At 38.4% G+C, this 263,531-nt stretch overlaps 61 protein-coding genes and 1 long non-coding RNA gene across 104 annotated transcripts; 39 read left to right on the top strand and 23 right to left on the bottom strand.

Moving 5' to 3' along the window:
- Positions 1-28,253: 28,253 nt before the first annotated feature.
- LOC110183357 (mitochondrial basic amino acids transporter) lies at positions 28,254-30,880 on the top strand. 2 transcript variants are annotated; one of them, XM_020951618.2, is made up of 5 exons: positions 28,254-28,401; positions 28,567-28,660; positions 29,579-29,663; positions 29,726-30,187; positions 30,249-30,880. In XM_020951618.2, exons 2-5 carry the CDS (start codon positions 28,619-28,621, stop codon positions 30,854-30,856), a joined length of 1,197 nt encoding a protein of 398 aa, XP_020807277.2. In that variant the 5' UTR covers positions 28,254-28,401; positions 28,567-28,618; the 3' UTR covers positions 30,857-30,880. The 2 variants fall into 2 exon arrangements, with proteins under 2 accessions (XP_020807277.2, XP_086686950.1); XM_086830824.1 differs by lacking the exons at positions 28,254-28,401; positions 28,567-28,660 and adding an exon at positions 29,340-29,514.
- Positions 30,881-31,103: 223 nt separating this feature from the next.
- Positions 31,104-34,075, bottom strand: RnrL (Ribonucleoside diphosphate reductase large subunit). Its single transcript, XM_020951617.2, has 4 exons — positions 33,862-34,075; positions 33,719-33,807; positions 33,365-33,542; positions 31,104-33,309 (listed from the first exon to the last, which is right to left on the bottom strand). Exons 1-4 carry the CDS (start codon positions 33,911-33,913, stop codon positions 31,187-31,189), a joined length of 2,442 nt encoding a protein of 813 aa, XP_020807276.2. The 5' UTR covers positions 33,914-34,075; the 3' UTR covers positions 31,104-31,186.
- Positions 34,076-34,158: 83 nt separating this feature from the next.
- Schip1 (Schwannomin interacting protein 1) lies at positions 34,159-39,248 on the bottom strand. 5 transcript variants are annotated; one of them, XM_086830822.1, is made up of 9 exons: positions 39,134-39,235; positions 37,169-37,310; positions 36,078-36,681; positions 35,561-36,017; positions 35,412-35,500; positions 35,273-35,345; positions 34,892-35,220; positions 34,509-34,777; positions 34,159-34,451 (listed from the first exon to the last, which is right to left on the bottom strand). In XM_086830822.1, exons 3-9 carry the CDS (start codon positions 36,666-36,668, stop codon positions 34,391-34,393), a joined length of 1,869 nt encoding a protein of 622 aa, XP_086686948.1. In that variant the 5' UTR covers positions 36,669-36,681; positions 37,169-37,310; positions 39,134-39,235; the 3' UTR covers positions 34,159-34,390. The 5 variants fall into 5 exon arrangements, with proteins under 5 accessions (XP_086686948.1, XP_020807210.2, XP_020807212.2 ...); XM_020951551.2 differs by lacking the exon at positions 37,169-37,310 and having other exon boundaries at positions 39,134-39,248; XM_020951553.2 differs by lacking the exon at positions 37,169-37,310 and having other exon boundaries at positions 39,083-39,236.
- Cox10 (Cytochrome c oxidase assembly factor 10) lies at positions 37,095-39,137 on the top strand. The gene is made up of 4 exons (XM_020951556.2): positions 37,095-37,643; positions 37,712-37,946; positions 38,002-38,688; positions 38,748-39,137. Exons 1-4 carry the CDS (start codon positions 37,572-37,574, stop codon positions 38,981-38,983), a joined length of 1,230 nt encoding a protein of 409 aa, XP_020807215.2. The 5' UTR covers positions 37,095-37,571; the 3' UTR covers positions 38,984-39,137.
- A 422-nt stretch (positions 39,249-39,670) lies between the features above and the next one.
- GATAd (GATA zinc finger-domain containing protein GATAd) lies at positions 39,671-45,296 on the top strand. The gene is made up of 8 exons (XM_020951549.2): positions 39,671-40,608; positions 41,850-41,993; positions 42,106-43,042; positions 43,124-43,257; positions 43,322-43,474; positions 43,551-43,779; positions 44,092-44,186; positions 44,257-45,296. The coding sequence occupies exons 1-8, from the start codon at positions 39,844-39,846 to the stop codon at positions 44,425-44,427; spliced, it is 2,628 nt and encodes an 875-aa protein (XP_020807208.1). The 5' UTR covers positions 39,671-39,843; the 3' UTR covers positions 44,428-45,296.
- A 130-nt stretch (positions 45,297-45,426) lies between these two features.
- On the top strand, positions 45,427-47,422 carry SamDC (S-adenosylmethionine decarboxylase). The gene is made up of 7 exons (XM_020951588.2): positions 45,427-45,778; positions 46,093-46,179; positions 46,244-46,412; positions 46,473-46,751; positions 46,816-46,908; positions 46,966-47,121; positions 47,183-47,422. The coding sequence occupies exons 1-7, from the start codon at positions 45,675-45,677 to the stop codon at positions 47,336-47,338; spliced, it is 1,044 nt and encodes a 347-aa protein (XP_020807247.1). The 5' UTR covers positions 45,427-45,674; the 3' UTR covers positions 47,339-47,422.
- A 260-nt stretch (positions 47,423-47,682) lies between these two features.
- On the top strand, positions 47,683-48,719 carry LOC110183369 (myotrophin). The gene is made up of 4 exons (XM_020951631.2): positions 47,683-47,901; positions 47,965-48,075; positions 48,328-48,411; positions 48,474-48,719. The coding sequence occupies exons 1-4, from the start codon at positions 47,818-47,820 to the stop codon at positions 48,558-48,560; spliced, it is 366 nt and encodes a 121-aa protein (XP_020807290.1). The 5' UTR covers positions 47,683-47,817; the 3' UTR covers positions 48,561-48,719.
- Positions 48,720-48,903: 184 nt separating this feature from the next.
- Positions 48,904-50,452, top strand: Sps2 (Selenophosphate synthetase 2). Its single transcript, XM_020951605.2, has 4 exons — positions 48,904-49,154; positions 49,223-49,601; positions 49,656-49,849; positions 49,913-50,452. Exons 1-4 carry the CDS (start codon positions 48,998-49,000, stop codon positions 50,296-50,298), a joined length of 1,116 nt encoding a protein of 371 aa, XP_020807264.2. The 5' UTR covers positions 48,904-48,997; the 3' UTR covers positions 50,299-50,452.
- Positions 50,453-50,758: 306 nt separating this feature from the next.
- Positions 50,759-54,237, top strand: Frmd5 (FERM domain containing). Its single transcript, XM_020951642.2, has 8 exons — positions 50,759-51,333; positions 52,001-52,105; positions 52,170-52,212; positions 52,273-52,446; positions 52,562-52,941; positions 53,004-53,092; positions 53,157-53,374; positions 53,437-54,237. The coding sequence occupies exons 1-8, from the start codon at positions 51,244-51,246 to the stop codon at positions 54,075-54,077; spliced, it is 1,740 nt and encodes a 579-aa protein (XP_020807301.2). The 5' UTR covers positions 50,759-51,243; the 3' UTR covers positions 54,078-54,237.
- Positions 54,238-54,486: 249 nt separating this feature from the next.
- Positions 54,487-62,548, bottom strand: LOC110183382 (uncharacterized). The gene is made up of 5 exons (XM_020951647.2): positions 61,999-62,548; positions 60,643-60,962; positions 59,947-60,004; positions 54,921-55,228; positions 54,487-54,859 (listed from the first exon to the last, which is right to left on the bottom strand). Exons 1-5 carry the CDS (start codon positions 62,417-62,419, stop codon positions 54,680-54,682), a joined length of 1,287 nt encoding a protein of 428 aa, XP_020807306.2. The 5' UTR covers positions 62,420-62,548; the 3' UTR covers positions 54,487-54,679.
- An 823-nt stretch (positions 62,549-63,371) lies between these two features.
- On the bottom strand, positions 63,372-65,217 carry CtsL4 (Cathepsin L4). The gene is made up of 5 exons (XM_020951630.2): positions 65,060-65,217; positions 64,851-65,003; positions 64,404-64,790; positions 64,027-64,187; positions 63,372-63,964 (listed from the first exon to the last, which is right to left on the bottom strand). The coding sequence occupies exons 1-5, from the start codon at positions 65,204-65,206 to the stop codon at positions 63,769-63,771; spliced, it is 1,044 nt and encodes a 347-aa protein (XP_020807289.2). The 5' UTR covers positions 65,207-65,217; the 3' UTR covers positions 63,372-63,768.
- Positions 65,218-66,355: 1,138 nt separating this feature from the next.
- Positions 66,356-68,008, top strand: ClpP (Caseinolytic protease proteolytic subunit). Its single transcript, XM_020951509.2, has 3 exons — positions 66,356-66,534; positions 66,586-67,014; positions 67,073-68,008. Exons 1-3 carry the CDS (start codon positions 66,493-66,495, stop codon positions 67,358-67,360), a joined length of 759 nt encoding a protein of 252 aa, XP_020807168.1. The 5' UTR covers positions 66,356-66,492; the 3' UTR covers positions 67,361-68,008.
- On the bottom strand, positions 67,674-75,009 carry Cand1 (Cullin-associated and neddylation-dissociated 1). 2 transcript variants are annotated; one of them, XM_020951508.2, is made up of 9 exons: positions 74,784-75,009; positions 71,994-72,311; positions 71,527-71,910; positions 71,169-71,458; positions 70,951-71,113; positions 69,534-70,892; positions 68,218-69,472; positions 68,014-68,160; positions 67,674-67,941 (listed from the first exon to the last, which is right to left on the bottom strand). In XM_020951508.2, exons 2-9 carry the CDS (start codon positions 72,036-72,038, stop codon positions 67,811-67,813), a joined length of 3,774 nt encoding a protein of 1,257 aa, XP_020807167.2. In that variant the 5' UTR covers positions 72,039-72,311; positions 74,784-75,009; the 3' UTR covers positions 67,674-67,810. The 2 variants fall into 2 exon arrangements, with proteins under 2 accessions (XP_020807167.2, XP_086686946.1); XM_086830820.1 differs by lacking the exon at positions 74,784-75,009 and adding an exon at positions 72,370-72,415.
- pim (pimples) lies at positions 72,215-73,454 on the top strand. The gene is made up of 3 exons (XM_020951510.2): positions 72,215-72,624; positions 72,688-73,017; positions 73,075-73,454. The coding sequence occupies exons 1-3, from the start codon at positions 72,585-72,587 to the stop codon at positions 73,308-73,310; spliced, it is 606 nt and encodes a 201-aa protein (XP_020807169.2). The 5' UTR covers positions 72,215-72,584; the 3' UTR covers positions 73,311-73,454.
- Positions 75,010-76,427: 1,418 nt separating the features above from the next.
- Positions 76,428-78,440, top strand: lft (Limb expression 1 family member lowfat). Of its 5 annotated transcripts, none has more exons than XM_020951612.2 (5): positions 76,428-76,600; positions 77,091-77,228; positions 77,299-77,462; positions 77,531-77,724; positions 77,785-78,440. In XM_020951612.2, the coding sequence occupies exons 2-5, from the start codon at positions 77,156-77,158 to the stop codon at positions 78,161-78,163; spliced, it is 810 nt and encodes a 269-aa protein (XP_020807271.1). In that variant the 5' UTR covers positions 76,428-76,600; positions 77,091-77,155; the 3' UTR covers positions 78,164-78,440. The 5 variants fall into 5 exon arrangements, with proteins under 5 accessions (XP_020807271.1, XP_020807273.1, XP_086686945.1 ...); XM_020951614.2 differs by having other exon boundaries at positions 76,442-76,551; XM_086830819.1 differs by having other exon boundaries at positions 76,471-76,648.
- Positions 78,441-78,962: 522 nt separating this feature from the next.
- Positions 78,963-80,257, top strand: LOC110183351 (uncharacterized). The gene has a single exon (XM_020951606.2). It carries the CDS (start codon positions 79,222-79,224, stop codon positions 80,056-80,058), a length of 837 nt encoding a protein of 278 aa, XP_020807265.1. The 5' UTR covers positions 78,963-79,221; the 3' UTR covers positions 80,059-80,257.
- Positions 80,258-80,529: 272 nt separating this feature from the next.
- Positions 80,530-86,775, bottom strand: rho-5 (rhomboid-5). Its single transcript, XM_020951548.2, has 7 exons — positions 86,390-86,775; positions 82,693-85,698; positions 82,287-82,628; positions 81,962-82,216; positions 81,420-81,677; positions 81,072-81,356; positions 80,530-81,000 (listed from the first exon to the last, which is right to left on the bottom strand). The coding sequence occupies exons 2-7, from the start codon at positions 85,669-85,671 to the stop codon at positions 80,695-80,697; spliced, it is 4,425 nt and encodes a 1,474-aa protein (XP_020807207.2). The 5' UTR covers positions 85,672-85,698; positions 86,390-86,775; the 3' UTR covers positions 80,530-80,694.
- A 1,681-nt stretch (positions 86,776-88,456) lies between these two features.
- On the bottom strand, positions 88,457-90,036 carry LOC110183332 (dolichyl-diphosphooligosaccharide--protein glycosyltransferase subunit 1). The gene is made up of 2 exons (XM_020951579.2): positions 89,452-90,036; positions 88,457-89,389 (listed from the first exon to the last, which is right to left on the bottom strand). Exons 1-2 carry the CDS (start codon positions 89,996-89,998, stop codon positions 88,599-88,601), a joined length of 1,338 nt encoding a protein of 445 aa, XP_020807238.2. The 5' UTR covers positions 89,999-90,036; the 3' UTR covers positions 88,457-88,598.
- A 515-nt stretch (positions 90,037-90,551) lies between these two features.
- dpr19 (defective proboscis extension response 19) lies at positions 90,552-94,352 on the top strand. 3 transcript variants are annotated; one of them, XM_086830818.1, is made up of 8 exons: positions 90,651-90,800; positions 91,014-91,138; positions 91,537-91,659; positions 92,085-92,230; positions 92,420-92,630; positions 92,701-92,812; positions 92,910-93,304; positions 93,361-94,352. In XM_086830818.1, the coding sequence occupies exons 3-8, from the start codon at positions 91,593-91,595 to the stop codon at positions 93,618-93,620; spliced, it is 1,191 nt and encodes a 396-aa protein (XP_086686944.1). In that variant the 5' UTR covers positions 90,651-90,800; positions 91,014-91,138; positions 91,537-91,592; the 3' UTR covers positions 93,621-94,352. The 3 variants fall into 3 exon arrangements, with proteins under 3 accessions (XP_020807253.1, XP_020807251.1, XP_086686944.1); XM_020951594.2 differs by lacking the exon at positions 91,014-91,138 and having other exon boundaries at positions 90,552-90,800; XM_020951592.2 differs by having other exon boundaries at positions 90,650-91,138; positions 91,527-91,659.
- Positions 94,353-94,395: 43 nt separating this feature from the next.
- Positions 94,396-95,976, top strand: gny (ALG6 alpha-1,3-glucosyltransferase garnysstan). 2 transcript variants are annotated; one of them, XR_015271210.1, is made up of 4 exons: positions 94,396-95,214; positions 95,294-95,495; positions 95,626-95,708; positions 95,765-95,781. XR_015271210.1 is itself a non-coding variant. In XM_020951585.2 (4 exons), exons 1-4 carry the CDS (start codon positions 94,556-94,558, stop codon positions 95,830-95,832), a joined length of 1,008 nt encoding a protein of 335 aa, XP_020807244.2. In that variant the 5' UTR covers positions 94,396-94,555; the 3' UTR covers positions 95,833-95,976. The 2 variants fall into 2 exon arrangements, 1 of the variants encoding a protein (XP_020807244.2); XM_020951585.2 differs by having other exon boundaries at positions 95,294-95,491; positions 95,765-95,976.
- Positions 95,977-96,601: 625 nt separating this feature from the next.
- On the top strand, positions 96,602-98,832 carry LOC110183333 (lumican). The gene is made up of 6 exons (XM_020951581.2): positions 96,602-96,796; positions 97,136-97,675; positions 97,733-97,920; positions 97,983-98,077; positions 98,168-98,280; positions 98,337-98,832. Exons 1-6 carry the CDS (start codon positions 96,692-96,694, stop codon positions 98,763-98,765), a joined length of 1,470 nt encoding a protein of 489 aa, XP_020807240.2. The 5' UTR covers positions 96,602-96,691; the 3' UTR covers positions 98,766-98,832.
- Positions 98,833-98,893: 61 nt separating this feature from the next.
- Positions 98,894-100,394, bottom strand: Cdk1 (Cyclin-dependent kinase 1). Its single transcript, XM_020951584.2, has 3 exons — positions 100,136-100,394; positions 99,308-99,811; positions 98,894-99,249 (listed from the first exon to the last, which is right to left on the bottom strand). The coding sequence occupies exons 1-3, from the start codon at positions 100,282-100,284 to the stop codon at positions 99,009-99,011; spliced, it is 894 nt and encodes a 297-aa protein (XP_020807243.1). The 5' UTR covers positions 100,285-100,394; the 3' UTR covers positions 98,894-99,008.
- A 401-nt stretch (positions 100,395-100,795) lies between these two features.
- Positions 100,796-101,690, top strand: mRpS7 (mitochondrial ribosomal protein S7). The gene is made up of 2 exons (XM_020951620.2): positions 100,796-100,958; positions 101,022-101,690. Exons 1-2 carry the CDS (start codon positions 100,915-100,917, stop codon positions 101,635-101,637), a joined length of 660 nt encoding a protein of 219 aa, XP_020807279.1. The 5' UTR covers positions 100,796-100,914; the 3' UTR covers positions 101,638-101,690.
- A 943-nt stretch (positions 101,691-102,633) lies between these two features.
- Positions 102,634-107,604, top strand: da (transcription factor daughterless). Of its 2 annotated transcripts, XM_086830816.1 has the most exons (3): positions 102,634-102,988; positions 103,064-103,136; positions 104,236-107,604. In XM_086830816.1, the coding sequence occupies exon 3, from the start codon at positions 104,249-104,251 to the stop codon at positions 106,421-106,423; it is 2,175 nt and encodes a 724-aa protein (XP_086686942.1). In that variant the 5' UTR covers positions 102,634-102,988; positions 103,064-103,136; positions 104,236-104,248; the 3' UTR covers positions 106,424-107,604. The 2 variants fall into 2 exon arrangements, with proteins under 2 accessions (XP_086686942.1, XP_020807155.1); XM_020951496.2 differs by having other exon boundaries at positions 102,666-103,136.
- Positions 107,605-107,940: 336 nt separating this feature from the next.
- Positions 107,941-110,287, bottom strand: Mdh1 (malate dehydrogenase 1). Of its 3 annotated transcripts, none has more exons than XM_020951500.2 (2): positions 110,129-110,287; positions 107,941-109,042 (listed from the first exon to the last, which is right to left on the bottom strand). In XM_020951500.2, the coding sequence occupies exons 1-2, from the start codon at positions 110,129-110,131 to the stop codon at positions 108,032-108,034; spliced, it is 1,014 nt and encodes a 337-aa protein (XP_020807159.1). In that variant the 5' UTR covers positions 110,132-110,287; the 3' UTR covers positions 107,941-108,031. The 3 variants fall into 3 exon arrangements, with proteins under 3 accessions (XP_020807159.1, XP_020807158.1, XP_020807156.1); XM_020951499.2 differs by having other exon boundaries at positions 109,997-110,202; XM_020951497.2 differs by having other exon boundaries at positions 109,105-110,168.
- Positions 110,288-110,944: 657 nt separating this feature from the next.
- On the top strand, positions 110,945-117,440 carry Cnot4 (CCR4-NOT transcription complex subunit 4). 9 transcript variants are annotated; one of them, XM_086830803.1, is made up of 17 exons: positions 110,945-111,227; positions 112,175-112,356; positions 112,423-112,536; positions 112,604-112,753; positions 112,818-112,913; positions 113,423-113,641; positions 113,708-113,828; positions 113,882-114,853; positions 114,912-115,046; positions 115,156-115,191; positions 115,305-115,511; positions 115,582-115,872; positions 115,934-115,995; positions 116,067-116,133; positions 116,196-116,615; positions 116,679-116,837; positions 116,907-117,440. In XM_086830803.1, exons 2-17 carry the CDS (start codon positions 112,252-112,254, stop codon positions 117,068-117,070), a joined length of 3,318 nt encoding a protein of 1,105 aa, XP_086686929.1. In that variant the 5' UTR covers positions 110,945-111,227; positions 112,175-112,251; the 3' UTR covers positions 117,071-117,440. The 9 variants fall into 9 exon arrangements, with proteins under 9 accessions (XP_086686929.1, XP_020807161.2, XP_086686930.1 ...); XM_020951502.2 differs by having other exon boundaries at positions 110,954-111,227; positions 112,818-112,904; positions 116,679-116,834; XM_086830804.1 differs by having other exon boundaries at positions 110,954-111,227; positions 112,818-112,904.
- LOC110183275 (U6 snRNA-associated Sm-like protein LSm4) lies at positions 117,092-118,245 on the bottom strand. The gene is made up of 4 exons (XM_020951507.2): positions 118,151-118,245; positions 118,053-118,094; positions 117,894-117,992; positions 117,092-117,839 (listed from the first exon to the last, which is right to left on the bottom strand). Exons 1-4 carry the CDS (start codon positions 118,151-118,153, stop codon positions 117,498-117,500), a joined length of 486 nt encoding a protein of 161 aa, XP_020807166.1. The 5' UTR covers positions 118,154-118,245; the 3' UTR covers positions 117,092-117,497.
- A 22-nt stretch (positions 118,246-118,267) lies between these two features.
- LSm-4 (COMM domain containing 5 Like Sm protein 4) lies at positions 118,268-119,266 on the bottom strand. The gene is made up of 3 exons (XM_020951639.2): positions 118,876-119,266; positions 118,615-118,758; positions 118,268-118,560 (listed from the first exon to the last, which is right to left on the bottom strand). Exons 1-3 carry the CDS (start codon positions 119,181-119,183, stop codon positions 118,395-118,397), a joined length of 618 nt encoding a protein of 205 aa, XP_020807298.1. The 5' UTR covers positions 119,184-119,266; the 3' UTR covers positions 118,268-118,394.
- A 360-nt stretch (positions 119,267-119,626) lies between these two features.
- Ir31a (Ionotropic receptor 31a) lies at positions 119,627-121,868 on the top strand. Its single transcript, XM_086830811.1, has 5 exons — positions 119,627-120,218; positions 120,279-121,082; positions 121,144-121,430; positions 121,480-121,619; positions 121,679-121,868. The coding sequence occupies exons 1-5, from the start codon at positions 119,760-119,762 to the stop codon at positions 121,750-121,752; spliced, it is 1,764 nt and encodes a 587-aa protein (XP_086686937.1). The 5' UTR covers positions 119,627-119,759; the 3' UTR covers positions 121,753-121,868.
- A 105-nt stretch (positions 121,869-121,973) lies between these two features.
- Ip259 (NSA2 ribosome biogenesis factor-like IP259) lies at positions 121,974-123,240 on the top strand. 2 transcript variants are annotated; one of them, XM_020951624.2, is made up of 2 exons: positions 121,974-122,002; positions 122,360-123,240. In XM_020951624.2, the coding sequence occupies exon 2, from the start codon at positions 122,389-122,391 to the stop codon at positions 123,166-123,168; it is 780 nt and encodes a 259-aa protein (XP_020807283.1). In that variant the 5' UTR covers positions 121,974-122,002; positions 122,360-122,388; the 3' UTR covers positions 123,169-123,240. The 2 variants fall into 2 exon arrangements, with proteins under 2 accessions (XP_020807283.1, XP_086686938.1); XM_086830812.1 differs by having other exon boundaries at positions 121,974-122,239.
- Positions 121,974-124,063, top strand: RpS27A (ribosomal protein S27A). Of its 3 annotated transcripts, none has more exons than XM_020951625.2 (3): positions 121,974-122,002; positions 123,349-123,690; positions 123,852-124,063. In XM_020951625.2, exons 2-3 carry the CDS (start codon positions 123,370-123,372, stop codon positions 123,999-124,001), a joined length of 471 nt encoding a protein of 156 aa, XP_020807284.1. In that variant the 5' UTR covers positions 121,974-122,002; positions 123,349-123,369; the 3' UTR covers positions 124,002-124,063. The 3 variants fall into 3 exon arrangements, with proteins under 3 accessions (XP_020807284.1, XP_086686940.1, XP_086686941.1); XM_086830814.1 differs by having other exon boundaries at positions 122,360-123,690; XM_086830815.1 differs by having other exon boundaries at positions 121,974-122,239; positions 122,360-123,690.
- Positions 124,064-125,205: 1,142 nt separating this feature from the next.
- LOC110183299 (prolyl endopeptidase) lies at positions 125,206-128,236 on the bottom strand. The gene is made up of 9 exons (XM_020951537.2): positions 127,998-128,236; positions 127,292-127,917; positions 127,097-127,239; positions 126,880-127,039; positions 126,705-126,824; positions 126,558-126,638; positions 126,104-126,495; positions 125,773-126,045; positions 125,206-125,719 (listed from the first exon to the last, which is right to left on the bottom strand). Exons 1-9 carry the CDS (start codon positions 128,095-128,097, stop codon positions 125,320-125,322), a joined length of 2,295 nt encoding a protein of 764 aa, XP_020807196.2. The 5' UTR covers positions 128,098-128,236; the 3' UTR covers positions 125,206-125,319.
- A 293-nt stretch (positions 128,237-128,529) lies between these two features.
- Positions 128,530-133,316, top strand: Klp31E (kinesin-like protein 31E). Its single transcript, XM_020951516.2, has 12 exons — positions 128,530-128,688; positions 129,186-129,250; positions 129,317-129,455; positions 129,519-129,952; positions 130,011-130,584; positions 130,641-130,968; positions 131,052-131,183; positions 131,244-131,435; positions 131,497-131,699; positions 131,768-132,741; positions 132,814-132,895; positions 132,961-133,316. Exons 2-12 carry the CDS (start codon positions 129,195-129,197, stop codon positions 132,979-132,981), a joined length of 3,135 nt encoding a protein of 1,044 aa, XP_020807175.2. The 5' UTR covers positions 128,530-128,688; positions 129,186-129,194; the 3' UTR covers positions 132,982-133,316.
- Positions 133,317-133,504: 188 nt separating this feature from the next.
- Positions 133,505-135,164, top strand: RfC3 (replication factor C subunit RfC3). Its single transcript, XM_020951622.2, has 6 exons — positions 133,505-133,652; positions 133,712-133,776; positions 133,839-134,289; positions 134,346-134,560; positions 134,619-134,696; positions 134,761-135,164. Exons 1-6 carry the CDS (start codon positions 133,615-133,617, stop codon positions 134,910-134,912), a joined length of 999 nt encoding a protein of 332 aa, XP_020807281.1. The 5' UTR covers positions 133,505-133,614; the 3' UTR covers positions 134,913-135,164.
- Positions 135,165-135,360: 196 nt separating this feature from the next.
- Positions 135,361-137,276, top strand: Wdfy2 (WD repeat and FYVE domain containing 2). Its single transcript, XM_020951557.2, has 5 exons — positions 135,361-135,759; positions 135,837-136,184; positions 136,255-136,367; positions 136,432-136,558; positions 136,622-137,276. Exons 1-5 carry the CDS (start codon positions 135,599-135,601, stop codon positions 137,097-137,099), a joined length of 1,227 nt encoding a protein of 408 aa, XP_020807216.1. The 5' UTR covers positions 135,361-135,598; the 3' UTR covers positions 137,100-137,276.
- SmB (small ribonucleoprotein particle protein SmB) lies at positions 137,277-138,252 on the bottom strand. The gene is made up of 2 exons (XM_020951558.2): positions 138,052-138,252; positions 137,277-137,912 (listed from the first exon to the last, which is right to left on the bottom strand). Exons 1-2 carry the CDS (start codon positions 138,052-138,054, stop codon positions 137,316-137,318), a joined length of 600 nt encoding a protein of 199 aa, XP_020807217.1. The 5' UTR covers positions 138,055-138,252; the 3' UTR covers positions 137,277-137,315.
- Positions 138,253-139,226: 974 nt separating this feature from the next.
- KdelR (ER lumen protein-retaining receptor) lies at positions 139,227-140,602 on the top strand. 2 transcript variants are annotated; one of them, XM_020951572.2, is made up of 2 exons: positions 139,227-139,592; positions 139,683-140,602. In XM_020951572.2, exon 2 carries the CDS (start codon positions 139,761-139,763, stop codon positions 140,397-140,399), a length of 639 nt encoding a protein of 212 aa, XP_020807231.1. In that variant the 5' UTR covers positions 139,227-139,592; positions 139,683-139,760; the 3' UTR covers positions 140,400-140,602. The 2 variants fall into 2 exon arrangements, with proteins under 2 accessions (XP_020807231.1, XP_020807232.1); XM_020951573.2 differs by having other exon boundaries at positions 139,667-140,602.
- Positions 140,603-141,343: 741 nt separating this feature from the next.
- Positions 141,344-142,672, top strand: LOC110183316 (methionine aminopeptidase 1D, mitochondrial). The gene is made up of 4 exons (XM_020951561.2): positions 141,344-141,377; positions 141,435-141,566; positions 141,624-142,297; positions 142,355-142,672. Exons 2-4 carry the CDS (start codon positions 141,484-141,486, stop codon positions 142,546-142,548), a joined length of 951 nt encoding a protein of 316 aa, XP_020807220.2. The 5' UTR covers positions 141,344-141,377; positions 141,435-141,483; the 3' UTR covers positions 142,549-142,672.
- Bug22 (cilia- and flagella-associated protein 20) lies at positions 142,572-143,836 on the bottom strand. Its single transcript, XM_020951564.2, has 2 exons — positions 143,137-143,836; positions 142,572-143,069 (listed from the first exon to the last, which is right to left on the bottom strand). The coding sequence occupies exons 1-2, from the start codon at positions 143,410-143,412 to the stop codon at positions 142,746-142,748; spliced, it is 600 nt and encodes a 199-aa protein (XP_020807223.1). The 5' UTR covers positions 143,413-143,836; the 3' UTR covers positions 142,572-142,745.
- Positions 143,183-145,532, top strand: TfIIB (transcription factor IIB). Of its 2 annotated transcripts, XM_086830801.1 has the most exons (5): positions 143,183-143,714; positions 143,780-143,970; positions 144,030-144,441; positions 144,497-144,731; positions 144,796-145,532. In XM_086830801.1, exons 2-5 carry the CDS (start codon positions 143,954-143,956, stop codon positions 145,077-145,079), a joined length of 948 nt encoding a protein of 315 aa, XP_086686927.1. In that variant the 5' UTR covers positions 143,183-143,714; positions 143,780-143,953; the 3' UTR covers positions 145,080-145,532. The 2 variants fall into 2 exon arrangements, with proteins under 2 accessions (XP_086686927.1, XP_020807222.2); XM_020951563.2 differs by lacking the exons at positions 143,183-143,714; positions 143,780-143,970 and having other exon boundaries at positions 144,013-144,441.
- TBC1D16 (TBC1 domain family member 16) lies at positions 145,151-148,263 on the bottom strand. Its single transcript, XM_020951559.2, has 2 exons — positions 146,411-148,263; positions 145,151-146,334 (listed from the first exon to the last, which is right to left on the bottom strand). Exons 1-2 carry the CDS (start codon positions 147,899-147,901, stop codon positions 145,711-145,713), a joined length of 2,115 nt encoding a protein of 704 aa, XP_020807218.2. The 5' UTR covers positions 147,902-148,263; the 3' UTR covers positions 145,151-145,710.
- Positions 148,264-148,570: 307 nt separating this feature from the next.
- On the top strand, positions 148,571-149,797 carry holn1 (CD2 antigen cytoplasmic tail-binding protein 2 homolog holn1). The gene is made up of 3 exons (XM_020951621.2): positions 148,571-148,755; positions 148,817-149,009; positions 149,068-149,797. The coding sequence occupies exons 1-3, from the start codon at positions 148,658-148,660 to the stop codon at positions 149,728-149,730; spliced, it is 954 nt and encodes a 317-aa protein (XP_020807280.2). The 5' UTR covers positions 148,571-148,657; the 3' UTR covers positions 149,731-149,797.
- A 411-nt stretch (positions 149,798-150,208) lies between these two features.
- On the top strand, positions 150,209-151,969 carry STUB1 (STIP1 homology and U-box containing protein 1). Its single transcript, XM_020951598.2, has 6 exons — positions 150,209-150,646; positions 150,735-150,933; positions 150,992-151,133; positions 151,251-151,356; positions 151,423-151,479; positions 151,594-151,969. The coding sequence occupies exons 1-6, from the start codon at positions 150,524-150,526 to the stop codon at positions 151,834-151,836; spliced, it is 870 nt and encodes a 289-aa protein (XP_020807257.1). The 5' UTR covers positions 150,209-150,523; the 3' UTR covers positions 151,837-151,969.
- Positions 151,970-152,146: 177 nt separating this feature from the next.
- On the top strand, positions 152,147-153,497 carry Nse4 (SMC5-SMC6 complex kleisin component Non-SMC element 1). Its single transcript, XM_020951628.2, has 5 exons — positions 152,147-152,374; positions 152,452-152,669; positions 152,736-152,903; positions 152,957-153,289; positions 153,355-153,497. The coding sequence occupies exons 1-5, from the start codon at positions 152,272-152,274 to the stop codon at positions 153,412-153,414; spliced, it is 882 nt and encodes a 293-aa protein (XP_020807287.1). The 5' UTR covers positions 152,147-152,271; the 3' UTR covers positions 153,415-153,497.
- A 3,254-nt stretch (positions 153,498-156,751) lies between these two features.
- loh (thrombospondin type 1 domain containing lonely heart) lies at positions 156,752-164,775 on the top strand. The gene is made up of 11 exons (XM_086830800.1): positions 156,752-157,079; positions 158,905-158,938; positions 159,368-159,443; positions 160,178-160,686; positions 160,929-161,110; positions 161,223-161,380; positions 162,756-162,957; positions 163,037-163,218; positions 163,279-164,301; positions 164,358-164,511; positions 164,562-164,775. Exons 2-11 carry the CDS (start codon positions 158,913-158,915, stop codon positions 164,687-164,689), a joined length of 2,640 nt encoding a protein of 879 aa, XP_086686926.1. The 5' UTR covers positions 156,752-157,079; positions 158,905-158,912; the 3' UTR covers positions 164,690-164,775.
- Positions 164,619-167,282, bottom strand: ppk10 (pickpocket 10). The gene is made up of 10 exons (XM_020951515.2): positions 167,089-167,282; positions 166,928-167,033; positions 166,782-166,873; positions 166,270-166,723; positions 166,054-166,172; positions 165,849-166,003; positions 165,723-165,785; positions 165,555-165,661; positions 165,379-165,493; positions 164,619-165,261 (listed from the first exon to the last, which is right to left on the bottom strand). The coding sequence occupies exons 1-10, from the start codon at positions 167,217-167,219 to the stop codon at positions 165,146-165,148; spliced, it is 1,458 nt and encodes a 485-aa protein (XP_020807174.2). The 5' UTR covers positions 167,220-167,282; the 3' UTR covers positions 164,619-165,145.
- Positions 167,283-168,036: 754 nt separating this feature from the next.
- Positions 168,037-172,839, bottom strand: LManI (Lysosomal alpha-mannosidase I). Of its 3 annotated transcripts, none has more exons than XM_020951645.2 (8): positions 172,503-172,839; positions 172,339-172,438; positions 171,338-171,660; positions 170,857-171,227; positions 170,323-170,793; positions 169,657-170,267; positions 169,344-169,585; positions 168,037-169,284 (listed from the first exon to the last, which is right to left on the bottom strand). In XM_020951645.2, exons 3-8 carry the CDS (start codon positions 171,428-171,430, stop codon positions 168,082-168,084), a joined length of 2,991 nt encoding a protein of 996 aa, XP_020807304.2. In that variant the 5' UTR covers positions 171,431-171,660; positions 172,339-172,438; positions 172,503-172,839; the 3' UTR covers positions 168,037-168,081. The 3 variants fall into 3 exon arrangements, with proteins under 3 accessions (XP_020807304.2, XP_020807303.2, XP_020807305.2); XM_020951644.2 differs by having other exon boundaries at positions 172,647-172,835; XM_020951646.2 differs by lacking the exons at positions 172,339-172,438; positions 172,503-172,839 and adding an exon at positions 171,742-171,977.
- A 52-nt stretch (positions 172,840-172,891) lies between these two features.
- Positions 172,892-177,549, top strand: LManII (Lysosomal alpha-mannosidase II). 3 transcript variants are annotated; one of them, XM_020951626.2, is made up of 9 exons: positions 172,892-173,300; positions 173,610-174,186; positions 174,245-174,381; positions 174,489-174,622; positions 174,993-175,627; positions 175,682-175,902; positions 175,965-176,376; positions 176,436-176,878; positions 176,944-177,549. In XM_020951626.2, exons 1-9 carry the CDS (start codon positions 173,193-173,195, stop codon positions 177,499-177,501), a joined length of 3,225 nt encoding a protein of 1,074 aa, XP_020807285.2. In that variant the 5' UTR covers positions 172,892-173,192; the 3' UTR covers positions 177,502-177,549. The 3 variants fall into 3 exon arrangements, with proteins under 3 accessions (XP_020807285.2, XP_020807286.2, XP_086686921.1); XM_020951627.2 differs by lacking the exon at positions 174,489-174,622 and adding an exon at positions 174,773-174,906 and having other exon boundaries at positions 172,893-173,300; XM_086830795.1 differs by having other exon boundaries at positions 173,050-173,300; positions 174,489-174,906.
- A 688-nt stretch (positions 177,550-178,237) lies between these two features.
- Positions 178,238-191,446, bottom strand: RluA-1 (RluA pseudouridine synthase 1). 7 transcript variants are annotated; one of them, XM_086830798.1, is made up of 11 exons: positions 191,231-191,446; positions 187,044-187,955; positions 181,302-181,394; positions 181,076-181,163; positions 180,780-181,002; positions 180,250-180,337; positions 179,855-180,075; positions 179,606-179,796; positions 179,314-179,541; positions 178,878-179,221; positions 178,238-178,821 (listed from the first exon to the last, which is right to left on the bottom strand). In XM_086830798.1, the coding sequence occupies exons 2-11, from the start codon at positions 187,890-187,892 to the stop codon at positions 178,747-178,749; spliced, it is 2,400 nt and encodes a 799-aa protein (XP_086686924.1). In that variant the 5' UTR covers positions 187,893-187,955; positions 191,231-191,446; the 3' UTR covers positions 178,238-178,746. The 7 variants fall into 7 exon arrangements, 6 of the variants coding, with proteins under 6 accessions (XP_086686924.1, XP_020807297.2, XP_086686922.1 ...); XM_020951638.2 differs by lacking the exon at positions 191,231-191,446 and adding an exon at positions 189,850-189,925; XM_086830796.1 differs by lacking the exon at positions 191,231-191,446 and adding an exon at positions 189,614-189,904 and having other exon boundaries at positions 187,044-188,229.
- A 1,212-nt stretch (positions 191,447-192,658) lies between these two features.
- On the top strand, positions 192,659-198,244 carry RluA-2 (RluA pseudouridine synthase 2). 3 transcript variants are annotated; one of them, XM_020951576.2, is made up of 10 exons: positions 192,659-192,764; positions 192,939-193,208; positions 195,924-196,104; positions 196,165-196,387; positions 196,449-196,536; positions 197,080-197,300; positions 197,366-197,556; positions 197,615-197,868; positions 197,926-198,075; positions 198,143-198,244. In XM_020951576.2, the coding sequence occupies exons 1-10, from the start codon at positions 192,726-192,728 to the stop codon at positions 198,215-198,217; spliced, it is 1,692 nt and encodes a 563-aa protein (XP_020807235.2). In that variant the 5' UTR covers positions 192,659-192,725; the 3' UTR covers positions 198,218-198,244. The 3 variants fall into 3 exon arrangements, with proteins under 3 accessions (XP_020807235.2, XP_086686919.1, XP_086686920.1); XM_086830793.1 differs by having other exon boundaries at positions 192,666-192,784; XM_086830794.1 differs by lacking the exons at positions 192,659-192,764; positions 192,939-193,208; positions 195,924-196,104 and having other exon boundaries at positions 196,259-196,387; positions 196,474-196,536.
- A 281-nt stretch (positions 198,245-198,525) lies between these two features.
- On the top strand, positions 198,526-198,943 carry LOC147644003 (uncharacterized). Its single transcript, XR_015271208.1, has 2 exons — positions 198,526-198,666; positions 198,735-198,943. It is a non-coding gene; the product is annotated as an uncharacterized LOC147644003 (long non-coding RNA).
- Positions 198,944-198,986: 43 nt separating this feature from the next.
- On the top strand, positions 198,987-201,614 carry Grip75 (gamma-tubulin complex component 4). The gene is made up of 8 exons (XM_020951656.2): positions 198,987-199,151; positions 199,210-199,372; positions 199,431-199,716; positions 199,777-199,936; positions 199,987-200,493; positions 200,553-200,922; positions 200,971-201,250; positions 201,337-201,614. The coding sequence occupies exons 1-8, from the start codon at positions 199,083-199,085 to the stop codon at positions 201,479-201,481; spliced, it is 1,980 nt and encodes a 659-aa protein (XP_020807315.2). The 5' UTR covers positions 198,987-199,082; the 3' UTR covers positions 201,482-201,614.
- Cog4 (conserved oligomeric Golgi complex subunit 4) lies at positions 201,262-204,384 on the bottom strand. Its single transcript, XM_020951655.2, has 8 exons — positions 204,151-204,384; positions 203,354-204,090; positions 202,979-203,297; positions 202,792-202,922; positions 202,125-202,728; positions 201,885-202,070; positions 201,601-201,827; positions 201,262-201,536 (listed from the first exon to the last, which is right to left on the bottom strand). Exons 1-8 carry the CDS (start codon positions 204,235-204,237, stop codon positions 201,494-201,496), a joined length of 2,334 nt encoding a protein of 777 aa, XP_020807314.2. The 5' UTR covers positions 204,238-204,384; the 3' UTR covers positions 201,262-201,493.
- An 11-nt stretch (positions 204,385-204,395) lies between these two features.
- LOC110183391 (putative RNA/DNA demethylase ALKBH6) lies at positions 204,396-206,006 on the top strand. The gene is made up of 2 exons (XM_020951658.2): positions 204,396-204,719; positions 204,778-206,006. Exons 1-2 carry the CDS (start codon positions 204,690-204,692, stop codon positions 205,423-205,425), a joined length of 678 nt encoding a protein of 225 aa, XP_020807317.2. The 5' UTR covers positions 204,396-204,689; the 3' UTR covers positions 205,426-206,006.
- On the bottom strand, positions 205,612-207,342 carry LOC110183390 (uncharacterized). The gene has a single exon (XM_020951657.2). The coding sequence runs from the start codon at positions 206,928-206,930 to the stop codon at positions 206,031-206,033; it is 900 nt and encodes a 299-aa protein (XP_020807316.2). The 5' UTR covers positions 206,931-207,342; the 3' UTR covers positions 205,612-206,030.
- A 473-nt stretch (positions 207,343-207,815) lies between these two features.
- Positions 207,816-224,405, bottom strand: Myo31DF (Unconventional myosin ID). The gene is made up of 8 exons (XM_020951654.2): positions 223,623-224,405; positions 214,320-214,622; positions 213,149-213,368; positions 210,817-211,042; positions 210,371-210,754; positions 208,807-210,308; positions 208,563-208,720; positions 207,816-208,503 (listed from the first exon to the last, which is right to left on the bottom strand). Exons 1-8 carry the CDS (start codon positions 223,709-223,711, stop codon positions 208,335-208,337), a joined length of 3,051 nt encoding a protein of 1,016 aa, XP_020807313.2. The 5' UTR covers positions 223,712-224,405; the 3' UTR covers positions 207,816-208,334.
- Positions 224,406-224,831: 426 nt separating this feature from the next.
- LOC110183306 (large ribosomal subunit protein mL62) lies at positions 224,832-225,724 on the top strand. The gene is made up of 2 exons (XM_020951545.2): positions 224,832-225,158; positions 225,213-225,724. Exons 1-2 carry the CDS (start codon positions 224,997-224,999, stop codon positions 225,663-225,665), a joined length of 615 nt encoding a protein of 204 aa, XP_020807204.1. The 5' UTR covers positions 224,832-224,996; the 3' UTR covers positions 225,666-225,724.
- Positions 225,655-228,662, bottom strand: LOC110183304 (uncharacterized). The gene is made up of 4 exons (XM_020951543.2): positions 227,274-228,662; positions 227,073-227,216; positions 225,934-226,951; positions 225,655-225,881 (listed from the first exon to the last, which is right to left on the bottom strand). Exons 1-4 carry the CDS (start codon positions 227,807-227,809, stop codon positions 225,753-225,755), a joined length of 1,827 nt encoding a protein of 608 aa, XP_020807202.2. The 5' UTR covers positions 227,810-228,662; the 3' UTR covers positions 225,655-225,752.
- A 142-nt stretch (positions 228,663-228,804) lies between these two features.
- Fatp1 (Fatty acid transport protein 1) lies at positions 228,805-234,401 on the bottom strand. The gene is made up of 6 exons (XM_020951544.2): positions 234,120-234,401; positions 233,962-234,039; positions 233,626-233,870; positions 230,464-231,096; positions 230,206-230,407; positions 228,805-230,142 (listed from the first exon to the last, which is right to left on the bottom strand). The coding sequence occupies exons 3-6, from the start codon at positions 233,730-233,732 to the stop codon at positions 229,201-229,203; spliced, it is 1,884 nt and encodes a 627-aa protein (XP_020807203.2). The 5' UTR covers positions 233,733-233,870; positions 233,962-234,039; positions 234,120-234,401; the 3' UTR covers positions 228,805-229,200.
- Positions 234,402-234,416: 15 nt separating this feature from the next.
- On the top strand, positions 234,417-236,752 carry Lrr47 (Leucine-rich repeat 47). The gene is made up of 2 exons (XM_020951601.2): positions 234,417-235,097; positions 235,156-236,752. The coding sequence occupies exons 1-2, from the start codon at positions 234,525-234,527 to the stop codon at positions 235,867-235,869; spliced, it is 1,287 nt and encodes a 428-aa protein (XP_020807260.2). The 5' UTR covers positions 234,417-234,524; the 3' UTR covers positions 235,870-236,752.
- Positions 236,753-248,347: 11,595 nt separating this feature from the next.
- Lip4 (Lipase 4) lies at positions 248,348-251,084 on the top strand. 2 transcript variants are annotated; one of them, XM_020951566.2, is made up of 4 exons: positions 248,348-249,209; positions 249,557-249,734; positions 249,804-250,159; positions 250,391-251,084. In XM_020951566.2, the coding sequence occupies exons 1-4, from the start codon at positions 249,012-249,014 to the stop codon at positions 250,940-250,942; spliced, it is 1,284 nt and encodes a 427-aa protein (XP_020807225.2). In that variant the 5' UTR covers positions 248,348-249,011; the 3' UTR covers positions 250,943-251,084. The 2 variants fall into 2 exon arrangements, with proteins under 2 accessions (XP_020807225.2, XP_020807224.2); XM_020951565.2 differs by having other exon boundaries at positions 248,361-249,209; positions 249,804-250,165.
- Positions 251,085-252,117: 1,033 nt separating this feature from the next.
- Positions 252,118-254,297, top strand: LOC110183374 (lipase 1). The gene is made up of 3 exons (XM_020951636.2): positions 252,118-252,890; positions 252,949-253,491; positions 253,551-254,297. Exons 1-3 carry the CDS (start codon positions 252,753-252,755, stop codon positions 254,094-254,096), a joined length of 1,227 nt encoding a protein of 408 aa, XP_020807295.2. The 5' UTR covers positions 252,118-252,752; the 3' UTR covers positions 254,097-254,297.
- The last annotated feature ends 9,234 nt before the right edge of the window (positions 254,298-263,531 follow it).

Here is a 263,531-nt window from a genome sequence, read left to right as displayed (position 1 = left end):
GAGTATGCAGTTTTATTAACCTGCTAAAAATTAACATACGAACGCTTTCCGAATTGAAATTAATGCATTTTTGGCTTAGTTATGAGATTTTTAGGTTTTGATTTATCGTAAAATTTGCATATAAAAATATAGTTATTTCCGAATAAAAAATGGTATTGCACTTTCAGTCAGAAGCTTAAAAGAACGTGAAGGAGTCATTTCCGACCCTATAAATCATATATATTCTTGATCAGCATCAACAGACGAATCTTTCTAGCTTTATCCCGGCGAAAAAATTTTTTTTCAGAAATTTCCCATTTTCTGAAAAAAAGGAAAGGGGTTACATCATGAAAATTTGCAAAAATCGGCCAAAAATTAACATTTTAAATGGAGTATGCAGTTTTATTAACCTGCTAAAAATTAACATACGAACGCTTTCCGAATTGAAATTAATGCATTTTTGGCTTAGTTATGAGAATTTTAGGTTTTGATTTATCGTAAAATTTGCATATAAAAATATAGTTATTTCCGAATAAAAAATGGTATTGCACTTTCAGTCAGAAGCTTAAAAGAACGTGAAGGAGTCATTTCCGACCCTATAAATCATATATATTCTTGATCAGCATCAACAGACGAATCTTTCTAGCTATATCCCGACGAAGAAATTTTTTTTCAGAAATTTCCCATTTTCTGAAAAAAAGGAAAGGGGTTACATCATGAAAATTTGCAAAAATCGGCCAAAAATTAACATTTTAAATGGAGTATGCAGTTCTATTAACCTGCTAAAAATTAACATACGAACGCTTTCCGAATTGAAATTAATGCATTTTTGGCTTAGTTATGAGATTTTTAGGTTTTGATTTATCGTCAAATTTGCATATAAAAATTTAGTTATTTCCGAATAAAAAATGGTATTGCACTTTCAGTCAGAAGCTTAAAAGAACGTGAAGGAGTCATTTCCGAACCTATAAATCATATATATTCTTGATCAGCATCAACAGACGAATCTTTCTAGCTGTATCCCGGCGAAAAAATTTTTTTTCAGAAATTTCCCATTTTCTGAAAAAAATGAAAGGGGTTACATCATGAAAATTTGCAAAAATCGGCCAAAAATTAACATTTTAAATGGAGTATGCAGTTTTATTAACCTGCTAAAAATTAACATACGAACGCTTTCCGAATTGAAATTAATGCATTTTTGGCTTAGTTATGAGATTTTTAGGTTTTGATTTATCGTAAAATTTGCATATAAAAATTTAGTTATTTCCGAATAAAAAATGGTATTGCACTTTCAGTCAGAAGCTTAAAAGAACGTGAAGGAGTCATTTCCGACCCTATAAATGATATATATTCTTGATCAGCATCAACAGACGAATCTTTCTAGCTATATCCCGGCGAAGAAATTTTTTTTCAGAAATTTCCCATTTTCTGAAAAAAAGGAAAGGGGTTACATCATGAAAATTTGCAAAAATCGGCCAAAAATTAACATTTTAAATGGAGTATGCAGTTTTATTAACCTGCTAAAAATTAACATACGAACGCTTTCCGAATTGAAATTAATGCATTTTTGGCTTAGTTATGAGATTTTTAGGTTTTGATTTATCGTAAAATTTGCATATAAAAATTTAGTTATTTCCGAATAAAAAATGGTATTGCACTTTCAGTCAGAAGCTTAAAAGAACGTGAAGGAGTCATTTCCGACCCTATAAATCATATATATTCTTGATCAGCATCAACAGACGAATCTTTCTAGCTATATCCCGGCGAAAATTTTTTTTTCAGAAATTTCCCATTTTCTGAAAAAAAGGAAAGGGGTTACATCATGAAAATTTGCAAAAATCGGCCAAAAATTAACATTTTAAATGGAGTATGCAGTTCTATTAACCTGCTAAAAATTAACATACGAACGCTTTCCGAATTGAAATTAATGCATTTTTGGCTTAGTTATGAGATTTTTAGGTTTTGATTTATCGTCAAATTTGCATATAAAAATTTAGTTATTTCCGAATAAAAAATGGTATTGCACTTTCAGTCAGAAGCTTAAAAGAACGTGAAGGAGTCATTTCCGAACCTATAAATCATATATATTCTTGATCAGCATCAACAGACGAATCTTTCTAGCTGTATCCCGGCGAAAAAATTTTTTTTCAGAAATTTCCCATTTTCTGAAAAAAATGAAAGGGGTTACATCATGAAAATTTGCAAAAATCGGCCAAAAATTAACATTTTAAATGGAGTATGCAGTTTTATTAACCTGCTAAAAATTAACATACGAACGCTTTCCGAATTGAAATTAATGCATTTTTGGCTTAGTTATGAGATTTTTAGGTTTTGATTTATCGTAAAATTTGCATATAAAAATTTAGTTATTTCCGAATAAAAAATGGTATTGCACTTTCAGTCAGAAGCTTAAAAGAACGTGAAGGAGTCATTTCCGACCCTATAAATGATATATATTCTTGATCAGCATCAACAGACGAATCTTTCTAGCTGTATCCCGGCGAAAAAATTTTTTTTCAGAAATTTCCCATTTTCTGAAAAAAAGGAAATGGGTTACATCATGAAAATTTGCAAAAATCGTCCAAAAATTAACATTTTAAATGGAGTATGCAGTTTTATTAACCTGCTAAAAATTAACATACGAACGCTTTCCGAATTGAAATTAATGCATTTTTGGCTTAGTTATGAGATTTTTAGGTTTTGATTTATCGTAAAATTTGCATATAAAAATATAGTTATTTCCGAATAAAAAATGGTATTGCACTTTCAGTCAGAAGCTTAAAAGAACGTGAAGGAGTCATTTCCGACCCTATAAATCATATATATTCTTGATCAGCATCAACAGACGAATCTTTCTAGCTTTATCCCGGCGAAAAAATTTTTTTTCAGAAATTTCCCATTTTCTGAAAAAAAGGAAAGGGGTTACATCATGAAAATTTGCAAAAATCGGCCAAAAATTAACATTTTAAATGGAGTATGCAGTTTTATTAACCTGCTAAAAATTAACATACGAACGCTTTCCGAATTGAAATTAATGCATTTTTGGCTTAGTTATGAGAATTTTAGGTTTTGATTTATCGTAAAATTTGCATATAAAAATATAGTTATTTCCGAATAAAAAATGGTATTGCACTTTCAGTCAGAAGCTTAAAAGAACGTGAAGGAGTCATTTCCGACCCTATAAATCATATATATTCTTGATCAGCATCAACAGACGAATCTTTCTAGCTATATCCCGACGAAGAAATTTTTTTTCAGAAATTTCCCATTTTCTGAAAAAAAGGAAAGGGGTTACATCATGAAAATTTGCAAAAATCGGCCAAAAATTAACATTTTAAATGGAGTATGCAGTTCTATTAACCTGCTAAAAATTAACATACGAACGCTTTCCGAATTGAAATTAATGCATTTTTGGCTTAGTTATGAGATTTTTAGGTTTTGATTTATCGTCAAATTTGCATATAAAAATTTAGTTATTTCCGAATAAAAAATGGTATTGCACTTTCAGTCAGAAGCTTAAAAGAACGTGAAGGAGTCATTTCCGAACCTATAAATCATATATATTCTTGATCAGCATCAACAGACGAATCTTTCTAGCTGTATCCCGGCGAAAAAATTTTTTTTCAGAAATTTCCCATTTTCTGAAAAAAATGAAAGGGGTTACATCATGAAAATTTGCAAAAATCGGCCAAAAATTAACATTTTAAATGGAGTATGCAGTTTTATTAACCTGCTAAAAATTAACATACGAACGCTTTCCGAATTGAAATTAATGCATTTTTGGCTTAGTTATGAGATTTTTAGGTTTTGATTTATCGTAAAATTTGCATATAAAAATTTAGTTATTTCCGAATAAAAAATGGTATTGCACTTTCAGTCAGAAGCTTAAAAGAACGTGAAGGAGTCATTTCCGACCCTATAAATGATATATATTCTTGATCAGCATCAACAGACGAATCTTTCTAGCTATATCCCGGCGAAGAAATTTTTTTTCAGAAATTTCCCATTTTCTGAAAAAAAGGAAAGGGGTTACATCATGAAAATTTGCAAAAATCGGCCAAAAATTAACATTTTAAATGGAGTATGCAGTTTTATTAACCTGCTAAAAATTAACATACGAACGCTTTCCGAATTGAAATTAATGCATTTTTGGCTTAGTTATGAGATTTTTAGGTTTTGATTTATCGTAAAATTTGCATATAAAAATTTAGTTATTTCCGAATAAAAAATGGTATTGCACTTTCAGTCAGAAGCTTAAAAGAACGTGAAGGAGTCATTTCCGACCCTATAAATCATATATATTCTTGATCAGCATCAACAGACGAATCTTTCTAGCTATATCCCGGCGAAAATTTTTTTTTCAGAAATTTCCCATTTTCTGAAAAAAAGGAAAGGGGTTACATCATGAAAATTTGCAAAAATCGGCCAAAAATTAACATTTTAAATGGAGTATGCAGTTTTATTAACCTGCTAAAAATTAACATTCGAACGCTTTCCGAATTGAAATTAATGCATTTTTGGCTTAGTTATGAGATTTTTAGGTTTTGATTTATCGTAAAATTTGCATATAAAAATATAGTTATTTCCGAATAAAAAATGGTATTGCACTTTCAGTCAGAAGCTTAAAAGAACGTGAAGGAGTCATTTCCGACCCTATAAATCATATATATTCTTGATCAGCATCAACAGACGAATCTTTCTAGCTTTATCCCGGCGAAAAAATTTTTTTTCAGAAATTTCCCATTTTCTGAAAAAAAGGAAAGGGGTTACATCATGAAAATTTGCAAAAATCGGCCAAAAATTAACATTTTAAATGGAGTATGCAGTTTTATTAGCCTGCTAAAAATTAACATACGAACGCTTTCCGAATTGAAATTAATGCATTTTTGGCTTAGTTATGAGATTTTTAGGTTTTGATTTATCGTAAAATTTGCATATAAAAATTTAGTTATTTCCGAATAAAAAATGGTATTGCACTTTCAGTCAGAAGCTTAAAAGAACGTGAAGGAGTCATTTCCGACCCTATAAATCATATATATTCTTGATCAGCATCAACAGACGAATCTTTCTAGCTGTATCCCGGCGAAAAAATTTTTTTTCAGAAATTTCCCATTTTCTGAAAAAAAGGAAAGGGGTTAAATCATGAAAATTTGCAAAAATCGGCCAAAAATTAACATTTTAAATGGAGTATGCAGTTTTATTAACCTGCTAAAAATTAACATACGAACGCTTTCCGAATTGAAATTAATGCATTTTTGGCTTAGTTATGAGATTTTTAGGTTTTGATTTATCGTAAAATTTGCATATAAAAATTTAGTTATTTCCGAATAAAAAATGGTATTGCACTTTCAGTCAGAAGCTTAAAAGAACGTGAAGGAGTCATTTCCGACCCTATAAATCATATATATTCTTGATCAGCATCAACAGACGAATCTTTCTAGCTATATCCCGGCGAAAATTTTTTTTTCAGAAATTTCCCATTTTCTGAAAAAAAGGAAAGGGGTTACATCATGAAAATTTGCAAAAATCGGCCAAAAATTAACATTTTAAATGGAGTATGCAGTTTTATTAACCTGCTAAAAATTAACATACGAACGCTTTCCGAATTGAAATTAATGCATTTTTGGCTTAGTTATGAGATTTTTAGGTTTTGATTTATCGTAAAATTTGCATATAAAAATATAGTTATTTCCGAATAAAAAATGGTATTGCACTTTCAGTCAGAAGCTTAAAAGAACGTGAAGGAGTCATTTCCGACCCTATAAATCATATATATTCTTGATCAGCATCAACAGACGAATCTTTCTAGCTTTATCCCGGCGAAAAAATTTTTTTTCAGAAATTTCCCATTTTCTGAAAAAAAGGAAAGGGGTTACATCATGAAAATTTGCAAAAATCGGCCAAAAATTAACATTTTAAATGGAGTATGCAGTTTTATTAACCTGCTAAAAATTAACATACGAACGCTTTCCGAATTGAAATTAATGCATTTTTGGCTTAGTTATGAGATTTTTAGGTTTTGATTTATCGTAAAATTTGCATATAAAAATTTAGTTATTTCCGAATAAAAAATGGTATTGCACTTTCAGTCAGAAGCTTAAAAGAACGTGAAGGAGTCATTTCCGACCCTATAAATGATATATATTCTTGATCAGCATCAACAAACGAATCTTTCTAGCTATATCCCGGCGAAAACATTTTTTTTCAGAAATTTCCCATTTTCTGAAAAAAAGGAAAGGGGTTACATCATGAAAATTTGCAAAAATCGGCCAAAAATTAACATTTTAAATGGAGTATGCAGTTTTATTAACCTGCTAAAAATTAACATACGAACGCTTTCCGAACTGAAATTAATGCATTTTTGGCTTAGTTATGAGATTTTTAGGTTTTGATTTATCGTAAAATTTGCATATAAAAATATAGTTATTTCCGAATAAAAAATGGTATTGCACTTTCAGTCAGAAGCTTAAAAGAACGTGAAGGAGTCATTTCCGACCCTATAAATCATATATATTCTTGATCAGCATCAACAGACGAATCTTTCTAGCTATATCCCGGCGAAGAAATTTTTTTTTCAGAAATTTCCCATTTTCTGAAAAAAAGGAAAGGGGTTACATCATGAAAATTTGCAAAAATCGGCCAAAAATTAACATATTAAATGGAGTATGCAGTTTTATTAACCTGCTAAAAATTAACATTCGAACGCTTTCCGAATTGAAATTAATGCATTTTTGGCTTAGTTATGAGATTTTTAGGTTTTGATTTATCGTAAAATTTGCATATAAAAATTTAGTTATTTCCGAATAAAAATTGGTATTGCACTTTCAGTCAGAAGCTTAAAAGAACGTGAAGGAGTCATTTCCGACCCTATAAATGATATATATTCTTGATCAGCATCAACAGACGAATCTTTCTAGCTTTATCCCGGCGAAGAAATTTTTTTTTCAGAAATTTCCCATTTTCTGAAAAAAAGGAAAGGGGTTACATCATGAAAATTTGCAAAAATCGGCCAAAAATTAACATTTTAAATGGAGTATGCAGTTTTATTAACCTGCTAAAAATTAACATACGAACGCTTTCCGAATTGAAATTAATGCATTTTTGGCTTAGTTATAAGATTTTTAGGTTTTGATTTATCGTAAAATTTGCATATAAAAATTTAGTTATTTCCGAATAAAAAATGGTATTGCACTTTCAGTCAGAAGCTTAAAAGAACGTGAAGGAGTCATTTCCGACCCTATAAATCATATATATTCTTGATCAGCATCAACAGACGAATCTTTCTAGCTATATCCCGGCGAAGAAATTTTTTTTCAGAAATTTCCCATTTTCTGAAAAAAAGGAAAGGGGTTACATCATGAAAATTTGCAAAAATCGGCCAAAAATTAACATATTAAATGGAGTATGCAGTTTTATTAACCTGCTAAAAATTAACATACGAACGCTTTCCGAATTGAAATTAATGCATTTTTGGCTTAGTTATGAGATTTTTAGGTTTTGATTTATCGTAAAATTTGCATATAAAAATTTAGTTATTTCCGAATAAAAAATGGTATTGCACTTTCAGTCAGAAGCTTAAAAGAACGTGAAGGAGTCATTTCCGACCCTATAAATGATATATATTCTTGATCAGCATCAACAGACGAATCTTTCTAGCTATATCCCGGCGAAGAAATTTTTTTCAGAAATTTCCCATTTTCTGAAAAAAAGGAAAGGGGTTACATCATGAAAATTTGCAAAAATCGGCCAAAAATTAACATATTAAATGGAGTATGCAGTTTTATTAACCTGCTAAAAATTAACATACGAACGCTTTCCGAATTGAAATTAATGCATTTTTGGCTTAGTTATGAGATTTTTAGGTTTTGATTTATCGTAAAATTTGCATATAAAAATTTAGTTATTTCCGAATAAAAAATGGTATTGCACTTTCAGTCAGAAGCTTAAAAGAACGTGAAGGAGTCATTTCCGACCCTATAAATGATATATATTCTTGATCAGCATCAACAGACGAATCTTTCTAGCTGTATCCCGGCGAAAAAAATTTTTTTCAGAAATTTCCCATTTTCTGAAAAAAAGGAAAGGGGTTACATCATGAAAATTTGCAAAAATCGGCCAAAAATTAACATTTTAAATGGAGTATGCAGTTTTATTAACCTGCTAAAAATTAACATACGAACGCTTTCCGAATTGAAATTAATGCATTTTTGGCTTAGTTATGAGATTTTTAGGTTTTGATTTATCGTAAAATTTGCATATAAAAATATAGTTATTTCCGAATAAAAAATGGTATTGCACTTTCAGTCAGAAGCTTAAAAGAACGTGAAGGAGTCATTTCCGACCCTATAAATGATATATATTCTTGATCAGCATCAACAGACGAATCTTTCTAGCTGTATCCCGGCGAAGAAATTTTTTTCAGAAATTTCCCATTTTCTGAAAAAAAGGAAAGGGGTTACATCATGAAAATTTGCAAAAATCGGCCAAAAATTAACATATTAAATGGAGTATGCAGTTTTATTAACCTGCTAAAAATTAACATACGAACGCTTTCCGAATTGAAATTAATGCATTTTTGGCTTAGTTATGAGATTTTTAGGTTTTGATTTATCGTAAAATTTGCATATAAAAATTTAGTTATTTCCGAATAAAAAATGGTATTGCACTTTCAGTCAGAAGCTTAAAAGAACGTGAAGGAGTCATTTCCGACCCTATAAATGATATATATTCTTGATCAGCATCAACAGACGAATCTTTCTAGCTGTATCCCGGCGAAAAAAATTTTTTTCAGAAATTTCCCATTTTCTGAAAAAAAGGAAAGGGGTTACATCATGAAAATTTGCAAAAATCGGCCAAAAATTAACATTTTAAATGGAGTATGCAGTTTTATTAACCTGCTAAAAATTAACATACGAACGCTTTCCGAATTGAAATTAATGCATTTTTGGCTTAGTTATGAGATTTTTAGGTTTTGATTTATCGTAAAATTTGCATATAAAAATATAGTTATTTCCGAATAAAAAATGGTATTGCACTTTCAGTCAGAAGCTTAAAAGAACGTGAAGGAGTCATTTCCGACCCTATAAATCATATATATTCTTGATCAGCATCAACAGACGAATCTTACTAGCTATATCCCGGCGAAAACATTTTTTTTCAGAAATTTCCCATTTTCTGAAAAAAAGGAAAGGGGTTACATCATGAAAATTTGCAAAAATCGGCCAAAAATTAACATTTTAAATGGAGTATGCAGTTCTATTAACCTGCTAAAAATTAACATACGAACGCTTTCCGAATTGAAATTAATGCATTTTTGGCTTAGTTATGAGATTTTTAGGTTTTGATTTATCGTAAAATTTGCATATAAAAATATAGTTATTTCCGAATAAAAAATGGTATTGCACTTTCAGTCAGAAGCTTAAAAGAACGTGAAGGAGTCATTTCCGACCCTATAAATCATATATATTCTTGATCAGCATCAACAGACGAATCTTTCTAGCTTTATCCCGGCGAAAAAATTTTTTTTCAGAAATTTCCCATTTTCTGAAAAAAAGGAAAGGGGTTACATCATGAAAATTTGCAAAAATCGGCCAAAAATTAACATTTTAAATGGAGTATGCAGTTTTATTAACCTGCTAAAAATTAACATACGAACGCTTTCCGAATTGAAATTAATGCATTTTTGGCTTAGTTATGAGATTTTTAGGTTTTGATTTATCGTAAAATTTGCATATAAAAATATAGTTATTTCCGAATAAAAAATGGTATTGCACTTTCAGTCAGAAGCTTAAAAGAACGTGAAGGAGTCATTTCCGAACCTATAAATCATATATATTCTTGATCAGCATCAACAGACGAATCTTACTAGCTATATCCCGGCGAAAACATTTTTTTTCAGAAATTTCCCATTTTCTGAAAAAAAGGAAAGGGGTTACATCATGAAAATTTGCAAAAATCGGCCAAAAATTAACATTTTAAATGGAGTATGCAGTTCTATTAACCTGCTAAAAATTAACATACGAACGCTTTCCGAATTGAAATTAATGCATTTTTGGCTTAGTTATGAGATTTTTAGGTTTTGATTTATCGTAAAATTTGCATATAAAATATAGTTATTTCCGAATAAAAAATGGTATTGCACTTTCAGTCAGAAGCTTAAAAGAACGTGAAGGAGTCATTTCCGACCCTATAAATCATATATATTCTTGATCAGCATCAACAGACGAATCTTTCTAGCTATATCCCGGCGAAATTTTTTTTTTCAGAAATTTCCCATTTTCTGAAAAAAAGGAAAGGGGTTACATCATGAAAATTTGCAAAAATCGGCCAAAAATTAACATATTAAATGGAGTATGCAGTTTTATTAACCTGCTAAAAATTAACATACGAACGCTTTCCGAATTGAAATTAATGCATTTTTGGCTTAGTTATGAGATTTTTAGGTTTTGATTTATCGTAAAATTTGCATATAAAAATTTAGTTATTTCCGAATAAAAATTGGTATTGCACTTTCAGTCAGAAGCTTAAAAGAACGTGAAGGAGTCATTTCCGACCCTATAAATGATATATATTCTTGATCAGCATCAACAGACGAATCTTTCTAGCTTTATCCCGGCGAAGAAATTTTTTTTTCAGAAATTTCCCATTTTCTGAAAAAAAGGAAAGGGGTTACATCATGAAAATTTGCAAAAATCGGCCAAAAATTAACATTTTAAATGGAGTATGCAGTTTTATTAACCTGCTAAAAATTAACATACGAACGCTTTCCGAATTGAAATTAATGCATTTTTGGCTTAGTTATGAGATTTTTAGGTTTTGATTTATCGTAAAATTTGCATATAAAAATATAGTTATTTCCGAATAAAAAATGGTATTGCACTTTCAGTCAGAAGCTTAAAAGAACGTGAAGGAGTCATTTCCAACCCTATAAATCATATATATTCTTGATCAGCATCAACAGACGAATCTTTTTAGCTATATCCCGGCGAAGAAATTTTTTTTCAGAAATTTCCCATTTTCTGAAAAAAAGGAAAGGGGTTACATCATGAAAATTAGCAAAAATCGGCCAAAAATTAACATTTTAAATGGAGTATGCAGTTTTATTAACCTGCTAAAAATTAACATACGAACGCTTTCCGAATTGAAATTAATGCATTTTTGGCTTAGTTATGAGATTTTTAGGTTTTGATTTATCGTAAAATTTGCATATAAAAATTTAGTTATTTCCGAATAAAAAATGGTATTGCACTTTCAGTCAGAAGCTTAAAAGAACGTGAAGGAGTCATTTCCGACCCTATAAATCATATATATTCTTGATCAGCATCAACAGACGAATCTTTCTAGCTATATCCCGGCGAAGAAATTTTTTTTCAGAAATTTCCCATTTTCTGAAAAAAAGGAAAGGGGTTACATCATGAAAATTTGTTGTTTATTAACCTGCTAAAAATTAACATACGAACGCTTTCCGAATTGAAATTAATGCATTTTTGGCTTAGTTATGAGATTTTTAGGTTTTGATTTATCGTAAAATTTGCATATAAAAATATAGTTATTTCCGAATAAAAAATGGTATTGCACTTTCAGTCAGAAGCTTAAAAGAACGTGAAGGAGTCATTTCCGACCCTATAAATCATATATATTCTTGATCAGCATCAACAGACGAATCTTTCTAGCTATATCCCGGCGAAGAAATTTTTTTTCAGAAATTTCCCATTTTCTGAAAAAAAGGAAAGGGGTTACATCATGAAAATTTGCAAAAATCGGCCAAAACTTAACATATTAAATGGAGTATGCAGTTCTATTAACCTGCTAAAAATTAACATACGAACGCTTTCCGAATTGAAATTAATGCATTTTTGGCTTAGTTATGAGATTTTTAGGTTTTGATTTATCGTAAAATTTGCATATAAAAATTTAGTTATTTCCGAATAAAAAATGGTATTGTACTTTCAGTCAGAAGCTTAAAAGAACGTGAAGGAGTCATTTCCGACCCTATAAATGATATATATTCTTGATCAGCATCAACCGACGAATCTTTCTAGCTGTATCCCGGCGAAAAAATTTTTTTTCAGAAATTTCCCATTTTCTGAAAAAAAGGAAAGGGGTTACATCATGAAAATTTGCAAAAATCGGCCAAAAATTAACATTTTAAATGGAGTATGCAGTTTTATTAACCTGCTAAAAATTAACATACGAACGCTTTCCGAATTGAAATTAATGCATTTTTGGCTTAGTTATGAGATTTTTAGGTTTTGATTTATCGTAAAATTTGCATATAAAAATATAGTTATTTCCGAATAAAAAATGGTATTGCACTTTCATTCAGAAGCTTAAAAGAACGTGAAGGAGTCATTTCCGACCCTATAAATCATATATATTCTTGATCAGCATCAACAGAAGAATCTTACTAGCTATATCCCGGCGAAAACATTTTTTTTCAGAAATTTCCCATTTTCTGAAAAAAAGGAAAGGGGTTACATCATGAAAATTTGCAAAAATCGGCCAAAAATTAACATTTTAAATGAAGTATGCAGTTCTATTAACCTGCTAAAAATTAACATACGAACGCTTTCCGAATTGAAATTAATGCATTTTTGGCTTAGTTATGAGATTTTTAGGTTTTGATTTATCGTAAAATTTGCATATAAAAATATAGTTATTTCCGAATAAAAAATGGTATTGCACTTTCAGTCAGAAGCTTAAAAGAACGTGAAGGAGTCATTTCCGACCCTATAAATCATATATATTCTTGATCAGCATCAACAGACGAATCTTTCTAGCTTTATCCCGGCGAAATTTTTTTTTTCAGAAATTTCCCATTTTCTGAAAAAAAGGAAAGGGGTTACATCATGAAAATTTGCAAAAATCGGCCAAAAATTAACATATTAAATGGAGTATGCAGTTTTATTAACCTGCTAAAAATTAACATACGAACGCTTTCCGAATTGAAATTAATGCATTTTTGGCTTAGTTATGAGATTTTTAGGTTTTGATTTATCGTAAAATTTGCATATAAAAATTTAGTTATTTCCGAATAAAAATTGGTATTGCACTTTCAGTCAGAAGCTTAAAAGAACGTGAAGGAGTCATTTCCGACCCTATAAATGATATATATTCTTGATCAGCATCAACAGACGAATCTTTCTAGCTTTATCCCGGCGAAGAAATTTTTTTTTCAGAAATTTCCCATTTTCTGAAAAAAAGGAAAGGGGTTACATCATGAAAATTTGCAAAAATCGGCCAAAAATTAACATTTTAAATGGAGTATGCAGTTTTATTAACCTGCTAAAAATTAACATACGAACGCTTTCCGAATTGAAATTAATGCATTTTTGGCTTAGTTATGAGATTTTTAGGTTTTGATTTATCGTAAAATTTGCATATAAAAATATAGTTATTTCCGAATAAAAAATGGTATTGCACTTTCAGTCAGAAGCTTAAAAGAACGTGAAGGAGTCATTTCCAACCCTATAAATCATATATATTCTTGATCAGCATCAACAGACGAATCTTTTTAGCTATATCCCGGCGAAGAAATTTTTTTTCAGAAATTTCCCATTTTCTGAAAAAAAGGAAAGGGGTTACATCATGAAAATTAGCAAAAATCGGCCAAAAATTAACATTTTAAATGGAGTATGCAGTTTTATTAACCTGCTAAAAATTAACATACGAACGCTTTCCGAATTGAAATTAATGCATTTTTGGCTTAGTTATGAGATTTTTAGGTTTTGATTTATCGTAAAATTTGCATATAAAAATTTAGTTATTTCCGAATAAAAAATGGTATTGCACTTTCAGTCAGAAGCTTAAAAGAACGTGAAGGAGTCATTTCCGACCCTATAAATGATATATATTCTTGATCAGCATCAACAGACGAATCTTTCTAGCTATATCCCGGCGAAGAAATTTTTTTTCAGAAATTTCCCATTTTCTGAAAAAAAGGAAAGGGGTTACATCATGAAAATTTGCAAAAATCGGCCAAAAATTAACATATTAAATGGAGTATGCAGTTTTATTAACCTGCTAAAAATTAACATACGAACGCTTTCCGAATTGAAATTAATGCATTTTTGGCTTAGTTATGAGATTTTTAGGTTTTGATTTATCGTAAAATTTGCATATAAAAATTTAGTTATTTCCGAATAAAAAATGGTATTGCACTTTCAGTCAGAAGCTTAAAAGAACGTGAAGGAGTCATTTCCGACCCTATAAATCATATATATTCTTGATCAGCATCAACAGACGAATCTTTCTAGCTATATCCCGGCGAAGAAATTTTTTTTCAGAAATTTCCCATTTTCTGAAAAAAAGGAAAGGGGTTACATCATGAAAATTTGCAAAAATCGGCCAAAACTTAACATATTAAATGGAGTATGCAGTTCTATTAACCTGCTAAAAATTAACATACGAACGCTTTCCGAATTGAAATTAATGCATTTTTGGCTTAGTTATGAGATTTTTAGGTTTTGATTTATCGTAAAATTTGCATATAAAAATTTAGTTATTTCCGAATAAAAAATGGTATTGCACTTTCAGTCAGAAGCTTAAAAGAACGTGAAGGAGTCATTTCCGACCCTATAAATGATATATATTCTTGATCAGCATCAACCGACGAATCTTTCTAGCTGTATCCCGGCGAAAAAATTTTTTTTCAGAAATTTCCCATTTTCTGAAAAAAAGGAAAGGGGTTACATCATGAAAATTTGCAAAAATCGGCCAAAAATTAACATTTTAAATGGAGTATGCAGTTTTATTAACCTGCTAAAAATTAACATACGAACGCTTTCCGAATTGAAATTAATGCATTTTTGGCTTAGTTATGAGATTTTTAGGTTTTGATTTATCGTAAAATTTGCTTATAAAAATATAGTTATTTCCGAATAAAAAATGGTATTGCACTTTCATTCAGAAGCTTAAAAGAACGTGAAGGAGTCATTTCCGACCCTATAAATCATATATATTCTTGATCAGCATCAACAGAAGAATCTTACTAGCTATATCCCGGCGAAAACATTTTTTTTCAGAAATTTCCCATTTTCTGAAAAAAAGGAAAGGGGTTACATCATGAAAATTTGCAAAAATCGGCCAAAAATTAACATTTTAAATGGAGTATGCAGTTCTATTAACCTGCTAAAAATTAACATACGAACGCTTTCCGAATTGAAATTAATGCATTTTTGGCTTAGTTATGAGATTTTTAGGTTTTGATTTATCGTAAAATTTGCATATAAAAATATAGTTATTTCCGAATAAAAAATGGTATTGCACTTTCAGTCAGAAGCTTAAAAGAACGTGAAGGAGTCATTTCCGACCCTATAAATCATATATATTCTTGATCAGCATCAACAGACGAATCTTTCTAGCTTTATCCCGGCGAAAAAATTTTTTTTCAGAAATTTCCCATTTTCTGAAAAAAAGGAAAGGGGTTACATCATGAAAATTTGCAAAAATCGGCCAAAAATTAACATTTTAAATGGAGTATGCAGTTTTATTAACCTGCTAAAAATTAACATACGAACGCTTTCCGAATTGAAATTAATGCATTTTTGGCTTAGTTATGAGATTTTTAGGTTTTGATTTATCGTAAAATTTGCATATAAAAATATAGTTATTTCCGAATAAAAAATGGTATTGCACTTTCAGTCAGAAGCTTAAAAGAACGTGAAGGAGTCATTTCCGAACCTATAAATCATATATATTCTTGATCAGCATCAACAGACGAATCTTACTAGCTATATCCCGGCGAAAACATTTTTTTTCAGAAATTTCCCATTTTCTGAAAAAAAGGAAAGGGGTTACATCATGAAAATTTGCAAAAATCGGCCAAAAATTAACATTTTAAATGGAGTATGCAGTTCTATTAACCTGCTAAAAATTAACATACGAACGCTTTCCGAATTGAAATTAATGCATTTTTGGCTTAGTTATGAGATTTTTAGGTTTTGATTTATCGTAAAATTTGCATATAAAATATAGTTATTTCCGAATAAAAAATGGTATTGCACTTTCAGTCAGAAGCTTAAAAGAACGTGAAGGAGTCATTTCCGACCCTATAAATCATATATATTCTTGATCAGCATCAACAGACGAATCTTTCTAGCTATATCCCGGCGAAGAAATTTTTTTTCAGAAATTTCCCATTTTCTGAAAAAAAGGAAAGGGGTTACATCATGAAAATTTGCAAAAATCGGCCAAAAATTAACATATTAAATGGAGTATGCAGTTTTATTAACCTGCTAAAAATTAACATACGAACGCTTTCCGAATTGAAATTAATGCATTTTTGGCTTAGTTATGAGATTTTTAGGTTTTGATTTATCGTAAAATTTGCATATAAAAATTTAGTTATTTCCGAATAAAAAATGGTATTGCACTTTCAGTCAGAAGCTTAAAAGAACGTGAAGGAGTCATTTCCGACCCTATAAATGATATATATTCTTGATCAGCATCAACAGACGAATCTTTCTAGCTGTATCCCGGCGAAAAAAATTTTTTTCAGAAATTTCCCATTTTCTGAAAAAAAGGAAAGGGGTTACATCATGAAAATTTGCAAAAATCGGCCAAAAATTAACATTTTAAATGGAGTATGCAGTTTTATTAACCTGCTAAAAATTAACATACGAACGCTTTCCGAATTGAAATTAATGCATTTTTGGCTTAGTTATGAGATTTTTAGGTTTTGATTTATCGTAAAATTTGCATATAAAAATATAGTTATTTCCGAATAAAAAATGGTATTGCACTTTCAGTCAGAAGCTTAAAAGAACGTGAAGGAGTCATTTCCGACCCTATAAATCATATATATTCTTGATCAGCATCAACAGACGAATCTTACTAGCTATATCCCGGCGAAAACATTTTTTTTCAGAAATTTCCCATTTTCTGAAAAAAAGGAAAGGGGTTACATCATGAAAATTTGCAAAAATCGGCCAAAAATTAACATTTTAAATGGAGTATGCAGTTCTATTAACCTGCTAAAAATTAACATACGAACGCTTTCCGAATTGAAATTAATGCATTTTTGGCTTAGTTATGAGATTTTTAGGTTTTGATTTATCGTAAAATTTGCATATAAAAATATAGTTATTTCCGAATAAAAAATGGTATTGCACTTTCAGTCAGAAGCTTAAAAGAACGTGAAGGAGTCATTTCCGACCCTATAAATCATATATATTCTTGATCAGCATCAACAGACGAATCTTTCTAGCTTTATCCCGGCGAAAAAATTTTTTTTCAGAAATTTCCCATTTTCTGAAAAAAAGGAAAGGGGTTACATCATGAAAATTTGCAAAAATCGGCCAAAAATTAACATTTTAAATGGAGTATGCAGTTTTATTAACCTGCTAAAAATTAACATACGAACGCTTTCCGAATTGAAATTAATGCATTTTTGGCTTAGTTATGAGATTTTTAGGTTTTGATTTATCGTAAAATTTGCATATAAAAATTTAGTTATTTCCGAATAAAAAATGGTATTGCACTTTCAGTCAGAAGCTTAAAAGAACGTGAAGGAGTCATTTCCGACCCTATAAATGATATATATTCTTGATCAGCATCAACAGACGAATCTTTCTAGCTGTATCCCGGCGAAAAAAATTTTTTTCAGAAATTTCCCATTTTCTGAAAAAAAGGAAAGGGGTTACATCATGAAAATTTGCAAAAATCGGCCAAAAATTAACATTTTAAATGGAGTATGCAGTTTTATTAACCTGCTAAAAATTAACATACGAACGCTTTCCGAATTGAAATTAATGCATTTTTGGCTTAGTTATGAGATTTTTAGGTTTTGATTTATCGTAAAATTTGCATATAAAAATATAGTTATTTCCGAATAAAAAATGGTATTGCACTTTCAGTCAGAAGCTTAAAAGAACGTGAAGGAGTCATTTCCGACCCTATAAATCATATATATTCTTGATCAGCATCAACAGACGAATCTTACTAGCTATATCCCGGCGAAAACATTTTTTTTCAGAAATTTCCCATTTTCTGAAAAAAAGGAAAGGGGTTACATCATGAAAATTTGCAAAAATCGGCCAAAAATTAACATTTTAAATGGAGTATGCAGTTCTATTAACCTGCTAAAAATTAACATACGAACGCTTTCCGAATTGAAATTAATGCATTTTTGGCTTAGTTATGAGATTTTTAGGTTTTGATTTATCGTAAAATTTGCATATAAAAATATAGTTATTTCCGAATAAAAAATGGTATTGCACTTTCAGTCAGAAGCTTAAAAGAACGTGAAGGAGTCATTTCCGACCCTATAAATCATATATATTCTTGATCAGCATCAACAGACGAATCTTTCTAGCTTTATCCCGGCGAAAAAATTTTTTTTCAGAAATTTCCCATTTTCTGAAAAAAAGGAAAGGGGTTACATCATGAAAATTTGCAAAAATCGGCCAAAAATTAACATTTTAAATGGAGTATGCAGTTTTATTAACCTGCTAAAAATTAACATACGAACGCTTTCCGAATTGAAATTAATGCATTTTTGGCTTAGTTATGAGATTTTTAGGTTTTGATTTATCGTAAAATTTGCATATAAAAATATAGTTATTTCCGAATAAAAAATGGTATTGCACTTTCAGTCAGAAGCTTAAAAGAACGTGAAGGAGTCATTTCCGAACCTATAAATCATATATATTCTTGATCAGCATCAACAGACGAATCTTACTAGCTATATCCCGGCGAAAACATTTTTTTTCAGAAATTTCCCATTTTCTGAAAAAAAGGAAAGGGGTTACATCATGAAAATTTGCAAAAATCGGCCAAAAATTAACATTTTAAATGGAGTATGCAGTTCTATTAACCTGCTAAAAATTAACATACGAACGCTTTCCGAATTGAAATTAATGCATTTTTGGCTTAGTTATGAGATTTTTAGGTTTTGATTTATCGTAAAATTTGCATATAAAATATAGTTATTTCCGAATAAAAAATGGTATTGCACTTTCAGTCAGAAGCTTAAAAGAACGTGAAGGAGTCATTTCCGACCCTATAAATCATATATATTCTTGATCAGCATCAACAGACGAATCTTTCTAGCTATATCCCGGCGAAGAAATTTTTTTTCAGAAATTTCCCATTTTCTGAAAAAAAGGAAAGGGGTTACATCATGAAAATTTGCAAAAATCGGCCAAAAATTAACATTTTAAATGAAGTATGCAGTTCTATTAACCTGCTAAAAATTAACATACGAACGCTTTCCGAATTGAAATTAATGCATTTTTGGCTTAGTTATGAGATTTTTAGGTTTTGATTTATCGTAAAATTTGCATATAAAAATATAGTTATTTCCGAATAAAAAATGGTATTGCACTTTCAGTCAGAAGCTTAAAAGAACGTGAAGGAGTCATTTCCGACCCTATAAATCATATATATTCTTGATCAGCATCAACAGACGAATCTTTCTAGCTTTATCCCGGCGAAAAAATTTTTTTTCAGAAATTTCCCATTTTCTGAAAAAAAGGAAAGGGGTTACATCATGAAAATTTGCAAAAATCGGCCAAAAATTAACATATTAAATGGAGTATGCAGTTTTATTAACCTGCTAAAAATTAACATACGAACGCTTTCCGAATTGAAATTAATGCATTTTTGGCTTAGTTATGAGATTTTTAGGTTTTGATTTATCGTAAAATTTGCATATAAAAATATAGTTATTTCCGAATAAAAAATGGTATTGCACTTTCAGTCAGAAGCTTAAAAGAACGTGAAGGAGTCATTTCCAACCCTATAAATCATATATATTCTTGATCAGCATCAACAGACGAATCTTTTTAGCTATATCCCGGCGAAGAAATTTTTTTTCAGAAATTTCCCATTTTCTGAAAAAAAGGAAAGGGGTTACATCATGAAAATTTGCAAAAATCGGCCAAAAATTAACATTTTAAATGGAGTATGCAGTTTTATTAACCTGCTAAAAATTAACATACGAACGCTTTCCGAATTGAAATTAATGCATTTTTGGCTTAGTTATGAGATTTTTAGGTTTTGATTTATCGTAAAATTTGCATATAAAAATTTAGTTATTTCCGAATAAAAAATGGTATTGCACTTTCAGTCAGAAGCTTAAAAGAACGTGAAGGAGTCATTTCCGACCCTATAAATGATATATATTCTTGATCAGCATCAACAGACGAATCTTTCTAGCTATATCCCGGCGAAGAAATTTTTTTTCAGAAATTTCCCATTTTCTGAAAAAAAGGAAAGGGGTTACATCATGAAAATTTGCAAAAATCGGCCAAAAATTAACATATTAAATGGAGTATGCAGTTTTATTAACCTGCTAAAAATTAACATACGAACGCTTTCCGAATTGAAATTAATGCATTTTTGGCTTAGTTATGAGATTTTTAGGTTTTGATTTATCGTAAAATTTGCATATAAAAATTTAGTTATTTCCGAATAAAAAATGGTATTGCACTTTCAGTCAGAAGCTTAAAAGAACGTGAAGGAGTCATTTCCGACCCTATAAATGATATATATTCTTGATCAGCATCAACAGACGAATCTTTCTAGCTATATCCCGGCGAAGAAATTTTTTTTCAGAAATTTCCCATTTTCTGAAAAAAAGGAAAGGGGTTACATCATGAAAATTTGCAAAAATCGGCCAAAAATTAACATATTAAATGGAGTATGCAGTTTTATTAACCTGCTAAAAATTAACATACGAACGCTTTCCGAATTGAAATTAATGCATTTTTGGCTTAGTTATGAGATTTTTAGGTTTTGATTTATCGTAAAATTTGCATATAAAAATTTAGTTATTTCCGAATAAAAAATGGTATTGCACTTTCAGTCAGAAGCTTAAAAGAACGTGAAGGAGTCATTTCCGACCCTATAAATCATATATATTCTTGATCAGCATCAACAGACGAATCTTTCTAGCTATATCCCGGCGAAGAAATTTTTTTTCAGAAATTTCCCATTTTCTGAAAAAAAGGAAAGGGGTTACATCATGAAAATTTGTTGTTTATTAACCTGCTAAAAATTAACATACGAACGCTTTCCGAACTGAAATTAATGCATTTTTGGCTTAGTTATGAGATTTTTAGGTTTTGATTTATCGTAAAATTTGCATATAAAAATATAGTTATTTCCGAATAAAAAATGGTATTGCACTTTCAGTCAGAAGCTTAAAAGAACGTGAAGGAGTCATTTCCGACCCTATAAATCATATATATTCTTGATCAGCATCAACAGACGAATCTTTCTAGCTATATCCCGGCGAAGAAATTTTTTTTTCAGAAATTTCCCATTTTCTGAAAAAAAGGAAAGGGGTTACATCATGAAAATTTGCAAAAATCGGCCAAAAATTAACATATTAAATGGAGTATGCAGTTTTATTAACCTGCTAAAAATTAACATACGAACGCTTTCCGAATTGAAATTAATGCATTTTTGGCTTAGTTATGAGATTTTTAGGTTTTGATTTATCGTAAAATTTGCATATAAAAATTTAGTTATTTCCGAATAAAAAATGGTATTGCACTTTCAGTCAGAAGCTTAAAAGAACGTGAAGGAGTCATTTCCGACCCTATAAATGATATATATTCTTGATCAGCATCAACAGACGAATCTTTCTAGCTATATCCCGGCGAAGAAATTTTTTTTCAGAAATTTCCCATTTTCTGAAAAAAGGGAAAGGGGTTACATCATGAAAATTTGCAAAAATCGGCCAAAAATTAACATATTAAATGGAGTATGCAGTTTTATTAACCTGCTAAAAATTAACATACGAACGCTTTCCGAATTGAAATTAATGCATTTTTGGCTTAGTTATGAGATTTTTAGGTTTTGATTTATCGTAAAATTTGCATATAAAAATTTAGTTATTTCCGAATAAAAAATGGTATTGCACTTTCAGTCAGAAGCTTAAAAGAACGTGAAGGAGTCATTTCCGACCCTATAAATCATATATATTCTTGATCAGCATCAACAGACGAATCTTTCTAGCTATATCCCGGCGAAAATTTTTTTTTCAGAAATTTCCCATTTTCTGAAAAAAAGGAAAGGGGTTACATCATGAAAATTTGCAAAAATCGGCCAAAAATTAACATATTAAATGGAGTATGCAGTTTTATTAACCTGCTAAAAATTAACATACGAACGCTTTCCGAATTGAAATTAATGCATTTTTGGCTTAGTTATGAGATTTTTAGGTTTTGATTTATCGTAAAATTTGCATATAAAAATTTAGTTATTTCCGAATAAAAAATGGTATTGCACTTTCAGTCAGAAGCTTAAAAGAACGTGAAGGAGTCATTTCCGACCCTATAAATCATATATATTCTTGATCAGCATCAACAGACGAATCTTTCTAGCTATATCCCGGCGAAAATTTTTTTTTCAGAAATTTCCCATTTTCTGAAAAAAAGGAAAGGGGTTACATCATGAAAATTTGCAAAAATCGGCCAAAAATTAACATATTAAATGGAGTATGCAGTTTTATTAACCTGCTAAAAATTAACATACGAACGCTTTCCGAATTGAAATTAATGCATTTTTGGCTTAGTTATGAGATTTTTAGGTTTTGATTTATCGTAAAATTTGCATATAAAAATTTAGTTATTTCCGAATAAAAAATGGTATTGCACTTTCAGTCAGAAGCTTAAAAGAACGTGAAGGAGTCATTTCCGACCCTATAAATGATATATATTCTTGATCAGCATCAACAGACGAATCTTTCTAGCTATATCCCGGCGAAGAAATTTTTTTTCAGAAATTTCCCATTTTCTGAAAAAAAGGAAAGGGGTTACATCATGAAAATTTGCAAAAATCGGCCAAAAATTGACATATTAAATGGAGTATGCAGTTTTATTAACCTGCTAAAAATTAACATACGAACGCTTTCCGAATTGAAATTAATGCATTTTTGGCTTAGTTATGAGATTTTTAGGTTTTGATTTATCGTAAAATTTGCATATAAAAATTTAGTTATTTCCGAATAAAAAATGGTATTGCACTTTCACTCAGAAGCTTAAAAGAACGTGAAGGAGTCATTTCCGACCCTATAAATGATATATATTCTTGATCAGCATCAACAGACGAATCTTTCTAGCTATATCCCGGCGAAGAAATTTTTTTTTCAGAAATTTCCCATTTTCTGAAAAAAAGGAAAGGGGTTACATCATGAAAATTTGCAAAAATCGGCCAAAAATTAACATATTAAATGGAGTATGCAGTTTTATTAACCTGCTAAAAATTAACATACGAACGCTTTCCGAATTGAAATTAATGCATTTTTGGCTTAGTTATGAGATTTTTAGGTTTTGATTTATCGTAAAATTTGCATATAAAAATTTAGTTATTTCCGAATAAGAAATGGTATTGCACTTTCAGTCAGAAGCTTAAAAGAACGTGAAGGAGTCATTTCCGACCCTATAAATCATATATATTCTTGATCAGCATCAACAGACGAATCTTTCTAGCTATATCCCGGCGAAAATTTTTTTTTCAGAAATTTCCCATTTTCTGAAAAAAAGGAAAGGGGTTACATCATGAAAATTTGCAAAAATCGGCCAAAAATTAACATATTAAATGGAGTATGCAGTTTTATTAACCTGCTAAAAATTAACATACGAACGCTTTCCGAATTGAAATTAATGCATTTTTGGCTTAGTTATGAGATTTTTAGGTTTTGATTTATCGTAAAATTTGCATATAAAAATTTAGTTATTTCCGAATAAAAAATGGTATTGCACTTTCAGTCAGAAGCTTAAAAGAACGTGAAGGAGTCATTTCCGACCCTATAAATGATATATATTCTTGATCAGCATCAACAGACGAATCTTTCTAGCTGTATCCCGGCGAAAAAATTTTTTTTCAGAAATTTCCCATTTTCTGAAAAAAAGGAAATGGGTTACATCATGAAAATTTGCAAAAATCGTCCAAAAATTAACATTTTAAATGGAGTATGCAGTTTTATTAACCTGCTAAAAATTAACATACGAACGCTTTCCGAATTGAAATTAATGCATTTTTGGCTTAGTTATGAGATTTTTAGGTTTTGATTTATCGTAAAATTTGCATATAAAAATATAGTTATTTCCGAATAAAAAATGGTATTGCACTTTCAGTCAGAAGCTTAAAAGAACGTGAAGGAGTCATTTCCGACCCTATAAATCATATATATTCTTGATCAGCATCAACAAACAAATCTTTCTATCTATATCCCGGCGAAAACATTTTTTTTCAGAAATTTCCCATTTTCTGAAAAAAAGGAAAGGGGTTACATCATGAAAATTTGCAAAAATCGGCCAAAAATTAACATTTTAAATGGAGTATGCAGTTTTATTAACCTGCTAAAAATTAACATACGAACGCTTTCCGAATTGAAATTAATGCATTTTTGGCTTAGTTATGAGATTTTTAGGTTTTGATTTATCGTAAAATTTGCATATAAAAATATAGTTATTTCCGAATAAAAAATGGTATTGCACTTTCAGTCAGAAGCTTAAAAGAACGTGAAGGAGTCATTTCCGACCCTATAAATGATATATATTCTTGATCAGCATCAACAGACGAATCTTACTAGCTATATCCCGGCGAAAACATTTTTTTTCAGAAATTTCCCATTTTCTGAAAAAAAGGAAATGGGTTACATCATGAAAATTTGCAAAAATCGGCCAAAAATTAACATTTTAAATGGAGTATGCAGTTCTATTAACCTGCTAAAAATTAACATACGAACGCTTTCCGAATTGAAATTAATGCATTTTTGGCTTAGTTATGAGATTTTTAGGTTTTGATTTATCGTAAAATTTGCATATAAAAATATAGTTATTTCCGAATAAAAAATGGTATTGCACTTTCAGTCAGAAGCTTAAAAGAACGTGAAGGAGTCATTTCCGACCCTATAAATCATGTATATTCTTGATCAGCATCAACAGACGAATCTTTCTAGCTTTATCCCGGCGAAAAAATTTTTTTTCAGAAATTTCCCATTTTCTGAAAAAAAGGAAAGGGGTTACATCATGAAAATTTGCAAAAATCGGCCAAAAATTAACATTTTAAATGGAGTATGCAGTTTTATTAACCTGCTAAAAATTAACATACGAACGCTTTCCGAATTGAAATTAATGCATTTTTGGCTTTGTTATGAGAATTTTAGGTTTTGATTTATCGTAAAATTTGCATATAAAAATATAGTTATTTCCGAATAAAAAATGGTATTGCACTTTCAGTCAGAAGCTTAAAAGAACGTGAAGGAGTCATTTCCGACCCTATAAATCATATATATTCTTGATCAGTATCAACAGACGAATCTTTCTAGCTTTATCCCGGCGAAAAAATTTTTTTTCAGAAATTTCCCATTTTCTGAAAAAAAGGAAAGGGGTTACATCATGAAAATTTGCAAAAATCGGCCAAAAATTAACATTTTAAATGGAGTATGCAGTTTTATTAACCTGCTAAAAATTAACATACGAACGCTTTCCGAATTGAAATTAATGCATTTTTGGCTTAGTTATGAGAATTTTAGGTTTTGATTTATCGTAAAATTTGCATATAAAAATATAGTTATTTCCGAATAAAAAATGGTATTGCACTTTCAGTCAGAAGCTTAAAAGAACGTGAAGGAGTCATTTCCGACCCTATAAATCATATATATTCTTGATCAGTATCAACAGACGAATCTTTCTAGCTATATCCCGGCGAAGAAATTTTTTTTCAGAAATTTCCCATTTTCTGAAAAAAAGGAAAGGGCTTACATCATGAAAATTTGCAAAAATCGGCCAAAAATTAACATTTTAAATGGAGTATGCAGTTCTATTAACCTGCTAAAAATTAACATACGAACGCTTTCCGAATTGAAATTAATGAATTTTTGGCTTAGTTATGAGATTTTTAGGTTTTGATTTATCGTAAAATTTGCATATAAAAATTTAGTTATTTCCGAATAAAAAATGGTATTGCACTTTCAGTCAGAAGCTTAAAAGAACGTGAAGGAGTCATTTCCGACCCTATAAATGATATATATTCTTGATCAGCATCAACAGACGAATCTTTCTAGCTATATCCCGGCGAAGAAATTTTTTTTCAGAAATTTCCCATTTTCTGAAAAAAAGGAAAGGGGTTACATCATGAAAATTTGCAAAAATCGGCCAAAAATTAACATTTTAAATGGAGTATGCAGTTCTATTAACCTGCTAAAAATTAACATACGAACGCTTTCCGAATTGAAATTAATGCATTTTTGGCTTAGTTATGAGAATTTTAGGTTTTGATTTATCGTAAAATTTGCATATAAAAATATAGTTATTTCCGAATAAAAAATGGTATTGCACTTTCAGTCAGAAGCTTAAACGAAAGTGAAGGAGTCATTTCCGACCCTATAAATCATATATATTCTTGATCAGCATCAACAGACGAATCTTACTAGCTATATCCCGGCGAAAAAATTTTTTTTCAGAAATTTCCCATTTTCTGAAAAAAAGGAAAGGGGTTACATCATGAAAATTTGCAAAAATCGGAGAAACATTCACATTTTAAATGGAGTATGCAGTTTTATTAACCTTCTAAAAATTAACATATGAACGCTTTCCGAATTGAAATTAATGCATTTTTGGCTTAGTTATGAGATTTTTAGGTTTTGATTTGTCCTAAAATTTGCATATAAAAATATAGTTAATTCCGAATAAAAAATGGTATTGCACTTTCAGTCAGAAGCTTAAAAGAACGTGAAGGAGTCATTTCCGACCCTATAAATCATATATATTCTTGATCAGCATCAACAAACAAATCTTTCTATCTATATCCCGGCGAAAACATTTTTTTTCAGAAATTTCCCATTTTCTGAAAAAAAGGAAAGGGGTTACATCATGAAAATTTGCAAAAATCGGAGAAACATTCACATTTTAAATGGAGTATGCAGTTTTGCTAACCTGCTAAAAATTAACATACGAACGCTTTCCAAATTGAAATTAATGCATTTTTGGCTTAGTTATGAGATTTTTAGGTTTTGATTTGTCGTAAAATTTTCATATTAAAATATAGTTAATTCCGATAAAAAAATGGTATTGCACTTTCAGTCAGAAGCTTAAACGAAAGTGAAGGAGTCATTTCCGACCCTATAAATCATATATATTCTTGATCAGCATCAACAGACGAATCTTTCTAGCTATATCCCGGCGAAAAAAATTTTTTTCAGAAATTTCCCATTTTCTGAAAAAAATGAAAGGGGTTACATCATGAAATTTCCCATTTTCTGAAAAAAAGGAAAGGGGTTACATCATGAAAATTTGCAAAAATCGGCCAAAAATTAACATTTTAAATGGAGTATGCAGTTTTATTAACCTGCTAAAAATTAACATACGAACGCTTTCCGAATTGAAATTAATGCATTTTGGCTTAGTTATGAGATTTTTAAGTTTTGGTTTGTCGTAAAATTTGCATATAAAAATATAGTTAATTCCGATTAAAAAATGGTATTGCACTTTCAGTCAGAAGCTTAAAAGAAAGTGAAGGGGTCATTTCCGACCCTATAAATCATATATATTCTTGATCAGCATCAACAGACGAATCTTTCTAGCTATATCCCGGTGAAAAAATTTTTTTTCAGAAATTTCCCATTTTCTGAAAAAAAGGAAAGGGGTTACATCATGAAAATGTTCAAAAATTGGCCAAAAATTAACATTTTAAATGGAGTATGCAGTTTTATTAACCTGCTAAAAATTAACATACGAACGCTTTCCGAATTGAAATTAATGCATTTTGGCTTAGTTATGAGATTTTTAAGTTTTGGTTTGTCGTAAAATTTGCATATAAAAATATAGTTAATTCCGATTAAAAATGGTATTTCACTCTCAGTTAGAAGCTTAAAAGAAAGTGAAGGAGTCATTACCGACCCTATAATTCATATATATTCTTTATCAGCATCAAATCCGCGAATCTTTCTAGCTATATTCGGGCGAAAAATGGTTTTTTCTGAAATTTCCCATTTTCTACAAAAAAAAGAAAAGGGGTTACATCATGAACATTTTTCTTTCGACAAAAATGTTCACGGTTTTACATTCGGAAAGGTGTCCGAATTGAAATTAATGAATTTTTGGCTTAGTTTTGAAGTTTTTAAAATTTTATTTATAGAATCTTGTTAAATTTTGAAGATCTCATTTCCGACTATATTGAGTATGTAGTTTTGTTGCCATTATAAAAACTAGCATAAAAAAGATTTCAGAATTGAAATTAATACATTTTTGGCTTAGTTATAGCATTTACTGAAATATAAAGATTTCGTTTATTATAAAATATACTTTCGATGTTTTAATTTGTAGGTCTTTCGAAGTAAACAAAGCTGGCATGTCTAACATAATAACCTAAAACTCTAAAATTCACATATATCAACAATTATGTTTCTATTTTCAAAATAATATGGAAAATATGTAATTGACCGCAGACATAGGGTATTCCTACACGGTAAGTAACAGTGTTTTTCAAAACATTTCAGTGCCGCAATAGGATTGGCTATAATATATTGATTTGAAGAGAAATTGCAAAATATTTCCATTAATTTAAAACAAAGTTCAAACACCTTTGTATTCTTCTTGGCTTATTAGTTGGATTAAATTGTATTCTTTTCAGCATAATTTCCAAAGGCCGTGAGACTTACAACTTCATACCTAACAACTTTAAGATGAATCCCGTAATGATAATATTCCGAGATGGCAATAGAAAGGTAAAATTAAACTAGTTACTGTATGTTCTTTTAAAAACAGCGGTCTTAAACTTACTGACAAATTGTGCAAATTGTATTGGCGAAACAAAATTGGTCTTGTGAGAAAAAAGTTCAGATTAAAAACAAATGTATTTCAAGATCAATAATTTTTTTTTAATTTAAATTTTATTTTTAGCTATTTTTCTAAAAGAATATAAAAACATGTTATTTGTACTCTACCTAGTCTTTGATGCCCAACTCCGATTAGATTTCTGAAAAAGGTCAGTCAAATGACACTTTAAAATTCTTAATCTCTCACACAAAGAACGAGTAGCGACAAAATGTGAAAATGTCCCAAGCTGGGCTTTAATTACATAATATAGAATCAAATTGATTACATATAATTATTTTTGAGTATGGGCCATCGAATACCCTATATAAAATGTGATTTCAAAAAGATTAAATTGAAGTGTTAAAATTCTTAAGTCCATAAAATAATTTCTATTTTAGGTAGAACCCAATTTAAATGTAAGGTTCTTCCTAAAAATCCTAAATTTAATGAAGAAACTGTGTATTAGGTATAATTAAGACAAAATGTATAAAGAAATCTTTAGTTTTTAATTGTCTGTGTTTGTATTAAAACATTATAAGCCTCTTATCAGTTATTCTAACCTCCGGCAATGAAAAAACTCAACGCGACAACTGAAAAATTTGTTTGAGACGCGCACGCGACAATGTGTTTCTAGTGAAATATTCATATATTTTGATTATTTTAAAGAGTTTATAAAAAATTAAATAATAAAATAAATTCGACAATCAATGAACCAAGTGTAAAGTTTAGTTGTAATTAAAATTCAAGTTTCCAAAGACTCAAGGTGTATTTGCGCATCGTTCTCAGCGTGTTTTCTACTTTATATAATATTTTATATTTTCAATCAGGATCCATATACAGAATTTCAACTGGTACCTACATCCGTTTTATCGGTGAAAATGCTTGTGGATTTTGGGGCTGGACTTTTAGGCGGTAATAGTGCCTCTCTTCTACCGGAAGACATCCGTAATATTTCGATTCTTCTTCGTATTTAGGAGCTGCCGGTGTCCTTGTCGGCCACCCCTTCGACACTGTGAAGGTTCACATGCAAATGGATGATCCTCATAACCCCAAATATAAAGGAACCTTTCACTGCCTGAAAACTATAATTCAAAAGGACGGTGTCAGGGGATTGTACCGCGGCATTACCAGTCCCATTGGTGGCATCGGATTCGTGAATGCCATCGTCTTCGGGGTCTATGGAAATGTGCAACGTTTATCCCCCGATCCCGATTCACTGATGTCCCACTTCTATGCCGGCTCCGTCGCCGGTGTGGCTCAGAGTTTCGTCTGCGCGCCGATGGAACTGGCCAAGACGAGGCTTCAGTTGGCAACGCAAATCGATACTGGCATCAAGTTCAGAGGACCCATTCACTGCCTCACGCATATTTTAAGAACGGAGGGCATAAGGGCCACCTACAAGGGATTACTAGCTACCATTCTAAGAGATATTCCAGGTGAGTTCATTAGTGTTCTCAAAACTAAAATGACTTATTAGAACATCCTTGATTTTTTCAGGATTCGCCAGCTACTTCGTATCTTACGAGTTCCTCATGCGTCAGGTGGAGACGCCAAGCATAGCGTATACCCTGACAGCGGGAGGAAGTGCCGGATGTGCGTCCTGGCTATTCTGCTATCCCATCGATGTGGTAAAAACGCACATGCAGGCTGATGCCTTGGGCAAGGAAGCCAAGTACAATGGATTCATAGACTGTGCAATAAAAGGCTTTAGAAGTGACGGGCTGCAATATTTCTTTCGAGGACTGAACTCGACGCTAATTAGATCATTTCCCATGAACGCTGCCTGCTTTTTAGTGGTATCTTTGGTGCTGAATTTTTTCAACGCCAAGGATGGCATGGATTCCATAGATCACATCGCCGAGCAGCCATTAAACGTCGTAACCTTGGAAAATACAAAGCAAACGGACTTCGATACCACCGCCCCGTCGACTGTTGAGGAAGTTGTGCGAAAAATAATCACGGAAAACGCGATATCACCTCATCATCACCAGTATGTGTCCACTCCCAAGGATGCCGCTCACAGTCAGTTTACAAGCAACAGCAACACGATTAACATTTCCAAAGAATCAAAAAAAAGTTTGGCCTCCGATTGTAATTTAAAATAAAATTTCAGTTTTTATACCCGGTAACCATAGAATACAAGGTATTATACCTAGCATAGTGCCAACCGAGAATGTATATAACAGGCAGAAGCAAACATCACTGAACCCTTAAATTATATTTGGCAATTATTATAAACATCAAATTTCTCCTACTTCTGCACTACACAGTATCTCTATATATTGATTCCATCCATAGTAACAATTAAATCACTTAAGCGTAGACACAAACAAAAAGAAAGAAACTAAATCATACCGATCCATAATTTATATTTATTTCAATGTTTTTAATACGATGAATACACTTAAATAGGCTTACGATTAAGGGTAGGCTTCCTAAGAGCCGCAAGACATGCAAGCATCCTTGTTTTCGAGCGAACAAACCATATCCGCCAATTTCCGTTCTCTATCCAACTCGTACTCTTGGGAATTCTCCTCCTCTGCGGTGCCATTCTGGCCATTGACTTTAAGCGCACCCTGCTTCTTGTTGACGGTGAACTGTATGGCGTTCGCAGCCGGCTTCGTGCGGAGATAGTACATTCCGGTTTTAAGGCCAGCCTTCCACGAGTAAAAATGTATGGACGTCAGCTTGCCATAGTTGGGCTCGGCAACATGAATGTTGAACGATTGACTCTGATCGATGAATGCACCACGATCCGCAGCCATTTTAATGGTGGACTTGACGGAGATCTCCCACACCGTCTTGTACAGATCGCGCACATGCTGGGGGATGGCCTCGATATTCTGAATTGAGCCACGGCTGGAAATTATCTGGTTCTTCATATCATCATCCCACAAGTCAAGCTCCGTCAGATCCCTCAACAGGTGGTGGTTAACCACCTGGAATTCGCCGGAGAGAACGCGTCGTGTATAGATATTTGTGGTGTACGGCTCGAAGGATTCGTTATTGCCCATTATCTGGGCAGTGGATGCCGTTGGCATGGGGGCGACCAGCAGAGAGTTCCTGACACCATGTTTCTTGATCGACTCCTTCAGCTTGGCCCAGTCCCAGAGGTTCGTTGGGACCTTGTCCCACATATCGTACTGAAGAATTCCCTTGCTTACGGGACTGCCCTCGTATGTTTCATACGGACCTTCGGCCTGGGCCAGTTCACAACTTGCTTCCAGTGCGCCATAATATATAGTTTCAAAGATCTGCTGGTTTAGGAGACCTGCCTCCTCGCTTTCGTAGGGGAATCTCATCAGAATCAAGGCATCAGCAAAACCCTGAATGCCAATGCCAATGGGGCGATGCCTCAAATTTGATTTCCGGGCCTCTGGCAGGGGATAATAATTGATGTCAATAATCTTATTCAGATTCTTAGCCACTGTCTTAGTGACCTCCTTCAGTTTCTTAAAGTCGTACGTCTTCTCAGGGGTCACGAACATGTTGAGAGCGATCGATGCCAGGTTGCAAACGGCGATTTCGTCGGGCGACGAATACTCAACGATTTCTGTGCAAAGATTACTGCACTTGATGGTGCCAACATTCTGCTGATTGCTCTTCCTGTTGCATGCATCCTTGAAAAGCATGTACGGATTGCCAGTCTCCACCTGCGCCTCGATGATGGCGAACCACAGGGACTGAGCCTTAACCGTCCGATTGGCTTTTCCTTCGGCCTCGTATTTGAGGTACAATTTGTCAAATTCGTCGCCCCAAACATCTTGCAGGCCGGGACACTTATGCGGGCACATCAGCGACCAGTTCTCATTTGCCTCAACGCGCTTCATAAAGAGATCAGGTATCCAGAGGGCATAAAATAAATCGCGAGCACGATTCTCCTCCTTACCGGTGTTCTTCTTCAGTTCCAAGAATTCAAAAACATCGGAATGCCAGGGCTCCAAGTAGATGGCAAAGGCACCAGGGCGCTTGCCGCCACCCTGATCCACGTAACGCGCTACATTGTTGAAGACTCGCAGCATGGGAACGAGGCCATTGGAGGTCCCATTCGTGCCACATATCGAGGTGCCCTTGGCACGGATGCAATGGACATTCAGGCCAATGCCGCCCGCCGACTTGGAAATCATGGCACAGTGTTCCACCGACTTGAAAATACCTTCGATCGAATCGGATGTCATAGTCAGAAGGAAGCAGGACGAGAGTTGCGGTCGGTTAGTGGCAGCGGCGAACAGAGTGGGTGAGGCGTGTGTGAAGAAGCGCTCAGACAGCAAATTGTAGGTCTCAACAGCGGCATCGATATCTTCACCATGGATTCCAATCGCCACGCGCATTAGCATATGTTGCGGCCGCTCGACAATCTTGCCATTACTCTTAAGCAAATACGAACGTTCGAGGGTCTTAAAGCCAAAATAATTGTACCCAAAGTCACGATCGTAAATTATGGACGAGTTCAAGCGCGTGGCATGCTTCTTAACGATGTTGTAGTGATATTCCGATACCAGCGGTGCACTTAGACCTGTTTCCTTATTAATGTTCTTGAAGAGATCCTCAAAGACATCTGAAAAATTGATTTAATAGAGCGAATCCTTTGCAGAGAGTAGTAGGAGACATACCAGAAAACACCTTTCTTGTTTCTTTATGCAAATTGGAGACGGCAATGCGAGCTGCTAGAATAGCATAGTCCGCGTGATTGCATGTCAATCCCGCCGAGATCTCGGCAGCCAGGTTGTCCAGCTCTTGTGTGGTTACGCCGCAATATAAACCATTAATGACTTGGAGAGTAATGGAAACCTAAAGTGAAAGAACAATCAATGTAAAAAGAGAATATTATCTCACATGCGGGGGAGGGCAGCCATTGTTTTTTATTTAATTGCTCCGCAGCCTTCGCCCTATTTTACTTGAACAAATAAATGCTCCCTAATGATACGGAACCGATCTGCGTAATATAAATAGCTAGATTAACTTACCGGATCAACAAAATCCATATTTAAGTTGTAGCAAAGCTTTTGGATTCTTGAGGTTATTTTATCAAAGTGTACCTCCTCCTGTCTGCCATCTGTAAGACAATTTTTTGGTAAAATCTAACTCAGTCATGTAGTCGAAAACTTACCTCGCTTAATAACATATAGCTTGGAAGTCTTTAAAGTTTTATTCTTCAACATTTTGGATTAATTGAATTTCACAAGAATGCACAGACACAAAATGCTTGTTGCCAATAAAAAAAGGCGCCAAGAAAAGTCAATATTAGAGATACCGTTTTGCAAGATCTCTTACAACGCGTTATCAGTAGCATTTTTTTCTAATTTGAAACGATCGAGAAACACTAGATACAACGAGATTGAACACATTATGTAGAAAAAAAGTTTATAAAAAATGTAAAATGGAGTAAAAAACACTTTCGCAGCAGTTTGTTTTCAAAATAAATATTTAAACGATTTTAATTGTGGTATTTAATATACAATAATATATATAGTTTTATTTATATTGCATCAAATTAGTAAGTAATTATAACAGTATTTAAAGAACATTACTTTTGAATATGTGTTTTAGAAACGGTCTTGATAGTTTGTATTAATCATAAAAGTGAATTTATATTTGCAAACAAATTTGTCATGTAACATGCAATTTATAGAAAGCTCTTATTTCAGAGACAAGTGCCTAACTTTGTTAATATTCTGGCCAGTTTGCTGTTGAAAAACACTGCAAACAAAAAAATATTTATATATGATTATAATGCTTTTAAGATTTTATACTTACAAAAAATTATTGATCTTCTCAAGATCATGCAATATGTCATCTTGGTCCGAATTTAGATCGTCGCGTTCTTTAAGGCTCTCGAGCAGATCAACATTCAATCTCTCAATATACTTCTGTAGGTTATTGACCAATAACTGTAGAGTCGGAACTTGAATTCCAGTGAGTAACTGCCTTGATATCCAACGATGATGTTTATTCATAATAATACCAACATCACTGAGCATTGAGCGAATTATATCCACGATTGGCGTTTCGCCATTTTTCTTTGCCTATAACCATAAGAAAGCCATAAAAATATATTAAGGATCAAGGAATTCATATGTAAATATGAATATCAATAGATATTAATTGCCACCTGTAGCACAAGGCCAAAGAACACTTACCTTGACTTTCATTTGCGCAATTTCCTTCGATTGAGCTAGGGCTATTCTAACCTCTATTTGTAGCTTTGATTGGTTTGCAAAGAAATAGTTGTTTTCATTTGTATGAAATTCTGGTTCTTGAATCGCGTTGCCGTTTATCGCATATTGATTGATATTTTCTTCTTGGTTCTTTTCAAAGATTTGATCGTTATCAAATTCTTTATTTCGTTTGGGTTCAGAGCATTCGGATTGCTTGCGAAGTGCTTTACTTGATAGCTTCGGACATGTTTCAGAGTCAGAACTATAGCTTTCGTTGTCAGAACCGGTCAGAAACTCTTCCTTTTTAATGTCTGAAAATAGATTATATTGAAAAGCCTGAATTGGATAAATTTCGTTCCTTACCATTTTGATTATTTGATGGATCTTTATCCCCGATTGCCAATCTTTTGCGAATTTCATCCCGGTTAAAGCGACGCTGAAACGATTAAGCCAAGTAATTTAGTTTCTTCAGTAATCCGCTATTCGTAAGTTTCTTATTTACCTTCTTTTCGATTTGTTTGACCTTCTGAAAATGATTTTCCAATGTTTCCACATCCATATCTTTCGCCACTTTGTATGCATCAAATTGTTCTAAAAAACGACATCAGTATTACTAAACCGTGAATATTCTGAAAGAGAAGTATGCATTACCCAACACCATAGTCGATGAAGAGACCTTGGAATATTTTTTAGAATCCTCCAAGTACTGAGACCAGCACGATTGGTTTAAGTACCGCCGGTTAGTTACATTTGTAACTTCTTCATCTTTGAAAGCTGGCTGACATTTTCCTATTTCCAAATTGCTTAAATTGGGAATATCAGCCTGGTTGATGTTCTGCTTATTATTTTTGTTCTTTTCTGAAACTGATTGATAGTGTTCGGCCGCATCACATAGTAGATATTTTCGCTGACTGTAAGTTTTATAATCAAATGTGTCCGGTGGTAGCTGTCGCTCATCATGTGATTGCTTCTGATGCTTCATTTTTAAAGGCTCGTGTCCATATGGTTTATTTTTCTTTTTATTTTTGCGCATATTATGTCCAGCAAATCGTGTTGAATGCGCACAATTTAAAGCTTCCGTTCCATTCGATAGCTCTGCATCGTTTATCTGGAAAGAAGCGTTTGGAATTTACACCATTATTTGAATATTAGAATTTAAAAAATTTACCTTTGATAAGTTTGATTCTTGCAACGCTTCCAGGGATTTTTTGTTTTTATATCCATTGATAAGAAGTTCAAACTCGCGCTCCACTTCTTCGCCAAAATCCCCAACAATATCAATTGGACTTTGTCCTTGCAGTTGGCCCTCGTATTTTGTATTAATTGTACAAGACCACGGAGAATATTCGGAATTGGTCATATAATTTTTGCTCAGATTATAAATTAAATCTGGCTTCACTGAGTTTTTCTGCGTCGAGTCGAAATTTTTATTTACAAGATCAGGTATATTTGTAGAAGACGGAGTGTGTGCCATATTCCCCGATGAGTATGTATTTCCATTGTCATTCGCATCCAATGCCCTATTCCTTAACAGCAATTCCTGGGTGTTTTCCAAGTCGATATTGCACTTTACATTTTCATTTTTAAACGATATTTGGTCATCCTCTCTGTCACTATCCGTTAAATCACTTTCATTGCATTCCATGTCCGAGTACTCGATATAGTAGTCCGACAGTGTATGTGCAAATTTTTGAAATCCCGGATAGTTTGGGTTAGTAATACCTTTGGTAATATAGATATCCATTCTTGAACTGGGCATTTGACAAAGTTATCTAGAATAGAAAGGAGAATAAGTTTTAAATTGTTATATTTGTGCCCGTGAAAATTAGAATTTCAATGTCATCACTATGCTTTGACAATGATTTTGCCAACACCAGCCCATACCACATTTCGGTCTTCTTTTCCTTTTCATTCATATTTCCAATGGGAATCCCCCCTGAATCTGAACTCCATGTTCATCTATCGAGTTATTCGTTCCGTCGATGACGTCGTACGTCAAAGGATTTTTACATAATAATAACATATTTTTTAAACGATTTCGCTTATATATATATATATATAAATATATGTATATATGTCCATTTAAGCTAAACCAAAAAATGTTGTCATAGGTAATTGATTTTATTTTTACAGAAGCCACACAGAACCTTTACGTTTCTGTTTTCTCTGGTTTACTTATTCACAGTATCTATTATTTTAATAAAAGACTTACTCTTTTGATAAAATGTAAAAGATTTAATTTTGAACCAATGAACTTACAAGGACTATGGCCTTTCTTCCTTCCATTCAGATATAAAAAATACTCCCACAAATACACTGCGTTTTGGCGCATGCGTGGGTTTGTGGACCACCATTCATAGTTCTGATAATAACACTATTAACAGCATTAGCTATAAAGAGACTAAGCGAACTATAATAATAAGTAACCACAAAAGTTTAGATTACAAATTACAACCAATATAACAACAATTAACCGAATCAAAATTGAAAAAGAATACCCATATTATGTTGCCTTATTAAACATTTTCCTAAAATCAATATACGGTAACACTAAGCACAATGTGATTTTAAAAAAATATATAATATTGCTATAAATATATTAGAAACCAAACACATAACTAAAAATGGAATAAGCTTGGACTGTAAATGTTTTTGAATAATAATGTTATTATTCAAGGGTATGCGACGGGTGAAGACCCAGCTGAAAACTCCTGTTGACTTGGTGCTCATCCGGGTGAGGTTCTTAGGCCAGTTACGCAACTGTTAACAAACTAACTTTACAAACTTTTAAAAACATTTTAGTACTCGACGGCTGCCACAAATTCATCTCACGATGGGAATGGAAGACCTACCACCACCCAGGTGCTGCAATTGCCATTGGTATCCCCACCGGCAGCTGATTCCTCCTCGGCTTCGTTGGCAAAGCTAAAAAGCCAGCATTTACCCGAAAACCACACTTCCTGGATGCCCAGTCCATACACCGCACCCGGGAAAACACTCAGTCAATATAAGAAGCTATCAAAATTTCGCCTAACATGTAAGTAATGTTGCCTATTTGGTATTCCGTTACAATAAGCCGGTTGATCTTTCAGCTCTGGTGGTCATAACGACAGCTGGAGGCTATGCGATGGCCCCGGCTGCTTTCGATCCCGCCTCGTTTGTTATGTGCACGCTAGGCACCGGGCTGGTTTCGGCGGCGGCCAACGCCATTAATCAGTATCACGAGGTTCCCTTTGATTCGCAAATGTCGAGGACCAAGAATCGGGTACTCGTCACGGGACAAATGACGCCGTTGCATGCAGTCACCTTTGCCGTTGTGTCTGCTACCGCTGGCCTGAGTATGCTGTATTTTGGTACAAATGGATTGACGGCAGCTCTGGGAGCGGGAAATCTGTTCCTTTACACCACGATATATACGCCGCTAAAGAGGATTAGCATTGTGAACACGTGGATTGGCTCAGTGGTGGGTGCCATACCGCCGCTAATGGGCTGGGCTGGATGTGCCGGCACCTTAGATGCCGGAGCAATGATACTGGCGGGAATACTGTACGCGTGGCAGTTTCCTCACTTCAATGCTCTGTCGTGGAACCTTAGGCCGGATTACTCGCGTGCCGGCTATCGAATGATGGCCGTTACCAATCCGGGCTTATGTCGGCGGACAGCCCTGCGGTATTCGGTAGCTATTGCTGGACTTTCGGTCATGGCACCGGTCCTTGACGTCACGAACTATTGGTTTGCTTTGGAAACGCTACCTTTGAACGCTTACTTCGCATATCTCGGTAAGTATAGTCTTTATATGAACATATCTATATCTATATTAATTGATTGTGTATTGCAGCGTATAAATTTCATGAAAAGTCAGACAGCGGGACCTCGCGAAAGCTATTCAGATTTTCTTTAATCCACCTGCCAGCTTTGATGCTACTGTTCTTAGCTAACAAAAAAGAGTGGTTCTTCGGCAAGTCGGCGAGCGAAGAGAAGAAAAAGGAGTCAAGCTATCTGGCTCTAAAGCAGTCGGCGAGTAGTCTGGGCAATGTACTGCCTGTCGCTGTGGCTGAAGAAGGACCCAGATAGTCTAGCACCCCAATTTATACGCGATGTTAAGCTACGAAATATACTTAACATGTTTTGCAACTTGTATAAAATAGTCATAAAATATAAAATAAAGCGTACCTTTGTGTTGCAAAGCTTTTTTGATTTTAAGAATAAATTGTGACAACTTACTTAAGCGAAGAGTTTAATTTGTTATTTAATAATTTGCGATTAAATTTAATTAAATTTTTAAAATAAATTGTCTGCAGGCCTTCTTTGACAAAATGTAAACAAATGCAAGAGTGACCATGCTATTGGTCAGCCAGACCAATGCAGATATGAAAGCAGTCCGTTCCATTCGTTTCAGAAAATACAATAATATAATATAATCTTTGGATTGATTATTTACTTGAATTATTTAATAAATCTATTTAATTTCAAGACGTAGAATATCTCACACAGTTTCTACATATCACTGACCATTTTTTATTTGCACAAAACCCCAATGCAGAACCTTCCAGAATCATTTTGAAAAATATTAATTGCAATAAATATATTATTTAAAAACGAATCAGTAATCAATTTTTCAATTAAGCAAAGATTAATCCACAAAATTTCTAAATATTTATATTTTGCACTTGGTTTGGTTATCGATAACAAGAAAATTAAATTGTTTGGTATATCTGCTGCTACTGCGTGCATAGCCGCATCCCTGGTTTCGTATTTTGGACGGAAAACTAGCTCAAATGAACGTAAAATGCAAATTGAACCACTGGAGTGAATTATTTTTAGTGAGCTGAACGTGGATTGTGACAATGAAAAATTGAGGAATAGTGTTTACATTCATTTTATAATTTATTTTAAAGTTATCTTTTTTATCTCGATAAAGGAGAGAGTGGCGTATGCAAGTTTCTTTACACAGTGCAAACACATATAAATTTTTAATTATGTATAATGTACCACATAAGTTTCGTCAAGTTTGTCGATTGTGCCTCACATTGGTTAACGAGTGCGATGTTCCAGAACTACAAATTTATAATGTTTCGACGTCGCATAATAGTGCGCCGCAAGACAGAGTTGAGCAGCAGAAAAAGGCGGCCGAAAAGCGTGCCGCTGGCTGCTTCTGCAGGGCTCGGGCTCTGAGCCCCAATCTGTGCAGCTGCCTCGGTGATAACTCGCTATCAGTACCAGAAACGGGTCCAAGCCAATCCCAATCCCTTCACCAAACACATTACAACACACCAAGTGTGCCTTCTGCTGCGGGAACAATATCGAGTGGCAGTGAACAACAAGCGTACGCTAAGCCTTTTGCCAGCAAGAGCCAATTGGAGTTGTCGGACATCGCCGAAAGATCAGTATTCAAAAGTCAGTCATCGCCGTCGTCGACGGCGACGTCGTCATCATCGACGCAGGTAGCGCAACAACAACAGCAGCAGCAGCATGAAAATATTGCATGCAGAGAAGGAGAAGGAAAATCATTCAAGACGGAACAAATCCCGAGGGAGGAACGTTCACTACATAATCAACTCGATTTCGCTGCCGAAAACACAAATGTGAAAACCAAAATAAGCAGCAGAACAGATAACTACGGCCAAGAGCGCAGCGGAGGTGATGATGATTCATCACCACATCTTACATTTCAGATATTCAACTGTCTCTCTATTAAGGTAAGCAGATTTCCATCCAACACATTTGCACAGAAACGAATTTACATTAATTACGCACACACACAAGCGTGATATATCGTGTGTGTTTGTGGATATACCGCGGTATATCTTAATACATACATACTCACCGTTGAGAGCGCTTGATTGTGTGTGTTATCTATGTGATTACGACACCACACGTCAAAATAATAGGAAATGATTGGGGCCGCTTTTATCCAATGGCCTATTAACAATCGGTATCAATTGTTTAGTATTTTTTTTCGATTAACTGTTTTGGAGCCATTCACCCACCCACACACGTACACACACACACACATACAAAAAGAGCACATATTTACACAGACAAGTGCACACTGCTATCGTACATCAATGTCCAGCATAAAAATGTAAATATTGATATGTACACATGTACGTATAAAAACGGCTAAAATGTGAGCGGCAGAGACCTACAAACGAACACATGTACAATAATCCATTCCGTACAGATAACATATTTATATCTCTCGCAAGTTTGATTGATTAAGAGCGCTTTCTCAGTGTCAGTGTGTAGGCGTTCATGGGGCTAGTGAATTGGAGGGGTAGGTCACTTATATACTCAACGAGTTTATTTTTTAGAAAATTAGAAATTTGAAACTCCTTACTTCTTGTGATAACAGTTAAGTATTTGTATAGCCTTTAAAGGTATTATAAATTCAGTCAGAAGCATATAATTCTGTGAAGTAGTCATTTCCGACCCCATAAATCATATATATTATTGATCAGCATAAAAAGCCGAGTCGATCTAGCTATGTCTGGTCAAAATCTATTTTTTTCAAAATTTTGAAAATTTGACAAAAAATTATATTTTCTATATTTTAAAACGTAGTATGCAGATTTATTGCCCGTTCGAAAACTAACACAGAAAAGCTTTCCGAATGGAAATTAATGCATTTTAAGCTTAGTTAAAAGTTTTTTAAACTTTAATTTTTCCAACAAATTGTCATTTAAAAATTAGTGGTAATAGATTTCCTATTCGATCCGATAATTCAAGTTAAAACTCCAATGGTATAAACACTTGGGTTTTCCGAAGTTAGTTTCCATCCATATTATCTTATTTGAATTCTAAATAACGTAATATGCCTGCCGACTCCATCGATATCGATTGTATTTTACTTTTCTCTGTGATTTCTTATTTTCGTTACATGTTACATCACATTTACAAATACCATGTTAACTTGATGGGTTCTCTTTTACTTTTCCAGGCAATGCCGCACGATGGATTACCTAACTTGATCTGCACTGATTGCAGGGCAAAATTGGATTCCTTTGAGAAGTTTAGAATTATGGCGAATAATTCAAATAATGCTTTGAAAGAATTTTTAAATATATCAAAATCTCTGTTACTAGTAAGTAAAAAATAACATGTCCTTTATATTAAACATATTTTTGGGGAGGACAAAATGAATTCATTATTTTGCATTTTTAAAACATCAACTAATATGTTGTGATTTTTTTCAGGATCCAAACGAGTTGGATGATAAGCTTGATGAAATTTTAAAGGCTTCATCGGAGGCTATAGCTGCCAAGGCTCTCACCGAGCTGAGCACATTTTCTAAGGTTAAGTACGAAAGTAAGGTAGATTCATCCAGCGTCCATCAGCAGCAGCCGTTGGATCGGAAGATTGAGATTAACAATCAAGAGAGCGCAGCGCAGCAGCAGCAGCATAGCTTATATCCAGGTTTATTCAAATCAATAACTATGAAAGGCGATCAGTTTATTGCACATAATAAGAAGATAATGCCCGGATCATCCTCCTCGCACAGCAACAGCAGCCAGTCTGCTGATATGGAAAAGTATGAGAACTTACAGCAACAGCTCGAGACAGCCGCCGTTCTCATGGATATAAGCAAAAAGATTGTTATTTCACCTCCATGCTCGAATCCGCAATCTCCGTGCTTCTCTGCCGCAGCTACAGTAGATACAAGTATTAAAAGTTCTGTGATAAAATCAAAACGTCCATTGAAACAAAATGAAATCGAGGACGGAGTTGAGATTGACCTATCCGTCAAAAAACAAAAGAACGATTACTCTTCTAATCAACGGAATGCATCAACAGCGGTGGTCCCGCCACAGTTACACAATTTTTGCCAAACTCCAATTCTTGATATTCAGTCGCACTTAAGAAATGAAGAGGATTTTCATCAAAACTACAGTATTACCATTAATCAAGTTGGTGGTGGTGGTGGATCCTCCGCCGCCGCCGATTACAAGCTTAAGGCCCCGAAGGCGAGTACCAACTCCCTGCAGGATTCTGGCGACAGCTCCGACTCTCACAAACTGGAGATGGACATTACGTCCTCGATTAATGACCGAAAGACCCCGGATAGCCTAAGCTCGGATCATGCAACAGATGCGGCAACCACTCAACTTTGGCAGGCACTGGCCCGATCAGCTGGTAAGTGAAATATCAAGTACAACTATTAAAATAAATGAATAAAATTATACATATATATTTATGTTTATTTATCTCTTATAGCTAAAAGCAAAGAGGAAAATCAAAATCAGGCTACTGAAATAATCCGTAACATGATGAGCCACTCTTTCGTGTTTCCGGTTCCGTCAACAGTATCATTTACAAAAGTACCTGAAGAACCCATAGCACTATTAAAGGTAAGATGCTACTTATCTTTTAAAAATGGAAAGTAAAGTTTCTAAACTATATTACATCTTACAGGATCTATCAGAGGCTCAATCCAGCAAATCAAAACCATGTAGAAGAAAACAAAGTTTTCCTACCAAAACCGATTGCATCGATGTAGTTAATGAGAATGTGACTGATACTTACGCCCCTTCAGAAGCAACTCCAGAGGAAAAGAAAGATAAAAGGGTATGTTATAGTGCACATTTTTGTTCTGTTCATTAATGTAATATTTTCTCTTTAATTCTTGTTTGATATTCAAAAGAACATAAACCTTTTTAATGCCATACCTGGTGCTCAAAAAGATATGTCATGTTCCAATTGTGGCACACTCACCACAACAATTTGGCGGCGAAGTGTTCGAGGCGAAATGGTATGCAATGCCTGCGGATTATACTTCAAGCTGCATGGTGTCAACAGGCCGCATTCGATGAGACGCGATACCATACACACCAGACGCAGGCGTCCTAAAGAATTGGAGCGATCAAAAAAGAGTAAGATTAAAACAGTATTATTTACCATACATTAGAGCAAACTGAGGTAAACAAATAAGACATTTGTCAATAGAAACCAATGAATGAATAGATCCAATGAATACATAGAATAGAGAAAAGGAGACTTTATTTTGTGATCCACTAATTAATATATAGTTTATGTAGCTTGAAGATTTTGGGACTAAAATATACCGATACCGAGACAGCACAGCTAATGGAAAGAAAGCTCAATCTCAGTCGATTTTTTCAAGAAGTTTTATAATAAACACAAATTCTTGTCTAAACATTAAAGAAATATTATTTTAATCACAGAACACAAGCAAATGTCATGTTCTACAATGGAACCAACAAAACCAGATTTCTTGACGTCTAGGGAAGCCCTTGATATTTCTGATCTAGTTTTGAACGTGAGTACCCGTACCCAGAAAATTCTCTTTGAATTGAATGATCTAATAGTAAAATATTTTGATAATATAGAAATACAAAAAGGAAATGGATGAGTCGGAGGCCGCAGCAGCACTTAAAGATATTCTAGCGAGGCGAAAGAAGTCGAGTTCTTTGTCGGCGTTTAATGATACCTGTGAAAGTACGGATCTATCCGCACCGCTTAACCTTGTTTCCAGTGAAAATAATGCAAAGTTAACATAAAACGCCAAATATATATTCCCCTCTTCACTCACTTTTTCGAAAAACAAAACAACAAAAGAAGCAAAAATACCCTAACACACACACATTTTGTTTATTTATGAGAGGTCGCGTCTAAGAGAGAAAAACAAAAACGGTATAGGATTACAGAAATATAATATAGATTATTAATAAAATTTTGCATTCTTTAAACTCTAAATTTTATTCATTTGTATCTTTAATGAAAAAAAAACTAATACCAAAATACTTATTAGTGTTAAAGAGAGGTATACAAATTAAACCAGTATGTCAAACCTTTTTAAATAATATCACACTAAATATAGACCTTAAGCAAGAAGGACATCAATACTTAATGCAATTAAATTAAAATAAACTTATTATATATATATTTATATTTATTAAAACCATTTTACAGTATTTTTAATTTTTTAATAACACAAATTGCTTCTATTGAAATTAAAAACGTTCAGTTTAAACAATGATTTTTCAGCTTTCAACGCAATTGAACAAATTCTAAAGCTAAAAATAATAAGTAAAAAGAAGATAAATAATGTTTTAAATCTCTTGCCTATACGAAAATCATGTGATAATATAATAATCTCCACAAAACATTTTAATAGTAAAACTATGCAAAAAGCAATAATCACGCAATGCAAACTTTTCAAGGAAATATTTAAATTATATACAATTATAAGAAACTAAAAACTTAATGCTGTTTTTCGAATCTACATAAATCGTCTAAAATAATTTAAGACCCTTCATATTTAGGCTAAGATACAAAAATATTACTCATTTATTTTTTCAAATAAAAATACTCTATACAATTTTTAACAATCACAATAAACAATAAACTGGTTAATGTAAAATGTAAATCAACTGTGGTCAATGTGGTTTTTATGTTTATTTATAATTTTTTTTCAGAGTATTAAGCGGAATAATTTAAGGGCAATGGTTCCTTACCAAGTAGGGCTTTTGTCACAGTGCAATTACGATTTTCCCTTCAATTTGTCATCGATAGGCGGCTACTCCATCGATAGTGCCATCGTTGGTTTTACATCACCAAACACATCTGCGTTATCAGCTCAGCTACATCTGTTATTTATTTCACAGCAGCTTATTGGAATCGTTTAAAACAGCGTGACAACGAACAATTGCTGGTTTACCTTTGAACCTGAGGCGACGTCGGGGAGTAATTTTATCTCTACATAAAGCTACTTTTGTCCATCTGTTATTTTGACGAAAACGCAGGAATGCTGGAAAACGGAGAACATTTCTTCGAAGGGGTTGAAAAACTTCTTGAAATTTGGTTTGAGGAGAGCCCCAACAACGACAATGACCTGCGGAACATAAGCAGGTGAGTTTGTGAAATGCGGCACTTTGTAATAATTGTGCATTTGTGGCCTCAAACAGAGAGGGTGCACTGACAGCCCTGAACAAAAGTTCTTTCACACAACAAAAAAAACTTTGGAAGTAGGCAAAAAAAAAAATATTTCTGTGCGCTTATCTCTCGCCAGACACGTGTTACTACCAAATAATGTCAACTAAGTTGATCTTTGAATCAAACTGATTATTTGGGCATGACCTTCCCTATTGGTTCAGCCAAGAATCTCTAACTAGTAGAAGGTTGCTAGTCACATTTCGAACGTACCTAAATTTTACTCCTTTCAGATCTGATTGGGAAAAAGTGCTTGGCAATGTCAACTGTGAAATAATAAGCACTTCCAAGAACGATACCATAGATGCCTTTGTTTTAAGGTAATATATTGGATATTTACTTTAATCTTGTAACTAAACTTGTAACTAAAAACATTTAAAACAGTGAGAGCAGCATGTTTGTTTCGAAGCGAAGGTGGATTTTAAAAACATGTGGCACCACAACTCCCCTGAAATGCCTGAGCCTGTTACTCCAACTAGCTAGTGAAAATGGTTTCGATGTGGTTGCTGACTTATTCTACTCTCGGAAGAATTTTACTAGGCCTGAAGTACAGGTAAAGTCGATGTACAAGATGATAACACTATTTTGTAATACAACTTGGTTAACTTTTTAGATAACTCCGCATCAGGGCTTTACAGAGGAAGTCACTTATCTGGATTCAATTTTTCCGAACGGAAGATCATATTGTTTGGGCTCTATGAACTTGGAATGTTGGTACCTCTATACTTTTAGTCGCTCGGATGTTAAGTCCTCTTCCAAGCAAATTGTTGACGAAAAAGATGTGGACTCTGAGCCCGATCAGACAATTGAGATACTTATGCAGGATTTAGATCCGGAGACTATGTCCATCTTTTACAAGAATAAATTTGCGAGTGCCAAAGAAGCTACTAAGGTATACACTTTCAGGTATTGTCTAAATATAAATTCACTTATTTAAGCTTTCGTTTTTCTTGTAGGAATCTGGTATAGATACAATCTTGCCGAGCATGCATATAGACGATTTTCTATTTGATCCTTGCGGATATTCTATGAATGGAATAAATGATAAGGTATTATTTTACATATTCCAATAGATAATTTAATCTAATTTAATATCCTTTCGACAGGGAGAATACATGACGATCCACATTACTCCCGAGAATCAGTTCTCTTACGTGAGCTTTGAAACGAATGTTGCTTTGAGTAATTACAGGAAACTAATTAATCAAGTGATAAACACGTTCAAGCCCGGTAAATTTATAGTGACTATTTTTGCAAATAAGGTAGGTTTCTCAATTATTCTTTGTCTTTATTTGTTTTAACACTTTTTTGTTACTTAAATAGTGCTCTCTGGCGTACGAAACAATGAAAGAGTTGGAAGTGGAATATTCAAAGGGATCCCATTGGAAGAGAACCGATATGCAATGCTGCAATTTTCCATCTTACAACTTACTTTTTGCACAATATTCGCATAATGAAAAAGTTTGTGATAATTTATGAAATTCCAATTTTAAATGATTGTTTAATGTATGTGTAATAGTTCATTTGTTATTAGTTAACGAATACAAGTCGAATACAAGAAAAGCAAATCTTTTATACTATCACATATTGCAATAATTTCCAGTAATACGAACGAAATTCAAGCCTAAAACTGCTAGTTCGGTATTTTAATTTCCTATTTTTATTATTATTTTTAACTATGATTGCATAACCTTTGACTACGGTAAGCCGAAGTTATAGAAACTAGCTGTTTGAAATTTGATTAGGAAGCCGCAATTTAAATCGTTCATAACTAACCCAAAAATGCATTAATTTTAATTCATCTAATTTTTAAAAATCCCAAGCGTTTGAGGAAAGTACTAAAAAATACCGGTTAACTGGTTTTTTTGAACACTACAAATCCGGGTAGAATTAATCGCACACCAAAAGGTCCATCACTAGCTGTATTTGACAAATCAAGCCATAAAGAAAAGGAAAAAATGAGTGCGACAACGAATGAAAACATCATTTGGACCATAAAAAACGGAGAAATTGACGCTGTACAAGCTGCCTTCCAAAACAATGTGTGTGTTTTTTATTGCAACAAATTATTTGATATAATTTCATAAATATACACCTGTATGTAGGCACAAAATGTAAATGAGGAAATTAAGGGACGGTACCCAGTCCACTATGCAGCGGATTTTGGACAACTTAATGTGCTTGAATTTCTAATTAATATAGGAGCTGAAGTTGATGTAAGTAATTTAATGTAAGCGAAGAATTAAACACAGAACAATTTACCATTCGCTGTTTACATATTTGCGTTCGTACGTAGGCACATACAAAGCTTTCGCATATATACAAAGATACATCCATATGTACATCTGTTTAGTCATACCCAAAAGCAGTTGTCAGTGCAACAACAATTGCCGGCTTTCTCATTTATAAGATAAGGAATGTACGGCAATTAAATATATTCTTTTTGTTCTGGAATATTTTCAATGCAGAGAAAAGACAAGCATGGTATTACACCAATTCTGGCTGCCATTTGGGAAGGACATACGAGCTGTGTGGAATTTCTTCTGAAAAAGGTTTGAAAAATCACTTTACAATAAAATTATATGTTACAAATCAATTGACTTGTGTGTTGCAGGGAGCAAGCAAGAGCGGCTCTACTCCAGATGGCCAAAGCTACCTCGAGGCGGCGGAAAAGGACGAAATTAAGAAACTACTTGCATAAATTGTAGAATTGTAATTAAGATACAAACCATTAGTTTCAGTATCAAATTCATTTTTAAAACAGTCATGTATAGCTTTTAAAATTGATCGCAATATTTATTTCAATGCTTATGACATATTAATTTTTTCATAGAAATATATAAAAGTATATAAAAACAAATGTACCATCTGTTATACTTTACCACCACTAGGTTTGATCGATAGGAACGAGATATCGATAAAATTTTTGAAATCACGTAAAACTATTTTATTATTGAATAATAAAGTAGTTATGCTATCATAATTAACGTTTTCTTAATTTTCAAAGAATTGGTAAAACTCTGGTCTCTTGTATTACAAAATTTGATCGTTGAATTTATCGATAAGCTTATTATAACTATTCTACCATCCCTAGTTCAGACCACGAGCAGACCGTACAAAAATAATAAAATATAAAATATGTTTCGACCTGAGGAGCATGGGCTAGAGCCCGATTTTCAATTAACTAAATTCACAACGCACACCGGATGAAGTTGTAAAATCCCCCAAAAAGAACTGGAAAAGTATCTTAGGGGAACGGAAATAGCGAATAAAAACAACGATGGATACCATATCGGTGAGAAATGATAATAAATATTAATAGTTATCATTGTTAGTTAAACTATGTAATATATCCTCTTGTAGGCTCTGGAATGGACTGTGCAGTTATACCACTAAATCAGCATAAAGAATTACTACTTGTTCAAACCGTGGATTTCTTTTATCCCATGGTAAACGACCCGGAAATTTTGGGTCGCATTGCTCTAGCCAATGTTTTGAGCGATGTGTTTGCCGTTGGTGTGACGGACTTTGACTCAGTGGAAATGATCCTTAGCACATCGACAAGCTTTACGGACACTGAACGAGACGTAGTCATTTCACTAATCATGAAGGGTTTCCAGGACTCCTTGAAAAGCAATGGCTATAGAAACACTCCATTGATTATCAGACAACTGAAGATCAACCCCTGGTGTATTGTGGGTGGCATTGCGACGTCTGTCTGCAAAAATAGGGAAATAATTTTGTAAGTATAACTAAGCAAATCCTTTATAAAGCAATAATTTTATTCCCCCTCAAGACCCTCCAATGCTCAACCTGGCGATGTTTTGGTACTTACAAAGCCCCTAGGCGGTCAGATGGCAATGGATGCTCATCTCTGGCAATTAAATAAAACGGAGAAATACAAAACCCTCATGTCCGAGTTCAATGACGACGATATCAAGGAAACGTTTGAAATAGCAGTTAAATCAATGACATATTTAAACAAAAATGGTGATTAAGTTTATAACTATAATATGTCAATTGTAATATTAATTATTATATTTCTTTGTTCAGCCGCCCTGCTGATGCACAAATATCAGGCTCATTGTGCCACCGATGTCACTGGTTTCGGTTTATTGGGTCACGCCAAAAATCTAGCAGAATATCAAAAGGAAAAGGTTTTGTTCAAAGTTGAGAAGTTGCCGATTATCAAAAATGTCTTGAAATTCAGTTCCTTGATTGGCCAAAGTACAAAGTTTCGTTCTGGGCGATCAGTTGAAACGTCTGGCGGCCTATTGATGTGCCTTTCTCCCGATTCTGCCGACCAATTTTGCCAGGAGTTTGATCAAGTCACCAAAGGAGCTCAAAAGTGCTTTAAAATTGGTTACGTAGTGCAAGCTGAAAATGAGTCCGATGCTGTTTTATGTGATAATGTCGATTATATTGAAGTCACCCTTTAGTCGAATGGAAAAAAAATGAAATGGAAATGAAAATGGAATAATTGATTATTCAGCTTATGATGAATATTTCATAAAGGTTTTTAAGCTTGGAAATATTCTGATCTTTATTGTACATACAAGTGTGTAATAAATATGATGATTAATTAATCCAAAACCTTGTTTTTACCTGAGAATCGGTTTTTTTATCTGGAGTTTAAATTGACTAATCAATTTAATAACAAACAAATTTAAAATGACATTTTGTAATAGGTAAGTAATCAATTTTCAAAGTTTGTTGACGATTTTAACAAGAAGTGAAGCTAACCTGAAGAAGACCTTACAAAATTTTTCAAGTTCATTTCCTTCTCTGCTTTGTAAGCATCTGACTAAAATTATAATAACCTGCATGGGTATAATTATAGAAATTGTATAAAAAGCCTAGACAGGAAAAGTTAACTGATTATTTAAAAGTTCATCGCAGAAGATTTATCGATAAACTATAGAAACATGAAATTCATTATACTGTGATTGCTCAATAGCACTGTAAACAGCAATTTATATTATTAATTCATATAAAAACATAGTAGATTAAATGCACCTCTCCTGGTCATGTTCCAGTACATTGTCCCCTTGATAATACCAATAGGCACATCTGTATAAACACATGTTTACAGCTCCGATGAATGTTGCATTTGTCCTTTTTTGGTACATTATATTGTTGGTCCTCGTCGCCTTTTCATGAAAAAAACACCCCTAACGGGAACAAGCCAAAGGACGGCAAAGGACACACTGGCGTTGCCGAACTATTTATGAATACAAAAAGTAAAACTAATAAAATGTTAAGCAGCCAGCGATTGCTTTAGCAACGAACAATCAAAATCCGCCCACTTCTGTGTCTTTTGTGCCAAAGTGAAACAAGAACGATTTTTTAAAGTGCAAAAAGTTCATTCTATTCCAATCAACAAAATGTTCAGGAGCAAAAATGAAGGCAATATTGTGTACAAATGCACAGTGCGTCTGTTGGATGATTCCGATGTCCTAGAATGTGAATTTCAGGTTTGTTATTCCCATAAACTTGAATTTTTTACAAAACATCGAATTCATTTGGATAAATTATATACATACATATATGCATCTTGAGGACTACTCATCCCTTTCGCCCCTGTAATCGGCAATCTGGTTTTACTATTCGTTAATTTATACTTTTAAATAAATACATATAAGCAGGATCAAAGAAAACACTGAAAAGTTGAATAATAATTGCAGAAGTTCTTCTTCTCAATTTTCAATAATGTTTCGTCCTGAATAAATCTATAAAAACCAGTTGGCTTGGCTAGTGTTTTATGTTTTATTTATTTTTACTTCTTAGAATCTGACCATCTGCAGGAAGGACCTTAGGTGGGGTGGTTAACGCCCTTTCCGCAAACCGGCAAAAGTGTGTGACACTCATCTGTTATTATTATGTTTCACGTTTTATAAGTTTAAATATATTTTAAGTAACAGTTTATAATTTATGTATTTTATAAATATGAGTTCAAGTGTTCTTGAGTTACTTTATTTAAATAAAATGTTAAGGATATTATTACTACAAACCATGTTTTTGTTTTTATTTAAAAAACTAACAACACGGAAGATTTCTGTGGATTTTGAGGTTTTGTTTCCAAAAATATAGATCGATAGATAAATAAATTTTTATCCAGATATTTTAACAATGTTTTCACAGCCGTTCCATAAAGGCATTTACCTCTTAGAGTATTTGTGTGGTGAATTGGAAATAAAAGAAAAGGATTACTTTGGCTTGCGATATGTGGATGCCTCAAAGCAGAGAGTAAGTTAAGTATTTATATAATATATATTTAATTAATAACATAAAATTTGTTATTTTTCAAAAGCATTGGCTGGACTTGTCCAAATCCATAATAAAGCAATGTAAGGGTAAGTATCATATAGGCCACCTTTATCCCGATTTATTTCTATAATGATTTACTTTCACAGAAATGGATCCCTTGCTTTTTTCACTAAGAGTAAAGTTCTATCCCGCGGATCCATTTCGGTTGACTGGAAATGCAAGGATTATGTTGTACCAGCAATTGAAGAGGGATCTCCGTCATGGTCGCTTGTATTGCTCTTTGGGCGAGGCGGCTGCCTTGGGGGCCTTGATAGTCCAAGGTAAAGTATATGTAGATCCTTGTCCAGGACTCTGAAAACAGAAAATATACATAAACATTACTATAGTCGTTAATATTGCTTAAAATCCTTCTAATATGTACAATTTTAATTGCAGAAGAGCTTGGAGATTACAATGAAGATGTTCATATAGGAGCTTATGTATCTTCCATAGAATTAGCCCTACGTCAGACCGAGTATCTGGAGAAAAAGATAATCGAGCTGCATAAAAAGCGCGAGCCTGGCCAGGATCTATCTCTAGCTATGGACGAGTTCTTGGGCATAGCTCGCGGTCTGGAGACCTACGGCATTGACCCCCATCCGGTGAAGGATCACCGGGGATCACAGCAATATATCGGCATAAATAACTCGGGTATTAGCACGTTCGTAACCGGCAAGCGATCTCAACATTTTCGGTGGAATGAAATACATAAAATCAACTTTGAAGGCAAAATGTTTATAGCCCATCTTAGTTATACAGATGCCAGTCGAGAGCCTGTAAGTTCTTTTTTACAGTATTTAATTAAAAATGTACTCAATTTAAATGCAAAATTCTTTAGAAAAAGCACACTGTGGGTTTTAAGTGCCCGACCGGAGCTGCGTGCCGCTATTTGTGGAGATGTGCCATCGAACAAATGCTGTTCTTCACGTAAGATAACAATAAAATAATTGATTAATTATTTTTAAAAATATTTATATGGGAATGTATTTAGGTTACCCAATAGCCAAAGTGCGGCTGTCATTTCTGGAGGCGGCTTCTTCTCCTGGGGCACAAAATTCCGATACACTGGAAGAACTGAGCGTGAAATTCTGACTGAAAACATTAATGCACTGCGAGAACAAAAGATCAACAACTCGAATTCAAGCAAGCGAAAGGCGAGCAGTGTGCCAGCCACGCCCTCCAGTCCACAAGGCGATTTAGCCCAGATCCGTAGGTTTCTCACCGATAACTTAACACTTTTTTGTATAACTAAAAGATTTCTTCTCTCATAGGGTATAGCAGCTTACCGAGATCCACGATGTCGGAGCCTCTGGGCTATGGCATGCCCAATGGTGCCCATTGCTATGGCCAGGATCACGGGATGGGCGAGATAAATGGTGGCATTCAGATATCCAGCCTGGAGCCGGTCTGCGAGGAGGCTCGGCTGCGATCGTCGAACCTCGATGGGATCAACCTTTTGGCCACTCAAATCGGCGGGTATACGTATCGCGACTCCGTTGAGCACTCGTCTACGGAGAGCGGACTGACCGTGAATGGTGGATACGATCATCCGCGGAAGCATAACGACGCTAAGCAGCAGCATCATGGCAGCTACTCCTCGAATCTGTATTATGGACAGTCCGCCGGTGCTGCCGGGTTGAACTCGAGTGCGCCGGGTGATAATTTTTTGCATGCGGATCAATCGCTGCGAAAGATAAAAAAGTTCCGCAAATTCCATCTGCTGGCCGCCTTCGTCCCGTCCGTCATCTTTGTGGCCTTCGCAATGGCCGGAACGGCTGTGTTCATCATGGAGTCCGAGTCGGAGGCCTTCGAGCAGCTGCGCAACTCCCCGGAGATGCTCTGCCTGCGCTACCAATACTATCAGCCTTTAAAGGACTTTGTTCTGGACAAGTTGGGCGGTCGGAGAAAGTGAGAGAGAAGGGATTAAAGGATGCTTTTTTTAATGGATACGTAGCATCACTAGCAACTGTACCGGCGGCGGGTGTTTTAATATATATATGTACTTAAGTAAATCCTTTATTATAATGCTAAAATGATTCCATATATTAAAAAAGAAAAGCCTGAAATTTAAATTTTTACACACATCATTAATTCGTTCTGATTGGGTAATGGAGAAAGTAGCAAAATTGCAGGATTATAACGAAACTCACAAACTTGCTGACGAGCTAAGCTATGATATAAGTGCGGACCAAGATGTATTATCTAGGAGTAACGGAGTGAGGCTCCAGGACATATGAATAGTATTCTTTAATATAAAAATAATCCTTGTAAGCAATAATAATTCATATAAGTAATTTACTTTCCCGCCAAAACCAAAGGGCCTTCAAAAAACAGTTCTTTTATTTGTCGATATTGTTGTTTTCTTTTTAAATCAATCTTATTTGTAGCTTTAATTAAGTAAAGTGTTTTATTAAATAAATAAATGTGACTATTCTTTTTATAGTGACGATGCATTATCATCAAATGAATGTACATAAATCTCTATATATCTCTAAACGAAGCTGTGTGAGCTTACTAAAGAACCATGTCGGCCTGCAGTCCCAAGGATTCCGAGTGCTTTTTGGCCTTCATCCTGAGGTCTGCTATGCTCGAGCTCTTGCTGTGAGCAGCGGCAAAGGCGGCCAGATTTATAGAGTATTGTGGCACAGAAAAGAGCCCGGCTGGCACCGTTCCATTGGTTATCGCCGCCGCATACTGCAACATTTTTAAGGAACATAGATTTACTTTCTATTTATTTATTTTTACTGCGATTTACCTGATGAGCTGCCACGGATATAATCGCTGGATCGAAAGCTGAAAAGGCGGCCGCTGCTGCCACTGTGCTGGAAAACTGCTTTACAGCTGAACGCGATATCGCTGGAGTGCTGTGCGACGATGCATCCACGTTAGAGGCCTTTCCGGTTGTCGCACTACCAGATCCTTGCGAGCTTGCATTCGTGGCAATTGTGGGATGCTGTGACGGAACTGATGAGCTACGGAGTGCGGCCAGGCTGACGTAAGGCGCAACGCGACAGGGCTCCAAGGGAGTTGCAATGGGAGGACTACGGCTGCCCACCAAAAAGCCTTAAAAATATAGTAATTTACACTTGTGAATACATAGATGGCAACTATACATTCTTAACGTAATGTTTAATGCTTTAATGCCGTAAGCACACAAAAAAATTCATTCGCGTAAATTTAACAACCGACTTAACGAAAACAGTATTTATTCTTTTTTTTTGGCTTTTATTATACTCTTTCAAGGTATTAGAAAACAAGTTTTAGAAAATAATTATAACTTTTACAGTATTTAACACAATTATATCTAGTTTGATTCTAAGCTATCTTTTATTATTATAGAATTCCTATTTTAGTTTTATCGGAAAACTATAAAATATAACTGCCAGAGAAACTGTTGTTAAATGTAGAGGATCAATAAATATCTTTAACAGTAAGTTATTAGAAGAGTAAGAAACTATGATCAGTAAGTATCTATGAGCAGTAAGTAACTCTGAACAGTAAGTATGTATGATCAGTTACTAACTTTGAACACTAATAAACAATGACTTGCAACTTTTGTAACACAACACATTTCTGAGACGTGGTCAGCAGCAGTCACTTCGTTCCGGGGATGTCTGAACCAGTTGGGAATCATATGATATGATGATTAACTATAAACAGTAAGTATCTCTGATCAGTAAGTAGCTCTAAACACTAAGTATCTATGACCTGTAAGTACCTTTGGTCAATGAGTAACTATGAGCAGTTATTCAGTATGATCAGCCTTAAACTATGACCAGTAAGTAACTATGAGCTGTTATTAACTATGATCGGTGAGTATCTATGAGCAGCAAGTAACTCTGAACAGTAAGTATGTATGATCAGTTACTAACTTTGAACACTAATAAACAATGACTTGCAACTTTTGTAACACAACACATTTCTGAGACGTGGTCAGCAGCAGTCACTTCGTTCCGGGGATGTCTGAACCAGTTGGGAATCATATGATATGATGATTAACTATAAACAGTAAGTATCTCTGATCAGTAAGTAGCTCTAAACACTAAGTATCTATGACCTGTAAGTACCTTTGGTCAATGAGTAACTATGAGCAGTTATTCAGTATGATCAGCCTTAAACTATGACCAGTAAGTAACTATGAGCTGTTATTAACTATGATCGGTGAGTATCTATGAGCAGCAAGTAACTCTGAACAGTAAGTATGTATGATCAGTTACTAACTTTGAACACTAATAAACAATGACTTGCAACTTTTGTAACACAACACATTTCTGAGACGTGGTCAGCAGCAGTCACTTCGTTCCGGGGATGTCTGAACCAGTTGGGAATCATATGATATGATGATTAACTATAAACAGTAAGTATCTCTGATCAGTAAGTAGCTCTAAACACTAAGTATCTATGACCTGTAAGTACCTTTGGTCAATGAGTAACTATGAGCAGTTATTCAGTATGATCAGCCTTAAACTATGACCAGTAAGTAACTATGAGCTGTTATTAACTATGATCGGTGAGTATCTATGAGCAGCAAGTAACTCTGAACAGTAAGTATGTATGATCAGTTACTAACTTTGAACACTAATAAACAATGACTTGCAACTTTTGTAACACAACACATTTCTGAGACGTGGTCAGCAGCAGTCACTTCGTTCCGGGGATGTCTGAACCAGTTGGGAATCATATGATATGATGATTAACTATAAACAGTAAGTATCTCTGATCAGTAAGTAGCTCTAAACACTAAGTATCTATGACCTGTAAGTACCTTTGGTCAATGAGTAACTATGAGCAGTTATTCAGTATGATCAGCCTTAAACTATGACCAGTAAGTAACTATGAGCTGTTATTAATTATGATCGGTGAGTATCTATGAGCAGCAAGTAACTCTGAACAGTAAGTATGTATGATCAGTTACTAACTTTGAACACTAATAAACAATGACTTGCAACTTTTGTAACACAACACATATCTGAGACGTGGCCGGCAGCAGTCACTTCGTTCCGGGGATGTCTGAACCAGTTGGGAATCATATGATATGATGATTAACTATGAACAGTAAGTATCTCTGATCAGTAAGTGGCTCTAAACACTAAGTATCTATGACCTGTAAGTAATTTTGGTCAGTGAGTAACTATGAGCAGTTATTTAGTATGATCAGCATTTAACTATGACCAGTAAGTAACTATGAGCTGTTATTAACTATGATCGGTGAGTATCAATGAGCAGGAAGTAACTCTGAACAGTAAGTATGTATAATCATTTACTAGCTTTAAACACAAATAAACAATGACTTGCAACTTTTGTAACAACACATTTCTGAGACTTGGGCAGCAGCAGTCACTTCGTTCCGGGGATGTTAAAACCAGTTGGGAATCATATGCACACATGTGAGAGACTTGTTTTGGAACAAATTTAAGAGCAAGCTAATTGAAAGAAACTATGGAATTATTCTTCTATATCATTTTACTAGTATATAAGTCGGAGCATGGCAAATCGGTGGACTATTTATATACATATATGTATATAGCTGCCATAGGAACGATCGGAAAATTTTAAGAAAAAAATCCATAACTTATCCAGTTTTTAACAGATTTTCATCAAATTTGATATATAGATATTAAATATTAATTTAAAATAATGTGTAAAATTTTATGAAAATCAGACTACTATATTATATAGCTGCCATACAAACGATCGTTAAAAATAAAGGAAAATGTAAAAGTGAAACTGTAAATATAAAATTTTTAAGTGAATGAAATGAAAGCCGACATTACTTTATTGTTTTTTAACATAAATATATATATAATTTATATTGTATTAATTCCTAGTGATCGAATTTCCGTCTGCAAGGGTATACAAACTTCGGCGTATCAAAGTTTTCTTCCTATTTTCTATTTTTTTTTTTTAATTTAAAAAATTTTACATCGTTAAAATTGTGAAAATGTAACAAAAAATTGAATTTTCTAAATTTTAAAACGTTGAATGCAGAATGTATAAACATTCTAAAAACTAGCACAGAAAATTTTTCCAAATTAAAATTAATGCTTTTTTGGCATAGTTGTGAGATTTTTTAACTTTGATTTGTCGACGAAATTGTCATATAAAAATATTGATTAAAAAATACGAATATTTTAAGCTTAGTTTTGAGCGATTCTCGATTTGACTCTATAATTCAATTGCAAGTGCAAGGGCATTTTTTAACCGACGCCATAAGTCGAGATTTGGAAACTGGCCAAACTCAAACAAATGTGTTAAAATTTGTTTAGGAAAGCAATTTAAAAAATCGTTTGATTGAATTAAAAATCTTAAGTTCACTTTTAAATTTAAGAAATAATAGGAATATTCTTTACCATAAAGTACGAATTACAAAATAAACATTATTTATTTAATTTAAAGATCAATTAATGCAGCAGTATGCCCCATGAATCCGTAAAATTACCCTGGTGCAAACAAATATGTATTATGCATGTACTTAAACTCCGCATACTTTCTAGATTGGCAAATCGTTTTAAGATTCATTCAGTGACAAGTAATTGAATTTATTTTGTAATTTATTGCTCAAAATACGCCCCGGACACGGAGGCTGCGTCATTCAACCACAGGGACGTGTTACTCCTGGAAGGAAGCTCACATACAAATGGGTCTCCTGGGACCGGGGGCCAGGTTAACGTCTTGTTTATGGGTGGTTCACCGGCGAAAAAAGAGCCTGAGAATTGATATGAACCCATAAAACGCTGCCCATTCGTAGTCCGCTGTCTGTTGTGCTTTTTTATGCCAAATTTCAATTTGATTACATTTCACGAAACTTTTTTTTATGCCTGTTATGTCCGGTCCCCGGTATTGAAATATGGCACCATTAGGCTGGGAAATTTGATAAATGTGATTAAATCTTTTAATCCAATTACGTAACGCCTCCAAAGGTCCTTAAGCTGAAGTTGTTTTCGACTGTTTAGTAACTAAACAGTACATTAAGCGGAAGCTTTTATCAATTTATTGAAACAATTAACTGGGCTTGAAATGTACTTTACAATATAAAAAATAATAATAAAGGCTACAAATTCAAACTAAAAATTTCATTCAATCAAAGTAAGGACTTAAAGTCCTCAGCGTTACATTTTAAATAAACATAAATAGAATTTAAAAATATTTGTCGTGCATTAGCTCATCCGTAAAACCTTGCAATTTATTCAGTTTTGTTTGCTTTCCGAATTATAATCAATTCTCACAATCACATCTGCTCAGATTCAAATCCCTTTGGCAATATACATAATAAAAATGTTCTTTTTTTAGCGCCAGCGCAACAGAAACACAAATCATTGCTAACTTCATCAAATTAAATATTCGAGCAATAAAATGGAGAATACAAAATGCTATTGAGTGAGCTTGGGAGTTGATGAATGGGATAAAGTCCTTGGAAACGAGGGTTGAAAGGCCGAGAGCCGGTTGAATTAATGAAGAGACATTTAAATGACTTTGAAACCCGTAACATATTGGCGCTCGTCGTCGAGTTGATAAGCCAGAAAGTGAACAGAATTCCGGAATGTAAATGGTCTTGGCTGATTTTTGTGTACTTAACTAATTGCAATTTACACTTTAATTAAGCTTAATTGGCGCCAAAACTTGGCTAGCTTGGGTGGGCGCTGGGTTGGTGATGATGATGAGGACAGCTTAATAAAGCTTAGAGCTTAGTATCAATTTTTTTTATATTTTGGTTACCTTATCCATAGGGTTTTAATTTGCTATTGTAAAATATTGTATAAATATTGTATTGTATTGCTCACCTTTGTGCATTTGGTTTTCATGCTTTCTACACTTGGCTCTTCTATTTTGAAACCAAACCTGAAAGAATATTGGTAAAGGATTATTTGATTTATCTTTAAAGTCCTTTTTAACATGAAATTCCAAATTACTCTGTTACATTTTGTTTTATATTCATAAAGTGACATTCTGTGACACTTCTGTACATGTTAAGGAATAATCCATAAACTTTAAGATTCGTATTTCACATTAATTACACTTGGGATGCATTTGGAAGTAGAGAAGGCTCGCTCCACGCTCCACGCTCCACAACAGGCTAAGCAATTTATTACAGGCCATAAAAACAGTGACACTGGTGCTGTAAGTACATATTTCATGACCACATAGTGTCTATTGCTGGCACCCTGATTGAGCATTTAATCTTTAACCGGCGTACCCCCTGATGCTTAAACAATTTTCTACTTGTTTCCTAGACTATCGGGGGTGGGGCGTAAACCACTTAACACCCCATATATTTTTCACAGCGACGGTGGTTGAAAAATCAAAGCCATGCTTTCAGAAAACTTGGAACCCGGAAGAATCTTTTGGGGAGACAATGTCCTGTTGTCATTAGTACAAGTGTAATGAATATCAATTGAAAATCAATTTGTGCCCGCTCGCCCTCATTGTCATGTCGGAATGTTCGAGTAGATTTATGACCGGTCCACTCAAATAATTACCTGCACTCTGGCCTCGCTGAGGCCCAATCTCTGACTCAGTTCCTCGCGCATGAAGGCATCGGGGTAGTGCGTCTCCTCGAACAGCCGCTCCAGTTCGTTGAGCTGGTCCAGCGTGAAGTTGGTCCGGGATCGCCTCTGCTTGGGGTTCACCACCGAGGATGAGTCCAAGTGCTCGCAGTGCTCTCGGAGTCTTGTCGCGAGCTCCGGGGAGCAGCTCCTCTTTTCTGACAACTCTGGTTTATCGGGTGCCAACTTTGGCGTGTTGCTGTCATCCGTGGACTCTATTACATTCGTCGCTATTATCGCTGAAATTTTTGATTCTGAAATATCGGAGACTAGATTGAAATTAGCTTAAAATAATAATATCGCACAGACGGACCTAATTAGATCGATTCGAGCTTGACCAGTAATAACTCCTATATATTTATGGGCAAATCTCAGTTAAAAACCAGAAAGAAACGTAACTTCGGGATGCCGAAGGTTATAAACCCGTGCAGTTCGAAATTGAATTATGAGTTCAAATCGGAAATCGGCCAAAACTTAGCTTAAAATATTAGAATACTTTGAATCGATATTTGTCGATATTTTAAAATGACAATTTTTGTAGTCAGCCAAAAAAGCCTTAATTTTCATTCGATAAGCTTTTCTGTGCTAGTTTTTAGGTTATTAAATCTGCATACTCAGTTTAAAACCAAAAAAAAAGTCAACATTTTTGACAATTTTGACGCTGTAAACCCTTTTCTTTTTTTGAAAACATTTAATATTTTTGAAAAAAATATTTTTCTGTCCGAGATAGCATGAAAAATTAGGCTGTTGATGCTGATTAAGAATATATATATTTTGTCTGAAATGACTCCTTCACTGCTTTGAAAGCTTCTGACTAAAATTATAATAGATATAAGTATTAATTTATGCACTTATTTTTATATGAAAATCGAAGTTTAAAAATCTCATAACTCATAATTCGGAAAGCTTTCCTATGTTAGTTTTTATGAGGCTAACAAATCTGCATACTTAGAGTTAAACCTAAAAACCTAGCAAATGTTTTATATTTTTCACGGTTTCTGGTATCCATTGATTTATATTGATTTTGCTGTCCGCAACTGGTAATATAATAAAATCTATAATAATTTGAATTTAAAATTTGGCGTAGAAACATAACATAATAAAACATAAACATAATGGAAATAGTATTAAACAAGAAAAAGAGAGTTTCTATCTTTCCTTTTTATTCCAACTATAGAGTATAGACATTCGAAAACTTCGATTCTATTAGAAAAAACTTTGAAGCTTAATTTATATTTTATTTTCGACAGGTCTGGCTAAGTATACAAAACCTTAATTCTCTTAAGTTACCTTCCGGCGGCGATTCCACTTCCAAATCATCTGATATTAGCCAGTTTTTGGGCTTTGGCTCTGTCACTGTCACCGCCACTGTCTTGCGAATTTTGGGACTTGGGCTATATGTTTCCACACTTTCTACCTCTGGGAGGGACTCCTCCGTCGGCGGCTCCGGAATAGATGCGGCGGCGATAATGGTATTGCTCTCGGAGACGGATAAATCTGTGATGTCTATATCCACGGACTCGTCACCACTGGCACAAGTATCGGCATAACTGCCGCCGGAAGTTGAAATGGAATTTATGAATATGGCGTTTTTCACTTCCGTGTGCTTTTTAATTCGCGCGCCCGTCATCGAGTTGAACAAGGCGTGAACACTGTTGTTAGTTAAGTTAAACTCAAAGGATTTTGTTACAAACTGTGCCAACTGCTCCATGCTCTTTTGGTAAATAAATGAATCCCACCGACGTTCTTTATTAATTTATTTTATTATTCTTATTATTATACTATTATTTTTAGAGCGCGTTCGAGCATAAGTTGCTGTAACGAAACTAAGTTGCCGACTATTTTATAGTCAACACCAATGGCATTCGGCGTGCCTAATCACTTCACTTTGGCTCTTTATTGCTGCGCATGTCATTCAAGGCTTATCCAAATCCTTCGATATTCCTTTGATTACTTTCGGTAAGAGAGAGCCCCCAGAAGGGAAAGTCCTTTTTTTCGACAGAGAAATTAAGTGCGAAACCTTCGACGATGGGACCATAAACAAATTTAAATAGTTCAACATATTGACTTTCCTCAATTAAGATTTTTTATAATTCGAGCTTTGCATACTCCTTATACGGATGGCGCACTCTCTCGCTGCGCCGCTGCTACCTTCACAAAATCAACCCCCAAAAGCAGCAGCAGTTGTAAAGTTGAAGTGAAGTCCTGCCTACGGCGGTCCTTTAAATTGCTCTCATTGGTCTACAGTGGCGACGGGAACCCGTAATTCCAAAGTGGTTGCACCGCTGAGAGCGATTCCACCTTACTTTCCTATTATTGGTTATATGGCCATTATAGAATACAATGTATCCATTAGGCGGGCGACGAAACGCATTATAATTTGCCATAAATGATTCAGTTTGTGGGAGGAGTTAGCGTTCTGTGACCAGAGTTACCGATCAAGGGATTTTGGCTTTTATCACTTCATAAATACTTTTAAATTCGTTCGTGTGCCTTATTTTGTATTTACCTCTCCAAAAAAGGAGGAAGTCCTCTTTTTATTGATTTTGGGGGCGGGCGCAGTGCTGCGTAATAAAAGGGTTTAACTTGGCTTATTGCCACGCCTTTAAAATTCATTACATCAGCTCTTTTAATGACACTGTGCAACACAAAAACAAATATAATATTGTAAAACGTATTTTTTATATTTATCTTCAAGGAAACACACATGTTACTTTTCTTAATTTTACTAATCAAATTAAAAAATTTAAATCAAAACCACAAGTTCTGTGGCACAGTGTAGTATACTGGCATTAATTCCCTCTCCATTTTTTCAGCAGTAATCTCAGCCTTAACCGAGAGATTACAAATTGAGGACAGTATATACATACATATAAATAAAGTTTCAAGTTCGGATTAAAATCATCTTCATACTATGTGAAAATTAAGAAATGATAAAACTAAATTTATTGAGCATTCTCTAATTGAAATTTATATCAGTATATATAAGTGTTACTGTGTGTTTAAAAAGAAAACAGTCGGCATTTATTTGTTCCATTTCGTTAATATAACATTAAGGTACTAAACTATTGCATATGCAGCATAGTTAGCAACTCCGCACATATTAACACCTTTGCGAATCCGCATAAAACCCGATTCACCCCAAAGTTCGCCCCACCAATTCTTTAAAATCCAATAATCCTTACCAAAACCTATAACCAGCATGGCATGATTTACAGATGATGATGAGCACGCTGCATCGTCGTATATGCCGTCGCTGAAAATAAAAAGGAAAATATATAATGTAATATATATTTTATTTTTACAAGTACTGATTACCTGTAAAGTTGAAATGTCTTGGGGGTGGCATTGATTGATATGGCCACCGGGCCGATGTGAGTAACTGCGGCTTGAATTGCTTGCTCATCTCGCGTAGGTAAAATGGCCCAAGAAGTTACATTGACGACCGATAAGTCATGAACAAACTGACATTTTCCTTTCTAAAATATTTTAAAATTACAATTATTAATTTTGTAAATTTGTACCGCCAAAATGAATTCTGTTCTTTTAAATTTATTCGCCTTATTGTAAACCCCAAAAAATATGACGAACCTATAACAGAACCAAACGTAATGGAAAAATATTAAAGAATTTTTCCTAACTTCCATTTCGGTAAAGCTTTTTCTTCGAGTGTCAAAAAAGATTCCCAAAATTACCTTTGAAACGTATTTATAATCTTCGGCCCTCATTATGCCACCAGTGCTCTGCAAATAATTTAAAGTGTTTCGCAGAGATCCTCCGACACATCCTTGATTTCCATGTGACACACTGCAGTCCACAATTTGTTGCTGACTTAGGCTCAGGATTTTTCCGGTGCGCTTGAAAACTTGTCCCTCGATGCTCTCGGCAATGCTGAAAGCGTAGCATGAACCGCAAGTCTGCTGATTGTGCGGTGGGGTCCGAAATCCTTTTTGCCGCCAATCCAAACTTTCTGGCAGGTTGGCCATCAGAGGCGATCCAACTATTTCAGCGACGTTATCTGAGCTGTCTTCCGTGTGACTCTTTAAAAGCCGCAAATATCCTTTTAGATACCCGTCCGTGCTCTACATACAATAAAAATATATAGTAAAATTTGTAAATCTTTTTTTTTAAACATCACATACCATATCAGCAAATATGTTCGGTTTCAGCCTAAAGCTTGTTTGGCCATCCTGATATTGTTGATTGTGCTCCTCAATAACTTTGTAATTCTCTTCAAAGGCCTTAAAGCTTCTCACTTCATCATAGTTCCGAAGATACTTTCTATTGTTGTTATTCTAGAATACAGATCTTCATAGTTTTTCTCCTTATACATTATTGATTTGTCTCTCACTTTAAATATTTCAAACTCGCCTTTGTAGTCAAAGACAGACGAATTTCCGTTTTTTATTTCGGAAGTCACAATATAATATTTTAAGCCACATAAACAGCCAAGAGCTATAAGCTTCCACATAGCTACCGCCGTTTCCGTAATGACCATAAAGAGTAGATATCATAATAAGTTAATGGCAAACTAAGCAAAATTTTTAACAATGCAATATAATCAAAAATAAATATATAAGTATACATTTTGTGCGAGATCGGCACTGCCAAATACTCTATTTGGTGAATCTTAAAAATATTATATATAATATATGGGCAATTCTCCAGAAATTATTGTATATTATAAAATCATTTATTTTGAAGACTAAACTTTCCGTTTAACTTCAATTTGTTCGTTTGTTAAAGGTTTAGTATACTCGATTTCATATATGTACATAAAAATAATGCACATACCATTATAATTATATATTATAATTTTATTCAAAAGCTTGTGAGGCTGTGAAGGAGTCAATCCGACCCTATAAATCATATATATTCTTGAACAGCATGAACAGCTGAATCGATCTACATATGTATGTCCGGTTAAAATATAATTTGTGAAATTTTTTTTAGATTTTTGCAAAAAAAAAAAGGTGTTACATCGTTAAAATTATCAACAATTTACAAAAATTTTATTAATCGTAATTAATCTAATAAAAATATACATATTGAATTTACAAATTTACGAATTGAAATTAATGCTTTTTTAGAATAGTTATGATTTGTCAAATAAATGTTCATTAAAAATATCTATAAAAATCAATTCAATGAATCTTGTAAACTTAGTAAGATCGTTCATCAGTTTTGGAAACCTCAATGTTTTCTAAAATAATAACAATGTAGGAGAAAATATTTTTTTAATTATATAAACTTTCAAAGACAAATTAACGAAAACTTTAACAGTTGAAAGTACCAGCATAGTGAAATATTGGAATCGAAAATAACATCACAATGGAAAATTAAATTATTAATAATTATAATTTTAATTTTAATAATTTTTCTTATTATATTCATACCCAAATTATAAATGCATTGATAGGATGGGAGAAATATACTGAATGATAGTGCAAAGCTTGGTTGTTAGCCTTATATAAATGAACTAAATCCTATTTTATTCCCGTTTTTTCAATTGATATAATTGTTATGGTTAATAGTTACATAAATATATTAAAGAACTAAAAACAAATGCTCCTAAAAACTTATCCAAGGCATTTCTAAATTGTACATAAAAAAATACAGCCCCAACAACCTTCATAAAAATCCCAACCACAATACAACAGTGTTTCATTTCCATTTGTGTCAGAAATGAATATAAGTGTGTTGTACTCTTAGCCTTAAAAATCAGCTGTTTTGCATAACATACCGAATCCGGTTGATTTGCGGACAAAACAAGAGCCAAGGATCATGCTAAAAACTGCTGTTAGCCGGTTATTGCAAAATAATTTAGTGAGTTCGAACCTTGTTAATATATTTCAGGTAATAACGCTCCAATTGCAGGCATCATGTACGGGCCGAACAAACTTGGTTCGCCGCAACATCAATCTGATTCCCATGGTGGTGGAGCAAACTGGGCGAGGTGAAAGGGCGTACGATATATTCTCACGTCTGCTTAAGGAGCGAATTATTTGCCTGATGGGCAACATTACCGATGATATCAGCTCCACCGTTGTAGCCCAGTTACTGTTTCTGCAATCGGAAAACGTCAACAAGCCAATACATTTGTACATCAATTCCCCGGGTGGCGTTGTGACGGCTGGCCTGGCCATCTACGATACGATGCAGTACGTCAAGCCACCAATTGCAACGTGGTGCGTCGGCCAGGCCTGCTCAATGGGCTCACTATTGCTGGCGGCAGGTGCACCGGGTATGCGTTACTCGCTGCCAAATGCCCGGATTATGATACATCAGCCCTCGGGCGGCGCTCAAGTAAGTTTGCTTCGCTGTTAATTAATTTGGAAAACTAATACTTTTATCTTTCTCGAAGGGTCAAGCCACAGACATTTTAATACATGCCGAGGAAATTATCAAAATTAAGCGCCAGCTAACCAAAATCTATGTAAAGCATGCGAACAACTCGTACGATGAGATGTCTACACGAATGGAGCGGGACCACTTTATGACCCCAGAAGAGGCCAAGACCCTAGGCATAATCGATCACGTCCTCGAACATCCTCCAGAGACTGTTTCAGAAACTGGACCAACGTCGGATGATGGCATAGGTAAAGCCCTATCAGACGATTCGGAAAAAAAGAAAGCCAAGCAGGCAGCGTAAAATTTCTTTGAGATGTAAAATCCAAAATCTATCCTTACAATTTGAATCAGTTTGAATAAGTTTCGATTTTCAACTTGAAATGTCGATAGCTTTCAATAACAAGAGCCTACAAAAATAGATTTACAAATGTCAATAGAGCAAGCACTACATTTTTTTAAAAAGTATATAATTGTTGACCGATTTTCCAGGAAACAAAAACACGTTGAATGATTAGCTTAAAGATAAAGCGAATGGTTATTTTCAGAGTATACTCAATGAATTACTTGAATCAAATACATAATTTACTTGCTCTGCTTCACAATTAACCTTGCTCTTCAAGTCGATCTGCATTTATTTCTTATTTAGAAAATCTAAAAGCTATATCAGAAAAGAGATACTTGTGTGTGTGCGTCCAACACGCATCATATTCTTAATTAAGTAAAGGAATTTCGAGAGCCCAAGGTTTCAGTTTTAGCTCTGATCCATTACAATAATATCTGCTGTACCGGTGATGGAATCCTTCTGAATATAATCATAGATCTTGCTCAACTCTGGGGTCTCTTTGATCGACTTAAGGAAATCCATTAGTTGCTGATTTTTGTCTGTAAAATGAATTGTGTAGTTTAGTTTTAAAGATTTTTATTTTGAATATATTACTTTTTCCATTCACTTACTTGCTTTGGGTATTTGCGAAAGGGCTGACACAGCTCGGAGGGCTGAACGCTTTAGTTCGTCCTGCTTTTCGTATTCCTGTTTCACAGAGTTTGCCTTCACCTTGTGGGTGCACGTATCACGTAGTTGCTGTATAAATTGATCGAGTCCTGAAGGGGAGAATCACATTAGTTAGATTCCAAAGTAAAGCGCAGTTCGTTACTCACTTAGAAGAACCTTATCGGGGCACAGAATGGCCAGACGTGCCGTCATCAGGTAAGTGAGCATCTTGATGTCGTAGTGGTCGCAGAGGCCAGCCTGCACGTGATCCAAGAACTGCATGACATCCACACGGTCCAAGCCCTGCTCGAGCAGTGTGTACATGCACTCAAATGCCGCTTTGCGTATGTCGAGGCCATCGTCCACAGTGTGCTTGAATGGTCCCATCTCCACCTCCCTGATCAGTTCGCTCTTTACCTTCGTCTCGGAGTAAAGCCATGGCAATAGAGTTGGCAGCAAGTCGCGCACCAGGCTCGGCTTGTTGTGCACTGCCGAATTGAAGGCCACGAGCGCGACGCGTCGCACCTGTGGCTCCGGATCGCGCAGGGCGAACAGGAACTCGCCAATATTTTGCTTGAGCAGCACATCTATCGGTTGCGGCTGATCCGAGATGGTGAACTTCACCGAGGAGACGACGACGGTACGCATGGTAGCGCTCTCCGAACGCAACGCTTGCTGTAGCTGCGGCAGCAACTCATCGGGATTGACCAGCACAAGTTTGCCCAGACACTCGGCCACCACGTTGCGTGATCCCTCTTCCGAGCACTCGCAATGCTTAAAAAGCTGTGTCCAAATCGATGGCACTGATGGTAACAACTGTGCCAGTCCGCTGGGGGATACCGAAAGTGAGGAAATCACCTCCTTCAGTGAGTGCAACAGCAAGTATTGACGCTTCGGCTGGACTTCAATCTCGTTGAGAATCAGCGGCAGGTATGTCTGCAGGCTACCCACTGAGACAGCCCCCAGGGCATGCGAGGCGGCCGCCTTAACATCCTCCGAGGTGGCCCCAAAGCACTCAATAATCGTCTGCGGCAGCACCTGTATGCTGCTCAGATCAAAGTGCCTGCCAATCTCACCGATTGTCAGCAAACAAAATATAATCTCAGTGTCATTGCGCTTCTGCAGATCCGTTATCAACTTGGTGGCCAATGGGGTCGCCACCTGGGGACACTGCTGTGTGAGGGCGGCAATGCACTTGGCCGAAGAATGATATGCCTGTTTGTGCAGCTGCTGCACCGCCTCACCACTGCCGGGTGCACCTGAGGCAGCTCCAACAGCTGTGCCCCTGAATAAGGCGCCGTCCGTTCCGCCAGCTAGAACGGGTGCCATTAGCTTCGATACCAAGGAATGGTAATCCAATCCGGACAACTGTGTCTGCACCAGCGCTTGGAACAGCTCCAGAGTGCAGTTCAAAGCCGTTCCCTATGAGAAAAAGGTTATATTTACATCTATATCTACTATAGTACGAGTATAGGTGACCCACCTGAAGCAACGGCGATCGAACCAATATAAGCACCGATCGCAAAAACTGCTCGTGTATGCCCACCAGCGCCTGCGGCTGGCGGCGGGCCACAGTGCTTAATAGCGTCAGAGAATACTGGGCTACGTGCAAATCCGAATCTGATATTAGTGGCGGAATCTCCACGATGGCCGTCTGCAGCAAATTCGGCTCGAAATTACTCGAATAATTTATAACAATCTTGTTGATGAGATCGAGCGAGTGCAGCTTCAGGGCACGATGATTCTTTCGTAGAAATGTCCCAAGGGCGGGCAGTACATCATTGAGGATCGGCGTTAGATCGATGCGCAGAGAAGAGGCAGCGATGAGGGTTAAGGCTTTAACACTGCTCAGCCTGGTCACCTCGTTCTTCAGGCGCTCCATAAAGATGGGCAGGCATACGGCAAGCTCTGTCTTCAGCATATCGCCCATGTTAGCAATGATCTGACCCATGCAGGCAATGGCACGCTCTTTAACCTCTTGATCGACGTCCGTCACCTTAAGTTTTTGCAGGGTGCACGAGTAAACCGGACCCACAAACGAGGGTGCATCGAAATCCGACTTCCCAGCACTCGTTTCCAGCGGTCGAATTACCTTCACCAGCTGCTGCAGCACAAGGAGGGCCTCTGTAGCAATTTTATAGAAGGGATCAAACACCGAGGTCACAACGAGCGGCACCAGAGACGGTATGTGTGGATGAAAGACGTGCGGCGGGTGACCCTGCAGCAGGGAGTATAGGAATCCCAGCGATTCGATCTTCATGTTGCTTGTGGAGCTTTTGTCATTCAGCGAATAGCTTATTCCGGGCACTATGCTCTCCAAGTAGGGACCCAGGGCGCCGGGCAGCGAATTCAAGAGCTCTCGGAGCAGGAGGAAGCAATCCTGGCGCGTCTTCATTGACTTCTCGCGCATCAGCGGCTGTATGGCCTTTACAATCAGCGGCAGCTGCTCAATTAAGAGCGAAGTCGGCCCCGACACTTGATCCATCGAGTCCGGGTCGTTGGCTACATCGTCGCTCAGTCGCGTGTTCTTCAGCAGAGCGACATAGGCATGGAAGATGTCAGATTTCACATTCTCCTCGCGCTCCTTAAAGCGAGCAATCAACGCAGGACTCAGGCTGCGGTAAAAGTCCTCGATGAGTTCCTGGCGCGTGGAGATTAAAACCTCTAAGCACTTGGCAGCAGCGCGACGCACCTTCCAGCTCATATCGTCGTCGTCACTATACTCTTCGCTGTCCACATACTCATCATCCTCGGTGTCCATTGCATTGCCAGCATCGCCATCATCTGTTTCGTAGTTGTAGTTGGGATCATAAGTGATGTACTTCAGGCACAGCTCAAGGATCTAGAAGATACCCAATGCGAAATAAGGCTTTGCTTTGCTTTGCTTCGGAAGAACTTACCATGGGAATATGAGGATGTATGGCATCGGGGCAGCGCATAACGAACGCCTCGCAGGCCTGCAGGCAAAACTCGCGCAGCTCGTCGTCATCTCGCTGGCTGTACTGACTCAGCAGCAGCATTGAGCGATCGATGTGATTGCACAACCGATGGCCAGCCTGTCGGCTGAAAGGAAAGAGATGTAAGCCGTTGCGAGACTAGCGTATTCCTGCCTGCTTACCATATAGACGCCAGGCACTGGATGTATGTGCGAATGGCACCCGGGTTTGGTGGATTCTCTAGGCCATCCAGCAAGTGATCGATTACTCCGTTGTAGGCATTGCTATTGGCTTGGATAAGCAGAAACGACAAAGCTACGATCGTTCGCTTACGTACAGCCTGTCGTGAGGAGGCCAATTGGGGCATCAATGCCTTCAGAATGGTGCTGTGGAAGGGCACAAGAAACTCTCCAAAACGGGAGAGCAAGTCAGCCAGTATGTCCAGGGACTCCAACTTGACGGATACGTCTTCCTACAAAGCGGAAAAACTTACAAAGTAAAACCAAATCCAGGCGGGGCTTCTTAACCGGTGAAACGTACCTTCTCAATAGCTGTGCTCAGCTTCCCGGTGATCCTCTGGCAGACATTGGGGGCCAGTGAATTGGAGGATTGCGGCAGTTCCGCAATCACTGTCTTCAAGCCGATACTCGATATGTCGCGCAGCTGTTCTGTGTTTGACATCATGTTGGCACAGAGCGAATCAACAATGGTCTCCACCTGAATCTCCTTCACCTTGTTGACCAACGGACCGAGGCACTTCACGGCCAGATTCTGCACCTCGCCGTTCTTGTCCTCCAGCAGCTTCAGTACCATTCTCACCACCTTTTTTTCGGACTCATCGTCCAGTATAATGCTGTCTTTTTGCAGTTCAGTCATTAAATCATTGGTCGCCATGAATCGAAAGTCCTTGTCCGTCGACGTCATCTGGAGCAGCCAAGGAGGCAGCAATAGCCATTGGCTCCATTACATTTCATAATATTCACGAAAGATAAAAATTTTATACATACTTTTTCCAGCAAATTTGCAATTTGATGGTACTGATGGGACGCCATGGCCACGTCTTTGTATCGTTTATTCAGTTAAAGTTGAGTGACTAGCAAAGTGTGGTTTTTGTATTTGATAGTTTCACTATTTTATATCCTTTGGAAAACCTGAATGCCCACTGAAATTTTTCCGGCAGAAAATCTCCAAGCTTAATATTCACTCAACAAATTTTTTTGTAAAATAGAGATGGAACCAAAGCGATTATCGCTGACACGATAACTGGTTGCGAACTCCGCTAACTTGCCCATTCAGACACATGTGTATATTGTAGCCAAGAACACCTTAAAGAAAGAGGAATTACTTCATAATAAAAAATATTGGTATTACAAGACAATATACATATATAATATGTACAATCGAGACTATTACACCATATGACGAAAAATGAGTAGTGTTTCATATTCCGTCGTTTCTAACTTCAGACAAATTAACAATACAACGAGTTGACATTAGCGCTTCTCACATCTCTAACATTGTGCCGCTCGTTTTCATTCTAAAATTTTGTAGGCATTTTAAATTAATATTACTACCATTATTTAGCATCATACAAAAATATGGATCAAATCATAAACAAGGAGAACACCGGCGTTTATTGTAAGTTATAGTAGCATTGCTCTTTCAAACATAAAAAACAAATAATTGTATTAAACGTTTCAGTGCCTTCTCATCCTATGAAAAATAGCAATGCAGCCTTAAAACTAACTGTTAAAAAGAATGTGCTGGGAAAACTTGACAATGTTATACACCAAACGCCTGGAATTACTCCATTTAAAAGCAGCAGTTCTGTAAAACTTGAGGGAAGTAATGCCAAGCTATCGATTCGGAATGCTGCCAAACAAAATGTAAGGGATCGAGAGGAAGTTACTGCGAAGTCGACCAGCTGTTTTTTGGGTGCCTACATGGTAAGACGCGTCGAGATCCAGCCCATAAATTTGTTCAACTACACGGATTTCCCCACCGAGCGCTGTGTAAAAAAATGCACCAAACGTAAGCAGAGCTAAGGGGGTGATTCCAAAAATGAAGAATAACAATTCTCAATTCCAGCAATCACCGAAACCTGGCTGGAAAATGAGTCTGAATATGATGACTTGTGCGAACGAATCCTACATGACATCCACACCCTGGAGGAAGATTGGGATAAAAGAGAGATACCACAGTTATGCACCGATTTCGATCACAATCCACCTATAAATGACTTAGATATTATTGAAAGTGATGAATGTGGATCATTTTTTGACCTCCCTCTGCCGAGTTTCATTAATGTTGACATTCTATTTTAGTTAATCATTTTAAATTTGTATGTTTATCTTTAGATTAAGGATACTATTTGTGGCTAGTGTCTAGTAACGTGTGAAAACTTCAGTAAAAACTTATATGTCATATTTGTTTTAAGTTTTATCCATTAATAAAAAATATGCATTATATCTGCTTGTGCTGTTTAAACATACGGAGAGGTTACGACATTAATATAGACATATGTATATAACATTTTTATGAAAATGATACCTGATCTCAAGACTTTTACTAAGTTTTGAGCACAAACATTAGAATTTTGCGATTTCCTACTGAAATAAATAATAAACAAGAAAGGAAGCGCAAAAATTTGATAAGCCGAAGATTGTATAATCTTGCTGTTGTTCTTGTATGATAAGCCGAAGATTGTATACTCTTGCTGTTGTTCTTGTTCAAATGCTGCAAGCTTCTGACTGAAATTATAATCCCCTGTAAGGGTATAATTAATCATACAAAATTATTAAAATACCCCAAAAGATTCGCTGCATTCCTAAATATTACCTATCTTTATAAAATCCTGAAGGTTTTGAGAAAGGTTTACATTATTTATTTAAACAGTTCTAGGGGAAGACGAAGGATAACATTAAAGAAATCATAAACAGAAAAGAAAGCTAAATTCAAAAAGTCGAAATGTGTATACCCTTGCAGGTAGCCATATCATAATGGGTTCGAATGTGCATTCGATCATAACTAAAGCAAAAATGCATTAATTGCAATTCAGAAAGCTTTCCTATGTTAGGTTTTAAGAGGTTAACAAATCTGCGTACTCAGTTTAAAACCTAAACAAATTAACATTTTTGACAATTATAACGTTTTTTTTTCTTTTTAAAAAAAAGTGAACATTTTTGAAAAAAAAAAAAAAATTTCTTGCCGGAGATAGCTTGAAAGATTCGACTCTTCATGCTGATCAAGAATATATATGATTTGTAGGGTCGGAAATGACTCCTTCATTGTTTTGCAAGCTTCTGACTAAAATTATAATACTGGAAGGGTTTAAAAATAAGTATTAATTTATGCAATTACTTTTATATGACAATCAAAGTTTAAAAATCTCATAACTCAGCCAAAAAGGCATTAATATCAATTAGGAAAGCTTTCCTGTTAGTTTTTACGAGGTCAACAAATCTTTATGCTGATCAAGAATACATATGATACGTAGGGTCGAAAATGACTCCACACACTTCGTAATTAAGTTAGGTTCTTACCTTTAGTATGAGTTTGTAGATATTTTTAATGATAATTTCTGTATCACTTTAAATTAAAATTAGCTTATAGTTTCCATGACAAAACAAGTAAATTAAAGGAAAATTAAACGCAAAGCCACCACTGCTGATTTCTGACTGATCACCCATATAGCATCTTAATATATATATAATATATATATATATATATATATATATAATAATAATATATAATAATTTATATAATATAATAATATAATTGTCAATGTTAAGACTTACCAGAGTAGAGGACACACTTTTATCTCTTTTCATCATTACGTTATTCCTTCCAGTGTGATGTGTGTGTGATTGATGACTTCAATTAGGTTTCGATTGGTAGCATCAATGTAAGCTTTTTCCTTGTTATCCACATGTGTTGCATTGGCCACGTCATATTTAGAGTCAAACCACTATCACTGCCAATATCACTTTCGATGTCAACACTGGAGACCGCACGGACTAACTGAGGCCAGCTCGGCGAGGTGTGCCTGTATTTATAGTACCCGAGAAAAGAGAATAGAGAATGTGAGAGCGAGAGAGCAAGAGAGCTAGAGCTAGCGCTAGAGCTAGAGCTGCAGCTAGAGCTAGAGCTACAAAGTGTGAGAGTGTGAGAGCAAGAGAGCTAGAGCTAGCGCTAGAGCTAGGTAAAGAGTGATAAAGAGAAAGAGGGATCTGTAGAGCTTGACAGAGTGATGGACATACATTTAATGATCGTTTCGATGGCAGCTATATGATATGGTCGTTAGATTTCAATAAAATTAAAACCGAAATTATAAAATAATACAAAATGGACTTTATCTAAAATATGTAAATATGTTGAAAACTATAAATGTTATAATTTGTTTTCTGAACATTTACTGATCGTTCCTACTGCAGCTATATAGTCCTTCGATCCAAAATGCTCTTCTCTTGAAAAGGTAAGACGGAGGGACAGTCGGAAATTTCAAGTTAGTGAAGATCAAGTATCATGTACTTTATATGACCGGAAATGACTCCTCCATTGCTTTGCAAACTTCTGACTTAAATTATAATACTGCAAGGGCTTAAAAATAATAATAACATTATATTATTTGTATTATTTGTATTATTTATATCAAAATCGAAGATTAAAATTCTTATAACTCAGCCAAAAAGGCATTAATTTCAACTCGGAAAGCTTTCCTATGTTAGCTTTTATAAGGTTAACAAATCTGCATACCCAGATTAAAACCTAAAAGAATCAAAATTTTTCTTTCATTTTTGGAAAAAATTTAACATTTTTGAAAAAAAAAAATTGTTCTGCCGGAGGTAGCTTAAAAGATTTGTCCTTCATGCTGAGCAATTAAGTATATGATTTGTAGGGACGGAAATGACTCCTGCACTGTTTTGCAAGCTTATGATTAAAATTATAATACTGCAAGAATTTAAAATTAAGTATTATTTTATGCAATTATTTTTATATGAAAATCTAAGTTTAAAAATCTCATAACTTAGCCAAAAAGGCATTAATGTCTATTCGGAAAGCTTTTTTATGAGGTTAACAAATCTGCAACCCATTTTAAGATTTAAAAAATTCAATTTTGGCAAAAATTTACAATTTTAACAATGAAACTCCTTTTAAAATTTTTAAAATTTGGAAATTTTTGAAAAAAAGTACATTTTAGCCAGACATAGCTAGATCGATTCAGATTTTAATACTAATCAATAATATATATGGTTTATAGGGTCAGAAATGACTCCTTTCCTGCGGTCTAAGCCTCTAACTGAAATTGCATTATCCCACACGGGTATAATAAAAGTAATGACTTATAGTTTTATATTTACAATAATGTATCAAATCAATTATTTACAAAGAACGAATTTAGCCTTTTTCAAGCCATAAACGATTCGTGTCTATATGTTTTTTTGCGGTAGCCAACAAATTGGCAGCACTGGAACACAGTAATGTATCTAGTTTTTTTTACATTTCTGCCAGAAAGGTTTTTCGTCTCGTCTCGTATGTGACCTTACCTTCGCTGGTGTCCAAAAAGTATAACATAAAAGTGAAAATTTTCCCCGTTTAAATGTACAAGCCAAATGTAAATGCAAGTTTACGAATACAAATCAATAAACTAATAAAAAAAAATGTAATTGTTAAAACCCCTAGTTGATTGCATCAAAATTAAGTATTTTTACCTGTTGCTTTGTTTAAATGGTGCAGTATAATAAAAAAGAGTGCAACACTGGGGTATTGAACACAATTGCAAGCTGAAATCAAAAGACTTAGGCAACAAACTCTCCATTGGTAGACATATTTAGAGGATGTTGCGATCTACATATGTTTAAAGACGTGGCAGTGTCACCAGTGCAACAATACAAATCTTGCATATGTATGTATGCACGTACATACATATGTAAACATATGCTATGTAATACGTTGGCTCTTAACAGAAAATTCACCGTGCAGCAAAGTACATACATAGAATGTACACTGTACTATGTATATATGGATATTTTAAAAGTCTTGACTGCAAAATACATACATATGTATGTATCTGCTATTGCCATTAAATTACTCGTTTTTTGCAGAATCTTTATTGACATGTCGTATTAGTACTGCTATAGCTTACATCGCTAATTTCAATAAGAAGACAATGGTTTATCCCGAAGAACCATTTTGGGTTCTACCAACGGTCACTGGATTTTACGAGGACAGAGATTATAGAGGTAACACTTATATAAATGTAAAACTATAAGCCCACCTATGTTCACATATGTATGTATGTATGTATTTCAGTGAATGTGGTAGAAGCCCTACAAGAGTTTTGGCAAATGAAGCAATCTCGTGGAGCTGAACTAAAAAACGGAGCTCTTGTTATTTACGAATCGATTCCAGCAAATAGCCAGCCATACATTTGTTTCGTAACGCTGCCAGGAGGCAGTTGTTTCGGAAGCTTTCAAGTATATATCGGCACTTAAAAGTAATGAAAGGAGAAATAGATTTCTAGCAGTGTTTTCTTGTGTTCCAGAATTGTCCAACAAAAGCGGAAGCCAGACGCAGTTCGGCCAAGATTGCTCTGATGAACTCGGTATTCAATGAACACCCATCGCGTCGAATTAGTGACGAATTTATACAGAAAGCAGTACAGGATGCTCGGACTTCCTTTAAAGGAACAACATCCCAAGTCAACGAGGGCACAGAGTCGGGAATCGGCGCATTCAGGTGAGTTTTAATCTGCGGTAATAACTTATTAAACAAACTATGTTCTATTGTTTGGTGTAGATTCATGCTGGAAGCAAATAAGGGTAGAACTATGCTTGAGTTCCAAGAACTTATGACTGTTTTTCAACTGCTCCACTGGAATGGTTCCCTCAAGGCAATGCGCGAACGTCATTGCTCCAGGCAGGAAGTCGTGGCTCACTATTCCAACCGCAGTCTGGATGATGAGATGCGCTCACAAATGGCGTTGGACTGGATTGCCAGGGAACACGACAGCCCCGGCGTTATTCGTCGCGAATTGGTGCTGGCCGAGAGAGAGCTGGAAACCTTTCGCATGGCTGGACGAGAACTGCGTTTTCCGAAGGAGAAGAAGGACATACTTATGATAGCTCATAACCAATTGGGCGGTAGTACCCTCAGTTCGGCTTCCATTGATGATTGATCGACCAGAAAATATTTCAAATATGCGTTTACAAACTTTTTAGATAAATCATATAATTTCACTTTGAGTAATGATCAATATTTAATTAATTGGCATACCATATGATCTCCATGATGAAAAACAAGCGGAATTTTTATTTGAAAAAATATTACTCTTCCCACACAAAACACTTCCAAATTATAACAAATTAATATTTAAAATCGTTAAAAATGTGATTTATAAATCATCTGCTACAAAAATAAGACTAAACCCAATAAAAATAATTATTTTATTTTAACTAGACTTGAGTTTATTAAATATAACTTTTATTTTTAGAAGCTATAGAAACTTTATAAACAAAATAGGGGGGCAGTAAATCTTTTTCAAGTCAATCTGTTATTCCTATTCAACTGGGTTTAACATATTAATCTAAGAGGTTTTAAAATATTAATCTTATCGCTCCATGTCAGCAAAGAGCAGCCATACATAGGCCCAACACGCACAAATCATTTTTATTTTGCACTAAAGCTGAAATAAATAAAAAATCGATTTATATTTATCATAATGAGCAATAATATCATAATTGTTAAAATTTTTTTTTTTAATTTTAAAAGGCAATCATTGAATAAAATACACACATTATGTGTTACTTTAAAGTTAAAGCACGTCAATAAAAATTTCTTTAGAACGTGTCCCTTTTATACAATTATTTTCTATGTTTTCTTGTAAGGCTATTCATTTATCTATTATGTTGCATAACTTATTTATTTTAAGAAATAAAACTATTATCCCAGCATTCAACTACAACTGTTTCACAGTTTTCTCGTCGTTCCAAATGAATTAATTTGATAGGCTTACGCCATCCCTAGAAATTTGAGTTGTTGTGACGCTACCTTTACTATTTGTCAGCCCTATATATAATAAACACATACATACAATAAAAAAATAAGAAAAAACGAAGAAAAATAGTGTTTTGAGGCAGTTCTTCTTCCCAAAACAACAAATATCATAGAGAAAACAAATCAGTTGAGATAGCACTGTCATTAATAAGCTCGAAATTTACGGATATTGTGCATAAAATGGCCTCAGAAGAGCTGCCAGCTGATCTAGACAAGTTGAAAATAACACAAACTCATCCTCTCTCTAAAACTGCTGTGGAGAGGAACCCATTTTACGATGCAGAGAATGGGTTTGATCCATCGGATAACCCTGAGCCCACACTAAGCGCCAAGCATCGAACGACGCATCGTTGGAGATGCAGGCCCAGGCGTCGATCCGAAAGCTGTCTGCAAGATTGCAAGCAGGACGAGTCCTTTGTTCCAGCCGATTCCTTTGATATAAGCTCACATGGTGTGCAGAAGCATTCGCAGAAACGAAAGAACATTTTTCGACAGCCGATCCTGAGGTCCTTGTACGGCTGCGAGCACGGCAAGTGCGTAGTTCGCAGCGGCAGGATGTTCGTCCCCAGGCCCAGAGAGGACACCAGTGATGTTGTTGGCCAACAATCGCAGGCGAGTGATGATTTAAGCTTGCTAAACACTAGTGGCACTGGGACCTTCCGTGATTGTGTTATTGGAGAATGCAATGCCATGCTCGACGAATCGAAGAGGAGCCCCTTGGCCAACAGCTGGCACTTGTCAAAGAACTGCAGCTCGTCGAAAGCCAGTCCAGAGGCTGGAGCAGGAGGATCCCTTCAGAGCCATAAGAGTGACGCTGCCTTTACCGTCTCCGCTGCCGCAAGATCTTTGTCCGCTGTCTCGCTAATGGGAGCGACATGCTCGCAACAGGCCAGCTACAATTCCACGAATCCAGGCAGCTGCGATGATGTTACCATTGGAGAGTTGGCCAGCTATTTCGACACCATCGTGCATATTCCAAAAAAGATGTCCACAATGGCCGAGATGATGTACATATAAAACTATATCTCGAATACCGTAGCAAGTTTTCATCACTATTCTCTGATTCTAAATTTAAGTTCTATGTTATATGTGAATCTAATTACACAGTTTTTTGGCTCTCTGTAACCTCAGTTGAGTAAACTAAATATATTTATACTGTATAATATGTACATAGTCATTGGTATATTCTGCGAATTACAGCATTTCAAAACCCACATTTAAACAGGCTTTTTATTTAAAAAGGTATTGGAATAATCTTTCAGATATGAAATAACGCAAGAAGTAAGTATCTCGTAAATTGAGAATCGAGAGTAAAAACGTTAGAAAATAGGTTAAGCAACTTGATTAAGTAAAAAACTACTTAACCCATTCAACCTTCTGTTAACCAATATATTCCTCCACAATTTAACTAAGTCACGAAATAAAATCATCAAAAAAAAAGAAGTCCCAGTCCATTTTTTAACATAAAGTAAAAAAAGCTAGTGCCACTTTAAGGCTAATTATTCTTTATTCATTTGAAGTTCCGGATTATACATACATAAATAGACATTTAATGCATCATTATTCATATAATTGTTATCTATTTTGTGCACTCAAACTTGTCAAATTTTTGTTGTCATGAGAATGGTTTCGATTCGATTAATATGTAAAATATTAAAGGACATTGAATTCAGTATTATTATTATCATTATTGGTATAACCTAAGTATTTTTGGTTATTATTTTCGGAGTGCACCGATGTTAATTCAGTCATAAGATTAGAGTTGTTGTTGTTGTTTTTGTTGGAGAATCGAATGGGTGAAGTGAACACTTGCTTAAGCTTTGATATATTTCCAATACTTTTCTTAATTCGATCACTATAGTTTGAAAGGTGATTAAACGAACGACTAAACTCTACTTCCTGCCATTGTTCTTGAGAGGCGCTTTGTTTTCGCGATGGCGCAGCGGGATACAAAATGTGCTGCAAGGAACGTAAAAAGATTACATTAACTATAGAGCTTTAGCATTGCATTTTCTTCAGGATATACCCACCGAAACGAGAGCCTTTTCGGTGAATGTTACGCTCTTCCTAATAATGTCATCGGAATGATGATGATAATAGTACTGGGAGTTCTGGGTCTGGGAGTATCGAGTATTACTGCTTACAATATCAACGCCATGGTGTTCACCGTTGGTGAAATTCTCGTATCCGTTGTTATTACTAAACATATCTACAAAACTAATTGAATGAAATTCACTTGGGTGAATATAAAATGTCACGATCATTGCGGTGTAAACGATGACATGAAACAAAACGCAAGTCCAAATTAGATTTATCTGTAAATAAAAACATATTATTTTATGAATGCCTCTAACTCGATGTGTTTTTCAAGGTCTTACCTTTTTCTTGCGCCCATATTTCGAGAATGTGGTAAATGGCACTAGGGACACGGTCAAAAGGCAGCCACAAATCACGCCAGCCAGCAATCCCAGGAAGTTCAGCTGATAAGGCAGGGTTCCGATCCCAACTAGCACGCTGCACAGGAGCAGCAGCTTGAACAGGGCGATGTGGGGCTTGTGCAGATACTTCCAGTGCATCCATATCAGCAAAGCGATCAGTGAGGCCACCACTCCGCTGAGAGAGGCCGAGGGTCCAACCTGATTAAAATTCAAAAAAATTATTGAATAATTAATGTCCTTGAAAAGTTAGAAATCATAAAGGTATCTTAATTTCAGAATTCTTCCTTTTTCCTATCATTTCGCATCTAATAACCAAAATAGCTAAGAACTGACATAGCTCTTGACATGTTTTTTAATTTAAACCAAAATCAAATAAGGCTTAGCTTTGCTTGTTTTATAATGTTTGTTTATGTTTTCATTGTTGGTCTACTTCCTTTCAGTTCGGTGCCTAACCATAATCTATTATTATATAGGTTTAGTACCTCGGGGCGATGTGGCACAAGAATGGCGCTTGTTAGATTTCCGGCAAAGCCCGACATTATATAGACAATGGCAGTACGGACTGTTCCAATCAACCGCTCCAAGTCCGCCAGGAACAGGTGCTGGAAGATTAGAGTTATGGCCAGATGAAGAATGCCGGCGTGCATGCATAGCGATGTGAGCAGTCTGTAGAGCTGATCCGGCGTCTCAACGGATATGAATGGGAACATGCCACACACATTATTCAGACACGATATCTTCAAGAAATATAAAGAAAATCGTATTAAGACAAAGTGATATTCCACTACCTATTAATGTCACAGGTACCTGTGAGCACAGCGATGCTTCCTCATGGAAATACCCCTTTATAAAGTCACAGTACTCGCGGGTCGTTATCCGGCACTCTCCATAGAGGCCCGTGCAACATGGATGTCCAATGACCTCGCAAACCATGTGTTCCGAGGTGTGATCCTTGTACCGATATCGTTGGGTAAACGAATTGGTTTTCCGGCATATGGGCCACTTGGTAATATCGTCGGGCCATTCATAGGGCGCAATCGATGCTGGAGCATCACAGAATTTGGGGTCCAATCCGCAGACAGACCCGGATATTCGACCTCCCGGTCCCGACTCGCTCGGAGACCATTTCTTCCAGGTCGATATCGATTTCTTAAAATAAAAAAAAATTAAATTAACAATATATTAAAGATCTAATTTGGTAGTGTCCACTTACCGTTGGAAAGAGACCCCTTATGGAGCACTCCGCCTGAGAGCTCTGCACGCATCCCGAATCATCGTTGCGAATGCAACAGGCCGTCTCCCTTTCGTGGCGCCTCGTTTTTGTGACCACCTCTGTAATCTTGACATCCCGTCGCATGCAGGCGGCAAACTTGGCCCCCATGTGCACCAGATCGATATTCCTGGGACCAATCCACAGGTTGCGCTGCTCTACATGCTGCACCGTCTGCAGACTGAGACTGGTCACCAGCACCTGGCCCGTCTTCTGCTCCGATCCGATGCCAATAGGCGCGACTCCGTAGCAAATTATAGATAATATGAGCACCACGACCTGCACCGTATTGATCCAGTAGGTGAAAAAGGGCCGATGGTCGGTGCGGTCGTCCAGATCATTGACCGAGAAATACTTGATGCAACGTAGTGGAGGGCGTCGCGAGTTCTCCAGAACGCCGTCGAGCAGCTGGGCTGTTATCCGGTTGCCCCGATTGCATGTCGAGGTGGTGGAGTGCGAGGTGCGCATTGCCGGCTGCATTTGGCTGGAAACGGAGCTGCAAAGCGGTATGTGGCCGCCACCCGGCGGATGGGAGGCTTGGTCGCCGCCGTTGCCGCCGGTTAGGTTGATATCACTGCTGGCATTTCCGCCGTTGTTCAACGCAGAGGTTCTCCAGCCATTCTGCTGACGTTCCGCCATGTAGACACTGACCCCCACTCCCATATTGCCGCCCCCTGCGGATGGATCACCTGTGCAAGGTCGTGACTTGACAGCAGACGACGCCTGTCTGCCGCCGCCCCCGATCTCGGAACCCTCTTCGTTCAGCCCGTTGGCCGTTATCTCGCAGGGACTATCAAAGAAAACCTCGTCCTCGATGATAGCCTCCAAACCATCCGTCAAGCAGTCGGCGTCCGCCTGCTGGGTGGTGACGTGGAGCGGGGCAAAGCTGCGCGACCATTGCCAAGGACAGCGCACTCGATGCATCTGGATGGGCCGTCGTTTGTTGAACATGTGCACCAAGTAGCTGACCATAGCCACGAACATGTAGCCCACCGATGCCTTACGCTCCACGAACTCGCCGGCAAGAAAATCACGATTGGTGTAGCACTTCTGCCGCCGGTTATCACCGCCCAGCGTCATGTCCATGCCAAGGGCATCTTGGACGGGCAGGATGTCTGGGCGATCGGGGGCATAGCCATTCCCATTGCCATTGCCATTTCCGCCGCTGCCATTTCCATTTCCCTGCATGTCCTCGCCGCCGGCCTGCTGCATGTGGTACTCCAATTCGGTGTCGAACATCCCGAAGCAGCGGATTGCAAGCCGGCGGTGACGTCCCTGCCAGAGGGCACAGTCGGCCGCCTCTGTGCTCGGCTCCACGCCAAAGAACTGTGAGGTGGTGCGCCGCAGGTAGATACCGAGTCGCTTCTTGCAGGACAAATGATGCAGCTGCGGCTGTGGGAGTACCTGCAGCGACTGGTGCTGCTGCGTCTGGTGGTGGATGTGCTGCAGACGCGGATTGCTCACCATCTGGCTGCGGTACATCTGCTGGTGTTGGTTGGACCCGGATCCGGAACCGGGCGCCTGAAGCTGCACTGCATCGTGCCGCTTCGCCTGCACGGGCACGGACACCATGCTGCTGTTGCTGGACTGATCCATGCCGGCATTCTGCTGCATCTGCTCATTGAGGCTCGAAATCACCGGAATGGGCATGGGCACGGGCAGGGATATGGGCACCGGACTAATGGGTCCCGTCGTCTGAGTGGTCTGATGCACGCCTGTGGTTCGACGCACCGTGTTGCAGTGCAGGCACGTCCCCGACGGGTTGTCCTCGATCTGGGCCCCAGAGGCAGCTCCTCCGGGTGCCACAACTACCATGGAGTCGCTGCCATCCTCGACACCGCCCCGGTGTCGAGACATCAGCGCTTGGTCGCCGCGCTGGACTAAATTATTGGCAGTGGTTATCGGCGAACAAGAGCTGGCCGCCGACAAGACCATCGACATGGTCGAGGAGGGTGCCGGCGATGGCGAGGTGCAGGCTGCGGCCGGAGAGCAGCTCACATTGCCGATGTACGTCTGCGAGGTCCGACTAAGGCTGCCGTGCGAGGTCTCACTGTGACAGCACTTGGTGCGATAGCTGTACGGCATATTGGCGTACTGTGATTGCGCCGTGGATCCGGACCCGGATGCGGATGCTGCGGGAGTGGGGAGATTGCCCGCTGGCGAAGACGACGACATGGTAAGATCGGCATATAAATCGCCGGCTGGCGGCGGTGTGGGCACGTATCGCTTAACCGGCGTGTGTACCGTGGATCCCAGATAGGCATTGTAGTTATCGCACTGGGCCAGCGGCAAGGGTACATTGGAAGGCAGTAGGAGGCGCGTGGAGGAGACCGAGGGCAGTGGCACAGCCGAGGGCATACCGCCCAGATTCTCCATCATCTTCGCCTGCGGCGTTTGCTGCTGCGACTCCCGATAGCGCTCCAACCTGTATCTAGAGTTTGGCGAGACACCTCGCTGATGGTGGTAGTTCACGTTGCTCGCTCCGGCCATTCCATGTTTCTGGCTCACCACCGGAGGTTGCTCCACCTTTGAGCCCACGTTGCACGACTGCGACGGCACCTGACTGGCCACACAGCTGGTGGCAAAGCAGTCGCTGTTGGGGGCCGGAGATGGCGGCGGTACGCCCCTATTCACATCATCGTACTTTTCCAGCGGCGAGAGCTTCAGCTTGCCTGCATGTGGCGGGAAGCCCTCATTGCCCGCCGGAGGCGCTCGGAAGCGACCCGACGACAGGCTGCAGTACATCACATCGCACTCGTTGGACTCCAACGCCAGCTGCAGTTGATTCTGGAAGTTGATGGACTTCCGGCGGGTAGAGCTAGCGTTGCTGCTGCCCCGCAACGAGGAGGGATGGACGCCGTCGGGATTGACCTTGTCATTCCGCCTATTGTTGTGACCCAGGTCAGCTCCATTTGGATTCATAGTCGGAGAATAGTTATATTTTCCGATCTGGAATAAGTTATTAATAAGTTATCTTATTTATTCGGGACAATTAAAGGATAGCAAATTCTCTAAACTAGAGAACTAAACTGCGGGAAAAATGTAAAACTGAATTTATCTCGCGTTTTACTGGTATTTATTATTTTAGAAACTATTCTCGAATTTCAAACAAGGTTTTTTTAAAAAAAATTAGCGCCTAAACTATTACCTAATTTTGAGCATTTTTCATTATAATTAAATAAAAAGAAGACTGAATTTAACTCTAAATACGGAACTTGGAAGTGTTTCTCATCCTCTGTTAGAATTTAATCGTTAATTTATTTCAACAAGTAAAATTATTAAATTACATATGTGTATTCATACATTTATTTACATTAAATTATTTGGAAACTATTTTTAATTGCTTATTTTTTGTTACACATTTCTTTTTCAGATACAAACAATGGAAAAAGGGCCAAGGGCGCATATGAGTAATTCGGAATACTGCTGCAATTAAACCATGTCACCATTTTAAACATTTTGAGATTAAACTAGACCAAGTCTTAATATTTTGTTAAGCTTTTTCTCTAACTTTATTTACCCTACTGAAAACTAATGTCCCGTTTAACATAAATGTATACCTAAAGATTGAAAAAAAATATATCTTTAAGACATAATAAAAACTTTTAAAGCACGATTTTGAGGCCGCACATAAACTTACTTAGAATATTTATTGGTACATTTAACGATTTCTTCAATTCATTCTTATTTTGTTTAACTCTGTTGACAGGCCGAAAATTATTTTAATCGATTTTCCGCCTGCATGTACACACAACTCCATGGCGAGAAAACCCCTTAATCTCAGCGTATTTGATTCACGTTAACTTTCGTTATTTTCCATTGTTATATTTTGTGTATTGTTTTAAGTAAAAAATTGAAAACGCCATTGAATAATCCATATTTTTCCAACAATTTAATACAAAAAAAACACCAATGCATATGTACACAGCGCACACACTCGTCGAAAAAGTGCAAACCACTTGGATAAATTTTTCCCTAGATGTGCTGCGCATGTGCCGGATTTCACAGACTTGAGATGACGAAAAATGTCCCAGAGAGGTGATTCGTAAAGGCCATACATTTCTTAGGCAGAAATGTAATCTTTTTATTGAATAGGTACATTTTTAGAATATATGATAATATTAATTCGGGAAGTCGAAGTTAGCCATACGATCATGGGTTCGAATGTGCAATTGATCATAACTAAGCCGAAAATGCCTTAATTTCAATTCGGAAGGCTTTTCTGTGCTAGCTTTTTTAAGGTTAATAAATCTGCATACTTAATTTAAAATTAAAAAAAGAATAAAAAAAATTTATAAATTTTTTTGACAATTTTAACGATGTTAACTTATAAAATTAAACAAAAAAATTTACAAAAATCTTTTTTCTTTCCTTCATGCCTAGAAAGATTTGCTTGTTGATGTTGATCAAGAATATATATGATTTATAGGGTCATAAATTACTCCTTCACTTTCTTTTAAGCTTCTGACTGAAAGTGCAAAACCATTTTTTAATCGGAATTAACTATATTTTAATATGAAAATTTTACGACAAATCAAAACCTAAAAATCTCATAACTAAGCCAAAAATGCATTAATTTCAATTCGGAAAGCGTTCGTATGTTAATTTTTAGCAGGTTAATAGAACTGCATACTCCATTTAAAATGTTAATTTTTGGCCGATTTTTGCAAATTTTCATGATGTAACCCCTTTCCTTTTTTTCAGAAAATGCGAAATTTCTGAAAAAAAATGTTTTTCGCCGGGATATAGCTAGAAAGATTCGTCTGTTGATGCTGATCAAGAACATATATGATTTATAGGGTCGGAAATGACTCCTTCACGTTCTTTTAAGCTTCTGACTGAAAGTGCAAAACCATTTTTTAATCGGAATTAACTATATTTTAATATGAAAATTTTACGACAAATCAAAACCTAAAAATCTCATAACTAAGCCAAAAATGCATTAATTTCAATTCGGAAAGCGTTCGTATGTTAATTTTTAGCAGGTTAATAGAACTGCATACTCCATTTAAAATGTTAATTTTTGGCCGATTTTTGCAAATTTTCATGATGTAACCCCTTTCCTTTTTTTCAGAAAATGCGAAATTTCTGAAAAAAAAATGTTTTTCGCCGGGATATAGCTAGAAAGATTCGTCTGTTGATGCTGATCAAGAATATATATGATTTATGGGGTCGGAAACGACTCCTTCAAAGCGTTACAAGCCTCTGACTAAAGCTAAAATACCATTTTTTAGTCGATATTATTTATATTTTTATATGACAATTTGTTCAACAAATCAAAGTTAAAAAAAAACTCATAGCTAAGCCAAAAAAGCATTTATTTTAATTCGGAAAGAAGCTCTATGTTACTTTTTATTTGGGTAATAAATGTCCATACTTAAGTCAAAATGTAAATAAATCAACATTTTTGACAATTTTAACGATGTAACCCCTTATAAAATTTTGAAAAAAATTGGCAAAAATGTATTTTCTTTCCTTCATGACTAGAAAGATTCGCCTGTTGATGCTGATCACTGAATTGTGATCTTTGAGAGCCTTTTTAACATAAGTATTAATAAATAATCTTCCGGTAGTATTTGACACAACCTTTTCATTTTAAAGGATGAGAAAAGTAAAATGTTTAAAAAATATGTATACCAAAAATATGTACATACATATGTATATATTGTCTTTATCACTTTTGTATATCTTAAAAAAAAACTTTGAATTTTTGGTTATCTTTTCCTGCGATTGCAAGTGTTTTTATTTGTTCTGTTTTTTCTGCAAAATATGTTTGTGTTTCCAATTTATATTTCTTTTGAAGAGAACATCTATTTTATATCAAATGCAAAAATTAATGCTGCTTTAACTTAATCTTTATGCGAGTGTGAGGTGATGGAAAAGTCCAGACGCAAAAAGACAATGGTGATTACAAAGATAATATAAATAAAGCCGCTAACCAGCAGGGGTTCTTGCAGCAGGGAAATCTTCGAGAAGCTATAGTAGAGCGTAAAGTCGGAAATGTGACTCTCGACCAGATTGGACTTGGTGAACGAGATCACAGGACGTCCAGTGGTGTCCAGATAGGTGTGCACCAGTTCGTTAGGAAGCCTGCTGATAGAGTACGGCGGCGACAACTTGATGTCACTGCATCCCTCAGGCAGAATGATCTTGACGGTAGCCTCATCAATGGCCATGTTGTCATAGATGTGGTCGATAAGGTGCATCTTAAGCTGGTACTTGTTGCCGTCGCTGAACATGTACTCGTAGCTGGGAACGTTGTAGCCCAGGGTGTACTGCGTCTTCCAACCGCCGAAAAGGGGAAAGCGCGGACGGAGCTCTAGTTCGATAAAGTCCCGTCCCGGATTCATGTTTGAGGTGGAAATATTGCCATTGGTGTCGCGGTAATACACACCAGATGCCGATGCCGGCAAATAGGTTTTATACGACTTAAGAGCGGACTGTCCCGAGCGGCCTTCCTTTTGGAAATCGTAACGCGAGAACGATCCCTTGAGCTTGGCGCCGGTGTGCGTCATCTGAATGGCCTCCTGGACGGCAATGTTGCCCCAATGTGATATTTCCAGAGTGCGTTCCAAGGTGTTGACGGTGACGAACGGTGAGGAGTTCTCGTAATGGATAACGAGCGGTTCCTGGCTGAGGGCTACAAAGAAAGTAAATACTTAAATCCTTTTTCGGAAAATTAATGCGTTTCTCTTGAGTCACCTTCCACGTTCTCATAGCTGCCCAGTGTGATTTTGTTGGCAGACACCGAGTAGGGTTTAACCTGCGTGTGCGACAAAATGTTCGACGAGCTGAGCTTGACATTGGTCTTTTGGGCGTTAGTCTTGTACTTGGAATACAGATGCAAGTTGCCGACATATCGCACAAACTGCTTGTCATTTTGCCGGATTTCCTCGGGATGCGGCAGAATGCCCTTGGAGGAAACGGTCTCCACCACGAATGTCTGCTTTGCGGAGGCCTTCGGGAAGGTGAGCGTAAAGCTTTGTTCGTCGTTTTTCCGCACCTGCACGTTCTTGTCGGCATTATCTTTCACGGCAATGTACGCTAGGCTTGGCTCCGCCACGAAAAACACGTACTCGGCGATGGCTTTGCCGGTTGCATCTTCGGCCGATATTTTTGTCGTCGTCTTCACCAGCTGCGAAGTCAAATCCAGTGTTCTTTCCACATTGGTGTTTACGATCTCGGCATTAGCGTTGAACAAGCCAAGCAATGCGCTTAGAGCCAGAAAAATAGCAATATTTTTACTCATACTCGGACCCGAATTTTGGACACGTACATTAAAAAAATTCGAATGCGCTATGGGATGTTTTAGGACTTTTGACAACCGGCACGGCAAGGCAGTGTGCCCAAAGGCCATTCTGGATAATAACCATTACTATGCGAGTCGTAGTAGGTATTTTCTTCTCCCCATGTGGCACTTTTTGATTTTAAAAATATCGTAAAGCTTTCAAATGTATTACAAAGTTTATTGTTTAGCACACATTATTATGTTTTTATTACAAAAATAAATCGAAATAAAATATGTTAGATACACAAACATAAACATACATATGTAACAGCGGTAAAATAGAAATAAAAACAGCGGGCTTTTCTACTTCTAATTAGAGGTATCAAAGTTGGACTTAAAAAACAGTTTGAGAATTCATGTTTATTTATAGCTATTGGACATAAACATGAACTAAGGCATAAACTGAGGATGTTTCCTACTGTCGTGTCCCCCCTGTTTTGTTATTGGAATCCCATCCGTTCAATGGTTGTAACCGTTACTCCTTGGTTCGCTTTTTATGTAATTCATTCCATTCGTTATTCATTGAGCTTCCGTGCTGTAAATATGAATAAAATTAAATAATTCCTGGCTATCATCCCTCCACCGACGCCATGCGATGAGCGCAGTTCCGTTCAGTTCTCCTAAGCACGCATGAGAGACACTAATGCGATTGCGTGAGTTACCGACAATATTTTTTCAATTTTCCAGTCTACGATTGGCACTTCGAAAAAGAAGTTGTACTCGCCGGGCGCTGTTCTGTCTGCGCATTCTCGAGACACACCAAGTAAAATTCGAATTTCAGAATTGTGCCATTTTCTCTAAGCACACACTCGCACACTCGCAAACACATACACCCATATGTGCAAATTTAATAAAAGTGATGCAGTGAGAAAGCTGTAGAAGGGAATTGAACTGCACTTTTGATAGTCAATACATACGATTTTTCGTATATGTAAATCAATCTTTACCTGTTTTCCGTATTGTCGAAAATATGTAGCTGTGAAAATATTTATCTGTATACTTTATGATTGCATAAACAAAAACAATTAAGACGGAAATGTGTATATACGCGTAAGGACTTGCCGAACTGCCGTTGCAAAGGAAAATAGGATAATAAAACTAGTGAGTTTTCTTCCGTTTTCTGTGTATGCATTTCCTTAAGAAACACATTTTAACACATGCATATATACATTTTATGTATATATGTATATGTTTGTATCCGTGTCGTGTGTATTTTTAGTCAATCCGTTAGCATAAAATTTTGGTGCATGTGGCTGTTATGTACGTATGTATGTACGAAACAGAAAAACACACAGGATTTCCAAACACGAAATGCAATTAATCAGTGATAACTTATTTTTAGTGACCATTACATATAATTTTTATGTATCTAAAATACACAAGCACATACCGTGACGAAAATACATACATATGTACATTTGTAGATGCAATCCATTGGCATTTCTACAATTTGTATATCTGAGTGCGTACAAATACATATAATTTAAAGTTTATTTCAGAAAAAATGTGTTAAATTGGAAAAGTATACGATCCGGGTGTCTCGAATTTGGAAATAATGGAACCGAAAAGATGGCACTTGCATTTATCATGTTTTTTGCTACTCCTTAGTTCAACATTTTCAGGTAAGTAAAAGCGGAACATAATGATATTTTTATATATAGCATAAATAAAATCTTTCATTGATGTTTTCAATTGGTTAATAAGCTTACGCGCAATGTTGTATGCTATTAAAAATGAAGAAATGTTTTCAGTTGCCAAGTTTTCTTAGCGTTTTTATCAGAAATACTGCAGTGCTTCTTCTGCTTCTGAAGCAAACGAACCAAATTAATTTTTTGCATGAATGCATGTTTTATTGGGTAATACATATGTAATCAGCTTAACCATTAGATTTAATTGATACAAATAACATAATCACAATTACAGTCCAGTTATTATTTGTACTAACAACAATCCTACTTATTTAGTTCTGTGTGGCATGCAAAAATGCAATAATTGCACTACTTTTAATAAATAAATTTCTTTCTATTTTTTTTTTACCCCAAATCAGATGTAGGCAAAATCACGTCGTCTCAAAATCACTTTGGAAATACTATACAAAGTCAATTTAACACCAAAAACAACACTCGTGTTATTGCACAGAAGGGAGGTCTTGCCATTTTGCCCTGTGTGGTCAAAGTTAATTCTCCAGCAACGGTAAGTGAATATTCTTATAAATGTTAAACGATTAAGCTATAGGTGTAAGCTGAGGACGGGCAGAAAACTTGGCTGACTCATGAGTCAACTCTGGGGATAGCAGACACTGTATTTTATTATCAACTCGCTTAATTACCTCAATAAAATCATGAATTATTGTGTTCAATCGATTTTTATGCTAAATTTCAGGTTTCTTGGATACGTAGAAAAGACTTTCAGCTTTTAACAGTGGGACTATCCACGCACAGTAGCGACAAACGATTTTTAGTCGAGCACACCCGTCACATGGGCCATTGGTCACTTAGAATTAAAGCTGTTCGAGAAGAAGATCGAGGATTTTACGAATGTCAATTATCTATTTATCCGACTCAGTCAATTGTTATAGAATTAAAGATAGTCGGTAAGTAAAGAACAACATAAATTTTCAACGAAAACAGACTGCTAAACACAAAACTTTTTAAACTTAATAGAAGCGGTAGCGGAAATTTCAAGCGCACCCGAGCTTCATATTGATGAGACTTCAACGTTGCGGCTTGAATGCAAATTGAAACGAGCGACTGAAAATCCTGCATTTGTATTTTGGTAAGAACCTTTTTGATAGCACTTTTATAATTTTATTACAGTGCGTTAAAAGTTTAGAAAACTTGTTTTTTTTTATCGATTTTCACATTTTTTACAGGTATCATGACAGTAAAATGATTAATTATGATTCACAAGGAGGATTTGTTGTGACATCTATAGGACAAAGTAGCCTGCAGAATTCACAGATCTTTAGAAGCACTCCGGGAAACAAGTCGCGCGTGGTTTCGCCTCCCAACACCTCCAATGCCATGGAATCTAGCAGTGGAGGAGGGGGAGTCCTCAACAACTTGCTTGGCAGCTTGGATAGCTTCAAGGGGGCCAACAATCCGCCATCATCAACGCCGTACGTGCAGCAACATCAGTCTGCATATCTCCTCAATCCCTCAGTGAGTGTTCTCACTGTGAAGCAAGTCAATTTTCGTCATGCCGGCAACTATACATGTGCTCCATCAAATGCCCGTCCTGCCAGCATCACAGTGCATGTTTTAAGAGGTAAGACTCAGATAAATATACAACACTCTACACTTTTAACGGTTTATTTTTAAAAGGAGAAAAGACGGCAGCCATGCAACACGCCAATCGGAGTATCCTAGATACTGAGAATAACGGGAACGGAACGTTTGGATTAATCAGTTTGGGCGGGCTCAATGGAAGCACAAGAGCAGCAGCATCTCCGACCGAAAGTCTTTTGTATTTCTCTGGCATGTTCCTGCTAATAGCCGCGATAGTATTGGATCGATTCCCGTTAGCAGTCACAGTTACTCACAAGGTATTCGTAGTATCCATTATAGTTCTTATGCATAGCTGAAACTAATAAGTCACGATATTCCGAAGAATGGAGCAACTTCAATCATTCGAAAGTAAAAAGAATTGAATATTTGTTTTAAAATAGAAGAGATGTGTAAATAGATCATTAACATACCATGTATTGAGAATGCGAAAGCATTGTAAGACATTTACGTACTCTAAGATTATACTGTATATAGACTTCCATTACATGCAATGTATTGAATTGAGAAATAAGATAATTCATCAACTTGTTACCACAACCAAACTTATAAAATGCGGCAGATTTTGAACGATTAAACGGGGTGGTACGTACGATAAAATGTATGCTTAGATGTTCATATTTATTGACTGGTACTGACATTTTAATGTTACAAAACAATGGAATTAGCATAAAATTAACGATAAAAACTGAAAACCATACAGATTTGTTACCTAATAACTCAAAAATTTGATCGTCACCTTTAACTGTTATTCTGCTCAGTGTTCGATATTTAGTATATAGATTGATTTATGTAAGCACCTTTAGAAGTATGTATGCTAATTCATATATATTGTATGTACAACTGTAAATAAATATTACTTTCGTGAGCGTTTTACAGAGCGCTTTAAAGTCTTACATTTAACAATAACGGGCAGAAGTGATGTGCCAGTTTCGTTTTCGTTTAACCTTAAAAGATACGGAATACAGTTTTAAAAATTTTGTTGCAGAAATAAAAAAGTTTTAAATAAACAGATCAATTTTAAGAAAGTATATATTTATCCAGTATTGTTAATAATGTTTGGATATATTTTTGAGTGGAAATATTTTTATTTAAAATAACTGTCAGTTCTTTCCGTTTCTTTTCCGTCGTTTAAACCTTGACTCTAAGAATTGCTTATCGATAACACAAGTCATCGATCATTTCAGCGAACTGAAAAGTGCCATCTTTAGAAAATGTTGACAAAACAAAAAACATGAAGTCCGAGATATTAGCAGCCGCCTTTGTGGGTCTGGCGGTTAGGTCAATAATATCTCTATATTCGTACTCGGGCTTTAACACTCCGCCCATGCATGGCGACTACGAGGCACAACGCCACTGGCAGGAGGTTACGGTGAATCTGGATGTCGGCGAATGGTACACAAATAGCTCCAACAATGACTTGATGTACTGGGGCCTGGACTATCCTCCGCTGACCGCTTACCACAGCTATATAGTGGGACGAATAGCCAAAGCCGTCGATCCACGCTTCGTTGAGCTGCACAAAAGCAGAGGCTTCCAGTCCCTGGAGCATAAGCGCTTCATGCGATCAACAGTTGTCGCTGCCGACGTCCTCTGTTATTTGCCGGCTCTGTTGACAGTGTGCCTCTGCCTAGATAAATCCTTAAATGACAAGCTATTCCTGTTTATTCTCATGGTGGCATATCCGGGTCAAATCCTAATAGACAATGGGCACTTTCAGTACAATAACATATCGCTTGGATTGGCGGCTGCAGCAGTTGCTGCAATCCTGCGTGGGAGACTTTACATTGCTTCATTTTTCTTCACATTGGCATTGAACTATAAGCAGATGGAGTTGTACCACAGCCTGCCGTTTTTCGTCTTTCTTTTGGGTGAATGTGTGAACCAAAAAAGGTTAGAACCCAATGGCCACTCAACAATTTATCTTTGTTTTCCCAAGGTAATTGTTAATTATTTATTTCTGTCATTATAGCTTTGGAGCCTTTGTTACACGTCTGTCACGAATTGGAGCCATAGTGCTTGCAACATTCGCTATTTTATGGTCTCCCTGGCTGGGATCGCAGCCAACGGCGCTTGGAGTCTTGCAACGCCTGTTTCCTGTGGCACGAGGTGTTTTCGAAGACAAGGTGGCCAATGTCTGGTGTGCCATAAACGTGGTTTGGAAACTTAAGTAGGTATACAAAAAATTAAACTGGGCATTTCATCTTTAATGCAATAACATTTACAGGAAACATTTGCTTAACGATCAGATGGCCCTTATTTGTATTGGATGTACTCTAATCGCAGCCTTGCCCACAAATATAGCTCTTTTCCGAACACGTACCAAGCTTGGGTTTTTACTGGCTCTCTTCAACACGTCGCTGGCCTTCTTTTTATTCTCATTTCAAGTAAGAGTGTTTTCTTTGATTAATTACAAAATTGTTTTAAAAATTAAATGTTTTAGGTCCACGAAAAGACGATACTTCTTGCGGCCTTACCTTCTTTATTTCTTCTAAAGTGGTGGCCCATTGAAGTGCTCCTATTCCTTGAAGTCTCTGTGTTCAGCATGTTGCCCCTATTGGCCAGAGATAAATTGTTACTGCCAGCATTGGTATCAACGGTGACATTTCATTTGATTTTCAAATGTATTAGACCTGAACGCAGCAATGTGTCAAGTATGTCAAACATCGTTATGATAATCATTGTGACTGCTTTTTTGCTGATCCCAGCTCCAGTGCGGTTTCCCGACCTTTGGCCCTTAATTATATCTGTTATTAGTTGTGGGCATTTCTTTTTATTTTTTGTTTGGGGAAACTGCCAACATATTATGTTTAAAGGAAAGTAACGAGCTTAGCTACCAAAGATATAAATATGTTAATAAAATATATAACATTTTTAAGCATTCCACTTAAGAGACCTTCACTTAGTCACAACGCTGCATATTTACAAATATAAGGCTTATTCGCTTTATCTTATCAATGAATTTAATCGATAAAGGAGTAACACTATGCTAAATGAAGAATGACTACAATTCTCGTTTTGTTAATTATTAATTATTTTGACAAAGAAAGCCTCCTAGATTCACTGGCGTTATAAAATAGTGTCGTTTCATTAGTGAATAAAGGTAACACAGGTGTTCCTTATAGTGTAGTACCCATTTCCGACCTTAGTTATGCTTAACTTTTTTGGAAACAAACGGAAGAACCTACTTTTTTGTTATCTAGTGTTATCAATGCTTTGCCGCAGATAAGATAATAACTGGAAAAGATTAGGATTTTAATATGGTAGAAGTATGTGCACTTGTTGTTTAGTCATTTACAATAATTTGGTCGGTGAACAAGCTTAAAAAATTGTGTTATTTGTTTGAGAAGTTTCGTTAAAATAATACATTATGAATTTGGTAAATTCAACCATATTGGTTGTTACGATTTTCTGTATCTTTATAACTAAGGTTGCTGGTGAATCGGAAACAACTGCGGCGCCAGCAGTAACTAAGGTATTAAAAACAGTTCGCTTTCTAGTTTTAAAAGTTTAAAATGATTTTTTATTCAATGTGTGTTATTTCAAAATAAATAGAAGGCGCCCTTTAAAAATGTTAATGTTATAAAGCTAACCAAGTAAAATCGAACCGATAAGATACTCGTAGAAGTAAAAAATGAGTCAAAGATAAAAGCCTTTATCACCCGATAACAGAAAAAGTATTGCAAATGGTGGGAAATATAAATCACAAAAACCAAAAATACGAAAGAATTGAAGTTGAGTCAAAGCTCACCCGGTGAATCACAGAAATATATAGAGACATATTCTTCGATTTAAAATGTAATATTACTTTCAGGAAAAAACAAAGGTGAAGGAGAGCGTGCTTTGTAAGAAATGCATCTGCAATTTTGACACCAGTTTACTGGATTGCAGCGAGAAGCTGGGGCAATGGCTCTCGGCCGAGGAGTGGGAGATCTTAATCAACGGCGACCTTACGTTTAAAACCATCAAGTTGGAGCACAATAACTTGACCAGCATTTCGATTCTGCCGAAATACAGCGTAGAGAATTTGTATTTGGCGTACAACCAAATCACTGACATTGCCGATGGAGCCTTTCAGAATCTAACCGAGATGACCACCCTCGATTTGTCGCACAACAAGCTTACAGCCAAGGCTCTGAGGCCGGATGTTTTCAAAGGACCGTACACGGTCCACAATTTCAAAGCTTTGGAGAAAATGAAAGCCCTTAATTTGGGTAACAATGAAATCCATTCCCTAGATGCTGACCTCTTTGAGCACATTCCAAACCTGGAGGAGCTGATTCTGTGCTCAAATACCTTTCAAGTAATAGACAAACTGACAGAAACGGCCATTTCTGGATTGAATTCATTGAAGGTGCGTAATACATATACATTATGTGCTTCCGACGGTTTAAAATAAATACCATTTCAGACTCTGGATATTTCATATTTGGAAATAGAAGACCTGCCGGAAACAGTTCTCCATGGACCTAGAGATCTTGACGATTTGATAGCGTCGGGCAATCTGTTTCGTCAACTACCAAAGGCTCTAAAGTATGCCAAAAACCTAGAGCGCCTTGTTTTAGATGAAAATCCAATTGAAAGTTTGGAGGGCAATAAGTAAGATATGGAATTTGTTTAAGGTTTATAAACCTAAAATCTTATTTTTACTTAATCTTAAGTGTATTTCCACCGATGGCTAACTTGAGGTATTTGCGGATGTCCTATATGCCGAATTTGTTTAAAATTGGAAATGGAGCACTTAGTGAATTGCAAAGTAAGTTCCAACTGTCACTGTGCAAGAGAGTGAATAAATGATAACACATGAGAAACTTTAAAGATCTTAAATATATAATATAAATTTCAGACCTCACCGAATTGGTTCTGTCCGACAACAAAGTGCTTAACGAAATCGATGAGCGTGCCCTATCTAAAAACGTAACTGGAGGAAGATACTTGGACTATCCGCCATTGGAACACGTAATTAAAAGACCCATAGTATACAAGATATGATTTAAAAAGGAATATTTACGCAGGTTTATCTGAATAATTGCAACCTGACGACACTGCCCACAGCTCTAATCGTTAGATGGGATAAACTGACCCTTGACCTTCGATTTAATCCTTGGAGCTGTGATAGCAGCAACGATTACTTGATCAACGTCCTGATACAGCAGATTAACAAAACAAATCCTTTGCTAGCCAAAGATGTTCAGTGCGCCACACCAATTGAGCTAAAGGACGTCACTGTCCTGAGGGTTTCCAATGAGCACCTTGCGGCAGGCTCGAGCGGTAGTCTTATCTGGGTGGGACTCCTCGTGGTCCTGCTCATTGCTATTCCAACCATCCTAGGCGCCTATGTGATGAAACGACGCGGCTGCTTTGGACTGTTTAATCGCAACGAGAACAGTGCTAGCCGTGCTCTCTACAATAGAACCAGTATCAATGAAGATTTCCATATTTAAGTCTCAGCTGACATTGTAACTTTAAAATAAATCCAAGATGTATATACCTTTTTACCGCCTAAGCAAACATTAAGGTTGAGTTTTCCATTAGAGATTTTAAATCTTCCCAGAAAATAGCTGAAAACAAACAGTGTTTACACATTTAATTCTATGGTTTAGTTTTCGGAAAATGTAAAGATTACTTTCGTTTCTGCTTAACTTATATAGATTTCAAACACAGAAGACAACACATACACACACACATTATTTCTTTACAAAACCTGTCTGGAACCCATCAAAGTAGGGATGCTGCAGTACATCATTGGCGGAAATGCGGTGAACAGGATCGTAGATTAGCATTTTCTGGATGAGATTAATACCGTTGGCATCGAGATTCTTCAGCTGGTTGGTTAATTGATTGTTCGACCAGCAGGGAAATGTATTCTTATAGTCGGGAAGTGAGGTTACGCCTGGCCAAATGTCTTCAGTTGGAGTTTTGAGAATTCTACAAGACCAAACAACGTTATACTAATGCTGAGTACACAAAATAGTTGTTAACAAACCTAAACATTCGGAATAGTTGATCGATTTCCGAGTCGCCCTGAAACAGCGGTTTCCTCGTTGCCATCTCAGCGAATATGCAACCAATGGACCATATGTCCACCGGACAGGAGTATCGAGGAGAGCCTAACAAGACCTCCGGTGCCCGGTACCACAGTGTAACGATCTCGTGCGTGTAGATCCGTACAGGAATGCCAAAGGATCGTCCCAGCCCAAAGTCAGCGACCTTTATCAGGCCGTTCTTGTCAATCAACAAATTCTGTGGCTTCAGATCACGATGTAGCACCCGGCGACGGTGGCAATAGAGAATAGCACTCGTTATCTGGTACAAGTAACTCCTGACCAAATCAGTCTCCATATACTTGTCCGCCGGGAGCGAGTCCATGTACTTTTTAAGGTCCATCGAGAGGAATTCAAAGATTAGATATATGCGGTTCTCCTCCATCAGAACGTCCTCCAAGCAGACAATGTTTTCATGTTTTAACTCTCTTAGCAATGAAATTTCCCTGCATTAAGAAACAAGTTTGTTATATTTGTTAATATTGGCCATAGGATTAATGCTTAAGGTTTTGCAGAGGATGTTCATTAATCATTGGTAACGAAAACTAGTAGAAAGTTATGTACATAAGTACATATGACTGTACATATGTATATTTGTTCTTTTAGCCTTTGGTGGTATTTCCATCTAAAGGACACAAAAATACCTTGCCAAACACATATTTAATTAGGAATATGTTTAGGTATCAAAACATCAACGCCTAACATACATTAAACATACAAATTATGCTAAAGGCTTGGATGCTATAGTTCATGACGCCAAGACAGGTTACCTGATTGCTGTCGAAGGGACGCCTTCCTCATCCGATTCCAGACGAATTTTCTTCATAGCGACTATTTGCCCCGTTACCCGGTTTCGTCCTTTATACACCACACCATATGTGCCCTCTCCGATCTTCTCAATTTTCTCGAAATCTTCCATGATCGGCGTAGAATTTTTCAAACAACAGACTTAAATTAGCGCGTTTTTAATGTTAGACACCCAATGTTGCCGGACTGTCAAAAGCCCAAAAACAAGAAAAAAGTAGTCTACTCAATTTATGTGTAATTCGGAATATGGACAGTGGAACAGAACGCTATTGTCTTACACCGTCTTCCCACACAGTTCGTCTGTGTAAAACAGCCACCCGAAAACAGCTGATCGAAAGGCATTGGTTTTTTAAAAACAGAAATAAAGATGGTTGTAATATCTGGGACCAAAAATTAATAAGTACCAAACATTTTTATTTAACAAAGAGCAATTGCTACAGCTACAATAAAATGGTGGAGTTCTAGTCAAAATATTAATTATTTGTTTATTATTATACATTTACATTATACAATTTAATAAAAGGCATAAAAGAAAATGTATATTTCTCAAGGCATAATATATAGAGTATAAACAATCTTTATTCAAAATGTTGACTTTTCTAAATATTTTCTGTTTCCTTTTTAATCGTTCCAAATATATTGACAAATATATGTTGTTATATTGACGTTGTTACATGCTTGCTTCAAGACATACATGTTTGATTTAACTAAATAGTATTTGTTTCCGTAAAAGAATGTCAATATGTCATTTCTAAGTAGACTTGCTGTTAAATCATCAGGCTTCAGGTAAGTTAAACTCAGTTATTAATGCAACTATGTAGAATAAACCTTACAATTGTATAATTTTAGCGGTATTCGGTGGATGTCGGTTTATCCTCAACATTACGTTGAACCGGTTGTACAAAAAAATAAACAGAACGAGCAAAAAAATGAGTTGGCCAAGCTCCATCATGTGCCAATCAAGGCGGCCGTCAACAAGGCTTCGGATACAGTCTTCCATGACGATACGAAGGAAAAGATGGTGAATTATATAACAAAAAAGGGAAATAGTGCTTTGGCTAGATCGCTTCTGTCAAAGACGTTGGAACTTATCAAACGCACCCAAACGGAGCACATGAATCTGGCTAAGGGCGACGACAAGGATAAGATCAACACCAATGCGGAAACGCTGCTGAAGCAAGCAGTTGAGAATTGCCGACCGTTGCTCCAAGTAACTGCCATTAAACGAGGTGGAGTCAACTACCAAGTGCCTGTGCCCATAACGACAAAACGGTCGTACTTTCTGGCAATGAAATGGCTCTTGGAAGCAGCCCGTGAGAAGGAGCGCAAAGTGTCCCTTCCGGAGAAGCTCGCCTGGGAGATACTGGACGCTGCCCATGGACAGGGAAGGGTAGTAAAACGAAAAGATGATTTGCACAGACAATGTGAAAGCAACCGCGCATACGCACACTACCGATGGAGCTAAATTTAGCTTATAACGTTCCCGTTTACAATAAAGTTTAATTTTTTGATCATTTATTTATTCTCAATATTCACCGAGATGAAATTTGTAGCGATCTATGTTGATATTCAGTAGAATCAGTAGAATCTGAGGAATTGATTTAGCCATATTTGTCGGTTAATCTATTTGTTTGAAACTGAAGGGTTCTACAGATTTTACATTAAAAATAAATAGATTTAAACTATTAAAAGATAGCTTTATGGTTTTTTAGCTCCGAGAAACGACAATTTTAAATAATTTCTCATTTTTGGAAATTTTAAATACATACATAAATAGGCAATAATTTCAATATAATTGGATTTGATAAAAATGGTAAAACAAAAATCGTAAAAACAAGAAAATCTATTGAAGTCCATACGTCGTCGTTATATGATCCGAGTTAACAGGCAAGTATTATGTCCTTGTATTTTAATTTAGAATCTGTTTTTAACTTTCACTTAATTCCATAATATAAGACGAAACGGTTGGAATTGGGCCAGCTTATTTTTTAAATAAAAACTTATTCTGAATATTATGTCTTCTTAACATACCAGTAAAAATATGCGGTCCTATTAAAGAAATTGAATTTAATTAAGGTCGTATTTTAAATAAATTATCTGTAAAGCGGACAAAATAGTTTTGCCATTTAGGTATCGATAAAACTCAACATTTTAGCAACAGGTTTGGTTGAGTTTGTTTTTAAAAATAGATATATATTTTTTAACATTCGAAAAAGGATTTAGTTATTAATTAAGAGATTATCCCACTAATAGTTTAATTTATGTGTATTCAAAATTTATTAAACGTTTTTGTTTTCAGATTGAAAAATACCAAATATAAGAAATACTAAAACTTTCGAAATTTACAAAATTTTAGATTTAAAATATTTAAATTTTTAATTTAATCGACTTAATTAAATAACGTTTGAAACTCGTTTACTCCTAAATATTTATTTGTACTTTATAAATATTCGCAAGCAAGTGGGGAGGTGGTGGACACTAATTTATCGAAATACCTATCAAGTGCTATCGAAACGCAACGCTACAGATGACGCACGAAGAGAACAAAGATGGCGATCCCGAGCACACGAAAATTAAAACGAGCTGAAATTTGATAAATAAAGAATTTTTGTACTTATAGTTTAATTTCGCAAAAACGCAGCGGAGTAAATCAATTAACTAAAGTGTCGCGCGTACTTACAATGTGTAAACGAAAAATTTATCGCAAAACAGTTCGTTTTTAGCTGTGCATTTCAATATAATCCCACAACACACATAATCTTACTAGTTGAAGTTTACTGGACATTATACAAAAAAGAGAAAAGACAAGAAATTGGGTAAATTTACCAATCGCAATCAAGTATAAGGATTCTTGGTATTAATACAACAAAAAATGTATATGTAATACATAGGCTGTGGCTCGACGTCAACACTCTCGCTGCAACAAAAGGAATTGCATACATAGAATTTACAGTGGATATTAGGGTGAGTACTTTTCACAAAAATTTTAAAGTGAACTACAGGTCCCAGGGTATGTTTTATGTTTTTTGTTTTTATTTTAATTGTTTGTTGCTGCAGTTGGCTATGCATTTGCGTATGTGTGTATGCATATACCAATGTGTATACAAAGTTATGCACGAATTTATTTCACTCTTTATTGTATGTGGATACCATTTTCATGATTCTGCATACATACACATGTATGTATGTATGCATGTACGAATGCTCGTAAACAAAGTAACTGCTTATGTATAATGCATAGGTGTAACATCACATGAATTAAGTTACTTTCGTCAGGTGTGCCTGTGTGTGTTTGCTTTATTTATATTTAATATAAATTTAATAATTATTTTTAAGTCTTTTGCATTGGATTCACAAGTTGTATCCGATGTATGTACATACATACGTGTAAACCTCATGTACATGTATGTATCGTGTACATATACGCCTTTTATGAGGGAAAAATATTAAAAATATCAGGTGTAGGAATATAAATATAAACATATCTTATGTTATTATTTTTTTTATTTCGCGGCGGAATATTTTTTTATGCTTAAAAATATTTTATATAATTATAACGTGCAATCATGAAAGTATGTACTTATTATGGTGTCAAAATAGTACATCTATTTCATCTGTTAAAATATACATGCAATTTATAAACTATCTTTTTATTTAAATAATTATAAAACAGTACTTGGTGTAGTGTAAATTTGAATAATACATTTTTCTAGCTAGTTTTTCTGTTAAAAATCAACGAATTTTTGTATTATTTACATACATACATTAAAACATAGTTTTTTTTATACTTTGAATGGAATACCGAACATTCTTTTAATTTAATACATAAAAGCCAAGGAAAGCTTAAAAACCGCATCTTTGAGCAACATTTTTTTTTTTTTAATAGTGTACACTGAAGAAGTAATTTTTAGAATCTTAAAAATTAAGCAGATAAATTTCTAAAATTCGAAAATACGTATTTCGCAGAGCTGAAATAAATACTTAATGTTTAATAGTTTATTAAATATTGTATAACTAAAAATATTACTTACATTTTACTTACATCGATTCCTATTAATTTCAGATCTATTGCTGAAATGGCGACCAGTGACGACGAGCCGATGCACTTGTATGAGGTGTTCCAGAACTGCTTCAACAAGATAGCCAACAAGCAACCTACGGGAACAGTTGGAGCGGATCGCAGCGGCGGCGGGGGATACCATTCGCCTTATGGCGGCCTCGGCGTAGAGAATGGGATGTACCCCAGTGACTTCAGCTCAATGCACGATGCAGGAAACGGGGGAAACAACAATCGCTTCGCCAATGCCTCGACCGTCGATCAGTATTTTGATTCGGCCGCCGCGGTGGCCGCTGGCAGCGGAGGAGGTGGAGGACCATGGTGTCAGTCAGGTCAAATGGTGGGCAGCGGCAACAATAGCTATATGGGCCAGGCAGCTGCTTACCAGAACAGCGGTCCGCTATCGTCGCACGCCCTAGACCAGCAACAGCAGCAGCAGCAAGTGCACCAGGCGGAAGGACTTGGAATGGGTGCCGACGGCATGCTTTGTCCAGTGTCCACAGCATTGCCGCCGATGAGCTCCTTCCGCGCCAGCTCTGCCGGAGGGCAGCAGCAGCAGCAGCAGGCTCCAGTTAACGTGAATTCCCCAGCCGTGTTCAACTCGCCGCAAGCCCACAATCACAACCACAACCACACAGTACAAGCACAGCACAGTGCACTGTCCACGGCTGGACCGCTTGGCCATCACTCGCTCAACCACACCACGCCGCATCCACATTCCTCCCTAACACATCCGCATCCGCACGCCCTGCCCCACGCTCACGCCCACGTCCTGCCCCACGCCCATGGCCATCACAGTCAGCAGAACAGTCCTGCGGTGCAGAGTTCGGATGCGTTCAGTGGTGGTGGCGGCGCCGGGGCCAGCGTGAAGGTGGCCGGAGCTGGTAACTCTTCGGCAGCGGCCTTGAGACAACAGCAGATGTACATGCCGGCGGATCAAAGTATTAGTAGTTTCGGCTCAAACCCCTCCACGCCTGTTAACTCGCCGCCACCCTTGACTCAATCGGTGGTCGTCGGAGAGCCGTCCGTTTCTGGAACTGCTGGCTGGGGTCATTCGGTGCTAAATGGCAGTGGCGGTGGCGGCGCCAGCTCGAGCTATGCCAACGATATGGTTCCTGTCTCCAGTCTACACACAATGGCCTCAGTGTTCCAGGGAGTGCGTATGGAGGAGCGTCTGGATGATGCTCTAAATGTGCTGCGGAATCACTGCGAACCGGAGATGCTGGCCGGCGTCAATCAGTCGTTGGCCTCAATCGACAACATGGATGCGGCGTTGGCTTCCTTTGTGCCGAACTCGCCGCCATCGTCGCATTTGGGCAGCGGCAGCGGAAATGCCGGTTCTAATGCGGCCTTAGTGCACGAGGTGCTGGCCTTGGGCGCAGCTGCTGCGGGTCAAGCCGGAGGCAGTCTGGCCAGTCTGAAGCTAGATCGCAGCGGAGCTGCGTCCACGTCGTCGAAACAAGCGAAAAAGCGGAAGGAGCACACGGCCATTAGTAATGCGACGGCGGCAGTGGTCCCAGCGGGCGTCTCCACCACCACCTCAAGTCTGACCAGTTTGGACATCTCTTCGGACACGAAGCCCACTAGCTCCATTGAGTCCTCAAATTCGGGACAAATGGGGCAGCATTCGGGATCGAAAGGATCAAAAAGACCGCGCCGCTACTGCTCGTCGGCGGAGGATGACGACGACGCCGAGCCGGCGGTGAAGGCGATTCGGGAGAAGGAGCGACGGCAGGCGAATAATGCACGTGAGAGAATTCGGATTCGGGATATCAATGAAGCGCTGAAGGAGCTGGGACGGATGTGTATGACGCACCTGAAGTCGGACAAGCCGCAGACGAAGCTGGGTATTTTAAATATGGCCGTTGAAGTGATTATGACGCTGGAACAGCAGGTACGCGAGCGTAATCTGAATCCGAAGGCGGCATGCTTGAAGCGACGCGAGGAAGAGAAGGCCGAGGATGGGCCGAAGCTAAGTGCACAGCAGCATCACATGATACCGCAACCGCAGCCGGGAGGAGGAGGAGGCGGCGGCCCTGGGAGCAGTTATCACAGCCAGCCTGCGCAGACCATCAGTAGCATGACCATATCCCTACCCGTCAACCAGGCCGCCAGCGGTGTCCTGCCACCACACTTACAGCAACAGCAGCAGCAGCAGCAATCGCAGCTCGGGCACGTCCAGCTTCCGCAATAGCATGCACCATGCAGGAGCCATCCATCGTCGTCGTCGTCCCTCTCTTCCATAAAAACCGAATGTATTGAGGCCAAGTACTCGGCAGCAAGCTTGGAACTGGTGGAGAATCAGGTTTTAAGCAATATGTTCTGGCGTTGTCGTCGTCCTCCCAAATTGCAGCCACAACAAAAATCCCATGTACAACACTTTTAAATACACCCACACAACAAAAATATAAAAACTAAAAAATTAAAAAACAACTATAAAAAAAAAGAAGAAAAGCGCCCAAATGATTGCCAATCCACAACACATACACACACACACTCTCTATTGCTCTTTTTAACAAAAAAAAAAAAAAAACGATTGTATATAGCTGTTCCATTATGTTTAATAACCTTGGGAAGATCATTTTCGTTTTTTTAGAATGTTTTTCGATTTTAATATTAATTATTTGTTTATTTTGTGCGATATATATCACCGTAGCCATATTTTTTTATATATACATACAAAATACAATGCATACAACATAACGACATAATTAAGTGAAAACAAAAAATAGTTTTATAATAAAAGAAATGAAAAAAAAAAGAAAAACACAACACACAACACATAGACTTACTTCTATATATTCCCGAGAGAGCTAAGGAATAAATATGTCCATATTAATATATATATTTTATATTGTGTTACAAATGTTCTTCTTGTGTGTGATTACAGAGCGACATTTTGCACATAACGACGGTGAACAGCCACGGAAAATTAATCGTTATCTAAGATCCTTAGCTGATAATTGTTGTAGTTAAAACTTAAGGCTTCAAAGAGACACGCCTTCGTGTGTGTGTGGCATATACTTTAATTAATTATATATACACATATATTTTTCGCTAGAGTTAGGGCAGCCGGAATTAAGAAAAACGAAGCCATCATTATAATATATAAATATTAACTGAGATGAAGAGTGAAGTGAATGCATAGTTAATGTTGTTATTTCCCCGAGAATGCGTGATATGGAAGGCAATGAGTTCTATATCATTCATTCCCACATTTGCCCCGATCTTTTCTTAGCTTTTGGTACATTTTACACCGCTTATAACAACATAACAACTTCATGAAACTAACTTGTACAATTCTTAGACTTCGTGACTTCAATATAATTTCGTTATGAATAAATGGTATAATATCACGTTTATACCTTAATAATATTTGTCTAAAGCTGTCGATTTTATTTGTTTCTTAAATGCAATATGTGTCTCTTGGCTAAAGCGAATAAACCCCTGCCCTGTATTGGGAGTGTCGAGAGGAAAAGTCCGCTATATCTCGAAAAATATATCCCCCTTGAAAATATCGATAATTTTCTCAAAAAAAATTAACTTAACACAAGAAAGGAAGCTGACTTGTATAAAAGTTCTATCAAACTGCTAAGGAAATATTATTTCTGAGGGCTATATTTCATATCAATTGATGCCTAAGATAATGCTTATTTAATTGGAACTTATAAGGATTAATTCCCATGAGCTTAAAGCAGCATAGACTCTTGATTTATTTACAAATTGATTTTATTGCCTTGAACTTTGTTCCTAAATGCACAACTATGAAATTATTAATTCGGGCTTAATGTCAACTACTCCTCTACAAGTTGGACACATTCGAATCCAAGACAGACAGCGCTTCGTCCTTCTCCTCCTGCAGCTCCTTGCCAGTTACGCTCAACTTGGTCTTAGCAAAGTCGCTGAGAGTGAGGCCCTCGACGATCTTCCACTGCTTGTTCTTGATCTCCACGGGGAAGGAGAAGATCACATCCTTGGGCGAGCCATAGCTGCCGTCGGAGAAGACGCCCATTGAGGCGAACTTGCCGGGAGCAGTTCCGTTCCACCAGTCGTGCATGTGATCGCAAGCGGCCTTGGCCGCCGACATGGCCGATGACATCTTGCGGGCGGCGATCACCGCAGCTCCTCGCTTCTGCACCGTCTCGACGAAGGCTCCCTGTAGATAGGCCGAATCGCTTACAGCCTCAACCACAGACTTCGTGGCACCGTTAACAGTGACCTTGCCCTGGCCAGCATCGGGATACTGGGTCGAGGAGTGGTTGCCCCAGATGATAATGTTGTTAACAGCGGAAATTGGTACGCCTAACTTGGCGGCGATCTGGGAGGTGGCACGGTTCTGGTCCAACCGGGTCATTGCAGAGAAGTTCTCCCGTGGAATGGATGGGGCATACGAAGAGCACACCAAAGCATTGGTATTAGCCGGATTGCCGACGACCAGCACTTTCACATCCTTTTTGGCAAACTTATCCAGTGCCTGGCCTTGCGTCCTAAAGATCTTCACATTCGCAGATAGCAAATCCTTGCGTTCCATTCCCTCCTTGCGGGGCATGGCGCCCACTAAGAAAGCGGCAGACACATCCTTAAAGCCAACAGCCGGGTCGGTGGTTGGCACAACCTCCACAAGCAGCGGCAAAGCACAGTCGGCCAGCTCCATGACCACACCCTCTAGCACACCGACCATGGGTGGAATATCCAGCAGGTGAAGAATGATGGGCTGCTCCTTGCCAAAGACCTCGCCGCGAGCGACCATGTACAGGAGGGAGTAGGCAATCTGGCCAGCAGCTCCAGTCACAACAACGCGAATTGGTTCAGCCTGGAAAGTGGATTAAAAGGATTCGTTAAAAGTCTATTGAAGTCTATTTTTTACATATGTACAAATAATCCCTGCATACTAATTGCGGCTAAGTATAGACTGCAGCTGGGCTAATTATACATTTTCCATCCAGCCTTTGCCTTCGACTTTACTAGAGTATTTATTTTTAGACAATTGGCACACATTACATTATTTAAATAAAAAGATTTCGCAGTTCAATCAGCACTTTTAGTGCAAATATGATAACTATAACAAACAAATATATACATAGCTATTTGTTTGTTTATTATTAGTTTAGACTAGCTGATACTCTATTATAACTTGAGCATTACATTTTATATTATACTTGACCTACAAAGAAAGGGCTTACTTTGTAAACTTGTTAATATAAAATTCTATTCAGGCATATCACCCCATCCTTGTTATGCAATCTTGCTTAATCCTTTGCTAAGAAAGCAACTAAATATAGGGCAGAGTTTGCTGGCAACTAACCATTGTCCATGTTTTTCCAATTTACACACACAAACGCAACTTTGGATATCAAATAGCGAAAGAGGCACAATAGCGAAAGAGGCATGGGCGGTGGGGGGAAAAAACAATGCAATTTGCGGATGGATTAAACCGGAACTTCTGGTCTGTTTACCAATTATGATAAGATATGACATTTGTCGTTTGGACTTCGTACACACATATGTACATATGTATGTATGTATATATTGCAAGTCGTTTATATAAGAGTTATCTGAGCTGGAACAAATTATGACAAGGAGCAACAAATTGTTTTATCTTAGTCAATTGCCAATTAGCCTGCATTCAAAATCATTTGATGCTCTTAAAGCACAAATGTACATGTATGTATGAATGTATGAATTTGCGTCAGATTGGCGTTTACAGATTAGCAGGCAGAGAGGTCGAATGAATGTTAAATTTCCAGAAAAAATTTTGCACACATACTTCCATAGCTGCACAATATTATTCAACAAAGTTGTGCGAGTGTACACAGCCTTATGAGTTCAAATGCAAATTTTTAAATTATTAATAATAATTTTATACTATGTATCATCGAATATTAAACCGGTAACGTACCATTTTAAGAATTTCACAGGTGCGGCGGACAAACTTTAAGTGGAAAGTAGAGGTGAAAAAACGTCGATGAAAACATCGATGCACCGATGTTTTTTGAATTTTTACGTTATCGATGTTTTTATCATCGATGTTTCTGTGCCGTCACTATCAAAAGAAAAAGAACCGTTTTTTTATTTTGGAATTATATTATATATTATTATTTACAATAAAAAAATTGGGCCCGAATTTTGCGTAATTTCTGCTTAATTTAATAAGCAATATTAATAATTTATACTTTTTTGGTTATAGCTTGTTATTCACCATTTATTTTTTTATTTAGGTTTTTTACCTACATTTTGCTCAGAATCTAGCTAATACGTGTGGTAATAACCTGGCAGCACTGGTGACCTGTTACTTGTCCGAATTAATTTCAAGTCACTACCAGTGACACTTAAACATTGTGAAACAATAATATTTAATCATAAATTGTACTTTTATGCTGTGTTATGTTATAAGTAAAAGGAACATTAAAAATCCTGGACAGCAGTTTCTTCAGCGTTTAATTTTCAATAAAAACAATTATTATTATTTAAAGAAAAACATTGGAACTAACCGAAGATATATTCATTATTTTGACACTTTCAAAATGGGGGAAAAAATACATAAATGATTTTGAGCTGGGACATTTTTGGCAATATATAAATGATTTATTGACAGACTTTTATTGACTGGAAACAAATAAGTAGTTTTTTGATTTATAAAATCAAAGAGAAAATGAATTCCATAGTGAGTCTTAAGTCCTATTTACAATAATCTGATTAAATACCAACCTTATTTTTGCTCGTAACTATCGATAGATCGAGTTATGAATGAATATGTATCGAATGTTTCGTGTGAAAAAAGAAGTCTTTAATTTGGCGAATCCATTCGTTTACTTTGCGTTTATTTTTAGCCTTAGTACTTTCGTTTGATACGTTTGCTACCAATAATATTAAAAACGTTCAGAAGTAACAAACTGCAAGTTCAATTCCAAATTGAATATCCATCAAGTATTCAGAGTGAATAAAGAAAACCCTACATCACACCTACAATCATACGTGTTACGTGTACATACATATGTGTATGTATATACTCTCGCTTATGTACATTTATCGTTTTTATTTCCTATTTGCTTATTGTTATTCCCGTATAAATCGATTTCCTATGCATTTTGTTATGCGTTTCGGAAGTTTTTGCCCAAATTTGTTCACGTAAAGCAGTGAATGTTTCTATATAGTGGTAGTGGCAAAAAAAAATTGTACGTGCTACGTATGTGCATGTACATAGTGCTTATGTGCGCATTTATAGTAGGTTAACATATTACTGATGTACATCTGAGATATGTATTTTTTGTTGTTTAACTGATCACACATATTGAAGCGTATCTATATGCCACCGGTTATTAAACTCTAAATAATACTTTCTTTCCTACAAAGAAGAAAGCTGTAATTTGTGCCTGTGAATACATACATACATACAAATTTAAGTACATACGTTAAAATCTTTCTTGATCTCTGTTATGAAAAGGTATCCATATTTAAAAATACACTTGTTTGTATGCGTGCAGACGGCCGTGCATACATACGTGTGCATGTACATATTTGAATATATACAACCAACTGAAACCGTAAACATGAAAGTGGATGTAATCAACATTGGTCCAATCGATGTATCAACCAAGAACAGTTATGAAAATGATTCATTACTCGATCACTCGATCCATGCATTATATTTGCTTCTAATTTTTTTTCGTTGGAAAATATTGTTATTACTTGGATGAAACACAAGACGCAAGGTTTATCCACAGGTGCCGAGTCTCGTAGACTTGTTTTCATAGGGGTGCCAGGTTCCGTAAACTGGATTTCTTAGTGTGAAAAATATAAATTTCAATGTTTTGGTGAATCATGCTTTGATTTTCCTATAAATTAAGGAGAATATCTTTGCGAGCAGAGGCTTTAGTTTATGTATTATCCACCTTGACGTAGTTGTCACAACTTTAATTCTTTATCTGTATTACATATGTTACAGCTTGGTTCCCATTCTTATCAACCATAAATTAAAATTTAGCACTGGGAATTCGTAAACTACCGTTAAACAACTGAAAAATGAACGGCCTGAACAGCAATGATGACGCCGTCGAGTGTCCCTTGTGCATGGAGCCTCTGGAGGTGGACGATCTGACATTTTTCCCCTGCACCTGTGGCTACCAGGTGGGCATGACACATCCACACAATCACCTTTTACTCGGAATTAACTTTCTTTGATTTTTGGTACAGATTTGCCGATTTTGTTGGCATAGGATCCGCACGGATGAGAACAAGCTGTGTCCGGCGTGCCGGAAGGAATATCCTGAGAACCCGGCGGACTTTAAGCCGCTAACGCAGGAAGAAGTGAGTTAATGATCTCTTTCATATTTTGCCTGCTTACTAATGCCAAATTCTTCCCCAATGTATTCAGATGATTGCCTTCAAGTCTCAAAAACGCCAAAGGGATCAACAGCGAAAGCAGAAGATTACGGAGAACCGTAAGCACCTGGCAAATGTGCGTGTGGTTCAAAAGAACTTGGTTTTCGTTGTCGGCCTGCCACCGCGACTTGCTGACGCAGACGTAGGTTCAGCTAGTCCCAGAGCTTGGGTTGAATACGTGCTAACATTGTACTTGTGTCTTGCAGATATTAAAAAAACATGAGTATTTTGGTAAATATGGGAAAATTCATAAAGTCGTTATAAATCCAAGTACCACGTATGCCGGGGTCCAGGTAAGAGTTGTAAGATTCAATTATTTATTTACCTGTCTCTATATATTTATAAACACTTACGGTGGTCGATCCACTAATACCCGAGTTGATGAGCCATTTGTTTTTAGGTTGGTTTCCCTGAGAACTTGTCCAGATTGAGATGTTCTCATTGAAACCGAGAAATAATTTATCAAAATTTCTTTTCAATTCCAAATTTGGTTAATTACCTCTGATCGGGTAAGCGAAAATTACTCTTAATATATCTGTATATATGTTGAATTATTTTGTATATTTTATTCAAGGCGAAATTTGGTGAAAAAATCTACAACTTTTTATTTTTTAGGGACCAGAACAGGTGGGCTACAACAAAAAAAAAAAATAAAAGAACACAAGTATTGTATGCGTAATTCTTAATTTTAAAGGGTAATTTATGAGTTACCTCCGAATATGAAATCTGCAAGGGTATCTACAGTTTCGGCCGAGCCGAATCCAACTGCTTCTACCTTGTTTACTTATTTTCGTTTACTTTCGACTTAAAGGGTCCATCTGCCTCGGCCTACGTTACATACGTTCACAACTCGGACGCCTTGCGGGCCATACAGAGCGTCAACAATATTATGATCGACGGGCGACTAATAAAGACTAGCTTGGGAACGACGAAATACTGCAGCCACTTTATGAAGAACCAGCAGTGTCCTAAGGGCGACTGTATGTACTTACACGAGCTGGGTGATCCCGAGGCCAGCTTTACAAAAGAGGTAGCTACTGCCACAGAAATATATTTATGTCAATATATATGCCAAATTTTGCCATGCTTCCTGTAGGAAATGCATCAGGGAAAGCACCAGGAGTATGAGAAGCGACTACATGATACTCTTATTGCCTCATCTGGACCGAATACAGCAGGTATTATAAATGGTAACGGCGCTGCTTCTAAAGCAAATGGTAATTTTATCGCAAACTGGCAACTAAATGAACTGATAATAAACCCAAACTAGGCGCAATTCCATCGTCGTCGTCGGCCTCATCCTCGTCATCGTCGTCGGCATCCGGATCGGGCGGGGGATCCGCAGGTGCGAATAATACTAACGGAGGAGGAGCAAATAATGTTCAGCAAAAGGAGGCATGGCCCAGCTTATCGGTGTCGCCCATCAATGGAAGAGAGGCGGCAGTTACGAATTCAAATTCCAGTAGCAAAAGTAAAAGAGAGAAGCTGCGAAACGAGAAGCGACACGAAAAAAATAAATCGAAGAATAAAAATAGTGGTAATGGTAATTCCAATGCCTCTAATAAGGAGAACAATGTTCCCGAAACGAGAGGCAGCACTAGTACCGAGACATTCGCTGAGGCAGCAACCGCGGAAGCACCGCCGCCTGCTACAAAGGCGGAGACAACGCACAGCTCTAGCAATAATCGATCGCGGAAGGATCGGGCTAAGGAGCAGAAGAAGAGCAAGGATACTGGACCAGCGCCCAAGCAGACTGAGCGAGTAGAGCCCAGAGTAGAGAGTGTAGCAACACAAAAGAAGCAACCAGAAGCAACTGATGATAGCTGTGAAGATAGTTTACCACAGAAGAGATTACCAGCGCTAGCGGCATCACCAGCAGCAGCGAACGTTGAAAGATCTCTCAGCTCGTGTAGCGAAAATAGTGAGGGTCACGTCTCCACAGAGAGTAGTGTAAGTGAAAAGAGTGATTTCCCGGAGGAGAAGTGCAATAGTGTGAATTCGGAGAGCCAGCCAGAAAGTGTACTAATCCCGGAGGAGGAGGAGGCCGATAATAGCAAAGAGGCTAGCATCGAGTCAGAGCCGAATGTGTCGTCTGGTTCGACACCAGTGGCTAGCGAGACTATCAGCAGCAGCAGTCCTACTGTTGCACCAAATAGTAGTAGTCAGGAAACAGGCGGCTCATTGGCCGAAGAGCCAGCAGAAGAATCCCTAGACCTGGACGAGAACGGTAGCCGTGTGACTGGTAAGTGTCCAAGATTCACTCGTAACTATCAATTCACTAACCATGCTTTCAATTACAGATGCTCTGTCTAAGCTCAATATATTCGATGATGCGCCCAGCTTTTTCTCATCGTCATCATTCCAGCAAGCGCCCTTAATCAAGAATAAGCTAGATTTGGAGATGAGACAGTCTCATTTGCCGGACTTGGTCAATGGTAAGAGCGGGAATAACTGAATTCCCAGTATTTATGTATATGTTTTATACATACGTTTGTATTTTGTTCAGTAACATATTGTTATATTTTCTTTTCAAAACCTACATAGATATTGATGGAATCCAAAAGGCATTAAATGCTAATGGTAATTATTTCTCTTTACTCTATAACCTATTCGTAAAGTAGGAATCCACACAGCAAGAACTTATTTTATAGACTTTGGTATTTGACTATAATTATGTATTTAAATATTTACAGAATGGGAAGAAGCCTTCAAAAATGTGATGTTACGCAACACGAGGCATGTAGAGGAGCAACTTCTGCAGCAGCAGCATCTGCAACAGCAGCAGCAGCACCACCATCAGCAAGTATTGCATCAACAGGAAGAGTTCCTTCGCATGCACGAGCTACAAAAGCGCAACAACTTTGCGAATAATTTATCGCAGATTAATGGTCCTGCAAATGGTGAGTTTTACTTCTTATTCTCCTCTTTACAGGTATAAAACTTATTCTATGAACAAATATTTGTTTTCAGATTTCCTTAGCCACTTTCAGGGCAACTCTCTTGATTTAAATCGAGCTCAGGCCCATGCTCTCCTACAGCAACAATTGCTACAACAGCAGCAGCATCAGCAGGCAGGCGATAATCTGTTTGGCGGCAATATGTCCAAGTTCTTTGATTTCCATAAAACACAACAGCAATCGTCGGCGCACCATCCGTATCTTAATGGACACAACACGCCGCAAATGAATGGCAATGAACCACAGCGAGTGGCTGCATTCATGGAGAACAATCGACTGAATTCTTCGCCTTTTGTGGAAAATGGTTTGAAGACTGTTTGTTTCTTAACTTCTTAAGATGTTCTAAAGATCTGTCATATTTTCAGGACTCATTAACTCACAACAGCAACCTCAGAAACAGAGGCTGATGGGAATGTTTGAAAATCTGGTGAGTTTCCTTAAACATATTTGCTATGATATATTTGATAATATTAAACTTACATTAATTTTAATTTCAAGCCCCCAAATTCGCAATCTCAACAAAATCGTTTTACTCAGCCAAACTCCATAGTCGACGATGACTTAGGTAAGCAGGGTTTTATAACTATCAATTGTACAGACTTTGCTTAACTTTATCCCTCCCAACAGGTTTCGATCCCTTCATTGAGACACAAAAGGGACTCGCTGAGCTAATGGAGAATGAGGTTGTTCAACAACAGAGTATTAACACGGAGAATGCCGCCGGCCCAAAGTTGCCACTACAACAGCCCCAAGTGGCCCCGCCACTCCATCAGCATCAGCATCATCAGATGGTGGACAATATGCAGCGAGCACGCATGCCGCCGCCGGGTTTCAATCATGTGAATACCTTAGGTTTGGCCGGAGGGCCATCTAGGCTGCAGCAGCACACGAGTAAAATGATGCCCTTCATGAATATGGCGCAGCAAGGGCAGCATCAAATGCCGATGGCTGCCAATTGGAATCACCTAGCGGCCATGCACCAAAATCCGGGACAGAGTGTGGGCGGTGGAGATTCACAATTACCACATCCAATGGCACACAATAAGGGTGAGTTATAAACTATATTACAGTATATTACTTTTAATTAATATGATACGTTCCACCACACAGTTTACAACAACAGTGATTGGACAACAATGGATCCGGCAATACTTTCGTTTCGACAGTTTTCATCATTTCCCCAAAACCAGATTCCACCACATCCTCAACAGCAGCAGGACATGTTTTTGCAGCATTTGGCTCAACAGCAGCAACAAAATTCCCAAAGTGGTACGTTAACCCCTCAAAAATGAATTTGCCAGCTACAATTTAAAATGAATCCTTTGTTCTTTGTCCTAGGTTTCAACAATCAACCACAGCAGCAGCAATTGGCAATGCCCAACAACATGGCGGCGATGGCCAATACCTTGCTGAACGGACAGTCGCAACAGCCGCCACAACAACAGGTCAATGCCAATGTACAGGGCATGCTTGAGTTCTTAAAAAGCCGTCAATTCGTTTAGCTACAATATACAATTATTACATTTGTTTACCTGTACTCTTTATTAAATATTTCTTAAAAAGTAAATATAGGCAAAATAAAATTCGAATATAATGAAATTACATACATGATACAAAAAAAGCAACACACACTCTTTGGATAGTCAGTGCCTATTTTTTCGCAATGTGTCCTTACTTCTGGATCCTAGAAAGAGGCACACACATAATAGCCACAGTGCAGAGGATTCTGCTTAGAAATATACAAAACAGTTCATTCCAATTGCTTGAGCAAAGAGAACTTTGTGTGAATGAAATAATCGAGACTGGGCATCATTTTGTAAAAGTTTCATGTATAAAAATGTCAACCTTTTAATAATAAATAATTGACTTTAATTGGTTGAGGGGAATTTATTACTACTACCACGACGGTTGTCGTCGTCTGTACAAAAACTATTTCCTATTGTTTTTAGCAGCATGTGGGAGGCGATTCCCTTGTTGCCCCCCAGCCCCTCCCAGGCGCATTGCATTATTACCAGCACCTCCTCCGTAGCCTTGGCCACTTCGATTGCCGGCATTGTTCCGGTTGCCACCGCCTGGTCGACCTCCGCCGCCACCGCCACGTTGATTTTGCGATGAGTTGCCGCCGCGGTTCTTATTCATCTCCGTTCGGTTCCTCGACTTTGCTTGCGCGTCCTCTTTTACCATGTCGATGACTTCGTCGGGAATACGCAAATACTTGATGGTACTGCCACGGATATAGCACTCCGGCATGCGCCAAAAACGATCGCCATCCTGGATTAAGATATTTTGTTAATCACATCGACATTCATGATTATGACCCTTTACCTTCGAGGTGCAAATTACGTCGCGCAGATTGATGTTCATCCAGGAGTCGCAACTGACCAAGTGACCATTGTAAGTTTCACCATTTTTCAGCTCCACTAACTAGAAACCAAAATGTAAATTTATGAGTGTAAATTAAGGTTTTACCTCGCTTCATTTTACCATAGGATGGCTCTGCGCCGTTTTCAACAGTGAAAGTGGTAACTAGAATAAATTTTATTTAATAACATATTTTATTTACCGCAAAAATAATGTCTTACCATTTTGTTAACCTAATCGATTAATAAAGCGATAAAAAGCTAGAAATGGGAGGGGAAAGACTTCTCGATTGAAACGACGGAAAGGGAACACGAAATATAAATATAGAAACCTACAACTTTAAAAAGTTAGGATATTTTATTTTAATGAATACCAAAACATCACAAACAGATGAATTAGAATTTCTTATAACTAGACATTTTATCAATAAGAAAACAACTTAAAAATTACAGTCTATGTATGGATTTATTTTAAAACAGATCGTGTTTGCAATGCCTGCAATTCATTTAAGAGCAAAGCGATGTTGTAGCGTACTTGTTGAAACATTGATAACGGTAATTCCAGAGTTCTAAATTCTTTGTTTTGAAGTTTAAAGTGAAGAACTATAGTTGGCTCATCCATGTGAACAGTGCTAAAAAGTATAAATTTGTTGTACAAAAAATTAGATAAAAAGAGTTTTATTTACTTTAGAGATAAAGATATGTTAATTCTCCACTGCATCTTTGAAATCTTGGGACGGTCCATTTTCGTTTCGGAAAAGTTTTTACACAGAATTTCACGATGGTTAAGGAGAACTTTGCATATATCATCAACGTATTCTTCTGTAAAGCTAATATATAAGGAAATAGTAAGGGTTTGTTTTTGTTTAGAATAAATTGTGCAACAATTTTAGATCATAGTTATATGTTATGTACTTAAATATATGTAAATAAAAAGAATTACGTACTTCAAATCATCCATTAAACACTTTCGCAGCTCATGATGTTTGACTACGCCTTTTGGATATCTCAAAAATATTTGCATCATTAGGAAAACCATTGTAAAGAGTTCACAAAAGTTCGGGGGAATTTTATGACCTGCATTTGATACTTTGTTTATTGCAAGTGAAAGCACCTCGGAAGACGACTTTTTTGTCTCAATGAAGTGCACAGAAACTTGAATAAGGACACGTAGCATAGATTTGGAGAGTTGCGGTACGAAGGGAATGTACGGTTTAACACTCCTCAAAAGATTATATCTGAACATTGACGACATTTTATGAATTCATTATTTTCGTTTCATTGGTTATCAACATAAACAAACTAGTGATGACCCAATTCCGATACATACAAAATCGATGTTCTCGAATGGAACGATAGTTCATCATTTCAATTTCTATTCCATTTCGCATAACAATCATCCTTTTTGGAACAAACTTAAAAAGTAGTTATAAATAATCATAACCACCCATAAAAGGCCAATTTAATCTATAATGGAGCCAATTACCAGTGCAATAAGTAATTACCACCTGCAATTCACGCTGTCAATCAAAAGAAATCACTTGCCATATAAAAAGATAAAATGCTTGACGAAAATTACCATTGAATATGAGGTTCGCACTCGGTTTGTTTATTCTCTTTTTCGCTATAAGTAAAGTAAGCCTTAATATGGAAATATCAGTCTTAACCAATTTTATTGTAAATTTGGTAAATACCAAGCATATAATTTTGTTTTCATGCTCAGTTAAGGGTAAGAATTTAGATATATATTTTCATTAAATAAATACCACCTAATTAGGATTTAATATTTAAATAAAACCAATTAGATTTCCAAGAAGCGCCTGCCGCCTTAATGGCTCTAAATCAATTAGTGAGCGTCGTTCATATTAACCAATATTATTTTTTACCTTCAATACTGACAAGAGAAAGTTACGCGCGCACTGCTGTTGTGGTAAACGGTAGATGTAACGGAACATCTGAGCTCCTTTCTGAAGCCTCAGAAAATAGATGCTTTAATAAAACCTATCAATGGTTTCTCTGGGGCGTAGACCTTGAAGTTCATTCGTTGTTTCCATTACAACTGAACTATGTTGGGCCAAACGCTCAAATAACATATGTTAATAAAACAGATGATGGATATGCATATTGGGATATCCACTCAAAAGGACGACATTTACGATCCGCATTAGAAGTTAATTTGATAGGAACTTTAAAAAATGGTAAAATGAACATGGTTCGTGATATTTTTTATTTACAAAGCATAGATTTTCGTGGTCAATTTAACGGAATAACACTACGAGGAGCTAGCGTTGTAAGTATTTTATTACAGCCGATTCGAATAATAAAAAATAAATATTATTTCGTATCGTAGATCGACAAAGATGATATTATTTCAAATGAACAAATTGAATCAATTCTCTCACGACCTACCAAAGATTCCGGAGTGGCGGCATTTATAAAATACCACTATGAGCTTTTGACTCTTTTGCGAGAACGTTTTAATTTCACCGTTAATTTTCGAAATTCTAGAGGTTGGGCGGGACGTTTGGGAAATACAACTTTCCGGCTTGGTCTGTTGGGAATCGTAATGCGCAATGAGGCTGATATTGCAGCATCTGGAGCCTTCAATCGGATTAATCGGTTTGCCGAGTTTGATATAATACATCAAAGTTGGAAATTTGAGACGGCGTTTCTGTACCGTTATACCCCAGACCTAGATACACATGGGTCAAGCGGAAACTTCTTATCCCCATTCAGTGATAGAGTTTGGGTTTTCTCCTTGTTAACTGTTTCAGCTTTTAACATAATATGGATAATATTTGAGATAGTTGATAAAAAGTTTCAACAAAGGAGAGCGGTTTTAAAACTTGAACCTCTACTTAATGCGGATAAAGATAAATTTGACATTAAAACTACTTGCGTAGAAAGGATTCTCCAGACATTTGGTGCTATGTGTCAACAGGGTTTGGACCCAACTCCTAGAGACCGTTCCGTGCGATTCCTCGTAATTACATTATTTCTGTTTTCCCTGGTAATGTACAATTATTACACATCTTCTGTGGTGGGAGGATTGCTGAGCTCTTCAGATCAAGGACCTGCAACAGTGGATGAAATAACCTCTAGTCCATTAAAAATTTCGTTTGAAGATATCGGATACTACAAAGTTTTATTTAGAGTGAGTACTTTTTAGTTTCTTATTTTTTTTTATTATGAATTAATATTATACAAATTCAAAGGAAAGTAAAAATGCTTCTATAACGAGATTAATAGAAAAGAAACTTTCATCATCAAGATCTCCTAATGAATTGGGGATATTTTCTCATATTGAAGAAGCTATACCATATCTCAAGGCCGGCGGTTTCGCTTTTCATTGTGAAGTAGTGGACGCATATCCAGTTATTGCAGAGTTTTTTGATGCTAAGGAGATTTGCGATTTGCGTGATGTTTCTGGACTAATGGAAGTTGAAATTTTAAATTGGATTTTCCCCAAAAACAGCCAGTATGCAGAAATTTTTCGAACAGCGTAAGTTAAATACAACAAATAGAAATTAAATTAAATAATAATATTTTAGTATGTGCAATGCGCAGGAGAAGGGTTTTGTGGAACGAATCCTTCGACGGCGACAAACCAAAAAACCCGCTTGTCAGTCATTGTATACTGTGTATCCAGTAAGTCTAGCTGGTGTCTTCCCTGCTTTCATTATTTTGATTTGTAAGAATTCTGAAAATCTATCTTAATTTAAAAGTTGACCATATATATTTATTATACAGGTGGATGGGCGGCTTCTCTCCTATTATTGAGTCTAGAAGTGTTATATAACTTTATAATCACAAAGAAACTATAAAAATATTTTTAAAATGATTACTTATACAAAAAAAAAATTTATATATAACAAATATTTAATAAATATATTAGGCGGTGCACAAAATTCAGATTGAATTCAATCTGAATTTTGTTTCATTCCACGCGTTTCTATATAGGCACTAATTCACCAACACTCAACTCCAAATGCAACCCTGCCGACGAATTTTTCAACTTCCTGTCACGCTATATGTCGGGTTCTTTCTTTCCTTTGATTCTGTTGCCGAAGTAAGGTAAGTTTTTGGGGTTGCTTAATTTTAAGTGTTGTTTAAGTGAAATAAAATACGCGAATACAAGTTTAAAGCAGTCTTTACACTTGTAAATCGTAACGAGTGCTGTATATGGCTCATTTTTAATGCAGTACGAACAAAATATCAGTGCACATGTAACATTGGCAAGCGACTCATTGCTTAAATATTCGTGTTGAAGAAAAAAGAAAAATAGTGTGAAATTTAAATTTATCCATTAAGGTAAGTGAAGTGCCGCGTAAATTGTTCTCTGTGGCTAGCTTATAAGGCTTGGTTAATCCACAGGGAACATATTTCGCCATCTGCAACTGCATATGAAATTAATGTGTTCATGTATTTCAGAACTGGCCTGCAGAACTAAATAACCAATCATGCCGCAGAATGAGTATATGGAGCGCCATCGCAAGCTGTATGGCCGGCGATTGGATTATGAAGAGCGCAAACGCAAGAAGGAAGCGCGTCTTCCCAAGGACAGAGCACGCAAGGCTCGCAAGTTGCGCGGCATCAAAGCCAAGCTCTTCAACAAGGAGCGGCGCAACGAAAAGATTCAGATCAAGAAGAAGATCCAAGCGCACGAGGAGAAGAAGGTGAAGAAGCAGGAGGAGAAGGTGGAAGATGGAGCTCTGCCGCATTACCTGCTCGACCGTGGCATCCAGTCCAGTGCCAAGGTCCTCTCGAACATGATCAAGCAGAAGAGAAAGGAGAAGGCCGGAAAATGGGACGTTCCCATCCCCAAAGTTCGCGCCCAATCGGATGCTGAAGTCTTCAAGGTGTTGAAGACCGGCAAGACGAAGCGAAAGGCATGGAAGCGCATGGTCACCAAAGTCACCTTCGTGGGGGAGAACTTCACCCGCAAGCCGCCCAAGTTTGAGCGCTTCATCCGACCCATGGGTCTGCGCATGAAAAAGGCCCATGTGACGCATCCGGAACTGAAGGCCACCTTCAATCTGCCCATCATCGGAGTGAAGAAGAACCCCAGCTCCCCCATGTTTACGTCGCTGGGAGTAATCACTAAGGGTACGGTTATCGAGGTCAACATCTCTGAGCTTGGATTGGTGACGCAAACTGGAAAAGTGGTCTGGGGCAAATATGCTCAGGTCACGAATAATCCGGAAAATGATGGAGTTATCAATGCAGTGTTGCTTGTATAAACCGAAAACATCAATATTCCTGCTGCCTACTTTAAGATGCTTGATTTAATAAAACAAACAAAATACAAAATATTTACTATAACGATTGTATTGCTGAATTGTTTATACTGGGCCTGACTATTGAAAATGCTTCTATACTCTAAATATCTATAACTATGTTTTGATTGTCTTTTCTTGCAGTTTTGGTGACTGGAACACAAGATGCAGATCTTCGTGAAGACCCTCACGGGCAAGACCATCACTCTTGAGGTCGAACCGTCGGACACTATCGAAAATGTCAAAGCCAAGATTCAGGACAAAGAAGGAATTCCTCCAGATCAGCAGCGTCTGATCTTTGCTGGCAAGCAGCTGGAAGATGGCCGCACCCTCTCTGACTATAACATTCAGAAGGAGTCCACCTTGCATTTGGTGCTCCGCCTTCGTGGTGGCGCCAAGAAGCGCAAGAAGAAGAACTACTCCACCCCCAAGAAGATCAAGCACAAGAGGAAGAAGGTCAAGCTAGCTGTCCTGAAATACTACAAGGTACACACCATGAATCGTCTTCTGATCTGTTCTTGGAATTCTTGAGTCTTGGTCTTGCGCTCTTTGACTTGAGATTTGGATATTTCAGAGTGACTTAACCAGAGCCCAATAATTTGCTTTTTTGTGCGAATAATTAACGATCTTATTCTTTGTATCTATAGGTTGACGAGAACGGCAAGATCCACCGTCTGCGTCGCGAGTGCCCCGGTGAGAACTGCGGCGCTGGCGTCTTCATGGCTGCCCACGAAGATCGTCATTACTGCGGCAAGTGCAACTTGACCTTTGTGTTCAGCAAGCCAGAGGAAAAGTAAATTTGTACGTTTCCAGTAAAACCAATAAAGCTGGTGATTGAATAATTAATTCAATAACAGAATTTCATTGTTTTTTATAATTTCAAAAAAAAAAAAAAAAAAAAAAACTTAAACGGGGGTCATAGTGGTAAAAATAAATAAAATCAAAAGATTTTGCTCTTCTCCAACAAACTGCGAACATGCTACTAAAATTTAGTTTAAGCATAGCTTAAAACGTATCGTTTAAGAGAAGGGGAACTTGAGGCTAATTTACGCTAATCTGCAGTATTTAGTTTTCGGGAAATTAAAAATACACTTGCAGGGTATTATAATTCTAGGCAAAAGGTTGAAACTCAATGAAGGAGTCATTTTCGACCATATAAATCATATATATTCTTGATCAGCACCAAAAGCTGAATCGATCTAGCTAGTACGGCTAAAAATTATTTTTTTTTTCAAATTTTTTAAGGGGTACAAAATTGTGAAAAAATTTACACAAATTAAATTTTAAATTGAATATGTAGATTTTTAACAGTAAGTATTTATGACCAGTAAGTAACTTAGATTAGTAAATAACTATAATCAGTAATTATCAATGAACATTAAGTAACTATGAACAGTAGGTAAGTATGATCAGTAAATAACTATGATCAGCAATTAACTATGAGCAGTGAGTATGTGAGTATGCAGTAACTATGTTCAGTAAGTATCTATGACTAGTATGTATGTATGTATGATCATTTACTAACTTTGAACACTAATAAACAATGACTTGCAACTTTTGTAACACAACACATTTCTGAGATGTGGCCAGCAGCAGTCACTTCGTTCCGGGGATGTTTGAACCAGTTGGGAATCATATGTATGAACACATGCGCGAGATTTGCTTTGGAACAAATTTAAGAGCAATGAATGAAACTATGAAGTTATTCTTTTATATAATTTTACTAGTATATAATTCGGAGCATGGCGAAGCGGTGGACTATACATATACATATATATAGATGACATAGGAACGATCAGAAAATTGTAAGAAAAAAATGATAACTTTTCCAGTTTTATAAAATAATGCGAATATTTTAGGCTTATATATGATCGATTTCAGATTTGATCCTATGATTCAATTTTAAATCGCAAGGGTAGTTAGAAAGTTTAATCTGCGTTTTCTTCGTTATTTATTGAGAACTTCGGTAAAAATAAATTGATCGATTATTAGCAAAAAGTCTTGAAATCATGAATAATTTTATTGTGAAAATATAATTTTTAAATACATTACGTAAAACCAAATGCGTTACTTGACCTTCGGGAAATGCATTTATTTGTTTGATTGAATAACGATTCAAACGTTGACCGCATCAACGTTCAGACTCTTCGACAAGAATGTCAAAATGTCGGTGGCTTCCTCAATTCTCTTGGACGTGGGCTTGCCGGCGCCATGGCCCGCCTTCTGATAAACCCGAAGGAGTACCGGATTCTTTTGGAACTCAGAGTCACGAACAGCATCCTGGAGAGCAGCAATAAACTTGAGAGAGTGCAACGGACTGACGCGATCGTCGTGGTCGGCCGTGAGAATCAGAGTAGATGGATATTCCTTATCAGAACTTCTTGGCGTATGCACATTATGCAGCGGCGAGAACTTGTACAGATTCTCGAAATGCTCCTTCTCGGTCGGGTTGCCATAGTCCGAGCACCACGCATGTCCGATGGTGAACTTGTGGAATCGTAACATATCCATTACTCTATAATAAATAATAATTTTATATACATATTTGGGGTTTACAGATTAACATACCCGACTTGGGCCACAGCTGCTCCGAACAAATCCGGCCGCTGATTGATGCAGGAGCCCACAAGTAGTCCTCCATTGGAGCCACCTTGAATGGCTAGACGATCCTTGGTCGTGTACTTATTTGCAATCAAATACTCGGCAGCCGTTTGAAAGTCATCGAAGACGTTTTGCTTATTGAGAAGCCGACCGCCATTGTGCCACTTCTCGCCATATTCGCCGCCGCCGCGCAGATTAGGATAGGCAAGGACACCATCAAAAGTGTCTATAAACATTAGGCTGCAAATAATTAATGGGTTATAAATTAATTAACGACAACATTTAAGCGCAACTCAACCCCGAGAGTCCAAATGATGGCAGCATGCTGATGTTAAAGCCTCCGTAGCCATAAAGCAGACATGGTCGCGGCTCAATTGTATCGCGTTTTTTGCGAATAATAAACATGGGCACCTTGGTGCCGTCCTTGCTGCTGTAAAAGATCTGTTCCACAGTATAGTCTTCCCGCCGGAAACCCTCCAGATTGAGTTTAATTTCGCGAAACAGAGTGGGCGCCTGGTCAGGCGTCTTGAAGTCATAACGATAAATGGAGCCGGGGTTCAAAAACGATGAAAAGTTGTAGAATATCTCAGAGTATCGCTTCTCCCCGGATGTTCCGACAATAGTGCCAATATCCAAATCAAAAACTCGCACGAGACTGCCGTCAGTTAGGGAATTAACTTGCAAAACGCTCTGAAAACGGGAAAAAAACGAGTGACGGTATATCAAAAAAACGGTTATGCTTAACTAATTACCTTGACATCCCTTATGTAGCAAACGAGCAACTTGTCGCCGTCCACGCACTTCACCCAGTCTAAAACATCCGATTTATGCTCCTGTTCGAAATATAAAAAGGTTAATACTATACAAAATAATAGGTGTTATTTGTTGAAGAAACTCACAGCTATTAGCGTTTCCCACTTGTCTTCTTGGTGATTCTCAAAATCTATAACAATAACTCGATAATTTGGTGCATTTTTATTGGTACGGAAGTAGACCTTGGAGCCTTCGTTGGTGATATACTGAAAATCAAGCGTTAGAATATGGTTAAATACACGCAATAAATTATAAACTTACATCATAGTCCGCCTCGAATTTTTCAACAACTTTTGTAACACTCAGTTTGGAGTTGATTTCCTCACCCGGCTTAAGGTTAGCATAAAAAACAATGTTGTCTCTGCAATCTTTGACAATGGCCAAAATCAAATACTTTCCACAATCAGACACAGTGGATTGTCTGCAATAACAAATTTGTTTAATAGATGTTAGGAAAATGTCCTAGTATAAGTCTTACATGCGCCATGAGGGCTCTTCGGGGAACTCCACCACAAGTGTATCCTTGTCTTGACTCTCGCCAACGCGATGATAGTACAACTTTTGATTTTCGTTTTGTTTAGTCTCGGATCCATCAGTTTTACCATCTTGATCAGGATATCTCTACAAAAGGGAACAATTTAATTTAATTCTTACAGAGTTGGGGTTTCCTTACGCCATAGAAAAATCCCTTATTGTCTTTGGTCCACGATATCTCGGAGAACTTAACCTTCTCCAGGACCTCGCCCAAGTCTTTGCCCGTCTCCGCATCTCGGATAAAAATCTTTATCCAATCAGAGCCACTCTCACTGAGTCCATAGGCCATGTATTTGCCGTCGTCGGAGAACTCCTTTTGGCTCAAGGCCACGGTACCATCATCGGACAGGGTATTCGGATCGAGAAACACTTGGCTCTCGCCGTCCAGCGTTTTTTGCTGATATAAGACACTCTGATTTTGGAGGCCGGTGTTTTTGTAATAATAATAAAATTCGCCATATCGCATCGGCGAGCCATATTTCGGATAGTTCCACAGCTTGGTGAGTTTTGCGTTAATTTTCTTCCACTGTTCACCATTTTCCAGGAACGGCTGGCTTATGTTGTTCTGGGCGTTGACAAATGCCTCCGTTTCCGCCGAGTCAGGATCCTCGAGCCAGCGATAGACGTCTTTGATTTCGGTCCCGTGGAAGTCCTCCGACACAGTCTCATCCTTTCGCGCAACTGGATAATACGCAATCAGGTTCTTTGGCAAAGCCGAAAGTGGATGGTCATCGGCGGTGCTTGACATGGCTCTAATACGGGTGCCTTGCATATATATGTATAAATATCTCTTTTGTAATAGAGCACATTTAACCGGCCGGCATAAATAATTGTTGAATACTTACAGTTTAAAGGCAAACTTCGATGAAGATGATTTCGAGGCAGTGCTTTTGGTAAAATTATTTGGCAAAATCGGCGAACCAGAGGGCCTTGAAAAATATGCATTTGCAAAATTATCGACTTCGCCTATCTCGATAAACAGAAGGGGTATTCTTCTACTGAGCACTTCTATCTGAAAATCATTTTATCGCACTGAGTCACATTAAATATGCTCGGCACTACTATTTATATTTTTTTGAAAGAATTTTTAAAAAGCAGATGGAATAAACATTTGACTCTATGGCTGAGTGACACTTTGAGTTGGATAAGTTAGGCGCTTTAAAAATGACAATAAAAGTTTAATTTTCTTACATGGCGATTTGAAAATATATTTTTCTATCTTTAAAAAAAAATGTAAAATTAAAATAATTATTTTTACAAGTATATTATTTATGAAATGATACTAATTAATTGATATTTTTTTTACTTTTTTAATTAGGAGCCAGCAAGAATGCCCCTAACATGTAACACTGAAGGTGACAACTGTTGATCAAAGTTATCGAAATGTAAATGCTATGTTAGACCATATGTTTGAGTGACGGATTATAAACACAACTAAAACTAAATTATTGGTCAACCAATGATTTAAATTGGCAAAAACCACTGTTTTTATTTGTTTTTACTTTTTGAGAAGCGAGGAGACACTTTATTTGTTTGGTATGTAGCATAATTACCATTTTTCTTTCATAATTTTCAGAGCGAAATAGGTAATTTTCAGCATTTCATTTTCATATGTATTTTTTTTTCTCTAGCTCATTAAGGTGCGTATGTATGTTTGCATACATAAACAAACATTGTGTAGAAAATGTATGTACACATATATGTACAATAAGTATATGTCACTAAATTGGCATTTTCAGCTAATTGCATTGATTTGTAATATAATTAAATGAAACACCTGCTTATGTCATATGTAAGTACATATCTGTGGGTGTATCCTATGTGTATGTACACATGATCGTGAGCTGTTTCGCTGTGATGCTTTAAAAACTAGTTTGTCTTTCCCCAAAGAAGCTTATCTCATTTTTATTTAAAATATGTTCATAACATTGAATAATTTAAGACTTTTATAGGAAGCGTATTTATCTGTATTTATCTTCCTTAATACATTTTATGTTCTACAAGTTTCCGTTTATTTACGTATTTATTTATAGATAAGCACCATGAATTCGGAAGAGGATCGTGTAAATGCGGACAGCGCAGTACGAGTTGCTGTAAGGTGAGCGAGAGTAATGTGAATTTATAAGAAACGGATTCCGCTAATCAATTTAATTGAATATTTCAGAATCCGACCTCAAATTCCAAGGGAGGTAATCGATATGTGCCGGATTTGTACGACAGTAACGATTGGGGAGCCCCAGATCTTCCTGGGATCAGACAAAGCCTTTACCTTTGACTATGTGTTTGATAGCAACTCCAATCAGGTTGGAATAATTTTTTTTTCTATCTTTTGATTTATATACAATAATATTTATCTCCAAAAACAGTGTGATATATATGCGGAATGTGTGGAGCGATTAGTGGAGAGCACACTACATGGCTATAATGCGACAGTGCTGGCCTACGGGCAAACGGGATCGGGAAAGACCTATACCATGGGCACAGGCTTTGACCTTGAGTCCGAATCGCCCGAAACGTCCGTTTCACTTGGCATTATTCCACGCGCTGTTCGCCACATCTTCAGTGGCATCGAGCGACTAGAATCCTCGGACAGTTCAGAACTAACAGGAGAAGCTGGTAGCAGTCCGCCACACTTCAGTTTGGCCGTTCAATATATCGAGCTGTATAATGAGGATGTATTCGATCTACTGGATCCATTTAATAAGAATTCTAACTTTAAGATACATGAAGATGCCACCGGACAGATAACCATATCGGGAGCGTCTATCAAGCCCATTTCACAGCCACAGGATGCCTTAAAGTATGCTTGTTAAAATAATATGCATAATGATTATTAATATTATTTGAAACGATTGCAGATACCTTCAGCAAGGAGCTTTGGCTCGCACCACGGCCTCAACAAAGATGAACGATCAGTCATCGCGATCCCATGCGCTGTTCACGATCTTTGTGCGTAGGCAGCGTGTACTTTCCTCCGTCGTAAATCCGGCGGAGGATAACGATCTGGAAACTCTCACTTCAAAGTTCCATTTCGTTGATCTTGCGGGCTCAGAGCGACTCAAGAGGACACAGGCCACGGGTGATAGGGCACGTGAGGGCATATCCATCAACTGTGGGCTGCTGGCCCTAGGTAATTGTATTTCCGCTCTAGGGGACAAGTCCAAGCGAGCCTTGCATGTTCCATATCGAGACTCTAAGCTGACACGCCTGCTACAAGACTCTTTGGGTGGAAATAGTAAGACTCTAATGATAGCTTGTGTTTCTCCAAGCGATCGCGACTTTATGGAAACATTAAACACCTTAAAGTATGCAAACCGAGCGCGAAATATTAAGAACAAGGTTAAAATCAATCAGGATCAAAGTTCTCGAACTATATCCCAGCTGCGCAGAGAAATCGCCACCTTACAGATGGAGTTATTGGAATATAAGCAGGTAAATTTTCTCTTTATACTATTATTGCTCCAATTATACGAGTCTGACTATTGCAGGGAAAGCTTGTATTGGATTGCGAGGGAAACACAACTATATCGGATACATTCAATGAGAATACCATGCTTCTGTCGGATAATAAGCGGCTGCAGCAGCGGTTGAAGGCAATGCAGGAAACCATTAATCGCTTGACGGAACGCAATGCCCGATTGCAGCTTGAAATGGATTCCAGAAAGTGGTCAAGTGATGATAATTCAGATGTAGAAACAACAGAACTGATGGGCAAATACTTATTGGAAATTGAGCAACTTCAGGCTAAACTAATGGAGTCTGAGGAAATTCAACGCCAAATGGTGCCCCGAACCGTTAAGCCGCCTGTTTTTGATGGTTTGTATAAACTAAAATATCGATATTATAAAGTCAAAAACAAACATCTGTCTTATTTTGTTTGCACACACCAAAATCCACAGGAGACATCATTAGCAAAGCCAAACGAGGCTTGGAAAGGGAAAGAGAGCTATTAATGTCGCGTTCATTGCCTGGAAATCAACAGCAAAACATCAGCTTGGACGATGCAGAAGTTTGTAGTAGCGATTCGGAAGGTAAAAATATCGAAATACTGGCTTAATTACCTAATACTAATATATTTTATGTATTCAAAGATGAGCGGACAGCCAGAGACATGAGAGAGATTGATTATGATATTGAGACAAAATCGAAATTGATCGAACAGTTGGAGCTGAGCGAGGAGAGAATGAAGTGTATGCAATTGCAATACGAAGAACAATTGACGATTCTGAAATATAAAATATCGAATACGGAAAAAGAACGCGACGAAATGTTAACAAATATGAGTACGTATTTCCCATTTAATGATTTTTTCAAAAACATAAAGTCGTTTTCTTTTTGGTGTAGGTGCCTCTGTTTCAGTTCCATCAAAGGACAGTTTAAAAAGAGTAAAGTTGGATTATGAAGGCAGAATTTCTCAAATGCAGCACGAATTAAAAAGGTTACAGAAAACGCAGCGGGAACACCAACAGCAACAGAGACAGCTTAAGTCCAACGTAGTGCGGATGAACACGTTACGCAGCGAGGTGGCTGAACTCAAGTTTGCGAAAGTAAGTAAAATCGAAGGAAACGCAAAAACTCAACATAACTTACTTATTTTAAACATTTATAATTTTAGGTAAAATTAATGAAAAAAATATCAGCACAAACAAGTCGTCATAAAGAGGAGGACAACCGAAAAACAAAAGAAATCGCTCAATTATTGAAAGAACAGCGTCGTCAGCAAAACGCCTTTACATCTTTGGAAGCCAAGGTGAATGCCAAGGACCAAATCCTGAAGCGAAAAACTGAAGAGGTTATTGCTCTGCGCAAAAGTCAACGTGGAAAGCCAGGACAAAGAGCGCTTAAAGTATTTTCCAAAACTGCCGCCCTTGACGGATTAACGTCTCGTACCGCTCGCCATCATTGGGAGAATCTGTATCGCGCAATATCCCATGAAGCCCGAAACAGGCAGATGGTCATGCAGTGGGAAAGGGAGCTAAATCGTTTAGTCACTGAGCGAGACAATTTTTGTCACGAGCTCAGAATATTAGAGCTTAACAAGGGAGGAGCCGATGATGATCTCAACGAAAGGGAGAATTTGAAAATCAACATTTCCTACCTTGAACAGAATATTGAGCATGTGCAGAAAGCAATAATGGAAGTGGAAGACACAAAGGACACTGGACCTAGTGAGGCGAATAGGATTCAGAGTCTTTTGGATTCGATAACGACTGTCCCCGAGGCTGTGTACATTCTGGAGAAGCTGGCCGACAATTCCATCGTAATGACGTGCAACTTGGCAATTGCTCAATCTCATTTACAAGAGCACCAATCGCTCCTAAATGAAGCCCAACAGGAGAGTAGCATACAACAGCAAATAATACAACATTTTCTAGCCCAGAACAGCAATGTGCATATATCTGAGATATTTGATTCGTTAAGTCTCAAAAGCAGTAACCTTTTACAAACTGCGAATCCGAGTTCTCAAAAGTCATTAGTTAGTAATGCAACCTACGACATACCGCAAGACGACAAGCTATCAGACTCTTCAAATGTGGAAATGCGCAGGACGTCGAGTAGAAGCCCTTCACCATTTGGAAACACAGACGCGTAAGGCAAAACATTAGTTTTAGATATCAAGTATTCTTTTTACTGCATTTTTAATATTTTTAATCATTACAGGTCCGATAAAAGCCCCAAAGTTCGTAGACGTACAGCGAAACGGCAAGATCTTTTATTTGGCGACACTGAGTTTCCAAATCTGGTAAAATTATAAATTATTATTATAGTTATCACTTCTATTTAAAGAACACAATGATAACTCAACAGGCTAATAATAAAATGACGTGATCGTGGATGCGAAGATGATGTCATGGACGAGAACTTCGCGTGAAATTTAAGTAAAACATCAATCGAACAAATATTTTTTAAGCCGGGCTGCTATTAAAAAACGTTAGAAGACTTGATAAACGGAACTCTATATGTGTATAGAGTCTGACTTGATTTAATCAAGTTTAATGGAAAAATTCCTCAGGCACATATAACGACAATTAAGCTTCTGTCTTCAGAAGTTAATTTGTACATTTATATGATCCTTCCCAGCCATTTATAAAAATAGACAATAAAATAATATATTAATAAATTATTATAATGTGCAAGTTTGTAAATAAACAGAACAATAAAAATAAGGTGTTTTAAATAATAAATCTTAATCAACGACTAACTCGAAATGGTTTTTTTAACCCCGTTTTTGGGATCCTAGTTTTGAATTAAGCGGGTAAGTCCGCCAAAAATGACGAACGTAATGGGAATGTGGTATATTAAAAATGCATTTTTTTGTGTTCCTATATATTTCGTGATTGTACCGCTCTCTTGACTTTAATCGATTTATCGTTTTTGACCGGCATTTCTGGACCACTTGGCTTGCTTTTTGCGAATACTTTGTAAAATCTCAAATAACTTTGTTTTCTTAAACTGTAAGCAATGAGCGAAACAAATGGATCCGCTGTGCGCATGCCTTGGTAAATCTACAAACTGATGGTTTAAATAGGGTCAAACATAAATGTTTTCCTTTCCCAAGGGTGGAGAAATATCGTCCCAGTGGCTTAGACGACTTAATATCGCACGAGGAGATCATATCAACAAGTAAGTACACCTAACAAATTAGAACACATTAATGAAAATACTATTTATCTATGTGATTGCAGTTACTCGTTTTATTAGCCGCAAGCAACTGCCGCACTTGCTTTTCTATGGACCTCCTGGCACGGGCAAGACGAGCACCATATTGGCGTGCGCTCGTCAACTCTACACACCGCAGCAGTTCAAATCGATGGTCCTGGAGCTCAATGCCTCGGATGACAGAGGAATTGGTATAGTTCGCGGTCAAATCCTTAACTTTGCCTCCACTCGTACCATTTTCTGTGACACCTATAAGCTAATCATATTGGACGAGGCGGATGCCATGACCAACGATGCTCAGAATGCCTTGCGTCGCATCATCGAGAAGTATACGGAGAACGTGCGCTTTTGTGTTATATGCAATTATTTGAGCAAAATTATACCGGCGCTGCAGTCGCGTTGCACGCGCTTTCGCTTCGCCCCGCTATCTCCGGAGCAGATGATGCCGCGCCTTGAAAAGATCATTGAGGCAGAAGCGTAAGTTTTATCCAATGCATCATATTTATCCGTATACTTTACTGAATTATTTGTAGTGTTGAAGTAACTGAGGATGGCAAGCGGGCCTTGCTAACTCTAGCTAAGGGCGACATGCGAAAAGTTCTGAATGTTTTACAGAGCACCACGATGGCATTTGACAAGGTCACCGAAGATAATGTATACATGTGTGTGGGCTATCCATCTAAGCAGGATGTTGAACGGATTTTAAAGGCCTTGCTCGCTGGTGCTAGCCTAGAGCAATCTTATCAAGGTACAAGAAAAGTTTAGTTTTCAATGAATTATGTTTTTAATATTTTATTTCTATGCAGCGATCGAAGATGCCAAGCACAGTAGAGGCCTTGCTTTGGAAGACGTTATCACAGAGCTGCATCTTATTGTTATGAGGCGTAAGTAATGCCGACAAACGGGAAAACACCTTAATGTCTAGTGCTAACCTATTACACTTCATAGTTGAGCTGCCAATGTCAACAATGAACACTCTTATTATAAAGCTAGCCCAAATCGAGGAACGCCTGGCCAAAGGATGTACAGAATCGGTCCAGACAGCAGCATTATTGGCCGCTTTTACCATTTGTCGGGATATGGTGGCCATGGAGAAGTAAGGGTTACATTCCTAATTTTATACAATAGCTTATGCTATCCTCATCGTTAATGTTAACAATTCTAAGAAAATCCTGTAGATTTGGATGTGCGAGAAGAATAACTAATATAATTTTATTCTAATTTATACAAACATTATAATCGCACAAGTTCACTTTCTGCACAGGAAGTCTAGTAGCTTTATCTTTAAACGTAGGTTAACTATTAGTTTTAACTATAAATCAGTTTCATTAAAATAAACTAATTAAATCTCATTTTCTTCTGGTTAGTTAACTTAACTCTTTAGGTGCTTTTAAGCATCTCCTAGAAAAAAATAATTTTTCAAACATTAAATCGATATATTATTTTTTTAATATAAATAAATAAATATATTATTTAATTAAAGATTTATATTTTGACATGTCAAAATAGTTTAAATAAACTACCGTTGCGTGATCCGATTCCATTGTTCCGTAACAAACGGGACCCTCGCGGCGCCGCTACCTTAACGAGCTTTAGAAATAACAGCGAATATGTATATGTGTTAAACAAAATATCGCAGTATCGTTAATTAAATGTGAATCACTGATACTGTTTCAAAACGGCCCAGGAATTAAACAATTGTTTTTTTTATTGTTACTTCGAAACACTTTGAGTACATTTCGTTGGGCGTAGCAGGCTATAGGTCCCACCCAAAAAAGAAAAAACAATGGCTGCCGAAATAAAACCAGCTCAGCGGACCAACAATGATCGCTTCAACACATCCAAAAAGCCGGAATTGCTGAGTAAGCTGGAGGGCAGTAGCGACGATGTGAACGCCGCTATCCTAATACCCGGCGAAAACGGCGTAATTAGTGTTTCCGATGACAAGTGCGTATTATCTACCTGCTCTGTTCCTTTGCACATCAGAATATAAATAATTATATGTATTTATTTTTACGGTCAAGAACTGTGCGCGTTTGGCTGAAACGCGACTCAGGCCAGTACTGGCCGAGCATTTGCCAGTATATGCCTTCGGGGTGCACTGCCATCGAGTACGTCCCGGAGTCGCGTCACCTGTATATTGGCCAGGAGAACGGCACAGTGACCCAGTATACGCTCTCTGAAGACTGCAATCGACTGTCGTTTTTACGGGATTACTTGTCCCATCAGGCCCGAGTCGTGGCCGTGGTCTTCTCCAGAACCCACAAGTGGATATTATCAGCGGGCAAAGATAAGCAGTTTGCCTACCATTGTACTGAAACCGGAAAACGGGTGGGCGGATACAACTTTGAGACAGCATGCACATCGCTCCAGTAAGTGTGATAAAGCGTGTTGATTTTATAGTGCGTCCCCTAATAACTTTAATCCCCATTCCCATTTTAGGTTTGATGCACTAGCTAAATATGCCTTTATTGGCGATCATGCGGGTCAAATAACTATGCTGCGTTGCGAGGTCCAAGGAGTGCAACTGATTACCACTTTTAAGGGACACACAGGTACACTCAGAACCATTAATTATTAGATCATGCAATTGATTTAACACTGTTGCGAACATTTCAGCGGAAATCCGATGCTTGAGATGGGTTGAAGGCCCTCAGTTGCTGTTTAGTGGTGCTTGCGATCAGTCTGTCATAGTTTGGGATGTGGGCGGCAAGCGTGGCACCATTTACGAGCTGCAGGGACATAGGTAGATGCCTAAGACGGTGTTATTTGCAATTTATAATGATTTTTTGTGTCTCTACTTACTCAGCAACAAGGTTTCTGCTCTGGCGTACGCCAACCAAACCCAACAGCTGATAAGCTGCGGCGAGGATTCGGTCGTCGTTTTTTGGGAAATGAATGCCATGCGAAAAGAAGTTCCTGAGTGGGTGGAGTCCAACAACTGTCAGCTTTGCTCTAGGCCCTTCTTCTGGAACTTCCGCTCCATGATGGACCAGAAGCAGCTAGGAATACGCCAACATCATTGTCGTCATTGCGGCAAAGCCGTCTGTGACAACTGCTCGACCAATCGTATTAACATACCCATCATGGGCTTTGAGTTTGACGTCCGTTGCTGTGATCCGTGCTACAAACAACTGCAGACCGTCGAGCGTCCCTCGCTAGCGTCGTTTAACGATGCCAAGCACTCCATTGTATACATGGATCTTGACGAGGACCGCAAGCGACTGCTGACGGTGGGCCAGGATAGGCTCATCAAGATCTGGGATCTTTCCAACATTTGGGCATAATACACGCATTAAATCCAAGTCGACGTACCAAAGGTATAATCATCCAAGATGCGGAGCAGAGGGTGTGGAATAGCCCCAGGACAGGTTCTCACGAATACATATATTTAATGTAAAGCAATATTCATTGTATGTACGTAAATGCTTGCATTAAACACTGAAATACAGAAATCCATCGAATGTGTATTGTTTTTTTTTATTAACCAAATGTGAATTTATTTAATATCCACCCCTTCCCGGTGGCGGTGCGCCTCGGATCATGCTCGGCGGAGGACCACGCATGGGTGGAGGAGCGCCGCGTCCCATGCTTCCCGGCATCGAGGGCATACCGCCAGGAATCATGCCTGGCGGTGGAGCACCCATCATAGGGGCACGAGGCACTCCTCGGCCCATTGGCGCCATGTGCTGCTGGGCAGGTCCGCCCACACCTCTAACTGGTCCCTGCAGGCCCGCGGGCACAGCGGACATATTAATCGGCACACCACGACCGGCCACACGACCCAATCCCGGTCCTGGAGCGGCTCCGGGGATGGGAACACGGGGCAGGCCCTCCTCTGGCGGCGGCGGTCCCTCGACGGTGAGGGAGACAATGTTTTCGCCACGCAGCAGTACAAAGCCCAGCACTCGCTTCTCCTCCCGCTCGGGTACCTTCGAGTTCTTGGAGCGAATCTTGCGGAACTCTTCGCAGTCACCCAAAATCAGATTCATGTGTTTGTCGAAGGCCTTGAAGGTGCCGATAAAGGTGCGCGAGTCCTGGAGCACGATTCGCACCCGGTAATTCAGGTGCTGAATCATTTTATTATTCTTGCCGATAGTCTGAAATAAGGAAGCGCTAGCTTAGTTTGCGAAATATACACAATTTGCCGGGGTGCCTTAAAACGCACATTTTCAAAAGGCCGGCATTTATTTCATTTTCAAGCCATGCACGTATGTATGTCACAGCGATTTTGCTCACCATTTTGTACGAGTTCTGTAATAATCCAGCAAAAATAAATAAAATTACAGAAAATACACGGCGTTTTCAGAATGGCGGTGTTAGAGGTGCGAAAACATCGATGAGAACATCGATGCATCGAATTTTTTAAGCCATCGATGTTTTTTTTACAATCGATGTTGCCGTCACTATCAAAAAAAGAAGAGCAAACATCGATGTTTCATCGTTTTGCGAATGCGTATGGCTTAAAACATCGATAGATGATAATATCGATAGTGGAAAACATCGATTTGTTGCCAGCTCTACGGCGTGTAAACTAAGTTCGATAGTTTTAATCGATATACCGTACAGTCTGGCAGGGCTGTGTCGAGAGTCTGGCAGCGCTGGTGACAGATAATAGTGATAGCACCGATACTCACGAACCGGCACTTGTCGTGCTCACGTTGTAGCATGCCAAATTGTTGTTAAATTTGTGTTTTAAGTTGAAGAAAATTAAGTTAAAGTATACAAAATCGTAAAGTAATAAAAACCCAAAGATCTTGAATATTGGTAAACAACATATATTAACTGAGAGGCGGTTTTTCATTTTGTGCTCGATAGTCTGAAATAAGATGGGCTGGCAGCTAAAGGAGTCGAGCTTATTATTTTAGAAATATCGCATCGATGATTTTTTTTTTACATAAAAAGAAATTATTATATAAAGTATCACTTTAAAATGTCGATATATTGATATATTTATTTATTTAATTGCTGTGTCAATACTAGGATACTTATTACTGACCGTTTCACTGCTTTATCAAATTGGGTACTATGTTACCGATGGTCTAGATGATGTTTTTATTGCTTAAATATTGAAATATTAAATATTAAATATTTTCCACTATATTGTTGATTCCAATTTAATTAAAAAACAATAGATTATTTAATAAAAAAAAAAAAACAATTAGGGGAACAAAGACCTTACAATGCGAGTATATCTCTCAATTCTTTTCATTTTGAAATAGAGATTTACGTGTGAAATCCACGATTACATAAAATTAAATGTTTTATTAGATATTTAATTCTTTACAATTTAAGATTTTCCTTCAACTTCCTATAATATTTTTATTATAGTTTCATAGACGTGTAAAATGTCAAGTATCGGCTCGGAATTCAAAGCGACCAGGTACAAAATGTCAAAGAATACTAAAATTATGTTTTTTATATTTTGGTATTTTGAAATATACTTTCGACACAGCCAACATCGACCCAACCGCACCCGACAGAGTTATGTTAATTTACATCCACCCGACAGCCAATTTTACATTTTACATGAGAATTCGACCCCAAAAGTGAAATTCGACCCTAAGTACATATCTGTAAGCGCGTAAAACGGTCCTACATACGTATAAAACGTAAATGTTAGACAGAATTCAGAGTGACCAACAGGAAATATCAAGAAATATCAAAAAAAAAGAATCGACAACACTGACGGCCACGTCGGGCCCATTTTTCCTCCCAGAATTCTTTTTGAAAAAGCAAAGCCAAAGTTTTACGTTGGCAAAATCGGCGATAGCAAATTGGTAACGTATACAGCTAACGAGCCGCGAGTTGCGGTAGTGTCGCCTAAGGGCCCTTGTTGCTAGCGTCGCCTTAGACACGTCTTTTTGCAGGGTTCTAAGTCGTCGAGAGGTGCAGCGGTTGCAGCAGGAAAACACTAAACGGAGACAGCCAGATCGACGACGTGCAGAATGAACATCTTTCGGTTCGCTGGGGACTTGTCCCACGTCTTCGCCATAATTATATTGCTCCTGAAGATATGGAAGACGCGTTCGTGCGCCGGCATATCCGGCAAGTCGCAGATTCTGTTCGCGGTGGTGTACTTGACCCGCTACCTCGATCTGTTCACCACGTACGTGAGCCTGTACAACTCGGTGATGAAGGTGCTGTTTCTGGCCACGTCCGGTGCCACGGTCTACCTGATGTACGTCAAGTTTAAGGCGACCTACGATCACAACCACGACTCGTTCCGCATCGAGTTCCTCCTGGTGCCGTGCGCTCTCCTCTCGCTGGTGATCAATCACGAGTTTACGGTCATGGAGGTGCTGTGGACCTTCTCCATCTATCTGGAATCGGTGGCCATTCTGCCGCAGCTGTTTTTGGTGAGCAAAACCGGAGAGGCCGAATCCATCACCAGTCACTACCTCTTCGCCCTCGGATCCTACCGCGCGCTCTACTTGCTCAACTGGGTGTACCGGTACATGGTTGAGTCCCACTACGACCTCATCGCGATCTTTGCCGGCATCGTCCAGACCATTCTTTACTGCGATTTCTTCTACTTGTACATTACCAAAGTTCTTAAGGGCAAGAAGCTGCAGTTGCCGGCATAAGTGCATTATCCATAATCCACATCATCAGTCCGAGGCATTAACAAGCAAGTGAATATACAGATGGAACGGGGCGAGAGCAGTAGCCAGGCGGTTGACAAAGCGTATTTAGTTCATATATTACAGATGATAAATCGAGCTCGATAAGAGCTCTCCTTAAGTTGTAATTATTTTATGAGAAATAAACCGAAACTCGGAAGTCAAAACTGTCTTGCAATACACCAACATACATTGAAAATGTTAAATTCTCCGTTTTCCGGCGCAATCCCGAACTTAGCATCCCAGAAAAAACATTTCCGGACGCAATAACATTAAATATTTGTAGAGTCGACGGGAACTTTATCCAAAAAACAATATACACACAAGAGGTCATAGATATTCTTGAATAATTTAGACTTTAAATAATATCTATTAAATAGCTTCTAAGCTGACTGTATCCTAATAAAAATCCGAGTAAGCTAAGTCGATGATAACACACATTCTAGACCAGTATCAACCAGCAAAAACTAAAACTAACTTCAGTTGTCACAAATTTTAACGAATTTTAAAACAATGTATTACATTCTTCGCCACACCCTTTTCCTATATAAACAGAATAAAGAATAAATTTAATTGATAGATGATCACTTACCATAACGAATAAAAGCAAAACCTTATGTGGCATAAACAATACTTTTAAAACCTTGAAACTATTACAAGATAATCGTAGTGAAGTACATAAAAATGTTTTCTTTTATTTATTATAGCTGACAAGATACTACCAGAAGCGATTTTTTGAATCGTTCTTTGGTTTCTCTAGCACTAAATAAAGCATTTTGAGAAAACTTAATTTATAATTTGTGGTTTATTATAGGGTTATTATTAGTCATTCAAAATGTGGGTTACAATTTGTTGGATGTTTTTACAACAAAAAACAGGGGTTAATTTAATTTCATTTGCTTTTGTAGAACGCTCAGGAATCTTTTGACTTTTGTTTTAATGGTATTAACATTGTTATTTTTTAAATAATAGTAAAGTATTGGTATCGATATCTCATAGAACACTCTGGTCACTCTTTTATGGAAATCCTGCACAAAATCAAAACAAAATGGGAAAAGGCGGAATTTTAAATTTGTTAATGCTCCAAAGACAAGCTGCAAGGACATTTTTTCAGTTTGGCAAAGCCAAGGGGTATGACGTATATTCAAGTCCGACTGAAAAATTTTACTAATACTATTATACTTTCAGAGATACGGGCAAATATGTACCAATTGTTGTGCCCGGCAAGGTTTCTCCAGAGCGTAGCGTGCCCGAGGACATCAACAAGCCGCCGTACTATTTCAAGGACATGCCGCCGGGTAATACGCTTGGGAAACCGGAAATAAAGAATGCGGATCAGATCGAAGCCATGCGTCGCAGCGGCAAACTGGCGGCGCAGGTATTACGTGAATGCGGCAAACTGGCCAAGGTGGGCACAACTACCGACGAGATTGACGCCTTCGCGCACGAACGGATTATAGCCGCAAGCGCCTATCCCTCGCCGCTAAGGTATGCCGGCTTCCCCAAGTCCATCTGCACCTCGATCAACAATGTGGCCTGCCACGGTATTCCGGATGACCGGCGGCTGGCCAACGGTGATATTATCAATATCGATGTAACAGTTTACCTAAACGGCTGCCATGGCGACTGTTCAGAGACCTTTCTGGTGGGCGAGGTGGATGAGCAGGGTCGCTTTCTGGTGGAGGCCACCAAATCCTGCCTGGATCAGTGCATTTCGCTGTGTGGTCCCGGTGTTGAATTCAATAAGATTGGACAGTTTATAGACCGTTACTCTGCGGAACGCGGTCTTGAATCGGTGGCCGTCTTCATTGGCCATGGCATTGGCAGCTACTTCCACGGTCCGCCAGAAATATACCATTATCGTAAGATTAAGGAAAGTTTTGTTTTGCTTCCCCAAGCTATCATCCCTTATCTTGCAGACAATGAAGTTCGTGGGAAAATGCAGCCCGGCATGACTTTTACCATAGAGCCCATATTGTCCTTGGGCGGATCAGAAGTTGAGGTGCTGGAGGATGGCTGGACGGCGGTTTGCTTGGACGGCGCCCGAAGCGCCCAGTTTGAGCACACTATTGTAGTTACCGAGACGGGAACCGAGATACTCACAAGGGCTTAGGTCAATGGCATCTACGATACATGTACAGGATGAATTTTTATTCTCGACATTGACTATGTTGTTTCTGTGATTCGCATAAAGTGTAAAAGTTTGTGTGTCCAGATATATGGGGCAGTCTTGTGCAGTTGTGTGCCGTATTTTTTTCTTCGTTGGTTGGTGCTCTTTATTTGCCCTGTAAGAAGCTGCTCCTGTTCCATTTAGCTGCATATAGCGTTACTCTTCTGCACCGGCTTCTGTATGGGAAGGAACAGCTTGAATTCGGGCGGTAGTTCGTCCTCCGAGTACAGGCGGTCGGAGAAGTATACTCGACGGATGCGACAGTTGGCGTGTATCTGGACGCGAAGTGTCTCCACATAGTTTGTGCCGTAGGCACGACGAGTGAAGTCGGACAAATTAAACTGGATCTGGTTCCAACCCTCATCTAAACGCATGGGCATTGTGCAAATAAATGGCTTGACGCGAGTGGTCGACTGGTAGTTGCTGGCCCTGAATCTGCGTCGCACGTTTTTGTCATCCAGAACCTTGTACGAAGAAAGAGGAAAGGGAAATTACACTATGGGAAACGCAAAAGCGACTTCCGCAGCTTACCTGCACTTCAAATGTAAAGTATTTCTTCATGTTCTTGATGATCATCACCAAAAACGGCAGCTTGATACCGAGTGTCTTCTTCGGATCGGCCGGGCATGTGATAAACGTGGTGCTGACATTCGTACCGACAATTTCTAGGACGAGACTCTGTATGTCGTTATCGGTGATGCGCTTGATGTGTCCATTGCGCACCTTCTTGTCCCACAGCTGCAGCGGCTTCGACCCAATACTGTACAGAATCGATAGGAATCCTGATTGGAAAGTATTTTTGAACATCTCGCGACTTCTGCAGTGTTCGACCAGCCGATTTAACTCGCAGTATTAATGAAGCCTTCGTTTGCCAATTTATATAGGGCCAGCTTAAAATGGCCAACAAAATTTTGCAAAGCCAGAACGTGTACAAGCTACAACATGAAATTCCAAATTTTCATGTCAATAAATTTGTTTAGCATGGCCTCCTGTTTGTTGTCATAACAATGGCCATCGTTCGTTTATGCGATATTTGAAATTGCGAAAACGGCGCGAAGAGTTTCTCTTACGTGAGGAGCAATGGAGTAGGCACAGTTAAATGCAGTTTAGTGAGTAACCTGATTATAACCAATTTTATAACGCCGGCATATTTTTATATTAAAATACTATTAAGGATCTCTTTCGTATGGTCCTTTTCTTGAAGCTCTGATTCTAAATAAAGGAAAACGAAAGACATAAATGGAACATTGGAATACGACCGATACGTCGGCTATCGATATGTTATTGAGCCAAGTGTCACCACTAGTTGAAGTGAGCATAAAAAAAAATAGACAGCTAAATAAAACAAATGGCTTCAACATCGAGGTAAAAACATTTCACCACCTTGTAATTGGCACCTTTTTTGTAATGGTTTCCTGCCGCAGACTCGACAACAACAAGGTGTGCTGCTACGCACACCCCGAATCTCCTCTCATCGAGGACTACAGGGCAGGAGACATGATTTGCTCGGAGTGTGGTCTCGTCGTTGGCGACCGCGTAATTGATGTCGGATCAGAATGGCGAACCTTCAGCAATGAGAAGAGTGGCGTCGATCCCAGTCGTGTCGGTGGCCCAGAGAATCCTTTGCTGAGCGGTGGCGATCTGTCCACCATCATTGGCCCGGGCACAGGCTCAGCCTCCTTTGATGCCTTTGGTGCACCCAAATATCAAAACAGACGTACAATGAGCAGCTCAGATCGCTCGCTGATATCAGCATTTAAGGAGATTTCCTCGATGGCCGATCGCATTAATTTGCCAAAAACAATTGTCGATCGCGCCAATAACTTGTTCAAACAGGTAAGTTGGTTTTAAAACGTCTAGGGTATGTGATTTAATGTTGTTTCTTTTGTAGGTTCATGATGGCAAGAACCTGAAGGGCCGATCCAACGATGCCAAAGCATCTGCTTGTCTGTATATAGCTTGCCGCCAGGAAGGAGTACCTCGTACCTTTAAGGAAATCTGTGCTGTTAGCAAGATCAGCAAAAAAGAGATTGGCAGATGCTTCAAATTGACGCTGAAGGCCCTGGAAACCAGTGTGGATTTGATTACAACAGCTGACTTTATGTGTCGCTTTTGCGCCAATTTGGGTAAGTGCCACTAACTCTGTGCTCTGCGATACGTTAAATTCTAACGAATACTTTGTTGATTTAGACCTTCCGAACATGGTTCAACGCGCTGCCACGCACATCGCCAAAAAAGCAGTCGAAATGGATATTGTTCCGGGCCGTTCGCCCATATCCGTGGCCGCTGCTGCCATTTATATGGCCTCACAGGCATCGGAGCATAAGAGAAGTCAGAAGGAGATCGGTGATATAGCCGGCGTGGCTGATGTCACCATCAGACAGTCCTACAAACTAATGTATCCCCATGCCGCCAAGCTATTCCCCGAAGACTTCAAGTTCACTACACCAATTGATCAACTGCCGCAAATGTGAACATTTCTCCCGTTCCCGATGCTCATTACTAACGCTAACGTTAAGGGGGTAACAAGAAGAACCGTTCTTAATTTAATCACAAAAAATTTACGATTTTATTAAATAAAAAGTTAGCATAACGATAAATAATCAGAGACCAAGCTGAACATAACTCACTTTCGCTGCTGCTGAGTTGAACCCATAAAGTTTTCGAAATTTATTTCCATATATGTATATCATAATAGCTCGCGTCTTTATCTATATATATATATATATATATGTGTATATATATATATCTTGGTGTAGGCGTTTTGATTATAAGTAAGCTACTAATCCAGAAATAATAATTGCAAACTACGTTTATACGCTTCATATTTGCAAATTTGATTTTGTTTACTTAGAACTTTCTGTTTATACATAGCCTTTAATTATGTGATAGAAATATGATTGAAATAAAAGAGAACTCTACCATAACTTTTCACACGTTCATTTGCAAATATTTAGTGCGTTAAAAACGTAGAGAACTAAGCAGACACAAAGCAAAACGTTTGAAATAAAGATATAAGCGTGTGCTAATAGTAAATGACGAATTATCAGTCGCCAACAACAATAGTTATTGCTGAGTTTAAACAGTGTAGATTTATATAGATAACTAGTCAATAGACAGCGAGCACTTTTCGTCATCGCTGTGGCCCACACACTCCAACGCCGGCCGATGCTCAGAGTCCCACATTCCGGGGCCACACCGCTTGCACAGGCCACTTAAAGTGCACGGTATCTTTGGCAACTGTCGGTATTGGTGGAGCAGACCGCGCGCCTTGCGCAGGATCAGCTGCCCGTCCATGTACATGGCTAGTGAGCTAAAGTGCAGCAGCATCTCGTCCGGCCGCAAATTCTGGGCTATCACATCATCGGCATAGACGGCAATGATCGCCAGGCAAAGGAACAGGTGGAAGTAGTCGGTCAGGTAGTTTGACCAGCACGCCTCCCACATCCGAATGACGACGGCTTCGGTGAACTCTCGCTTGAAGCAGAGTAGGAGCCATCGGTGACAGAAGAGTAGCTCCATGGAGTCGTTGTGCTGGCCCAGGTGTTCGTAGAAGCGCGGCAGCATCACCCTGATCAGCTCGCGCAGATAACTAAGGTTGTGGTCCACATCCCGGTCGGTTGGAGTGCACACGAAGAACGCTCGCTGCATCAGTCCCACGAAGCACCAGAAAGTCTCCGACTCATTCTGCACCTCGCATAGCACTGGGGCTAAGAGATCACTCATACCCTGAAAGACATTATAATGTGACATGCCTTCCAGTGGAACGGTTTCAATTTGGAGCAGGAATTCCTCTTGTACGTACCTGAGAATAGGACATCCCAGTATTGTAGACAGCAAAGTTAAGCAGAATATTTTTCATAACCTCAGTGTTGGGGTTATCGTCACCACAGAAAAAGGGATTCGTGCGATCCGTCCGCACCACATCCTTCTCAACCACACACTGAACTGTCTTCCAAAAATGAATCTGCTGTTCTGGAGACATGGAGTACAGGCGTTTTCGCGTAACCTCCTCGTACTCCTGCCGTTTAATGTCCATCAATACAGCTCTATCCTCGAAGGTGGAGGAGAATGAATAACATTTCAAGAGGAAAGGCCACACGGTCTTGCGCAAGCTTTTCTCGAGGCCGCCGAAGAACACACACTTTCGAAGCAGTAGATCGTCCTCAATCTGTCCCTTCTCGTTGAGAAGTGTTCCATAAAAGAAGTTGGTGGTTATCTTCTTGACATCCCCCTCATCCGGGTGCATCTCAGATTTTTTAACCTCCGGCCGACAGACCATGAAATGCCTGTATGGCAAATCAAACTTGTCCTGGCCCGTTTCCGATGTGATGTTGTGTAGGAAGCAGTGCCATTGATGCAGAACCTGGGCCAAATGGTCCAAGCCGCCGTAGTGAAAATGGAGTATTTTGTACTGCGATTCCCGGGAGGCAATCACCAGCTGACCGGATGTGCAGTTGTCATCGTTGAAGAAGAGACGTAGCGAACGCATTTGGCTCAGGTCCACGGAAAAATGCCGGCACTTTAGAGCGGATTTTTGGCGATCAGCCGGTGTGGAGTTACCACTGTCCGGGAACTCCAAGTTATGCTGAAAGGCTAGGAGCTCCGGAGTGGTCCACTTGGGGTTCTCGGCTGCTGGTCCCTCCCCAACTCCATTAGGATTCGGTCCACTCGCACAATCGCCGCAGCCATTTCCATCTGTCGTCCGAATGGTTATGCAGTTGAACGACTGCGATATATTACTGTTTTCGATCTGAGGATTTGATATCGTTATGTTCACCGATGTGATGGGGTTATTCTTCAGCAGCGCAGTCAAGTCGTCTATGGATGCGGCCTGACCTCCGAGCAAAGGTTGCAGCTCATTCTTTAGCTCCTGCATTTCCGCCGCGTTATCATCTTCCTCTCGGATGTCCTGCTCTTGGATCGTCTGGGGTATGGTCACGTGACAATATCCGTTTCGAGATTCCGGCGACGACTGGGCTCTCGATTTACACTGATCATCAGTGCTCAGGTTGGTGTATTTACATAGCGAAGAATTCGGTATCCAGGTGAGGAGCAAAGTCGGACGCTTCGCGCTATTATACTGGTCTACAAAGGTCTTTGTGGTGCACGTCAGGTATCCCGGATTGTGCAATATATCGGACTCATCCCGCGCTATGGTTGGTGGATGAATGCAAACGTTATTCTTGCAGAAGAGTATTTCGTTGTCCTCGTAAGAGATATCGATTTTTTTGTCCAACCTTTCGTCACCTAGTATGTAGCTAGATGCCTTCTTGATAATACTTCCAATGGGCATTTTTAAATGATTCTTGAGCGGGATTGGTAGTTGTTCAACGTAAAAACGATTCCTTTTCGAATTAATATGTGTTTTCAGTCGGGGCTGGGAACGGGTCCTGCTCTGGTTAGCTTTTGATTTTGTTGTTAAATCTGGTTTGGTAATGGCCGTTGGTTACCATTATTCTGGGTGTTATGTTTGATGCATCGATGCGACTACTTTATTTTTGCTCCATCCAAAGGATTAACTAAATGCAAAAGGTAAATTTTGCCGTCAGCGAATTCGCAGAAAACAGGATGACATTGGAGGAAAAGAATTTGGTAGGGAATTAAGCGCAGGCGCAGTTGGGAAAATACCAAAGGGGTTTCGATATTTAAGGCAACAAATTTTATAAAATTCATTTAAGTAGAATATAAGTTTTTAAAATATAGGTTTTCTATATTATTTAAAATAAGAAAGGCTTAAGAACAATTTAACTTAAAGGAAATACCTGAAAACGGATACATTTTTTACCTAATGACTAATAAGTGTAAATATAATACATAAATTAAATAAATTATATAATACATAAATAAAATTAAATGTAATTATAAAAATGCATTTAAAAAACGACACAAACGTAAATTTAAAAACCGTAATAATTTAAAATTGAAACATTTTGGAATTGAAACATGAAGAATCGGTTGGCCGATATTTTTCTGTCCATCTCTAAGGTAAATAGAATCAATAAACGGGAAAATATTTACATTTCTTTTTTGCCGATTTCAAGTAACTAATATGGCAAGCAAGCGGAAACACACTTCAGTTGAGAAAGATGCATCTTATAAAAAACACACTCTGGACTCGGATGAAGAAGATTCAGACGACTACGAGCGGTAGGATTATAAACTACATTTGTTTTGATTGTTGTTGTTTTACTTCTTATTTTGTACACAGGGAATATCTTAATGATAGCGATATTGAAGGCGGCGAGGAAGGAGTGGCTAAGGAGGTCGACGATGTTAAGGTGACGCCTTTCAATATGAAGGAAGAGTTGGAGGAAGGCCACTTTGACAAAGATGGCCACTACCATTGGAACAAGGAGACGGAGGCGAAGGACAATTGGTTGGACAACATCGACTGGGTTAAGGTAGGTGGTACTATTGCATGGTATTTGCAATGTATATCAAACACTTATTGATTTGCAGATTGGCAAGCAAAAGAATGCCTTCGATCCCGCCAAAGAAGACCAGAATTCCAACTCTTCTGATGATGATGCACTAGTGCCCGCGGACAAGGCCTTTAATCTGTCAATGAATCTAATGAAAATGTTGGAATTTATGAAGGCAGGAGAGACTGTTAAGATGACTTTGCAAAGGCTTGGAAGTCAACGCCCCATCCTGACCACGCTTCAGCGAATTAAGCAGAAAAAGGCAGGCATTGTGGATACAAAGACGCAGGAAATCTCCCAACTCACCGAGCTGGCCAACGAGATTCTCTCGAAGACTGGCAACATGGATATCTACGAAGAGACCTTTGAAATCATTAAGTCCAAGCTAGCCGACCTGCCGGGTAGCAGCAAATCGAAACCAGCCGATGATATTGACATGTACGCAGATGATTTTGAAGCCAAGGAGTCCGAGCGATCCAAGGCCCCAACAGAGGCCGCCCCTTCATCTAGCCCTCCGGAGCTGGCGTGGGAATTCAAATGGTCACAGAACGAGACTGAAATACAAGGCCCCTTCACTACAGAAAAAATGCTAAAATGGTCCAAAGAGAATTACTTTAAAAATGGAGTCTATGTGCGAAAATGTGGTGAAAACACAAACTTCTACTCCAGCAATCGGATAGATTTTGATTTATATTTGTAAATTGTAATGTACATAAATCGTTTCCTGCATTTTCTTGCAGCTAAATAAAATAAGTCATTTTGCGGAATTATTTAATTGTAAAAAAAGAAAGGAAGTTCGAAAGTTAAACTGCTATAACTAAGTCAAAAATGCATGAATTTCAATTTGGAAAGCTTTTCTCTGCTGGATTTTATAGGGTTAAAACATCTGCAAATTTAGTTTAAAATTTTTTTAATTTCATTTTTTTTGTTTAATTTTTGACAATTTTAACAATGTTGGCCCTTATAAAATTAAAAAAAAATTCGTAAATTTATTTTTCTACCAGACATAGCTAGGTCGACTCGGCTTTTGATGCTGATCAATACTGTATATGGTTTATAGGGTCGGAAATGATTCCTTCACTGCGTTGCAAGCTTATTAAATAAATTATAAAAGTCCGACGGGTAAATAAATTAAAATGTTAAAGTTTAATATACTATCGCTCTGCGGAACCCGATACCCGATACCGATACCAAGTGGCGATAGCCACCAGCTTTCGTGCTTCTGCAACTGTAGGCAATCGATTAACACGGCCGAAAATTGTTTTATGTTTAATTAAAGGCAGCTTTGATAATGCAAGTTATATTTCGTGGAGTGGTGAGCGTCAAGTAAAGTGCAGCACCCTAATCCGATTGCCTGATAGGACTTCGCCCACTGTGGACGCAAAACCAATTGCCCAGCCGCTGGAAAAGAACCAGATACCTAGTATTTCGTCAGGGCCTCGGTGCATCGAAAAGAAAAATAGAATTCTGGCCTAGTCGCAACAATTGCCAGCATGACGACCAAGCACACATATTCTACCACTAATTTCTCGGACCAGCAACTGAAGGAGCAGGGCAACTGTCTGTTTGCAGCCCGAAAATATGACGACGCAATAAACTGCTACTCAAAGGCCATCGTAAGTGGCGTGTAATAGTAGTGTATAGCTATGTACATAATGTTTACATTGGCTGCAAACTCTATGCTCCCTATGTGCGATTTTGCAGATAAAGAACCCCACAAATGCTACCTACTTCACGAACCGCGCCTTGTGCCACCTGAAACTGAAGCGATGGGAGCTGTGCTGCCAGGACTGTCGGCGCGCCTTAGACATTGATGCAAACCTGTTGAAGGGGCACTTCTTCCTAGGTCAAGGACTCATGGAAATCGACAGTTTTGACGAGGCCATAAAGCACCTGCAACGCGGTTAGATAATATGACCTGAAAGTAATTTAGAAACTAAAATAATCGATTTCAATTGCAGCTTATGATCTGTCGAAGGAGCAGAAACAAAACTTTGGAGACGACATTACATTGCAGTTGCGATTGGCTCGCAAAAAACGTTGGAATGTCTTGGAGGAGAAGCGGATACATCAGGAAATTGAACTGCAGAGTTATTTGAACAGGTAATAATTGTTTACAAATTCTAAATATTATGATACGGTTTATGTTTATTGGTATTACTGTTACCGTAAAAGAAGCACTGGAGCACTCTGAGTATAATTAAGCTATTGTGTTCACAGATTAATAAAAGCTGACATGGAAAATCGGTTGGCACATTTGAAACTAAATGAAAGCTTGCACGAAGAGCAGTTAAAAGATAAACAGCAAGAAATTGAACAAGAATGTGTAAGTACCTATTACTGAAGTCCGGAAAATAATTCAAGTATAATAATTAAATTGTATTTATTCTAGGACGACCATGTTAAGGAACTAAACAATATCTTTTCAAAAGTTGATGAACGTCGAAGGGTAAGTACGAAAACTAGCCATTGTGCAATGAGTAATTTAATTTACGATTGATTTAAATATTGAAAACGAGTAATGAAATACACAAATAAAATAAAACTAACTTGCATGTTTCAGAAACGCGACGTTCCCGACTTTCTATGTGGCAAAATAAGCTTTGAGATATTAACGGATCCTGTGATAACACCATCTGGAATTACCTATGAGCGTAAGGACATTGAAGAGCATTTACAGCGGGTTGGCCATTTTGATCCTGTTACACGCGTCAAACTCACCCAGGATCAATTAATACCAAATTTTTCAATGAAGGAAGTCGTTGACTCTTTTATTGCCGAGAACGAATGGTCTTTAGACTACTAAGTGAAAAATGACAAACATAAAAGAAACCCTATCATTGTAATTGATCTAGCTTTTAGAACCCAGTTCCCATTGTCTAAAAACATTATAATTAGTGATAATAAAAGCGGATATGCCACTGGTTGATTGTAGTTGTCTTGTAAAGTAAGAATTTACTTTATATTTTATTATTACCGGAATTATTTTATTTTCCTTTCCCACATATATTTTTTTAACGTGTATCTTTATAGATAAACTATAAAAATGTATTAAAAAAATTTAAATTGTTTCGGACAAGAATAATTCCGTTCCGTAAAAGTGGCGCTATCTTGTCAAAAACAATCGATAACAAAACTACAAAAACAAAACCGATAGAGGCACAATCAAAATAATTTGTAAACAATTTTCATAACATTCTGATTAGCTATCCAATTTTGCATTAATTTGCTTAAATTTACAATGGACTATTCGCAAAACCAGTCCCAGTTGTCGATCGATAACTCGGATCAAGATTTTCGAATCCTTTCCTTGCAAGAGCTGATCGAAAAGAATATTGAGATAGGTAAGTAGCCGGCACAGCCACTATAAGACCGCCGACCCAATATCAATTACTATCTGCTTGCTTTGTTTTCTTTATAGAGCAACAAATTGAAAGTAGCTCATTTGGCGAATCGTTAGAGGCAATTGACCATATTATACAAAGAGCCGACGAAATTATCAAGGGGCAGGAGGACCGCCGCGTCCACTCTACGGAACTTGTTCTGGACACGGAGCTGCTGAGTCGCAATCACAAAGTTGTTGGCAAGGCCATTCAATATAACACTAACATTACGGATCGCATTGTCCAAAATGCAATTGTAAGAATAAGACTTTAGGAAATGTTAACTAATAAATTGTGTAATACTAGTATAAACGATCCACAGAATCAGCTGGTTTTCAAGGAGAACGAAGAGGACTGGGAGTCTGTTTGTGCCTTGGCCGTTCAATTCGGTAATCCTCATTTCACCAGCGACAGCATGCTGCCCTTCATAGACGTAGCGCCCAAGGAGCACATTCCCAAACAGCGTACTCAGCGTAAACAGAAATCACAGGTAAGTAGGAGATATTATGCTCTGATTTTATAAGTAAAGTACTACTCTTTCAGGTTGAGGAAAAGCGCCCGAAAAAAAGTGATAAATTGGAGCGTAAGGACGAAGGTTCTGCTTCAGTCAACAATGCTTTAAGACAAATCAAACATTTATATAGAGAAGCCAATGAGCCGATTCCATACTTCAAGTTAATTTGCAACCCAAACAATTTTATGGAAACTGTGCAAAATGCATTACAAGTTTCCTTTCTGGTCAAGGAGAATATGATTGGAATTAAAAATGGCAGCGATGACGGTTTACCTCTTGTTTATGTCGTTGACAATCATAAAGCCCTCGCCGATAAGGACCCATCACAGGCAATTTGTTCCCTAGATGTTTCCTTTTGTGAAGTATGTACCATAATCTGTTTGTAAACATTAAAAAGACATTTAATCCTTATGTTTTGCTTTTACAGAAAATGATTAATCATTACAAGATTCAAGAGCCGATGCTGAAGAGACTGAATGATAGTTAGTTAGTTATAGTTTTCTATTTTTGTTTTAAGAAATTAAATCTATGACTTCTAATCGTTTTTTTAATAAAGATGTTCGGTGTAAATGTATTGTTTTCATAAACTAGTAGGATGTTTTGTACTTGTGCCCTTTTGCAGAAGTGTTCAATGACTATTTATCAGCAATTGGAACATGTTTAATCTTAATAAAATATGTTAAATTAATAAAGTTAAAGTGTAGATGTGCTTTAAAAAAATCAAGGGCAATCACTATCAGATTATCCTCGCTACCGAATCACTATCCCTGTAGATGTAAACAGTGGGGAGGCCCCAGACAGAATGAGGACGGTGCGGCGCAGTGCCTGCATTTATAGTCTCCAAGTAAAGAGAACAGAGAAAGAGAATGCTAGAGAGAAAGTAATATCTGGCAGTGAGAGATAGAGAGATACACAGAGACATACGGCATCAGATAGAAACAAAGAGAGCGAAAGAGACAGAGAGTTAGAGATATATATAGAGAGACAGAGAAATAGAGAGAGAGAGAGAAAACTATTCACTGCCATTACAATATTATATTATTACAAGAACGGAAGATTTTGACACCCTTACAAATATAAATACAATATAAATTATATTTATTTATATCTATATATGTATAGGTTGATTCTAGCATCAAATGTGCGAAATAGAAAGCTCTACCAAATATATTACTTTCCACATTTGGGTTATGGAATGCGCTCCACATTAATTTAAAAATCACTCCTAAGCTAGAAATAAGTGGTTTTTTCGGCGGCTGCACAGTGTTGCCATTAATTGAATTCCGTTAACTTAATTACACAAAGAAGAAATTAAGATTAATTAAGATTTATTGCGCCGAATAGCTTAGGGTTAATTGCATTTGTGTGGTCGACGGAGTTTAAAAGGCTTGGTGTTTAATAAAAGCTTGATAATGATAGCAGTAGTAGTGCAATGCATCTATCTATTGAAACTTTTGATATATTGTACTTACACTTGCTGGAAGCACCACTGACCTAGCTCTACAGATTTATACACAGATTGTTGAGATGTGGCGAAAAGACTAGAGCTTAAAACTGAGCGAAGTTAGATGCAATCATTATATAAATAAATAAAACAAAAATGAAGATTTATTACTCCGTATCAGCACACACCAACGAAAACGACCCAATTAATAGAGCCCCAATCTTGAAAATACATAATTAATGATGATGCAGAAGCGAAGTTTAAATATAACTTTGCCAAGTTTAACTTTTTATAAGGGAAATAGAAAAAGAAGTAGTGTGCTTTATTATTAGTATTATTAAAAAGGGTTAAAAGGATGGTTTAAATTATAAATAAATTGTAGAAAATGCTAGAGAAGGGATCAGGGCTAGGTCTAGAATCAGGTGTGCTAGCTATGCATTTATTTTTCAATCAGTTCCCTTTTTGTCATGGACCCCATTACTTTATAAAAATTTAAAGTGATACAGCAATTTTGTATTTACAAACGTATACCAAAAGTTAACAGCGTTATTGTAATATAAATTATTACCAATTATGGATTTTTTACCAATGGGTCCAACTTTTGCTACATTATTATACCCTTTCAGGGTTTTTAATTTCAGTCAGAAGCTTGCAAAGCAGTGAAGGAGTCGTTTCTGACCCTATAAATCATATATATTCTTGATCAGCATCAACAGCTGAATCGATCTAACTATCTCTGGTTGGAAAAAAATTTTGGAAATTTTTTTCGGTTTTTGCAAAAAAAGATAAGGGGTTAGTTACGTCGTTAAAATTGTCAAAAATTGGAATTTTTTAACATTTTAAATTGAGTATGCAGCTTTTTTGCCCTATTAAAAACTAGCATAGGAAAGGTTTCCGAATTGAAATTAATGCATTTTTGGCATAGTTAAGAATTTTTTCAAATTTGATTCATAAACAAAATTGTCCTATAAAATATATATATTTATCGACTCTATGAATGGTATAAGTTTAGTCAGAAGCTTGTAAAACTGTGAAGGAGTCATTTACGACCCCATAAATCATATATATTCTTGATCAGCATGAACAACCGAATCGATGTAGCTTTGTTTGGGCCAAATTTTTTTTGTATTATTTTTTTTTCTAAATTTTTAGTCGTTAACATTGTCAAAATTTTACCAAAAGTTGAATTTTTTTTAATTTAAAAATTAGTATGCAGATTTGTTAATCCTATTAAAACTAACATAGAAAACCTTTCCGAATTATATTTTTTGCATTTTTGGCTTAGTTATGAAAAACTTTGATTTACCCAAATACCAACAGAAAAGCTTTTCAAATTAAGATTTTGAATTTAATTTAATCAAAATTCTTATATTGACTTTGATAATTCTAACTAGCAATAAAAAGTTTAATAAAAAGCTAATTGGAAAATATCACCCGTAAAATTATAAACAGATGGACTCGTCCCATAGATTTCCCCAAAGATCAAACATCTTCAGGACTATATAAATTTCTCACTTGTTTGTGAGGAAGAGCTTAATTCCGGGCTCTGGGCTCTGCTAAATTATAACCAATTTCGGCTCCATAAATTTCATTGGATTACTTTTGCATTAAGGCGTTTGCGTAATGTTCGAATGTACATTTGTTCTCGCATTGATGATGTTTAGCTGAAAGCTACATAAAGTTACATTCATGCATACATATGCATAGACATCACCCACATTGTTGTAACTCACCCGCGCTAGAGTCGCACAGTTGCGGTCAATTTCACAAGGTTGAAGAAAAAATATAAATATTTAATGTACATTAAATTAGGGTTTTCTTTAGACATTATTGTTATGTAAGTATATTATGTGATGTGATTAACTATTACTTCAATATAGTATATTTGATATTAATACTGTAACACTAACCGGAAGTCAGTAGAAAGCTTTAAAACTGTGGGCTATTGTCAGTAAACTTTCGGTTAATAAATAAGAAAAAGGAATCCAATTTTAAGTTTAATCAAAATGTAAATTAAAAATTTCTGAACACCTAGAACACATTATTAAATCTACTTAAATGTTTCTAAACTTTGTTATCGTTTTTCATTTTCTGAAAGCTCCCATTTTGCCTCGTGCTGTACACACGCACATATCTGTACGTACGCACATTTGGCTCCAGACTTTTGGTTTTGGGTGGCGTTGGCAAGCGACGCGTCGAGGCAATGCCACCCCGCCGCTCCTCCGGGAGCTCCAGAGACCTCTGGTGGCACTCGATCGGATCGCCAGAGCTGCGCTGATGCTTGCGGCGCGCTCTGCCTTCAACACTTCTGTGTTCGCAAAGCCGCTTTCCCGAAATTTTCAATTCGGATTTCAGTTCGGATTTGAGTAGCACACGATGAAGACGACCGGGACAGCTTCAGTTAATCCAGAATAAATATAGTGCAGTGATACACGTCGGTTGCAACATTCAACATAAACATGCTAAATATTAACACGGAAATTAATTAATTAAAGTTAAAGCCAATTCAAGTTCCTGGGATTTGTGAAATTTATCCCATGCCCCCACTCAATAATTTGTGAACTTTAAATCACATCCCCGATGTTCTTAAAAATGTGTTTTAGGAATTGTTTTCAAAGATATAATTACGTTTAATTGCACTTACCGGACGTAAGAGTAATAAAAGAAGAAAATTTTTAAGTGAACCTTATAAGAGCCGAAATAAAAAGGTATTTTGATGGATGACCTTTTGAATGACGCTCCACATCCTTTTGTTGTCTCTCACAATTAAGTTTGAAGTTTGAAGTCAGATGTCGGGCTGTGAATAAAGGCTTAATTGCTTTTTCAGAAAAGTGTGTAATTGATTTGAGTTTTCTTTTTCGAAATGTGCGTGTGCCGTGCGTGTGTTTTGGGACAAATCAATTTACCTCTCTCACATATTGAGCCATTATCCGCACCGATGACAGTGATCACTCAAGTACTGAATGCATAATGAAAGAAAGCCCACTGTTGACGGAGGAGGTTTCCATTCCCATAACCCTAAATTACATTATTTTGCATGCCTTAAACGTGGCCACGTAATTGCAGTCATTTAGCTTTAGGATCGAACGGATAATAATACCCCCGGCCTCGGAGATGTCCAAATCTGATCCGAATGGTGACACAGATACCAGTATTTCACGCCACATTCATAATTATGTATCTATGGCGCTATCTATGTATCCTATTTAAACAAATCCATATGTTCGCAGGCATAAATTTCAAAATATTCTCCCCCTTTTTATTTTTGCTAATTGCGGAAGTTTCACATAATATTGTTAGCTCGCAAGTGTGAATGACGAAATACAAGACGGCGCGAAGAATATGACATATGTAAAAAATATTTTCGGTTGGCTTCCTATGCGCGGCTGATTGAAGATTTTCCAAACACTTCAGTTTAATGCAAGTTCTTCATAATATCCGCGCACTCTTTGAATTGAGTGCCTCGGCCTGGAGTTCAGTGGCGTGCTGAAGTGCTAATGCCATCCATTGCACCACCACGTTTTGTGGTATATATTTATATGGGCAAATGCAGTTTCATATGCATAGATATAGGCCCAATATGGGCCTATTGACACAGATAAGTATGGAAGAGTACATTGTGACATTAAGAATTTCTATACCCCATACGCGTACAGTTCTCAAATAGGGTATATTGCCTTTTTACCCCGATCTGTGTCACTGGCAAAAAGCACTTTCGACTTTCCACTCAAACTCGATGGGGTCAAAGAAAAGCCTAAATGGTCAAGCCCTAGATGGTTCTATTAAAATGTCTTAATCTGTTTTTATTAAGTGAAAAAGAAACTCAAATATGAATCCTTTTAAACAGATTTGATAAGACTAAGCTTATTTTAAAAACTTTTCTTCGCTATGCAAAAATAGACTTAATAAAATCGATTTTATAATCGACAGAATCAAAGCTTATCTCAGCATTGTTAAACTGTATTTTTTGGCTTGATATCACCTTAATTTAAATATATATAATATTATATATTTCGCATACGTATACGCAATATATGTGAGCAAGCACATATAGTATGTATATACATTTTTGTATCGTATGTACGATCATAGAGTTCCAAAAAGTAGAGTGGGTGTGGAGGCATCTAATGAAATACGCCCTTCCCATTTTCGTTCACGGATGTTGTGGTGTATGCTGCCCGAAAGTACATCCATTCCAGTCGAATAGTCACGGTCGGTTTACTCGTAATCAATGGATATATACATATAATGGAACTTGAGTTCCTCTGTGCGAGTTTGCTAATACAAAGCCTCAGAATGCGTACAGGCGAAAAACATTGAAGATCGCCCAAAACGATTAGAGAACATACATATTTAACAAAAAAGAGTGATATATGTGTAAATACATGTATATGGAATGTGTCCCAAAAGTTTGGGAATTTTTCCCCAATATAAAAAAAAACATTGCTGGCATTTTTGTAGACTAATATTATAGTCAGACTTTTAATGACTTCTGTGATTCTCCAGGGATTCTGCTTTATTTTATATTTCTAGGTTTGAAAATGGCAAAACTCTTCGTAATATTCAGGTAAGAACAGTTTTTTCATAACTCAATCATTTCAATTTTTTTATCAATCTAACTTTAAGTTGCTTATGGGATTTTTACAAAGTAAAAACAAAAACATGAACCCAAAAAAGTGGGAGGAGCGGTGATCTCTTTCAGCTGCATTTAATCAAGATTTTTTTTCTTTTGCCGCCGCCGAACAGTGACTCGTTTTCAGAAAAGATTTTGTAATTTGTGGAGCTCATAAGCTAATTTTTCAGGCAACAAAATAAAAAGTATTTTTGTTAAAAGGAAACAACCTAATTTGTTTTCTAATTAAGAACTCACTTACACTAACTGAAAATGATTGCATTACTTTTAAATGGTTTAAAACATCTATTAAGCGTGTTAAATTTAAAATCTTTTGTAAAAACTATCTTAATTTATATGTTTTCTGTATTGTTTTACTTTCAGTATTCTTATCATCCTTGCATCAATACCCGATACTCGTTTCGTAAAGGCGGAGTTATCCACTAAAGAACGAATTAAGGTTAGTAGCTTTATTTTTGATTTAGAAATAAATATAAAAGAAAATCGGTGAGCCTAAGCGACGGAATTTTTAAAACTTCCTTTGCAACTTAAAAAGATTCTTATCGTTATATTAAAACCAGCACTTAAATAATTTATAGCTTATAAATTATGATTGCCGATTGTAATATTGTAAAGCGTCTTGTAAAAAATCTTGGGTCAGAGGACCGGCTATAAAGCTCTTGGCAAATTCGTCCCGCTCCGCCGACATTGATAAGCTATGAATTCGAAAACTATATACCAGATGACGTATTACATATTTTATGGCTTGCTAATCTAGTTTTTATGTCGTTAATTCTTTTATTTGTATGCCATTGTAATTACCATAAATATTTCTTGATAGTAGAAGTCCCTGCTAATGGCGCCTGAGGTTTTCGAAATTTCCAATTATATACAACTCTAATTATAATCGCTCTAAGCTTAAACATTTCCAGTGACTCAAACACTTGCTAAAGAATTTTGTTTGCCTATACAATAATTTGGGGCTATATAATTATTCAAATATTTCTTTTATTGACATTAATCACGATTTCAATTTTTCGCGTTTCATGTTAATTGAAGATAGGCCTAGGATGACGCAACTGTTTCAATTAATTTTTTTTTTTTCCAACTGGGAACTTTTAATGGGTTATAAATTAATATTACACTGTCTGGATTTACACATTAATAATATACTTTCCCTATACTTATATATAGAAACATCAAGAGTGGCTGAAAGAGCACCGAAAGCCAAAGACGCGTAAGGTGCAACCGACCAACTCATATTATGAACTGGCCAACTTGTGGCACACACGAAAGAATATATCCCTTAAACAGAAACCGAGTAACAAGAACGATTACCTGGAAAACGAGACGATTAGTAAAGTATCAAACCAAACCGATCTTATAGTATTAAAGCCAACGATATTATTAATAAATGGTACAAATCGCAATGATGTCTTACCATCTACCCCCAATCCGGAGACAACAACATTGGCAACAGCATTGAAACCAACTGAAAGCAGCAATATTGGGACGACAAAACAAACTCCAAGTGTCGTAGAGGAGGTCTTCTCCTCCCCAAATCCGATGAGAGTAATGACCACAAAGAAGCTGAGGAAGAAAGTGTATCCATATCCACGGTGGGATAAGTGGAGTACCTGGAGCGAATGTTCGCGCAGTTGTGGCGGAGGCGTGAGGTATCAAATGCGAAAATGCATTAACCGGTGAGTTGTGACACTGTAATGTATTGTTTTAATTTTTTTATCAGAGATTTAACTGGACCACTCGTGCATTAGTCTTAATAAAATCACCTAAATTAAGACCTAGGAACAACATTTCCCTTTTAAATGTATTGTACTTAAAGGTGTTTATATTTTGCAGATCTATTTTTATAGATATTTTTATTTTACTTTTATATACTTTTTCTTTATATTTTTAATTTACTTTTAATGTATTTTGATTACAGAAACCCCACAACAAATAATCAGCTTACGAGTAATGCCTGTGTGGGTTACTTTAAGCGTTATCAGCTTTGTAATGATGTTCCCTGTGATGGACAATCTCCGGATTTTCGAGCTTCTCAGTGTACGAGTTACAACGATATAGAGTTTCATGGTCACCGATATACGTGGGAACCGTATATAAAGGGTTGGTTCTATATATGATTAACCTTTTAAGAATTAGAATGTATCATGTTTTGATATTTAATTTATAGTAACGTTCGAAATAAGTTACATATTTATATATTTTTTATTGTTAGATGATGCTGAATGTGAGCTGAACTGTATGCCATCTGGAATGAAATCGTTTGCCACACTTAATGAATCCGTAATCGATGGCACGCCCTGCCGACATCCAGCGGAATACTACAGATCGCACCTTTGGAGCCGTGCTGTGTGTGTTGATGGTGCTTGTAAGGTGATTAAATATATCCAAAGTAAATCATTTGGTTTGCCCAATATCAGAGCATTATTCAGATTACATTTTATTTGATTTCCAAGAACTATAAAAGCCCCATTTACTTAGTTAAAGTATTTTTTTGTAGTTAGAAAATTGTGTTTAAATCCGTTACGTTTTTATATATTCAAAGCCTGATAAAAACAAGTTCATCTTCATCATTATCATAATAGTAATCATAAAAATTTGTAGCCTTAATTTATTTAAATTTTTAAATATTTGTTTTCAAACCTTAAGTTTTCATAGCAACCCACGAATTAAAAATATCAATTATCAATTTCCATACGCAGCAACTAAAGCAACGATCACATATTAAAAAGCACTAATGGTTTTTCTCATTCTACAATATTATTAAAGCTTTTTCAAGTACAAGAATCGCAGCGAATTCTTAGTATCGATCGAGCATTGAATCATAACGCACACGAAATTCGCAGTGATCCGTAAAAGTATAGAATTTAAAGGATTCTAAATTTTCTTTGAAGACTTTAGTTACGTTTATGGACATCCTTTTTATGTGTAACATAAGGATTTTTTGCTATAAACCCAATCAAATAAATTATTGAAATAACTTGGCAAAAGCAGTTATAGGTTTTCTCGTGTTTCAATTTATTTTCCATATGATTTTGTATAAATTAATCCTAATATTAAACAAGTTTCTAGTCATTGGTTTTGTTCTTTATTTTCCTATTATGACTTTAAAAATTGAAAATCTATTTTATTAATTGCTTCAGTGTTCAGTATTTCAAATGTTTTAATCTTACCTAACGTAATATTTTAAATTGGTTCTTGAGAACGGGATTAGGTCAACAAATCAAATGGAAAATAATTTTCGTGAAAGTTAAAACTGGAACGCGTCCAATGAGCTTAATTTCAATGAATTATTTTAGTAAACACACATTGCCGCTCAGTTGTGCGTACGAAAACAATTTTTTTATCGAACATATGCCCTCTTAATACCACTGAATGTATATTTGGTACACTCGTTTTATTTTGTTTATCTTGATCTCTTAATAAGTGGCTAATAAATAATGTTTTTGCAAAGCCCAAAGAATTTCACACAGATCGCTTTACCATGAACTTAGTAGATTAAATATAGAAAATGTTTACTTGTTTATAATAGCTGGAAAGTCCTTCACATTATTTAATAGAACTAAGCCGGTTTAATATTTTATCATTAGGGATAAGGAAAAACTTAATATTTCCAAGGTAGAGAAATGTTGAGAATCATAGTATTACTATGGCTGGTAAGTAAAAATGGGTTATTCAGCTGAAATTCAATTTAGTAAAACGTAATTGGTTCTGATTTTCTTACAACAAAAATCGAAACTAATTGTAGGCCGTCCATGCCAGTGGTGACATTGATGGATTGTATGCCCATAGCGGCTCCGTGAGCTGTGGAGGATTGTTGTGTCGACCTGTCACGGGAATCTTCACGCGAGATCCCCTGCCGGATCATGCCTATGTACACGTCACAACCCTACCTGTCGGTGCCTCCAATATTTCGATTACGGAACTTAAAAATAGCATCAACTTGCTAGGTAATGCTTTGCTCAGATATTTGATTAAGAAAATATATATATTTCATGTTGTAAAACCCCTTTTATTTTGCGGTCCAAGTCCTGCGAACTTCCAAGGATGAATCCATATTTAATGGCGAGAATGCGGTTTCGGAGAGTGGATCCTATGAAGGCGTTGGTGCCACCTTCGACTACCATCGAATCGATGGAGCACATGACAGCAATGGAGTTACCGAATGGATAACAAGTATTGGACCCATTAGGGAGTCGCTGCAACTTATGGTATTTCAAAATCATTCAGATATAATTATAATTATTGTATTATTTGAAATCCATATTAAGGTTTACACCAAAACGTCCAACAATACTGGCATCAAGTACGAGTACATGCTACCAATTATTTCCGAATCGGAGGAGAACGAAATGTCCCTGGAGAGCAGTGACGGGCTGTTGAGGTCCGGCACGGAGGACACCAGCTCATCGAGCAGCTCTCGGGGCACTGGTCGCAAACGTATTTTTAATTGGAAGGTAATTGGCTTCAGTGGCTGCACCAAGTCCTGTGGCGGCGGCACCCAGACACCCATCATCCGGTGCATTCGCAAGAACCCCATGCGCTACTACTCCCAGCGCCGTTGCATGCACTCCGTGAAGCCCGTGCTGAACGAGAACCTGCTGCACTGCAACACGCAACCCTGCCCGGCCTACTGGCGCTTCGACGAGTGGGGCGAGTGCCGGTGCCTGAGCAGCGGTGCATTCCGGCGACGCGAGGTGAGCTGCGTCCAAGAGCTGGCCTCCGGACTGGTCATCCATGTGGATAAGGCTGCCTGCATGGAGGACCAGCCGCCCACACAGAAGCAGTGTGAGTGTCCCAAGAGTAGTCGTCGTCGCAACCTTGCCCGATATCGCCTGCAGGGCAATAGTAACTTCGACTCGGCGAACTCAAGTACCCAGGTGAAGCGGAGCAAGATCGATGGAACGACGGCTGTGAATGCCATCTGGTTGATGTCCGAATGGAATCAGTACTGCTCGGTGACGTGTGGATCCGGGATCGAGTATCGCACCGTCTTCTGTGACCGCTCCAAGGCTGGGGAAGAGCGCTGCGATCCGAGTGCCACGCCCGAGAGTCGGCGGCCCTGCGAGAAGCCCAGTTGCGAGGTGGGGGATTGGTTCACAGGTCCATGGTCTTCGTGCAATGGTGATTGCTTCGATCTGACCAGGAGCCGGCAGGTCCTGTGCATTCAAAATCAACTGATTACCGAGGACAAGGAATGCAAGCCGGAGCTGAAGCCGCAAGCCATTGAGAAGTGTTCGCACGAAGAGGTGGAATACTGCGCTGCCCGCTGGCACTACTCGGAGTGGTCAGAGGTGAGAATTAGCTTTAATGATTATTAAATATTTTGAATTTAAATATTTTCTAACAGTGTACCAAGCCTTGTGGCGGTGGTACCCAGCGGCGCAGTGTCAAATGTCTGGAGTACGACCTCAAGCTGAACGCTCTGCGGGAATCAACGCAATGTCGGTATGCGAGCAGGGATCCTATATATCGCAACTGCAATGTGGAAAAATGCGAAGAAGGTGGGTTCCATAACATTTTCCTTTCAGAATCTATATGTTCTTTTTTACAGAAGTGAAAAAAATCGAAGCTGTACCCACCTGTACGGATAAGTTCGCCAACTGCCAGTGGGCTGCCCAAGCCAAGCTGTGCGGCTATGATTATTATCGCGAGAACTGCTGTACTTCGTGTACTTCTTGAGTCATCCTTAAGGATCATACTTAACTTATAAACTGAATCATTTACGTATATAATTTGTGGTTAATTTCAATATATCTGTATATGTATTTCTGACACTAAAGCTCAACGTAAAGCTTGCAGGGAATTGCAAAAATCAAATATATTCAGTCAAGAACAAAGAACAATTCAATAATACAATTACACTTCTCATTAAAACATACTAAAATACACTAGATGGAGACTAAAAAATAATAGTTAGACAAATTATATACATCATCTTATGAATAACAATTAAGAAACGAAAGTAAAGGCTTTAGTTTTCGTCGTTTAAGAATAAATAAATCATTTACTACACAAAGAGTTTTGTTTCATACAGCTTCAAAGGGTTGATGTGCAAAGAATTTTAATTATCAATTAAAGAGTAAATATTTTTATTAGTGTCCTAACAGTTAAAATACATCCACCAGCGTGCTCTATTCAGAGGGTGTAACCCAATACTTGCCAGATTAACCTTATTGTAAAGAAATATAGAATTTCCACCAGACCCAAGACACTGAATCCCAGAAAGAGACCAGCCGTTGAGCCAATTGAAACTGAAAAGCGGCCATTAAATAGATCCATTAATTAATTATAGTTGAGAATGTGACTTCGTTAAAAAATAATTTAAGAACTAATTTAAAAGGGGTTTTTCCTTTTGCTCCTTTACATACCCATAAGATCAGTCATGGAAAATATAACTTGACGCTTGAGTCGAAGTTGGGGCCAGGTTTTAATAGTTATAGCGCTGCCAATACTTCCAAGTAATTGCTTGGAGCCTATCATGGGCTAAACATTTCCAAAGAAATATAATTCAATTGTCAAGTATAATATTTTTATATATACTTACTAGTGCGGATCTTGTAGTTATTACTGCATCCAGGCAGTTCTGTTCACAATAACAGGGGGCTGGCATTTCATGATGGCCACCTTCTTCGTATAGCTTAAGAAAGAAATCTAAAAAAGAGTTTTTTAATATAAAAATTATTTCTTAAAGAGTACATAAATTATTACTTACCAGCATGTCGAGGAAAACAAGACCTCAATGTTTTATAATCACACACAGGCTTGGGATTGGCAACTTGATCGAATTATAAGTTATATTATTACTAACTACTAATTTTAATATTTTTTATAAGCTTACTGCGATTGGGATAAAAGTGTGGTATGCATTTACAAATTTTAAAGGCCAAATTAATGCGACACTCTTGCTGACACACATTTCTTGTATAAAATGGAAAGTGAGTGAGATTCGATTCGTGGTGAAAGCGACACTTTCTCATTCGGACAGAGGTTTCTCTAAAGGAATTAATATTTATATTTAGGTACCTAATATAATGAAAACTTACGTTTCTAGATTGTCCTCGGCAATTATTTCCTCGCTGACGGGATCGTAAACCACGCCTTCAGTTGTGTAGCCAAAATTGGTATCTACCTTCATGACTTCGAAGGCAGAATGTATGAAGCTCTTGCAAATATAATATTAATATAATATTTATTTAGATATTAAAGTCAAATCGTAGAAAATAGGTTGGATTGATAATTTTAAAAAGATATATACTCACATCAATTGCCTCGCTGCTGTAGCTCAACAAAGTGAATCCCACGTCCTTTTCAAAGTACGAACCACTCTGATATTGCAAAAGTTTCCGCGTTGACTCATACTTATTGGGTTCCGGATATTTTCCAAATATTAAATATCGGGAACTATACTCTTCACCCAACCTAGAGTTCCCCAAATAGCACAGTCCGTATTCGGTGAGAACCTGTCGGACATGAATATTAACCTGTCCATCGATGCTGCGAGTTCGTTGCTTTTCTATCGGCTCGTAGGTACTGTCATATGTTAAATTGTAAATTAACTCCATATACTGTTCCGGCTTGAGACTCAAATCCTTAAGTATCTGATCAATCTGATCGCTCTCGGGTATGTTTTGAAAATTAAGATATGTGGAGTTGGCCAAGTTCTCAAGAAAGTCCCATAATAAAGTCTTTTGTGCTCCCTTAACGCCGTTTACCCTTAAATATAAATATTAATGAAGAGAATTTATATAATGCTTAAACTATTTGCAATTACCGACAATAACTGGCAAAAAAGGAAGCATTCAGACGTTGCATTGGACATAGAGTTATACTCGGCACTGTGGTATTCCAAAAGTGATAGTTTCGCTATAGGAAAATATTATTTTTATTATTTTATTCAATACTAAAACATGTTTATACCTCTAGGCCCACATGAGTGCTTTTGGTATTATAACGTTGAATAGATGATAGACTCACAATAATACAGAAATATATGGATGCTACTAACAGGATAAACCAAAGTAATCTGAAAATAAAAACATATATTTTAGAGTACATGGTGGATTATTAACTTAACTCACTTTTCAAGAAAGACAAGCATAGTTTGAACTACATATCGAAATCCGTGTATACAGCAATTATCAAAGTATAAAACAATAAAATTAATAATTGCTCGGGGCCATCGTCGATTCTTAAAGGGCCTGAAAACCATTTTGTTTATAAATTAGTTCAACTTTTTATCGGGAGTTTATTTATTTTATTTTATTTTAAAACCTTCCGGAAGTTAATATTTTTATGAATGAAGACTTGAACATATAATGAAAGACTAATCCTCATTTTTAATTTGAAATATGTTATATAGCCATACTATATAGAAAACAATAAACAACAAATAAAATCCTTTAGCGTGACAAAGTTCCGTTTGGTTGAAGCTTTATTGAATAAGGTTGTTCTTAGTTAATTTATTATTCAAGAGTTTGGTGAGTTTGCGTGTGTGGTCAATAGCGAAATTTGATTAATTATAACATACAACTTTTCCCTAAAAATCCATTAGATTCTATACGGTTTTGGTATAGATTTGCCTAAAGTGTCACTATACAATTTTGCTTTTAAAACTTTGTCTACCAAAATGATGTCGATTATCAACAAAAAACCAATCAATTGGTTTGATAACTTCTGTGCCGAGAGTCGTTCCAAGTTTTTCACTAATGGGCAAGAGTTTAAGATGCCTGCAAACTTTGGTGATACTCTAATAAGTGCCGACAAGTGCTACAATCTTATTAAGAGGAAGATGAAGCGGTCAGAAAGTGAGGAAGAGGATATATTGTGGAATATCCCAATAATTTTGTTAACTCTGGCCTGTATTCTTGTCATCGTAATGGCATTCAGCTTTATAATGCAGTGCCTGTTGTCAAAGTTAAAGAGTTTTAGGATTGTCGGGAATTTCAAATCTGATATTTTCAACTTATAAAAGCAGATGGATGTGAACTCTGAAAACCTGTTCTAGAATTCCAAGTAAAACATAAATATATTTTTACACAATTATATTATATTTTCGAAATAAAGATCAAGTTTTAAGCCTTCTGTTGGATTATAAAAGTACGAATCTGCATGGACTCCAGGGTTACAACAAATTCCGAAGCATCCTTCGTGGAATCCGCCTCCAAGGGCTTGTGCGGAGCATAGAAGTAATCCACGGAAGTGGGACTACTTCCTGTAGAGTCCTGAGTGAACTTGAATCTCTTGACTTCGCTCAACTTCTTATTACCGTCCAAAGTCGTCTCCCAAATATGATCTCCGTTGAAGAACACAAAGAGTTCGTATATGTTAAAGCTAACCACGTTTCTTTCAGTATTAAAGTTCTCCACTCGCAATAATAATTCATCCTTCGAATGTTGTTCCAGGGAAAGAAGATCCACCGATCGGGGAAAATCGGAAAAGTCGGGAATCATGTGTCGATTGATCGAGACAGCTTTGTTGGATTTACTGAAGAATTTCCAAAGAGGAAGACTTAATTCGTGCTGGAGCAAGCGCTCTGCTGTCTTGGGATTTGCTGCGGCAGCATCAAGAATTAGATAGACTTTTCCCCTGACAATGAGGCCAGTTCCGTACTGTTCCTCATTAAGAGCTTCTGCCACACCAAAGGAATCATCCACTAACAGCCGGCGATGGAGCATCAGCTCCAGCTCCCCATCTGCCAGACTAGATCCGCCTTGTGATCGGTCGTTTAGCAGGGTAATCCGCTTCTTGTCATCCTGGAGGGAAATTTGAGCTGTCACGGGATAATAGTTGCCACTGATGACCTCTGACATATCCGGATCGAAGTCCTCCCGCTGGTTCCTCTCCCGCTCTAGCATCTCCCGACCATTGGAGTCGGTGTAGAACATTCCATTCGAGGATATTTCACTTGTGAATCTCGTTACTATCTCCTTGCCAGCCACGTCGTCTATGGGTATCGGACCCACCAGCCACTCGAATTCAACGCGATTTACATCCTCGTAGATGCGTACCACTTGGGATATCCAATCGCTCCAATGCTGATGGACTTCCTTGACCCGAGTGCCGTTGTAGAAGTAAAGGAGAACTTTATCATTCAGGATTTCAATGTCTCCATCCGGTCTGAAGATGTATGCACCCGATGATCGGTTCTTGGCTTCCGAGTTGGTACCTTGAAAGCCTTTGTATACGCCAAAGTGTTGCTGAATATTTTCCCTGACACCGTTCATTTCAATGGTTTTCAAGCCGCCTTTAGCTGTATCGAACACTAGTTTTATTAGCTGAAATTATACATTTTTATGGTTAATGAAATATACGTGCACATTATTAATTAACTTACCGAATTCTGAACAATTAGTTCGTTGGTTTCATCTTTAGCTTCGCTATTGTAATGAAAATCTTTGTTTATGGGGAAATAATCGTGATTTTTAGTTTTGGGAACAGGTAGCACCCTTATATAGAAGTTTGCCAGTTTCTCCACTTTGGCTTTAAAAACCAACTCATGCTGTGTGTCATTGGGACGATGTTGAAGAGCCAAGACTTGCCAGGGAACAGGGACCACTTCTGAAGGTATTTCGTGACCTAGAAATAATAAAAAAATTTATGATTTTAAAGATAAAAAGGTTTGCTTAAGGGATGTATTATCCTAATACCTTTTTCATCTGTAACTATATAGTTTTCATTCTTTACAGGTATCCTCACATATTGGGTTGATGCATGTCCCAATGGATTTAATAGAGTCACAATCACATTGTTGGCTGTCTTCTGGGTAAACTCGCAAACACTTATATTAAGTGTCAGGCAACTGGCAAATTCTCCGGATGTTAAGTTAGTCAGAGAGCGGAGTGCATCGCGGGCATTATTCTCTGCTCCAGTTATCGCATCATATAGAATTCGATCGTAGTCGGAGGCAACCGCTTGCTTCTCCGTCCCAGTGACTGCATCGTGGTGCTGCATGATACCCATAGCCTGGTTTAGAGTCTCGAGGTCTGCCAAATGCTGGTTGCTGGTCAAGTTGGCCAGGACACCGAGTTGCTTCACCACCTGCAGGAAGTGATTGCCATCGCGGTGAAAGCGTTTCTGTGTGGGTCGGGATGTGAAGTAACCCGTCCAATAGGAGTGTGAGTCACTGGAGTACGGAAAGAAGTCCTGGGTCTTGTTTGGCCAAGTTTGCTTCAGCTGATGCAACTCGTAGAGATAACAGGAGGGAGTTGAGTAGAAGATATTGATCTGAGATCCCTCCAGCTGGCGGTCGTTGACATACCTGATTATAATATTGATTTCTTATTATTAAGAATATAATTAATCGATCCACTTACTTGATAAGTTTGTCCATGTTATTGAAGTTAATTGCCGCCGCTGAGTACTGAAAGTCATCTCCCATGGGCACCATTATATGATTAGCTCGAAAAGACTTGGTCATGGTTTTAATGTACGCTAAAAAGTCGTTTACTCTCTTATTAACGTTATTATCAAAACTGTCGCCATCGATAATGGGATCATCTGTGCAAATAATATCGAAGCAGAAACCCGGAGGAGATGAGTAGTGATTGTAGAGGAGTCCGGTGAATATGTTGGAATTCTTTAAATATTCACTCGATTTCCAAATCATTTCCATTTCCAGATCAGCCAGACGCTTCTTTTTATCCATATAATCCATGCGACCAAAAAACTCCCCATTATAACCCATTTGAGCGAATATAGAGGCCATTTCCCGGGAGTGGCCAAAGGGATCGATCTGCCAGCCAATTGTGGGACGTCCGCAATCCCCAAAGATTTCTTTTAGGTACCTAAAACGAAATATTAACAATGGTTTATTATAGGAGCTACTTATTTTAAATAATAATACCCACTTTAGACCCAGATTGAACTGATCTATCACACTTTGGTAGTGCACGGCCGCCTCATCGTTCATGCTCCAAGCTCCTCCGGCGAACTCCAAGCGTCCTTCGGCCACCAATTTCTTCACAGCTTTCTGAACAATCTCAGCTTGTTCGGAGTACCATTTCGCAAAGAAGAATGTCTCAACTTGTATGAATCGACGACTGGAGTCTTTCAGCAGCTCCTCAATTACGGTATCCAGAATATATTGAACTCCGGCGGGTTGGATTTCGTTGTGGGTTCCATAGTAATACTGATCCACTGTTTTCAACCATCCCACGTCGTCGTGGGAATGTGGCACCAAGTGGACATTGATCATATTTGGTTTCGTGGCGGGACATGACTAGAAAGGAGGTGTATAAATAACGAGATTGAGCTTCAACTGGGGTCTCTTATTGAAATGCTGTCATCATCCATGGATCTCAAACACTTAACCACTTTTGAATTTGTTACCTCAAATCCACAGGTAGCCTTGGTTACGGCTAAGTTCATTAAAATCCATATGATAAACACGGGTAGCCGACGGCGACTGAAGAAATATTCCATTTTAATGAACGCTATTGCCGCTGGCTCAGCTCCACGGAGAGGTCTTATCGGTTCGGTTGAGTCGTGTAGAATGAACCCAGGAATGAGGCAACTCCTGAGACCCCAGCAATGTGGCACTCGAAGCGATAAACCTTGTACTGCTGCTGGCGCATTAACTTGAGTGGGATTATCAAATTAAAATCCATTTAGGAGCACCAGCAATGATAACAATTTACAGGGCGTTGCGTGCACTGTAGATAGAAGAGAAATATAAAACACTGTAGACCTTAAGATCAATTTTGCAAAATATAATCTTGAATATATGTATTTACATGGGGTCTTATCAGTATTCTACATATTCGTATTTTGTTTATGTTTTAGTACTAGTCATTGACTTCTGTATTTTGCATTAAAACCCTTATCTTTGGTTGCAATCATTTCGAGTAATTAATTATTCAGATTACGGCTTTATGAATTTGTACCTAAATACGCGGGGTCTATATGAAGAGCTGGGCTTAGTAAACAAGTAATGAAAACATTATTTTTTTTATAACCAGCTCTTGAAAGGAATTACTAAGTGTGTTGTTCTAGTTTTAGAGATGATGAAAATGTTGCCTGCAGTTAAAATAACATTTTGATTATGATATCATTTGTGGTTAGTTAATTAAGTTTATTTTTTACTCAAGCTTGTCATGGTTAACATTTCCCCATGGACCAATATCCTTGGAATATCAAAATGATCAGATTTTAGGGGTCGAAAATATGAAATGAGAACCGTGTGGTTTGCATCTATAATTAAAGCGTGGAAAAAATTTACAGAAACTTGTAAAGGTAAACATTTTTTGTGTAAACATGAATTCTATTCTTTTGTAAATGTGCGAAAATAAGTAAATTTAATGCTCTTTGTATGTATTGTATCATAAACATACCTGAAAAATCCTTCGCTCCTAATACATATATGAATATTAGAGCAGTTTATTTCCCTGAAGAACCAGATGAACAACCACGTTAATCAAATGCATTTAATAACTGAAATAAAGAAATTCCCTAGTTGACCTTTAATTTAAGATTAACTGCTTAAATCAAAATTTACCGGTAATTATCATCACAGAAGAAACTTAACTAATTTTGGAACGACAGCAAAGTAGCGAAAGTATCGCAAACTTTATTAGCTCTCAAAACTTAACGTCGATTACTGGATATCTGTAGTTCGAAACACTCGAGTTAGCGTTATTACCTCCGGTTTCTGAAGTGCACCACCACTCTAAACCCTTTTCCAGATAGCGACAGGCCTTATTTCAACACTATCATGCCCACATGCATTCGGGTGTGGAAGGTTTTCAGAAACCAATTAAGTACTCGACTGGTTTATAGTCTGTGGAAATGATTAAGATGGTCCAAGCCAGAGCCTGGCTGTCGGAACACTACTCTCAAGCGCTCATGTAGAAATTGCCATAAAGCCCGTATCAGTGGGTTCTCATTTGGCACTCGTACATCGAACGCTCTAAGTACAAACATATGTACAAATTCTGCCTCACTTTCTCGCTCCGCCTGTTTGGAAATACATATGTACATATGGCAATAAAGATTCTCAAGTAGGGTTCTCAGGTCTCGAGCTGAGTTTGTTTTCTCCCCTCGAACAGTCTGCCTTGAGAAGCCGATGCGATCGGTGGTTATTCGTTGGGAAATCAGAAAAGTCGTGGGTTCTCCGCTATTAAATACTGACTCTGTGTATTCTATGAAAAAGTATCGAATGCAGTATAAATAAAGAAGAATTGCCATAATGTCCGGAAAGATTTCTGCGTGGCTTGCACTTTTGTGTATCTCTGGATTTATACATAATGCCGATTTGCGGAGCATTCAGAAAGAGGGCTCTCAGTGCGGTTATCAGGTGAGTTTTCCAGCATACATACATATTTATATTATAGTAATAGATGCAAACTTATATACAACTTATATATTATATATGGAATGTAGCTAAATAAACTCATTGATAAGCCTTTTGTAAATGCCTTTTTGCAATGACGGGCTAAGACCTTTATACTAATTAATTTAAATTGGAAAGCGGAATCTTTTGCACTGATAAGCTTATATAGGTTGTGAGTTTTGCAAGTCTTCCCCAACCTAGTAAAAGGTTCCTCTATTAAATAATACTATAAAAGAACTAACATTATAATAAATTTTTCAATTAATTTTCCAGAGCTGCCATCCCACAAAACCCAATATGTTGAATGTGCATCTGGTGGCGCACACTCATGACGATGTCGGCTGGCTAAAGACTGTCGATCAATATTATTATGGCAGCGAAACCCGAATCCAGAAGGCGGGAGTCCAATACATTATCGATTCGGTTGTGGAGGCCTTGCTGAGGGATCCAGAGAAACGCTTCATTTATGTGGAATCCGCATTCTTCTTCAAATGGTGGAAGGAGCAGAAACCCCAGGTGCAGGATGCTGTAAAGATGCTGGTGGACCAGGGAAGACTGGAGTTTATTGGCGGTGCCTGGAGTATGAACGATGAGGCGACGACCCATTACCAGAGTGTGATTGATCAATTTGCTTGGGGATTGAGACTTTTGAATGATACGTTTGGTGAATGTGGACGTCCGCGAGTTGGTTGGCAGATCGATCCCTTTGGTCACTCCAGGGAAATGGCTTCGATGTTTGCCCAAATGGGTTTCGATGGCATGTTCTTTGGGCGATTGGATTATCAGGATAAGGATAACCGTTTAATGACCAAAAATGCTGAAATGATATGGCATGGATCGGCTAATCTGGGTACGGATTTACTATCCATTTATATGGTCATAGTTTGACGGAGTTTTATTTTTTGCAGGAGAGGAATCAGATCTGTTCACTGGAGCTCTTTACAATAATTACCAGGCACCGGATGGCTTCTGCTTCGATGTTCTTTGCAGCGATGCCCCCATCATTGATGGCAAACACAGTCCGGATAATAATGTGAAGGAGCGGGTAAGATTTAATTTAAGATGCTTATGTCGCTTAGTGTTTTTGGCATTTGGTTTCGAGCATTTGTTCTGTACCTTGTTTGTGTCCTTACCATCCTCCCGCATCATCAGGTCGACGCATTTTTGGACTTTGCCCAGACCCAATCCCAATACTATCGCACCAATAATGTCATTATCACAATGGGCGGTGATTTTACCTACCAGGCAGCTCAGATTTACTACAAGAACCTTGACAAATTAATACGGTAATTCCCTGTAACCATGTAATCCTCGTTACCCCAACTGACTGTTGAAGAAAGCCCCTAAAAATAGGAATTCCAAATTATGTTCTGTGTGTGTGTGCCGTCCGTCGTTAGCCCTGAATGTCCTGTTAACTGAAATGAACAAACATGCAGGTTGATGCCTTCATTGATTATGTTACCAAAATGGCGGAACACTATCGCACTCCCAACTTGATCCTAACCATGGGCGAAGATTTCCACTATCAGAACGCCGACATGTGGTACAAGAATCTGGATAAGCTGATTAAGTAAGTACTTTAGGGGCTTTCCTAGACAGAGTTCAGCTCGGGGAATGAGCCAAGGGGAAAGGTTTCTAACACCTCCTCATCCTCAGATATGCCAACGAGCGTCAGGCGAATGGCTCCAAGGTAAATCTACTGTACTCCACACCCTCGTGCTATCTGAAATCTCTGCACGATGCCGGCATTACCTGGCCCGAGAAGAGCGATGACTTCTTCCCATATGCCTCCGATCCACATGCCTACTGGACGGGTTACTTCACCTCGCGACCCACCTTGAAGCGATTCGAGCGTGATGGCAATCACTTCCTCCAAGTTTGCAAGCAACTCAGTGCCTTGGCTCCCAACAAAGCCGTAGAATTCGGACCTCACTTGAACTTCATGCGCGAGACTCTGGGCATCATGCAGCACCACGATGCCATCACAGGAACAGAGAAGGAGAAGGTGGCCTTGGACTATGCAAAGCGATTGAGTGTTAGCTTCAAGGCCTGTGGTGCCACCACCAGGAATGTGTTGAATCAACTGTCCACGCCGGGAAGTGCTCAGGATCAGGATGCGAAATACAAGTTAGATATGAAGACGTGTCCCTTGCTGAACATCACTTCCTGTCCTGTTTCCGAGGATAATGATCGATTCACTCTGACGCTGTACAATCCTTTGGCTCATATTGTGAGTGAATATGTGAGGATACCAGTGCCAGACACGAACTATAAAATCACTGATAATAAGGGTAAATATTGGAAGTTATTAAAGAAACATTAAATGACTATATTTCACCTTTCAGAAGCTGTTCTGAAAGCCCAGGCAGTGCCCATACCATCCGCCTTGATCAATATCAAGCATAGAGCATCGACTGCCAAGTACGAACTGGTCTTCTTGGCCACCAATATTCCAGCCTTGGGATATAGAACATATTACATAGAAAAGACCGAAAGCTCTGAGGGTTACAAACAGCCCAGACTGCTGCCCAAGAATAAATCCAGCGTGACAGAAATTGGAAATAGTGTAAGTGCATATCTTTAGACTTATTTTCTTTCTTTCATCTGAAATGTATTCTCTTTCTCCAGAACATCAAGTTAGGCTTCGATACCAATGGTTTCCTTTCAGAGGTCACAGCCGATGGTTTAACCAAATTCGTTAGCCAAGATTTCCTCTTCTACGAAGGTGCCGTTGGCAACAATGCCGAGTTCTTGAACCGATCCTCCGGAGCGTACATCTTCCGTCCCAATGAGAACAAGCTGCACTTTGCCACGGAACATGTTGAGATTGAAGTGTACAAGGGTGACTTGGTGCAGGAGGTCCATCAGAAGTTCAACGATTGGATTAGTCAGGTGGTGCGAGTGTATGCCAAGGACTCCTTTGCTGAGTTCGAGTGGCTTGTGGGTCCGATTCCCATTGATGACGGCATTGGCAAGGAGGTTATCACACGCTTTAGCTCTGATATCGAGTCAAAGGGCCTATTCAATACCGATTCTAATGGTAATTATACTTGTATAATATGTCCTTAAGCAGTAATTAATATTTATTGATTCCTAAAGGACGTGAAATGATCAAGAGGCAGCTCAATCACCGTGAAACTTGGTCTGTGAAAATCAACGAAGCAGTTGCTGGAAATTACTATCCCATAACGACCAAGATAGACCTGGAGGATGACACGGCTCGCTTGGCTATCCTCACCGATAGAGCCCAGGGAGGCAGCTCCCTGAAGGATGGTTCCCTAGAGCTGATGGTCCATCGTCGTCTCCTACGAGATGATGCCTTCGGTGTGGGCGAGGCTCTCAATGAGACGGAGTACGGAGCGGGTTTGATTGCACGGGGCAAGCACCATCTTTTCTTTGGCAAGTCCTCCGATCGCGAAGGTGTCTCTCTGAAGGCCTTGGAACGCTTGACCCAACTGGAGAAGCTACTGCCCACATGGAAATTCTTTAGCAATATGGAGGCCTACACTGCCGAAGAGTGGCTTACTTCCTTTACAAATGCTGTGAGTAAAAACTACCAAACTAGAAGTTGAACATATTTTCTGATTTTTCTCCTTTTTTATTACAGTTCAGCGGCGTATCCCTGGTTCTGCCCAAGCCCGTGCATCTGCTCACCCTGGAACCGTGGCATGAAAACGAGCTACTCGTGCGTTTTGAGCACATTATGGAGAACAATGAGGACGAGCTGTACTCCAAGCCTGTTCAGTTCAATGTCAAGAATGTTCTCAGTTCTTTTGAGATCACGGGAATGCGTGAAACCACGCTGGATGGAAATGCCTGGCTGGACGAGACTCGTCGCCTTCAATTTGCTCCGGATCCCGAGCAAGCGGCCTTCAACTCCTATGGCACATTTGATGAGCCCGATGCTAAGAGTATCCACTTGCTGAGTGCCCAGAAACCAATGCTGGGCGTTAAATATGCCGAAGAAGCCTTACCAGCCGGAGAATTGGGTGCCCAGAGTAACCGGGTCAAGAGGGATGTGACCTCTGATCAAGTTAGACAGGCCAAGAGGAACCGGAAGTCCAAGGATGAAGCAGCCAGGGCAGATAGTGGTAGCCAAGAGTTCCTTATCGAACTGAGTCCCATGGAGATACGCACTTTTATTGTGTATTTGAAGAAAGCTTAAAGAAAGCTAAAAGATCTTTTGAAATAAATGAATATTCCTAAATTAAAAGATACTTTTTTTTTAGAGAATACCAAGCTGCAATTTCTTCTCCTCTGCAAAATATATTATATTCGGTGTGGTCTTAAAGGTTACCCCTATCTAATAATCAATGTTTTTTATTGCATGACTCTTGGGCCTTTCGTGCATACATATTTAATTGGGGGTTGAGTGCAAATTAATTTGTAAAGCCCCTTTTTTAATTAAGGAACTAGGGTACCATACTTACACTCGGTTATTTATGCATGTGTGGTGCAGAGACTGCAGTCATTTCTGAATAACAAACAAGAAAAGAAATCATTGATAATTGACCTCGACTAGGGGATGCCCTATGCTTGTGCTTTTACAGCCAAGCAGGCTCTTCTTCTAGTCATTGTTTTGAGGAGAAATATAAACTCTTTTATGTCCTAAGTAATGAGTAACAAAAGTCCAGCTAGTGGCATATACATATATAAAGTATATATGGCAGTGGCCGCTTGTCCGTGGTAATAAAAAATTCAACAATTAGTTTTGAAGTAGAAAGCGGGAATCCATTTTAATGAAAAAAGTTGGCAGCTTGCAAAGGGCAGGGGGCACACATTGTGCATACTTAGATATCTTATTTTTACCCAGGGACTTTCACGGACTTAGTATTTATACTTTAAATCCAACGAAAGCCAGAGATTGTTATGTTTCCATAAAAATAAAAACGTTAAATATATATTTTTCTAAGAAACTTTTGTAAAATTTACTTTATATCCATTTTTGTTTGCGAATATAATCCTGCTTTACACACTCGTACATTTATATAAACTAATTTCTCTAAAAGTTGTCTATCCCGATTATAGATATAACATTATATATTGCCTTTCACATATCTGATTAGTTCGGATAAGTGCTTGTCTTGTGTATACATATAAATATACCTATTATTTTGTAATAAAAGCTTCGAATTTATTTGCACGTCTTTTCAGCTCTTGTAATTAGCCTATATTGTATATATTTTTGTTTTGTTTTGTGAATTGATTGTGTGAACTCTTTTCTATAGGATTTATACTACGATCTTGTGTACATAAATATTATTTGTATAATGCATTAAACTGAAGCGCTTGCATCATGCTATCCAATCTTAAAGGCACATCTTTTAATTATGATATATGTATGTATAGATATTGTTGTCGATTTTGGTCTGTTTTTCTAATATATATGTTAAGTAATAGTATGGTGTCCTCATGTCGAGTCCAAGTGGTCCCAATCCGTGCAGGCCCAGTTGGGCAGCTCGGTTTCGTACTCCCAGCCGGGTCCCTGTTTTAAAATATTTTTATAGTTTAGTTTTTTGAAGTGTAAATCAGAAGACCCACCTTGTACTTCCAAGCGTGCAAATACATAATAAGATCCTTTGATTTGGGATCTCTGTAGTGCACTTTGCACTCGTAGCAATGTTCATCAATGGTGATCTTGTTCAGCTTAATTCCTGCTCCTGTGGCACTAACTACAGATTCCATTGAACTCGAACTCTGCAGAGCTGGCGGCATTATCTCTGTGGAAGACTTCTCTGCGGCAATGGGATATTCCTTTACTGGATTTGTGATTTCTGGGGTTTTCACACCCAGATCAGGCTGAGGCTGCGGTTGCTGGGCGTCAAGGCAAGGAGGTGTGGTTTCCCGGGAATTTATACCCGCATCATCGTCGCTATGGTGAACAACTAAAATGAATTGAAAATAAATTTAATTTTATAATTAAATTGTTTCAAAATATTCAAAGATATTTATATTTAATTATAGTAATTAAACCCACCGGAAGTGTGCTCACTGCTGAGACTTTCGCCATCGGTCTCGTCCTTGGAGTTCTTAAACATGGATATATCGGAATCACAATCTATGCCCAGCCAGTTCTCAGCGTTGTGTATATTTATGAGATCTCTTATAAGTTCATCGTCTGTCTTGCCACCAATATCTCCAGAGCGTCCCTTTAAAGGACCAAAGACTTCGTGATTGTACAGGGGATCGTTCAGAATGGGATAACCTAAGTTCAAAGCAATCTTTAGTAATAATAATAATCCTCAAGTAGTGTATATTCCCACTCTTACCCAAGTACTGCAAGTGTACCCTTATCTGATGCATTCGTCCAGTGAGTGGCTTACAGAGCACCACACTGGTGGTGCCGTTCTGCGACAGTTTCTGGAAGGTGGTTGTGCAATCTTTACCTTTTGGGGATACTTTGCACACTCCTATCTTGTAGCTAACCACTTCGATGGGCTCCTTGCACTCCACAATGCCGCTGAGGGTTACATTTAAATTGTAGTTAAAATATTAAGTTTATAAATTGATTAGCTTACTCGGGAAAAACTCCCTCGACCCGGCAGATATACTCCTTTTCCACCTGACGATTGCGTATCTGCTGCTCCATTTGTCGTGCCTTCTTGGGACTGCGCCCGAAGAGGAGAAGGCCAGAGGTCAACCGATCCAGCCGATGGATTGTGCGTAGATTCTTGAGATTGAACTCCTTGGCGAGAATGAAGACCACAGTGTTGTGCCTGTAGCGTCCGCAGGGATGTACCTGAAAAGATGACATTGCAAATTAAGGACTTAAAGAGAGATACTCAATGTAATAGATAACATATGGTAGATAATGCTACGCATTCGTCTTGAAGTAGACTTTCTTGGTCATTGATAACAGAAAGTATAGGTATAATAGTATATGTGTAAAATGGCAGTCGTTTAAGCCACTTACAGGTATCGATGCTGGCTTATTAACAACTACAATGTCCTCATCCATATGCACAATTTTAATTGGTTGACAAGTCACGGGCACCTCGTGTCTGTAAAGATAGCCATGAAACTAGTGTTAGTTATAAAGTATATTTCATCTCTGTGTTCCTGTTGTTACTTAAGAGACCAGAAATTCGATTAAGCTGGAAACTTTAATGGGATTTACTTGTTAAACCCTTTCTTTACAGTTTGAAAATCAAATGATAATAAAATAAAGATGAGACTTGCTTGATATTGAACCCACACAATAATAAATCAATTCTATTTTTTGTGAGTTATGCAAGCAATTTACTTTTTGCAGTATTTTGATTTTTTTATGATGTCATAATATTCAACATGACATGCTTCGAGCATTAGTCGACTTTAATGAGGTGGAACATAGATGAATAATTACATTATGAAGAAATTACACAGAAAACTCAATTGCAATTGCAATCATTCGCATCGCCACGGTTAGTTGGCATTGCGGAAAAGCGTTTAATTTTTAATTACCTGTGAACTATATTGGCCAGCAAATCATTATGCTTCAGCCGATAATCAATCGGAACCTTCTCAAAGTTGACTGTCAAAGTGCCAGTTTGGATGCATCGTTCATATTCCTCGGCAGGATGTGCCCGGAACTCCCTCGCAAAGATATCCAATATCTTCTCGCCCACCCAACGGCCCTTCGTAAAGGTTGTGAATGTGAAGTAGTAGGGATAGACCTTTCGAAGACCTACGGATATTCACATTGTTATTTTTCAGATATATTTATACGTATTGGATAAGTCGAGTGTTGAGTGACTAACCATTTTCCATATAGTAGGAGGTTTCTTGATATCTCTCATCCGTAAATCCGGGTCTTTTAGCCTTCAATGCTTTTGTCTCGAGCTTAGCCTTCAAAAAGTTATAAATGGGTTTTGATTAAAATGATCTTAGCGTGAGAAGCGAATGTTAAATAAACTGAGTACTGAGACTGCATTGTTTCTATCAATAACCCCATAATGGGCTTTGATCTCATTATGTTCTACTTACCTTTTTTAACTCCTTGATTTGATCATTATCATCTGTTTTCCGCTTTTCTGGTATCTTAACTTTTGCATTTTCAGAGTCCCTTGGAGATATAGTCTGTAAAAAACAAGCAATAACATGTTCCTAATAAATAAAACATAATTAAGTTAACTTCAGCCTCTTAATCCCATCAACTCCAATTTTATCCAAAATCTATTTCTATTTTCTCAGGTATTATTATATCTTTGTGGTTTTCCCCTTTTTTGTTCCTGTTCTGGGGTCATTCCAATTAGGTCAGGTTACATTAGTGTTTTAGATTACGTAAGTTCATATACAGATCCGTAAATATTGTTCTAGGAACACAGATATATATATTTATAAACAGTTTTGCTTGGGGATATGTACTTGCCGTCGAACGCGTGTATTATTTTTTTTTATTTGGGGCTACTATTTGGCTGACGTTTGTCTTTTATGCGCGGTACTCGGAGAGTAGAAAAGCATATTCCATTATTTTATTTTTGCTTTTCTGATTAATATGGCAGACATAAGTAAGCATAGCGGACCTTGTCTACATAAGGCTTATATATATATAGAGTACCTTGTTAGGTTGAGGAGCAGTTCTAGAAAGATTTTAGGGTGTTATGATTTTATAACTATAAAGAACTGATATAAAATACAATCTATATAAAAGAGGAAAACAAATTTTATATTCGAAATTGAGATCTTTAAAGCACTCTACCGAATTTGAAGTCAATATACTGATGGGATGTGTTTTCAAACCCAAATCCATTAGGATTAATAGCAGCCTCAAGTACCCGGTATCCGCTAGTCGTATTACTTCATTATGATGGCTTTCTTGTGCTCAACGCTTTCCTTGGCAATGCGCCCAACCAAACGGGTGATGGAAACATGTTGCATGCCCAGAAGACGCCGCGCGGGAGACCCAAAGATTCTGCCAGATGAGATGAGATGTGCCGCCGTCGTCCGGCAGCGGCAGCGGGCACCACACGGGTTCGATTCTCGGCAAAATCCACCGAGTTACAATGGGTCTAAAATGCGTATACACAATATGTATGATGATGATGATGATGATGCCGTGTATGACCATGTACATATTTTAGAAGAAGCGTCTCCGTCTTCGTCTCCAACCCAGAAGAACAATGCACAAAGAAACACTCGAAATATATGAATACGTTTTAAATTTAGATCATTATGAACCGAACGTATATGTGCTAGGCTGTACTAACCTAAAATACACATCAAATACCATCGAGTATCATTATAATATGTCAACGGGGTCTTAGTCTTTATAAAATACAACATTTCGGTATCATAACATGTCAGGGAAAAATGTTTTTTGTCCGAGATTGGGTTTCACAAAAGTGGAATTTCGTTGAATTCTTTCGTTTTTTGAGCGCTTGAGGAATCCAATCATCTTGAGTATTTATGAACGGAAGTATTTTGTAGCACCTTTACTAAGAAATCGGAAATCGGAAACAATTTCATCAGGCTTAAGTTTATTTTTAAATAATCAATACTCTTTGGTAGTTTCTTATACATCATTTTATTGAGCTTTTCCTGTTCAATAAACAAGTCAAGAAAGTAAAGTAATTATATCATGTAATTGCCAATCTTGATTTCATGGAGTGTATGGCGAAGGAGGAACTATTTAAGCATTAGATAATTGTTTATTGTTGTTTATTTTTCACTCTATACACCTCTATATACACCTGGGTATACAAGGCTACTTCTAAAGTGATGTATAAACACACACACTCTCGGCAGGCAGTAAATATTTGTTAAAACCGCATTAGTGCATGCTCATCACTAAAAATAAATCAGTTTTGATTGACATAAAATGTAAAAAAAACACACAAATCTTACTAATGGAAAGTAAAACCCAGCATCATCTGCTTGCTGTGCTGTGTCCTAGATCTCTATTGTTTTTAAATTAAATGGAATATATATTCGTTTCTTTTAGCCCGAATAAAAATAAGTTCCGGCAGATTTAATCAGCCAAAAAATATTACCAATTACCAGAATCGTGGATTTCCATTGAACACAAATGAATGAATACCACCTCCTCCTCTGCCTCCACCTCCTACACACACGCTTTCAACGTCTACTCATCCATGAGAACTGAGTATAAGCGAAGATGATCAATTAATTGAATCATTCAACAGCGGAGACCTGTTGCCAGCACTCACACTCACACTCACACCCACTGGCACACTCGCCCACCATTATCATAAATGTATTAAAGATTCAGCTATATGTACATATATCTGACATCTGCATATATCAAGACGTATGCATATACATATGTATATATAAAGCTATATGTGCACGAAATAATGCATATCCAATTATAATCGTCACGGGCATCGCGGAGTATATGGGTTTTCTGGCAGAGACTTCCAAGAAAAGTTTAGACAAAAGTTCAGACTAATTCATTATCTTTGCGGAACCTTGATCAATAGTTTGTGCTTTGGCTGAGACTTTGGCCAAATTCCCAAGGTGACTCCGAGGTATTTTCTCTGTCGGGAAATTTATGCAAAAAATTTTCAGTGACTTTGATATAATTTTTATTCGAATTTCCAAGCGAATGCCGGCTGCTGCCACTGCGTTGGCCGTTTGGAAAAAATGGTGTCTCATTTTGGCCCCCGGAATATATTTATGAGTCCACAACCGCCCACCCAAAGGCGGTTCCATGGAGAAGAGAGGGGTGAGCCAGCGGCGGGGCGAAGTACAAATCGCGGTCGGCACGCTTTTATCGCCTGCACAGCGCCTTGTGTTGCGCAAGGTGCGAGCAGATCGGCCAACAACTACACTTGTCTGGAAGACAGACACGTGACCACCACTGCCCACGGTTTTATTAATTATCAATTTTCAAGAGCACACACTCTTCGTAGAGTGTTAGTTTCTCGTATTGTTATTATTCTGTCCCGCATTATTATTATTTTCAATGGCACTCTTATGAGAAATTACGTTCTCTGTTCTTGATTTATGTAAACATCTGATACAGGCGAACCTTAAATGCTTAAAGTTTCAGGGCAGAATAAAGAAATATTTTGTATTGCTTTCTTAATTATTACAAAACCAGTTTGCACTTAAAAAAAATACATGTTTTATTCAAAGAAAAACAAGAAAGCAAGCTAACTTCAGGAACGGAAATTTGTATCACCTCCAAGAGTAAATTCAGCAGTCAAAAATGCCTTAATTTACCTTCGGAAAGCTTTCCTGTGTTAGTTTTTATTAGGGTAACAAATCTACATACTCAATTTAAAATTTAAAAAAATGTAAAATTCTTGCCAATTTTTTTTACCATTTTAACGATGTAACCCCTTATAAAATGCTGAAAATTTTGAAAAAAAATAAATTTTACCCAAACATAGCTAAATCGGTTTTTGATGCTGATCAAGAATATATATGATTTATAGGGTCGGAAATGAGTCCTTCATCAAGAAATCCTTTAAAATATCCATTATAGGGACTTTAAATTAATATTTTTATAAGATTTTATTTTTAAGAAAATCACGCTTTTTGAAATACCATAACTAAGCCAAAAATGCCTTAAATTCAAATCGGAAAACAGTCCTATGTTAGTTTTTGCCAGGATAATAAATCTGCATAGTCTATGAAAAATGTTTATAAAGTTAAAATTTTTGACAATTTTTTGACAATTTTAACCCCTTATAAAATGTTGAACATTTTGAAAAAAATAAATTTTACTCAAACATAGCTAGATCGATTCAGATTTTGATACTGATCAAGAATATATACGATTTATAGGGTCGGAAACGAGTCCTTCACTGTGTGTTAAGCTTCAGAAGATAATATTATTACCCTTGCAAGAGTATATCAATTCTTATTTCATGGAAAATATTTAGGAAACCCCGCTTGATTTCCAGTGTAAATATCTCATTGTAATTAAAATAGTTTAGCGATTTAAATCGACTTTAACTGTATAGACCTAAGCAAGTTTTTTGATTGAGCAAAAAAAAAAACTAGATTGAAATAAGTAGGTTCAAGCGCCAAGTATGGCAAGTGGTTGACCAATGCAACAGTTTAGAGGAGCTGCAGCCGGAGCAGGTTACCGGAATGGATTGGTCTGGTCTACTGACATTCGCATTTCGTCCAACATATCCCCATAACGGTTCTTGCCTACTTAGCCATTAACGATACCATTTTCCAGTTTTCTTGTCTTGTGCAATAGTTTTTCCACAAAGACAAAGATCAAATAGAAGAATTCTAGACGAGTCACATGATGGCATCTTTGCAAGCAACCCATGGAAAAATTTTTTAAAGGGGGGCTTCTAAATATTCCAGTAAATAATACACTAAAGATATAGGGTATTCAGGAGACAGATATCCATTTGATTTTCTTATTGTAAAATATTAAACATGGGCCAGAAACTATTATTAAAATGTCTGTAACTATTTAATCTTAAATATTGATGAAAATTCGAATTGCTAACCGACTTTAGATTAATATTTTATCAATTTCATCTATATTCTTAATATCTTTAGTAAAAATTTTATTTATAAAAGACAACTCCCTGAAGTAAAGTTAAAAGAACATAATGTTTGGGGCGTTTTAACCTCTGAAACCCCTATTGATTGTAAACAACTGATTCGCGAGGCTTGTCTACCCGTATCATCCGTATGTTGTTTAGATGCAACCAACTTGATTTTCATGGTCATTTCGCTGACTGCCTGCAAGTGTAAAGTTATAGACATTGCCATGTGTAAGTTACCTATGTGCATTAAACAATGGAAACATCTCGCTACTAGTTGCTGACTTGGAGGGGAGTGGGAAGCGGCGAGGCTACATGGCAGAAACCTTGACCAACTCAGACGTCGGGCTGCCGCCTGCCCGCTCACCATTCGGCTTATGAAATCATCGGGTTTCAAAAGATAGCCAACAGTAGCAACCAGAGCTATAGGCTAAAGTAAGTGTAGTATAGTATATAATAAGGCAAGCTCTTCAACGATGCGGAAAATCTGAAAGCCAAAGCTCCATTTCCAAAACAAATACCGATTAAGACGATTTTATTGTCAAAATATAAGTATGTACATATATTGCAGTTACAATGTAACATAACCAACATTAAGTAAACACAACACTCGACACAGAAGGCGACTTTCAAATGTGAAATGATTTGTTATATTCAATCTGAAGTGACTGTCTGTCTCTCCGGCTGTGAAGATTGAGCAACACCTTGTTATGGAGTAACATTAACACAGTTGTTGTAGACCAATTACTGTTGGATAGTCTCTTATTTGTTTACTTTCAAGATAATATATTTTAAATGCGAATTACTAAACAGAAATCAAACTGAAAGAACAGAAACTGAGAGATTGGCTAGCTCTGTTTTTACTTTGAATGATTACATTTAAAGTTAAACTGAGAGAGCATAAACTAAAAGAAAAGATCTAGTTCAACTAAAATTATGTAAATTTTATATTCTAGATTTCAAGAGAGAATTTACCATATTAAAAAGCCAGCAAGAAAACGTTAAACCAATTATCTTCACCTAAGATTATCAAATATTCTCTTTCAATTTTATATGCTACAAGCCTTAAAGGTAAATGGGAAGAAGGCACAATATTAATTTCCTACTATTTAATTACCAAATAGTCAATGTAAGCACTCCCAACTCTTCCCCAGTGTATCCACACACGTCAATTAAGTGGCTAACCTTCGGTTCGAGTACGGATAGTTCCTATCATTACGAGTTGTGTACAAACATTAGATCTCCTCACCTTTTTATTCAGCGGCGGTAGCTCGGCACTTGGCAAGACCTGGATAGCTTGGAGCGACGATGCCGCCGCCACGGCAGCTGCCGCAGCTGCCTGATTCCGCAGTCCGACGACGCCGGTCAGGCCGAGATTTATGGACGACAGGTGATTCAGCTCCTGGGGATGATGGGGCAGGCAGTTGAGTTGCTGGAGTTGCATGGTGCAGGAAGACGGCGGTGCTGCCCGCGGAGTCATCTGAACGGGCACCTGGACAGGCATCTGCGTTGGTGCCGGCGCTTGCTGTGGCTGGCCCAGACCAGGTGCACCTCCTCCGCCTACGCCAGTGGCCGCTGCCAGCAGTGACTGTTGGGCGGCCTGTGTCAGTGGAACACCACCGAAAGGTGAGTGTCCTCCGCCGGCTGCTGCAGCCGCCGCTGCTGCTGCTGCTGCTGGGGCATAGTAGGCTCCCAGCGGCAGCGAGGAGAACATGGCAGAGTGCATCTGGGCAAGGGGATTCTGGGCAGGATTTAGCTGAGCCGCATAGCCAGTGGCCTGGTGCAGCTGCGGTGCCAGGTTGTACGGGAAGTGGGCTCCGGGAGCGGCACTGGGATGCAAGGCCGGCTGCTGATAGTTGGCCGGTGGAGCGGCGGCTGTGTTCGGCGATAGTTGCTGCTGCTGCTGCTGCTGTTGCTGTTGCTGATGCTGATGCAGCTGCTGATGCATCTGGGGCTGGGCGGCAAAGATGCCACCGGCGCCGGCGCCCAACTTGTCCAGGAACGGTGACTGCATCTGGAGCATCTTCTGCTGGTGCTGCTGCTGGGCGGCCAGGGACCAGGGCAGATACCAGGCACAGGCTGCCGGCGAATTTTGCATTTTAACTCACGTTGTTTCTCTCAATTTTCTCCGAGTATATATCTCACTTTCGCGAAGGCCGAACTGCAGGTTTGAAAATTGGTTATTATTCCGAAAAAATCACATTAACATCTGTTGGGTAATGATAACTACGCGGATTACACACACATCACGCTCACAGAGATCTTTACCGAGTTATTCGATCGTTTGTTTACATTCGTTTCGCCGTAAATTGTCGGGTTTATAATGCTTTTAAAGTCAATTACAGATCCGTGTGTAGTTATCCGCGTTTGCTTATAAATAATCGCAGCGATGGTCCACGGTTTTATTTGAAATCTTAAACCGATTTTAAGGTTGCCTAATGTAAATTAAAAAACCAAATAAAATGTTTATTTATTTTTTAGTGTGTTTATGAATACCTAGCTAGAAATATATACACAACGATATACAAGTTTAATTCGTTAATTTTTGGTTTCTATTAGCAGATTGCCGTTAACAAATGCCCCGATAGCACTCCGACACACACAAAAGTGAGAATAATATGTATTTATTAGCTTTTTTGCTGCATTAACATTGTCTATAAGGTGATCATTCTGAGCTCTCCGATATTTATGAAAATAATGATACTTTTACTGGTTATTTGAAATTTAATTGAAACAGAATCGCAAACAGATTGCAAATTTCAAAGAAAGAGATAAAAATCACTGGGCCACCATCTGCTGATGTTTCTGGCTCTGATTGCAAGGAGACAAAGTCGTGCGTATAAACCTATATTCCTCCGACCAATGGGGCGTATGTGTAACGAAACATTACGTATACGACCGGGTGGCGCAGTATAGTCTTCGGTAAACCATTAAATCAGGTACACAGATACCCTGTATTGGCACAATTGACGTGGGCACACGTGTAAACGTAAACATCTCTATTTACCCCCGAGGAGCTGGTGCTAAAATAAGTCTTGGGTATTACTAGCTCGTGTGTTCGAAATTTCCGAGTTCCTTAATATATTTAGGAATGTCCGAATATATAGACACCTCCACCTCGCTCGTTTTTGTCATCTGTCTTCTTCTGCGCTGTCTTAGTTCCATTTTATCAACAACAATTGTGTAGTCTTTCGAGTGGTTTTAGTACATTTTTGAAACAAATATTTCTTCTTGCATAACTATATTATGTAGACAATGGCTAGCAAAGAATTCTTTTAAATAAATTCAAGCATCTATATGTACTACCAAAAGTATATGTATATGTGCGCCATGTGTAAAGAAACCCCAGATATCTCAGCAGGATGACAATAGATCACATGGGCTTAAAGCAAGAACAACATTTAGTGAGAGCTACCTTCTATATTTAAAAGAAGAACAAAAAATATATACACGAAACGTGTGTATTATGATGATCATCGGACGGGGCCAAAAAGTAAATCCAATTTGGAGCGGTTTTAGTTAATAATAATGCCGAGCGGGAATGGCCCAACGAATTTCATGCACCAGAACAAAATATTATTAATGGACCGACAGGGGAATATTATGATGTTTATGTGGCAAACTATGTGTTTATTCTAGTTTTTCCTTGATGAAAAATATCATAATAGAAGTGTCATTTTATCGAATGAGTCTGCTTATGGCAAATTAGCCATTCAATTATGTGAACATTCAATAAAACTTGGGGTTCCTTTGATCATCGTTCGGACAACAGACATTATAAAACTCATGTGTTATTTTAGCTATACAGCAGATACGAACAAAAAAGTATTAAGAACATTTTCCATTTCCATAATATTGTGTGTGTAGACTGAGACATTTATCACAATGTTTAGGTTTTTCCATTTTCATATATAACCGTCACAAAAACACTGTTTAACTTTCATTATTGTTCAGTCAGTAGGACTAATTTAGTTCAGTTCACACGCGATTATGTTTTTGAAATATTGTATATATATTTTTTGTTTTCGAAATCTTTGCCCAGCACGCTTGAATACCTGTCCGACGAGAGCATTCACGCCGTCTACTCGAGTCGAAACCAAGAAACCGAATGAGTCAAACCGATTCAAACTTAACTTGCTGCCTGCTGCTCAGTGGCAACAGAAACCTGGCCCTCATACATGTTGCGAGCCAAATAGCTTGTTCCAGATGAAAGTATTTAATAAATAAATACGGATATTCACGGAGCTAACTTATTTGTCATATGTGGTGAACAAAGTTTGATATAGTATTGATATTAAATTAAGGGAGAACTGAACCTAAGTTCACTTAAGTTTTAAATACAAGCCTTTTGTAATAAATATATTCTTTGGTTAAATCCATTAAAAGCAAACAAAACAATCGAGAAAAACACTCTTGTGTGTTTTAAAGCCCAAAAAAACCGATTAATTTATTGCCTTCTCGTATTGATGTCAGCGAAGATTGATTTAATGGCAATTAAACGCCTCAATAATACACTTGATAGTCTTTATTTGTTATTCTTTCAGTTCGAAAAAGAACCCAAGAAATGGTTACAACATTTCAAAATTCACCATACGCTTGCAACAGGCTCGCTTCTGACCAGGTTCGATGTCTCACATAGAAATAAAAATATTTAAGAAAACTTGCAGTAATTTAATGTTTAATGCTTATATATTTTAAAACAGGAAAGCTATTTCTTCAGTAAAATAATGCTATATGGACTCTGTTGATTGGTTGTATCAATTTCCTGATATACATGCACAGCCACAGGGACCATTTGACACACTTTCTGAGCTACCACCAAATGCCAAGTGTCCGGCCAACACGCACCCACTTTTGGCTCAAATAAACTTGGCTATATTTCTAAGACACTGACCGCTTGAAGCATTTTAATATTTTAAATCAACTTCCAAGGCTTTCTCGAACAGAACATTTTGGTATTCATTCACAAAAGAAATATATGTGTACTTGCTTTCACATTTCGAAAACAATGAAATCTCCATTTTTGATTGACACATTTAAAAATATATTAAGTATACGTATACGTAGCTGTTGACATGCTTGTTTAAAAAACAAAAAATATATAAGAATTAAGAATATCTGAGATTTAGGTTAGAAGATTGTGATTAGCTTTTGGAAATAAGCAAAAGTTCGAGGGAATTTTAAAAACCAATTCATTAACCAAACACCGATCCTCATCAGTTAAATCTAGTTAGTTAAAAGAACCTTTTAAAATGGACCCATGATAGTGACATTAAGTTTTTTTCAAATTTTAGCAATTAGCCGAGGCCACACAGCTATTTGCTTTTACTGCCAAAACTGAAAGCATTATGCTGATAAAAATTTTTGGGGCTGCGACTTCTGACTCTCGTGTAGAATTGCGTGTTCGACTGCGTGACTTTCTTTCCCGTAACTCACCCACTTTCACATCCACATCCAGACGGCGGTATAAAGCTCGGCGTTTGGTCGTCGGTCGTCGGTAGTCGGTCTCCTTGAAACGCGGTTGGTCACGAAACCGAACAACAAAGAAAAGGCTTGCCCGCCCGGCTTGCCCGTCATTTGAGGCAACATTTAATGGCCACTGGCTATGAGGCTCATCCTGAATAAACAGGGGATGGTGCTGGTGGTGCTCTGTGTGGTGCGGTGTGCTGTGGTGTGGTGTGCGTGTGTTGTATGGGAGCTGAAGTTGACGTTCGTTCGTTTGTGAAAACGAAGAAAGTGATTAAATCAGCACGATATTTTGTAGGTGTGCGCGAGACCACGAGCTCACCCATTAAATTCTCTCCTCGGACAGGCACTGGTATGTGTGTCACCCACACCCACACATACACATACACCTGCACACATTAAGCTACTGTTCTAAATTGACTTTTCGCCTGGACAAAACTAAAAATGACGACATCGCGTTTTCTTTTTGTGTTTTTCGTTTCATAGAAAAAAGCTTTACCTCTAAAACATGCCCATCAACCGCGTGTTTATAAACAACACAAAGATCTTATATATGTAACGCGAATATATAGAAAGGTGTGTTGTGCCGGGCCTCATATTACACCTCCGCATGCAGGTTCATTTCGCACATATGTACCTTTCGCTTATAGGAGCGAACACGTTAATGTAATTAAGCCCTATGACGGCCCAAAAAATTTCGGATAAAACGTAGCTAAGGATATATATTAATGGGGGGGTATCGTTGTAAACTTATAAATCAACTTTTTACGGCTATAACTACTTAGCAGGATTTCTTGACTTGCACTGAAGAGGAGTAAGTCGATCTTAATTATAGATAATACTAAGTATTATTAAAGTTTTTAGATTTTGTAGGCTTCTTGAAGTCTTTGCCAAAAAGTAGGCAACGTAATTGGATGAAATGCGACCGGAAATGGGTGCGTTTCCGGCAAGTTACAAGCATTTGGAGTAGACCATTTTTGGGTTGTTTATGTATAATTTAAATTATAAAATAAATGATGGAGAAATGAAAATAGTGGAGATAGATAGTTAATCCCATAGAGTACTGATGTGTTTAGAAATAATCTGAAATTATGTTTATGGTATAAAATCTTTTTAAAAAGGTTTACATTTCCAAAGACTTGTATGTATTTTTGAAGCAATATAGTTGTATATGTAAACATTTACTTTTACATTATTAAAAATTTGTTTAATTTGAAACTGTTGAACATAATTAACGTCCATTAATAAGTACCCGTAATGTGAGAGTTTCCAGCCATACGTAGTTCCTATCGATATATCGATAGCAAACAGCTGGCGCTGGGTACCCAGAGCTGACAAATTTGGCCATTATCGCTGTACTTCCTTGTCATTTCTAGCTAGAAATAGTCAAATCTATCTAAAATGTGTCTCTGACAGCAGCACTGCTCATGTGTAAACAAACCGAAAAAGAAAGAAACAATTATTAATGCGGTTTTTAAAACAGTTTAAGAGCATTCTACAATTGGCAAGTGTTAATGTTAAAATGTAATAAGCCTTCTAACTCGTGCGGCTGTGTTAATCGCTATTTGCAAACACAATTAATTCATAAAAAGCGGTGTTGTGACTAGTGGCCCGCCAAGTGGAAATACACACGTGTTGATTTACTTGTTGTTTTTATTTTAACATTGTTTTCCGGCAGCATCTGAAAGCAAAACAAAGAACTTGTAGCGAACTTTCGTGGTTTCCCAAAATGCTAAACCCCAAAAGCGTGCGAAGTGCCCAGACGCAACATGGCGAGGGCTCATCCGTGGACGTGGAGAACATATTCCTGCACAGATTTATGTTGTCTGTGGAACCGGTCAGCAGTATTGGTGGTCAAGATGCGTCTGCTTCCTCTGCGCCGGAATGTGTATGGTTTCACAGTGACACAGATATTGGATCTGCAGAAAAGGAAGATCCAGAAACTCCGGTAAGTAGTATCAATTAACATTTGTGCCGACCACTGGTCGGAAGGAAGGCTTCTTATTAAACACTATATAATGATAATACACTCACAAAACTCTTTGAATAACAACTTCATAAAACTTAAAGACAGCTTTTCTCCGTTATTCCATGTTATTTAAAATTGAAGCGAATGCTTCTGTTTTTACTATTCCTATTCTTGAGAAATTGCATTATTAATTTAGATTTGTTTACACGTTTTGTCGCGGAAGGAGTTCAGGGAGGCGAGTAGATAGAGCTTTGACCGATTCGCAGCCAGTAAAAGGGCATATTTATCTTGGGGGAATATCGAATGCCCAAAACAATTTAGTCGGGGTCCGTTCCGTTCCAATGTTCGCCAATGTGTTGTGGTTTCCGTGTCCTCACTTATGCAGTATTATTGGTGTCGGGGGAAATTTCAATGCAGCAGCTATCCTCCAATCGCACACTCAAAACTTAATTAAAAAGCTAATCAGGGACACACGCAAATGCAATTTACTGCAATAATTTTAAGAAATAATTAAGAGCGACTTCATTTGAGCAGATTGCTTTAACATATAGGTAATTCGATTATGTTTAAGCTGTAGTCCTTGTTAGATTTTAATACTGCATGTTAGGTTCCTTCAAGTGCTTTTATTTGTTTATATTACTATAGAGGGTACGGCTTTGATTCTTTAGCCCATTTAAACTACATCTTTGGGTCATATTTTAAGTGATTTTAAAACCTCTATTGACCATTGTTGAATTCTGTAGAAGTTGTTTAATAATTTTAAATATTACTTTTAAGGTTTTTGAACCAAAATACTTAAAATTCACTATATCTAAATGTCATAGATTTTTTTGAGGGCCAAAAGATGTTTGACAAACATGTTCGCCCCACAAGTTTGTTTGTTGTTTGAAGCCAACAGGAGTGGTGAGTTTTAGTATTTGAATAATGTATAGAATGTAGCAGAATTTCAGCTTTATATAATTTAGAACAACTTAAATATAACATTTTTGTTGTATAAATAAAAAAGGACAATAAGTGGCAACTACTAGTTATAGTATCATATTTCTATGTTATTTCCTTTTCTACATAGTTTCATAGAGCCACATGCATTTTCACTTTTATTTCCTTAGTTGAAAGTTTCGAGACTCATAAAAATGGATATAAACAGGTGACGGAAGGTGGAACAAATCACACCTGAAGACTTAAACTTCTTTTACGAGACTTTGAGGCACAAAAATGCCCCAATAAAGGAGACTGCTGTAGCTGCAGTCTGCCTGCAGAGTCAACGTTCTCGTCCGGGGCCTGCATAGAAATTTAAAGCCACCCTTAGGCGTCAGTACATTCTTAAAAATTTAGGACTCTGCTTAGAAGAAGATGTGCAACAAAAACCAGATTTTAGACAAAACCCTTAATGGCCCACAAAAACCAAAGGCATACAAGTTTCGGGCTCTTTGTTTGTTGGCAAAACCACCTCACCAGCTTACCACCGTACGTGACAGTGGCAAATGGCTTTAAGGCAGGCATCCCGACCCATCCGCTCCCCCGGCTATTACTCAGCTGCAGTTTATGCCTGATGACTCGGGCACATTCAGATTTCTTTTTCGTGTTAATTAAACCATGTATTTGATCAATAAATCGTAGCACAAGGGTCTGTGCTATTCGGATTTCCATAATAAATACAGGACTGTGGAGGGGAGTGTGTTATGTGTTGTGTTGTGTTTGTCCACGCAAGAAGTTAAGTTATGTTTGGGGACCAACTGGACGGCGGACTTACCTTTCCTGTACTTATATTTCACCGCGGATTTGTCATAATTAGTTCTCTCTCGACGACACGGCGGCCTTTTCGGAGGCCTCCACGGTGGACTTGGGCTGGGTTGGGTTGGGTCGGGTCTCTAGTGTAGTCTCGCAGTGGTTTCCTAACGAGCTACACTTTTGTCAAGTTGGTTGGCTGCTGCTGATGCTGCTACCTGGCTGGTCGTGATGTTTCCGCAATTATTAGTGTCAGTGCCTCCTGCTTTCGAGTGGTATCTAAGTGTGGTCCTCATTGTTTCCACGATGCGCCTTTTGGGCCCCGTCGTTTTTATAATTCTTACAATACCATGTAAACACACACATTAAAAGAAAAAAGAAAGCTGGTGGAGAATAAAGGATAATGGATGCAGTAAGGAAATGGAGGAAATCCCTCTAAGAAGGTCCAAAGAGTTTTCATGATAAAATCTGTGGGTAGTCTCTACAGACCTCATAGTGTGGGATTTATTAAGCTTTAGTACGGATTATTAGGCATACGATTTCTTAAATCAATATTCTGACTACAAACTCCGATTTAAACTCATCCCACACATGAACATTACTCGTTACCTGTTTTCTTTTTGGTTGTTTTGTTTATATTTACGTACTGGCTGGCGCCTATTTTCTGGTAGACAATTTGCCAACAAGAATACTGCTGGTTCAATGGAAATTTTGTCCTCTTCCGTTACTCTTTTTAAGGAAAAATACACAGAGACTGTGTGAAAATTATGCTTAGGCTGCCAAAAGAAGAAAAGAAGAGATTGTTTGCTAACAAAAGCACCAGAAACAAGGCGGCTTCTAAGTATGTATGATAAGCTAATGGGATTTTTGTCTGTAGAATGGCTTAAATATTCTATCTTATGATTATAAATAAAATTTAAATACGATTTCTTTTATGTTGAATAAAATATTAATTACTTTTTGCAGGTCTCCCTATCAAAACAACCAACAGAAGAACCATCTGCACCGGAAAAACGAAAGGCTGACTCCACAGAGGATGAAGGTAATGCCAAGAAGCCCAAGTTCGACGACGAAAAGGACAGAAAAATCAAGCGACCAGGTTTCAGTGACGAAAGATACGACGAAACATCGTATTACTTTGAAAACGGTAAGCTAACAAGGCTAACAACTCAAGTAATAAGTTAATTAAACTTCTACGATTGATCAGGCCTAAGAAAGGTTTATCCCTACTTCTTCACCTTCACAACATTCGCCAAAGGACGCTGGGTTGATGAGAAAATACTCGATGTCTTCGTTCGTGAATTCCGGGCTGCTCCGCCAGAAGAATACGAACGAAGTTTGGAGGCTGGTAAACTGACTGTTAATAACGAGAAGGTTCCCAAGGACTATAAAATCAAGCATAACGATCTGCTGGCCAATGTCGTTCACAGGTAAGTGTGTGTAAAGAGAGCTTTCATTTAAATATTTCCACATTTACCACACATTTTATAGACACGAAGTCCCTGTTACTTCACAGCCCATCAAAATAGTGTACATGGATAAGGATATTGTGGTAGTAAATAAGCCGCCATCGATACCAGTGAGTATCTATTTGTTAATTATTTATTACAACATTTGAAATTATACAATTTTGTCTATAAATCAAATTTTAAAAAACTCATAACTAAGCCAAAAATGCATTAATTTCAATTCGGAAACCTTTCCTATGCTAGTTTTTATTAGGGCAATAAATCTGCATACTCAGTTTAAAATGTTAAAAAATTACAATTTTTGACAATTTTAACGATGTAACCCCTTATCTTTTTCTGCAAAAATGGAAAAAAATTTCAAAAATTTTATTTAAACCGGAGATAGTTAGATCGATTCAGCTGTTGATGCTGATCAAGAATATATATGATTTATGGGGTCGGAAATGACCCCTTCACAATTTTCCACGCTTCTGACTAAACTTTAAATACCATTCTTTGAGTCGATATTTATCTATGTTGTATTGGACAATTTTGTCTATAAACCAAATTTTAATAAACTCATAGCTAAGCCAAAAATGCATAATTTTCAAATTTATATTTATATAAACATTTCTTTTTGATATAAATACCTGATATATGCTGGTTTCTTGAAGGTTCATCCTTGCGGTCGTTATAGACACAACACTGTGGTTTTCATACTGGCCAAGGAGTACAACCTGAAGAACCTGAGAACCATACACCGATTGGATAGGCTCACTTCTGGTTTGCTTCTATTTGGACGCACCGCCGACAAGGCCCGGGAATTAGAGCAGCAAATTCGAACGAGACAAGTGAAAAAGGAATATGTGTGTAGAGTACAGGGACGTTTTCCAGAGTAAGTCGTAAAAGGTTCTTTATTGGAATAACATCGAAAAGTACTTATATACTCAATCCCTTTAGTGGAATCGTTGAATGCTGTGAACCCATAGAAGTGGTTAGCTACAAAATCGGAGTATGTAGGGTCTCTCCCAAGGGTAAGGACTGTAAAACCACATTTCAACGAATTGGCGAGGATGGCGACTGCAGCATTGTTCATTGCAAACCTCTCACAGGACGAATGCATCAAATCCGAGTGCATTTACAATATTTGGGTAAGTAAAGCCTCCACTAGAGTCTGTCTTTGTTTCTAGTAAAATATTTTTCTGACAGGTTATCCCATATCCAACGATCCCTTGTACAACCATGAAGTGTTTGGTCCTTTAAAGGGTAAGGGAGGCGACATTGGTGGAATTAGCGACGAACAGCTGATCAATAATTTAATCAGCATACATAATGCTGAGAATTGGTTAGGCGTTGACGGAGAAATCCAGGCAGATGTAGCGAGTACCACAAATAATAAAGTACAAAAGGAAATCAAGGCTGAGTCTGTGATAGCAGCTTCGGTAAAAGAACATAATGTTGATGTAAGTAATTAATACGTTTTATCGATTATAAATAATATTGATGGTGTTTTTTAATAGGCTTCTACACAAACGTGTCATGAGGAACCAGACAGATCTTATGATCTCAAAAAGTCCACCTCAGATCCCCATTGTCACGAGTGCAAACTTAATTATAGGGAACCCGAAGAAAAAGATCTGATAATGTACTTGCATGCTTGGAAATACAAGGTAAAATAAAAAGTTGTACTAATTTTTAAATATTTCTATTAATAATGATTAAAACATAACTTTACAGGGCCTCAACTGGGAGTACAAGACAGAGCTTCCTGACTGGGCATGTAAAACTCAAATTAATTACGAAGAGTTGTGAATCAATAAAAGTTTTCCTAACTTTTTACATCTCTTCCTATCATTGCCTTACTTGACACTATATAAATAAGGTTCAGAAAATGGCTTTACTTAGCTTAATTCTAGTTTTGCCCTTAGTGTTTGCTCAAAATCATCAGTTGCAAAATAATTCAGTTGTGAATTTAAAACCCCTTCACCTTGATAGACCTATAAATATTAAAGATTCTGACAGTGTTTTTGGTTTTCAAAATAATAAAATCAAAAATGGAAATGAAAACCCAGAAATCTGCCAATTTGGGAAAGTTTTAAAACTGGAATTGTACAATTTTCACTCAACTATAGCCCATGGCAATTACTTTGTCAAGTTTTATTCACCAAGCTGTGTGTACTGTAACCTATTTCGTCCTATATGGGAAGAACTCGCATCCGACTTCTTAAATGAAACAAAAGTGTGCATAGCGGAGTATAATTGTAAGGCAGAAATAAAAATATGTAAGGACTTCTCTGTGACAAGTGTTCCTACCCTAATACTGTTTAAGGACGGTGAGAATGTGGAAACGTATAAAGGAAGCAAGGACAAAATGGAACTACGAAATTTTGTTATCAGTCGGAATAATTTGAAAAACTTGGAAAACAGTTCAGGAGCTCAAAAATACGTTCTTATTTACAGTAAATGTCTGTGGTTAATATATATTATATTAAATTACTATTTACAATAAATAATAAATAAAGAAAAGTCTTGTTTAAATTTGCGCACCCTCTGACTCCTATCGATAAGTCGATAACTCTGTTAGGTCCAAGAATTGCACGAAGTGCCATCACTGTTGGACATCTGGCGCAAATGCAAAAAACAATTCAAGAACTTTGGCAAATAAATTTATTCCAAAATGATACACGACTTGTTGCTGGCTTGTTTGAGCAGCAGCCAAGAAGCGGAAGGTGTAAAGCAGTTTTTGGTAAGCTTAAAACATAAAGAATTTATCTTTACCGATACCAAATTGCGGTTTCTTGCAGGACACCACAGCTGTTGAGCACTTCATCCATCCTTGCGAGACGGAAATCTTTATGGACATTCTCAACATCATAAATGTGTATCACGAAGTGGTTGAGTTTACACAAATGTACAATACACAGCCTATTTCCAGCGAGGAATTAATTAGCAATGCAGATTCCGAAGGTATAGGAACATATGGTTAGTCTCTGTCAGTTTCAAGTAAAAAACAAGCTTTTTGTAGATCTTTCGCATGGCTTTTACATGCTGAACTTTGTCAAGGGCATCGAGAATGCTTTGGAGGAGCCATACCAGGAGATCGTTCGACTTGAGGCCGATTGTCGCAAAACCAAGCGCAACTCGCTTTCCTATGTGTGCAATGCCCTGCGGACCAAGCTGCCGATGCTGATGTTGATGCGGAAGCTAATCATGGAAGTTAAAGTGATGAAGCTGCGAGGGTGTGCCATGCTGCACAACCTGCACCAGCAGTCCGAACACGGAGATCCACAGCTTGAGAGAATGATTCACAAGCAAGTTTCAAATACTAAATGCAGTCTGAATGGATTAATCTTACTTCATATCCCTTTTAGAGTTATTAAGCCTGTTAAGCATGCCTTTTTCTCGAGCCTGGCTCACTGGATGCTCTTTGGCGTGATCGACGATATACACTCGGAGTTTTTCATTAATTTTATTCCCACGGGATCTGAACATAGCAGCATTTGCAGCAAATCAATGCAAAGCTTTATTTTGGTAAAAGTTTGTATCCATCATTTTACCTAAATAAAATAATTATTTTCTAGAGTGGCGAGCAAACAACTGAGGACTACATCTGGCAATATGAAATTAATATGAAGCAGTTGCCCGGCTTTCTGTCCATCATAAGTGCCGAGAAGGTTCTCTTCGTGGGGCAAACTGTGCTCGTCTTTAAAATGGGACGAAATCCCAAGAGCAAGAACAAAGTGGATCAAATGGCAGCGGAACTAAATGAAATGTCACGCGAGGATATCTATGAACTGTGGAGTGGCCGCGAGTCGGAGTTCTTCAAGACGATCCAAGACCTCAGCAACGACGATAAGATCAATGTATTTCGCGTCGAGCAAGTTGTGAACGATATCAAGAAATATGTGAGCAGACGACTCTCGGAAATTGCAGTAAACGAAGTGGATTTGGAGCGTCAAATGGTATTGCTAAAAGATTTCTATTTGCTGGGTCGCGGAGAGTTTTTCTTGGAGTTTTTCTCGCAATTGCATGGCAACTTTGATGTCAATACGGAAATGCGATCTAGAAACTATACCAGAGCGTTTGAGGTGAGATTAAAGACTAGTTTTTTTAGCTTAAGTGGTTATATTTAATAAATTCTTTGCAGCTGGCCGCAACTGGATTGCGAATAACAGATGATCTGGAAAACTTCTCCCTCACAACTCTCAGAAACAGCGAGGAGCCCGATGAGAGCTACGACTTTCAGGTGCTGCAATCTATGCACTTGAAATATATTTATGAATGGCCCCTGAATTTGTTGTTTTCGCCGAAAGCCATCGAGCGATACAATAAAATCTTTCGCTTCTTGCTTATAATCCGCGGTCTTCAGTACCAAATGCAACGAGTTTGGGCCAAGCAGACGTGGACTGTAAAGGCCGAAACCGGTGGCACCAACATCAGGGTCATGAATCTCCGCAATCACTTGCTCTTCTTTCTGAACAATTTGCAGTATTATATCCAGGTGGATGTGCTTGAAAGTGAGTAGCTTGCACCTTTATGTACATTCATTACATATCTACTTACAGGTCAGTTCGAGATATTCATGAATGTGATAAAGAGTAGAGCGGATTTCGAGGAAATACAAAGAGCGCATACAGTCTTCCTGGCGAACGTTCTGTCGCAATGTTTCCTGCTTTCGGACACAAAAGACGCTCATCTGAATATCACCGCTTGCCAAACCCAGGCTAATCCCATTTACGGCACCATTCTGAAGCTCTTTAGCATATGCGAGAAATTCATACACATGACGCAGGCAACGGACAAAGCAGATGATATCACAGAGGAGGTCGAGCGTCTTGAAAAGGAGTAAGCATTAATTCGATTTTGTTATGTATTTATTATAAGGCTCCAAGTATTTCACGTAACTGATAAATAAAACTTTGTTTTTACAGATTTGGTGTACAAATTGCAAGCCTTATTCAACTGCTTGTGGACATAAAGACTTCATCTTGCTTGGGTCCGCTCTCCCAGCTGTTGCTGCGATTGGACTTTAACCATTGGTTTAGCAAGCAGCACTGCCAGCCTGGTCAAAGGTAATAAATAAATAGCCTAAAGCTGCAGGCGTTTAATGTCCTCTATGCGAAAGTCGCTTCTGCAAAAATACAATTAATGAAAGTGTTAAAAGATAGGATATGGAAAGTGAATAAATTGTTAACCTTAAGGTTAGAAATGTGCGAACTTCGTTGGGCGTCAGGTGCCATGTTGACATTTCCTTGTTATTCTCGGGACTCCAGTACTCGGAGAGCTCTGAAATCTTGTCCAGATTTAAAAGTGTGGCTATTTGTGAGATCCGCGTCATTTTATCCCGTACAGACCAGGACGTGGCCCCTGTTAGATAACTTCCCAAGGCACGGACCTCTTGATCCAGCACCAGGCCGCCCAGCTATGATGAGAGATAAATATATTATATATTAAGATGATTCCCGATCGAAATACTTACCCTATTGAAGCTAATTTTTTTTATAGCCCTTTCCAATTGGATTGTTACTTCGGTGGCTAGAATACTGACTAGGGCGTCGTAGTTCCTGGGACTCAGGGAGCTCTTGAAGGAATTGAGCAGCCCATCCAATTGCACAATGAAAAACTGAACAAAAGTCTCGCCAGCCTCGTAAGCAGCCAGTTCTTCCTGCCAAATAAGGAAGCTTCAATAGATGCTTCTATTAATATAAAATCACCTCACCTCATTCAAATTGTGACTATAATTCAAGAACTGATTGATCCAGGGATTCAGTCGCGGCTTGATAACGCTGGATCGGAGTTGCTGCATTCCAAAATCAACAGTGGCCTTCAGGGTATCTCGCACAGCCTTTAGTTCTGTAAGGCAGCTATCCAGCAATTGTCGCTCCACCGGCGAGGTTTGTGGAAATGTCCCACCGATTTCCTGCTCCATCGTTTGCCACAGAGTCTCGATATACTCTGTGGAGATGTCGGCATTGTTAAGCTGGACGAGGAAATTGCCCCGAACTCGATCGGCGTCACTGGAATGTAATTTGCCCTGCTGCAAAGTTGTCTGAATGGCATTATAGGCTTGAGCCAGGTCAATGTAGCCCGATGGATAGCCGTTTTTAAGGGGAGCCTTAAGCGCCGCTACGAAGTCACCGTCTAGACAGGCTGCCACATTATTGATGACAGCACAGGTTCCGTTGATGGACTGAGTAGTCAGGGCTCGGCGAATGGATTTGCGTAATATAAAGAAGACGTCGTCCACCATGGAAGAGCACTGCTGCCCGGGCTCATAGGCATCCAAGCCGATGGCCTTGAGGACGCTTTCCTCCATGAAATATCTGAAAATACATAAAGAATTTAAATTAGAACGTAACTATTTAATATCTTTGCGAAACAATTACCTTTCAAGGAGCAAATAGGTGCTCAGAATCTCTTGCATTTGCCGGCGCAAGTCCGAGTTCTTCATTATCTTTTCATAGCGCTCCATTATTTCCATTTGTTCTTTTTCGGGCACACAAGTCTCTATATGAACCTGTAAGAGCCTTTAAAGTAACTCCTGACCATAAAAGCTACTATTCTTGAACTCACCTGCAAGCGACGCCGCATGAATCTAAAGTACAGCTCTACTCGAGCATGCATCACAGTGATTTCAGCGATGATAGCATCGATTTCCTTGGGATTCAGCTTGTCCACGGATCCACCAGAGGGTTTTCGATAATGTCCCAAAGCCTGAATACTGTTGCTACTGACGCTGCCGCCGCCTGCAGCGCTCCTCTGTGTCGATTCATTTACTTGCTTGCTACGGTACTGAATCTGTCGGTTCTTGTTGAACTCCATTAAAAGGTTCTTGATTTCAGCATCGCATTCGTGCTGCAGTATGGCTACCATGTCAATCAGAGAGGCAGAACTAAGGGTATCAATAAAAATTAATGGATATTAACCTTATCGGCAAGTAACACCTACGCTTGGCCATAGAATGCTTCAATTATGGGCTGATTAACCTCGACGACTCGTGCGAAATTCTCCAAAATGGCAGTCAAACGATCAGCATATGCCAACTGCATCCTGGATTCAGCTTTGGCTATATCCTGGGCATTCCGCAGCTCCTTCTGCGCCTTAGCCGACAGCTTCTGGCAAATGTATGTGGAAAACTTCTCAATGCCAATGCGATGGCAGCCTATAAGCGGAAATATCTTAAAGAATCTCTCCACCGAAGCCAAATCATCGCTCTTGACGGCCTCGTCGAATCGCTTTGCGATGAGCACCCGTGTCTTTTCCGTGGCATCCTCCAGTGTCTTGACCGCATCGCTCACCGAAGTTATAGAGCCCTGGACATCGTCAGCGGTGCGCCGCAGAAGCTGCTGATCCATCGCCAGGAAGCGAGCAATGTGCGTGGCACTCTTCTCGTAGTCTTCCTCGCCGATGGCCTTCACCACGCCCTGGCTGCACAGGTGGAGGTCGATAAGGTCGTGTACCCTCTGCTGGCACTCGGAGGCCCGGCACCTGGCCAAATCCAGCCGGCGTACCTTGGCGCTCACAGACTCGGCCAACTGGGCGGTGTTTACGATTTGTGCATTTAACTTGCTGGAATCACTGTCCACGGTATGCAACAGCGTCAAGGCTCGGCCAATGCCGCTCATTTTGGCTTCTATCTGGCATTGTTTGGCCAGCAAAGCTTCCAGTTTCTCGTTTACTTTCGCCTGCAAAACGAATAAAAAAAATTTATTTTTTGCGAATTATTGTTGACATTGCGTTCGGACCTCTTCTTCGGCAATTCGCTGCAGAGTCTCGTCCACCTGTCCATTTGTGCCGATGTCCAAGGCGCTCAGTTGGTCCACTACACTCATCCTGCGAACATCGGGTAGGAATTGATTCTCCTATACGGCTAAATTAAGACTTTATTAAACAAATTTTGGTTGATCTACGTGGGCAATGTTTTTGCACGTAATAGAGATGGGACATGAACGATTCTCGTCATCAGTGTATCGGAATTTGGTAAATCGATAGAATCACTATCACTATCGATTGAAAACTAATGTAATTTAAAATCAGCTTTAGTTGCCTTTTATTGTTGAATTATATCTATAAATAAAAACGGAACAATTGCTTTTTCAGTGATGAGTTTTTAAGACAGTGCCACAGAATGACCAAGTTATAATTAAATATTTGTTTCTTTCTGGTGGCAACTCTTACATTTGAAATCAGCTGGAAACGAAATCGAAAGCCCGACCAAAATATTGATTAGCAATAACTGTAGCTTTAGCTTTAGCGTAGCAAGTCCGATTGATTAGCTGTAGATATGGACTTCACGGGCTTCGAAGTGCGCAAGGTAAGGAGCAGGAAACAACTAGAGATCGAGGTATAAACCCTCTATACCCATTTTACAGTGCCCGCCGACTGCCATGTACATTCCGAACTTCATCACATCCGAGGAGGAGCAGCGTATCCTTAGCCACATCGAGCGTACACCCAAGCCGCGCTGGACCCAGCTGCTCAGCCGGCGGCTGGTCAACTACGGTGGTGTCCCTCATCCCAACGGAATGATTGCAGAGGAGATACCCGATTGGCTGCAGACTTACGTCGACAAGGTAAACAATCTGGGCGTTTTCGAGTCGCCTCAGAATGCCAACCATGTGCTGGTCAATGAGTATCTGCCCGGGCAGGGCATCCTACCTCATACGGACGGGCCGCTCTTTTTTCCTATTATATCGACGATCTCGTGCGGTTCGCACACGGTACTGGAGTTTGCAAAGCGGGAAACGGAGGATGATCAACAGCCGGCGCCGCGTGAGGTCCTCTTCAAGCTGGTGCTGGAACCGCGCAGCCTGCTCATCCTAAAGGATACGCTGTACAGCGACTATCTACACTCCATAGCAGAGAACAGCGAGGATGTGCTCTGCGATCGCATCTGCAACTATGATCTGTGCGAGAACACCTACAAGATTGGTGATCACCTAGTTCGCCGCTCGCCTCGCATTTCCCTCACTATCCGCAACGTGCCCAAGACGAGCAAGATGAAGCTCAAGTTTTGCTAGGGAGGCAGGTTCTACCCGTCATTCTGCACTTACATACATATAGATGTTGTTGATGTTGACTAAACGCACGTTAAGCTGAAGACCCACTGAAGTCAGGTGGCATCCTGGAGGAGCTCTTGGCATAGCCCGCAACTGTATCTTCCGCTAGTTGTTTAAGCACCACCACTCGCACCACTAAACTGTCTATCACGAGCAACCACACACACAAAAGTGCTTTATTTTAACGTTAACATTATGTGTACATATTATATAGAAATGTTTGTAAGCCATAAGTTGCGCCTTGATCTGAGGACAAAGTCGGGCTATATCCCCCGATTCCACATGTCCCCCGCCGGCGGCCATTAGATTTAGTTACGCGAGCAATTGTTGAGAGAGCAATCCACCACACACGGTCTAGATTTTGTGAAATATGTACTATATATATGCAGCTGAAAAATGTATATGGCGGAGCACGCTATGTACTCCATGCTCCAAGCACCCGTGCCCGTCTCCCATCTCCCGTGTCCCGTGTCCAAGTGTATTTTTGTAACCGTTTTTTTCACCGCGCGAAGAGTTTGCAATAAACGTTACAGTCCACCACACTGATCATGATCCGTCTCTCCTCGTTAGGCCTCCGCCTCCTGCCACTCCAGCCGGAACTCACGCTCAAAGACCAAACGATCATATAGACGCACCTCGCTAATCCTCGCCGAGATGTCCAGCCGGAGCTCACTCACCGCCAGATGGAAGTTCTGGCGCACCGTTCGCTGCTTGTCGGGCGTGAGCTGGTTCAGCGGCTTGCGGAAGATGCTGATGATGCGCTGCAGATGATACTCCACGCTGGCACAGCGACCGATGCACACCCACAGGTTCTCCGGATCGTGGATGTTTCCCGGAAACCGGGTACGCTGATCAAAGGGAGCTTTTCCCGAAAGCAGGGCCCTCACTTCGGCCACGATCTCCTGATGTGTCCTTAGATCACGAGTGCTGAGGGTGGTGAACTCGTACTTGTCGCAGAAGTACATCAGCTCCGAAATGGCCACCCAGGGCTGGGAACAGAGCGTTGCATGGTGGTTGGACCAGTTGGAGTAGCCCGCCGGACTTGAGGATTTCGTGGCTGATGCAGCAGCAGAAGTCGAAGTGCCATTGGGAGTCGGAGAAGTCTTTGTGGGACTACCTGTCTTGGATTTGGTTGCATCCAAACCATTTGTGGATAATGCTGAACGTCGCTCCGTTCGCTGCAGCTGCTCCATTTCCCTCTCATGCTCTTTGGCCCTCAGGTAGGCCTCCTTCTTCTGCTGCAGCTCCTGGAGTTTGGTAAGCTTTGGCGGTGAGTAGGACTTCGTAAAGACGCTGGGAGGTGGCGGAGCAGGGGGAGATAAAGCTTCTGTCACCGGCTCCCCATCTGTGATGGCTGCCACTGCAATCCCATTTGTGTCCAGCGAGGCACTGCGTCCGTACTTCGCTCGGTAGCGCTCCAGCGTGTCCAGCGAGAAGCTAAGCTCCTTCTTGATGACCTTCTGCATGGTCTCTGGGGTGGGTTTTCTGCTGACTTTATGTAATCACCTTGAGGCCCACCGATCGATGCACGCGTGCCGTTCCCCTCGAGAATTTACAAGCGAATGCGAGCGAATGAACATTCCGCAACGGAAGAGCGGATCTCTTTATTTTTATCTTTTATCAATCGGCGGCGAGCCATGTGCACTTTATTTCGGTCTCTGCCAATACAATTTTGATTCGCCCAAACGAAATGCGTATGGATGGTGCTGGGGCGAGCATCTCATCCGCAGATGAGAGAAAGATTTATTTCGGTGCCTCGGCTTTGCTTCTGATCGATTTCTTTAACTTCTTTTTTATAGTCTGGGGCAGACGGATACCTGGAATACCACGTTTTTGGAGCTTGAGGGACAACCTTCTATCCTTCTTACTGGTTTTGAGGTTCGCGAAACTGCGGACAAGTCGCTTGTCACTAGTCTTTGGTTTTTCCAGACGCTTAAGTTTACCGCTCTTCACGAGACGGACATTCTTCCTCTTCGGCTTGCTAGTGCCTGCTTTAGAGTCCTTTTTGACTGTTAAATGGTTGGAAGTTACCACCTGGACCTGGTCCTCGAATAGGGCGTGAATATCGCCCCAGTTGTATATGTCAGAATTATGGGTAGGACTGGAAGGCCGAGGAAAAGCCTGATGCCAGGACTCGACAGTATCCTTCCGGTCGGGCCTAATCCCATTATTGCCTTCTAGTGAAAACATGCCGAAAGACTGATTTTTCTATTTAAAAAGATTTCCAACAAACTTTCTGAATTTGTTCTTTTTTCCACAAAAAAAAAATATATTTGCTTGTTACTGTGAGAGATTAGAGAACAGACTCGGCCAGGCAATGCCAAAAATGAGAAGAATCCAAACTCCTAGACTACTTTTCAAGTACAAAGTTTACACATTTTATTTCATAAACAGTATATAAATATTATAAATTGCAAATGGCACACTTTATCTTTCTCGCGTTAAGTACAAAATATTACTCGTTGATTATTATTTTGTTTTAGAAAATATAATATTTCTGGTGTGTGCTGTGAACAAAAAATGCACAAAGTACATTTAATACTTTTCGTTTTCGCTTTTGTTGTTTTGCCAGCCAGGGCCACTCTCTCACATGGATGCGGTAAATAAATATATATTGACTTATAGTAATAGAAAAAATGTACAAAATTACACAAACTATCAATCAATCAATCACTTCCTCCTCACGAAGACACGGAACATAGATGGGACTAACTAGGAGAGGACGTTTAACAACTACATAAAGAGCGGGTGAGTGGGCAGAAGGCACGGGGTATACACAGAGTGGATTTGTCCAAGTAAAAAAATCATCTTAAGCCTAAGGTGGTTCCATAATTTACAATAAAGCCGGTGGTATCAACTCCACTCCCTCCTCAAACGCAGTATGACGCTGGCACCTCGAAGATAATGTTGCCAGCATTATGACGGAAGTTGGGTATCTCCACATTGGACGCCGCCTCCACCACAATGGTGCGGGCCTTGTCGCCCAGTCGGCAGGCTATGTTGTTGCTCACATTCACTCTGAGCTCGGTGCCAGTGATGCTGTAGAAGATTAAGGATTAGTCTGGCTTAGAAGCGGGGTTTCTATGGCATCAACTTACTCATGGTACTTCTTGCACACAATGCCCACCAGCTCACCAATGCGGTCTTCCTTCAAGGTGGTGTGCTCACCCTGCAGGGAGAATACCAAGTCATTGTTTTTGGGCGAGTGGAAGACCACCAGTTGATCCCGACCAGGTGTTATGCTAATTGAAGTCAACTGCAGAAGATACAAGATTTTAATAAGGTTAGTAAAAAGATCTGTTTCTATTCCTAAGGCAGGTTTAATTGCTGTTATAAACGTACCTCTCTTATCCCAATAGATCTCTGTAGATTGCGGAACTTCTTCTTGATCCCATCCAGCTTATATATAGTAGTATCGGTGACGATGAAGGCACGATCTGCCTGCTTGTTATGCCTGTTGAATTTCTTCACAAAGCCGGAGAAGAGCACCTGGCGGAAGGATTCCACCCCATTGGCATTGGCATTGGCCAGTTGGTTCTTCATGTTGCGCACATTGGTCGAGTAGGCATCGTAACCGCTGTTATCCTGCGAGTTGGCCAAATAGTCACCCAGCCATCGACGCTGCTGACCCCAATAGGGTCTCCGACCGGCCAGAGCGGTGGCGGCTATGATCTGCAGCCGGAGTTGGGGCCATTCGCTGCGTGGATACTTCCGGAGGATCATAAAGGCACGCCAGAAATCAAACATGCGATGCAGCTTGGCCTCCGCCTTCCGTCCTGCAAGTGGCGGGTGTGGCCACTGGATGCTCTTTCCGTAGTCACGCATCTGCTTAGCATTGCGGAAGCGGTTGGCCAGCTCCTGGACGTAGCTGCGCAGCTTGTAGGTCTTGTACGCCCGCATAATGGCAATGGCCGCCTTCATTTTTTTGTAGTTCCTTCGGGCGATCCATCCACGAACCCGTTTCTGCAGCAGGGTCACAATGTGCGGGATCATCTCGTTACGCTGCTGCTCCAGGGCAAACAAGGTGCGAGGTGATCGGATGAAGATCTTTGTGTGACCATACTTGACGTCCTGGGCGAAGCCCTTCTCCTCGATCAGCACACGGACGCCATCGCGTTCGTTGCCCGACCGGAAGTTGGGCCAAGTGAACTGCGAGATCATTTTGTAGCGAAGCAGGAATTTGTCATAACGCTGGCGGTTCACAAAGCCGGCGCGACGCACCCGCACGTTCTCCAGGAGGCCGAGGTAGCGCACCTGGTGCTGCACTCGCTCCTCGTCGAACACCGTCGAGCTCTTGATATCATTAGGCTTGATGCAGCGCACGTAGAAGGGTTCCTTCTTCAGCAGTGTGACTACCAGGTCGGCCATGGAACGCTGGAACAGAGTGCCGGCAGTAAGAGGTCTCTTGGTGGTCTTCTTGATGTCCTGGGCACCCTCGGGCCACATCTCGCTCAGGTTGGCATCCTTGGAGTTGTGAAGCAGACGCTTGAAGTCCTGATACAGCGTGTCCTTGTTCTTCTCGATGAAACCATTGATGTTGTAGATTACATCGCCGGCGTAATGGGTGATGCGGAAGTCCTCACGATGCTTCAGCTCCTTGTCGGTGGGCTTCAGCTGGCGACTCGTGTAGTGGGGATGCTTGCTCAGGTTCTTGTCCATGGCACCCAGGAGGGTGTCGTCGGTGACCTTGCCTACACTGAGACACGCCTCGTCCATGATGGCAATAATACCCTTGTGGGGTTGCTCGACCAGATCGCAAATGATCTTGTTGTTGAAGTAGTCGATATTCGTCCACTCGATGCCCTCACGCTGGTACTCCTCCTGCTCCTGCTTCAGCACCAGTTCTGGAAGGGATTATACAATTAATATAAATTCTACTCATTAATTGGATGAGTGATTTCATTACCTATAAAGAGCTGCTGCAGCTTCTCGTTGCAGTAGTTAATGCAGAATTGCTCAAAGCTGTTGGAATCAAAGATCTCGAAACCGTAAATGTCCAGCACTCCGATGACCGAGTTGAATCTCGCCTGGGTCTTACTGCCGCGGAAGAGGATGGCCCGATTGATACGCGAGATGATCCAGGTGAAGAGGCGATCGTAGATGGCCTTGGCCAACGCATCCTTGCCGTACTCGGCCTGGGTGGCATTGTGATCCTTTTGCATGACATTACCTCCAGCAGCAATAACGCGTTTGGTCAGCGCAGTAGAGAGCTCGGATTCGGTGACCTGAAGCAGCTTGGCGGTGGACTGCAGATGCTGCTTGTTGGTGATTACCAGCTCGTCCTCAATGGCTGGGAGTAAGAAAAACAATTTAATACAACTTCGATAAAGAGGAGTTTACCAACCAACTCACTTTGGAACTCCACATTTCCCAGATGGAGGATGGCCGCCACAGTTCGCCAAATGGTGTGCACTTCATCCGTCGAGAAACCCAGCGTCTTGAAGGCATTGCTGGTGCCCTTGTAGTCGGATTTTTCCGTCAGAATGTCCATGCTGCCCTGGTTCAAGTAATGGTACTTCCCCGTCTCCTTTTGGAGTTCATATTGCCGCAGTTCGTTGTCGTTGGCACCGCGGAGTAGCTAAAATATAGAAGAAGGTGGAGGAGGGAGAATTAATTAAGCTTTTCTAAATATTTTTAAATATATATTTTCAGACTGTGCTACATGACCATATATCCCCGAGTATTTAGCACAGCAGACAATTAGTTGAGGCTTTAACTATAATTGAATTTCCGCTTTTAATTGGTTTGGGCAGTTTGTCAATTAACATAATTGTGAAGCTAAGAATTCCAGAAAATTGTAGAATTGTAAAAAATTTGACATCTAATTTCGCATAAACTCAAGTTTGAATCATTGTTTTTTTGAAATTACAACAGGTCTCTTCTCTTTCGCAAAGATATCGCTGGAAAAACACTTCATTTTCGTCGATTATATCATACCTAGGTAAACCCTAGTATCTTTCTTCACATTCTTTATCAGTTGAGTAAGTCATAAACTGAATAATCAATAAACATCTACATACTTATCAGCACCTGAGCCTAGGTACAATTGTATTGTATTGTTTATTTGAAGAGAGTTCTTATTGTTGCAAGCAGGAAGTACCTTAAGGTAGTCATAAATTATGTCTTGGCCAAACCTGGAAATTTATGACCAATGCAGCAGGCACTTTCCTTAGGTCGAAGCATTCCACAATGTGGCACAATATTTATTTTAAGTCAATTTAAAAATAAACACTTTCAACTGTTTAGGAACGAGAGTCCAAAATAAATATCACACTGAACTCTGGCGAAAACCAGACCCCAATACTTGCTCTCAACTCAATTTGATTAAGTGTCTCCCGCCAGATGATAAATGTGTTAAATGAGCTCTGAATTGATCAAATACCTTTAGCTGGATCGGAAATAGCGATCAATTAGCACCTCAACACTTTGAATTTACTTGAAAAATGGGTGGGTGTTCAACTGTAGGTGTGTGCACAGTCCTCGGCTGTGACGCGATCTGTTTTTCTGGTTTATTGGATGATGAGTCTTGGGGATACGCCTTCGTTATCATTATATATCATTATTATATAATCCGAAGCTTAAAACAATGTGAAGGAGTCATTTCCGACCCTATAAAACATACATATTCTTGATCAGCATCAAAAACTGAATCGATCTAGCTATGTTTGGGTAAATATTATTTTTTTCAAATTTTTGAAAATTTTATAAGGGGTAACATCGTTAAAATTGTCAAAAATCGACAAAAATTTACATTTTTTAATATTTTAAATTGAGTATGCAGCCTTATTGCCCTAATAAAAACTAGCATAGGAAAGGTTTCCGAATTGAAATTAATGCATTTTTGGCCTAGTTATGAACTTTTAAAATTTTGATTTATGGAAAATATTGTTATATAAAAAAATTCAAATATTTCAGGCTTACTTATTATCGATTTCTGATTCAATTTCTAGGGTATATACACTTCTAATAATAAAATTTGTTTCCTTATTTGTTTTCAGAATGATATCATTCATTTGCAGAGACCAGAGTTGTTGGAAAATATTTGGTAAATTAATTTGACACTGTCAAACCAAGTAATTAAATTCCATTTGTTTTTATTATAATTGATAGCAAAATCTTTCTAATTTTATTATTTTTCGTTGGTTTTTTATTTATTTAAGAACAAGATGTGTCACAGTAGACTTGCCTAGAAGTTTTATATAGTTCAGAGAAATAGATAAGAAAATTTGATAAATTATGCTATAGTTTCCAGAACCCTAAACCCGTCAATTAAATATAATGGCTGCATTATAATCAAAGTAAACTCTAAAAAATATAATTTCAAATAGCCAAAATGCATGTACTACATACAATTTATCTTATTCCCCAATAAAACTGTCTCAAATTGCTTTGGCGCTCATCTAAAATACAAAATAGTGTTTACCCACAAAACACCAACGACAATAAATGTCCAAAAAAGCCCAAGACCAAGACCAACAACAGCCAAAAAACTAACAACCTGACACCCCCAAGTAATTGACGCCCCACTGACACACCCCATCCCATCATTTCTAGCCACCATTCCCATTCCCATTCCCATCCCGTCCAGCTTTCGTCACCTGGCACGCGTCACGCTGACTCACTTGGGTAAATATTCGTGCCACACACGAATAGCTGCCTGGATATACAATCACCATTCACTCACCTGATAGAAACTGTGGAAATTGCGCTCCCCAGGCTGCTGCTGCACCACTCGCGACTTTTCCAGCAGGTAATTGGTGATGATGCCACCCACAGGATCTGCCTTGTAGTCGAACTCAATGTCCATGTACTTGCCAAAGCGACTGGAGTTGTCGTTGCGATTCGTCTTGGCATTGCCAAATGTCTCCAGGATAGCATTGCTCTGGATGAGCACGTTCTTGACTCTGGAAGGGAAGCAAATATTAGAAAATTATAAATTATTCGTCTGATAAATTTCCACTTAAAAAGCAATGATGATTTAATTACTTGAAATGCATTTCCAAGAAATAATTTATCACCTCCCAAGAGTATGGAAATTATTAATGTTTTATTTATATCTACAAGACCCTGACTAATGCACCATTAAAATCAAATCGACATAATTAAAAACACACAAACAAATTTCATAAAGCTCTTTGGTTTCCCTTAAGAAAAAGTAATTTGGAAAATGGCTCTCGCCCTTAATTCCCCCCGCTGCAAAAAGCATAGTAAATGTCATTTTAAATTTCATTTGAGGCACTAAAAATTGGCAATTTAGCTGACCATTGTGTTGAGTTGGGGGCTTGGTCGCTTAGCCTGGTCTCAGCGATTTTATGGGGCACCTTAAACTACACCCAAGTGATAAAAAGGAGGTCCCTGGGAAGGCAATTAGTGGGGCAATTAATTTGGCAACTTAAGTTGTCGACCATATGATGTCATCATCGGTGGGGTCATGGGTCACGCGACGACCATGTGAGCGATTATTCTATACATATATCTCAGGGGATATCAAAGCCTTGGCCTGCTCTTAATTAGAAGGCCATAGTACCATCCAGACTCTCTTGATGGAAATTCCATGTCACATGATTTGCATGGGGAAAACAATGGCAACGGTAAGTGACGTTTTCCCGGCAAACTGACTGATCGAGGTTTTGGTTCCCATTGTCTGGTTCACAGTATTGTGATAACGCTGGAAGCCGGTCGTCCATTAACCCAGGCATGCATATAGAGCGGGGAACTAAATTGATAAACTAATTTACTGTATAATCTAGGCAAACTATCAGTTCAGAAATGTTGATTAAGAGCATTTTGTTCTATGTGGAATTAAGAGTTAATTTAGTTTATAGTTTCCTAATTACGATTTCTTGAATATTTACCTCTCAATCTCATTCTGTCCCTGGGCATTTGTAACCGCCGCTATGTACTTCATGATAATCTTGGAGGCCTCCGTTTTGCCAGCTCCAGATTCTCCAGAGATCAGGATACAGGTGTCCTGCTGGCGCTGCTTGAGTACCCTGTAAGCGGCATCGGCAATGGCAAACACATGCGGAGCGTTCTCGAAGAGCTCCCTGCCCTTGTATTTGCGAATCGTCTCCGGACCATAGATGTTCATCTGTCTGTAGGGATTCATCGAGACGCACACCTCGCCGATGTATGTGTAGATGGAACCAACTTGGAACCTGCAAAAGAATAATGGGAGATTGTGTTTATAAATGCATTTCCCCGTTCAATGATTACGAAATAGATTTTCGATTTTAGACTAAAATAAATGATTCTCCCCCCAGATCAGGTGGCCCAGGTGGGGAGCCCACCCCCCGTGGTTGGCGCCTGTGGCTTTCGATTCGGAAATGGTTTTTCTAACAAACCGCTGAGATACGGGTTAATACGATATATCTGCTGCACCCCGAGAGATGCAACGATCAGAGTTTAATTGATGGCAGTCGATGATTCTGGATCAAATTTTGATTGACTGCTATGGGATCTCTATAGTCTATAGCCTCCATAAGAAATATATATTTGTATCTGTATATAGATGCATCTATTTTGTGTTCCATTTGTAAGGCGCCAAAAGATTGGGTCTACAGTTTGTTGTGTTAATAAAATGCATTCAGTTTCGGTAAGTGGGTCACTTTGGCTGGATAGACAATGAGAGAGAGACGCGGAATGGGAGCGCACATAGAATGCTATTTGATTGTTTACAAAACTGACAAACTTTGGGAATATTATAGTTGCTAATAGATAAGCTGGCATTCATTTCTATCAGCTATGATTAAGGGTTTTTGTAGGAATATGTAGATTATGTTCTTTGATAGTTGTTCAACTATGATAGAGGATATCTAATCGAACTTTTTAGGGGGAAAAATGTCTCAAGTGTATCAAAAATAGTTCCAGGAAGAAAGTTAGTTAGTTATTATTCTAAACTTTAAACTAATTTATTTTCTAACTAAGAAACTGACTTGTTATCAAATTTCCCAGCTTAGTTACCTAATTGCTTACTTAATCCACTTTAAAAAGTAACCAAAACTAATGTTAATTTTCAATACTCCCCCAGTGAACTCATTTGAAATTCGCGTGAAGCAAGTTAAATGCAAATTACTTTCCACAATTCCCTAGAAAATTAACCAAAGACCTAAGGCTCAGGCCCCGAAAGTAAGAGTTACACCATAAGCCATTACCAACTACAAATTACACCCAGATGAGCCACCACATAAGCCAAGTCCAGCCCCAGACTGTGAAACAAGTTATTACAAAACGTTGGAGCTGGACGTGGACGTGGACGTGGAGTGGAGTGTTTTTCCAAAAAACAAAAAATTAAAGCAGAAAATTAACAGACAAAGAAAACGGAGAAATTGTTGAACCAAAAACCAAGCTAAGCCAACATAGTTTCTGTTAGTTAATGAGAGGAGAGTCTGGAAAGGCGATTAAAACAATACACTTAATACGCGCATTTGTTTGTATTTATGTTTTGGCTGCTGGTTTGGGTCGAAGAGTCTCGGAACACACATGTTTTTACTTAACTTTTCAGTTGCTTATTTATAGACAGCGGCTGGCTTTTCAGACGCTTCTCCTCCAGCGACATCTGGGTCAAAATAGTGACAGGCGACAAATGACTAAACGCTGAACTAGTGAATTCCGTGGTGTCCAAGAAAGCGTTTAGCATGCCGCCAATGGGTCAGCAGCTTAATGCCAAAAGGGCAGGCAGCAAGCCTCTTAGCGAAAAAGAAAAAATATATATGTATATAGAAAACCAAAGCTGAAAATAAAAAGTTTCCATTTCTACGATTTCCCCCCAAGAAGAGTTCCGCTGCCACCAGTCACATATGGACAACCACCACCATCGGCGGAAGGGAGCGACTACTTTGGCGTGGGCGTGGAGGATCGCCCACGGGGCGAATGATTGACATAACGTCAAAAATTGTTTTGGGTCCCGCATGACTTTCCTCCACTTGCCTTCTGCGGGGGAGGCTTTAGAAATTGTCGAGCAAGTAATTGTAAAAAAACTAGACTTGAATGGTCTCTGATTGAAAGTTCAATCAGTTCTCGATTTTGAAAATAAATCTGCAGAGATTTGGATATGGATAAAAGGGGTCATTGTGTCTTTAAAATAGTAGAGCATCGATTTATGTGGAAGAAACAAACTGACAAGATCTGGAATTTCTCATATTTTATAAAAAAATAAAAGTTGCGCTTTTTATACCCTTCCAGGGTATTTTAATTCTTGTCAACAGCTTAAAACTCAATGAAGGAGTCATTTGCGACCCTATATATCATATATATTCTTGATCAGCATCGACAGGCAAATCGATCTAGCTATGTTTGGCTAAAATTTTTTTTTTTCAAAATTTCGAAAAATTTTTAAGGGGTTACATCGTTAAAATTGTCAAAAAATTGATATAAAATGTAATATTCTTAAGTTTAAAACTGAGTAAGCAGATTTATTACCCCAATAAAAACTAACATAGGATTGCTTTCCGATTTGAAATTAATGCATTTTTGACTTAGTTATGGTATTTAAAAAAGTGTGATTTCTTAAAAATATATATCATATAAAAAATTTAATCTAAGGTCCCTATAACGGACATTTTTGTAGGTTTTCTTGATAAAGTAATCATTTCCGACCCTATAAACCATATATATTCTTGATCAGCATCAAAATCTTAATCGATCTGGCTATGTCCGGGTAAAATAGATTTTTTTCAAAATTTTGAAAATTTGATCATCGTTAAAATTGTCAAAAATGTTGATTTTTTAAGGTTTCAAACTGAGTATGCAGATTTGTTAACCTCATAAAAACTAACATGGGAAAGGTTTCCGTTTTAAAATTAATGCATTTTTGCCTGAATTATGAGGATTTTACACTTTGAATTTGTTGAAGAAACACATATAAAACTATCAATAAATATCGATTAAAACAATTAGAATTTTTTAAAATATATGACTTATGAGACATTTCCAACGCGATCTTATATTAGATTCTTAGGTTTCTTTCTTTTTTAATATATTTTTACTTTGCTCAGGAAATATTTTATAAAGTACAAGATTATTTTCATCAAACATTAAGCTTAACATGTTTATATATTTAATAAATTTCCAAGAGTGAAATCGGTCTTATTTCTAGTATATCTTTGATCTATTTTTTTAAATGCCAGAGTACTTTATCAAATATCTATTTCCTATTCCTGTCTGCAAATTATAAATGCCTTATCTTGTGAAAAACTGACTCATAGCTCGCATAAAAAAAAACCACAAAAAGCTTATCATTCTGAAAACTTGTGGTGTGCATGTTCCACCCAAGATTATTTACATTTTTTATGTACTCAAGTGCCAAACACATGATTTCGAGTTCCCCTTTTTGGAATAAGTCCCTTTTCAAAATAAAACCATAATTTAAAGTCTCACATTCTTATATTCATTCTGTCGCGCACTTCATAAACTCAACTTGGTGTTATATATACTTTTATATATATGTATATATATTATTCATTATTACGATTTGTGGCTGACTGTGAATGTCTTTCTTTATGCATTGCCATGACGTAATCAAGATAAAAGCAGAAAGAAAATACAAGTAAATCGGCATGCGTTGTACTTTTAAATATGAATGTAGTATATAGTAAACAAATAGTATTACTTCTTCTATTAATTGTACAAATTTACATCATTGTGAGTCATCGGATAGCCTGAGCACATGGCAATGGCATCTAATATTACTCAATTTAAGCTTGTATCAATAAACAAATTGTCGAGTGCTTCGAGTGCTAAACAAGTTAACGCCTGACTCAGTTCTATAAGGGGGGAATTTGCATATATAGCCATTGAATAGTTACCGCTCCCTCCTCCTCCGTTCGATGATTCATTCAGAAAATCGCACTTCAACCCAGACACCAGAGAAAATCAATAAGCTAACAGTGCAATTTTCAGGGGCGTCTGACGTCATATAAATTGGTCAACAAGAGACTTGGCTTGACTTGGCTATTTACTGGGTCAATGCTTTTATAGGCTTTTATGTGGTTTGTTTTGGGGATTTTCTGATATCTAATTGAATTTAGAATGAAAGCTAAAGCATATAAAGATAGCATAGAACATAGAAAGAAAGCTAACATAAGAGGAGAATGATACTAAATATATTTAACGATTTGTTTAAGAAACCAAGATGAAATTATTATTGCTTGTACCATTCCCTATATCTCGGGAAACTTCCTTTCCGTTTTCCTATTCACTTTCCACTTCCGTTGGCACAGGGGAAACATAAAATAATTATAAAAGTCTGGGAATATCATGTGTGTGTGTACGGATAGGTCAAGACTCCGTTGCAAATTTCTTGAACTGCTGCCAATAATAGCTTTGATGGGAAACCTCACCAGCTGTACTATCTCAGCATTCTGGCTAAGATTTCCCCCTCTCATCAGTGACCATCTGCATAATTTTCCACAAAGCCTTTTCAACGATAGACTTTCCATTTTCTCTACAATTTGCGTAATGCGCAATTGCATGTTGGCCCTGTGCCTCCTTCGGACGCCTTTGGACGCCTTCGAAATTAACTTCAATTTACAGCCAAGGGAGAAAAGTCAGACGCAAATCAATTAACAAGAGCAGAACGAACGCCGACCGCTAAAGAATTGTGTAAACGAAATGCAGATGCCATTGGTATCTGGACTGCAGCAGCTCCCAGTAGTAGAAGTTATTGCAATGCGAATGACAAACATTGCGCGGCTCTGGATAAACAAACCGGGAACGGCGTCGTCTAGACTCCTGGACGATGGGCTACTCCAGGTTCCAGGTTCCCTCGGCAGGCATTTCAATGGTTTATGCTTTTCTTCCGAGAATTTGCACATTAACCAAGAGTTTATATAGCGTGGAAAAGAGGGAAAAACACCGGCAGAAAGCAAAGGTGCTGTTATGTAAATGGATTTGGTTTCCGTTCCGGTATCACAAGTGCTTATCTTCAACTTCAATTGGCTCTATTTTGATAGGAGCTTATCACGGGGCCCCTCTGTCCAAGGTTAAAAAGAGGGTGAGGACCTACTCGGGCATTGTTTACCCTTTGCTGTAAAACATAAAAGACTCGACACACTCCCTTTGAACTATTATAAATTCAAGAAAATGCAACGATGCTACTTTTCCTGAACTCTACAAATAAACAGACAATCTTCGATTGCAATCGGATATCAAAGAAGCTTGCGTGAAGTTCTTAATAGCTTTCTTGTTCTACCCGGAAAGTGTTTACCTTTCAGCGGAATCTTTAATAAATAATTTCCAGTAATATCACACGGCTATCAACGGCTTGGGAATGTTTGAAGTAAAGGTTTATAATACAAACAATTTCCAGGTGGAAATATTTATGGAACCTAATCCAATGGAAGGTCTTGCATAACGCCAGCAATTCGCTTATCACCTTGGCAAGTAAGTATTGCCCATGGCTATCGAACTATACTATATATAGTTACCAATATGGCAACAGCTTTCTGTGACAACTTCAGGCACTTTGCTGGAAGAAGTGTGCAATCTTATCGGGGCCAGACCCAGTACATAAATATATAAATATATATATAGAAATGGAATGTAGCGCCGAACTAAGTTATTGAAACTGGAAAACTATAAGAAAGAATTGGGGTTTTTATTTTTCAGCGTTGATAAATCGATAGGGGCTGAGGCCTAAGGAGATAAGACCACTCGAGGTCAATATTACCCATAAAGTCTTGCTTTATTTCTTTGGGGTTGGTCGCCACTTCACTTTGTTCAGTGCAGTTTTTATTGTCGCCTTTGGAATACTAAAAAAATCTAAGCCTTGGCCTCCTCCCAACCAAAAAGTAAATAAAATAAACAATAAAATTGGAGGAGAAGCATTTAAATGAAAATGAAATGCAGTTTGTGTCGTTAGCATTGAAAGTGGATATAGCATCAGTTTGTGTGTGAATCATCCGTCTATAGTTTGCCTGAGAAATCTCTCAAGTTTTTTTCACTTTACAATATTTTATGAACTGAGTAAATATGTTGAGAGGTTCTCAATTAAATGGCATAAGTATGAGAAGAGAAAACCTATAACTAAAGTATTTTATTCAAAGTTGAAAGGGTAAAAGCATTTGAGGTTATTTTCTTTAAGCTGTAAAATTATATTATATTATTCTATAATTAAAAATGCCTGCATTTCTTTGACAGTTTTTTAACCTTGTCAAAAATAAACTTAATAAAATTCACAGGTAATATAAAATATAATAAGTAGCCGCATTAAATATATTTCCTACAGTTCAACGGCAGTTCAAAAAAATCTCATCGAGTGAAGTAAACTCTAGATCCCAAAAAAGATCAACACTAGAGAGCAGCCGAAATATAAGCCAAATAAAGGCGTAAACAAATGAAGAATACTATTAACTAAATAGACACAGAATGAGCTACTACTTGAGTTACTACTTGAACTACTGAAAGGGTCATAGGGCAATCAATCAGGGAATTTACGAGGCTCTTGGCCCTCCTGCAAGGAGGACACTTGACTTAATGGTGGGGCATAAAAGTCAACTTCTCCAGCTGGAAGCTGTGAACAGAGATCTTTCTTGTTCTTTTGGAGGAAACTGTTTTCGGGGCCACTCAAACAAGTTTTCTTCTATTATTTTTTATTTTGTGGGTGAGTCTTTCTCTCTATCTCCCGGCCAAACTGACGCCATCAACCGGTTCGGGTTTTTGGCTACGCCACGGAATTTTTATTTTGTTTGTTGACTCGAGTATCTGCAAGATACACAGAGTGAGTCAGTCGTACCTTCTTTTCATATATACAAGTATTGAATTTTTCCAAGAAAATATATACGTTTTTCTATATCTCAACGCCAAACAACTTGTCACCTTTGTGGTTTGCCAAAGCAAAGATATATGTATGGCATTCAAGTCGTAATGCAGTAATTCCCCATTTGATTGATTTAGCTCCGAAAATGAAAGCGAGTTTTATTTGTATTTCATTCACGTTTTCATGCGCGGTGCGTTTTTCCATTACATGTTCGCTTTTCTCGACGCTTTTGGCGCGTTTTTGACCCTCAATTTGTTCAGGGGGGTTTCCTCAACTGGCTTTTCCGCGTTTCCTGATAAATATGTAATAAGTGAGCAGCAAATTGAATCGAGTTATGCTTATGACTATGATGATGATGAATCCATGTTGTAAGAGATTACAAGTCTTGTTTCGATTATGCAATTAATCCAATTTACAACGTCTGCTTGTGATAAGTCATCAAATTGGGTTAATGCATCTCTTTGACAGTTAAATACGAATTTAATGATGGTCTTAAGCGTAGCTTGAGCAATCGACCAATTAAGTTTTAAGACTATTAACAACTGTGTCTGTTTTTTCAATATATACACAAGTAGGTACCAGCTGGCTCTGCTATTAATTTCCTTTTTCGATGACATTTGGGGTTTTTTCTATCAAATTCTTCTATGTGTTTAGTAATTAAATATATTTATTTATATCCATTTGATGAATCACTTTTGCATTGGAATTGTTGCTCAAGTAATCCAATTGCTCGGTCCAAAATGGTTTATTTATAAACATGGCCAAATGGTCAAGCAGAGGATCCATTTTCCACATGCCAAACTCATTATCATAAAGGTCCCCAAGCGAAACCCCATATTTCCACAATTTTGTAAACCCCTGCTAATCAGTTGAATAAATATGTGGACTCGACAATGCGGTGGCGAGAACTTTTCCAGATAATGATCGTTTTTACATGAAAGTTAGCCAGCCATGCAAACTAGCGACCCGTGGAGGAGCACGAGGCGGAGGGCCTGGAACTGGAACTGGAACTGGGCTAGAGATACCCCCACCGAAAGGAAGCGCACACATGCAACAAGTTGTTGACACACGGAATAAAACGAAATGATATACGGAGCATCCAAAGGGGCCCCCATGTGGGCTGTGTGGTAGGGGTTAAGGAACTTTACATAATGGAGCAGGAGCCCCTGTAATGCTCTGGCTGTAACCACCTGGAACCACAACGGAGGCCAAGCAATATTGACAATTTACTGGGATGACAATACCAGGTAGGAGTTGGTAAGGGACTTACTTTTATTGGACCTAGATATATCACATGTCTATAAGAAAATTAATTTGTTGACTTACAAACTTAAGAGACTCTATTAGTTTTAAGTTTTAAATAAAAGCCCCAGATAATGAATACAAGAAAATCTTAATCGTTTCTCTCAAAATTTGCTCTCTAATTTCAATACAAACAAATCAATTTATGAACTCTTCTCCCTACCACACATTTTATATTTTCACTGTCTCAAAAAATATAAATAAAATGTTGCTAATGAATGCATTTAAAACCGAAAGTCATCGCACAAACAAAGACGAGTGTTAAACACTCTAAATGAGCATGCAAATGGGTCCATTGAGTGTGCCCTCGAGTAGAACCAAAAGCCATGACGCCAAGAGGGGACGCACAGGGAAGAGGAGCTGGTGGCGTCGGGCTGAGTTTAATTGAAAAGCCGATAAAACAAATCCAGTTTAATCAAGTCGGAAAAGCCGAGAAGAACCGCAACCAGTTTTCCAAAGCAATGGGGCGCCGCCATGGAGGTGGCATTCGATCAAAACATGAAGGAAGCCTTGAACTAGACCAAGCAGCAACTCAAGGAAAAGTGGTTCTGTCAGGGGCTGCTCTCTGGCTCTCTGGTGGCGTTCTGCGATGTCGGGAAGTATATATAGTGTATATATTGAGAAGTAAACAGAGGACAAGGCCATCCATGGGTGGAATCAATAAACACTAAAGTCACTCGCCAAATGTAAACTTTTTGCAACTTTGTCAGATTACATTTTATCGCTATCATGAGCTTAAGAAAAATGACTGAATTTCTATAGGAATATTTAAAAATATATATAAATTCGGATGTTAAAATGATTGAATTAAGGAAAATAGAAGAATTTAAAGCGAACTATTTCAAAATACCATGTTTTAGAATAACATTTTTTTTGACACTTTCAAGATAACAGAAAATACTTTATTTTGATTTAATAGATGATTTGATATTCAAGTATTTAGTTTTAGGGGAAATCTGATGTATGGCAATTATATATTCATATTTTTTATTTTGAATTCCTTTAAAAACCTTTTTTATAATTATTCATACTCAGAAACTTTGTTTGCAATACTTTGCTCTAAAAAATAAGTAATTTTAAGTATAATCGATTTCCTTACCTTTTTCTCAGGTTATCCATAAACTTCTCCATGGACACATGGTCCAACAGGACAAAGTCCTGGACGCCGGCTTCCCGCTGCATGGCCATGTTGATGTCCTGTTTTCCTCCCGTTTGTTGTGCTCACGTTCGCAGGTATAGAGAGAATGAGGGAACTCGCAAGGGGGTTGCTAATTGCCGGCTGCAAGGGGCGAAGGTGATCGAGACGAGACTCAGGTAACACTCAGTGGCCGTTGGCCTGATGATGATCCGATCCAGAATGTGGCGAAGAAACGAGTGGAGAGCAGCGTTCACTTGGCTTTTGTTTTGCTTGTTCGGTTTGCCTTGCCTTTCGCGTCTCGTTCCGAATTTTAAATATACATATATTTACTATATGTGTATATGTATGTATATTGATGTTGTCGCTGGCCAGCGATTTTTATGTTTTATGGGCCGATTTTCGGTCTCTGCTGCGACGAATAATTTTCGCTGTGACAACAGACACGACGACGAAATCGGTTTCGGATTTAAAATCAAACGATGAGCGTCTCGCCGAATTAATAATAAAATATTTTTGGCCAGATCGGAGGCGTCTCCAATTGGAATTAAACAAGAACAAGAACGGGGAGCACACGGAGTTTAGGAACCACTCTTTTCGCCGCACTAAATACCGCAAGTTTCGCGTCGCCGCCCGAGGTAAACATTTATTTTTGACGTGCTGACGTGCGATCGAGTAGCAACCGCGCACGACCAGGTTTGAAGAGACTTTGCTGCTGCTGCAGTGTTTGCCAGTTTAGCTTGCTATATCTGGCATATTTGAAAATGGAAAAGCTTATGAAGTTTGTAGCTTAAAGCTTTAAAGAGCAGACGGCACGCAGAAGTTTGTATACCCTTGCGGCTTTCAATTGCCTAGTTTCATTCTGATTATCATTAACTTTAATTAATATGAGCAAATGTCATTTTCTTAAACGCTTTCTTATATTTTTATAGTATTTTCCGACATCGATATATAATTTTCTCAAGCCACTGGAGATTTGTATAGCTTTTCATTTATAGCTTCATTAATCTAAATTCAAACAAAGTTTTTAATAAGCATAATAACTAAAGTGGTCACCAGAATCTGTCTGTTCAATTTTAAATTAACTGGATATTGTTGGTCCTGTTTTTATTATATTGACTTAATTATTTGTAATATTTGTGACATTTAATAAGCAGCAACGCTGATTGAGTTAGTGATGTGAGAAATGGGCTTATTTCTAATACTTCAAAAAGCGATATATCGATATTTTTCTCAAATAAAATCGATATTCTTATGAGCCATCGCTATCGCACCAACAGCTGTTCCTGGTCTCGTAACATTTAATTTAATTTTGTTTCTTGTTAAATTCATGCTAAAATGAATAAAATCACGCGTGCCTACATCAGCGTTTTGCGGCAGAGCACTTCCTCCGGCGGCAGCTCTACTCTACTGGGTCGCCAGCTGTCCTATAAGAGCGATTTGTCCCTGGATAAGATTTACCCCAGCGCCCGCCTGCAGCTATACACGCCGCCACCGCCGGTAAGAAGTCGGGTTTCTGTACTGGTATCACCTTCTAATAGTTCCCCTCTCCAGCCTCCTGGGAGTAACAACAAGTTCAATGGCTTTATACCCATGGACAAGGTGGAGATCACCTACAGTCGCAGCTCTGGACCTGGCGGCCAGCACGTGAACACTGTAAACACTAAGGTGGACCTTCGTTTTAAGCTGGCGGAGGCCGAGTGGATCCCAGAACAGACGCGTCAAAAGCTGCTGAAAGAACTAGCCAATCGGATCACCAAAGATGGCTACTTTTACATTAAGAGCGACCTCACCCGTTCCCAGCAAATGAACCTGGCCGATGCTCTAGAGAAGCTGCGCACCATCATACGTTCTCAGGAGGTTGTGGAAGCTGCCCCGCCCAGCGAAGAGACGCTGGAGAAGCTGCGTCGGCGCCAAGAGCGGGCGGCACGTGAGCGACTCCAACTGAAACGAGGACGTGCCCAGGTAAAGGCGGATCGTCAAGGACCCAGTGGGGTGGACTTGTAATTATTGTTATTGGAAATTGTTGCACAGAAATTTACACATTACACAGATAGACACTTAAACGCGATGTTTGGAAGCTAGAACTTGGTTTTAGGGAAGCTGCTCGTCTTCGCGGGCAGGCGTGACTGTAAACCGCTTTGTACTGGCCACCTGGATGATGCTTTCCCTGAGCGTTTCGTCCTTGGCCGCTTTCGAGGGCATGCTGGCGAAACGGGGACGCTTAAAGAAAGCAAACATGAGCCAGGAATTACGGATAAATAACTAAACTTACAGGTTGTGGCGGACTTAACTGGATGGTGACATCGTGGCTCCTTTGTGAGGGCCTACTAACCACACTATGGCGTTGCCGCCGCTGCTCTTCTGGTAGCTGGCCCTGCTCCCTTCGTAACGCATACAACTGCTCGAGACGGTGTATCGTGGAGAAGCCTGCCGCGCCAGGATGCTGCATCGAAAAGCTATGACGATTGCTTAACGGCGACCATGTGTGCTGGTAGACCGTTTCGTCCAGGTGACGCAGGAACTGTCGATTTATGGAGTTAAGTGCCTGCTGGTCCTCGGTGGGCAAGTTTGCCAGCAGCTCATCCAAGATCTCAGCCTCGGTTTCGACTTTTCCATGACGCACCAGTTTGATGTCATGCTTCCAAAACTGTCTGTTTTTCCGCCCAATCACCGGTGCGATCTCCTTCACCTTCAGCACCAGGATGCCCATCAGGTAGACGCACAGCACATTGGAGAGCGTCAGGCACATACTGATACTCCCCAACACGGCCAGCTCCGTGGCCTGGTTGTCCGAGTAACGACGCGACTTGATCACATCCACATACAGGGAGTCGTCGTTCTCGAAGATCTTGTAGATGCACGCCACGGCCCAGAGGAGACCCGAGTTAACGGCTGGCGGTAGCAGGGAGGCGGAAATGGCCACACCAACCAGAGAACCAATATTGCCACCCAGGATGCCTATGGCAGCCGCAGCTCCAGAAGGAATGGCCGTAAAGACTCCCACAATTAGGGAGTGAAGGTCGCAGCGTGAAAGCATCTCTTCGGTGAGGCCTTCACCGATGCCATACTTGTGATCCGTGGTGCAGACGACCAGGCCGAAAAGGAATCCCACCAAGGTGGCCGTCAGGATGCCAATCAGCTCGTTCAGCATGCCCAATTTTCGGAGAGATCTGTCTTGGATTACAGTTCCAAATATGGCTGCGATAATGGGACCCATTAGCGGAGATATCAGCATGCTCGAAGCCAGGAAAATGGTGCTGTTCTCCACCAGACCAAAGCTGGCCAGAATTCTGCAATCGGTAGGGTTTTGTTAGTACAGATGATTTTAAAATTGTGACTAATTCATATTATTACTACGACTAGTTCAATTTGCTTTTAATGACTATACCTTCGTAATAAGCTATTACTCACGCTGCTGATACGAGGAGTATGCAAAAGTCAAAGGTTATAGCCGCATCCTGTCGCACATCTCTGACTATTTGGGCCACATTTAAGCGGGATCTCACCGAGTTCATGAATTTATTCCAAATGCCCTGCTTCTGGGCATTGATTTTCCTTAAAAAAGAAACTATTTAGACCACAAAAAAGATCAAGTAAGTTAAATAGCTTTACTCGCTGCTCGAGGGCTGATCCGCAGTCTCTTCCTCGAACGTCTCACGCTGAGCATAGGACCTATTAGCCAGGCAGCTGACCACTGATACCGTGGAGCCTTCCCGATCGCCGATGCCCCACTCCTGCAGGGACTCGTAAAGCTCTTCATAACGCTCGTCGAACTCCATGGAGAAGCTGATGTGAAAGGCATTACCCTCCAAACTTCGCAACCAGATGGCATTGGGTATGTGAAAATTGCGTAGGATCCGGCGGAGCACCTGTTCCTGATCCGTATCCAGGGGCATGTCGAGCAAGTGATCCCCATCCGGTGGCTGAATTTGTATAATGGGCGGCGGATTAAGCGACTTTTGCCTTGAGTTTCTGGGTGTTTCTTCCGGTGGGGAATCCCCTATTCGAATGGTGGACAGACTCTCGATCGTGGAAGCTCTGCTGGCTGTGCGGGTGGGTGTCTCCTGAACGAACACATCCTTCAGGCGATCCTCTTCCGCCTTGGTGGGTATGGTGATCGTAAAGAGCACAGCGGCTGTTCCAGTCATTGCGTATGCGGGATCGGAAATGATTGTCCCACGTACTCTGTGTTTACAGCACACTTTGTATTACAAATCGATCGAGTGCATAATCGATGTACAAAAACACACACACGTGGACAGGAGACGGACGCGAACCGGCACTGATCTTCTTTGTACTGGAGGTGGAGGTGGAAGTATGCGTATGCATTGAAGCCTCGCTTGTTATTGCTCGCACTGATAACGGTTCTTAGCTGGCGCTGATCTGCTTCCTCCCGATCTGGCAGTCACCGGGAGCTCTATAATTTCCACTTGGCCATATTTAGGTTGTTGGAAAAGGTGAGCTTTCAGTGAGTTCCCGCCTTCTTTTGAAGTTTGAAAGAGGAAAAACTTTGATAGAGTTCTTGGCAGACTTAAAATAATTCAATGACCGATCATTAGGATACTTTTTGTTGACTGGCTCCAAGCTTGACAATACGAGGTCCAACCACCTTTTAAATATAAATTTGATGCAATGATTTATATTGATTTTATATCCTATACTTATGCACTTAGTTTTAAAGTTTATAGCTAAGTCAACGCCTTTTCAGTAAGCCCGAAATCCCATTAGCTTTTCCGTCTAAGGGGTGCTACGGTTTAATTGTCAGAAATTTAATTAACCCCCAATTGCCGACAATTTTAAAGATCACGCCAAGTCTATTTAGCTTTAAACGAATAATATTTCACTCGCGAGATATATGTAATTATAAATCTAAGTAGGAGTTACCTTAAGTTGTCACGCTTTGGTACAACATTAAGGGAGTATCTTGCATCTAGAAGGGGGTTTACTTATCCTATTAATTAATTATTGTCATTTATATTACGCCTTTGAACGTCAGTAGGGTTCAAGTTTACTGAATCATGATATGAATGTCTATATGCACTGCTGCCTTATTACTGATCTTGCTAATCGCAATTGGAGCCCATTTGTATGCAGGTATGGCGATGTCATTGTCCGAGAAAATTAAAATACAACACAATGCGTCTGTGTGATGGAAGAAACAAACTTTATTCGTCATCGGAGTATGTAGCTTCTCGTATGTACATAGAGGCAAATGCAGCGAGAATGGAAGTGTAAATGCCACTAAAACTGACTAAAAACAAATAGCTTGAATTGCACATTAACAAGGTTCTCTTAGCTAAAGCCAAAAGCATTTAAAATGCAAACAACTACGATTCATATTGGAATGCTTAGGGTATAAAAAAATGTGTCATGTTGATCTTTCTATCCCCCGGCTGACCACGGGTTCAGTGCGGATTCTTCCCGTGTTCCTTTCTCTCTTCCTAAACTAAACTCGCCTCGTCGTTTTTTTTCTTACAAATTAATTAACAGCATATGATTGGGCAAAAAGGCAAGGCTTCCATGCATCGAGTCGCGTCGCCTAGAAGCGAATCTCGTTGCGCTGCACCTGATCGTACACCTGAGGCGTGAGCAGCTCGTACCGTCCCTTGGAGGTCTGATAGTAGAGAGTATCCTTGATAGAGTTCGGGTCGTAGCCCTCCTTTTGCAGATCCACCTTGCGCAGCTTGAATGTGCCGGTGAGATCCACCTTGGTCAGGAGACGGATAATCTGGGGACGAGCGTAGGCGGGCAGCACCTTTGCCAAATTGGCGGCGAAGGCGTCGAGATCGAGCTCCCGCTGTGGATCGTAAATTGCTGCCATGCCAGCCCTGCCTTCGGTGTGCGGAATGGTTATGCCGTAGACAACGGTATCCTTGTAGCCGGCAACATTGCTGACTTGAGCCTCTACCTCGCTGGTGGACACATTCTCGCCCTTCCAGCGGAAGGTGTCGCCGGTGCGGTCCTTGAAGTACAGATAGCCTTTTTCGTCAGCCACCAGGAGATCCCCGGATAGAAAAGCCATATCGCCGTGCTTGAATACATCCTTCACGATTTTCTTGGCCGAGGCCTTGGCATCCACGTAGCCGAGGAACTCGCGCGATGGATTTCCCTTGACGATCTTGCCGATGAAGACACCCGGCTCATTGGGAGCGCACAGCTGGCAGAGGCCGTCCTTGTTCCTAATGGGCTCCCCAGTATCCGGGTCGGCACGAATAATCGAAATGGGATAGATCTTGGGCAGGATGCGGGATACAAAGCCAATGGCGCCCACGGTGTTGTCGTGATTCATAATGTTGGCATTTCCCTCAGTCGCTCCGTAGAACTCTCCCACCTTGGCAACGTTAAAGCGCTCCACGAACTGAGGCCAGATTTGAGGACGCAGTCCGTTGCCGAACACAAGACGCACACGATGCTTGCGGTCATATTCCGATGGCTTCGTAGCTAGGATATAGCGGGCCATCTCGCCGATATACTGTCCAATCTGGGAATGTAGCATATTGTTAGTCTATTCTTATTTTTCAAAGGTGCAATAAATCCCACTTACTGTCGCATTGTACTTGGCGCAGTCGGCGAAATAATTGGAGGCAGAGAACTTCTTGCGAATGGACACGGTGGAACCGAATAGAACCGACTGACCCATGCACATGATGCCGCCAGCGGTGTGATACAAGGGCAGGGGGGTATAAAAGATGTCTTCCTCCTGGAAACCCATGGTGTAATGGATGCCAGCAGCGATGAACAGATAACTGAGGGAGAATATTATTGATCGAGGAATCTTTATAAAACCTTTTCAGATACCCACCGAGAGTGTGAGATGACAGCCGCCTTGGGTAGACCCGTGGTGCCCGAGGTATAGATATAGACGAGTTTATCGTGGTGGTTAACCTGCGCCTTGTTGGGCTTGTCCTTGCTGGCCGTAGCAAGCAGCGCATTTAGGTTCTTGGACCTGGCAATGTCCTTCTCCGTCGTCTGGCTGTTGTTGTTCTCGTTGTTAAACTGGAACAGTGTCAACTCAGCGGGCAGTTCCTTGGCCACCTCAGAGACAGCTTCCAAAAAGTCCTCGCCGTAAATGAGGGCGGTGCAATGGGCCACCGTGATGCTGTGCAGCAAAGATGGTCCTCGCAGGTTCGTGTTGATCAAGGGAGTGATTACGCCAATTTTGGACAGACCCAGCCAGGTGGCCACATATTCGGCACGGTTCTCCAGCAGCAGGGCAACCACATCGCCCTTTTGAAAGCCCTGCGCCTGCAGTACATTGGCCACCTTGTTGGCGTGCTCGTTGACCTGGCTAAAGGTCCAGCGTTGCGTGTCACTGACCACGGCCACCTTGTCGGGATGGGCGTGCACATTGCGCTCAAAGACGTCCGCCACAGTGTAATTGAGTCGTTCATGGCGCTTGGTATACCTCAGGAGCTTGGTGTAGGCCCAGAGAGCTCTGTGGGGGAAAAGTAAATGAGGTTTAAAGCATTTAAAAATGTATGTATCTTAAAGATAAAGTATCGTCAAGTTAAACATTATTTTATCTAATAGATATTTAAGTGATAAATCAAACAGTTATTGATTATTATACTGCGTGTGTGGGAAAGGTACATATCTGATTAGTGTTAGTCAGTATCTTCCTGCATCGATCGCGTGTGTTTTATGGTTTGGCGGTTTGGGACGGACATGACCACTAAAAATAGCGCAACACAGAAAATCGAAGCTCGACAAGCGCAACAGCCGCCGTGATGTGCGATATAAGCCCCAGAGATAAAGCCACCTGGAGAGTGGTGGGCAATGGCTGCAATCGAGACCGAACGAACGTGGTTACCTACAGTCTGACACAAATTTATGACGTTGCTAAATCCGGAGAGCTAAGTAATCGCGGGAAGGTCAAATTCCACGTAATTATTTGCAAAAGGGATTACACATAATATAAGCCATAAGATTCACATAAGTCAATCCATTTATTATGCACTGTACTCATAAGGGATTAAAAATGTTTTCTTTTGTTGTATTTCCAATTGATATCAGCAACCTTTTGAACATAGTGACCCTCGGCTGATAAGACTAAGCCCTGATTGTCAAAATAGGTTTATAGTCAGACAAGCTGCAGTTGTTAATGCATTATATATTATCTGATAATTATTATAGTCTCAAAATAATAATTATGTCTTGTATAATATTCTAAATGCTTGTTGGCACGCAAAATATTGAATTAAATTTGTTATAATCCTCTTAAATTAAAGTTTTTAAAGTTTAATATAATAATTGCCTAGTTCCGGTCCAAAAAACCTACAGAAAACACTTGAAACCCCCAAGATCTTAAGGCTATTTGATACGCTCTGTATATATAGCAGGTAATCCCAATCGTTTCTTCTTCGCAATTATAATTAGCTACGATAGTTCGACGAAATAGTATTAGAAAAGAGACAAAACTTGCTTTCGACTTGGGACTCGAACATTTCAACTTCGACGATCTCAATTTGAATTCGCTTTGCACTCGTACTTTGCTCGGCCCAAAGGGGCATTGGCAGTGAAGTACCGATAAGATTGCCAGCTTAGCTCGGTTAGTCGTGTATTTATAAGGCTTTAATCAGGCCTTATGACCCCTTTCGAGTGGTTTGATTGGTATTTTTGGCAGTGTTTGCTCCAAGATAAGTCTCCGGCGGTCAGCACAACTCAGAAACGTGTCCAAGGTTGACCGCTACGAGAAAAACTTGAAGTTGATCTTAAGAATCCGATGTGTGAGCGCAGATATATGAAACTTTTTATACTTATACGAAGTATGTGAATATCCGAAGTGTGTGCTGTTCTGACCTTGGCATGGAACTCGATCTGCTGTGTCGGAGAGACTCATTAAATCGCAAAATGCTAAGCAAATTGTATAATTTGCTGAAGAAGCTAGAATTGCTTAAGGTTTGAGTTGTAGAACACTCTTTAGCCTTGATACACTAAAAAGTTGTGTCTTTGTTAGTTGCACATTGTTTCGTACAATATATAGCTGATTTTTAAGCTAAATTTGTAAAATATTTTACGAAGAGAGTAAAATCTTTTCACTTTTAAACACATAACTTGTTAATTTTAGAGCTTAAGACATTATTTAAGGTGTGAAAAGGAAATACCTAACGATCTCTGATCTCTTTGGCCCCTGGCAACCCTAGACAAAAATTCAAAAATACAAAAAGACAGACATAGGCGATACTTCCGCCATTTTAATTGATTGTCTACACTTTGGCTTTCGGCGTACGTTTTCAAGAACAGGCGGGGATCGGTGGAGGGGCGAGAAGAGGGGCTATCCGATCGGTTAGTGTGCCAGTAAGTCTTCCGGCTGACGCAGTCGAGCCATTAGTATGCGCCGAGGGCCATGTTGGGCGACGACGATCGTACAAAGTCAATGGAAAATAAAAGTGAGTCTTGTTGCTCGTTTTGGCAGTTTGTTTTGGTTTTTGATTTTGGGCTTAGGGTACATAACAGGCGACCTTGAACCTGAAGAAGTCAATAAACTTGATCGAATATATGGCCAATAAGCAAAACACAAAAGCCAAACCTATATTTAACTCTAGGGGAAGCCATTATCTCACTTTACTAGCGTGTTTTGTAAACAATTTTCGGTGTAGAAAGGAAATTCATATCCGCTGGCAATTTCCCTGTGAAGTTTTCTCTTTACAGTTTTCCGCCAGCACCAGCAACAACTATTAAAAGTGGCTGCTGCAGACGACCCACATAAACGGAAAACGAGTTTCTCTGCGGTTTTGAATGGGAGAGGGGGGCTGGCCAGGCAGGGGCAGCAGCTGGCCCCGGGTACATCGGACAAAGTACTCGCACTCGGCTGTTCGTTCTCCTCCTCAATGGAATCACAAAGGAGACAAGACCCAGGCTAAATTGTATTGAAATGCACACCGTTCGGGGGCGGTATTGTAAACCTATCACCATCGCCCCGTAGGGAACAGCAAAGCCCCGCTAAATGGAACACCAAACTCACGTCAGATCGCGGTTGGCAGTGGCTCCCGCAATGTAGAACCAGCGCCAGCCAGGTTTTGTCAACAGCAGAGCGACCAGCGCGATGAGCACCGCAAATATCCAGCCCATTGTGTGGAGCGTGTAGATGACGCAGGCGATGGCGAAACCGAAAGCAACCGTAGCGCAGAAAAACCGAAAAACGAATAAAAAGCGTTCGCGCCGTACGCGCTTTTGCTGGTGAGATCGGATCAGCTGATCAGCTGAACGCTGGCGTTGCCAGATGGGCGAGGGAGATTGAAAAAAAGAATACGTTATTTTGTTGGTAGAAAATTTCAGGTTTTGGAAGGATTAAACTTACATTGGTGCTATATAGCGCGCAGTTGTCGATGTTGATTATAACGTTGCTGTTCACATGATTGTCCAATAAGCTGTTGTGCTGTTACGAAAAAGATCACCAACGAATATTTAATGTAATTAATAATTTACGATCGAACCATATGTTGCAACATTACTTACCGCAAGCCTGGGACTGCCAATACTGGTGCTGTTGTAACGCAAACGCTGATAACGTTCGTTGCGCTGTCACAAGAACCCATTGAACATGTAGAAGGGTAGAAAGTGACGGCGAGCCTTTCGAAATAGCATTTTTCAGAACTATATGGAATGCCTTTTCTTGCAATTTGCAGTTTATCTTATTTTTGTTTTGTAACTTCCTTTGGTTTGTTTGTTTTCTTTTCTCCAAGAGCTTTTATGTTGCAGTTCGGAACCAGTTTTTGAAATGAGCTTAAACTATCGATTAATCGATATCTGTGTTTACACCGAGCTGATAGCTGCACAGCTGTTTTGCCACCAGGTGGCATCCCGAGAACCACAAATGTTTTGTTTTATTTAGCGCGTATTTATTATTGTATATTTGCCGCCATGAAAATCCTCTGCGAGGTACAGGTGGTAAACCGAAACACACAGGCCAACCGAACACCGAGGCCCGTCAAGTCCACACTGGCCATTGGCTACAAGCAGAGCGCCCGGGATGCCAACGGCAACACCAAGAAGGAGCTGGAAATGGTGCTCTTCAGCGGCCAAAGCAAGACGGGCAGCCGATACAAAGTGCGGGACAACATTCACGCCGTGCACACCAAGTTCGTGTTGGACGGCAAGGCCACAATTGGCTTCAAGCAGCCGGCGGAGAACCTGCTAATCAAGTGCGACCCCATACAGCTAAAGGGATTCCTGCAGACCCTCAAGCTTGGTATGGAGGGCAAGGAGGCTATTAATCTGAGACTGAACATCGCTGCTGCCACGGCCATACCTCAGAAGGCGCAACCCCAAGTGAAAATGGTAATCAGCAAGCGGAGCGAGTACCCCATCAAGGGATTCCCGCGCACCCTCAAGTCGCTGACCATCAACAACAGCCAGCTGGTGAAGCTCAGCTTCGAGATCTGCTCCCTGCGCAACCTCACGAAGCTGGACGTCAGTGGCAACAAGCTGACAAAGGTGAGTTTGGGTTTAAGGCTGTAAAACTGAACCAAACCCTTGCAAACCTGCATTACAGATTCCTTCAGAGCTGGGTCGCCTGGCGCTGAGCTCGCTGCATCTGGGAAGCAACTGCTTAGGCGAAGTTAACGACTGGTGCTGGCTGCGCGGCACCAAGCTAAGCCAGTCTCTCGGTGAGTTGGACCTGTCAAGCAATGGACTAACCCATTTTCCGCCCCCGCTGGTGAAATATGAGCGTTTGGTGTCTCTTAATTTGAACGACAACCAACTGACTCGACTGCCGTTCTCCATACGCCGGCTGCAGGCATTGAGGAAGCTTCACGTGTGCAGCAACAAGTTGGAGTCGCTGCCCTCTGCTATCGAGGACCTTCACATCGATCTGCTAGACGTATGGGGCAATTGCTTCAAAGCCTTTAACAGCGAGGAGGCCCAACAGTTGACTAAACGAACGTCTGGTAACAGCACACCGCAACCGTTGTGGCTGCAGGCGGCTCGGGCTGTTGCGAACTATAAGTTGCCTCTGCCGGCCGGCTCCTTGCCCGCTGTTCTCATTGAACTCATCTGCGAGGCGCCCAAGTGCCTGTGCGGGCAGCTCTGTTACGCGCTCAGCAAAGAGGATCTTCTCCAGCGCGTCGTCCAGCCGAAGTTCACTAACATTAAGAACTTGACCTATAGTCGTGAGCATCAGATCTACGCTGATGTGGTCATCTGCGGCCCCACATGCAGTGCCTCGCAGCAGTTAAAGTCTCTGTTTAGTTTAGTATTTCCCTGATAGTAGCAGGTTCTATTCTTTCCCGAAGTGAAGTCCTCTAAATTTTTTTAATTTTACCATGAATATTTTTATAAGTTCACAACATATTTTTATTTAATTCATTTTTTTATTCATAGTCTATATACTTGTATCTAAGCTGCCAATTAAATCGATTTTAGAATTAAAAAATTAATGGATTTCAAACTTTCTCAACCCATCAGCATGAGCAAGTAGGAAAAGTTTAAAAGAAATAGTTTAGCTTCACTACATACATACATAAGAGGATAAAGTATTGATTTCGGGTTATTCAGTGGCACAGTTTTACCCATATTGGCTAAAAAAGCGCTCTGGTGAGACCGGGCAACTCCTTGAAGGCGGTGTAGAACCTCCTTCCCGGCAAATTTTCGCTGGCATAAAGACATTCACACGCACGCCTTGGTTGCTTACTTTGTTTTCGTATTACAGGATGCTCGTTGTTTTTATTATTAAAAGCTTCGTGCGTATGTGACTTGCATAAACGATTTTTTTTATCAGCCGGCACACCTACTCAACCAACAGTGCGTCCTTTTTTTCAAATAACGAATTCTTAGTACGCTTTGTCTGGAAATAGGGATTAGTATAGAGTTTATGAGGTTCTAGGTATTCATATTTATTAATCATTTAAATATTTTACAAACTTTAATTGATTTAAATGCCCTTGTCATTAAAATTTAATGGTCTTAATGGTCATTATGTTTTCTTATTAGTTTGGTGTTACGATTTAAGAACTATAAACTTGCAAGAAGTCTATTATTATTATTAATATTAAGCTATACGATTGTAAAGGAATAATAATTAAAAATACAAGTTTTCGTCATTTAATAATTCAGATTGAAGGGTATCCCAACTTGTCCTGCAATATAAACACTTATTTTGTTTTGGTGTCCTTATCGCTTGCCTTTTTCTTTGCCTTTCTTTTGCTTTATCAAATCAAAACTTCGAAGCGATGCTACTTTTTTAAATAAGCATAAACAGAGGCCCATCCTTGCAGAGACACAGCCTCAATCCCAGCCACTCCCACTCTTCGCTTTGCCTAGGCTTTAATGTGCAGCTGGGGAATAAGGCGGCGAAGGAATCGAGTCGTGAAAGAGCAAAAAGGATGAGCCATGACTTGTGGCAAAACTCGGGCCTAACTATAAAAATGTTTATCAGTAGAGAGTTTCTTCTAAGCTGCCCCAAATCCAATTTTGAGCAGCATTTAAGTGTCCTGGCTGCTCCGTTTCCGCTTCCTTCTCCTTCGGGCTTCAGGCTTTCGTTTTCTGTTTGCCATGCAGATGTGTGTGTATGTGCGTGTATTAGTGTGAGTGTGCTCCACACGATGTCCTTTTGCCGTTTTTGCGCTTTTAGCCCTGACTTTGTGTCTGCTTGTGTGCGCAAATATTTGGCATGACTTTACATTCGCAGCTCGCCTCGGTACGGTCAGTAAGCCTAAAAGTAGGCAATGTCAGGGCCTAATGGGAGGAAATCACAGCGAAGTGCATATGGTAGTAGGGGGTTTAGGATACACTGCGTTACAAGTTGAAATAAATTTATTTTAGGAAATTATGAGCAATACCCTTGCAGTGTATTATAATTTCAGTCAGAAGCTTGCAACTCAGTGAAGGAGTCATTTCCGACCCTATAAATCATATATATTCTTAATCAGCATCAAAAGCTGAATTGATCTAGCTATGTTTGGGTAAAATTAATTTTTTCAAATTTTTGAAAATTTTATAATGGGTTACATCGTTAAAATTGTCAAAATTTGATTAAGAAATTTAATTTTTTACACTTGAAATCTGAGTATGCAGATTTGTTTGCCCTAAAAAAACTAGCATAGAAAAGTTTTCCTATTTAAAATTAATGCATTTATGGCTTAGTTATGATATTTAAAAATCCTTGATTTACCCAATTATTAGCATACAAAAATATGAATATAATATACCTGGAATACACATATTTTGGCTCCTTTTCTTTTCTTCGTTCTTATCTATTTCTTTATTCAATAAATAAACTCAACAAGTGCTGTCAATTTTCCCTTAAATTCCACTTATTTTGAATTCAAATCTTTATTCCTTGACGATATTCCTATTACTTCCCTACCATTCCCTTTAAAATTTTTATTCTCGGTCCAGTCTTTGTCCCTTAAAAGTATGCTAAGCACAAAATTTTTGGCTTTTCCGACTCGTAAGCCCATGAAAAATCAGTAAGCACACAAATTTGTATATTTTATATACACATAAACGAAGATACGAAAAAAAGCGTTATGGACCAGCCATTCAGACCATATATAAAAACGTTTCGAAATTTCGTCTGTCTGGCCTCCTTTGCCTCAGCCCCGACTCCCCTTTAATAAAAGCAACCCCCAATCATTGGCACTGTCCCGGATCCCAAAAACAAAAACCCAAAAAATGTAAAAATGTGCCGACTCAGCTCAGGGAATGGAAATTTAACAAGTCCCCCAAACAAGTACACCCAAGTCCACGCTCGGAGACAGTAAAAACTCCATTAACTGTCATCAAAAATGCATTTCGCATGCATCAAACCGAAATGGGCTCGTCCAGGAGGGGATCATCAAATAGAATAGAATGAAATGGCGCAAATCAAAACACATTGGCATAAATCAAAGAGCAAAGGGCACAAAAAATTGGAAGAAACACACACTTTTATGGCTAATCCTGGCGTCGGCGTTGGACCAAAGCCCGGACAGATGACTCCCCTGGCAACATTTTTATGCGCAAATTAACTTTGCAATTGCCAGGAGGAGGAGGAGGAGGAGAGGAGTTGGGTACTATCCTGGGGGTGAACTTAGGGATGTCTGGGTGCTGTGTCACTCCCCCTGCATTACATAAAATTTATCCCCAATTTGCGTGCAGCGGGTAAACATTTTATATGCCTCCATCTCCATCTCCCCCCGTCCGTCTGTCTCTGGCTCCACTTTGGCTTATCAAATTTTATTAGCAGGCCAGCAGCAGCAGCAGGAGCGGCGGCGGCGGCAGCAAATTGTGCTGCAACACCAGTACTTCAGCCACCACATTACGGGCTTCATAAGCCGTGGTGGAGCCACAAGCTGAAGCCACCCCCGCCAGTGCAGGCCCAGTTTAGCGACTCCGCCTGCGTCTCAAGGTATGATTTGTCGTCCGCTATCAATTTCTTTAACACAATACCGAGGCAACAACATCCCCCGGAAAAGAGTCGCCTTCAGAGCTGGAAAAACGACCGGAAAAGTGCAAACACACGCGAAACTGTCGTCGTTGAACCCCTCGGTTTCCTTCAGGACTCCAAACTGTTTTGGGGGCTTGTCGTCCCAGACGCGTGCAGGGATCTAATAAAAACGTTTTGATAGGCTTAGACCAGCAGGTCTCACTCCCGTATATATAAGCTATATATATATTTGTCTTAATAATATTTCAAATTCACTTGCTAACTGTTACAGCAAATTTAGATAAGGCCTGAACAGAAAATCGATAAACTCACCCAGAAAAACTTGGCCACAAGAGGGGTGTAAAGGAATGCCCAGTTTAAGGAGTGTTTAAATTGGTTAAGAGGGGTGTTAAGTGCTCCTTAGAGAAGGTTTTGAAACCTTAAAGAGGATCTTTAATATTGCAAATTAAAGGAAGTTATTTAAAGGCAACGTAACTCTAGGAAATAAATTATCATTAAGTTTCTACAATTTCGTATTAACTATATTTCATAAATTTATTAAAATCTAAACCTGTTCCTTGAAAAAAACCTAACCAATCTTGAATAAATTACTTACATAACAAGGGATATAGCTCACGGTTTCAGGACCTCATTTCCTTGTATTGCTCATATTTACTTACCATTGCCATGAAACCCCCAGAAATATGTATATGGCATTCAAATACAAAATTGAAAGTCACTCAGGCGCACTTATTGTTGGCAAATGGCCCCTTTATCCTGGCTTCCAGCTTCCGCTCCCAGCTGCCAGTGAGTCCTCTTCCAACTGACCGCGGGCCAAAGGCAAATCAATCGCAGGAAAAAAAAATTGAGCAAGCAGCAAGTTGGCCAAATCAAATGCTATGGCCAAACGGTAGAACACACTCGAGCATTGGGAAAAATCAATTTTCAATTTAAAATTTAGATGCTCATCCCCTTCATTCCATTCGGCTTGCCATAAAAGATAAAGATAAAAATGCGTTCGAGCGCAAAATGTAAATAGAGCTCCCGCTTTTAACCGAAACTCAGGCAGGCGGATGAATGCTACAGGTTGTATTTGTGTTTGTCCTTGTTTCCTCCTCCTCCTCTGAAAATGATGGGTGGTGCTATCTCGATGGGCGTTGGGTGGATTTGTGGGCAATTCGTTAGGGAGATGGGGTCTGGCCAAGCGATTTCAAAGCAAAATATTGCCGCATAAATCTGAAGCAAAAAGTTTGCTTTGCGGTCAGCCAAAAAGAATAAGAGAGAGTTCTGTTGTAATAAGGGGTATCAGGTGGGTATGATAGGTATAGCTGGTAATATAATAAATAAGTAATACATTTTTATATGAAAAGAATCTTAGATGTTATGGCAAAGAAATGGGACATATTAAAAGGAGCCTTGCAGGTTATTCTAATTTTAGTCACAAGCTTAAAACTAAGTGAAGGAGTCATTTCCGACCCTATAAATCATATATATTCCTGATCAGCATCAAAAGCTGAATCGATCTAGACATCTACGGTTACAAGAAAAAAATTTGAAAATTTGTTGTTACATTTTTACAAAAAAAAAAAGATAAGGGGTTACATCGTTAAAATTGTCAAAATTTTTAATTTTTTAAGTTTTAAATTGAGTATGCAGATTTAATACTCTAACAAAAACTAGCACAGGACAGCTATTCGAATTAAAATTACTGCTGTCTTGGCTTAGTTATGAACTTTTTAAATTTCGATTTGTCGAAAAAAATTGCTGAATAAAATATAGATAAATATTAATTTAAAGAATTGTATTGTAATTGGTGTCAGAAGCTTAGAACACAGCGAAGGAGTCATTTCCGACCCCATAAATCATATATATTTTTGATCAGCATCAAAAGCTGAATTGATCTAGCTATGTCCGGTAAAAAATAAATTTTTTCAAATTTTTCTAAATTGTATCGTTAAAATTGTCAAAAAATTTAAGAAAAATTCCAATTATTAAAAATTTTAAATTGAGTAAGCAGATTTAATACCCTTAAAAAAATATACATTAAACTGTTTTCCGATCTAAAATTAATGCTGTTTTGGCTTAGTTATGAACTTTTCAAACTTTGATTTGTCCAAAAACCTTTTATACCGATAACTCTTAAAGTCTTAACTTATAAACTATAGAATTTATTCTTTGTAAAATTTGGGAAGCTAAAATAGCTTGGAGAACAATAAAGTTTGGCTCCGAAGAAGGATCTTTCGATTTCTTGATGTTCAAGGTTGCCACCTATTCTAGCATTGGTCCGGCGGAAACGGAAGTGAAAGGGCTGTCATTGATTTGATGGTTTTCCTTAGAAGATAATATTAGTTTCACATAAACTAAACCATTTATAGCAACTAGGTATCTCTAAAGCGACTCCAATTCTCTGTTACTTCGTATTGAATATTTGCTGGCTGATATTTCTCTTTGATTTTTATCTTGTGGTGAGTTTTTTTACGAGCTCTTTGGCGTTTTCGAGTGCCGACTGCCCCCATATTGTTGTTTTCCCCGCTCCGAAGTTGATTATTTGCCCAGGCAGCCCCTCCTCAGGCTACTCGCCCCCTTCACTTCGACAGAGCGTGCATTTCATTAGCCGAATGTATCTGAGAGATACATCTGGGTGCTTTGGCATTTGGCAAACGATTTTATGCCGCACCGCTTGGGCAAACAAAATCAAATCTGTGACTAGGAAATTGCTTTTGCCTACTTCCGACTCCTTCCCGCCAGCTCAAAGGGCGCAGAGCTGCCTCCATCTGAAATATTTGTTGAATGCAACTATTTAGGGAGCGCTTTCAATTTGAAGCTCTCCCCTGGGTAAACAGGGCCCCGCCCCATCCATGGGAAGATGATTAAAATTTAACAACATCAAATATTTGCAAGCTACTTTGATGGGTTATACTATAGTAAAATGTTTAATAATAATATTAAATGCATAATTCATTTTCCAGCTCCTAATAAGGGCTTGTTAAATTTAATGCAACGGCCGGAATGTCTTTGGGCCAATAAAGACGTTAAGTGTAAAATATCAGGAGCAGCAGGAGTCTGCCGAAGGAAGTTACTTTACTGCAGGGTTCCTGCGAAAATTAATTCATTAGCATTTTATTACTTTGGCATAGTGACGAAGGCAGCAGCAGCCCGAGTTGTTCGGAGTTCCTATAGGAACTTTGATTGCCAACCCCCCAGTTCCTCCTGATCTTCTTGGATGCTTTGATGTGTAATTAAATCAATAATCACTTTGCAGTCGCTGTCGTCATCGGCAAGTTTATTAGTTGATTGAACCAGCAGGTGGCACAGGTGGAAAGACAAAGACCAAAGAGTGCGAGGGATGGGGAAATTACTCTCCAAGGGTGGCCCTGGGTAGCAGGTGGAGTTTGGAAATCGATTAACAAACAATTTGTTTAAATTGTTGGCTATTTAAGATGCTTTTACCAACAGGGAAATATTTACCCAGCCTTATTTTGTAGTAGAAGTAGGAATTCTAAGAAAGTAAATAGAACTTTTTCCTGTATATTTTTAGTTAATAATCCTAAAAAAACACAACCTCCTCCCTTTTCCCATTTAATGCCCAATTAACGCATTTTCCACTTGGCATGCAGCGAAGCGAGAGATTTGTATACCTTTAAAGCCAAAAGGCTGAGAAAAACAAAAACGCAAAAAGGAATCGTGAACGTGCCACAGAGCAGAAAAGGCCGCACAGTCAGTTAGGGGATTTCCCTCCTCCTCCACTCAAAAGTCTCTGATCCCGAAACCCGGCTTCTCCAGCAACTTCTCCCGCCGCAAAATGGGAATGCGCGGCATTTGTCGCTTGGCTGCAGTTGCAAGCGGCGACGGTGGGGCAGGAGCTGCACTTCATTAAAAAAAGAGAAGAAGTCGAGGCTGAGCGGCAAGTTGGTCGTTAGAGGAAACTCCCTTACTTACAATTACAAACACAAGGACAAGCTCCGCTGGCTGCTTCAAAATGAGTGATGTAATGTGCCTAACAAGAGTCGCAGCTCCCGTTCTGCTCCCTTCCTCCCCGGGAATCCCTTTTGCTTACTCGCTTATTGTTGCCTGTTGACATAACGAATGCCTTAACATTTTTCGAGTTGCCGTGTGTGTGTGTGTGTTTGTATGGGTGCACTTCCGCTCCACTTACACGTAAGTCGCCTCCGCTGGAGATGGGGCATAATCGATATATGGAGCGATTAATTTTTAGTATGATCAGTACAGAATATCGAAAGTGAAAAGAATGTAACTGAAATTGATGAATTGATATTAATGATATCAAAAACTCGTCAAAGAATTTCAAGATAATTATTCTATATATCTATCTAGCTATCTAAAAATAACTAGACTTTGGTTAGATAATATTCCTAAATATTTTAGATTCCTTAGCTCCTAATATAGGCCCGCATATCCTTTCCAAGGACCCGCATTTGCCAAAAATGTCCATCTCTAGCTGATGGACTGACGTTGACGCGGTTTGTCGAGTTAATGACTTTGGCAGCAGCCGGGAGAGGAGCAGCAGGAGCAGCAGGAGCAGCAGGAACAGCAGGAGCAGCTGAGAGGAGCACCCTTGGATGATGATGGGCCACGCAAAAAGGGGCTGAGCTGATGGTTGATGTTTTTTGAGCCTGTCAACGGCTACGAGGCGTGCAAAAATCATTTTTCTCGCACATTTTTATAAATCACCCGGCCTCCGTCGTCTGCCAAACAATCATCAACACTTATTTATATTTTTCATTTTTCACATTTAACCGAAAACCCAGCCTATAAGTTTCCAGTGTATAGGGATGCTGAGATCCCCGAAGGTGTCGCTTAGCCGGAAGGAGGGCGGAAAGGAAATTCCGACGACTGACTGCCTGCAGTTGACAGTTAATTATTTGTATAAATCGGTGCAGATGTTGCGGGCATTGAAGGGTTAAGTTCAGATGCGTTGAATTAAATGGATTTGAATGGGACATGTGGGAAAGCAACGAATTTGATCTTTAAAATTAGAAAAAAGAATCTCAAAATATATGCACTTTAACCTATATCCCATATATTTGTTGATTACAAAACTCTTTCAGATACTTGATTGCCCTTTTTGTGATTGGAATTGATTTCCCAACTCTCATCTAGACTTTCATTCTCATTTAAATTTCGAGCTTAGCATGAAAATAAATTCCTATTTAAAGGTAATATATTACGCTCCTTCAGCTCCCCCTTTTTCTGTTCTGTTCGTATCGCATTACAGGCCAAGGATAAGGATAAGGATGAGGCTTGTTCCTGTTGCTCGCTCCCTTTGTTCTGTTATCCTGCCTCTGCTTATCATGGCCAGGGAACTTGAAAACAATAAATATTTTATGGCCCCTTTTTTGGCGAGCGCATAAATCTCGTTCTGGAAATTGATCCGAGTACGTGTGTTCGGAGGGTTAGGCGGCGCACTGAGTTGCAGATATTCGTACAAGCAGAGATACTCGTACCGAAAAGATACAGATACATTTGCCACATTGACACACTGAGCACTTACGGAATACTTGGGTATTTGCAAAATTTGTCTACGGGTGTGGGAATTATCCTCCCCCAAAGGTCCTGGAACGCTCGCATCTTATGAGATTTGCACATTGATTTCGCTCCCTTTCTTCGTTTTTGTTTTATTTCGTGGAAGTGTTTAGTAGGTCGCTTCTCAAGGATTCTGTGTGTATGGTGTTCAAGTGGCAGATTTTCTGGTATTTTTGGCTTCCTTTTGAAGTTGTTAAAGTATTCAGCATTTAACTTGTTGCTAAAAGCAAAGAAAGCCTTAGGGAGATTCAGGGAACACTTCAAAGATACTTTAAAGGAAAGAGTAAGGTCTACAATGCTTTCAAATGCTTGTTATTTATGGAATTTTCTATAAATGGATATATTTAAATATAATTTCTGGAATTTTCCTTTTGTAAATATGTGTGTTACTTAAAGTAAGGAGTGTTAAAAATAATGTTACAAATTAAGATGAGCTTTATATACTTTATATAATTATTTATCTTTAATGGAATGAAATTTAACTCATAAATAAAATGAGAAAAATGCTTACATACTTCTCGAATGACTTTTATTATCTATGCACTATTTGCTTCCTTTTTTACTCTTGTCATTTTTGGGAACTTTAGCCAATTTCTAGCAAATATTTGTCATTCGATGGCATTTGACCAACTGCCACCACATTTTCCCCCTAACTCTTCCACAGCCTCCCCCTTTGCGAACTATTAAAAAGTTCGAATATAACTTTTTGGCCGCACTTTGTGCCAGGCAATCGTTTGTGGCTGGCTTGTGGTCTTTATGTTCGCAATGCCCAAGAGGGAAATTAGTAGGACTAAAAAATTTCATCGAATCAATGGATTTAGCTGGGGAATTTTTTTTTATTTGCATTCCAAAAAATCTAAACCGCACAGTAAATAAATCAGACTTTGGCAACATGTTGCCAGATCTTAAATGTTGCCGCGAGCGAAACGAGTTTTCAGCTGGAAAAGCTTTTCATATGATAATATGCAGTTTGTGGGCAAAGAGAGCTGGGCGGGGGGGAAGCTGACATTGCAAATGAATATAGGAAGGGGTCACACACTGTGGCGATAACAACATGCATAAATTTATAAATATATATATACATATATATGTATATATGTATATGTATTTATGCTCAACAGCTCATTTAATGAACTGCACATTGTTTGTGCTGATTTGCATAGCAAGTAGCTGCGTATTTCGTTGCCAAAGTACACTGGAAAAAAGTTAGAAAAGTAAATTAACGTAAAAATATATATTTATATATATATAATAAAATGCTTTTTGCAGATCGTTATATAATTTTTGTGAGTGAAGGAGTCATTTCCGACCCTATAAATCATATATATTATTGATCAGCACAAACAGGAGAATCTATCTAGACATATCGAAAAGAAAAAAAATTTTCACATTTTTTTTGCAAATTTCAGTCATTAAAATTCAGAAAAAGTGATAAAAATTTTAATTTCTTTAATTATTAAATTGAGTATCCAGATTTATTAAACTTCTAAAAACTAACACAGAACAGCTTTCCGAATCGAATTTAATTCATTTTTGTCTTAGTTATCCCTTTTTTAAACTTTGATTAGTCACAATAAAAAATGCAATAAATGTAAAGAATTTTGTTCAGTGCATTTGCCTCTGTATGCCTTTATCTGTATCTGTGTGACTGCCGGACTGCCGAGTGCGTGTTTGTTTGCTCGTTAAATGCAGAATAAGCTACACTTAATAATTGAATAACACTCGGACTCAACTGAACTCCCACAACTGGTCACTGAGATAAGCTGCACACTCCCTTTCCCCCTTTTCCCATTTCCCATTTCCCATTTCCCACTGAGTCATCTCTATTTTGGCATTTGTGTGTTTACTATCCGTAAATACGTAAATTTCTAAAATTAATTTCAATGTATGTATATAAGCAACTTCTCTATCGACGGGCGATAAATTGTATAAATGCTTATTAATGACTATTACTCGGTCGTCGGATTTGCACTTTGATCGGAAAATAATTAATAAGTAATCGCGTAAATGAGTAATTTGTTTACTAAAAAACAATGGCAAGTTAGATTCCAAAATTGTGGTTACTAGAGAGGGAGGGGCTGGGCTTAATGATAGATAATAAAAATAGGAAAGAAAAACTAAAATGTTGATTAGTTTTAAGATCATTTTGTAATATAATGTAATGGTTAGCTGAAAACTGTTGGGAATCATAAAAAGAGACGTATTAATTTATGGAAATTAAACTAAAATATGTTTACAAGGTTAATGTGCTTTAAAAATTCATTGACCTTTTTTTATGTAAATTAAAAAAATATATATATTCAAAGCTTGATGAGGTTTTTATATGTATGTGTTAAAACTGATAATATATATGAGCGTGTATGTTGCTACGGAATAATTTAAATATTTATGTTTAGGGTGTTCCCCATGATAAGGTAATATGATTAATGTTTAAAATGATACAAAACAAGAAAGGAAGCTAACTTCGGCACGCCGAAGTTTATATACCCTTGCAGATAGAAATTCTATGACTATGAATCCATACAATATAAATTATATATATTTGTGTTAAAAAACAATGAAGTAATACCTGCTTTCATTTCATTCACCTATACATATTATATTTGCAGCTTTTCGTTCACAGATTTCCATTTTTCTTCTACATCAAACAATAGTTTGTATGGCACCTATATGATATAGTCGTCCGATTTTCATGAAATTTGACACAAAATTTAAGACTAATATAAAATGGCTACACCTTAAATTTGATGATCTATTGAAAACTGAAAAAGTTATAATTTTTAATTGTATTAATTTCTCTATCGTTCCTATGGGAGCTATATGATATAGTATTCCGATTTTCATAAAATTTTATACAAAATTGTAGAGTATAATAAAATGGCTATATCTCAAATTTGATCCAATTCTATTGAAAACTGAAAATGTTAAAATTTTTTTTGTAAAAATTTTCCGATCATTCCTATGGCAGCTATATGATATAGTCGTCCGATCCGGCCCGTTCCGACATATATACGAGTGAGAGTATATAGAAGGCTAACTACAAAGTTTCATTCAGATAGCTTCAAAACTGAGAGACTAGTTTGCGTAGAAACGGACAGACGGACAGACGGACAGACGGACAGAAGGACAGACGGACAGACGGACAGACGGACAGACGGACATGGCTAGATCGACTCGGCTGTTGATCCTGATCAAGAATATATATACTTTATATGGTCGGAGGTGCCTCCTTCACTGCGTTGCAAACTTCTGACTGAAATTATAATACCCTGCAAGGGTATAAATATATGTATTATAAGTTCAAGTAATCTTAATGAAGTCAATAGTTGCTTTAATATAAAAACAAACTAACAAATAGCACATAAATTGGGATGTTTATTAAAAAGGTTAACTTAATAAATTTTTACACTTTATTTTTGCTTTTAAATGTGCATTTTTTAAAATACTTTAAACTACATCTGACTTAATTAACTCATGTAGACTCTAAAGCTTACAATTGATGTTTGATGACGACTATAAATATAGATCAAGGCAATATATTCAGTAAATAACATTAAAAGTAAGCATAGTAAGGTCTTCTAAGCTTCTCTTTCACATTACGATGATAATTTAATTCCTAATTGTTGTTGTTCACTCATTATTTATAGCCTCAGTTGCTGGACTTTGTTTCTAAAAGAGTGTGTGCTTAACCTAATAATAATATTACTAATAATAATAATCCGAAATCTAATCTGAAAGTGAGCTTAGAAATATTAACACAAGGCCTGTGTGTGTTTTGCTATTCCTATTTTACTATTTCCATAACTTATTGTCAGTTGGCAGCTGGCAATATGAACTGGCATTTACTAACAACTTTACACCGCGTGTGCCTGTAATTAATAAAAATTAATATTTTCCCCTTTCCGGCTGAGCAGAGCTGAGCTGAGAGTTGGTTTGCTGAACTCAACTGAGCTCTGTCTGGGTCTCAGGCCGCTCAATTGGCCTGGCAACATGTTGAGTTTGTTTGTTGAACGAATGTTGCCAAGGTAGAGCGGACCCCCTTGGATGGGAATAACGACAAAACATCTTCTTCAGTTGTTGTTCGGGGGGCGGCCACATCTCGTGCGTAAGTGGTTCCAAAGTCAAGACCGCTCCAAGCCGGACCCTGGGGCTCCTGGGCTCTTATCAGTGATTAGCCAGTGACGAAGGCAGGCGGGTTATCGCCACATTTGACCAATATTTGTGCCTCCTGCCGCTGCCCCTGTGGCGGTGATTCAATTCGATTGAAAGTATTATACGTTCCAGTGACTACTGATTACTGGCGAGCGGAAAGTGTCGAATTTCTCGCATCAAGAGAAGGTTTCTTTGTTGCCCTCCCATCGGGGCTGACATCAGTCAACAACTGTGCCTCGCACCGATCACATCTCTCTATATAATTAAGACTCTACTATATATAAACCGGAGCTAAAGTTAGGGAAATGTCAATAAAATTGCTAATCTGTGGCCTATGTCTGTGCCTGCTGCAGACATCCGTCTCGGGGCTGGCCTTCGCCCTGGGCAACGTCACCCTGTTCAATGTCGACTTCAAGCCGCCCACGATTGCGAATAAGTCCCTGGAGAGAACTTTCCGATTCGATCTAGATCCCAATATAAAGGAGGATTCTCACTTGAGCACGGTAAGTAAACAGTAGCTAAAAATGTGGGTTAATGTTATAAATATAAAACTCAGCAACATATAGAAGCTTAACCGACTTTTTAGAATTCTAGCGAAAACGCTTGATGCTTTAATTAGTGTAAAGTATTCATTAAAAATTTGTCTAGTGTGAGTAATTGTATTAAGATTGTATTTCGTTATACTTGACATTTTGGTATACCTTTCACGTGTTTCTTTTATGAATACCAACTGCTGATATAAGCACTTAAAGCGATTAGCGGTTTGTATGACCAACCGGGTTCAGGGTTTCACGATGCTTCCTATACAAATATAATATGCAAGCTTATAACATTTTGTATTTTCTTGCAGGATGGTCTCATACACAAATATGGTTATCCGGCGGAAAGTCACACCGTGCAGACTGATGATGGCTACATACTGACCCTGCACCGGATAGCTCGTCCAGGAGCCACACCCGTGCTCCTGGTCCATGGCCTGCTGGACAGTTCAGCCACCTGGGTGATGATGGGCCCCAACAAGGGACTAGGTAGGTGGTTCAAAGGCTATCTCCCCGTGCTCCTCAATACTGATTGTGTTTTGTTTTTCTGTTCCAAAGCTTACCTGCTCTTTGAACAGGGCTACGATGTCTGGATGGCCAATGTGCGCGGTAATACATATTCGCGAAAGCACGTGAAGTACAGCACACATCATGCCAAGTTCTGGGATTTCACCTTCCATGAGATGGGCAAGCATGATATCCCCAGCACCATCGACTACATACTGAACTTGACGGGTGCCAGGCAGCTGCACTATGTGGGTCACTCCCAGGGCACTATGGTGTTCTGGATCATGGCCAGCGAGCGGCCGGAATATATGGAAAAGATCATCCTGATGCAGGCCTTGGCCCCGGTGGCCTTCCTCAAGCACTGCCGCAGTCCTGTGGTTAATTTCCTGGCCCAATGGCATCTATCGGTGGGCGTAAGTTACCCCATCCTCTAATCCTATCCTGTTTAGGGGACTTTTGAATTGGAAATTCACACTTGTTTTGAATTCAAAACGAATTTGGGTTGAAAATAGCACTCATACGCAGTGTGGAGCTTTTAAAGTTAACGAAACCAAAAAGCATTCCAATTCTAAAACCCCTTTCCTACCAACATCCTTTCCTGACCCTTTTATACTAATTATTACGATTCCCTCATCCAGTTGATCCTCAAGATGATTGGCGTCCACGAGTTTCTGCCCAAGAATGAGTTCATCAGCATGTTTAATCAGTTAATTTGTGACGAGACCACCATTACCAAGGAGATCTGCTCCAACATGATCTTCCTGACCACCGGATTCGATAAGCAGCAGCTGAACGAGACGATGCTCCCTGTGATCGTAGGCCACGCTCCCGCCGGTGCCTCCACCAAGCAGATGCAGCACTACGGACAGCTCAACAGAGCCGGAGTTTTCCGGCAGTACGACTACGGCTGGCTGAGGAATCACTGGACTTATGGCACCATTGAGCCTCCGACATATCGTCTAGAAAATGTCAAGGCCAAGGTGGCCCTCTACTATGGCCAGAATGATTGGCTTTCTCCGCCCGAGGATGTGGATATGCTGAACAGCCGTTTGCCCAAGGTGGTGACCAAGTATCTGGTGGATGACAAGGACTTCAATCACCTGGACTTCATCTGGGGCATTGATGCCAGGACCTTGCTGTGGGACCGAATGCTGGAGAATATGAGGGTTCACGAGAATTCCGTCATCTAATGATGGTTGGGATAGGGGCTTATCCTAACGTTTAACAGTAAATATTAATGGGGCGAAGGCTATATCTATTATTAAGTATTTATTACTTCAAACTTAAAATTATATAATATAATAAAATATAATAATTATTAATTATAAATTAGAATTAAATACTGCTTATTTGTTGTCTTTAGTTATGCTTTCGTGATTGGTCACATTAGCAAAAACTGAACTTAGATTATATTAATTACATTATAATTTGGCCTAATTATCGTCCGAACTGTGTAATTGGACTTTACAGATTAAAATTGTAACCTAGAATTACCTAATCAAGTTACTTAGTCACAAATAAAATAAGTCTCTCTTTAGTGCATACTTTTGGGATGTTTATATTCCATATTATATATAAATGATTTGCGACTATAGTTCTAACACACAATATATTTAATAAAGATGGGATAAGTCAGTTCAATCTCATGGATCTAATGCCAATAAACTTGTTTTGGGACTAAATAATATAATCTATAGGAGACAATGATGATGTGCAAATAATTATTTAGGATTAGAAATATTACCTTATTATAAATCAAATATTGAACTTTTCAATGACTTACAAAAAAGAAAAAACCCAAAAAGTTTCCGGTTTCAATTTATTAATTCCAAATAATATGATAGCCATTACATCACTTGTATTAAAGTAACCACTTGCCATTCATTTATTCTGAATAATTCCACTAAGAATAGACCGGTTATAAACAGGGTTTTATTAGCTTTAAAATAAACATTAATATATAAAATCCATATATTTATAATGCTTCATTAGCTAGTTAGTGTGTCAATTGTATAATTACTCTCTCATTGCAACTCGTTTTACATTAAACACAAAACACAATAAACTTCGAACTCAACTGAGTACAATTCGTTGTGATTTATCAGGTTATCAATGAATTTTCCAGCTTTCATATCAAATTACGCGACCTTAGTTAACCGGCAACTTGTTTTATTTCCACATTTATTTAGTTATATTGCTTTGAGAACTTGTTTAATATATTTCAACAATGAGAGAGCCGAGATTCCATTTCTATGCATATTGATTGGCCTGATTCACGTGAGTTGCGCTTAGCAATCGGGTCAAGGAGGGGAGCGGGTAACTAGCCTCTAACTAACTAAAATTAGCTGCTCGAATCAAAAACGGCACACGGCTTAATTTTATAGCTCAGTGGCAAGCGATCGCGCAACCGGAGTAGTTCTAAGCCAGAGAAATTTTATGATCTTTCATAAATAATAAAGATAAGGGTAACTTCCGGATAAGTCTCTTAATCCATAGAGTCTTATAATAATGACTTAAGGATATAAGGATTACCTAAGCCATTAATAAAAATGTGATAAGTTTTCAGAATGAAAGACCAAGGATAATAAATAGAAAAAAAATTTAATAAAATCAAATATATTTCAATCAATTTTAAATGACATCAAAGGATATAATGTCATTGTAAAGCAATTAATTATTTATAAAAGATAACAATAATAAAAAGAAAATAGATGTATCACACTTTAAAATAATGTAATAGATTATAAATTTATTACAAATTAAAAAAAAAAACAAGTGCTCTATATAACTTAAATCTGTAAAAAGTCGTGTTCCCACAACCATTATGTGCAGCTTAAAAACTTTTTCTCAAACACTTTTGGCATGAATCTATCTTGCCTGAGTCATTTGATTGTCCAATTTGTGATTTACGTTTCGTTATAAATCAATTCCTAATACTTTGAAGTGCATGCTGCAAATTGCAGTGACTAAAGCTGTAACTTAGTAAGTAGAGAAGGCAAAATGTTTAGGAACTCAATTTTAAATAGAACAACATGCGAGCTTGCCATTGGAATCTGGCTTTTCCTGGCTCTCAACTCTGTTTCCAGCAACTTGATTCAAGTTAATAAAGTCGCTTTGGAAGATGGCCTACTGATTACGGTAGGAAATAGTTACCTTATTCTATTATAAAAATTTCAATTAAATATTATCCTTGAAGCCGGAACTGATCATGAAGTATGGCTATCCAGCGGAAACCCATAAAGTGATCGCCAAAGATGGCTTTGTCCTCACGGTACATCGCATACCCAAACCAGGAGGCCAACCGGTTTTAATGGTCCATGGATTGTTTGACAGTTCCGTGGCCTATGTGATCCTGGGACCTGGTCGCTCCCTGGGCTTCCTACTCAGCGATTTGGGCTATGATATATGGCTGATTAATACTCGGGGAAATCGGTATTCGAGGAAGCACAAGCGATATCATCGGTATCAGCCACAGTTCTGGGATTTCTCCTTTCACGAGTTAGGAATGTACGATCTACCGGCTACTATAGACTACATCCTGGCCAGGAGCAAGGGATTTCAACAGCTGCACTACGTGGGCCACTCCCAGGGCACCACCTCCTTTTTTGTGATGGGCAGTGAGAGGCCTCTGTACATGAGAAAGATCAAATCGATGCAGGCCCTGGCACCTGTGGCCTATTGGGATCACATTGATTCACCAATTATCCTGACATTGGTCAAGTATATGCGACCCATAGCGGTGAGTAGAGTAAATAACTGGTTGGAAATATTTAAACTCTATTTATATTTCCCTTTCAGACTCTTCTGAGAACCTTTGGGATTTATGAAGCTCCCCCCGAGAGTGAGGTGTGGCGCAAACTCTTACACCGACTCTGCAGCTTTGTCTTTCAGAACACCTGCACTTACCTCGTGCAGGAGGTAATGGGAGTGGATTATAAGCAGTTCAACACCAGTCTGGTGCCTCTATTCCTGGGACACACACAGGCAGGATCGTCCGTCAAGTCCGTTGAGCACTATGGCCAGCAGATCCACAGCGGTGGATTTTTCAAATACAATTACTATAATACCTGGGAGAATCGGCGACATCATGGAGCCGACACTCCGCCACAGTACAACGTATCGAGGGTGGACTGTAAGGTGGCCCTGTACTACAGTAAAAACGATCGACTGACCTCGGATATCGATGTGGTGCGACTGCGGGACAATCTGCCGAATGTGATCCTTGATTACTTGATAGAAGATCCTCTCTTCAATCACGTCAACTTTATATGGGGCAACAATGTGAATATAATCAACGATCGGGTTTTGGAAGTTATACAGAAGGTGGAAAAGGGGGAGTTGTAAAAGAGATACTAGAAATGATTACAAAATGCCAAAAACTAACCTTAATTAGGGGAATTAAACTCTATCCAACTTAATTTAAGCCATACGAATTATTTTAAAGATGTAATTGGTAAAGGATGTACTATTAAGGACGGAAAGGTATTAATTAAATCAAGTATTAATTTATAAGAAACTGCCTAAATAAAACCTATTTCGAATTAATTAAATTAAAATAAGTATTATAACTAAGCCAAAAATCCATTTATATCAATTCGGAAAGCTGTTCTGACTTCGGTTTTATAGGCTTAACAAATCTGCGTACTAAGTTTTAAAAATTAAAAATTTAAAATTTTTGTTCAATTTTTGAATTGAATTTTAACGATATAACCCCTTATAAAATTGTAAAAATTTTCAAAAATTTATTTTCTCACCGGACATATCTAGATCGATTCAGTTTCTCATGCTGATCAAGAATATATATACTTTATAGGGTCGGAAATAATTCCTTCACTTAGTTTCAAGCTTTTGATTGAAATAATGATACCCTTCAAAGATTTATTAATGTATCAAAAGTTGGCGCCAAAGTCAGGTTCAGTTTTGAAACTATCGTAAGGGTAAGGAATCTATAATCGTGAATAAGTTATAATTAAGTTAGGCTGTTAACTTTGAGTATTCTTTGTAGTTAACCTTTGCACAAATTACTATATTACTTTAAATTAAAATTTAGTAATGCGGGTCATGGTAATAAGGGAAATAATTGGAAAATAAATGTATAGTTAGCATAACTGATTCTAGTTCCCTCCTATTGCGTTTAAATCCTTTTAAACTATTTCGAACTATCTTAGTTGTTTTCAAAGTATTTACATTTTCTAATTGTATGCTTCAACTGGTCTTAATTCAGTCATAATTACAAGGCTTTTCATAAGCCACAATCAAGGCCCAAGTACTTTCACTTAAATACATTTCGCCACAATTTGGCATTCTTAGGCGTTCCTCTCACTCCCACGTGATTGTTTAAACTTATAATTCCAAGTCCAATTAAAATGCAGAGCAACACTTGAGAGTCTATGGATTCGAGATGCTTTTGTAAATATTATACATATATTTTAGAGATTTTCTTGCCCACAGAGTTACTGTAAATTATCAGGCAACGAACGCATTGAAACATGAAATCAGATTAAATATTTAAATCGGACAAGAGTGTGTGGCTTGCCAAAAAAACAGAAGACAGAAGGAGCTGCCAGCAGGCTGCAGATAATATATTTCCACAGAGAGAAAGCTGGCGGAAATTTATTGCAAGTACATTTTATTTAAAACTGCATTGCATTTGACATTTCGCCCCCTTCAGCTCACTTCTCCCTGTGTGGCAGTTGCCTAAAAAGAAGCCTGGCACATGTTGGTTGCGCCCCCAGGAAGACCACAAGAAAATAAAAGTGTCACTCTTTATATAGATATGCAAACTTAATTGTTTGCAGTCTGAGTCCGAGACCGAGTCGAACAAACAAACCACTTCGGAGAGACAGCCGCAAGTTTCTATTTCCAAAATAAATGCCAAACGAAGTCCATAGAAAAATGTATACATAGAATATACGGGCTGTGATTGAAACAAAAGTGTCGGAAATCATTTTAAATTGGGAATCAAACCTGTTATGCGACGGATCTTTACCCTGGAGTAATTATCAACAAGGTAGGTCCAATTATAAAGGCTTAATAATAACCTTATTTGATTGGAAGTCTATTAAAATTGTTTCTGTGCATTAAATAATTAAAATAAACAGTGTGTGACTTGAGCTGGCAATTAAGTTGATAATAAGTTAATAATACTCTGTTTATAAGGTGATATATCATAGATCATGACATTTGTTGAAAATTTATTGTGTTTTTTGGGACTTTTTTATAGTTTTTCTTTTTAAAACCAGGGAACGCTGCTTACGCATTCATCTGCCTGAGACCAAGAATCATTTTTGCACAACTTTGTAAGCTGCAACGTGTCGGCTACTTGATGTGAATGCCATGCTTGGTGCCCCGTACCCCTTCGTGGCATTGTCCTGTCAGAGACCATGTCCTTCTGTCACCACCGCCTGCTGCTGCTGCTCCTGCTCCGGCTCCTTGTCCGAGGATGTCAAAGCCCCGGGTGTTGTTTTTACGCCCCGAAGGAGGCAACTGGGGACAATCCCCTGGAATCATTCAGACGTCCGGCGCCCGGGAGTATCAATCATGTCACTTGACCAAGCGGAAATCGAGTTCTCACAGAAATGCAAATGGGACTTGGTCTCATAAAGTCTCTCCAGGAGAAAGAGAGCGACAGAGATTGGGTAGCAAAATTAAATTGTGCCTCAATTGGGCCTGGGGAATTCGTTAAAATTCTGTGACGGCCATTGTTTTAATGCATTTACATGTTCTCATTCGGACTTCTGGACTCCTAGAATCCTGGATTCCCGGACTCCGATTAGGAGCAGCAGGTCTATTGTGCCTTCGAGCGGGGATCGCCGGCAGGAACAAAAGACGAGGCCACAAAACCAATCGAAGTCATTTGAAGATTTGCGCAACGATTTGCATTTGAATGGCTAAAAGTTTGGCCCTCTTTTCTATCAGCTTTTCGGCCAGGCTTAGGTCAGGGACCACTCCCACAAGCATTGTTATGCGATTGTTTGTGGAAACTATCAACAACTGGTAGCCACACCAGAAATCGCCCCAAGCTCTTTGGCTTGTCAGCTCGGACAATGAGGCGAGCCTGGCCCCAAGTGTTGCCTACTTTCGAGGGAGGCTGCCAGCTTAGGACTTGAGAAAACTACCAACAAGCCTTCAACACTTTACAGGACTTTAGCTCTTGGGGCTTATTTTTTAATTACTGGGATTTTTTGTCTATCATTGGGAAATCACAGCACATTCAGACATATTTAACCTGTCTCTAAGCATGGCAAAATGAAACTGGAATAATTGTGTAATTAATTATTCATACTTTATGGCTGAAAATATTTAAAATATTTGTCAAAATCATGGCGAGACATACACTATTAAATTATGAGCTGTCAAACAAACAAATTTCATTTGACACTTTGTTAAATAAAGGTATTAAATTGGTGTTTTTGCTGAATATTTTTAAGCTAATCACTTATTGATATTCAGGTTTAAACAGGAAATGAGTTTCATTGAATTATATTGATTATTTGTATCTATAGTTTAAATTTCTTCTCCTTCTATATAAGCTGTCATAACCGCTGAGTGGCTATGCGAATTGGTTAACCAAGGATTCCCTTATCCTGAAACCCTTTCCCCTTGCATTATTAAGGCAATAAGGAAAATGGAAGTTCATACCAGAAAACTGTTGCCCATCAATTTTCCTGTTGCCGGCTAATTGAAAATAATTTTTACAAACAATACCCAATAAGCAGAGAGAGGGAAAAAAGAGAAAAACCAAACAAAGAACGACTTACACTGCAGCTTCCACTGAAAACTTAATGAAAAATCAAACCAGGACACCGGATGGCGGGGCCCTGGAAGCTGTCAGAAGCCAAGAGGTGCAAGTGCCTGTGGAAGCCATTGAGGAGTCCTCTTCCAGGATGAAGGTTTAGGGTATATTGAAACCGTAATGGAAGATATTTGATGTATTTGTTTAACACTACAGTAATAAATAAAACCGTTCTCGAACATTATTTATTTGTTTAAAATAAAGTTTGTTTTAAAACTCTTCATTATATAATAATAAATAAATAGGAATTAAGTTCAAGGTATCCTTTGTTCGGTGTCCTCACAGAACACGTCTCCTCTTGTGGCTGCCTTCTGGCTTACGGTGGGAAACGCATGTCAGGTGAGCAGTCGAACAGCAGCCAACCGGAAGTGCTTAACACCAACACCATCTCACACACACACACACACACACGTTCTCAGGAAAAACAAAATGAAAAGCTAAGCTAAAGAAAAGTAGAGAAGCAAACTCTTTGGGTTAGTTTTCGTGGCGAAACTTGCAGTAAAACTAAAATAATTTTTGTAAATACATATACACATACCTCCGAACGGTACTTATGTGTATAAATCTGTAAGCATGTGTGTGTGTGTGTGTGCAGCTCACCTGGGCAACGTTCACCTGCAGCTGTTGAAGTGCCTGAAAGCCAAGTTAATACTGGAAAATAATTTATCGAGTGCATTTATAATTGATGCTATGTGGTTCCACGGCATGGCATCAGCTCTGCCATTGTTTGCTCTTCTATTTGTTAGGTGGAAATGCTGGAAAATATACTTTCAATTACTAGTGGGGATATAAAATGGGAAATTTATATACATTCAATTGAGTTTTATTGGAAGTTGTAGTCTGGTCTAGGGAATGAAAGAACTTTTACAAGTTATGGACAAAGAGTTTGGATTATTATTAGTAACTTCTATATTTCTGAGAAATTCCAGCTTTAGCTTACCCCCAAGCAAATCATCAAGATTTAATTAACGCTTGCCAGTCACAACTATCTTTCGTTCTCTCCCCAAAAAATAAAGTATCTGATTTCGCAATCAAAAGCGCAATTTGAATACCACGCTCAGCCTCAGGATGCACCCCCAAAAATACTGCCCATTGTCCTGTGTTTTCCATGAGTTTTCCATGAGTATTCCCATATCATAGACACTCGTCTCATGTTTTTCTAGCCCAACAACTTTTGTGGCCATCAACAAAGGCCGAACTTGCAAAGAGGGTTGCAGAGCTGTACATGCTGCAGTACATCAAAATGTCTAAAATTTCATAATTGCAATGGAGTTTTCATGTGAGATTTCCCCAAACTTTCCTCTTTAGATTTCCCCCGCAATAGAATACTCACTGAGAGTATTTAATAATATGTTCTCCCTTTTGTTTATTCTGAGGTTTCGTTCTGGAACTTTGAGCAGCTGCTTTTTTGGCTTTATATTGCGGTTGGGGGTTTTTTCCAGGCATTTCAGCCAAAGGATAAGCTTAGCTCTTTGGCTAAGAGAAATTTCCTTTTAATTAATTAATTGTAGATGGAAAACAAACCCTTCAAAGAAGAAAGAAGATTCAAAATCTTCTGGCTACCTTTTTTGCAAGACCTTATTGAAGGCTTTAATAATTTCCTCTTACCTTTTTGTAATGCCTGAATTTGTAACCATTTTAAGAGCCCAATTAATGAACTCCGAACGATTTGTCATGCCTCATAATTTGTACTTTATCTTCGCTTTAACTCGTTAACCAACATGTCCAAGGATCCCTTCCCCCAGTCAGGGAAAGCCCAACGAAAATTGCTACTCCTCCTCCCAAAGAAAAACCCAATTTAAGGCGAGTGTCATTTGCTAAAACACTGAAAACACAACCTCGGGGCGGCAAAAAGTACCCAGAAAAAAGAACGAAAAAAAATCAAAAAATCTAATTAAAAATTTGCTGCAATTCGAGATGGTCATGGGAGCCCCCCTACTTCACCCCACCTCAAAATATCCTGTGCTAGCCTCCCAGGGACAAACAAAAAAGCAATTACAATGCCTCAAACTGTTGCAGCTTCCTGCAATGACAACAGAGAGGCGCTAAGCGTGGTACACAATATTAGCAGCTGGCAGCAGACTTTCCCCCAAATTCCCCTGTTGAACATTTTTTCCCAAAAAAACATAGAAAGAAAGGAGAGCCCTGCGAACAGGCAGCCAGGATATCCTACTGGTAACCAGTTACCCTCGGTGCCCCACCCAACTCCCTCACCGGGGTAGCAGTTACAGCGTCCGTCTGTGTTAAATACGCGAATGTCCTTCCTAATCTCATTTGGTGATGTTATCCTGAACGAGTGAGCGGAGCGGACCAGCCTGGAGCCAGGAGCCACAAGGACTCCATAGAGCAACAACTGGGCAAGGCTAGGAGAGAAGCGAAGCTAGCTCCTCCCGTTCAATGGCAACTTCATTCTGTGTTTTTTTTTTGGTTAAACTTTTTACATATTGTTGGCCAAAAAAGTTTCATAAAAGAATTCCCGGTTATGATACCCTGCCAGTATTTGAATTGTTGAAATGATTTTTAAACTTTGTTTGTCTTTGAAGTTAATGGAGATACTTTTAATTAAATCTGAGATGGCTTTAAATATTTGTATAATTCGGAATTTTCATAAAATTGTAATTAAATTAGTTAATCTTGCAAGGTATATATATAGTTTCCTAATGTTTATAAGGCTTTGATGTAAGTTTACTTGTTAAGTTTATTAACTAATAATAAATGATTTTATTTAAGAAACAACAAATTGTATTAATAATATATTTCTATGTTTTATGGTTTTCTAAAACCCATCCTTACCCTATCACAAACTTTTACAGGGCATTCAGAGAGTCCTGTTCTGATTTCCCTTCGGTTATGGTTATTATAGTCAAAGTATTTTTTGCTGTTGGCCTTCCTTTCCGCGTACGTGTGGGTGGCGTTGGGTGGCTGTGGGTGCCGGTGGGTGTGTGTGGGTGTGTGGGTGTGTTTGTTAACCCGACAATGACGGCGGATGGCGAATCCTGCCCGCTCCTGTGGCCGCTGCAACCGCTGTCTCTCCTTTGGCGCTCGACAAAACGCATTAAAGAGTGGAAAAGGGAGTAGAACAGGGGCTTAAAAAGAAGGGGTTAAAGAGAAGGTGGAAGAAGAGGGAAAAGAGTAGGAAAAAGAGTAGGAAAATGGATAGGACAAGGAGCTGTTTTTGGCGGGTAGGTGGAACGGCAAAAGCCAGGCTAAAACGCCGCCAGTCAAAAAATTTGCTGCTTCTCTTGTCGCTCCTCCTGTTTTCCCGGCGACCAGCTTTTCCACATAACAAAAAAAAAAAAATAAAAAAAAAACTGGGAAAAGTGGAAAAAATGCTTCGCACCCGCGGTGACCAAAGTATTCCTGCTATTTTGGGACCAGGACTCTGGGAGGGAGTGTGAGCACTGTTATTATTGCGTTTTTATGCATGCTCGCATATGGCGAATGTCCTTGGCCATGGTTACACCACATGATATACGGCATTAAAGTGGACCAGAAAAGCTAGCGAGGATGAGGCGAGGACTCTTTTTTGGGGTGCGAAAGTGGTTTTCGCTGCGGATGTGGACGTGTTAAAAGTTTTTAAATATTTTAAGCTACAGTGAATTATAGGAAACTCACTCTATCTCTCTGGAAAGTCAATTTTCAAATTGTGCAGAGTTAAAAATAAGCAAAGGTTTATGTTTAGGTTTTGGAGTTGTTAAATATTTATGAGAATAGTAAACTTAAGTGGGAATTTAAAGTAAAATACTACTTATAGATATTTCAAGGGTGATGAAATGATGATTATGATTTACAAAAACTCCCCACATATCTTTATATCCCAATATGATTTATTTACATATAAGACACAAAACCCACGCTTATTCATTTCCAGATTGAGACGATAATTAGGCTTGGGCCATCAATCCCCGGTTAAGGTTACAGTTTCATGTATATTTTTTCCTTTCTTTGGCGCCAACTCCTTCCCGAAAGTTCACACTTGGGGCGGGAAAAATACTAAAAATCAATACTCCAGCAATTAGGCGCCCTGTGATCCGACCTTAGCCACTTGCTGTCCAATTTTGTGATTTATTAGGGAGCTCGAAAAACGAAAAAAAGAATACCAAACTTGTGCGTGGAAAAAGTAAAACAAACAACAATAAATTGAGGCAAATTAAGCATACGAATGCGTCGTTTGTCAGTCAATATTTGCATAGGAAAGTGAGAGAGGGAGGAGGGTCTGCCAGGGGAGGGGAGCCACTTAACACCTCCCGATTCCAAATCCAGATCAAATACTTGAACAGGAACGTGGCTTATTAAGTCACATGGATTACACATTCCAGTGGAAAGAGAAATGGAATAGAGAGTAAGGGAAGTGGGAGCTGTACTCTTTCCACGCACGACACACGATTGCTGTTGTTGTGCTCTCTTTTACTCAATTTCTTCTATTAAATACAGAGAAAAATAATACATGTATTTATTATCATTTTACTTTGGTATTTTTCGATATTATGTGGTATTTTTTAAAAACTATGTCTATGTCTATGTCTAGAAAAGGTCTTCAAAAGTTAGCTTACTTCCTTTTTAGTCTCTATTAATTTCTCTCTGTGTAGATAAACATCTAGAGCAGGTCACCTATTTGTATTTGCCTTGTCGATATCGAATGTCAGTTACCGTGTGCATTCTCCCCCTTTTCCCTACCCTACAAAGTCTCAATTCCCCGCTCGATTGGACGCTTCGGTGTCAAAACAAACTGGAAAACATTCTCGAGACCAGGTTTCAGAATCAGTCAGAACAAATAGCCAGCTCGGTTCAATAATATTTGTTGATCGTAGAATCGTGGATACCGCTGACACCTTTGCAGCGGAATGAGGAATGAGATATAGCTGCATATATATAGTATAGTATAGGAATGTCGCGAATGGGTCGCTGGCCGTGGCTTATCAGTGGTGGCACCGCCATTACCTGTTCGCCCCCGACTGTCTCACCTGAGCTGCAGCCACAGTTGGGCTCAAAATAATAGGCCTGCAAGTGGAAAGTGAAGTTGAGGAATGGTCGCCACACCTGGCTGCTCCTCTGATATATGCAAATATGTTGCCTAAATGCCCAACATTTTATGGGGTTTCCTTGAGGAAAAATAAATTCAGGGGTTTAATTTAGCAAGCGAAAAGTTGGAGGTTAAAAATTTAAGATAAAGTTAAATATTCCGAAATTTGTATTATTTATAATATTGTTTATAACTAACAATATAGTTTTGTTTATTATTAGAATTTGTACATTTATTACCACCTCTGCTGTCAGATAGGAAACTTAACTCTTCTAAATCTTATCAGCAGATCTAGTCACTGATAAGCACGATAATGTGCAGTTAGTGCAGGGCTTTGTGTTTTTTTTTTTGTATGTAAAAGTGAACATATTCCCTTAATTTTCCGGCCACGTGCACAACAGGTGTAAAGCTAAAAGCTTTACTTTACAATCTCCAAAAAGTGTAAGGGCAACGACCAGTGTTTAGCTGAGATATTTATTCATTAAACAAATAAGCAAACGGTAGCCATTGTAAATATTAATATTTGTCAAATAATTTTAATTCGGTGACGACTTAATGGAATCAAAAATAATATTTTAAATGTCTGTTGCCTTTATCGAGAGGCTCTTATATACTAATTAGTAATGCAAATATCATGGAGTTCTAATAACATTTAAGAAGGTATTTAATATTTAACTAAAAACAATGTTTTAGTAGTAATAAAATTATTAATATTTTATTTTTTGTATATTATTTATGACTTTTTTATGGAAATTTTAGTAACATACACTTTTTATATACAGTCGTCTCATATTTATGTTTATTTATATTTATTCTAAATATACCTTGAATCATAAATATTTAATTTAATAATTTGTATATTAAAGAGCAGTGACTGTCAAACTGCAAAACAGGTTTGAAGCCGAACCTCGACTTCTTACAAAGGTTTGACGCAACATGTTTAGAAGCATTTATAACCACA

The sequence above is a fragment of the Drosophila serrata genome, unplaced genomic scaffold, assembly GCF_035046125.1.
Source record: "Drosophila serrata isolate PLE 108 unplaced genomic scaffold, ASM3504612v1 contig_240, whole genome shotgun sequence".
NCBI lineage: Eukaryota > Metazoa > Arthropoda > Insecta > Diptera > Drosophilidae > Drosophila > Drosophila serrata.
Note: the sequence above shows the minus strand (reverse complement) of the source record. Positions and strands in the feature narration are given on the sequence as shown.

Coding starts and splice junctions, on each gene's coding strand:
- Ir31a (XM_086830811.1), top strand. CDS start 119,760: ATGGCTCTAAATCAATTAGTGAGCGTCGTTCATATTAACCAATATTAT. Junction 120,219..120,278: donor CACTACGAGGAGCTAGCGTT/GTAAGTATTTTA, acceptor TTCGTATCGTAG/ATCGACAAAGATGATATTAT. Junction 121,620..121,678: donor TGCTTTCATTATTTTGATTT/GTAAGAATTCTG, acceptor TTTATTATACAG/GTGGATGGGCGGCTTCTCTC.
- LOC110183369 (XM_020951631.2), top strand. CDS start 47,818: ATGAGTGCGACAACGAATGAAAACATCATTTGGACCATAAAAAACGGA. Junction 47,902..47,964: donor AAGCTGCCTTCCAAAACAAT/GTGTGTGTTTTT, acceptor ACCTGTATGTAG/GCACAAAATGTAAATGAGGA. Junction 48,412..48,473: donor TGGAATTTCTTCTGAAAAAG/GTTTGAAAAATC, acceptor TGTGTGTTGCAG/GGAGCAAGCAAGAGCGGCTC.
- RfC3 (XM_020951622.2), top strand. CDS start 133,615: ATGAGCGAAACAAATGGATCCGCTGTGCGCATGCCTTG. Junction 133,653..133,711: donor TCCGCTGTGCGCATGCCTTG/GTAAATCTACAA, acceptor TCCTTTCCCAAG/GGTGGAGAAATATCGTCCCA. Junction 134,561..134,618: donor CCTAGAGCAATCTTATCAAG/GTACAAGAAAAG, acceptor ATTTCTATGCAG/CGATCGAAGATGCCAAGCAC.
- LOC110183275 (XM_020951507.2), bottom strand. Junction 117,993..118,052: donor CGGCGCAGAGCCATCCTATG/GTAAAATGAAGC, acceptor TTTGGTTTCTAG/TTAGTGGAGCTGAAAAATGG. Junction 117,840..117,893: donor ACGTAATTTGCACCTCGAAG/GTAAAGGGTCAT, acceptor ATCTTAATCCAG/GATGGCGATCGTTTTTGGCG.
- LOC110183316 (XM_020951561.2), top strand. CDS start 141,484: ATGGGAAAAGGCGGAATTTTAAATTTGTTAATGCTCCAAAGACAAGCT. Junction 141,567..141,623: donor CAGTTTGGCAAAGCCAAGGG/GTATGACGTATA, acceptor TTATACTTTCAG/AGATACGGGCAAATATGTAC. Junction 142,298..142,354: donor GCCAGAAATATACCATTATC/GTAAGATTAAGG, acceptor CTTATCTTGCAG/ACAATGAAGTTCGTGGGAAA.
- Myo31DF (XM_020951654.2), bottom strand. CDS start 223,711: ATGGCCATGCAGCGGGAAGCCGGCGTCCAGGACTTTGTCCTGTTGGAC. Junction 210,755..210,816: donor GGGAAATGTGGAGTTCCAAA/GTGAGTTGGTTG, acceptor TCTTACTCCCAG/CCATTGAGGACGAGCTGGTA. Junction 210,309..210,370: donor GCTGCAGCAGCTCTTTATAG/GTAATGAAATCA, acceptor AATCCCTTCCAG/AACTGGTGCTGAAGCAGGAG.
- Fatp1 (XM_020951544.2), bottom strand. CDS start 233,732: ATGGGCTGGATATTTGCGGTGCTCATCGCGCTGGTCGCTCTGCTGTTG. Junction 231,097..233,625: donor ACTGCCAACCGCGATCTGAC/GTGAGTTTGGTG, acceptor TTTCCCCCACAG/AGCTCTCTGGGCCTACACCA. Junction 230,408..230,463: donor GCTGTCATCTCACACTCTCG/GTGGGTATCTGA, acceptor ATTCTCCCTCAG/TTATCTGTTCATCGCTGCTG.
- Cand1 (XM_020951508.2), bottom strand. CDS start 72,038: ATGGCGTCCCATCAGTACCATCAAATTGCAAATTTGCTGGAAAAA. Junction 71,459..71,526: donor TGAGCACAGCTATTGAGAAG/GTACGTTTCACC, acceptor TCCGCTTTGTAG/GAAGACGTATCCGTCAAGTT. Junction 70,893..70,950: donor TACATCCTCATATTCCCATG/GTAAGTTCTTCC, acceptor GGTATCTTCTAG/ATCCTTGAGCTGTGCCTGAA.
- LOC110183333 (XM_020951581.2), top strand. CDS start 96,692: ATGAATTTGGTAAATTCAACCATATTGGTTGTTACGATTTTCTGTATC. Junction 96,797..97,135: donor CGGCGCCAGCAGTAACTAAG/GTATTAAAAACA, acceptor TATTACTTTCAG/GAAAAAACAAAGGTGAAGGA. Junction 97,676..97,732: donor CTGGATTGAATTCATTGAAG/GTGCGTAATACA, acceptor ATACCATTTCAG/ACTCTGGATATTTCATATTT.
- gny (XM_020951585.2), top strand. CDS start 94,556: ATGAAGTCCGAGATATTAGCAGCCGCCTTTGTGGGTCTGGCGGTTAGG. Junction 95,215..95,293: donor GAATGTGTGAACCAAAAAAG/GTTAGAACCCAA, acceptor CTGTCATTATAG/CTTTGGAGCCTTTGTTACAC. Junction 95,709..95,764: donor TCTTTTTATTCTCATTTCAA/GTAAGAGTGTTT, acceptor TAAATGTTTTAG/GTCCACGAAAAGACGATACT.
- LOC110183391 (XM_020951658.2), top strand. CDS start 204,690: ATGGACTTCACGGGCTTCGAAGTGCGCAAG. Junction 204,720..204,777: donor CGGGCTTCGAAGTGCGCAAG/GTAAGGAGCAGG, acceptor CCCATTTTACAG/TGCCCGCCGACTGCCATGTA.
- RluA-2 (XM_020951576.2), top strand. CDS start 192,726: ATGCGGTTTTTAAAACAGTTTAAGAGCATTCTACAATTG. Junction 196,388..196,448: donor CTGGCCAATGTCGTTCACAG/GTAAGTGTGTGT, acceptor CACATTTTATAG/ACACGAAGTCCCTGTTACTT. Junction 196,537..197,079: donor ATAAGCCGCCATCGATACCA/GTGAGTATCTAT, acceptor GGTTTCTTGAAG/GTTCATCCTTGCGGTCGTTA.
- Cox10 (XM_020951556.2), top strand. CDS start 37,572: ATGTTATTATTCAAGGGTATGCGACGGGTGAAGACCCAGCTGAAAACT. Junction 37,947..38,001: donor ATCAAAATTTCGCCTAACAT/GTAAGTAATGTT, acceptor TTGATCTTTCAG/CTCTGGTGGTCATAACGACA. Junction 38,689..38,747: donor CGCTTACTTCGCATATCTCG/GTAAGTATAGTC, acceptor TGTGTATTGCAG/CGTATAAATTTCATGAAAAG.
- LOC110183306 (XM_020951545.2), top strand. CDS start 224,997: ATGAATAAAATCACGCGTGCCTACATCAGCGTTTTGCGGCAGAGCACT. Junction 225,159..225,212: donor TATACACGCCGCCACCGCCG/GTAAGAAGTCGG, acceptor TCCCCTCTCCAG/CCTCCTGGGAGTAACAACAA.
- ppk10 (XM_020951515.2), bottom strand. CDS start 167,219: ATGGTTTTCAGGCCCTTTAAGAATCGACGATGGCCCCGAGCAATTATT. Junction 166,724..166,781: donor TTTTTTGCCAGTTATTGTCG/GTAATTGCAAAT, acceptor TTTATATTTAAG/GGTAAACGGCGTTAAGGGAG. Junction 165,662..165,722: donor TTGTTTTCCTCGACATGCTG/GTAAGTAATAAT, acceptor ACTCTTTTTTAG/ATTTCTTTCTTAAGCTATAC.
- Lip4 (XM_020951565.2), top strand. CDS start 249,012: ATGTCAATAAAATTGCTAATCTGTGGCCTATGTCTGTGCCTGCTGCAG. Junction 249,210..249,556: donor AGGATTCTCACTTGAGCACG/GTAAGTAAACAG, acceptor ATTTTCTTGCAG/GATGGTCTCATACACAAATA. Junction 249,735..249,803: donor GGGCCCCAACAAGGGACTAG/GTAGGTGGTTCA, acceptor TCTGTTCCAAAG/CTTACCTGCTCTTTGAACAG.
- Cdk1 (XM_020951584.2), bottom strand. CDS start 100,284: ATGGAAGATTTCGAGAAAATTGAGAAGATCGGAGAGGGCACATATGGT. Junction 99,812..100,135: donor GTCCCTTCGACAGCAATCAG/GTAACCTGTCTT, acceptor TTCTTAATGCAG/GGAAATTTCATTGCTAAGAG. Junction 99,250..99,307: donor CAACTATTCCGAATGTTTAG/GTTTGTTAACAA, acceptor TTGGTCTTGTAG/AATTCTCAAAACTCCAACTG.
- Schip1 (XM_020951551.2), bottom strand. CDS start 36,668: ATGCCCAGTTCAAGAATGGATATCTATATTACCAAAGGTATTACTAAC. Junction 35,346..35,411: donor TCAAACAAATCGAAAAGAAG/GTAAATAAGAAA, acceptor TAATCGTTTCAG/CGTCGCTTTAACCGGGATGA. Junction 34,452..34,508: donor GAGAAGATCAATAATTTTTT/GTAAGTATAAAA, acceptor TTTTGTTTGCAG/TGTTTTTCAACAGCAAACTG.
- ClpP (XM_020951509.2), top strand. CDS start 66,493: ATGCTAAAAACTGCTGTTAGCCGGTTATTGCAAAATAATTTA. Junction 66,535..66,585: donor GGTTATTGCAAAATAATTTA/GTGAGTTCGAAC, acceptor CTCCAATTGCAG/GCATCATGTACGGGCCGAAC. Junction 67,015..67,072: donor AGCCCTCGGGCGGCGCTCAA/GTAAGTTTGCTT, acceptor TCTTTCTCGAAG/GGTCAAGCCACAGACATTTT.
- LSm-4 (XM_020951639.2), bottom strand. CDS start 119,183: ATGTCGTCAATGTTCAGATATAATCTTTTGAGGAGTGTTAAACCGTAC. Junction 118,759..118,875: donor TGTTTAATGGATGATTTGAA/GTACGTAATTCT, acceptor CTTATATATTAG/CTTTACAGAAGAATACGTTG. Junction 118,561..118,614: donor AACATATCTTTATCTCTAAA/GTAAATAAAACT, acceptor TATACTTTTTAG/CACTGTTCACATGGATGAGC.
- LOC110183357 (XM_020951618.2), top strand. CDS start 28,619: ATGAATCCCGTAATGATAATATTCCGAGATGGCAATAGAAAG. Junction 28,661..29,578: donor TCCGAGATGGCAATAGAAAG/GTAAAATTAAAC, acceptor ATTTTCAATCAG/GATCCATATACAGAATTTCA. Junction 29,664..29,725: donor TGGGGCTGGACTTTTAGGCG/GTAATAGTGCCT, acceptor CTTCGTATTTAG/GAGCTGCCGGTGTCCTTGTC.
- LManII (XM_020951626.2), top strand. CDS start 173,193: ATGTCCGGAAAGATTTCTGCGTGGCTTGCACTTTTGTGTATCTCTGGA. Junction 175,903..175,964: donor TGACAGAAATTGGAAATAGT/GTAAGTGCATAT, acceptor CTCTTTCTCCAG/AACATCAAGTTAGGCTTCGA. Junction 176,879..176,943: donor TTACTTCCTTTACAAATGCT/GTGAGTAAAAAC, acceptor TTTTTATTACAG/TTCAGCGGCGTATCCCTGGT.
- LOC110183304 (XM_020951543.2), bottom strand. CDS start 227,809: ATGACTGGAACAGCCGCTGTGCTCTTTACGATCACCATACCCACCAAG. Junction 227,217..227,273: donor GATCAGCCCTCGAGCAGCGA/GTAAAGCTATTT, acceptor TTCTTTTTTAAG/GAAAATCAATGCCCAGAAGC. Junction 225,882..225,933: donor AGTTAAGTCCGCCACAACCT/GTAAGTTTAGTT, acceptor GCTTTCTTTAAG/CGTCCCCGTTTCGCCAGCAT.
- mRpS7 (XM_020951620.2), top strand. CDS start 100,915: ATGTCATTTCTAAGTAGACTTGCTGTTAAATCATCAGGCTTCAG. Junction 100,959..101,021: donor GTTAAATCATCAGGCTTCAG/GTAAGTTAAACT, acceptor GTATAATTTTAG/CGGTATTCGGTGGATGTCGG.
- Cnot4 (XM_086830803.1), top strand. CDS start 112,252: ATGAACGGCCTGAACAGCAATGATGACGCCGTCGAGTGTCCCTTGTGC. Junction 115,047..115,155: donor TTTGCCGGACTTGGTCAATG/GTAAGAGCGGGA, acceptor AAACCTACATAG/ATATTGATGGAATCCAAAAG. Junction 115,873..115,933: donor TTCGCCTTTTGTGGAAAATG/GTTTGAAGACTG, acceptor TCATATTTTCAG/GACTCATTAACTCACAACAG.
- Klp31E (XM_020951516.2), top strand. CDS start 129,195: ATGAATTCGGAAGAGGATCGTGTAAATGCGGACAGCGCAGTACGAGTT. Junction 129,251..129,316: donor GCAGTACGAGTTGCTGTAAG/GTGAGCGAGAGT, acceptor TGAATATTTCAG/AATCCGACCTCAAATTCCAA. Junction 129,953..130,010: donor CAGCCACAGGATGCCTTAAA/GTATGCTTGTTA, acceptor AAACGATTGCAG/ATACCTTCAGCAAGGAGCTT.
- LOC110183351 (XM_020951606.2), top strand. CDS start 79,222: ATGGCCTCAGAAGAGCTGCCAGCTGATCTAGACAAGTTGAAAATAACA.
- Bug22 (XM_020951564.2), bottom strand. CDS start 143,412: ATGTTCAAAAATACTTTCCAATCAGGATTCCTATCGATTCTGTACAGT. Junction 143,070..143,136: donor ACTTTACATTTGAAGTGCAG/GTAAGCTGCGGA, acceptor TCTTCGTACAAG/GTTCTGGATGACAAAAACGT.
- LOC110183332 (XM_020951579.2), bottom strand. CDS start 89,998: ATGAGTAAAAATATTGCTATTTTTCTGGCTCTAAGCGCATTGCTTGGC. Junction 89,390..89,451: donor CAGCTATGAGAACGTGGAAG/GTGACTCAAGAG, acceptor CTTTCTTTGTAG/CCCTCAGCCAGGAACCGCTC.
- LOC110183299 (XM_020951537.2), bottom strand. CDS start 128,097: ATGCATATTTTTCAAGGCCCTCTGGTTCGCCGATTTTGCCAAATAATT. Junction 127,918..127,997: donor TCGAAGTTTGCCTTTAAACT/GTAAGTATTCAA, acceptor TATATATGCAAG/GCACCCGTATTAGAGCCATG. Junction 126,496..126,557: donor GCTACATAAGGGATGTCAAG/GTAATTAGTTAA, acceptor TCCCGTTTTCAG/AGCGTTTTGCAAGTTAATTC.
- Nse4 (XM_020951628.2), top strand. CDS start 152,272: ATGGACTATTCGCAAAACCAGTCCCAGTTGTCGATCGATAACTCGGAT. Junction 152,670..152,735: donor GCATTGTCCAAAATGCAATT/GTAAGAATAAGA, acceptor AACGATCCACAG/AATCAGCTGGTTTTCAAGGA. Junction 152,904..152,956: donor AGCGTAAACAGAAATCACAG/GTAAGTAGGAGA, acceptor CTACTCTTTCAG/GTTGAGGAAAAGCGCCCGAA.
- RnrL (XM_020951617.2), bottom strand. CDS start 33,913: ATGTTGAAGAATAAAACTTTAAAGACTTCCAAGCTATATGTTATTAAG. Junction 33,543..33,718: donor ATATGGATTTTGTTGATCCG/GTAAGTTAATCT, acceptor CTTTCACTTTAG/GTTTCCATTACTCTCCAAGT. Junction 33,310..33,364: donor AACAAGAAAGGTGTTTTCTG/GTATGTCTCCTA, acceptor TCAATTTTTCAG/ATGTCTTTGAGGATCTCTTC.
- GATAd (XM_020951549.2), top strand. CDS start 39,844: ATGCAAGTTTCTTTACACAGTGCAAACACATATAAATTTTTAATTATG. Junction 41,994..42,105: donor TATCAAAATCTCTGTTACTA/GTAAGTAAAAAA, acceptor GATTTTTTTCAG/GATCCAAACGAGTTGGATGA. Junction 43,780..44,091: donor ATTGGAGCGATCAAAAAAGA/GTAAGATTAAAA, acceptor TTTTAATCACAG/AACACAAGCAAATGTCATGT.
- LOC110183390 (XM_020951657.2), bottom strand. CDS start 206,930: ATGCAGAAGGTCATCAAGAAGGAGCTTAGCTTCTCGCTGGACACGCTG.
- pim (XM_020951510.2), top strand. CDS start 72,585: ATGGATCAAATCATAAACAAGGAGAACACCGGCGTTTATT. Junction 72,625..72,687: donor GGAGAACACCGGCGTTTATT/GTAAGTTATAGT, acceptor TAAACGTTTCAG/TGCCTTCTCATCCTATGAAA. Junction 73,018..73,074: donor TGTAAAAAAATGCACCAAAC/GTAAGCAGAGCT, acceptor TCTCAATTCCAG/CAATCACCGAAACCTGGCTG.
- KdelR (XM_020951572.2), top strand. CDS start 139,761: ATGAACATCTTTCGGTTCGCTGGGGACTTGTCCCACGTCTTCGCCATA.
- Frmd5 (XM_020951642.2), top strand. CDS start 51,244: ATGTTCAGGAGCAAAAATGAAGGCAATATTGTGTACAAATGCACAGTG. Junction 52,106..52,169: donor TGGATGCCTCAAAGCAGAGA/GTAAGTTAAGTA, acceptor ATTTTTCAAAAG/CATTGGCTGGACTTGTCCAA. Junction 53,375..53,436: donor AGGCGATTTAGCCCAGATCC/GTAGGTTTCTCA, acceptor CTTCTCTCATAG/GGTATAGCAGCTTACCGAGA.
- TBC1D16 (XM_020951559.2), bottom strand. CDS start 147,901: ATGCCCATTGGAAGTATTATCAAGAAGGCATCTAGCTACATACTAGGT. Junction 146,335..146,410: donor CTGGGATGTCCTATTCTCAG/GTACGTACAAGA, acceptor AATGTCTTTCAG/GGTATGAGTGATCTCTTAGC.
- RluA-1 (XM_086830798.1), bottom strand. CDS start 187,892: ATGCAAAATTCGCCGGCAGCCTGTGCCTGGTATCTGCCCTGGTCCCTG. Junction 180,338..180,779: donor CTGGCCAATATAGTTCACAG/GTAATTAAAAAT, acceptor CTATCTTTACAG/ACACGAGGTGCCCGTGACTT. Junction 180,076..180,249: donor ATAAGCCAGCATCGATACCT/GTAAGTGGCTTA, acceptor TCATCTTTTCAG/GTACATCCCTGCGGACGCTA.
- LManI (XM_020951645.2), bottom strand. CDS start 171,430: ATGGAATATTTCTTCAGTCGCCGTCGGCTACCCGTGTTTATCATATGG. Junction 171,228..171,337: donor AGGCTACCTGTGGATTTGAG/GTAACAAATTCA, acceptor CCTCCTTTCTAG/TCATGTCCCGCCACGAAACC. Junction 170,268..170,322: donor AACATGGACAAACTTATCAA/GTAAGTGGATCG, acceptor TATTATAATCAG/GTATGTCAACGACCGCCAGC.
- STUB1 (XM_020951598.2), top strand. CDS start 150,524: ATGACGACCAAGCACACATATTCTACCACTAATTTCTCGGACCAGCAA. Junction 150,647..150,734: donor ACTGCTACTCAAAGGCCATC/GTAAGTGGCGTG, acceptor GCGATTTTGCAG/ATAAAGAACCCCACAAATGC. Junction 151,134..151,250: donor CTGCAGAGTTATTTGAACAG/GTAATAATTGTT, acceptor TTGTGTTCACAG/ATTAATAAAAGCTGACATGG.
- LOC110183374 (XM_020951636.2), top strand. CDS start 252,753: ATGTTTAGGAACTCAATTTTAAATAGAACAACATGCGAGCTTGCCATT. Junction 252,891..252,948: donor AAGATGGCCTACTGATTACG/GTAGGAAATAGT, acceptor TTATCCTTGAAG/CCGGAACTGATCATGAAGTA. Junction 253,492..253,550: donor AGTATATGCGACCCATAGCG/GTGAGTAGAGTA, acceptor TTTCCCTTTCAG/ACTCTTCTGAGAACCTTTGG.
- Grip75 (XM_020951656.2), top strand. CDS start 199,083: ATGATACACGACTTGTTGCTGGCTTGTTTGAGCAGCAGCCAAGAAGCG. Junction 199,373..199,430: donor TAGCAATGCAGATTCCGAAG/GTATAGGAACAT, acceptor AGCTTTTTGTAG/ATCTTTCGCATGGCTTTTAC. Junction 200,923..200,970: donor CCAGGTGGATGTGCTTGAAA/GTGAGTAGCTTG, acceptor ATCTACTTACAG/GTCAGTTCGAGATATTCATG.
- lft (XM_020951612.2), top strand. CDS start 77,156: ATGGTTTATCCCGAAGAACCATTTTGGGTTCTACCAACGGTCACTGGA. Junction 77,463..77,530: donor GTTGTTTCGGAAGCTTTCAA/GTATATATCGGC, acceptor CTTGTGTTCCAG/AATTGTCCAACAAAAGCGGA. Junction 77,725..77,784: donor TCGGGAATCGGCGCATTCAG/GTGAGTTTTAAT, acceptor TGTTTGGTGTAG/ATTCATGCTGGAAGCAAATA.
- LOC110183382 (XM_020951647.2), bottom strand. CDS start 62,419: ATGGAGCAGTTGGCACAGTTTGTAACAAAATCCTTTGAGTTTAACTTA. Junction 60,005..60,642: donor TCAGCGAGGCCAGAGTGCAG/GTAATTATTTGA, acceptor ATATTCTTTCAG/GTTTGGTTTCAAAATAGAAG. Junction 55,229..59,946: donor TGAAAACCAAATGCACAAAG/GTGAGCAATACA, acceptor TATATTTTTAAG/GCTTTTTGGTGGGCAGCCGT.
- Ip259 (XM_020951624.2), top strand. CDS start 122,389: ATGCCGCAGAATGAGTATATGGAGCGCCATCGCAAGCTGTATGGCCGG.
- rho-5 (XM_020951548.2), bottom strand. CDS start 85,671: ATGAATCCAAATGGAGCTGACCTGGGTCACAACAATAGGCGGAATGAC. Junction 82,217..82,286: donor AAGCATCGCTGTGCTCACAG/GTACCTGTGACA, acceptor TATTTCTTGAAG/ATATCGTGTCTGAATAATGT. Junction 81,001..81,071: donor CCGAAAAGGCTCTCGTTTCG/GTGGGTATATCC, acceptor CGTTCCTTGCAG/CACATTTTGTATCCCGCTGC.
- SamDC (XM_020951588.2), top strand. CDS start 45,675: ATGCTGGAAAACGGAGAACATTTCTTCGAAGGGGTTGAAAAACTTCTT. Junction 46,752..46,815: donor GTGCCAAAGAAGCTACTAAG/GTATACACTTTC, acceptor TTTTTCTTGTAG/GAATCTGGTATAGATACAAT. Junction 47,122..47,182: donor TGACTATTTTTGCAAATAAG/GTAGGTTTCTCA, acceptor TTACTTAAATAG/TGCTCTCTGGCGTACGAAAC.
- da (XM_086830816.1), top strand. CDS start 104,249: ATGGCGACCAGTGACGACGAGCCGATGCACTTGTATGAGGTGTTCCAG.
- holn1 (XM_020951621.2), top strand. CDS start 148,658: ATGGCAAGCAAGCGGAAACACACTTCAGTTGAGAAAGATGCATCTTAT. Junction 148,756..148,816: donor GATTCAGACGACTACGAGCG/GTAGGATTATAA, acceptor TTTTGTACACAG/GGAATATCTTAATGATAGCG. Junction 149,010..149,067: donor ACAACATCGACTGGGTTAAG/GTAGGTGGTACT, acceptor ATTGATTTGCAG/ATTGGCAAGCAAAAGAATGC.
- Wdfy2 (XM_020951557.2), top strand. CDS start 135,599: ATGGCTGCCGAAATAAAACCAGCTCAGCGGACCAACAATGATCGCTTC. Junction 136,368..136,431: donor CACTTTTAAGGGACACACAG/GTACACTCAGAA, acceptor CGAACATTTCAG/CGGAAATCCGATGCTTGAGA. Junction 136,559..136,621: donor TACGAGCTGCAGGGACATAG/GTAGATGCCTAA, acceptor CTACTTACTCAG/CAACAAGGTTTCTGCTCTGG.
- Lrr47 (XM_020951601.2), top strand. CDS start 234,525: ATGAAAATCCTCTGCGAGGTACAGGTGGTAAACCGAAACACACAGGCC. Junction 235,098..235,155: donor GTGGCAACAAGCTGACAAAG/GTGAGTTTGGGT, acceptor CCTGCATTACAG/ATTCCTTCAGAGCTGGGTCG.
- CtsL4 (XM_020951630.2), bottom strand. CDS start 65,206: ATGGTCATTACGGAAACGGCGGTAGCTATGTGGAAGCTTATAGCTCTT. Junction 64,791..64,850: donor CGAACATATTTGCTGATATG/GTATGTGATGTT, acceptor TATTGTATGTAG/AGCACGGACGGGTATCTAAA. Junction 63,965..64,026: donor AAGACATTTCAACTTTACAG/GTAATCAGTACT, acceptor TTTTATTTTCAG/CGACGGCATATACGACGATG.
- TfIIB (XM_086830801.1), top strand. Junction 144,442..144,496: donor CCAATAACTTGTTCAAACAG/GTAAGTTGGTTT, acceptor TTTCTTTTGTAG/GTTCATGATGGCAAGAACCT. Junction 144,732..144,795: donor TCGCTTTTGCGCCAATTTGG/GTAAGTGCCACT, acceptor TTGTTGATTTAG/ACCTTCCGAACATGGTTCAA.
- loh (XM_086830800.1), top strand. CDS start 158,913: ATGGCAAAACTCTTCGTAATATTCAG. Junction 162,958..163,036: donor AAATAGCATCAACTTGCTAG/GTAATGCTTTGC, acceptor TTGCGGTCCAAG/TCCTGCGAACTTCCAAGGAT. Junction 164,512..164,561: donor TGTGGAAAAATGCGAAGAAG/GTGGGTTCCATA, acceptor TCTTTTTTACAG/AAGTGAAAAAAATCGAAGCT.
- RpS27A (XM_020951625.2), top strand. CDS start 123,370: ATGCAGATCTTCGTGAAGACCCTCACGGGCAAGACCATCACTCTTGAG. Junction 123,691..123,851: donor CTGTCCTGAAATACTACAAG/GTACACACCATG, acceptor TTGTATCTATAG/GTTGACGAGAACGGCAAGAT.
- dpr19 (XM_020951594.2), top strand. CDS start 91,593: ATGGAACCGAAAAGATGGCACTTGCATTTATCATGTTTTTTGCTACTC. Junction 92,631..92,700: donor TATAGAATTAAAGATAGTCG/GTAAGTAAAGAA, acceptor TAAACTTAATAG/AAGCGGTAGCGGAAATTTCA. Junction 93,305..93,360: donor CACAGTGCATGTTTTAAGAG/GTAAGACTCAGA, acceptor TATTTTTAAAAG/GAGAAAAGACGGCAGCCATG.
- Cog4 (XM_020951655.2), bottom strand. CDS start 204,237: ATGAGTGTAGTGGACCAACTGAGCGCCTTGGACATCGGCACAAATGGA. Junction 204,091..204,150: donor AGCGAATTGCCGAAGAAGAG/GTCCGAACGCAA, acceptor TTCGTTTTGCAG/GCGAAAGTAAACGAGAAACT. Junction 201,537..201,600: donor CGCACATTTCTAACCTTAAG/GTTAACAATTTA, acceptor GTATTTTTGCAG/AAGCGACTTTCGCATAGAGG.